A 288,358-nucleotide genomic window follows, 5' to 3' on the forward strand; every position below is an offset into this window, starting at 1 on the left:
CCTTGATGTGCATGCTGTATGCTAAATTGCTTCAGTCATGTCTGATTCTTTGCAGCCCCATGGACTGTAGCCCACCAGGCTCCTCTGTCCATGGGATTCTCCAGGCAAGAATACTGGAGTGGGTTGCCATGCCCTCCTCCAGAGGATCTTCCCGACCCAGCGATCGAACCTGAGTCTCTTATGTCTCCTACATTGGCAGGCAGGTTCTTTACCACTAGCGCCACCTGGGAAGCCCACCACCTTTGACAGGAGGCAGCAAAAAGGATAAAGCGGAATGGGAGAAGAGGACCCTTTCTCTAAACTAGTGTGCTAGGCAACAATTTAGGAAAATGAAGCACGTTTATAAATATTGACAGAAATGTTTCCATTGTTGATCAGTAAACAGAAAAAGTACAATACAGCTTTCACATGTATAAACACTGATAATGCTTGAGTAGAGACAGCCCTGATAGACTGAGTGGATGGCGCTCAAGACCAACAGTTTTCAAACAGTGGAATCTAATTCCTGGGTCTCAGGAAAGCTTTCCATGGGGTACATGGCCCAGATAGTTTTTTATAAAAACTTTTTACTATGGAAAAAAATGTAAACCTGTACATAAAATGACAGAATATTTTAATATTAATATTTTAATGATTATATCACCCAGCTTCATGCCCTGGCCCTTTTTGGTTTCATGAACCACTTCCCTCCCCCCATTGATTTCTGCTGTACAGGGTAGTGACTCAGTTATACATATATATAACTTCTTCTTTCATTTTCTTTTCCATTATGGTTTATCACAGGATGTTGAATATAGTTCCCTGTGCTATGTAGTAGGACCTTGCTGTTTATCCATTCTGTATATTATAGTTGGCCCCTGCTAATACCAAACTTCTAATCCATCCCTCTCCTACCCTCTCCTCCTAGGCAGTCACAAGTTTGTTCTCTGTGTCTGTGAGTTTCTGTTTTGTAGATAAGTTCATTTGTATCATATTTTAGATTTCAAATATAAGTGATATCATATGGTATTTGTCTTTTTGACTTGCTTCACTTAGTATGATAATCTCTAGGTCCACCCAGGGCATTATTTCATTCTTTTTAATGGCTACATCATTGCTTTTTTATTGAGCTAAAATTCAAAGATGACTTATTGATGAAGCTATTTTAAAAAGTAGAGAAAGAAAGCTTCTCTACTTTAATACTGTAAATGGAAACAGTGACAGACTTTATTTTCTTGGGCTCCAAAAATCACTGTGGACAGTGACTGCAGCCATGAAATTCAAAGATGCTTGCTCCTTGAAGAAAAGATATGACAAACCTAGATAGCATACTAAAAAGCAGAGACATCACATTGCCAACAAAGGTTCATATAGTCAAAGCTATGGTTTTTCCAGTAGTCACGTACAGATGCGAGAGTTGGACCATCAAGAAGGCTGAGCACCAAAGAATTGATGCTTTCAAATTGTGGTGTTGGAGAAGACTCTTGAGAGTCCCTTGGACAGCAAGGAGATCAAACCAGTTAATCCTAAAGGAAATCAACCTTGAATATTCATTGGAAGGACTGATGCTGAAGCTGAAGCTCCAATACTTTGGCTATCTGATGTGAAGAGCCGACTCACTGGAAAAGACCCTGGTGCTGGGAAAGACCGAGGGCAAGAGGAGAAGGGGTCAACAGAGGATGAGATGGTTGGATGGCATCTCCAACTGGATGGACATGAGTTCCAGCAAACTCTGGGAGATAGTGAAGGAAAGGGAAGCCTGGTGTGCTGCAATTCATGGGGTTGCAAAGAGTTGGACATGACAGAGCAACTGAACAACAACAATAACAACTTTAATACTATTAGAAAAAAAAAAAAATAGAGGTGGAATCTTGTTCCTATCCCTGAAACTGACCTTGCTTTCTGACATGCTTCACCCAATAACAGAGAACAGAAGTGACTTTGTGTGATTCTGGGCGTTGTGCTTAGTAGGTCTTGGAGCTTCGGTTTTCACTCTGAGGGGCTTGAGTCATTTCAAATACCCTGCTGGAGATCCCAAGACAACCCAGTTGCTCCTAAGAGGCACCCCAGCTGAGATGCCACACAGATGAGTGAAGCCCTTTGGGCAACTCCAGTTCCTGTTGAATTGCCCCAGCCCACAGCGCAGAGGGCAGAAGCCAGCTGTGCTTACCAAGCCCAGCTGTTCAGACTTGGGGTGGTGCAGGGTCAAACTAGCAGTGCCAAATCCTAGGAAGAGCCCTTCTTCCAGCCAGCAGGTCCTCCCCTGAACTCCTCGGAGCTCTGCCCAAGGTCTGGGGGCCCCTTCAGTTCAGTTCTGTCCTGTCTGACTTGCCTCTGTCCCAGGGCTCTTCCCTCTGCCCCTACCCCTAGCCACCCTGCTTACCGAGCAGGCCATGCAAGGGCGCGCCTTCACCTCCTTCAGGCCCTCTCTCCAAGACTTTCCTGTTTCCCTACCAGTCTGTGTAAGATCACCAGCCCTCCCTCTGTCCCGGCTTCTAGTTTTCTCTGTGTCATTTAGCAATGCCTAACTCTAGTACCTGGGGCTTCCGCGGTGGCGCAGTGCTAAAGAATTTGCCTGCCCATGCAGGAGACACAGGAGACGCAGATTCAATCCCTGGGTTTGGAAGACCACAGGGAGTAGGAAATGGCAATCCCTGGTGGCTCAGAGGTTAAAGCGTCTGCCTGCAATACTGGAGACCGGGGTTTGATCCAAGGGTCGGGAAGATCCCCTGGGGAAGGAAATGGTAACCCACTCCAGTATTCTTGCCTGGAGAATCCCATGGACGGAGAAGCCTGGTGGACTGTATTCTTGTCTGGACAATCCCATGCATGGAGGAGCCTGGTGGGTTACAGTTACAGTCCACGGGGTCGCAAGGAGTCGGACACGACTGAGCGACTTCGCTTTTCACTTTCCAGTATTCTTGCCTGGAAAATTCCATGGACTGAGGAGCCTGGCGGGATACAGTCCATGGGGTCGCAAAGAGTCCGACGCGACCGAAGCGATTTAGCACGCACGCACGCATCCCTAGTGCCTAAGGAGAACCACGAATAGTGCTGAATTTTACTATCGGTGACATTCACTTTCTCTTTTTCCTGCCAGCTCTGAAGGCCTACGAGGGCTCTTTATGCCCCGTTTATCCGTGGTATCGCCACTCTCCAGAATACATCCTGGCCCATCTCAGGCACTTCCCTGAATTCTCCGTACACAGAAAGGATGCAACGTTCCCTGTTAAGCAGAAATATCCTGTTTCCTGCCGCTACCTTACTGTTCTTCTCGTCTCCAGAATACAGCCCGGCAAGTAAATATTTGCTGACTGAAATTTAATTTGTTGAAGGGCTGACAGCATGTCCTAGCGGTACCTGACGCCGGATTCCGTCTGCAGGGTAAGCCGCCTCTGTGACAGGACTAACGTGGGGGTGCAGCGAGCCGGACCCTCAGGAGACCCGACTTTGGCAGCGCCCCTTTAAACCTGCGGTCAGCTCTCGAACCAGGTCGGCATCGCCGCTTTAACCCGAGCATCGCCCCGCCCTGCCATTTCCGGGGCGGTGTCATTGCCCATTTAAGAATGGCGTGCCCCGCCTCTGGGGCGGAGCTTAGGGGCTTTAAGGGAGGGGCGGTTGCGGCTGGGGTCCGCCGGGATTAGTGCGGTGGGCTCGCCTCTGGCCGCCATTTCTCAGCGTTTCCCCGGAGCCGCCCCCTCGCCTCCTCGCGAGGCCCTCTCCCCTCGAGTGGCTTCGAGTGGTCGCCGCCAGGTAAGCGCGCCACCCGCCTGGCTCCTCACGCCCTCCTCGCCTGCACCGGGTCTGCGGCCTCGCCGGGGACCCTCAGGCCGCCCGGCGCTTCGAGGTCGGCAGCCGAACATGTCCCGCGAGGGGCGGGCGGGCGGCGGCCGAGGGGCCGGCGCGGAGGGAAGGAGGGAGGCCGGACGGGCGTCCACCTGCGGGCGGACGTGGCCGCTCCGGGACGTACCGAGGACTGGTAGCGAGCGCGCTGGGCTGACGCGCACTGGAGGCAGACCAGCAGGTGTCCGGGATCGGGGGTAGGGGTGTGAGGGCTCCGGGACCCGCTTTCCCCTGCGCCCCGCGGCCGGGCCAAATGCGTGGCTCCTGGGGTCGGCTTCATTAGTACCAGCCTTTGTGGTTCTGCTGTCTGACCAGCAATAGCCGAGTCTTTTACACCTTTTGGCTACGTTTTCATATCAAGTGTGTTTTTCAGAGTTAGGGAAAAGTTTCCTTTCATTCCATTTCTGTCCTGTAACAGGTTGCTGAATCTGACACAGTGGATTGTTTGTACATAAGCTAGTTTGCAGGTTTTCTTCTTTAGGTAAAGTTCACTAGGAAACCATATGTGTGATTAATTGTTGAATTAGTCCCTTGCAGATACTTTCTGTTTTGGGATGACTAGGATGAAGGGTGTTAATATCCTGATGGTGTTCGCTGTAGGTTGGCTTATAGCTTTGTCAGAAAGCAAGCACTGGAGACAGGGTTTTAGAACGACCCAGGGTGTTCTTATGGAGAAGGAAATGGCAACCCACTCCAGTATTCTTGCCTGGAGAATCCCAGGGCCAGAGGAGCCTGGTGGGCTGCCGTCTCTGGGGTCGCAGAGAGTCGGACACGACTGAAGCGACTTAGCAGCAGTAGGGTATTCTTAACTTGATGCAAGTAGTATTTCCTTGGGGTGGGGGTAGCAATTGTTTATCAAACGTTGCGTCCACCAGTCGCAGGAGAGTGTATACATGTCACGACAAACTTTTGAATTTTAGGTATGTATGAAAAAGTTAATTTAGGTGGTAAATGGATGACTTCGGTTTGCAGTTTCCCACTTAAACTCTTCCTAGTTCATAGCTGAAAAGTCAGGCGTAAGAGATTCAATACTATTTTAAAAAATATGTGTGTGTGTGTGTATATATACACCTACCATCCAAAAATTCCATTGTGTCATTTCAGGCAAGCTCCTTATTGAGCGCCTGATACGCATATTGCAGTGCCTACTGGGTCACCGTGGGGAACGAGTCAGACGAGGTCTCTCCTTGCGTCTTGGTGGGGCAAATACCCAGTAAAATACAAGTTGGTATCTTAAGGGTTACAAAGAGCACGCTAGGGGTACTAAAAGGAGACCCTGATTTAGAAAGCAGGGAATGATTTTCTGAGGAAAAGATATTTCAGCCAGAAATCTGAAGATGGCCATGTGAAGTGGGAGGCGGGGGTTAGGGTGGGGGTGGGGGGGTTGGGCAGCGGGGGGGAGTTGAAGGGGAAGGGGCATTCCAGAAAGCTGGAGCAGCTTAGGCGGAAAAAAGGGCCCCAGTTGAAAGACGCTTGGGCTGAGTGGAAGAGTTACTAGAGCGGAGCGAGCTGAGAGGAGTGGGCGCCGGAAGGGTCGGGGCGGAGGAGGAGCTGGAGCCGGGAGCAAGGCAGTTAAAGATTGTTAAGAGGAATCTGATTGGTGATTGCTTAAATCCACTGCTGTGGCTTGGTGAAGGGTGCTGGGAGTGGGGGCGGGGTGGGGAAAAGTGAATGTGGCAAAGCTTTTAAAAACAATAAATTAAAAAAATAAACTTCTAACATATTAATATATTCTTATTACAGAAAAGTTAAATACTCCACACGACCCTTTCTAGAGATAGCCTCATTTAAGTGTGTCCTAATGCTTTGTTTTGTGTGTGTGTATATATATAAAGTGTCTGTGTCAGCTGTATTTTATAAAAACAGCTGTGTTGTATGCCATTGGATGAACCGTTATTTAACTATTTGCGTGTTGGTAGAGGCATTTAACATTTTCTTAATTATGCCCTGAAAATTCTTGTTTCTGTGGCTTGAAGCGCATATGGGACATTTCTTTTTAGGATATCCTACCAGAAATAGAATTGCTGTGTGAAAGGGTGTGTGTGAACGTCATTGTTTTTCACATATCCTTTTCAATACTGGATATCTAGAGTCTTTTAAATGACAGACAGTGTCTTACATTTTTAATTTGGATTTCCTCGGTTACTGCTGAGGTTGCACATCTTTGTAAGAGTATTTCTTTATTGCATGTCTTCTTTTAGAGCTTGTTTCTTCATATCGTGTCCATTTTCTCTCTTCTGGGTTGTTTATCTTAACTATGTGTGATAGTTCTTTATTAAACTGCATGTTAATCCTTCAAAAATTTTTTTTGCAGAAAACAATTTAACAGCCCATCACCCTAATATGTTTGTTTTTTCCTAGTACTTCTTTTACTTCTCTAGCGCATCTGAAATTTGTTTTCATATTTTTTTAATTAAAAAACTTGTTTGTGGCATTGAGTTTCAAAATACATAGATATTAAATAAGAAAGAAGTTGTATTTTTCCTTAGCAAGTTAACTCTACTTGTATAATGAATCTTATTTTTAAGATGTAGGATGAGGTGAAATAAAACTGGTCTTATAATTCATTTACTTCCTAGGAATCACAAAGTTGTAGTGCATTTTGAGCATTTGTTCCCTTAAAAAAGCTTTTTTTATTATGGAAAAATTCAACATATACAGAAGTAGTCAGAAGAATATTATTAGTTTCTGTGTACCCATCAGCTTCAACAGTTGATGGCCAGTAATCTGGTCAGTTTGTCTCATCTCTTCCCACTTAACTCCCTTCCTTGTATTATTTTGATGTGAGTCCTAGAAATCATATCATTTCTTCTATAAATGTTTCAGTATGTATTTTTAAAAGAGTAAGATTATTCTTAAAAAATGTATTTTTAATGCCACTATTTTATCCAAAAGAAAATTGGCAGTACTTCCTTGAGTATCATAAACAATCCACTTGGTGTTCAGATGTGTATGTGTATAATTTGTGTCCTTAGAAAGTTCAGATGACAACTGTCATGGTTTTGCAAGATTATCTAATTACATAGGAGTATTCATACTTGTAAACTGAGGTTGTAATTCTCAATTTATAGCTACTGAATTGTTTTTAAAATGTTTTTAATTTAATATTTCAGCTTTTATTTTTATCATGTTTACAAATGCATTTAGTTTAAAATATCAGCTGGTTATGCAAGACTTCTTACAAGTTTTATATATATAATAGTAAATGTATGATTGAAAAAATATTTTAGTTTGAGATAATTTTAGACTTATGTCAAAGTTACAGTAGTACAGAATTCCCATGTATCTTTCACCTAGCTTCTCTCATTGACAACATCTTATAACTTAAGAAGAATCTAATATAAGTCCACACTTTGTGATTATCTCTGAATCTGTAGTTTCCTTTGTATCTCTCTTTTTTTTAATCCGCTTGCTGTTTATTTCTTGAATATGCTGAATTAAGTTTTAAAAAACAAATTCATCATGTATGTTTTATGATTGTATTTTTACTCAGCATCTTTTTAGCTGTGGTGTTTGATAATTTCTTTCTTATTTCTGCAATGTGAGTTTTGCATAAAAGACCAAAATTTGGAGTCAGAAAATCAGAGTTTGAGCCCCTGTCTTCACTACTAAATAATGGACCTGGTCAATGGTTTAATTTCTGTGACTTTTAGTGTGCTTATCAAAATAAGACAATATTTTTAGGGAGTTTTTCTGAGTACCAATGGAGATTGTTTACTCCAATCTCCAAAGTAAACATTTGTTGATTTGATGATGAAATGTACTAAGTGGCTAACTATTCAAAGTAGGAATTGTATCCTTCAGGAGCTTATAGTAAAGGGGACAGGCATGTAAATGAATAATTAAAATGTGATTAGTTAGACAAAAATATTTTCGGGGTTCAGTGAAAGTGTTTTGGGACTGACTAACTCTTTAGATGTCAGAGAATGTTGCTCAGGGGAGATACAGGTAGAGTTAAGTTAAAAGGAACAGGTAGGGATCCTCTGACATAAGGGGGTTAGAAGCCTTAGGGTGACAAGTATAGCCTTTTGTAGGCAGCTGAAATAAGACTGGCTAGCAAGGTCCAAAGGGAGCATTGTCCACGGGAAAAGAAGCCTGCGGAGGATGTAAACTGAAACACTATCCGAAATTTTAGCTATTTCTTTAAGGTATAAACAGATGAATGTACAAATGACAAGTATGGTGGCTTTGCCAGTTCACCTAATTACGCTGGAAGGTGGCTGGGCTGGTAAAGAATCCACCTGCAATGCAGGAGACCTGGGTTCGATCCCTGGGTTGGAAAGATCCTCTGAAGAAGGGGACGGCTACCCACTCCAGCATTCTGGCCTGTAGAATGTCATGAGGTTCATGGGGAGGCAGAGTCGGACATGACTGAATGACTTTCACTTACATCCTTACTTGTAATGTGTGTATAGTAATCTTTATAGATACTTATGTTTTCATGTAATAGCATTTATTTTTAAATTAGCTTTTATTTTTATCAAGTTTATCTAGTGGTAAGAGTCATCTGATACGAAGTCTTCTTCCAAAAAAGAGCATTTTCCTGAATTTTTCTTCCTCCTTAAGGCAACCACTTTCATATTTTAAATAATAAGCTCATTGCTGCTTCTTGATTTTTAGTTTCACGTAGTTTCATGACCTACCTATTGAATTCCTACCAGGCAAGATGAGGATTAACTCTGTGTTTACCCTTACCTGTATTAGCCACCTCCTCTGAGTTATCGTTACTTTATACTTACGGTTAGATCAGTATTAATGTTAATATATTATGACATAATTATTAGCTGAGTCATAAAGTGCACTGTGATTATTTCCCTCTCTGCACAACTTGTTTTCTCTGTTATTTATTTCTTGGCTTAGTTACATGTACTTATTTTTCTCAAACTCTTCTTAGTTTTGGAAGTTAAACTGTAGATTAGCAAGGTAGTTTTTATGATGTTTTCATTTTATATGTGCTGTATTTAACCTCTTAATTTTGATTAACTTTAATGTTCTTAATGGAGATAAAGTAGCATTAATTTGACATTGTAAACAATTGTTTATATTATGTAGCAGCTTAAAGTCTGTAAGTAATAGTAGAATATGTGATAAAAACTTTCATTTGAATTATATTTGTATTTTAGCTAAAATAGGTGATCATTTTTGTGTTAGTACTATAAATGGGGAGAGAAGGAATGAAACTTCTTAGGATTGTTGTTACTATCAAAGGGCACCTTAGTGTATGGCATCGTATCCTAGTGTTTGTAAAGGTATATGACTGTTGTACACATAATTTATTGACCCGAAAGACCCGATGAACTTAATAAATGTTTACCCCTCTCTTGGCAGATTAGCTCCTTACAACATAGTCCAGAAAGCTTAAAATTGCTGTGAGCTCAGTGCCGTGAGCTCTATTTTTTGTTCAGGTCTTTAAAGTCGCCAGTTTTAATTTTTTTCAAATTTACTTGACCAGGTGTTTTTTTTAATAACATATCTCTAATGGCCACAGAACTTTACTAAACTACGCCATCTGTCTGAGAGCAGACTGCAGGAGAACACTGACCCCTTTTTTCTCTTGGTTCCGCAGTGACAAGATGTTGAGCTTCTTCCGCAGGACGCTCGGGCGCCGCTCGATGCGCAAACAGGCCGAGAAGGACCGGCTCCGTGAGGCCCAGCGCGCGGCCACGCACATCCCTGCGGCTGGGGACGCGCGGGCCGTGATCACCTGCCGGGTGTCCCTTCTGGATGGGACCGACGTCAGCGTGGACTTGCCGGTACAGAGGGCGGGCTGCCTTGTGTGTTCGTCCTGAGGTCACTTGCTTCTTCTGAGCTGGTACCTTCCCGGGGGCCAAGTTCATACCAGCTGGTGCGATCAGGCGCCGAGGTGCACAGGTGCCTGGATCAGGTGGCCTGAGATACCGGGAGGGATAGTAAATGCTTCGCTGGAATTAGTGGCAGCTAACCGGAACTTTCAGATGTCAGGGCAGTGGCTGACTGAGTCCTCTGTGTGTGTTTGTGTGTTTTTTGGGATGGCGTTATGCAGTGTGCTTTCTGGGGAGTTCTCACAGTCCTGGTTGAGCAGTTTTATTAAAGCAGTGAGACTGTTTGGGAAGAATAATGATACTTACAGGGGTCCCTTAAGACTCATCGTTCTCTGAACTTTTTTGTAATTTTCAAAACACTTTCCATTCCTTTCCTTTCCTTAGTACTTTCTCCACCCTTGGGTGTGCTTGTAGAAATTTTAATGGAATGAAGTAAGGAAAAGGACTTTGTTGATATCCCTCAGCTCTGACGGCCCATCTCTTTCTTCCTAAAGTAGTTTGCAGGATGTTTTTTCCATACACAGTAATCTTTATTTCAAGATTGGATGTTGTAATTATATTCAGATTTGGGGTTTTTTTTTTTTTTTTTTGCAGTTATGAGTAATCATAACTCAGTGTGAAACAATCCAGTGTATTTGAAAGGACTTCACTTATTCCTAGCAGGTCTTTTTCTGAGGGAGGAGAGGTAGCTGTATGGTTTGGGGAGAAGTAGAGTTTCTTTCTGAGCTGTTTGCTAATACCAAATCTTTTTCTCATGCCTTTGTCCTGTATAAAAAGGTTTACATAACTAAGCTGTAAAATGTGTGATTTGAGGTGTCATTGAATGTTCTAGTATCTTCCCTCCCCATAGATTCTTTTTAGTACACACTCCTTCACCCAGAATGCAATTTTTAAAAAATCCTTTGTATGAGGTGATGGCTTGGGTGCTGCTATAATATATAGTCCAATAAGTTCTGGAAGACCTTCAACTCACAGAGTGAGAGGTTAAGGAATTGGATGACTTGTTTTAATGAATATTCTGATTAATTGAATAATTTAGAATGTACTAGTATATATCTTTTACGTTTTAAAAATATGACATATGATAAAATTACTCTTAAGACACAGGATATCTTGAAATGTTTTGAAGTCATGTTTATGAGTATTTATTATATTTATACATGGCTCAGTCACTCAGTCATCTCCTGACTTTGCAGCCCCATGAACTGTAGCCCACCAGGCTTCACTTGTCTGGAGTTTTCCAGGCAAGAATACTGGAGTGGGTTGCCATTTCCTACTCCAGGGGATCTTCCCGACCCAGAGATTGAACCCACGTCTTTTATGTCCCCTGCATTGGCAGTATTGTCCAGTATTTCAATATGTGATACTTTGTGAGGATAGTTTGCATATTCATTTATTTGACAAGTATCCTAAGAATTTTATGTCCTAGTCTGTTAAAATATTCTTAGGTATGTGGCATAAAACTTGAGATTACTATATAAGAGAGTGGAAAGAAGTCTATTACCCAGTGTTTGAAGTAAGTCTCAAGTTTGCTGATGGAGAAAAAGATACTAGGAAAGTAGAATTTGGAAAGGAGTTTTTTAAAAAGGCAGAGTATTGTGGAGGAGAAAACAGCACTAGGTTTTAAAGTGGTGGAATAAGCGGCTAGTGACTGGTATGGAATGGTTTCCTTTGCTTGGCGTGCTCAGTAAGGGCCTGTGATGCTTGATTAAGGCCCGAAATGTTAGCCAGCCTCTCTCATGCAGACAATTGTAGTGAAAGAGCCAAGAGTTTTAGATTTGACTCTTTGTGGAAGTAGAATAGTTGCCTTTTCAGCTCTGCAGTGCAGGTGAAACCCTAGAGTTAGTAAACTCTAGATGCTTGTGTGGATATAAAGTGGACATATTCTCCCTCCCCCTTGCCGCAGCTAAACTGCTTTCCTGAAGAAAAAGGCTAGAGGAATAGTGATTTCTGGGAAGAAGAGTCTTTATCTTTTTCTTAATTTAGCTTTTCAACCATTAATTTTGGAAATTGAATGAAGCACATGCTTATTTCCCATTGGGGTTAGCATCAGTATTGATCGTGATCTGTCAGCATGGAACTCAGATAATTGCCCAGGCAATCGATAAGGGATTACCTGTAATTAAGTACAGAAATCTAGGTCTATTCAATTTTCAATTCAATTCAGTCGCTCAGTCATGTCCGACTCTTTGCGATCCCATGAACCGCAGCATGCCAGGCCTCCGTTTCCATCACCAACTCCCAGAGTCCACCCAAACCCATGTCCATTGAGTCAGTGATCTATACTCTTCAAATTAATATATACTGGTAGTAATGGTCATTTTCTTTCTTCAGTTCTCCTTTCCTCTCAGAATTGGAGGAGGGATTTAAATAGCTTCTACTTTTCTTTTTGAAGGAATTAATGCCTTTTAGTAAATGATGAAGGCATCAGGTAGAAATTCCTAATTATCCCTGACTTTTAAACTTTCTCTTTGAAAATGCCACAGTATGTCCTTTGATTTATGAGCTTAGAATTGGTTAGTAAACAGCTTGTCTTGTAAAACTCTGCTTTTCCTGAGTTTTAAATTAATAGGAAATATTTGATTAACCATTACATAATAATTTTTATATATCTACTGGTACAGATGCTGAAGTCTTTAAATTATATAGACCATTATATCTTAAAATAAATGAAAAACACCCCGTGTTCACTAATTGTTCACTAATGTTAACTAAGACTTAACATTATTAAGATGGCAGTACCCCCAAAACTTTACAGATTCAATATAATCTCCAAAGGAATATCAGCTGATTTATTTGTGGAGATAGACAAGCTGATTTTAAAATTCATGTGCAATTGCAGGGGACTGGAATAGCCAAAACAATATTGAAAAAGAACAAAGTAGTAAGACTTATATGTCCCAATTTCAAGATTTACTATAAAGCAGTAGTAATCTAGATGGTGTGGTTTGCTGTTGCAAGGAGCAATGGAACACAATAGACAATCCAGATATAAACCCACACATCTATGGTCAGTTGAATTTTGATAGGCTACCAGAGCCATTCAGTGCAGGGAAAAAGGAAAGTCTTTTCAACAGCCTTTTGTATGTGAGTAACACACACAAAAGAATGAAGATGGACCCTTAACTCCTACATATACAAAAATTAACTCAGAATGGGTCAAAGTCCTAAACACAAGACTATAAAAGTCTTAGGGGGAAATATAGGAATAAATCTTCATGACCTTGGATTTCATACTAGTTTCTTGGATAATGACACCAAAAACATGAACAATAAGAGTAAATAAATTGAACTTTATCAGAATTATAACCTTTGTGCCTTAAAGGACACCATCAAGAGAGTGAAAAGACTGTTAGATAATGAGAGGAAGTATTTGAAAATTATATATCTAATAAGTAGCTGGAATATGTGGAGAGTTGTTAGAACTCAATAATAAAAAAGACAACCCAATTTAAAAATGGCCAAAGGATCTGAGTAGACCTTCCTCCAAATAGAATATATGCAAATGAACAACAAGCACATGAAATGCTCGACATTAGTTGTCAGAGAAATGCAAATAAAAACCATACTATTTCATACCAACTAGGAACGCTAGAATAAAAATGTCAGATAATACCAAGTGTTGGGGAAGTAGAGAAATCTGAACCCTCTTGTATGTTTCAATAGGAATGTTAACGTGGTCCAGCTGCTCTGAAAAACACTCTGGCAGTTTCTCAAATGACTAAACGTAGTTACCATGTGATTCAGCAATTTCATTTCTAGGCATATGCCCAAGAGACTTGAAAACATGTTTACATAAAAACTTGTACACAGATATCCATAGCAGCATTATTCTGGATAACCAAAAGGTAGAGACAACCAGCTACCTGTCAGCAGACCAGTGGACTAACAAAATATGTTACATCTGTAAATAGAATACTGCTGGACCACCAAGGAAATAGGACTGATAGCTTCTACATGGTACGTGCTACATAGGTGAACTTTGAAATCACTATGCTGGGTGAAAGAAGCCAGTGACAAAAGATCACACACTGTGTGATTCCATTCATGTAAAAGTCCAGAATAGAGAAATCCAAAAGGGGGAAAAATTACATTAGAGGTTTCCTGGGGTAGAAGGGTGAGAGAATGGTGAAAAGGGTAGTTAGGCCCATAGCTGAAGGTTATGAGGTTTCTTTTTGAGGTGATGAAGATTTTCTTTTTTTTTTTTTTTTTGAGCTATTTTTTTTTAATTTTTTTTTATTTTTAAACTTTACATAATTGTATTAGTTTTGCCAAATATCAAAATGAATCCACCACAGGTATACATGTGTTCCCCATCCTGAACCCTCCTCCCTCCACCCTCCCCATACCATCCCTCTGGGTCGTCCCAGTGCACTAGCCCCAAGCATCCAGTATCGTGCATCGAACCTGGACTGGCAACTCGTTTCTTACATGATATTTTACATGTTACAATGTCATTCTCCCAAATCTTCCCACCCTCTCCCTCTCCCACAGAGTCCATAAGACTGTTCTATACATCAGTGTCTCTTTTGCTGTCTCGTACACAGGGTTATTGTTACCATATTACTCAGCCATTAAAAAGAATACATTTGAATCAATTCTAATGAGGTGGATGAAACTGGAGCCTATTATACAGAGTGAAGTAAGCCAGAAGGAAAAACATAAATACAGTATTCTAACGCATATATATGGAATTTAGGAAGATTTTCTAAAATTAGTTTGACTGTGTCTTTGAATTGTATACTTAAAAAAATATTTGTTAGGCTATGCCAGGTCTTAATACAGCGTATGGGATCTAGTTCCCTGACCAGGTATTGAACCTGGGCCTCCTGCATTGGGAGCACAGCGTCTTAGCCACTGGACCACCAGGGAAGTCCTGAATTGTATAGTTTTAATGGGTAAATGATGTTGTTCAGTTGCTAAGTCGTGTCTGACTTTTTGTGACCCCATGGATTGCAGCATTCCAGGCTTCCCTGTCCTTCACTATCTCCCAGAGTTTGCTCAAACTCATTCCATTGAGTCAGTGATGCCATCCACACATCTCATCTTCTGTTGCCCCCTTCTCCGCCTTCCCTCAGTCTTTATCAGCATCAGGATCTTTTCCAGTGAGTTGGCTCTTCACATTAGGTGGCCAAAGTATTGGAACTTCAGTTTCAGCATCAGTCCTTCCAATGAATATATTCAGGGTTGATTTCCTTTAGGATTGACTGGTTTGATCACCTTGCTGTCCAAGGGACTCTGAAGAATCTTCTCCAGCACCATAGTTTGAAAGCATCAATTCTGCAGCACGCAGCCTTTTTTATGGTCCAGCTCTTACATCCGTACATGCCTACTTAGAAAAATCCATAGCTTTGACTATACGGACCTTTGTCAGCAAAGTAATATCTCTGCTTTTTAATACACTGTCTAGGTTTATCATAGCTTGTCTTCTAAGGAGCAAGAGTCTTTGAATTTCATGGCTGTGGTCACCATCCTCAGTGATTTTGGAGCCCAAGAAAATAAGTCTCACTGCTTCCACTTTTTCCTCTCCTGTTTGCCATGAAGTGATGGAACCAGATGCCATGATCTTAGTTTTTTGGATGTTGAGTTTTAAGCCAGCTTTTTCACTCTTCTCTTTCACATTCATCAAGAGGCTCTTTAGTTCGTATTCACTTTATGCCATTAGGATGGTATCATCTGCATATCTGAGGTTGTTGATATTTCTCCTGGCAATCTTGCTTCCAGCTTGTGATTCATCCACCACAGCATTTTGCATGATGCACTCTGCATGTAAGTCAAATAAGCGAGTTGACAATATACAGTTTTGTCATAAATGATCTGATATGTGATTTATATCTCAAAGCTGTTTAAGAAAAAGAACGCATAGATTTTTTTTTTTGTATACTTATGTTTTATTCCACTTAAGGTTTTTCAATAGTTAAGGAACATGATAAAGATGATACATAGCTTTGATTTAGAAGTGATATGGTTGATTTATTACAGGGAAGAGAAGCAAGAGACTAAAGTGTTAGTCACTCAGTCGTGTCTGACTCTTTGCAACCCCATAGCCTATAGCCTGCCTGACTCCTCTGTCCATGGAATTCTCCAGGCAAGAATACTGGAGTGGATAGCTATTCCCTTCTCCAGGGGATCTTCCAGACCCAGGGATTGAACCCGGGTCTCCTGCATTGCAGGCAGATTCTTTACTGTCTGAGCCACCAGAGAAGCCCCTGTACAGTAATAAAGACATAAGATAATGGGGCTGCAGACTAATTGTGGCTGTGAGTTTGCAGTGGAAGAAATGTGTTGTATGTGTATATGGGAGGAGGAGAATGAAGATTAGAAATGAGCAAAATATAATTCAAACTCTGGTGTAGAGGGTAATGTTGATTTGTGTGGAAGATCATGAAAGGGTAGTCGGGCTGTCCTGGAAATAAGGGGTGAAGTGGGGAAAAGAGCTTCAGTGGGATGTGTTTAGAAGCCATGTTTAGAAGGCTTAAAGGAATTATTGGGGACTGTTTTATTTTTTGGATGTTTTATAGTCCTTTGTACCTATTGGGTGCTTAATAAATAAATATTGTTTGTGTGTGAGGAAATGCATGAAGGGAAAATGAGGGGTTGGAGAATGGGGAAAAACGAGATTTGGGAGTAAAAGGAAGACAGGAAAACAACACAGTAAAAGGAAGACAGAACACAGCAGGTAGAGTATGGCTGCACGGGGAGATCTGGGTTTGTTTATGTGGATTTATATACACAGGTGGAAATAATAGGAGGAGTGTTCTAGGAGACTGATGGGAAGATGCTATCTTGATGCTCTTAGTCTTCATCAAAAAGAGGATGTGAAGTGAGCGCTGGGTCTGAGTGAGGTGATGACCTAGATTAATTTGTTAGGGGAGAAAAGGATATAAGCAATGAGCACTGGTCTAGATTTAACTGAAAAATTGTAGTTTGCCAGAGCTGTGTGGATCTTTGTTTTCACTCTTTGTTTTCTGCTTGGTTCATATTCGGTAGCTGCAAGGTAAGAGAGTATATGAAAATGAACAGGATGTTGACCCTGGGATCAAGTATTTCACATCCATATTCTACACTCTATGGACACTACTGGACCTTCTTACTATTTGCCCAGGCATAGTAGACCACTTTGCAACCCTGTGTCTTTGCACAGGTTTATACTAACTAGCACAGGAAGGAGGATTTAGGGTCTGGCTTTTGAACAGTAACACAGATGTACTGATTCTTGAAATCAGAGTTCATTGGAGACCTAAAGTACATTCTAAGCAGAAAGAACTGCATTTTGCTAAGGCTCAGGTAAGACTTACTGGGGAAATTATAAACAGGTAAAATGCTAAAGTGATAGGAGCGAAGGCTGTAAGAGTAAGCAAGAAACAGTTGTTGTTGTTGTTGTCTAGTTGCTAAATCTTGTCCAACTCTTTTGGACCCCATGGACTGTAGCCTGCTAGGCTCCTCTGTCCATGGGATTTCTGTCTCCAGAGGGATCTTCATGATCCAGGGATCAAACGTGTGTCTCCTGCATTAACAGGCAGATTGTTTACCACTGAGCCACCTGGGTAGCTCAGGGAACAGTTAGGAAAAACTATTGTATGCCCTAGAATTTGCACCTTAATCTGTAGAGAAAGAGGAATAATGAAAGGGTTTTAAAGATGAGAGTGATGTTCTGTTTTGCAGTTTTAGGAAGAATTACGTTGGCAGTTTCTGCCTCTTGATCTTCTGACTCTTGCCTGTCTTGAGTGTCTCTGTTCTCAGCCTCACCATAGACTGTCAAGATTCCGTATCTTTCTTCATTTTGTTTCTGCCTAAGATGACAGAGTTGTGTTAACCCTTTACTACTTTTAGGCAGATTTAATTCACCTGCATTTCCTTGGCATTTTGTTTATACTGCAAGGATAACACTCATATTTATTGTGTTTAAACTAGTTGTGAATGATTTTATTCTTACTAAGAACCTTGTGATTGCTTGAGGATGAGAAATACAAACATATTCAGCTATATATCTCTAGCGGTTAGTATGTAATAGATGTCTGTTCAGTAATTGTTAAATAGAATTGAATGATATACTATGTCAAAAATGTTATTTTCTGTAAACTAGTAAGTGCATCATGAAGTGAAAAATCTTTAAGAAAGTAAGGAATGAGAAAGAAACAAAAACACTAATTCAAAAAGATACATGCACCGTAGTGTTGATGGCAGCAATACTTACAGTAATAGGCAGGACATGGATGCAACCTAAATGTCCATTGACAGAGGAATGTATAAAGAAGATGTGGTACATATATACAATGGAGTATTACTCAGCCATAAGAAGGATGAAATTTTGCCGTTTGCAACGACGCAAATAGACTTGGAGTATATTATGCTAAGTAAGTCAGACAGAGAAAATCAAATACTGTATGATATCACTTATATGTGGAATCTAAAAAATAAAACAAACTGGTGAATACAACAAAAAAGAAGCAGACTCAGAGATGTATAGAACAAACTGGTGGTTACCAGTGGGGAGAGGAAAGATGGGTGGTGCAGGCTTGGGAAGGGAACTATGAGGTACACATTACTCTGTATAAAATGAATCAGGATGTATTGTATAGCACAGGGCATACAGTCAATAGTTTACGATAAGTGTTAAATATAACCTTTAAAGATTGTGAATCACTGTTTTGTACTTTTGTAACTTATATAATATTGTACATCAACTATACTTCAATAAAAAAATTTTTTTAAAGACACTATGTTAAAAAGAGACACAATGGGATAGATCCAATTGTTTTAGGAACTGTTTCCAGGGTTGATAGTAACAGATTGATAGTTTTAAAAATTATGATTGAGTCAGGTGTTCACCTACCCAGGATATTATCAAGATCACATTTTCTGTCCAACTGCTGCTAAGCCTGGGCAGGAGAAGGTGCAGGGCTTCCCCTGCCTAGAAAAATCCTGTTGGAGGCTATGCTTCTGTGAACCAAAGGAGAAGGGACAGCGGTGAGCTTGTTGGCCCTGAACTGGAAGCCCTTCGTGTACAGAGGCCTGACCACTCTAGCTGAGTTCAGTAAGTTTCCAGTTGATTTAACCAAGACACGACTCCAGATTCAAGACCAGAAGAATGATGCAAACTTTAAAGAAATCAAGTATTGAGCAGTGTTGAATGTGTTAGTGAGGATAGGCAGAGAGGAAGGCCTGAAAGCACTGTATTTGAGGAGTACCCTTCAGTGGTACACCAGGCTTCCTGTGGCGCCATCAAGATAGGCACCTATCTTGATGTGCTTGAAGTGGCTATTTGTCAAGTGCCCAGAAGATGAAACCCTTCTTATAATGTGGCCTGTGGAATTCTCTCTTGAGTCATATCCTCAACCGTTTCCATTCCAGCTAAGGTATTGAAAATTCAGATGGCAGCACAAAACAACACCCTTCAAGGGGGAATAATAGGCAACTTCATTAACATTTACCAGCAAGAGGGAACAAGAGGACTGTGGAAGGGCATGTCCCTTATTGCTCAGAGGGCCACTGATGTTGGCTGCATGGAGCTGTGGGTTTGCAGCCTCACTGAGAAGCATCTGATTTTCTCGCGCCTGATGGGAGACATTGTGTAACCCATTTCCTCTCAAGCTTCAGCTCTGGATTGGCAGGGGCCCTGGCCTCAAACCCTGTCGATGTGGTGAGAACATGTACGATGAATTGGAGTCCTTCACGATGGCAGACGCCCTGGTTTCACAGGTACCCTGCATTGCTTATTATAGACATGGAAGAATGAAGGGGTTTTTGGCTCTGTGTAAAGGGTTTTGGTCAAGTTGGTTGAGACTTGGTCCTTGGAATATTATTTTCTTTGTGACGTACAAGCAGTTGAAGGTATTGAATTTGTGACAAGACTGCATGAGACATCCTTCTGAAAATGCTCACTTCTGAAATAGCAAAGCTTCCAGTCTTTCCTACTGCTTTACCCGCCACAGATGCTTAGGTGTGAGCAACAAGTGAGGGCTGTGTTAGTGTGAATTGCTGTGTCTTGCTTGGCCTTGGGTGCTCTGTACCAGACATTTAATGGTATAAACTGTAACATCCAGACACTAGTTCTTACCATCCAAGTACCCTTCCACATCAAATATAACATGAAATGCACGTTTCTTGCTAAAGAAAACTTGGATGAAGGTCAAGAACTATGGATCATTTCCTTTGGAGGGAGTAACTCCTGATGCGTCTCAGATTGTAGCCGAGACTCCCAGATGTTCTAAAAAAGCTCATCTGAACCATGGAGTAGAGCCTCTGAGAAAGTGTCATTGTTCTGAACTTCCGGGGGGCTTTGGCTTTGTGTCTGCTGAAGAAGTTCACACATAGAGACCTGGTATACCTCAGGTATAAACAATGCAGGATATAGATCCCTGAAACATTGCAATGCTTTGCAATTTCTTATTTTGGCAGGGTCTTTCACTTATGGTAAGTGATTTTTAAACCTTTATTACCCCTTGAGGTTTGTGAGGAATTGTTGCGAAGTATTGATTTCTAAACTCAGGATGGTATAATATGTTAGCTTGGAAGGTGGCAAAGTCTGTGTTGGTGGGAGATGTTTTTAAGCAAGTTGGGTCCTTAGATAATGTTCCTAATTTTATTTTTATTTTTTTTCCTAATTTTAGATTTTAGCAAGTTTCTGTTTCCCAGTCTGTAAGATGAGGATGATAATCTCTACTGATGTTGAGAATCAAGTGAAGAAAATAGTAGTTGCTACTACTTGACTTGTAGGATAAGTGTGTTTATATCATGCTTTCATAAAGCCATAATCCAAAAATAAATGGTCTGGTGTATTGAAGAGAATTATTTTATCATGAGTTTCTTCTGAATGAGTTCTTTGGTAAAAGCCATGTGAAAGAAAGTGGTTAAGGTTTTATTATGTTTTCCTTAGCAAAAGGTTGCAAGTGAATCTAAGAGTTGGTTTTTCCAGATTTCCCAGGTTTCACTTTAGTTCTCGTCCTGCTTATTAAAGTATTCCTTGTCTTGGACTTCCTAATCGGTTTGGATGGAAAATGATTGCTTGAAATTTGAAAAGCAATTTTTCGTGTACCTAGAGTTTGAGAAGAGGCATGTAGTATCTTCCTTCTTTTTCTGAAAATAGGATATCATTCTTTGCCGTGTTCATCTTACTCTTTTCAAAATAGTGACTTTGAGCACCCCACGATCTTTACACTTCAAGAATACATCCCCAGGAAAGGAAATATTTAATATTTACTTGGGTACCTTCGGTTCTACTCTTTGAGAGTAACTTAAATACATACTCACTGGGGCTCTAGGACAGACACTTCTGCAGTAAATGCAGGTTCCCAGTTGGTCCAGTCCCTGGGCTGCTTCCTCCCTTGAAGTGACGTGGAAGCCACACGGGTTTTTCTTGGAGATTGGACAGTTTTCCTCCCAATCACCTTGACCTTGTCTTCTTTGTTAATGCTGACTCTGAAAACAAGATTTTTGTGAAGCAGAATTTTAGCTCCAGTGGTAAGATTTAAGGCACGAAAGGAGGTTGGAGGAGCAAGTGGGTGCTGATTGCTTCAAGACTCAGATGGAAGTCTAGTTCTGCCTGCTGCTGCTGCTGCTCAGTTGCTTCAGTTGTGTCCGACTCTGTGCAACCCCATAGACGGCAGCCCACCAGGCTCCCCTGTCCCTGGGATTCTCCAGGCAAGAACACTGGAGTGGGTTGCCATGTCCTTCTCCAATACATGAAAGTGAAAAGTGAAAGTGAAGCCCCCAGTCGTGTCCGACTCTTCGTGACCCCATGGACTGCAGCCTACCAGGCTCCTCCGTCCATGGGATTTTTCAGGCAAGAGTACTGGAGTGGGGTGCCATTGCCTTCTCAGCCAGTTTTCCCTGACCAGCTCCAAATGTGATGAGGCCCTTTCAGGCCTCATCCCTTGTAATGAATCATATCTTTACAGAGGAATTTTTTTTTCTTCTTACCAGAACAGTTCCACTGAGGTGTAAGGGTTTCTATAGAAAGGCTTTCACTTTTGCGTTCTTTGAGTTTAAAGGATGACTATTTTATGAGATTTTTTAATGAGCCACTTTTTTTTCTTTTAATGTAGAAGACATTTTAAGTGTACGTATAATCCCTAGGACAGTAGAAGCAAGTTAATTTTGAAGACCATGTAAAGATTGGATACCATGCAATATTCATTATATCAGTGTGTTCAAATATGTACATGTTCGTGTATGTGTGTGTGTGTGTGTGTATGGTCAGTTGGTTCTGACTCTTTGTGACCCCAGGGGTTGTAGCCCGCCAGGTTCCTCTGTCCATGTTTACACCAGAATGAAAAGAAAGCCAAGCCTCACTGTAAAAGCAGATTTTTAAGATAAAAATATAGTATTTCTTTAGCTCAGATTTATTAAATATCTTATGGAACAGTCTTGTTTTGATTTTTTTTCTTTTGCTGCTTCCTGAAAAAGTAATGTAGTTGTGGAAGTTTCTAAGCCAAGAAAGAACTTGAAGAACTGGGAGGCTCAGTCCCCTTGTTTCCAGGGCTGTGACTACAGGTCCCCACCTCCCCCCATTCCCTTGGGTAAATGTGGCCAAGGGATTTTTACCTTTTGTAATCAAAATGAAGAAAGTGGATTTTTTTGTTTGCTTGTGGATTTGTTTAATCATTGATGCTAAGTATTGCCTGATTGAGATATAAAAAAGTTTCTGTTCTCTGTATTTGTTCATGTGTTGGAAATAGTATATGTTATATAAAGACTATAAAACTTTTCATAAGCTTTTATATTTCGAGATCTTCATTTAAACATAATTGCAATATGTGGGATAAACCTCATATCATTATTTAATAAACTGGAATAATATTTAAAAGATCACATTTCTAACTCATCAGTGATACATTTTTTTCCTGGATTAGAATCAGAACTAGAACTTCTAGAACTGACACCCAAAAAAGATGTCCTTTTCATTATAGGGGACTGGAATGCAAAAGTAGGAAGTCAAGAGATACCTAGAGTAACAGGCAAATTTGACCTTGGAATACAAAACGATGCAGAGCAAAGGCTAACAGAGTTTTGCCAAGAGAACACTTCTTGATGAAAAAGTTGTCTTAAAACTCAACATTCAGAAAACTAAGATCATAGCATCCGGTCCCATCATTTCATGGCAAATAGTTGCACAAACAATGGAAACAGTGACAGAGTTTATTTTTTGGGGGCTCCAAAATCACTACAGATGGTGACTGCAGCCATGAAATTAAAAGACACATGCTCCTTGGAAGAAAAACTATGACCAACCTAGACAGCATATTAAAAAGCAGAGCCTTTACTTTGCCAGCAAAGGTCCGTTTAGTCAGGCTATGGTTTTTCCAGTAGTTGTGTATGGATGTGAGAGTTGGACTGTAAAGAAAGCTGAGCACCGAAGAATTGATGTTTTTGAACTATGGTGTTGGAGAAGACTCTTCAGAGTCCCTTGGACTGGAAGGAGATCCAACCAGTCAATCCTAAAGGAAATCAGTCCTGAATTTTCATTGGAAGGACTGATGCTGAAGCTGAAACTCCAGTCCATTGGCCACCTGAAGCAAAGAGCTGACTCATTTGAAAAGACCCTGATCCTGGGAAAGATTGAAAGCTGGAGGAGAAGGGGATGACATAGGATGAGATGATTGGATGGCATCACTGACTCGATGGACATGAGTTTGAGTATGCTCTGGGCGTTGGTGAGGGACAGGGAAGTCTGGCGTGCTGCAGTCATGGGGTCGCAAAGAGTTGGGACACGACTGAGTGACTGAACTGAACTGAGAATCAGAAATCTGAGATCAACGTACTGCAGTTAGCTTATTTACTTCTTGTCTGAGACTTAACTTTCATGAAACATTATGGTTCTTTTTTTAAAAAGTTATTTATTTGGCTGCCTTGGGTCTTAGTTGTGGCGTGTGGAATCTTTTGTTGTGGCGCACAGACTGTCTCGTTGTGGTAAGCGGGCTCGGTAGTTGTGGCGCATGGACTTACGATCTGTGGTATGTGGTATCTTAGTTCCAGTAGTAGCAATTGAGTCCTTGTCCCCTGATTTGCAGAGTATATTCTTAACCAGTGGACCACCAGGGAAGTCCCAACAGTATAGTTCTTTTTCATGCTGACTAGACTGCAGATGAAAGTTTTAAAAATATTCATGCTATCCCTGAATTTCAGATTAAGATGTTTGGGAGGTTTTCATTTTGAGATGATGGATTTCTGTTAGATTAAGTGTTATTAATGTCAGGAAGCTACAAATGCTTTGTGTTGACTATTGGTTGGCCCATAATTAGCCTTTGTTAAGGAGTTAATACATACCCTTGATTTTTATTCTGAGAAGGCAGCCACCCAGCTGGCAGAAGCTCATTCTCTCTTTTCTCAAAACACAACCCCTGTGTTTCATGAGGCTGGCAGGTGATGCTTTGGCAGAATACGAAGAGAGCCAAATAAGGGAGCCTGGCTTCCCTTTGGTCTTTGAAGCAAATAAAGAACGTTGATGGAATATGAAATTGGTTTTAGAAATGCATCTTAAAATGAAGATAAAGAAAGTATGTAAGTTTGGTACCAGATAAGTAAATGCAGTGGGATGTTTCTGTGACTTCCTGATTTAACTTAGAAATACTTTGTATTCCTTTTAGGATCATTGCCATTTGCAAATTTTTTTTTTCATAATTGGTATATTCTATTTAAGTTTGTTAGCACTGCTCCAGGACATAGTGATTGTAAGTATGATTTAAAATCAAAAGCTTTCTTTGTCATTTCCAGTAACAGTTATCGCTTCCCTTCCTTTGTCCATATTTCTCCTTTCCACCATGTTAGTAGAACAAATATGTTCAAATATTTGAATTCATGTCTTAATCTTCACCTCCATTGTTATCTTAATGTTACATCTGCCTCCTGACTGTGTCCTCAAGAATAAATCATGATTAGATCAGATCAGATCAGTCGCTCAGTCGTGTCCGACTCTTTGCGACCCCATGAATCACAGCACGCCAGGCCTCCCTGTCCATTACCAACTCCCGGAGTTCACTCAGACTCAGTCGAGTCAGTGATGCCATCCAGCCATCTCATCCTCTGTCGTCCCCTTCTCCTCCTGCCCCCAATCCCGCCCAGCATCAAGAGTCTTTTCCAATGAGTCAACTCTTTGCATGAGGTGGCCAAAGTACTGGAGTTTCAGCTTTAGCATCATTCCTTCCAAAGAAATCCCAGGGCTGATCTCCTTCAGAATGGACTGGTTGGATCTCCTTGCAGTCCAAGGGACTCTCAAGAGTCTTCTCCAACACCACAGTTCACAAGCATCAATTCTTCAGTGCTCAGCCTTCTTCCCAGTCCAACTCTCACATCCATACATGACCACAGGAAAAACCATAGCCTTGACTAGACGGACCTTTGTTGGCAAAGTAATGTCTCTGCTTTTGAATATGCTATCTAGGTTGGTCATAACTTTCCTTCCAAGATAGCACTCCCCAAAGTTCTCTAACTCTGTTAAGTCTTCACCTCTAAAATTTCTTAACCTAAATTCCCTATCCCTCTTCCATCAAACTCTTAGGGAGTGATATATTGTAATGAAAATATATCCTTTTCAGTGTTATATTACCTTTTCCTTTGGAATGGGTGTGAATCACTGATCTGAAAAGTTTTATGTTGAATGGAAAGTGATTGACTCTGGTTTTCTGATTCTTGGAACTTTCCTCTAGAACTCATCTACACCTCTACTAATTTCTCATAGCTAAATGGAGCTGACAGACTAGGGTTGAGCCCGTTCTCTTATTATACATAATCCAGAGAAGTTTATTAATCCTGATGACTATGGCCAAAATAAGGAGACAAATCTAAGATAAAGGACAAATTAGTGAATTGGAAGATCATATTTAGAAACTCTTCTCATAAGAGGAAGGAATATAAGCAAAATAAGAAGCTTAAGAGAGAAGTTAAGAAATGGAAGATAAAAGAAGTTTCTTTTTCCCTAAGACTAGAACAAGGTTACCTGCTTTTAGCACTTTAATTCAGCATAATATTGGAAGTTCTAGCCAAAGCAGCTAGGCTAGGCAGAAAAAAGAAATGATAGGCATCTGAATTCTAAGGGAAGAAGTAAAATTACCTCTGTTCAAGATGACATGATCTTACAAGTGGAAAACCTTAAAGATTCCACAGTAAAACCATTAGAGTTAATAAAAGAATTCAACAATGTTGCAGGATACAAAATCAAGCAACAAAAGTCAAGTGCCCTTCTATACACTAGTAATGAGCAATTCAAAAATAAAATTAAGACAATAATACCTTTACTGTAGCACCAAGGAGAAGAAAGTACTTAGGAATAAATTTGACCAAGGAGGCAAAAAACATGTACACTGACAAGTTCAAAACATTACTAAGAGAAATGAAAAGAATATCTAAATACATGGAAAGATAGCCCATGTCTGTGGATTGAAAGATTTAATGTTATTAAGAGGACAGTGCTGTCCAAAGTGATCTGTAGATTCAGTGCAATCCCTATTAAAATTCCAAGAACATTTTTTTAAGACATAGGACAGACTATTCGAAATTTATATGGAATCTCATGGGATTCCAAATATCCAGAAGAGTCTTGAAAAAGAAGGGAAAGATTGCCCTCGCATATCTTGATTTGAAAACTTAGTATCAAGCTGTAGTAATCAAAACAGTGTGGTTCTGGGATATGAACAGACATACAGATCAGTGGAGCAAATTACAGGGTCTAGAAATAAACCTTCAAATATATGGCCAAATGATTTTCCACAAAGATGCTAACACCATTCAGTGGGCAAGAGTCTTTTTAGCAAGTGGTGCTGGGAAAATTGAATAACCACATGCAAAAGAGTTAAATTGGATTCTTCTGTTGTTGTTGTTGTTTAGTCCCTAAGTTGTGTCCAACTCTTTTGCAACCCTGTGGACTGTTGCCCACCAGGCTCCTCTGTCCGTGGGATTTCCCAGGCAAGAATACTACAGTGGGTTGCCATTTCCTTCTCCGGGGGCTCTTCCTGACTCAGGGACCGAACCTACGTCCCCTGCATTGGCAGTTGGGTTCTTTACCACTGAGCCACTAGGGAAACCCAAAATATTAACTCATAATGGATCAAAGACTACTGTAGTATTGTGATTTACAATAAACATATATTTAATCTTCGTCCTGTTTCTGGCACAGAACTCCTAAAACTCTTGGAATTTTCTAAGTGATAAGAGTCCCCAAAGTGTTTCTGATACGTTAATGCTGTGACTTGAAAAGCCCTTCAGTAACCAGCTGATGGTGGCTGGCTGCTAGGGGAACTAACCAGGTGATTAGAAGGTTGGAACTTTGGCACCCACTGCTACCCTCAGACCAGCTGGAAGGGAAGAGGGGCCAGAAATTGTATTCAGTCACCAGTGACCAGTGATTTAATCCATCATGCCTAATTAATGAGGCCTTCATAAAAACCCCAAAGGACAAGTTTGGAGAACTTCTGGATTGGTGAACCAGAACACTTCCATGTGCTTGATCTCAAACTCCACTGGGACAGGAGCTCTTGTGTTTGGTACCTTGACCTGTATATCCTCTCATCTGGCTGTTAATTTGTCTCTGCTGATATCCTTTCTTAAATCTAGTGAGTAAACTGATTCCTGAACTCTGTGAACTATTCTAGCAAATTAATTGAAGCCAAGGAGGGGGTCTTGAGAACCCATTTAATAGCCAGTTGGTCAGAAGCACCACTAATAGACTGGACTGTGACTGGCATCTGAAGTAGGGGCAGTCTTGTGGGACTGAGCTTAACCCATGGAGTCTGATGCTGTCTCCAGTAAGTGTCAGAGTTGAGTGTGTCTGACATCCATTCTTCTTAATCTTCTGCTTCTGTTAGGTCCATACCATTTCTGTCCTTTATCGAGCCCATCTTGGCATGAAATGTTCCCTTGATATCTCTTAATTTTCTTGAAGAGATTTCTAGTCTTTTCCATTCTGTTGTTTCCCTCTATTTCTTTGCATTGATCGTTGAGGAAGGCTTTATCTCTTCTTGCTGTTCTTTGGAACTCTGCATTCAGATGCTTGTGTCTTTCCTTTTCTCCTTTGCTTTTCGCTTCTCTTCTTTTCACAGCTATTTGTAAGGCCTCTCCAGACAGCCATTTTGCTTTTTTGCATTTCTTTTCCATAGGGGTGGCCTTGATCCCTGTCTCCTGTACAATGTCATGAACCTCATTCCATAGTTCATCGGGCACTCTATCTATCAGGTCTAGGCCCTTAAATCTATTTCTCACTTCCACTGTATAATCATAAGGGATTTGATTTAGGTCATACCTGAATGGTCTAGTGGTTTTCCCTACTTTCTTCAATTTAAGTCTGAATATGGCAATAAGGAGCTCATGATCTGAGCCACAGTCAGCTCCCAGTCTTGTTTTTGCTGACTTTATAGAGCTTCTCCATCTTTGGCTGCAAAGAATATAATCAGTCTGATTTTGGTGTTGACCATCTGGTGATGTCCATGTGTAGAGTCTTCTCTTGTGTTGTTGGAAGAGGGTGTTTGCTATGACCTGTGCGTTCTGTTGGCAAAATTCTATTAGCCTTTGCCCTGCTTCATTCTGTATTCCAAAGCCAAAGTTGCCTGTTACTGCAGGTGTTTCTTGACTTCCTACTTTTACATTCCAGTCCCCTATAATGAAAAGGACATCTTTTTTGGGTGTTAGTTCTAAAAGGTCTTGTAGATCTTCATAGAACCGTTCAACTTCAGCTTCTTCACCGTTACTGGTTGGGGCATAGACTTGGATTACTGTGATATTGAATGGTTTGCCTTGGAAACGAACAGAGATCATTCTGTCGTTTTTGAGATTGCATCCAAGTACTGCATTTTGGACTCTTTTGTTGACCATGATGGCTACTCCATTTCTTCTAAGGGGTTCCTGCCCACAGTAGTAGATATAATGGTCATCTGATTTAAATTCACCCATTCCAGTCCATTTTAGTTTGCTGATTCCTAGAATGTTGACGTTCACTCTTGCCATCTCCTGTTTGACCACTTACAATTTGCCTTGATTCATGGACCTAACATTCCAGGTTCCTATGCAATATTGCTCTTTACAGCATTGAACCTTGCTTCTATCACCAGTCATATCCACAGCTGGGTATTGTTTTTGCTTTGGCTCCATCCCTTCATTCTTTCTGGAGTGATTTCTCCATTGATCTCCAGTAGCATATTAGGCACTTACTGACCTGGGGAGTTCATTTTTCAGTATCCTATCATTTTGCCTTTTCATACTGTTCATGGGTTTCTCAAGGCAAGAATACTGAAGTGGTTTGCCACTCCCTTCTCCAGTGGACCAGATTTCTGTCAGACCTCTCCGCCATGACCCGCCCGTTTTGGGTGGCCCCACAGGGCATGGCTTAGTTACATTGAGTCGGACAAGGCTGTGGTCCTAGTGTGACTAGATTGACTAGTTTTATGTGATTATGGTTTCAGTGTGTGTGCCCTCTGATGCCCTCTTGCAACACCTACAGTCTACTTACTTGCGTTTCTCTTACCTTGGACGTGGGATGTCTCTTCACGGCTGCTCCAGCAAAGTGCAGCCGCTGCTCCTTACCTTGGACGAGGGGTATCTCCTCACCGCCACCCCTCCTGACCTTGAACGTGGAGTAGCTTCTCTACTCATACTACTCTGAGGTGGGTCCCTCAACGCTGCTGCCACCATCGAACTTCTGGGCGCAGGGAGGTCGGAGTGCTGGAGAGGCGGAGGGGATGCCTGTATCGCGGTCTGCTCCTGGGCCTGACGCTGGCACCCTGGGAGGCGCCGAACCTCAGGCCCACCTCTGTGCAGTGGAGACAGCACCTCCTCTCGGACCTCCTCAATCGTGTCACCTCCATCCCAACTTAGCGTTCTGGACCTGGCACAAGCTTGGGGAAGAATACACAGAAGAACTGTACAAAAAAGATCTTCATGACCAAGATAATCACGATGGTGTGATCACTCACCTAGAGCCAGACATCCTGGAATGTAAAGTCAAGTGGGCCTTAGAAAGCATCACTACGAACAAAGTTAGTAGAGGTGATGGCATTCCAGTTGAGCTATTTCAAATCCTGAAAGATGATACTGTGAAAGTGCTGCACTCAATATGCCAGCAAATTTGGAAAACTCAGCAGTGGCCACAAGACTGGAAAAGGTCAGTTTTCATTCCAATCCCAAAGAAAGGCAATGCCAAAGAATGTTCAAACTACCGCACAGTTGCACTCATCTCACACGCTAGTAAAGTAATGCTCAAAATTCTCCAAGCCAGGCTTCAGCAGTATGTGAACTGTGAACTTCCACATGTTCAAGCTGGTTTTAGAAAAGGCAGAGGAACCAGAGATCAAATTGCCAACATCCACTGGATCATGGAAAAAGCAAGAGAGTTCCAGAAAAACATCTATTTCTGCTTTATTGACTCTACCAAAGCCTTTGACTCTGTGGATCACAATAAACTGTGGAAAATTCTGAAAGAGATGGGAATACCAGACCACCTGACCTGCCTCTTGAGAAACCTGTATGCAGGTCAGGAAGCAACAGTTAAAACTGGACATGGAACAATAGACTGGTTCCAAATAGGAAAAGGAGTATGTCAAGGCTGTATATTGTCACCATGCTTATTTAACTTATATGCAGAGTCCATCATGAGAAACGCTGGGCTGGAAGAAGCACGGGCTGGAAGAAGCACAAGCTGGAATCAAGATTGCCGGGAGAAATATCAATAACTTCAGATATGCAGATAACACCACCCTTATGGTAGAAAGTGAAGAGGAACTAAAAAGCCTCTTGATGAAAGTGAAAGAAGAGAGTGAAAAAGTTGGCTTAAAGCTCAACATTCAGAAAATGGAGATCATGGCATCTGGTCCCATTACTTCATGGGAAATAGATGAGGAAAGAGTGGAAACAGTGTCAGATTTTTATCTTTCTGGGCTCCAAAATCACTGCAGATGGTGACTGCAGCCATGAAATTAAAAGACGCTTACTCCTTGGAAGAAAAGTTATGACCAACCTAGAGAGCATATTGAAAAGCAGAGACATTACTATGCCAACAAAGGTCCGTCTAGTCAAGGCTATGATTTTTCCTGTGGTCATGTATGGATGTGAGAGTTGGACTGTGAAGAAGGCTGAGCACTGAAGAATTGATGCTTTTGAACTGTGGTGTTGGAGAAGACTCTTGAGAGTCCCTTGGACTGCAAGGAGATCCAACCAGTCTATTCTGAAGGAGATCAGCCCTGGGTGTTCTTTGGAAGGAATGATGCTAAAGCTGAAACTCCAGTACTTTGGCCACTTCATGCCCAGTTGACTCATTGGAAAAGACTCTGATGCTAGGAGGCATTGGAGGCAGGAGGAAAAGGGGACGACAGAGGATGAGATGGCTGGATGGCATCACCAACTCGATGGACATGAGTTTGAGTGAACTCCGGGAGATTGTGATGGACAGGGAGGCCTGGCGTGCTGCGATTCATGGGGTCGCAAAGAGTTGGACATGACTGAGCGACTGAACTGAACTGAATTGAACTGACATCCATTCAGTCTTCTTAGAGAATGGAGTTAATTGCTTGGGTGTGATGAAGAAATCCACAGAAATCAGAATAGGTGTAGACCCAGAATGACTTTCAGGTGTGAGGGTTAAAACTGTAAAACTCTCAGAAGGAAACATAGGGGAAAATCTCCATGACATTAGATCTGACAATGATTTTTTGAAATGACGATAAAATACAGGCCGCAGAAGAGAATATAAATAAGTTAGACTTCATCCTGAGAAACCTGTATCCAGGACAAGAAGCAGCAGTTAGAATTGGGTATAGAATATCAGACTGGTTCAGAATTGGGAAAGGAGTACATCAAGGCTGTATATTGTCACCTTGCTTATTTAACGTGTATACAAAGTACATCATGAGAAATGCCAGGCTGGTCGACTCACTAGCTGGAATCAAGATTGCTGGGAGAAATATCAACAACCTAAGATATGCAGATGACACCACACTTACGGAAGAAAGCAAAGAGGAACTAAAGAGCTCCTTGATGAAAGTGAAAGAACAGAGTGAAGAAATTGGCTTAAAATTCAACATTCAGAAAACTAAGATCATGGCATCCAGTCCCATCACTTCATGGCACATAGATGGGGAAACAATGGAAACAGTGACAGACTTTATTTTGGGGGGCTCGAAGATCACTGCAGATGGTGACTGCAGCCGTGAAATTAAAAGACACATGCTCCTTGGAAGAAAAGCTCTGATCAACCTAGACAACATATTAAAAAGCAGAGCCTTTACTTTGCCAGCAAAGGTCCATCTAGTCAAAGCTATGGTTTTTCCAGTAGTCATGTATGGATGTGAGAGTTGGACTATAAAGAAAGCTGAGCACTGAAGCCTTGATGCTCTTGAACTGTGGTGTTGGAGAAGACTCTTGAGAGTCCCTTGGACTGCAAGGAGATCCAATAAGTCCATCCTAAAGGAAATCAGTCCTGAATATTTATTGGAAGGACTGATGTTGAAGCTGAAACTCCAATACTTTGGCCACCTGATGCAAAAAGCTGACTCACTAGAAAAAACACCCTGATGCTGGGAAAGATTGAAGGCGGGAGAAGGGGATGACAGAGGATGAAATGGTTGGATGGCATCACCAACTCAGTGGACATGAGTTTGAGTAAACTCTGGGAGTTGGTGATGGACAGGGAGGGCCTGGCGTGCTGCAGTCCATGGGGTCACAAAGTGTCGGACACGACTGAGCAACTGAACTGAACTGAAGATATGCAGAAAATACCACTTTAATGGCAGAAAGTGAAAAGGAACTAAAGAGCCTTTTGATGAAGGTGAAAGAAGAGAGTGAAAAGGTAGGCTTAAAACTCAGCATTTAAAAAATGAAGGTCATGGCATCTGGTCTTATCACTTCATGGCAAATAGAAGGGGAAAAAGTGAAAACAGCGTGAGACTTTATTTTATTGGGCTCAAGAATTACTACCGACAGTGACTGCAGCCACAAAATTAAAAGATGCTTACTTCTTGGAAGGAAAGCTGTCACAAACCTAGACAGTGTATTAAAAAGCAGAAACATCATTTTGCCCATGAAGTTATAGTCAGAGCTGTAGTTTTTCCAGTAGTTATGCACAGATGTGACAGTTGGACCATTAAGAAGGTGGAGTACTGAAAAATTGATGGTTTTGAACTGTGCTGCTGGATAAAACTCTTGAGAGTCCCTTGGTCACCAAGGAGATCAAACCAGTCAATCCTAAAGGAAATCAGTCCTGAATATTCATTGGGAGGACTAATGCTGAAACTCCAGTAGTTTGGCCACCTGATTCAAAGAGCTGACTCATTGGAAAAGACCCTGGTGCTGGGAAAGGTTGAGGGCAGAAGGAGAAGGTGGCAACAGAGGGTGTGATGGTTAGATGGCATCACTGACTCAGTGGACATGATTTTGAGCAAACTCTGGAAGATGGTGAAGGACAGGGAAGCCTTACGTGCTGCAGTCCATGAGGTTGCAAAGTGTGGGATGTGACTTAGCTAAAGAACAGCAACATAAAAAATAAAAGTAGCTTACTTTAAAGGACATTCACTATCAAGTGAGTAAGAAGACAACTCAGAATTGCAGAAAAGATTTGCAAATTGTGTATCTAATACACAAAGATGAATATATAGAATAGATAAATACAACTCAGCAGCAAAAAGCAAGTCAAATAAAAAATGGGCAGAAGACTGGAAGAAATATTTCTCCAAAGAAGATATGCAGATGTCCAGTAAGCACATGAAGCATGCTTAACATGACTAGGCATTAGGGAAATGTAAATCAAAATCACAACAGAGAGACTTTCCTGGTGGTCTAATGGTTAAGAATCTGGCTGGCAATGCAGGGGACAGGTTCGATCCCTGATCCAGAAAGATCCCACATGCCATGGGACAGCTAAGCCTCTGCACCACAGATACTGAGCCAATGCCCTGAGGCCATGTTTGCACCCTAGAGCTCGTGCTCCACAACAAGAGAAGCCACTGTAGTGACAAGCCCACATAGTGCAACTAGAGAAAGTCTGAGCACAGGAACAAGACCCAGCACAGTCCCCTTCCCCCCCAAAAAAAATTAATCATGTGAGATACCGTTTTACATCCATTGTGTTGGCTATTACCCACACAGAAAAAGAAAGTGCATAAAATAACAAGTATTATTTAACAAATTGAAAGATAAAAACTATATGATTATCTCAATAGATGCAGAGAAAGCCTTTGACAAAATTCAACATCCATTTATGATTAAAAACTCTACAGAAAGCAGGCATAGAAGGAACATACCTCAACATAATAAAAGCCATATATGATAAACCCACAGCAAACATTATCCTCAATGGTGAAAAATTGAAAGCATTTCCCCTAAAGTCAGGAACAAGACAAGGGTGCCCACTCTCACCACTACTATTCAACATAGTTTTGGAAGTTTTAGCCACAGCAGTCAGAGAAGAAAAAGAAAGAAAAGAAATCCAGATTGGAAAAGAAATAGTAAAACTCTTACTGTTTGCAGATGACATGATCCTCTACATAGAAAACCCTAAAGACTCCACCAGAAAATTACTAGAGCTAGTCAATGAATATAGTAAAGTTGCAGGATATAAAATTAACACACAGAAATCCCTTGCATTCCTATACACTAACAGTGAGAAAACAAAGAGAAATTAAGGAAGTAATTCCATTCACCATTGCAACGAAAAGAATAAAATACTTAGGAATATATCTACCTAAAGAAACAAAAGACCTATATATAGAAAACTATAAAACACTGATGAAAGAAATCAAAGAGGACACAAATAGATGGAGAAATATACCATGTCCATGGATTGGAAGAATCAATATAATGAAAATGAGTATAGTACCCAAAGTAATCTGTAGATTCAGTCCAATCCCTATCAAGCTACCAATGGTGTTTTTCACAGAACTAGAATAAATTTCACAATTTGTATGGAAATACAAAAAACCTCGAATAGCCAAAGCAATCTTGAGAAAGAAGAATGGAACTGGAGGAATCAACCAGCCTGACTTCAACCTCTACTACAAAGCTACAGTCATCAAGACACTATGGTACTGGCACAAAGACAGAAACATAGATCAATGGATCAAAATAGAAAGCCCAGAGATGAATCCACGCACTTATGGACACCTTATCTTTGACAAAGGAGGCAAGAATATACAGTGGAGAAAAGATAATCTCTTTAACAAGTGGTGCTGGGAAAACTGGTCAACCACTTGTAGAAGAATGAAACTAGAACACTTTCTAACACCATGCACAAAAATAAACTCAAAGTGGATTAAAGATCTAAATGTAAGACCAGAAAGTATAAAACTCCTGGAGGAAAACATAGGCGAAACACTCTCTGACATAAATCATAGCAGGATCCTCTATGACCTACCTCCCAGAGGAATGGAAATAAAAGCAAAAATAAACAAATGGGACCCAACTAAAAAGCTTTCAATAAAGGGAACTATAAGCAAGGTGAAAAGACAGCCTTCAGAATGGGAGAAAATAATAGAAAATGAAGCAACTGGCAAAGAATCTCAAAAAAATACAAGCAAGTCCTGCAGCTCAATTCCAGAAAATTGAGCATGGTGTTCTGTCTTGATGAAGGGATGGCAGTTTATCAAATAGAAAGGAGATGTTGCAATAGGAAGTGCAGGAAAAGCAGTGGACAAATTGTAAGTCATCAAGTCATCAATTAAAAAGCAGAAACTGATGATTCAATAAAAAAGCCAGCTACATTTTTTTTTAATAGGAAATAGTCTTAAATAATTTAAAGCTATATAAGAGAGGGACATGGATAGGACATATATAAAGATTGAGGATATGTAGGTTATATTTGTGGATAGTTACCAATTAGAAATTACAGCTGAAAAATTGTGGACTGATCTGCTGGTCCAGTGGTTAAGTCTCCATGCTTCCAACGTAGGGGGCACAGGTTCCATCCCTGCTCGGGGAACTATGATCCCACATGCCACATGGTACAGCCAAAAATAAAAACTTTACTGATTAATTTAAAAATAGCAATATATACCTTTTGTAGGTTAACAGAAGTAGCATTTTTATGAAGAGTCTTACTGAACAGCATAGAAATTTAGTGAGAAGAGTGTTTGCAAATTTCTTTAATGCCTGATTTAATAGACTGTACTTAGGTCACTTACCTGCTGTTATAATACACTTTTTGCAATATGTTCTGATTGAGGGTACATGAGGAGAATCCTGGGACCATGTGGATCTTTTGTGTGGGGATCCCTCAGAGGTCCTGAGATCATACTTTACAACCTGCTTTTTCCATGCAAGTTTCTTTATCACCTTGACTCCCTCCAGTTTGGTGACGTCTTGTTGATCTCAGTAGTTTACTGCTGTCTGCGTTCCCTCCCACTTTCCATTTCTGCTTTTGTTATTTCCCACTACATTCAAGTCCAGTTTAAGGCTGATCTTCATGTCTTCACTGACGATTCTAATTTCAGTGACTCTTCTCTTTGGCAAATACAGTTAGTTTCACATGGTTGGTGCTTAAGTGTTCTAAGTTTTCTTGTTTTCTCTTTCCAGCTACATTATAAAGCTCCTTTAAAATAGGGACCCTAAAAATTGAAAAGATAAAGCAAGAGTTTCTCCTTACGTTAAGTGTTAGGTGTAGAAAGTAATACTTATTGGTTGATAGGCAGTAGCACTGTCCAGGAAAGCAAATAATAGATCACAAACTCTTTTCTGGTCTTAAAGGGCTTACTGGAAAACCATAGTGTCTTCCCCATTACCTGCTACATGGTTATGCTTTTGGTGTTGCAGTTAATATTTCTTTTAAGAGCTCTTGTGTAATTAAAACTATCTTCAGTGCAGGCTTGTTGATCTTTTAAGCCACTCACTGATTTATTTTCTTGCCATTTCAGAAAAAAGCCAAAGGACAAGAGCTATTTGATCAGATTATGTACCACTTGGACCTTATTGAAAGCGACTATTTTGGACTGAGATTTATGGATTCGGCACAAGTAGCGGTGAGTATCTGGTTTTTGGAGGTTCTAAAATGGGGACAGAAATGGAAAATGTCAGATGATGTTCTCGGTGCTAGAAGGTTGCATATACTTAAATGTCTTCTTTTTTCCTGTAATTTTCTTGGAATAACCCGAAGTGCTTATTTATTATTTTTTTAAAAAAAGGTCTAACCCTAAGCCATATTCCCAGAGCATGATCTCTGCAAATGAGGCTTGGAAATCTCAACCACTGGATTGGTCTTGAGCAGACTAGAGTGAACGCTGTGTGAGGGCACGGGAGTTTCTTGGGCTCTTGGGTGAATGATAGAAGTTCCTTGTTTGCAATTAAGGTGAATATTGAACTAAAATATTCCTAATATCCCTTCCAGCTCTGTGATTCTCTGTCTATAAATAGATGCTCTTTGATGTGCATTTCAGGTGAGAGAACAGTGTATATAATAGGATAGGAAGTTGGGGGCTTTTCAAAGAATTTGTCCAGTATTTGAAAAAAAGTAGTGATTAAGATTGGAAGATGAATCAGTGGCCGCATCATCCACACTGAGCTGCAGAAGTGTTAATAATAAATTGGCAGTATTCTCTAATAACTGGGATTAGGGGTTTTTCAGTCAGGGAGGTTATATTTTGCTTTACAAAGTTTTACATAGGAATATTTTGTAGCATTGTTTGGAGTGGACAGAGATGAAAGTCAGAGTCAGTGCAAACATTTTGGGGATAAAAGTGATACTAGGGTCTAGAGTAGGGCATTTGCAGGGGTGGGGGGGCAGAAGAGGGATATCAGGACATTGAGCCTTGTTTTCTGGACATCTGTGATGGTGTTTCTGTGTTTAGTGACACAATAACTGCAGTGTTTAGAACCACAGGAGCAATATATATTCTATAAGAATCTCAAGTTCCTTTCAAGTGGGTCTGTGTGTGTGTGTATGTGTGTGAGGGTGATATGGTGTGATTGATAAATTAACTGGAATACCTCTATTAGATACTTCACAAAACCCACATTTCTTGGAGGTGAACTCCTAGACTGGCTTTATAGAGCATCTTCAGTAAATGTACAGCTATTAATAATGTCAGCTTCACTTGTTTTCTCTGATTTCCCCTGCAATTTAAAAAAAGCATGAGCATTTATTTACAGAGAATTGGTTAGGTAAATTTTGATACATCTTTACAATGGAATATCTGCAGCTCATTAAAAATGGTGATTTTTAAGTGTGCTAATTGACATGAATGATGTAAAAATTAAAAGGATTTATAAAATAACTTATAATAAAGCCCACTAGGCTTCTCTCTCTATAGAATTCTCCAGGTAAGAATACCAGAGTGGGTAGCCATTCCCTTCTCCAAGAGATCTTCCCAACCTAGGGACTGAACCTGGGTCTCCTAAATTGCAGGTGGATTCTACCACTTGAGCCACCAGGGAAACATATAAAATAACTGAATTTTTCTATTTTTAAGGAATCCTGGGTTTATGTTCACACATAAACATGAAAAAATTTGAAAAGCTATTTTCTCTAGTTTGAGTTCTGATCTCTGGATGGATGTTGTATAAGAGGCATTTCTCTTATTTCTTATTAATCTTATTTCTTTTCTATTAGACGAAATCCACTAAGGGTAGGAAATGAATCTTAGTTACCTCTGCTATCCAGTATGTATTAAGTAATAAACTAGACTGTTTATTGAATTTAATTCTAATCTGCTACTTAGTTTGATACAGGCTTGGTTGACTATTGAGTTTAATATCATTAAACTCTCATCTCCAGAGAGTTTAAGTCTTACATTCAGATGAAACAACAAATGATTTTGGAGATAGATAGTTTGTGCAGCTTCCTGTTTTTTTGAGGAGTCAATATTAGGTTTTAGGTACTTTCTTTCCGTTTCTTAACATATTTAAGTAATTATGAGAAGAAACAGACATGCAGCTGTTCCTGAATTGCATTATTTGTTCTTTTCTAATATCAGTACTTACTGAATTACTAGATCCTGTAGTTTTTCCTCTCATTTGATTCACATGGTTATAACAAATGTCTGGTAAAGCCAGCATTAGAACTTGTAATCCCTACTCTTTTTAGTTTTAGTTTATGCCTCCTAATGTGCAGAAATCTAGGCATTAAGATTAAATTTAAATAGCGTTACATTTTCCAGTCTCTACTCTTGTCAAAAACTCTGTAAATTAAACTGTAAGAACAATAATTGGGAAATGAAAGCTATTAAAAATCAACTCTAGACAACACTTCAAATACTCTTAAAGTGTTGACTCACTTGATTCCGTAACGGTCTTAGGACATAAGTAAACAGAGATAGATGATTGTCAGTTGTTTTTAGTGTGGCCAGATTTAACCCCAGAAGTAAACAAAATTTATACTTGACAAACAATTCAGTTTATCAGTGAAGATAGTGAACTTGGTAGATCATGTGGCTTTTTTGGTGAGGATCATCTGTGTAAACTAAGTTAACCTGTGGTTTCCATAACTATTTATCATACTTACTTTGTTGACATAACTATAAAATCTAAAGGGAATGAGGGTGAAAAAGAGCCAAGGAATTACATGCTACAGTTTAACCTTGGATATGTGGCATGTCCATATTTGTAAAATTTATGTGTTAAAATTTAGTTTATGGATCATTTTAGATCAGCCCAAGATATGTATGATTGTAATTATGCATTCATTAAGGAGATAGTCAAAGTAAATTGATGAGGTCATAGTTCACTTTTCTTCCTATGTAATCAGATGAGTTTGCTGTTTTTTAAGTTACTTACTTTTGGTTGCACTAACTCATTTTAGTTGAAACAGTAGTGCATTTACAGAAAAGTTGCAAGAATAATATGAGTAATTATTTTTCAGGAATCATTTGAGAGTTGCAAGTATGATGTCCCATTTCCCTTGAATTTCCTACAGAGAAGCATGTTCTCCTGCACAACTCAATATAGTCATCAAAATCAGGAAGTTATTGTGACATTACCACTATCTAATCTTCAGACCCCATTCAAATTATGCCTGAGAGTGTCATTTATAGCCAGAGGTTCACTGTTACCAGTTGCTCCCCATTCCTCCTCCCCACAGCTCCTGGCAAATGCTAATCTTTCTGTTTGTGTGAATTTGCCCATTTTGAGACTTTCATAGAAATGGAATCATGTAATTTGTGGCCTTTTGAGTCTGAAAATGCACTTGGCATAATGTTTTCAAGGTTTATTCATATTGTAGCATATATCAGTACTTGATTCTTAACAGCTGAATAATATTCCACTGAATGGATATACCACCTTTTTATTCGTTCACTGATACACATTTAGGTTTATTCATTTTTGGCTGTTATAAATAACGCTGCTGTGAACATTTGCACACAAGTTTTTGCACTCAACATAACTCTTAAATTCTTTTGGATATGCATCTAGGAGTGGAACTACTGGATTATAAGGTAACTTTATGTAGAAATTTTTGAAGAACTGCGAAATTGTTTTCAGTAGTGACTGTACCATTCTGCCTTCCTATCAGCAGTGTATAAGAGTTCCAATTTCTACATGTCCTCACCAACATGACATTCTCCCTTCTTTTTTTTAAAGATCCCCGCTCTCTCCCCCCCCCCCCCCAAACATGTATTTATTTGGCTGTTTTGGGTCTTATTTGTGTCCTGTGATGTTTGGACTCTGTACTTATGGCATGTGGGCTCCAGAGCTGCTCCATGACTTGTGAGATCCTAGTTCCTTGACCAGAGACTGGACCTGCATCCCCTGCATTGCAAGGCAGAATCTTAACCAGTGAACCACCAGTCAAGTCCCTCCCCTTCTTTGTGATTCTAATCATACCAGCTGGTATAGAGTGGTCTCATTGTAGTACTGATTTGCACTTCTCTGATAGAAAAGTTCTTCTCTGATAGCATCTGTTCATGTGCTTGTTGATCGTGTGTGTATCTTCTTTGGATAAATGTCTGTTCAGATTTTTTATCCACTTGAAATTCAGTTATTTCCTTCTTTTTGAGTTGTAAGAGTTAAACTATTACCTAGTCCATAGTCACCAACATTTATACATATTTTCTTCTTTATCCATTTGGAGTTAATTTTGGTATAAGCTCTAAAGTAGGGGGGGCGTCAAACTTCATTCCTTTACATGTGAATGCATGTGGATATCCAGTGATCCTAGAACCACTTGTTGATAAGATGGTTTTTTCCCCATTGAATGGTCTTGGCACACTTATTGAAAGTCAGTTGAGCATAGATATTTGGGTTTTTTCCTGGGTTCTGAGTTCTGTTACATTCATCTATATGTTGCTTCTTATACCAGCACCACATTGCCTTCATGTGGTGAAGTAAGTTTCAAACTTAATTACTTTGTAGTAAGTTTGAAAATTGGGAAATGTGAGTCCTTCAATTTCATTCTTCTGTTTTAAGATTGTTTTGGCTGTTCTGGGTCACTCATACCTCCCATATATATTTTGGATCAGCTTGTCTATTTCTGCAAAGAGGGCAGTTGGGAGTTTTGATGAGAATTGCACTGAATCTGTATATCTGTTTGGGAAGTATTGTCATCTTAACAACGTTAAGTCTCACACATGAATTATGTTTTTATATTTCTAAAGCAGTATTTTATAGTTTGTTTACACTTCTTTCATCTCCTTGGCTAAACTTACTCATAAACATTTTATTCCTTTGATGTTATTGTAATATGTAATTTTTTTAGTATCATTTTGGATTTAGTTTGGATTCTAGTATATAGAATTCATTTTTGTATATGTTTCTTATATCTTACAACCTTACTGAACTTGTTTATTAGTTTTTTTGTGTTTTATGTATAAGATCATGTTATCTACAAATAAAGGATAGTTTTAACTTCTTCCTTTTTAGTCTGAATGCCTTTTATTCCTTTTTCTTTTCACTTAATCTCTTTTTCTTACCTGAGTGCCCTGGCTTGAACATTTAGTAAAACATTGAATAGAAGTGTTAAGGGTGGTCATTGTTGTCTTATTCTTGATCTTATGGGAAGTGTTCAGTATTTCACCATCAAGTATGATGTTACCTGTGGGATTTTTCTAGATGCCCTTTATCATTTTATCATGAAATTGTGTTGGGTTTTGTTAAATGCTTTTTCTGCTGAGAGGATCATATGATAGATTTCCTGTATTCTGTTAATATGATATATTACTTTGACCATATTTGATGGTATGTTGAATCATTGTTGCATTTCTGGGATAAATCTCACTCGTGGTGTAAAATTCTTTATATATGTTGCTTGCTTTGATTTTGTTGAGGACTTTGATGTCCGTATTCATAAGGATATTGGTCTATAGTTTTTTTGTGTGTTTTTTTTCCCTTGTGATACCTTTGGTTTCAATAAGAGAAGTACTGGCATCAGAATGAGTTGGAAAGTCTTCTTTCTTCTATTTTTTTGAGGCTCTCCTGAAGGATTGGTATTAATTCTTACTTCAACACTCGGTAGAATTCACCAGTGAAGCCCTGGGCTTTTCTAGAGCTTTTTGATTAGCGACTCAGTCTCTTTACTTTTTACAGGTATATTCAGATTTTCTGTTTCTTCAGTTTTTAAACCAGGCAACTTTAGAGAGCCAAAGGTGGACTTAATGGATGAGAGGTTGGGATAATAGGAGTAAACCAGGATTATTCTGGCATACTAGGATTTCTTGTTAAATCACTAAGTCTTGTCCCACTCTTTGTGATCCCATGGACTGTAGCGTGCTGGGTTTCCCTGTCCTTCACTATCTCCCAGAGTTTGCTCAAACTCATGTCCATTGAGTCAGTGATGCCATTCAACCATCTCATCTACTGTTGTCCCCTTCTCCTCCTGCCCTCAGTCTTTCCCAGCATCAGGGTCTTTCCCAGTGAGTCGGCTCTTCACATCAGGTGGCCAAAGTATTGGAGCTTCAGCTTCAGCATCAATTCTTGCAGTGATTATTCTGGGTTGATTTCCTTTAGGATTGGCTGGTTTGATCTCCTTGCTGTCCAAGGGACTCTCAAGAATCTTCTCCAGCACCACAATTTGAAAGCATCAGTTCTTCAGCACTAAGCCTTCTTTAGGGTCCAACCTTCACATCCATACATGACTACTGGAAAAACCATAGCTTTGACTATATGGACCCTTGTCAGCAAAGTAATGTCTCTGCTTTTTAATACACCATCTAGGTTTGTCATAGCTTTCCTTTCAGGGAACAAGCATCTTTGAATTTTGTGGCTGCAGTCACTGTCTGCAGTGATTTTTGAGCCCAAGAAAAAATATGTCACTGTTTACACTTTTCCCCCATCTATTTGCCATGAAGTGATGGGACCAGATGTCATGATCTTCGTTTTTTGAATGTTGAGTTTTAAGCCAGCCTTTTCACTGTCCTCCTTACCTTCAAGAGGCTTGTTAGTTCCTCTTCACTTTTTGCCATTAGGGTGGTGTCATCTGTGTATCTGAAATTGTTGATATTTCTTCTGGCAATCTTGATTCCAGCTTGTGATTCATCCAGCCCAGCATTTCATGTGATGTATTCTGCATATAAACAAGGAAACAATATATATAGCCTCGACCTACTCCTTTCCCAATTTTGAGCCAGTCAGTTGTTCCATATAAGGATCTGTTGCATTTTGACCCCATACCAGTTTCTCAGGAGACAGGTAAGGCAGTCTGGTTGGTATTCCCATCTTTAAGAACTTTCCACAGTTTGTTGTGATGGAAGCACAAGCCAGAATCAAGATTGCCAGGAGAAATATCAATAACCTCAGATATGCAGATGACACCACCCTTATGGCAGAAAGTGAGGAGGAACTAAAGAGCCTCTTGATGAAAGTGAAAGAAGAGAGTGAAAAAGTTGGCTTAAAGCTCAACATTCAGAAAACTAAGATCATGGCATCCGGTCCCATCACTTCATGGCAAATAGATGGGGAAAGAGTGGAAACAGTGTCAGACTTTATCTTTTTGGGCTCCAAAATCACTGCAGATAGTGACTGCAGCCATGAAATTAAAAGACGCTTACTCCTTGGAAGGAAAGTTATGACCAACCTAGATAGCATATTGAAGAGCAGAGACGTTATTTTGCCAACAAAGGTCTGTCTAGTCAAGGCTATGGTTTTTCCAGTAGTCATTTATGGGTGTGAGAGTTGGACTATAAAGAAAGCTGAGCGCTGAAGAATTGATGCTTTTGAACTGTGGTGTTGGAGAAGACTCTTGAGAGTCCCTTGGACTGCAAGGAGATCCAGCCAGTCCATCCTAAAGATCAGTCCTGGGTGTTCATTGGAAGGACTGATGTTGAAGCTGAAACTCCAATACTTAGGGCACCTGATGGGAAGAGCTGACTCATTTGAAAAGACCCTGATGCTGGGAAAGATTGAGGGCAGGAGGAGAAGGAGACGACAGAGGATGAGATGGTTGGATGGCATCACTGACTCAATGGACATGGGTTTGGGTGGACTCCGGCAGTTGGTGATGGATAGGGAGGCCTGGCGTGCTTCGGTTCGAGGTGTCAACAAAGAGTCGGACACAACTGAGTGACTGAACTGAACATAATCAAAGGCATTAGCATAATCAATGAAGCAGAAGTAGATGTTTTTCTGAAATTCTTTTGCTTTCTCTGTGATCCAACAAATGTTCACAATTTGATCTCTGGTTCCTCTACCTTTTCTAAACCTGTCTTGTACACCTGCAAGTTCTTCGTTTATGTACTACTGAACTTAACTTGGAAGAGTTTTAAGCATAACCTTACCAGCATGCGAAATGAATGCCACTGTATTGTAGTTTGAACATTCATGGATCACATCCTTGTTGTGGCGAAAGAGCTTGTGTAACTCAATGAAGCTATGAGCCATTACATGCAGGGCCACCCAAAATGGACATGTCATAGAGGAGACTTCAGACAAAATGTAGTCCACTGGAAGAGGGAATAGCAAACCACTCCAGTTTTCTTGTCGTGAGAACCCCATGAACAGTATGAAAGGGTAAAAAGACATGACACTGGAAGATGAACTCCCCGAGGTCGGAACATTCCAGTATGCTCCTGGGGAAAAGCAGAGGGCAATTACTAATAGCTCCAGAAAGAATGAAGTGTCTGGGCCAACGAAGAAATGACACTCAGTTGTGGATGTATCTGGTGGTGAAAGTAAAGTCCAATGCTGTAAAGAACAATATTGCATACTAGGATATACGGTTACCCTTGTTTTAGTTGACTGCACAATACTGCCCCATCTTCTGTTTTCAAATGTAAACTTAATTTAGTATCCTTTTATACAGTGTAATGATGATCTTAAACCTTAAGTTATGGTGATGAAGTCTGTGGATGCTTTCCCTAGAAAAAGGCATGTACACATAACCTGATGTGCACATATATAGGTAATTCAGGTATTCCTGAAGCCCGCCTATGGACTCTTGTTTAGTAACTCTTTTTTAGTAAATAAATAACCTGTATTTTAAAGAAAAGCAGATGGTGGTATTCATTTCCATGATTTTTCTTCAAGTCTTTATGATAATAGTGTGTTTGAAAATTTATTATCTTTTTATACTGTTGGTGAAACCTTGTTACAAAATCTCATTGTGTGACTCTACAAGTTTATGGTAATTTAATATTTTTTGATGAACAATTTAGGGAAACTTTCTTCCATGAAAATGACAGGATGTGTAAAGAGTTGCCTTATGACAGCAGAACTGCCAATATTGATGGTTTTTAAAAATAATAATTTGGTAATTTTATTGTACAATAGAACTTTCCAATGTGTAAGTAATATATCTTAAGCCAGGCAAGAAAGTATTATTCTTTTGATACTAAGTGGTTTTAGGTCAGTACAGTCAGAATTTGCCAAATTTGAGAAAAATAACTGTAACAATTAATTGTTAATTAATTCAGTTAGTGGTAACAGTTTGCCAGAGAACATGTATGATTTATTTTGAAGGAATGATATTCAGTCTTGAAATGTCTACAGGAGTCAGAAGAACAAAAGAGAAAGAAGATGTCATGCATGTTAAAGAATGGGAGTTTTATTTACTTCTAACAAGTATAGATTTTCTCTTTTTTAGAATTGTGCTATATGCTTGATATGTTTTCTTTTTTTTTTTTTCATTTAAAAAATTTTAAAAACTTAACGTATTTTTTAATTGAGGGATAATTGCTTTACAGAATTTTTGTTGTTTTCTGTCAAACATTAACATAAATCAGCCACAGGTGTACCTCTTGAACCTCCCTCCCATCTCCCTCCCCATCCCACTCCTCTAGGTTGATACAGAGACCCTATTTGAGTTTCCCAAGACATCAAGCAAATTCCCATTGGCTATTTTACATATGATAATGTAAGTTTCCATGATACTCTCTCCATACATCTTACCCTCTCCTCCCTTCTCCGTGTGTCCATAAGTCAGTTCTCTATGTCTGTTTCTCCTTTGCTGCCTTGGAAATTAATTGATCAGTATCATCTTTCTAGATCCCATATATATGCATTAGTATATGATATTTATCTTTCTCTTCTGATTTACTTCACTCTGTATAATAGACTCTAGGTTCATTCACCTCATTCAGTTCAGTTTAGTTCAGTTGCTCAAGTCGTGTCCGACTCTTTGTGACCCCATGGACTGCAGCATGCCAGGCCTCCCTGTCCATCGCCAACTCCCGGAGCTTGCTCAAACTCATGTCCATCGAGTCAGTGATCCCATCCAACCATCTCATCTTCTGTTGTTCCCTTCTCCTCCCACCTTCAATCTTTCCCAGCATCAGGGTCTTTTCCAATGAGTCACTTCTTCCCATCAGGTGGCCAGAGGATTGGAGTTTCAGCTTCAACGTCAGTCCTTCCAGTGAATATTCAGGACTGATTTCCTTTTGAATGGACTGGTTGGATCTCCCTGCAGTCCAAGGGACTCTCAAGAGTCTTCTCCAACACCACAATTCAAAAGCATCGATACTTCAGTGCTCAACTGTCTTTATGGTCCAAGCTTCAGATCCATAAACAACTACTGGAAAAAACCATAGCTTTGACTAGACAGACCTTTGCTGGCAAAGTAATGTCTCTGCTTTTTAATATGCTGTCTAGGTTGGTCATAGCTTTTCTTTCAAGGAGCAAGTGTCTTTTAATTTCATGGCTGCAATTACCATCTGCAGTGATTTTGGAGCCCCCCAAAATAAAGTCTGTCACTGTTTCCATTGTTTCCCCATCTATTTGCCATGAAGTGATGGGACTGGGTGCCAGGATCTTAGTTTTTTGAATGTTGAGTTTTAAGCCAATTTTTTCACTCTCCTTTTTCTTTCATCGAGAGGCTCTTTGGTTCTTCTTCGCTTTCTTCCATAAGGGCAGTGTCATCTGTATATCTGCGGTTATTGGTATTTCTCCCAGCAATCTTGATTCCAGCTTGTGCTTCATCCAGCCCAACATTTTGCATGATATATTCTACATACAAGTTAAATAAGCAGGGTGACACTGTATAGCCTTGACATACTCCTTTTCCTACTTGGAACCAGTTTGCTGTTCCGTGTCCAGTTCTAACTGATCATGATGGTCTCATCAGCAACCTAGAGCCAGACATCCTGGAATGTGAAGTCAAGTGGGCCTTAGGAAGCCTCACTATGAACAAAGCTAGTGGAGGCGATGGAATTCCAGTTGAGCTATTTCAGATGCTAAAAGATAATGCTGTGAAAGTGCTGCACTCAGTATGCCAGCAATTTGGAAAACTCAGCAGTGGCCACAGGACTGGAAAAGGTCCGTTTTCATTCCAATCCCAAAGCAAGGCAATGCCAAAGAATGCTCAAACTACCGCGCAATTGCACTCATCTCACACGCTAGTAAAGTAATGCTCAAAATTCTCCAAGCCAGGGTTCAATAGTATGTGAATTGTGAACTTCCAGATGCTCAAGCTGGATTAAGAAAAGGCAGAGGAACCAGAGATCAAATTGCCAACATCTGCTGGATCGTCGAAAAAGCAAGAGAGTTCTAGAAAAACATCTACTTCTGTTTTACTGACTATGCTAAAGCCTTTGACTGTGTAGACCACAACAGATTCTGAAAAATTCTTGAAAGAGCTGGGAATACCAGACCACCTGACCTGCATTGTGAGAAATCTGTATGGAGGTCAAGAAGCAATAGTTAGAACTCGACATGGAACAACTGACTGATTCCATATAGGAAAAGGAATACATCAAGGTTGTATATTGCCCCCCTGCTTATTTAACTTATATGCAGAGTATATCATGTGAAATGCTGGGCTGGGTGAAGCACAAGCTGGAATCAAGATTGTAGGGAGAAATATCAATAGCCTCAGATATGCAGATGACACCACCTTTATGGCCAAGAGTGAAGAAGAACTAAAGAGCCTCTTGATGAAAGTAAAGAGGGGAGTAAAAAAGTTGACTTAAAACTCCACATTCAGAAAACGAAGATCATGGCGTCCAGTCCCATCACTTAATGGCAAATAGACGTGGAAACAATGATAGACTTAATCTTGGGGGGCTCCAAAATCACTGCAGATGGTGACTGAAGCCATGAAATTAAAAGATGCTTGCTCCTTGGACGAAAAGTTATGGCCAACCTAGACAGCATATTAAAAAGCAGAGACATTACTTTGCCAGCAAAGGTCTACCTAGTCAAAGCTATGATTTTTCCAGTAGTCATGTATGGATGTGATAGTTGGACTATAAAGAAAGCTGAGCACTGAAAAATTGATGCTTTTGAATTGTGGTGTTGGAGAAGACTCTTGAGAGTCCCTTGAAGTGCAGGGAGATCAAAGCAGTCTATCCTAAAGAAAATCAGTCTTGAATATTCATTGGAAAGACTCGTGCTGAAGCTGAAACTCCAATCCTTTGGCCACCTAATGGTTAGAACTGACTCCTTAGAAAAGACCCTGATGCTGGGAAAGATTGAAGGCGAGAAGAGAAGGGGACGACAGAGGATGAGATGGTTGGATGGCATCACCAACTCAACGGATGTGAGTTTGAGTAAATTCTGGGAGCTGGACAGGGAGGCCTGGCATGCTGCAGTCCATGGGACCACAAAGAGTCGAACATGACTGAGGGACTGAACTGAACTGTTGTTCCATGTCCAGTTGTTTCTTGACTTACATACAGATTTCTCAGGAGGCAGTTAAGGTGGGTCTGGTATTCCCATCTCTTGAAGAATTTTCCACAGTTTGTTGTGATCCACATAGTCAAAGGCTTTGGCATCGTCAGTAAAGCAGACGTAGATGTTTTTCTGAAACTTGCTTGCTTTTTCGATGATCCAACGGATGTTGGCAATTCTAATTCACCTCATAAGAACTGACTCAAATATGTTTTCCTTTTTATTGATATGTTTTCTTTTCCCATTTTTTGATAGATTCAGAGACAGAAAAACACCAACATGTTAATAAGTTGTAACTGACAAGTAGCCATCTGTTGATTTGTAGAGCAATTGTGGTGAAGTAGGGAACATATCACTTTTCCCTCAAAAAAGGAATTGAAGGGGCAGTTACCACCTATCTCTAGCCATTTGTTGCCAAATAACTTTGCTGGATCTTCAAGTATTAATATTTTAAGAGAAGTTAGAGATCCATATTTTTAGAGTAAATCTTTCATTTTTAAAAAGCACTGGTTAAATTTTATTTATTTTTTATCTTTTTATATATATATATATTTTTAAATTTTATTTTATTTTTAAACTTCACAATATTGTATTAGTTTTTCCAAATATCGAAATGAATCCACCACAGGTATACCTGTGTTCCCCATCCTGAACCCTCCTCCCTCCTCCCTCCCCATACCCTCCCTCTGGGTCGTCCCAGTGCACCAGCCCCAAGCATCCAGTATCGTGCATCGAACCTGGACTGGCGACTCGTTTCATACATGATATTATACATGTTTCAATGCCATTCTCCCAAATCTCCCCACCCTCTCCCTCTCCCACAGAGTCCATAAGACTGATCTATACATCAGTGTCTCTTTTGCTGTCTCGTACACAGGGTTATTGTTACCATCTTTCTAAATTCCATATATATGCGTTAGTATACTGTATTAGTGTTTTTCTTTCTGGCTTACTTCACTCTGTATAATAGGTTCCAGTTTCATCCATCTCATTAGAACTGATTCAAATGTGTTCTTTTTAATGGCTGAGTAATACTCCATTGTGTATATGTACCACAGCTTTCTGTGACTGATGAAAGAAATCAAAAGAGGGCTAAATAAATGGAGAGGTATACTGTGTGCATGGCTTAGAAGACTCGGCAAAGTAATCACTTCTTTCCTAGTTGATGTTCAAGTTTAATGCCATTTGTGTCAAAATTTCAGAAAATCCTTTGTAGATACTGACAAAATTATTTGAAAACTTCCTTGAAAAGGCACAGGATCTATAATACCTAAAAAACAATTTTGAAAAAGAAAAATAGTGGGAAGAATTCCTCTATTTAGTTTCAAGACGAATAACTGCTGTAAATAGGATTGTGTGGTATTGGTAGAACCACAGGCACATAGATCAATGAAACAAAATAGGGAGCTCTGCATGAGTATGGCCAGGCAACTGATTTTTAAGATACCCAGTGTAATTCAGTCAAAGGAGGGTAGTCTTAACAATTGTGCTGGAGCAATTGGATATCAAGCAAAAATATGAACCCTGACCTAAACCATATACCTGTATAGAAATTAACTCAAAAATAGTGTACATTAGTATAAGAAGTAAAACTATAAACTTAGAAATATATGAGAACATCTTTGAGACCTGGGGCTTGGAGAAGAGTTACTAGGCATGATACCAAAAACATGACCATTTTTAATCAATGAAATGGATTTTATCAAAATTAAAAGATTTTGCTTTTCCCCAAAGAGGATATATACAGATAGCAAATAAACACACAAAAGGATGTTCCTCATCCCTTGGCATCAGGGAAATGTAAAGAAGACTTTGGTGAGATGTCATTACTATACATCTGTGAGTACAGCTAAAATAAAAAATTATGATAACTCTAAATGCTTATGAAGATATGGAGAAACTGGATCTCTCAAACATTGGTTTTGGGAGTGGTATAGCCAGTATGAAAAATAGTCTGGCAACTTCTTAAAAAGATAAACTTACACTTACATATGACTCAGCAGTTTTATGTGTGGTCACTTATTTCAGAGAATTGAAGACTTATTTCTTCACAAAAACCTGTGCATGATTGTTCATGACAGCTTTATTAGTAATAGCAAAAAACTTGGAAAAGCCAGTGTCCTACAGTAAATTAATGATTAAAGAAACTGTGACACATTCATACCTTGGAATACTACTCAGCAATAGAAAACAAGAAATCTGTTGACACACACAATTTGGATGGATTTCAAGGGCATTATGTGGAGTAAAAACAGTCAATCTCCAGAGGTCACATATCGTATACTTCGTGTATGTAACAGTCTCAACAAAATTAGAGATCAGGTTAATGGTTGCTGAGGTTTAGGGATGTTGGAGGTACGAGTGGATGTGTCTGTAGAGTAGAAGTATGAGGGAGCTATTGGTGATAATGGAATATATCTTTATCTTGATTGTGGTATCAGGTCAGGAATTGTGATAAAGTGACATAGAACTGTATAGGCACATTGTGCAGTGCCTGATTTTAGTAACTGATTTACTGTAGTTATGTAAGGTGGAAGCATTGGGGGAGAAAGGGGAGATAGGAGGACCTCTTGTTATTATAATTGCAGCTGTGAACATTTCAGTAAAAGAATGTAAAAAATATAGTGTGAACCAAACAAAACATGTCTCAGCAAAGATTTAAGCCTCTGATCTGTATATATGTTTGTGACCTCTGGTTGATGAAGTTTTTCAAACTTCATATTTGGAGCTTAGAATTTTAACTGGCCCAATCAAGTTTTTAAAGAAGAATGAATTAGGTAGATTTTAGACATTTATGTTCAGGAAAGGGAAACATAGGTAGTATTTCTCCTAAAAACTTGGAAAAAAAGGAAGAACACGTCAGTAGTTATTTTTTGCCTTTTTCTTAAATCAGTTTAAGTATTGGTTTATTTATATATATATAACTTCACTTGGTCTCTGTGTAAAAATCCTAAGTAAAATAGCAGCATACTGTGTTTATTATTATGTATTATGTATATGTATTGTTATATTTAATATAACATTTTCCAATGTATTTATATTTAATATACATTATATATATTACTAATATGTATCATGTATTATTTATATTATTAAAAGTTTATACTATTGAATAAAATAAAATATACTATTAAAAGTATGAACAATACATAATGATCAGGTGGAGTGTATTTTCAGAAATGCAAAGATGATTCAGTATTAGTTGATATAATTCATCATGTGTATCATGTATCATGTACATCATATACATCATGTATATCATTGTATATCGTGGGATTGGTTCCTGTGTTTGCTATAAGACGTTGCTACTTTGTTGCTCGGTTGATGCTAGGTTCTGGCCATTGTACTTGCTCTCGGTGATAGACTGTAGTTTGTGTGATGTGTACCACTTCTGAACAGGCACCTGACACTTCATGTATACTCATCTGCCTCTACCATATAGTTAAGTGAAACTGCATTTAAAAAAGATGGACACTCAAATATCAACCGCAAAAGAAAGATAAGTAACTCAGTGAGTTGAAGTTTAAGGCATTTTAGTTTACACAACACTCAGTGCAAATGGAAATGGAGGTGTTTGATCCAAAGTTGAGAGCTGCAGAACACTTGACTGGGGAGACATTAGGGAGGGGAGGTGTTCCACAAGTGCACCCTTGTTGGAGGCTGCGGCAGTGGATCCCTCCATGGTGGATCTCAGATCACTGAGCTAAGGGAAGAGGCAGTTCTTGTTCAGGGTTAGAATGCAACTCTTTCGAGCACTGCAGATGTCATGTGGTAAGCTCTGTCTGGCCTGCAGACGCTTGCTCATCTGAGATCAGGCAGATAATACTCTTCCCTCAAATTCTTATCAGATGGTTTTGGTGGCCTGTGAAGCCCCTTCTTCTTGTCACCTCATGGACTTTGACTTATGTGGAATTGACCTTCCTTCTCTTTGTGTTGTGGGGCTAGCCTAGCTTTGGAAGGTGTGCCCATCTCTAGGGATGGTGGTAGATGTTGGGCAGATACGTGTCCCACCTGTGAGAACAGACCCGGTGGTTGCTCGAGGGCTCTACTCTCTTTACAGTTTTGATGATTTAAATACAACAACTTTAGATTAATAGAGAAACAATAGACGCATTCCCACTAAAGACAATGTACCTACATGCTTAGTCCTGTCCAGCTCTTGCAACTCCATGGACTGTAGCCCAGCAGGCTCCTCTGTCCATGAGATTTCCAGGCAAGAATACTGGAGCGAATTGCCATTTCCTTCTCCAGGGGATCTTCCCAACCCAGGAATCAAACCTGTGTCTCCTTTGTTGCAAGTGGATTCTTTCCCCACTGAGCCATCGGGAAAGCCCCTATTAAAGACACACAGGTGACAAAGTGAAAGTGAAGTTGCTCAGTAGTGTCCAGCTCTTTGCGACCTCATGGTCTGTAGCCTACCAGGCTCTTCTGTCCATGGGGTTTTCCAGGCAAGAGTTCTGGAGTGGTTTGCCATTTCCTTCTCCAGGGATCTTCCCATCCCAGGGATTGAACCCAGGTCTCCTGCATTGTAGGCAGATGCTTTACTGTCTTAGCCACCAAGGAAGATCTTATTACCACTGCTATTAAATTATTTTAATAGAAGTAACAGCAAATGTAGTTGTAAACATTATAAACTTTGGAAAGGAGGAGGTGAAATGTCACTGTTGGCAGCTGATTGGATTGGATTGTTAGAACTTAATAAAATTCAATAAAGTAGTGGGGAGTAAAAAATACATAGAAATAACCTATATGTTAAGTATACATATATATTCTGTATTGTAAGAAACACACACACAGGCACATATATTTGCTAAACAAGGAGGAACTGTTTTTGTTAAAATAAGTATATTTCCAAAATAGATTATGTGCTCTTCTTTCCATAGAGTGAATGTATAATCTGCTTAAGTCATCTACATTTCCATTATAAATTTGACTTTTAAGAATCCTAAGAAGGCATACTAATAATACACAGAAAAGTATTGTGGAAAATATATTTTAATGGCTCCTCTGAGTCTTCATTTGGAATTTCTTATAATCCAGAATTAAAAAAAAATAATTTTATTTATTTTTGGCTGTGCTGGGTTTTCCTTGCTGTGTTGGCTTTTCTTAGTTGCTGTGAGCCAGGCTACTCTTATTTTGCAGGCTTCTCATTGCAGTGGCGCCTCTTGTTGAGCACAGGTTGTAGGGCATGCGGTCTTCAGTAGTTGCAGCACGAGGCCTCAACAGTTGGCGGTAACCAGGCTCTAGACTACATGTTCAGCAGTTGTGGCATACAGGCTTAGTTGCTGTGTGGCATGTGAGATCTTCCCAGATCAGGGATCAAACCTGTGTCTCTTGTAAAGGCAAGCGGATTCTTTATGACTGAGCTACCAGGAAGCCCAGCACAGACTTTTAACACCGAAAGAGTAATCACGCAGGTAGAATTTATGATGGAATCTAAAGCAAATTGATCTTCTGTTTTCGTGGCATTGATTTTTAACATTTGTTGATTGGTTAAAGTGTTAAAATTTGCTTTTAAACAATAATTTAATGTAGAGCATGAGCCAGGAGAAATATTTTTTGCAGAGGCAGTTGTTTGGAAAGATGGTTTACATTTCTCTACCGCCAGCTCTTTGCCCTTTGAGCAGCAGCAGTGGTGCATCTACTGCTAGCTGTGTAGGTGTCAGAAGTCAGGAGTCGTTCATTTGAAGAGCTGTAGGGCCTGGGGTGAGGGTGTATACATGGTAGTGTTTTGGAAGCTTCTTAGGCAACTCTCTGTTTGGTTTAGCTATGGCTGTTATGTTTGTAATTACATATTATTTATTTTCTAAGATACACAAGTAAATAATTGTTCTTTTGTTCCTAGCTCAATAGGATGGAAATAAATGTAGCTTCCCATAGTCTTTGAATTCTAAGTTTACCTACCACACTTTAGGAAATTAGGAGATTTATTTTGTTTTTAATGTACATGAGGAAGAAGAGCCATATTAGCTTCACTCTGTGCATCCAAAAGTCTATATCTGCATGTTCTCACCTTTATCTTCTGCTGTAGTTTAAACTCAACCCCTAAAGACCCTGATTCAAGGAAAATACTATCAGTGCCTGTCTCTGAGCTCTCAATTTTCCAGTCCCAGGGCTTGGAATGTGGAGGAGATGAAAGAAAACAGACTTGAAAATATGCAAACATGAACTCAGACCTTCCCCAGAGCATCATCAGGAACTCCCCCAGTTCCTGAATTTCACTTTAGAATGTGCTTGATGCTTTATCTGAGTTTTGGGTTGTGTTAAGGGAGTGCAGAGTGTAGAAGCTGTTAGATGCACATAGAAAGACTAAAATGCTTCCTTGGAAGAAAACTCTGATCCTTCGTCTCACCAGGAGAATTGTGTGTTTAATGTGCTTCTTAGACTTAGGGCACAAAGTAGAGACTACAGGTTTGCTTTTGAAACTAGCCATAAATGTTCTTAAACTGAAAAAATTTTGTTACAACCATTCAAGAAAGACTAGGTTGTTCTTAAAATAGTATTGGTCTAGCTTATGTTAATGTTTCCTTCTCGGTGTCCCTTAAAATTTATTCTGTCAAAATTTGTATTTAGCCTGTTGATTTTCAGTCCATTGTTAATGTCTTGACTCTTTACTAACACACAGGGTTTTTTTTTCCCTTTGAAGAAACTCTAGGGAATCAGAAACCAGTAATCTTGGGAGGTGGGGGGTGCATATGGTGATAGAAATTGGTATTGCAGGGGTTGGAGGGACTGTTGACTGTACACCTTTCAATATTACCAAAAAATTAACCATATAAATATATCATTTATATACAATATTAAAATAAGGGGGGCCTAATTGTTGAGTAAAAATATGCTTGTTGTAGAATAAGTTGAAAATATAAGAAAATACAAAGAAAAATTATAATCAACAATCTCAACGATCTAGATGTAACATCTCATAGATTACTTCAGTCTGAAAGAAAAGTTGTGTTTATATATACAGTGTTGGCTCTGGTGCTCAGTCACTCAATCATGTCCAACTCTTTGTGACCCCATGGACTGTAGCCCGCCAGGCTCCTCTGTCCATGAGATTTTACAGGCAAGAATACTGTTGTGGGTTGCCGTTTCCCCCTCCAGGGGATCTTCCCAAGCCAAGGGATCAAACGGGTTCTTTACCACTAAGCCACCTGGGAAGCCCATATACAGTGGACCCATGACCACTGTTAGGGTTTGGGAAGCAGTTGAAAATCAGCGTATAACTTTGATAGTCTTCTCTGTGTCCAGGGTTCTAGATCTGTGAATTCAACCCACCAAGGATTGTATGTATTGTGATTGATTATACTGTGGTGCGTATCTAATGAAAAAAGTCCACATATGAGTGGACCCATGCAAGTCAGCTCCTTGTTTAAGGATTACCTGTACAAATTTGTGCATTTTGACAAAACAATTTATAATGTGTTGTTATTTGAATGAGAACAAAGTAATTAATAAAAACTAAAATTATTCAGTTTTCCAGATTATTAACTATTTTGCTTTCATTCTTTTTCATTGCTGCATAGTTCTACATGTTGAAGTACTTGATTTCACCAGTTCATTATTGTTGGATATACAGATTGTCCTACTTTTCTTTGATTATAATTCCTTGTGAGTTAAACCATCAATAATGATTATTAGATGCAGAATTGCTGAGTCAAAGTCACAGTTTTTTTTTTTTTAACTTTTTAATTTGCACTGGGGTATAGTCAATAACAATGTTGTAATGTTTTCAGGTGAACCATTCATATACATGTATCCATTCTCACCCTAACTCCTCACCCATCCAGGCTGCCACATAACATTGAGCAGAGTTCCATGTGCTATACAGTAGGTCCCTGTTGGTTATCCATTTTGAATATAGTTGTATTTACATGTCTATCCCAGACTCCCTAACTATCCCTTCTCCCCATCCTTGCTCTCTTCCTCACATCACCAGTTAGGTCTCTAAGTCTGTGTTTTGTAAGTTCATTTGTATCTTTTCTGTTTAGGTTCCACATATGAGGGATGTCATATGACATTTCTCTTTCTCTGTCTCTGACTTAACGTCATTCCGTATAACAGTCTCTAGGTCCATCCAGCCACATAGTTATTTTTAAGGCGTAATCAGATTGCCTCCCAGAAGGTGTGTGCTCGTTTGTGCTCATTATGTGTACGAGCATCTCCGTCACTGTGGCTGCATGGCATGCCCAGTTGACCAGCCACTCACTTACAAATTCATTGCAGTATAATAGACGGAACCTGAAGATAGGCAACTCCCAGATTCCTGGTTGTGGGGAGAAAACAATATAGGGCATGTAAGTAAAATTGATCTCATACCCAGTATGTGATTGCTCTTAGGCTGTAGTAGGTATTTTGCACAATTTAAATCTAGAGTATTTGAATATTAGGTTCCTGCACTTAGCCATGATGGGTGAGCTTTTCACTGTCTTAGTTGAACTCTTCTCAGCTGATAGATCAAATTGTATTCTGCCTACTGCTGGCCAAGCATTATAATGGAAGGATGTACAAAATTGAACATTTGCTAGATTAAAATATTCCTAAAAGTGGATGTCCACCTGAATTTATCAAAAGATGAGAGATGGTTGACTAAGTAGCTTGCACACTTGAATCCAGAGAAGATATTGCACCATATTTAACTGTCTCTCGAAATGTTTACTGACCATCTTGTGTTGACATGCAGAGGTACTTTGCTGGCACACTAGCGGTTCTGTGAATTTCACTTTTGGATCTTGGCAGAGAAGGGGGAGAAGAGGCCAGGCAAATAATTGGCAAGAGAAGCAAATAGTTACAAGTCTGTTAACAATGAAGTCTTGTTTGCCCATGCTTGGCCTGTCTGGAGTTCTGAGACTGGATTCCTTAGCTCTGTGAACTGTAGCACAAGAGCACTCCTTTGGTTTAGGGTGCTTGCAACTGTAAGCATGCTGAAGAGAACACAGTCATGTGTATCTTATTGGGATGAGTATATCCTGTCCCTGTTGCTGCTGCTAAGTCACTTCAGTCGTGTCTGACTCTGTGTGACCCCATAGACGGCAGCCCACCAGGCTCTCCTGCCCCTGCATTCTCCAGGCAAGAATACTGGAGTGGGTTGCCATTTCCTTCTCCAATGCATGAAAGTGAAAAAGTGAAAGTGAAGTCTCTCAGTCGTGTCCGATTCTTAGCGACCCCATAGACTGCAGCCCACCAGGCTCCTCCATCCTTGGGATTTTCCAGGCAAGAGTACTGGAGTGGGGTGCCATTGTCTTCTCCCCTGTCCCTGTTAGGACTTAGTATAAAGGCATTAATTGTAGGAAGTGGGCTAGGAATGGTTTATCAGTGCAAGTCTCTGGAATTGCTTCTTAGATCTGTTTGTGTTTTGTGTGTTTCAGAGTGAAAAGGTTACGGAAATCAAGACTGTTACTTTTTTTTTTTGGTAAAGCAAAGGAGCAAAGGCTGCTTATTTAATAGAGTCTTGGTTGTGAAAAAGATCTAATTTTATAGTGTAAGCTCTTTCAAAGGCTACTACTTAGTGAAATTGTTATTTCACCTAACTTGGGGTTATGATCTGTTAATAAATCTCATAGTTTTATTACAAAATTGAACTAAGAATTAGAATATGATGATACATACTTCTAATTTTACCAGTTTTGAAAGGGTCCTCTTTTTTGGCAACAGTGAGAAAAACTAAGGGCAAAATTTAAAATAGCATGTTTTAGTAGCAGATGAAATGTTTTTAAGAAGTCATGTATCTGGTTGTAGGTCTTTCTTTTGTTCATATGTGTCCTATGTTTCTGTGTTCTGGGTAGATTAGCATTCACCCGCACTCCAGTTTTTAGTCTCACTTCTCTTTTTCTCTTGTGAAATATTTCCTTCAGCAAAAGCATGATGAAAATTAACTTTTAGTAATTAAAATGTTAAATTTTCTCTCTGCTTAACAGCTAACTTTTTGTTTTTGTTTTCAGCATTGGTTGGATGGTACAAAAAGCATCAAAAAGCAAGTAAAAAGTAAGTGATGAAAAAAATTTTGAAAAAAGTTGGAAACTGAATTATATATAATTGCATATTAGAAACTGGTTTCTCATAGTCGGGACATAAATAATGTTTCTGATGAGTTTCTTAGCATCTCCATTTTTCTAAAAATAATTTCAATCCGATATATCGACCCACCCCTTAAATTATAGAGGGTTGATGGTAATTAGATGCATGTAGTTTGTTTGTTTGTAGTTTGTTTCTAGAACAAAGGCTTGTAGTTTGGAAATGAGATTGAGTTCCCATGAGATGCTTAACTTCTGTTTAGTAGTTACTTACACTGGAAGTTTTCTGTTTGCTATCTGCCCTGCTGTAGAAAGTATTTTGAGACTTTAAGGCTGTAACTTTATTTTTTTTTGTTAAGACTAATAAAAAGAAGTTATTCCCATAAAATGTCAGTATTATTCCTAGTGATAGGGGAGAATACCAGTGTCCAGTCCATAGTCCGTCATGTTTTTTGTAGTACCAGATTTTAGGGCACCTCAACTTTTTTACAAAATATTGGGATCTCTGATAATATAGAGGTTAGTGAAATGGTGAAGTGAATTGGAAAGGATGTGAGTGAATTTGCCAGGTGCAGTTAACAACAGGTGTTCTTTTTGCTCTCAAGAAATACAGCTCAGCAGCTTTGTAGGGCTGTTAGCATACACAGTCAAGACTTTTTTATTTGACATATTTGGCCAACTTTTGTAAGTCTTCTGGAGCTGTCTGTTCTTGGGAGCACAGATGATGTGATAGTGCTACATGGTGGTTGGGACATTTAAAAAGTCTACTGATTGTGTTAGGCTTAAGCCTACAGTGTAACCTGAATTATTGCTGCAATAATCTGTTCTCTTTTGTCCACTTCAGTAGATGTTTGACAAGTTTACTGACTGAAAATCCTTACTATTTAAATACCTGTATTGAAAAAATTAACGCCCTCCCTTTTCTTTTAATGGCAGTTGGTTCACCCTATTGTCTGCATCTTCGAGTTAAGTTTTATTCCTCAGAACCAAATAACCTTCGTGAAGAGCTGACCCGGTAAGACCACTATCTAGAATTACATACAAGAGTCAAGTTTCAGTTAGACTAGCCAAAGATGTTGGAAGATTACCTCAATAATTCCTTCAGTTTTACAGTTTATGAAATGGATACTTTGTCCTGGTAACAGGATACCTGACAAGGGAATTTGATTTTGAGACAGTGCTTTTTAAGTGTAGGATGTTTTCCTTTATTTACCAATTTTCAAAATAAACAGTTGGTTCTCTAACATCCTGCAAAACTAACTAACTATCGAGTTCTAAAGTATCACTATCAATTCATGAATTTTAAACAGGGCAGTTGTGTTTTAATATATTACGTTTTTATGTTTATTGATATTCAAAATTATCTATTTTTGGCCACCCCTGAGAGTTATTTCAGGTTGGCTCCTGACTTTCTTTTTTGACATACCATTGAGTAATGAAAATATTTAATCCTGATTTCTCTTGAATGGTCTTAAATAACTTTAAATAAGTTACAGAAACTGATTTTTATTTTGTCTTGCCTCCTTAGTATTTATCCATTGAGTCTGTATTGCATTTCTATAACTCATGCACATGTACTACTTTTATTAAGTAAAAAATTGAATTGCTGAATCCCTTTAGAAGGGTTTCCTCTTGAATATTCTCCTGATGGATAAGAGTGTAGCTGTCATTTGTGTGTATGTAGCTGTATCCCTTTACATACGAGGTGGCTGTGTTGTCAGATCACAGAGCTCATTCTCAGAATTTGCTTTAAACCTTGGTCTTTTGAGAGTGTCCTGAACTCCAGTGCATCCTTCTGATGCTGAATGCCCCTTGTTTCATATTCTTTTTCCTTTATAGACTTTATTGTGGGTAAAGTTTTGTAATTAAGAATGTTTTTTCTCAAATTAGAAGGGCAGGATTATTTTTCACGGTAGATTATTCTGTTTAGTTAAATTTGTGCCTTTTGTTTTTCTTAGGTATTTATTTGTTCTTCAGTTAAAACAAGATATTCTCAGTGGAAAGTGAGTATTAGTTTAAGGTAAACCATGTTTTCTTGAGTAGTTGAAAAAATAAGTTTATAGTTAAATATGAAAAAAAAGCAGTTAACATAAAGTATGTCTTATTTCCATTTATCATAAAACAGAGGTTGTGACATTGGCTTATTTAACACATTTATGTTTTGGTCTCAGATTAGAGTGTCCCTTTGATACAGCGGTTCAATTGGCAGCTTATAACTTGCAAGGTAAGCAGTTCTTATGTTCGCTGTTAAGAGTGAAGGGTAATTCTTCTTTGTGTGTGTTTGAAGCCTCTCAGAAGATTCATAGTGACATGCCAGAAGAGAAACACCTGTGTTTCTGTAATCTTGCATTAGTATCCAGCTCTGATTCCCTTGTTTCAGAGCATTGCCTTCTTTTCCTTCCCTTTAACTTTATTTGCTACCTTTCTGTCTAATAGTATTTTCAAGCAGAATTTACAGGCTACTTGATAATTCAATACATGTTATGATTCGACCCTCAGCAAATTTTTTCTTTTTATAAAGAATGCAGGGATGTATGAGTAAATTGTTGCTGTAGCCACCTGGCTTGCTTTCTTTTGTCTTATTCTTAAGAACAAGTCCATGAAAAGAAATACTTAGCATGTATTTAAAAGTTCCTGATGGTTATTTTAAGAATTTTTTAAAAAGTGTTTTCCAGTCAATGAGATTAATGAAAAACTTACCCTTTTGTACCTTGTTACACTGATCAAATATTTGTTAAACTTAGGCATTTTCTTCTGAAAAAATTGACATTTTAGGAAAATAATAATTTGTCTTTGTTCATAAAATGGAAAGAAACATTTTGGCTGGACTATCTATATATATTAAAATAAAAATAATATTTAATAATTAAGACAATAATTTTATGCTTTTTGGGGGTGATTCTGTATTATCCCCAATCTCTCTAAATCAGTAGTATTTATTTTCCGTTGTATGGGTGATAGACTATACTTTCATGTTTTATGATAAACCTAATCTGCTGATATTGTACTTCTATTTTGGAAATCGTGTTTTTCTGTTGATAGAGTAATTGGTGACTGAAGGAAATTTCTGGACTTCAGAAATTTGCTGCTAATGTAAAATGTAGTCTGTCTACAGACTGAAACTTGTTTTTTCATCTTCTGGAATGTTGAATGGATACTAGTTTGGAAGTGCTATACCTTTAGAACGTGTAATGATCACACTGTGCATTGATCTGTGTAATGATCACAGTGCATAATTGCACGCATCTCTTCTTGAAAGCACATTTTTAATGTTCTACTAATTGCTATGTGAGAATTCTGAAACTCTTGGATCTATAGAAAAGCTGTCATTTTCAATATCTGTGTTCCACCACTTATTGCTCTTTCATTCTGTGTCTCATTTTGTAAGTTTCATGACAGCCAAAATTTATACTTCTTGAAAATGGTCCTTGTGCATTTTTGTGTGTTTAACAAAGCCCTTATTTAAAGTAATGATCACTAAATATTTACTGTCTGATTCATGCATATAGCTCTGTTATATTATCTCTTAACCCTACTTATATTTTTTCCTTAAATAAAATCTTTCTTACTTTCTCTTTTATCCATGGTTACCATTTTTTTTTTTGGTGGGGGGACAGGAAAGTAGGATTTACTGGTGGGCACAGGTAAGGAGGGGACAGCGCCAGGGCTCTCATGAGTTCAGGGCCCATCATTCGTCCAGGGAGCCACAATTAGGGATGTATTTGACCCACAGCCATCTGGGATGAGCTGTGTTTTTGAATTCGTCCATATTAAACTTAGTAAATCCCCCCTTCTTGGAGAGGTGGATCTTTTAGAAGCCAGGAAACTTGAGCTTGCCTCTCAATAGGGCCTCAATCACAAGCCCCTTGTTCTGCAGCTTGACATTATGACTTAGCCAATGTGGACCCTAGCCTCTGTGCCCTGGGCACGAAGGTGCCCTGCATCCCTGTCTGGAGCTTATCAGCTCCAGTGTAGGACAGCATGGTGCAAGGGATGGAGCCCCACTCAGATGTGAAAACCATCTTTGCCACAGCTTTTCATCATGTACTTATTGGCACAAATATGGGTAGCCCTCAGGGCCTCAGAGTAGAGCTGCTCATACTCATCTGACACTATGGCTGCAGAGTGGGCGTGGTGCAGTTGTTTTTGTGATTCCTCGAAACTTCATCCTGTGTCTTATGCGTCTCATTGTCCTGTGTCTAAAAGTTTACTAAATCCTACTGATTTATTAAGGTCCTTAAGAGTAAATTAACTGAAGTATTACTCCCTCTTCATAAAATGAGCTCCTTGCTTCTTGTTTATGACTTTTTTTTAGCCCACACCTTGTGGCATGTGGAACTTTCCCAACCAAGGATTGAACCTGTGCCCCCTGCAGTGCAAGTGTGGAGTCTTTAAGGCCCACCATAGAAGCCCTCATTTATGATTTTCTGTTTTTTCAGAATAATCTTTATCAGTTTTATCACACACTCAAGTTCAGTTTTTCTTCACAATTTTAGTATATATATCCTGAACAACATTATGTAGCAGATTTAGTTTGGGGCTTTTAAAGAACTTGGGTTCTACTTATGGTTGTTAGTGGGGAAAGAATGGGAGGAAGGGATAGTTAGGGAGTTTGGGATCCATATGTACACACTGCTATATTTAAAATGAAAAACCAACAAGGGTCTACTGAACAGCACAGGGACCTCTGCTCAGTGTTATGTGACAGCCTGGAGAGGAGGGGCGTTTAGGGGAGAATGGATACATGTATGTGTATGGCTGAGTCACTCTGCTGTCTACCAGAAAGTAGCACAACATTGTTAATTGGCTATACTCCCAATATAAAACAAAAAGTTAAAAAAAGAAAAAACAAACTTATGTTCCAGACAGAAGAGCAGTTTCTTCAAGTGAAGTGGAAGTGAGAATATTTTCCAAGGTTGTTGTGAAGTTACATGACAGTATGTCTGCAATATGACTATTGTGTAAAGTAGATTAGATGCTTAGTAAAATGTAAGTTATTACCATTTTTAGGATTATCTCAAAGTAGGACTCGTACTTTTTCTCTCCATGGCCGAATTCTTTATCAAAATGAAAGTGTTTTAATTTAAGTAAAATATTTTTAAAGGAAAACGTTCTAAAGAACAGAAAATGAGAATCATCATTTTCCCTCCATTCCCAAACCCAGTACAGAGGTAACCGCAGATGGACACATAAATGTGTGTGCACTATCCAGTAACTTTTCTTTTTTATTTCTTTGGGATTAATAATTTAAAATTCCAGGGGGACAGCAATTATATCTTACAGTGATGTTTAATGTCATGTTCTGTGCATAATAGCTTCTTAGTAGATGCTAGCTAATTGTTTTTTTAAAAGGATTGCTGAATATTTTTGTTTGTACAAAATATACAGTCAAAATACAGTCAATATACAGTCAAAAGCTATTTCTCTGTGTAAGGCTAAAAGATTGTCAGAAGCTAAGCATTGTACAGTATGACTCAATTAGGAGTAAGACATTTAATTGAAAATACACTACTAGCCACAATTATATGATTTGTGCATATAGACAGATAAGTCACAAGTCTAAGCTGGATTTATTTTTGGTAATGGTCTGGGTGTTATGAATGCCTTGTAGTTTAAGAAAGTCTAATCTTCTATTAATAAGTGGGTATTGAAGAAGGATTCAGCAGGAAGTAAACTTATTAAGAAAACATAACCTTGTGAAACTTAACATTTGTAGCTGAACTTGGTGACTACGACCTTGCTGAGCACAGTCCTGAACTTGTGTCTGAGTTCCGGTTTGTGCCTATTCAGACCGAAGAGATGGAGCTCGCTATATTTGAGAAATGGAAAGAATACAGGTACTTTAACATCACCACAACAGTGATTTCACATTTGTTTTCTTCTGTTTCTCTTACTTAGCATAGAATTCATTGTATATTTATAATCATCTTAAAATTTATTATTTTTTACATTTCAGAGGTCAGACCCCAGCACAAGCTGAAACCAATTATCTGAATAAAGCCAAGTGGTTAGAAATGTATGGGGTTGATATGCATGTGGTTAAGGTAAGCACTGTGGTGTGATGCTTTTTAAGAAAGTTATTCCTTCAAGACTCAAGGTAACTATGGAATCTCTTAGTATGAAGGAGAGTGTGTAATTTGCAGGGGCTCTACTGGGTAGTTTGGATGTGTGGTTATGAAGATTGAGAGTAAATACTGAATGATGAGAGTCTCACACAAAAACTTGTTATAAGAAAGAAGACAGCCAAAATTTCAAAAAAGGTGTCTGTGGTTTTAAGTTGTCACTGTTGTTTTCTTTTTTTAAGTTTTTGAATCACTTTTTATTCTTTCACTTCATATTCATATCATCTTTTATCATGTAAGCTTGAGTAGGCTCTGTAAAAATGAAAATAATTTAGAATGTAAAGTTGAAGATTTGTAGCTTGAGGGGACTTTGATGCAAGCTGATGATTTTGATGAGGCAAGCTGTGCCTGCGTACATACTAAGTCGATTCAGTCACGTCTGACTCTTTGTGACCCTATTGACTTTTAGCTTGAGGGATCCTCTGTCCATAGGATTCTCCAAGCAAGAATACTGGAGTGGGTTGCCATGCTCTTCTGCATTGATAAGCTCTAGTCTAGTATAACTTACAGAGTGATGAGTTATTTCTAGTTTTAAAAGCTCAATTTTCCCAGAAATGCAGTTTTTTTTTCAAAATCTGTGACTAGATTTGGGAAGACTCTGGAAAACTTTCTTCCATGTGGCAGTATCACTACCTGTATGTCTTCCAGTGAACACATACATTAAAACTATAGTATCTCAATGAACTAAATCTGCATGAGTTTTCCTAAGAATGTTATTTTGGATGTTTTAATTGTTGAAAGCACCTTCCACATTAATATTAGCCTGTATGTAATTAATATAATTCAGTATGAAAAGAAAAACAGTCCTTTGAAAATGTGAACCCTGCTTTATACAGATAAAGCTAACACATATTGCTCCCCTGAAATTAGGCCAGAGATGGGAATGACTACAGCTTGGGACTGACCCCAACAGGAGTCCTTGTTTTTGAAGGAGAGACCAAAATTGGCTTATTTTTTTGGTAAGCAGAGTTAATGTCAAAGATAATTACTGTTGTTTTGTTTTTTTAAATGAATAAAAACACTTATATGAAGTTAGAACATAAAATAGAATTTGGACATAGTTCTGACAAGCTTGTAAGTGAATTGCAACTCTCTCCTGTTATCCTCCTATTTATCTATAATCCTGCTTCTCCAAGCCAGTGTTTAAAACTCTTAATTGCATTTTCTGTTAGTTTCAACATATGCCAAAATACGTACTTAACATAAATATTGTCTAGTTCTGTGTGTTAACTGTTCACATGGACACTCTCCCTGTCATGTGGTTATGTGGCTGTTTGTGTTTCTTGTTCCACAGTCCTTTTACTCCCTGCTCCTCACTGTATGCTGTGCTGTGCTTAGTCACTTAGTCATGTCTGACTCTTTGCGACCCCATGGACTGTAGCTTGCCACGCTTCTCTGTCCACGGGGATGTAGCCCCATGGACTGTAGCCCACTGGGCTCCTCTGTCCAGGCAAGAACACTGGAGTGGGTTGCCATGCCCTCCTCCAGGGGATCTTCCCAAGCCAGGGATTGAACCCGGCTCTGCCACCGATTCTTTACCGCCTGAGCCACCAGGGAAGCCCAAGAATACTGGAGTGGGTAGCCTATCCTTTCTCCAGGAGAGCTTCCTGACCCAGGAATCAAACCTGGGTCTCCTGCATTGCAGGCAGATTCTTCGCCAGCTGAACTACCAGGAAATCCCACCCCTCACTGTATAGGAAGGAAATGCTAATGCTTTTATCCTTCTTTGGAGCTATGCTTCTCTTTCTGAGTCCCAACTTCTGTCATCCATATGTTTCAATTATATTTGCATATTACTTTTACATCAAGGGTAGATATTACTTGGATTTCATACCATGATTAAGTTCTTCAGGTTTTGTTTGATTGTTTCTAAAAGCTGAAAATCAGAAAATAGTGTTTATATTATAATGTCTTTGTGGAACTGGTGTGAAGCTTAGTAGTAAACTGGGGTTATATGCAGGGGCTGAAGAGGGCTCTTGTATAATGTACTGGTTCATCTGTTCCTCTGTTGTTTCCTCCTTCATAGCACGTCAGGACCCTTCACTTGAAGTCTGCCAGTGCCAAACTCAAATTCTTAAATACCCAGTTGCTTTAAATATAGGCTAGCAAGTAATAGTTTTAGCCTTTCAGAGCCTGCGTGGTTTGCATGTCTCATTGCAAACTGCACTTCACATCTGTTAGCTGGCTATAGATAAGCAAATCCTGTATCTGTAAGAGCCCCCACACTTCTACTGCCCTTTGGAGCTCTGTGGCTCAGAGGCCTCTCCTGGTAGACACAGAAGCCCCCTCCGTGGTCCGCCTCCTTCCTCAGGGTTTCCTTACCCTCTTTTATCCTGCATGGAGGCCTGGGCTGCCTTCTTGGGAAGGTCTGCAGTGTGAAAGGATACTTCTCAGTAGAGCTCATCATGTGATACTGTTGTCTTTGCTCCTGTCTTTTTCTTGATCAGCTCTGAAATCCTTGAACTCAACTGGGAGTATGTTTCCTTTGTTATCCTAGAGCCTTAGCCTTTAGTCATCCCACACATCCCTTTAAGTGACCTGCCTTTGTCTTCTCCAGTTCAGTCCAGTCGCTCAGTCGTGTCCGACTATTTGCGACCCCATGGACTGCAGCACTCCAGGCCTCCCTGTCCATCACCAACTCCCAGAGTTCACTCAGACTCATGTCCATTGAGTCCGTGATGCCATCCAACCATCTTATCTTCTGTTGTCCCCTTCTCCTCCCGTCTTCAGTCTTTCCCAGCATCTTAAATTATTTCAAATTCTCCAGGGTTTCCTGAGATGGCTGTTTTCCAGTTGAAATTGTTGACTCTTCCAAGCTGCTCTCTGTCTTGGGACTTCTTTTTCCTGTTTTCTCAGTTATGAATCTATGTTGTCTTCCACATTTTCCTTTCTTTGCTTTTGTTTTTCTGATATATATCCTTAGGTGATGCTTAAGAAAAGACTATTAGAGGTAAATTATTTGAATCCTTGGATGCCTTAAAATTATTTAGTCTTCTCTTATGCTTTCTTGATAATTGGGCTGAGAATGGACTTTTAGATGTAAAATTATTTTACCTTAAAAAGTTGAAGATAGTATTTCATTTGTTTTTGCATCGCCTAGAGATTCCTTGGGAGATTTGAATGTAACACCTATTTATAATTGTCCCTTGATGGGCTGTGTATCTCCCTAGTTCTTTATGTGTTAACTCTCTGACCTTTCTAGCCTGCCCTGGGGCAGATGGAACATTCTTATGGCCTGAGAAACTCCAGGTCGAGAAATAAGGAGAGCATCTTGTGTACTACCTCATAAAAATCTGTTGAATTAATACACCACATAAAACACGAGAGCACCTGCCACTTACTCGGCATTGTGTAAGAATTTGTTACACCTAAGTGCCAGATTCTCCTATTACATTTCTTTACTCCTTGTTTTAGTACAGGTCTTGTAAATAAGATCTATTGTGCAATTCTATTTTATGTAAGATATATTTAAAAATTGATGAGAGTCATGTTGTTTTCACACTCACAGTTCATAGAAGCACAGAGATAAGTTCAGTGGATTGCTTAGGATTTGTGGGAGATGAAGTTGGAAAGTAGGCCATAAAGTGAGGTTTAAATTTTTTTTTTTTTTTTTTTTAAATTACAGATGTCTTTGACCATAAAGTGGCTATAGAAAAGAGTTGAAAATCAGTAATCTGGGTTTTTTTAATGCCTTTTAGAAATCTTTTATCTTTTTTCTTGTGTCCAGTTCCTGTGCTGCTATAACATTATTAGCCTTGGAAAATTTCTTCTACCATAGGAACTTGTGACTATATATGATATATATATATATATATATATATATTTCTTCATTTCATTTTTTCCTTAACATTTTTAATGTCTTAAATATATGCAGCATAAGTTTTGCCAAAGGTATTGCTTTTTAAATTTTTTTCTGTTATCTTAACTATTTTTTAGATTGGAGATGTTTTCGCTGAGCATTTCAGGTTATGTTTACCCTTTTACCAGCTTTCAATTCAGAAGTCAGATGATCAATGCACTTGAAGTAACAGCAAATTTTTTAAACTTTGAGAACATTTATTTGAAATCTGGCTGTTATTCTCATATTGTTATAGGCCCAAGATAACCAGATTGGATTTTAAGAAGAATAAACTAACGTTGGTGGTTGTAGAAGATGATGATCAGGTAGGAATTATATTGTATTACATATTTAACAGTGACTGTGTTATATGGTAACTTAATTCTCTAAAAGGAGAAACACACTGTTCTATAGTCATAGAACAGAAACTTAGTAAAATTAATAATGTAATTCCTTGCTTTATGTCACACTGTTCTATAGTCATAGAACAGAAACTTAGTAAAATTAATAATGTAATTCCTCGCTTTATGTCACACCATCTTCAAACTGTAGTTTTCTGTCTTTAAGATTAAAGATTAAATAAAAGACTGTTCTTGTTCCTTTGTTGATGAGTGTGTATCTCAAGTGTATAAAAAATTATATCTAAATGGCCTTGTGCCTTTAGTTCATGATCAAAAAAGATTAATCAAAAAGATGTACCTAATATTTTTTAATAAAGCCTTCTATACTAAGGATTATCTGTTTTTCAGTTAAATCTAGTTCCTAATTGATAAACTCATAACAACATGAATGAATCTCAAATGAATTATGCTAAGGGTAAGTAGTCTGATTAAAAGATTATGACTATATGATTCCATTCTGTGACAGTCTAGGAAAGGCAGCCCTTACAGGAATAGGGAATCACTCACTGATCCTTTGGGACTGGGTGTGTGAGGAGGCTTGACTGCAAAGAAACAGCACAAGAAATTTGGGGGTTGAGAGAACTATTCTGTATCCTGATTTTGGTGATGGTTGCATGACTCTGTACATTTTCAAAAACCACGGAATTGTGAGTAATTTTATTGCATGCCAAGTAATAACATTGGAAATATATAGACAGATATAAATAAAAGCAAACAGGTCAAATGTTAAAAAGATGTGTATGCACAGTGAAGTGTGAGTAGGGCTACTTAGCAGAACCTGAAAAAAGGAGATCCTGAAAATTAGATAAAACAATTTCAAGTTTTTGGAAAGTTTTCAGTTGTATTACTGAGATACATGCAAAGCATTACCCTGTCACACAGCTTGGAGGAATATCAGAGACAATAATCGAGCATTTAAAAAAGAAATGTCTTGATGGCACAGATGATCATTATATTATTGACAAATGAGTTGAAAATGCTTCAGAAGAGTCAGGTTTCACATCTAAAGACAATCTGATTTACAAAATGTTTTCCTTTTTATTTAAGCACAGATGTGATTAAATGATATTTGTATCTAAATCTAAAGGAATCACTCAGGAAGAATAAGATACAGTTCTATATGATAAAAAATATGGTCATAGTTTAATTGGTGATACTTATTGGGCCATAACATAATTGTACATCTTAGAATTGATGAAATTTCAGATTTAATCTAACACAGTATTAACTTCTTAGATATATTTTTGAAGGTGTTTTATACATATATACAAGCAAATGTGTATATCATTTCTATGCAGAGGTTGCCACGCTTATGCACTGTTCTCCTGCTTATCCTTTTTAAACTTTATGTTCTAACTTGGAATGTTTTCTATATCAGTATGTAAAGTTGTTCTCCATTCTTATAAAAGCAAACTAAACTGCATAGTGTTCTAGTGTACGCTGCACTCTAATCAGTTACCATTAATTGACATTTATTCACTATTAACTACATATAATTTATACATTGGCAAGTATCTATAGAATAATGTCCTTGAGGGGGATTTGTGGGATTAAATGCTTATGTACATTTGTCCTGGATGTAGAGTGATCCTACCAACTTGCATAGTTTTCAGTGTTCAGGCTTACCTCTAGGAGGGAATTAATCGCATTTGTATCTGAAAGGTTAAAAAAAAATGGAATTTCATTGTAGGTTTAAATTTTATTTCTGGTTTTGTGAGTGATACTGAACATCTTGTCATACATTTGAATTGCTTGATTTCCTTTTCTTCAAACTGTCTATTCCTTTGCCGATTTTTCTTTGGGTTATTGGCCTTTTTCTTACAGGTTTTGCCCTTTGTCACTGACATTATAAATAGTTTATCTAATAGTTGTTTGTCCTTTAACGGTTCTTATTGTGGGGTTTGTCATGTACTTTAAGACTTTTTAAGTAGGCAAATATATTCATCTTTTATGGATCCTGGGTTTTATGTCACAGAAGGCTTTTCCCTGTCTTGAGAAAGACATTTTTTCATGTTTTGTTTTTTGTTTTATTTTTTCTTTGTGTAGTTTTTGTTGATACATTTCATTGAAATATAACATACATTCAGAAAAGTGTAAGAATAAATGTACAGCTTGAGTTTTTATGTACACTTTTATGACCAGTACCAGGGTGAGAAAATAGAATTCCAGCAGAATAAGGGAATTTCCCTTGTGTGCCCCTCCAGGTCCAGTTGACCAAGGATAACCACTCACCTGACTTTTGACCTTGGTATAAATGTCCCTCACTGAGACTGTTCTCCTTGAGTCTTCCTTCTGTATTTCAGGGCTGTGATTGTGAGCTTTCAGCCCTGCTGTAGGAGGTGGCTGTAGTTGGCTCATTCCTACTGTTGTATAGTGTACAGTTACATGAATAGACCAGTATTTATCTATCCTGCTACTAATGGACATTTGAGTTTTTTTTTTAGTTTTTGGCTGGTGTTAAGAGTGCTACCCTGAACCCTGGATGTGCGTGTGTTTGGCTTTTATGGAAACAGCTGGACTGTTGGCCAGTGTCTACACAAGTGAACTGCTCTCCCACCTGGAGTGTGTGAGAGTTTAATCTGCTCTTGTTTTGCTCGTGTTCAGTGTTCTTTTTCTCATTTCATCCATTCTGGTTGAGGAATCATTTTAGGGTTTTACTTGATGACAGTTTCAGTATAGCACTTACTTACATTTGTTGGATGTTTGGATATTCTTTTTTAAGAAATGCCTGTTTAAGTTTTTCATTCATTTTTCTGTTGGGTTGTGTATTTTTCATCTCACCAAGGAAGTTCTTTTTATATCTGGGTGTCACTTCTTTGTGAGATACATATGTTGTAACTAGCTTCACCTTGGTTTGCCTTTTGACTCCTTTATTAGTATCTTTTGGATAAAAAAGATTGGAATGGAATGGAATGTAGTTTATACATTTTTTCCTTTGTGACTAGTGTATGTTTTGTGTCTTAAGTATAAGGATCTCTGCCTGTATCAAGGTTATTAAGAAACTATGGATGAAGTTTATGAAGTATTTTAAATGACAAAATATTATTAAAAAATATACTGAGAAGTATAATTGAAACTGTAAACCATTTTACTCACTTTGATTTAACATTTTTGGCATTGCTGCTTCAGATCCCTTTTAGAACTAGATAAATTAATAAAAGTATATTTTATACAGCTAACGTCTAAGCCAAAGCTTGTGCCTTTCTTCTTCATTCTTTCAGGGTATCAGTCTCATATTTTCTAACCTTTTGTAAATATAACCACATCATGACACATGGTAGAATGTTTTAGAAATCTGCATATATATGTATATTACATATATTATATACATTAAGGTGGGGTTTTTTTTTTTTGGTAACTTGCTCATTTTACCTAAGCATCTGTAGCCATGTAGTTCTAGTTCATTCACTTTAACCTATGTATCACATTCTGCAACTTGAATCACCAGTAGTGCATTAGTTCATTTATCTTTTATTCATTTATCTATTTGTGTACTGTTTAAATAATGTTATTGTTTACTTGATTACATTTCTCATGTTTTGAACATTTAGGGTTTTATGCCAGTTTTTACTTTTATAAATGAGATTGAAGAAAATCTTGGGGTATAAATTTTGGTTGTGAAAGTCTTCCCCTTGAGACACATTATAGCTTAGTTGTTACAAATGTAGGTGCTGGTGTCTCAATGGTGAGGTTCAAACTCTAGTTTCTTTTCTTACTAACTTTGTGATGTTGGGCTTAATTTCTTGATCCTCAGTTTTCTTATCTGTAAAATGGAGCTACTGATAGTATCTACTCATTGAGACAATTCATGTGAAATTCGTAGAAAAGTGGCTATGGATATTAACTAGTATAATTTGATTCCTGTGAGGATGGTTACTAGGACCAGGAATGTGGCCATTTTTAAGGCTGTTATGTATATTGCCATATCTTCTGTGAACCTTTTAATTATAATTATACATTCATTTATCCTGAAGTATGGCAGAGAAAGGTTCATTTAATATCTCTGAGAAATGAGATCGTGTAACTAGAGGAAACTTTAAGGAATAATTTTATATTGGCTGAGAAAATGGACAGCTTGATTTTAACTCTGCCTTTCTTTGTAGGTAGCTCTAGAGAGTATCAGAGTTTCAGGGAGAAAACCAGATGCTTTATTAGTATTTGTTCCTTGATATTGCTGTGGTTGTATTTGTAGCTGAATAACAGATGACAGGAGTATCTGAGTTAAAAATTACCTCTGTTAACATCCGTTTCTTTTTCAGGGCAAGGAGCAGGAGCATACGTTTGTCTTTAGACTGGATCATCCCAAAGCATGCAAACATTTATGGAAATGTGCTGTGGAGCATCATGCCTTCTTCCGCCTGCGAGGCCCTGTCCAAAAGAATTCTCATCGATCAGGATTTATTCGATTAGGATCACGGTTTAGATACAGGTGAATGTTTGTGGCTGTTTGCTGTATCTTTCATAATTTCATAGAGGCCAGAAAATGTAGCCCGGTTCCTCATTTGCAGATGTGAAAACTAGAGCATAGAAAGATGAATCAGTTTGCCAGAGTATTTCTTTGGCCAAAGTAGAAGAAAAAATGGTATATGTTGTTATTGGTTGTAATGTCTTGAAAAGATAAGAGAATATTGTAATGGTGTAATGGATTCCATATCCCTCTTGATGTTTTCTTTTTTTTTAAGGAGTAATTTAACAGAATTTTTCCTGTTAAAAACAGTTTAGTTATATAAAATACTGACCATAGTCCCTGTGTTGTATGCTATATCCTTGTGGCTTGTTTATTTTATGCAAAGTAGTTTGTACCTCTTAATCCTCTACCTGTCTTTTGCCCACCTCCCTTCCCTCTCCCCACTGGTAACCACTAGTTTGTTCTCTGTGTCTGCGAGTCTGTTCTGTTCACTCGTTTACTTTTTAGATTCCATGTATAAGTGCTGTCATAGAGTATCATTCTCTTTCTGACTTATTTCACTTAGCATAATACCCTTCAGGTCCACCCATGTTGCTACAAATGGCATTATTTCATTCTTCTTTATGGCTGAGTAATAGTCTATTGTGTATTTGTACCAATACCACATCTTCCTTATCCTTTCATCTGTTGACGAACATTAATGTTTGCTTTATGTATTAATTAACCCCTAGTTTAAATCCACTTAGTAGGAGTTTTAAGTAGTCTTCATCCAGCAGCTGGATACCATGTAGAAAATGAGTATGGTGTACTAGTGGGATATTAATCTGGATAATATTTCTGGTCCCTATAAACCTGACATTCCATTGTTCTTGCATACTCCATGTTTCTTAGTCATAAGCTAGAAATGTTTTGGTTTACTCAGAGTAGCTTATTGTTGGTGAGTTTTCAGCATGTTTCAGTATGATTTAAAGAAGGAATGGATAATATCAGTAATGTGGCAAGTTGACTGTGCATGGAATTCACGTAAGAGAGCTTCTGTTTTACTTACATTAAAAGGGGGGCATTTTGGAAAAATTTAAATGTCAATAAAGATAAGTATTAAATATTAAAATAGTTTTAATATTTCTGAAAAAGTCTTCTGAAAAGCATATCACAGTTAGAGAAAGTAATGGAAAATCTTGAGTTAATTGTACATCGTGCATTGAGGAGTGTGGGTGGGAAAGAGAGGCGTTCTATAAAAGCACAGATATTTCAAACTTACTTAATATATTATTAGGTGATGTGCATAATTAGGAAAAAACAATATAACTTGTGTTGCATCTTTCACACAAGCCTGAAGAGTGAAAAGAATGGTGTGATAAAGAGAGTCATCAAGACTATTTTGATAAAGTTCAGGAGGGTTCTTTTAAGGAAAACCTCATTTTGTGTATCTGGTTACTGTAAGCCTGAAATTCTCTTGTTCCTGTTAAATGTCTCTTTTATTTTAGTGGGAAAACTGAGTATCAGACCACTAAGACCAATAAAGCAAGAAGATCAACATCCTTTGAAAGAAGGCCAAGCAAGCGGTATTCTCGACGAACTCTGCAAGTGAAAGGTGAAATGCAGCCCTGTCCTGACAGTTTATCTTGTGCTGTATTATTGACTGGAGGGAAAGATGTCTCAGTCTTCTTATCTCTGTTATATCAGGAGTACTAAAGTACTCTTATTTAAATAATTGCATTTGCTTCTGGCATAATCAGTTTTTAAAAATACAAGGGGAAAAACTGCCTATACTGTTGCTGAGGTTAAGCTTGAAGCTAGTCACAGTTCCGGAGAAGGCAGTAGCACCCCACTCCAGTACTTCTGCCTGGAAAATCCCATGGATGGAGGAGCTGGGAAGGCCGGAGTCCATGGGGTCGCTGAGGGTTGGACACGAGTGAGCAACTTCACTTTCACTTTTCACTTTCATGCATTGGAGAAGGAAATGGCAACCCACTCCAGTGTTCTTGCCTGGAGAATCCCAGAGACGGGGGAGCCTGGTGGGCTGCCGTCTATGGGGTCGCACAGAGTCGGACACGACTGAAGGGACTTAGCAGCAGCAGTCACAGTTCAGACACTGTGCTAAGTTTGTGTTCAGTTTTTGTTCTTACTCTTTTAGTTCTTCTGTAGAACAACATCTTCCCTCCCTTTTTGACTTTCAGATCTCCCTTAAGTATTTTTTAAAACATTGGTATATGATGAATAAATTTTAAGTAAAGATTATTTTGTATTGTGTTATAATACTAAAGATTCTGTTAAGTTTAATTTTTATATTTAATCATCAGTGTACATTGTACATAGACATTTCCAAATTCATAAATGTTCCTGGTTGTTTGTTACTTTAATTATATAATACAAAGAGTGGTTTACTTTGACCAGTAAGCTAAAACTTGTGATTGTTTCAAATCAGAGTTGAATTTTTAAAAATTATTTATTTGGCAGTGCTGGGTCTTAGTTGTGGCACTTGGGTCCTCAGTCCCTGTTGCGGCATGTGTGATTTTCAGTTGTGGCATGTGAGTTCTTAGTTGCAGCCTGTGGGATCTAGTTCCCTAACTAGGGCTCAAACCCAGGCCCCTGCATTGTGAACGGAGTCCCAGCCACTGGACCACCAGGGAAGTCCCCAGATTGCATTTTAAGTATGTCCAGTGTCAGAGTTATAAATAATTGCCATGATCTGATATTGGCAACATCAGTTTTTTCAGAAAACTGACTTATAGTCATATGTTTTGATGTACCTATAAATTAATATGTAGCTATAAATGAAACCGTTTCAGTTTGTTTAATATCCTTAATTACCTCATAGACTCCACTGATGATTTTTCGCTATCAGCTTATTCTGGAGGCTTGCAGATGATTCTTTTCTTTTCTTAATGTATACTTATTTCATTGCCTTATTTAAAAATTGGAAATAATTGTCATTACTCACTTTAATGGCATGAACCCTAGAACACTTTTGTGAAATGAAGATTTTTAAATATAGTGGAAAATAGCTTACAAAGCAGTTAGGGTTTACTTTTGTAGTCACTTCCCTTGGTGGTCCAGCAGTTAAGACTCCGTGCTTCCAGTGCAGGGGGCACGGGTTCAGTCACTGGTTGAAGAACTAAGATCCTGCATGCTGTGCTGTGGGACAAAAAGTTAAAAAAAAAAAATGGTAAAGCAGTTTATCATGTTGGAGGGAAACTAATGGGATGTTTTCTTTTTTCTGTCAGCAAGTACAGGAAAACCTGAAGAACTCAGGTGGGTAATGTCTTGCTCTTTAGGGGTTGATACTAGAATGTTTTAACATTTCTGTAGTTGCTGTCATTAATGTAACAAATATTTGTTGAAGGCCCGTCAGAGTGTTTCCTTGTCCCTGAGCATGGCAGACATGGCAGGGAACAAATGAATACATAGTGCCAGGTAAAGTTGGCACAACAAAAATAAAGCTATTTAAAGAAAAAGAGTGGGTTGATTAGCTGTGCTGTTCATATTGAGAATGACATACATTTGTTATTGGTGTGTGACTGAGGATATGCAGATGAATACACTGTCACCCTTGCTCTCAGGGAGCTCGAAGAACAAAGGTTGATTTGTAGATAAGCAGTTCATTTTACTCCTGGGGTAAATCCCACTTGGTCATGGTGTATAGTCTTTCTTTATGTTATATGTTGCTGGATTTGGTTCACTAGTTTTGTTGTGGATTTGTGTGTCTGTATCATCAAAGACACTGGTCTGTAGTTTTCTTGTACTGTCTTTATCTGGGTGGTTCTGGCTTCATAGAATGAGTTGGGGAATATTTCCTTCTAATTTTAGGGCAGAATTTGTAAAGAATTCTTTAAATATATGGTAGAATTCACCATTAAAACCATCTGGCCTGGGCTTTATTTATGTCACATTTTAAAATTTCCAGTTCAGTTTCTTGTTGTAGATATATTCATATTTAATTTTTATCTTGAATCAGTTTAGGAGTTTGTGTTTTTCCGGAATTTTTCCATTTTACCTAAATAATCTGATTTATGGCATACAGTTGTTCATATTTTTCTCTTTTCCATTTTATTTTTGTAAGCTTTGTGGTGATGTCCTCTCATTCAGGACTCCCAGGTGGCACAGTGGTAAAGAACCTGCCTGCTAATGCAGGAGACGCAAGAGACACGGGTTTAATTCCTGGGTGGGGAAGATCTCCTGGAGGAGGAAATGGCAACCTACTCCAGGATTCTTGCCTGAAAAATCCTATGGACAGAAGAGCCTGGCGAGCTACAGTCCATGGGGTCAAAAAGAGCTGAACACGACTGAATGACTGAGCACACACACCCCTCATTAATTTCTGATTTCAGTTCTTTGAGTTTCTTTTTCCCTTGATCACTCTAGATAAAGGTTTCTCAGTTTTGTTGGCCTGTTTGAAGAACCAGCTTTTGGTTTCATTTGGTTTCAGCCAGCTTTTGGTTTTGCTCTATATCCTATTTTGTTAACTTTCTCTCTGGTATATTATTTCATTCCTTCTGCTTGCTTTTTATTTAGTTTTCTTTTTCTGGTGTCTTTAGGTGGAATATCAGTTTATTGGGATTTGAGATCTTTATTGTTTTAATATAACATTTATAGCTGTGAATTTCTCTCCAAGCACTGCTTTAATCATATTTCATAAGTTTTGTTTTGTTGTATTTTCATTTTTATTCCTTCAAATTATTTTCTGATTTCTCTTGTGATAGCTTCTTTGGCCTATTGACTGCTCGGGAGTATCTTGCTTAACATACACATTTGTAGGTTAAATTTTCCTCTCTCTCTATTTTGTTCCATTGTGGTTATAGAATGTACTTCACATGATTTTGATCCCTTTACAGTTGTAAAGCCTATTTTATGGCCCAGCATGTAGTTTATCTTGGAAAATGGTTCATGTATGTGTACTTGAGAATACTGTTTATTCTGCTGTTGAGTGTCATGTCCTGTAGATATGTTAGGTCTACTTGATTGTTACTGTTGTTCACTTCCATTTCATCATTGATCTTGGGCTAGTCCTATCCTTTATGAAATGTGGACTGTTAAAGTCTCCAGTTAGTTGTCTGGTTCTTTCTTTGTGCTTCATGTATTTGGAACTTCCTGTGAGGTGCATATGTTGTTTATGATTATTTTATTCTTCCTCTCTTTTTCTAGTAACTGTTTTGTATTAAAGTCTACTTAGTCAGATAAAAGTGTGGTCAGTCCAGTTCCCTTCTGGTTGCTTTTCCATGGCTTAGCTGTTTTTATCAAATTTGGAAAATTTTTACTTATTATTTCTCACATTTTTTCCCCTGCTCTTTCTCCTCTCCTTCCAGGACTCCCATTACATGCATGTTGCTCTCCTGATGGGACCTGCAGACCTCTGAGTCTGTTCATGTTCCCTCATTCTTTTTCTTTCTGTGCCTCAGACTAGATCATCTCATTTGACCTACCTTCAAGCTACTGGTTCTCTTGTCTGCTAAAATCTGCTGTGTGTTCCTCTAGTGAACTTTTTGTTCCAGTTACGGTACATTTCAACTCCAGAATTTTTTTTTTTTTAAAGATAATTTCTCTGTTTAAAATACTCTTTATTTGTGAACACAGTGTTGTCATACTTTTATTTTTTCACATGTGGTTTCTTTACTTCTCAGGTATATTTAAAATAGCTGATTTACATTCTGGATGCAGGGAGCAAATTGTCTTCTTGGCCTCACCCACCTGGAGTAAGGCCCCCACAACACTGAACACAGGAGAACCAGGAGGAGAGAAAACTGAGTTTCAGATTCCAGACTCAGCTTTCAGACTGAGTAGATTGTCTTGAATAAATGTCTCCATTTGATGTATTCTTTTAATGATTTTTTTAAAAACAATTTCACCAGCCAAATGTTTGTTTTGCTGGGAAGAGGATTTGCCCCGTCTTCAGACCATGATTCTTGAAGTCCTGCTTCTGATGACTCAGTTAGTAGTAGTAGTGTAGTTTCATGTAATGCTTCTCAACCATTGGTGTGAAGCAGAGCCTCCTGGAATGCCTGGTAAACTATCAGATTCAAGACATACAAATCTAGTTTCGTTCTCATTTAAAAAAAAAAAAAATTGTATAATCTCCTGTGCAGCAGATGTATAACTAGAGCTCCTTCAGAAGGAGTTGTTTTGGGTGCTGAGTAGGATTGGTCTCACCTTGCGATGTCGTATTCAGTTTTGTTTTCATTTAGAAAGCCAGTAAAGCCAGGCTATGATTAGTGACTCATCACAGAAGCACTCTGCTTTTTGAGTAAGGATTCCTCTAAAGTTCCTTTAGCTGTCAGTAAGCTGTTAACAATAAATAAATCAGTAAGGAGTAAGGAGAAAGGTGAGAGATTTTGTCTACTGTAAGTTTTTGAGAGTGAAAGTGTTAAGTTGCTGAGTCGTGTCTGGCTCTTTGCAGTCCCATGGACTGTATCTCACCAGGCTCCTCTGTCCATGGGATTTTCCAGTCAAGAGTACTGGAGTGGGTTGCCATTTCCTTCTCCAGGGATCTTCCCAACCCAAGGATTGAACTCAAGTCTCCTTCATTGCAGGCAGATGCATTACCATCTGAGCCACCAGAGAAGCCCTGTGAATTTTTAGTTAGGTAAAAACATTTTCTGTGTTTTCTGAGCTATGCACTTTAGTTTTTCTTGGGTTTATTTTTAGGCTATGCTTTTAAGAATGGTGGAGAAATGTTAAGAGGTGTTCCGTGTAAAGTATTTTGTCTTTTGTTTGTTTAATTAATCATGTTTTGCTTCCCTGAAAAACAGGCTGGGACAGAATATTAGAACTTAAAGTGAAGAGGTTCTTGCAGAAATGTAAAAGAAAGCGTTCAAGCAGTGATATGTAGTTGAAAAATTAACTTATTTTATTTGCAGGAGTTTGTCCTTTTAATTTTTCTGAAATACATATTTCTGACCAAAAAGTGAATATGACTATATAGTCTCTTTTCTAGAATTGAGATTGGTTTAACCTTAGTTAAATTTTACTGTGTCTTCCTGAGCAATGCTTTTGGCTCTGGAAAACAGAGCAAAAATGGGGTATTTAAGCAGATACTTTATTACTTTTTAATTAGAATAAATTTTTAGGAATGAAATGTAGAGGAGGGCCACTCTCCTGAAAGTTACTGAGCTCTGCTCCTGACAGTGCTTGAGAGACCCTGAGCTGGGACTGGCAGGAATGCCCTTTCATTCCTGCCCTTGGGTTTCTGTTTGCATGAGCAGCTTCTCCAGTGAACCATGGAAAACAGTACTGTTTGAAAAAGCACAACTATTTGACCTGAAAAACTGTGCTTGTTTGAATAACAGGTTTTTAAATTGGCTGAGGTTAGTTTCTAACTACTCCCTCATAGGTCTTGACAATGTAAACTATCTTAGGAAGAGGTGACATTTTAAAGGACAGTTCACATTTCATTTATTAGTACTTCTTGCACAGACTTAGTGAACAGACTTGAAGACAGAAAAGAGGAAAAGAAGAAATGGTGTAAGAAGTGATACATAGAGAAGGCATTAGAGCAAAACATTTCTTTAAAAAGGAGCTGCATTGGGTCAGTAACGAAAAGTAATCTGTTACTTTCATACTAGCGGAGTGATGAGAAAACAGTGCTTCCTGTCTTCCATGTTGTTCTAAAATAGGGAGTGAGAGTCCTGTATCACTTATTATAAGTGCTTTTTTTTCTCTCATGGTATTTCTTCATCTTTTACCTATCACCTACTGGAGTTATTCCCAGTTCAAAGAAAAGCTTCAGAGTGTAACCAAAGGGCCACAGAGTAATGTGTCATTTCTGAACCATACAGATTGAGTGGGTTTTCATTAACGTGGAGATTTAAGAGTTCCTTAATATATAATACAGTGTGTTTTGGGAATTACAGCAAGATTAGTAAAAGAAATTCTGCCTGACAGGTGTTTTGTTTCCCAGTGGCTCTGGCAACAGATTCTACACTAAACATATATATTTTAAAAGATTTAATTTGTTTGTTTGTTTAGTTGTATTTGTCACTGTTCTTTGTGCTTTGCTAAGAGCTCCATGCAAATAAGGAAACTGCAGTTCAGAGAGCAAAGCTAGTGGTGCTGTTTTGATTTGAATCCAGGCAGTAGAGGTGCTTGTTCTGCTGACTTGACTTGTAATAGAGCTGTGGTTAGTAAAATATGAGATATAAAATGGTTACTCTTCCTCCCCCAGCCTTTTAGCAAGGCCTTTTCATCTTGAGTTCTTTCTTAATTGGTTGTCTTTCATCATCATTTACTTATGTTTTGTTCTCCCTCTCTGAGAAGGCTCCTGGATCCTGTATTCAGAGTTTATTTTGTGTTTGTGAAGCTTTGCCCATTTCCTGTTGCTGGCATGACATCCTGGCTGGGTATGGTATTCTTTGAGGATTGCCATGGAGAACTCTGTGCTAGCCTGATACTGGCAGTGATGTGCTTTTACATCTCCTTAAACTCTTCTCTGAAGTGTTTCCTTGTTCTTGAAGGTCAGCAGTATAACAATAAGGAACTGAATGTATTTAATTCTACATTTCATCTCCTTGGAATACAATGTTCTTGTTAAATCTATAGATTATTTTTCTCACTTTCAGAGAAGTTTTTTTTTTTTTTTTTAATGACACTGAATATATTTTCAGTTACCTTAGCTGAATTCCTTTTCTCGGGATACTAGTTATGCTCATTTTAGAAGGTCTGAAGTCAGTAAACTCTTTTATTTACTTTACTCTGTTGTGTTAGTATCTCATCTTCGGGTTCTTGTTGAATATTTGTTCTTTTTTTTGCCAGCTTTGAGGTTTGTTTCTGTTTATTATGTTGTATTATATGCTGAGTTTTTTTAAGTGCTTTTTTGGGGGTAGTGGGAAGGGAATGAGCACAGTCTAAACTAAAGATTTAAATGCATACTTACAAATCATTTGGAGGAGAAGGGTGTATAGAGAAGCTTCTAAGTTTATAGTAAGGTCTATTGAGTTATAAAATGCTGAATGACCTTGGAAAATCTTTAGAGGGTAGGAATATACAGAAGAAGTGACAGGTAAGTTTGTGTGGGTGTTTGTACTTAATGCCTTAAGGAATCATTTGTGCAGCTGTCTTTATTTTGTTGTCTTTGACAGATGTTGTCCAGTGAATAAACAAGATTAATAGTGACGTATATATCTAAAGCACAAGTAGAATACAGGTATATGGGAATATCATATGAGCAGAAAAGTGTTTGCCAGTAAAAGCAGATGTATTCTGGACATCGTCCATTCTTAATTTTGGGTGCTCATGGTAATTTTTTTCTTTATTTTTTTTTTCCCCCATTACAGTGTTCACAACAATGTTTCAGCTCAGAGTAATGGTTCCCAACAGGTAAGAGAGTATTAAGCTTCTAAAACACTAGAACACTATCAATATGATAAACAATAGTATTATTAATTCAGTTTTCATACTGGTGTAACCTCAGAAAAATTTTGTGCATTTTCTTTTTATCTGTAAAATGGCTCAACAGTATGAGACCTGTTACTTTATTCTCTTAAGATGTTAGAAAAGGTTTTAATGTTATAATAAAACATTTTCTGACCTTGTAAATCCTGTAAAATGAAAAAATACCAATATTCAGTTAGATGATTATCTGTCCCAAAGGTGGTATATAACTTTCAAGCATTTGTTTATTGCTATGTTTATTACTGTTGTATCTGCTCACTGTGTAGCTAGTATTTCATGTTAATATTCTACTTACTGGTGAAGAGATCTTTTATAATTTTTGTCCAAAGGCTTGGGGTGTGAGGTCCACTGTGCCTGTGATTCCTTCTGGTCCTGTGGTAGTGGAGGTCGAGAATCTTCCAAAGAGTCCTGGAGCAGACCAGCATGACAAGAAATGGTTCGTTTATTCATTAAACCAAAATAAAGTGTTGCTTGCCTAAGGGTGTTCTGAATCCCCAGCCATAATCTTAGACTACTTGAAATATGATTGAAAGCAAATTATTCATATTTGTAAGGTGACAAAAAAAGCATGTTGTTTTTGGGATGAGTTAGGGATGCAGATGAAGCAGGGTGACAGTGTCACTGAAGCCTGTGAGATGGCTCTCCTGACTGGTTAGTGTGAGCTGGGAGTGGCAGTGGTTTTCTGTTGAAAAAGACTTTAGTGCTACTTGATAGGACCTTTTCCCAGATCCATAAGGATCATGTCTTCATTCCATGTTATTCTACACAACATGATGCTATTGCTTTGGATGTGGTTTCTTTATTAAAGACTGGAGGAGATAAAGCCAAAACAGAACCATAATTATAGTCCAATAGAACAAAGCATGAAATATTCCATGGGGAAGGGGTGGAGAAATAATCTAATGATGGGAAGATACTTCCTTTGTTTAGAGTCCCAGGGTCTGTTTTTTTTGGTTTTTTTTTTAGACTAATAGTGAGTGTACAAATATGGATACTTTGTGGCTTATGGGATTAATCCAGGGGTTTCATCCCTTCCCAAATAAATACATGTGGCCTGGGGGGCTCCTTGGGGATTATTTGATTGAGTGGTCATGTTGGGCATCATCTGTTCAAGTTTTGTCTGTTTATGATATGAACTTTGATAATTGATAGGATTTTTCTCTTTTTCTCTTGCTCTCAGTTTGTTTACCTGAAATCTAATGAGTTTCTGTTGGTGATCTCAAGGTTTGGGTCAGCTTTCTGTGCAACCAGCTCTTCCTTCATGGTGGTGGGTCAACAGTGGTTGGTGATTATTTTCAGTCTTTGCTATGTAATTGTTTTTCACTGTTATTTTGGCTTAACTAACAGCAAGGTGCTTTGCTCTTGATGATTGGGCATATTTTTGCTTCAGTTCCAAATAACTTGATAAGTTTCTAAGATCAAGGGGTTTTTGCCCTCGTGTTTTCCGATGACCCTCCCCCGCCCTTTCTACTTGAGAATATGATAAGGGTACTTTGTGTGTGTGTGTGCATGTGGGCACACACTTAAAGGATAAACAGCAAGGCTTCTACATGTCAAATTTTAGTCTTTATTTTTTTAAGCCATTAAAAACAGTTTCTGTGGTTTCTTACTGAAAACACAGCTCCAGTAAGAGGCTGTGTTTTGTCTCTCTGTTACCGCCAAGTCTTTGGCAAAGAAACATAGTACTGAGATTTCAACTAAAAAAGAGCTCATTTAATACATGCTTACATTTTATGTTAATATGGAATGAGAGTCTGGTTTGTTTGTATCTGTATAATGTTTAAATCTTTAGCTTCTCAATTTTAATTGGTACATATTTAAATCTATTTGATTTGTTAGGCATTACTCAGTTCCTTTGATGCAGCATTAAAAAAGAGAATGCTGATTCTCTGAGTATTGAATTTCAAGAAAAATAAATTTGGAGCTGTATGTCCTTCTTTATATAACTGTATTGTGACTGCTTTTGTGGAAATGGAGCACAGTGGTGGCCCTCAGGCCCAGCATGCCTCAGTGTGTGTCAGCAAGACCTGGGACTAAGCATAGAGCTGGCCTGTCTTGGAGCTGATGGGTTCCCCAGCCTTAAGATGAATCTACATTTTAATTTCTATTTCTGCATGTTCTGATTCTAATACTTTCACATGAATCTAAAACAGTCCTCCTTTAGAAAGTGATATTAATAAAATTTGGAAATGCTCCCTGGGTTTGGACGGTTGGGTGGAATAATGGACTATTCTATTTCTGGTAGATAACTTTTAACCAGTTTAATCTAAATGTACTCTTTGTTCAGTTCTGTAGCTTTTTATGGCTGATATCTTCTAAATGACACCATTATTTGAGTGAATGATTTGGTATGTCAGTATAGAATTACCCAATATTTAAACTATCTTTTGAGAATTTATGTATTTAAAGCCCATTATCTACTTATAAACAAAACTGAATACTATGTGGAAAATCTTGCATATGTAGGGGAGAATATAAACCAAATTTTCTAAATTTTTAGAGACCCTAGATTGCGGGCTGTGAGTTTTCTGGGTTAGATCTGATGAACAGCTTGTATTGCAGTTGAAGGAAAGATGATAATTTTATTGTTTAAAAAAAAAAAACGAAAAAGGCTTCCAAATTTGTTCTGAAAATCCTTTTAGCTAATTTATTTTCAGTTTCCTTAAGGAAGAAAGGTGAAGATGCATGCCTTAGTTGAATAGAATGTCTGTCCTTAGACATTTTTATAATTGAGGTGATTTTTTCCCTTTGTAGTTACCTTAAATGTGTGCTGCCCTTTTGGTCATGCACAAAACTCTGGCAAATGTGTTCTTTCTACTGGAGGACTTTGATCATTTCTAATCAGAAACTGCTTCTTTGCATGTTTCACTCTCTTACTTTCATATGTTGTTTATAGCAATTGTGATAAAAGGCATTAACACTTTCTTGGAGGGGCTTTTTCTCATCACATTATCTGTACCTGTTGAATTTCATTCACTGTAGAAGAAACAGTGTTTCTCCATTGTTAATTGGAAACATTGATGTCCAATTACACAGCCTCTGTGAGGGCAGATTTTTTTTTTAATGTTCTTTCTGAATTTTGTTTCCTGGACTTCAGTTTTATGCCACTTGATTTGTGAAATAAGTTTTCACAATTGCCCTTTGCTGTATGTGGCTTTGTCCTTATGTAAAATTGTCCTTTCTGATACTTGAATGAAATAGATTATAAGCATTTTTTCTTCTCATTAGGACCTCAGGCAACTTTTCTGCCTTTGATTTTGATAACGATATCAGGGACAGATACAAAGTGTCTTGGTCTCTGTGAATTTCCTTCTTTATTTAATTCACCTGATTCTGATTACTTGTGCATATTTCCATATTGCCATTTTCTACTACATGTAACTTTGTGGATTTCCCCATTTGTTGTTCTTGGATGTTCTCATTGCATGGAGTAGATGCTGGTAACTGCTCGTAGCAGTGGTGCATGCTGGTCACATGGCCTTCTTTATTACCTCTTACACCTTCATCTTCTCCTGTTGACTAACTGTGCTCCCCTCCCACCCCAACCATCCAGGCTCTCGGCTGCCGGTGATCGCTCTCAACGTGGTGGAAACCAGTGGGACACAAGGGCCTTGTCCCCACCCCATCCTGCACCTAGAAACTATCCTGCCTTTGTCCATGAGCACAATGTGAAGAATGCAGGAGCCCAGCAGAATGCTCATTTTCCTGGCCCTGCAGCCATGACTGACATATGAGTGTTGAGCCTCTTGGGCACTAGGACTTTGTTGTGCAAGTTGATGGTATACATTTCTAGAGTTTATAGAGGATCAATCATATTAAGAAAATTTGGGAGAAGATATTTTACACTGAATCACTCGTTGGGTAGTGTTGTTTGTAATTGAAATCTTCTGTGAAAGGGAAAAGGATCTGAAGAAGCTATATGCCATCAGTGATAGTGACAAATATTTTTGTGTTGCAAAGGATATTTTGGAAAGATTTTTTCGTGATTTTAACATGTTAACACATCACTTAGAAGATTTTTCAGGAGAAGATTTGTGTTTATGAATAAGCTGCCCATTATCACCCCAGCCTCCATGCAGTACCAGTAGATGGAAGTGAGAAGAATCAGTCCCACTGAAAGTACACACAGAAGGGAGTATGTCCAGGCCAGGTGGATCAGCCTGTGGTGATACTTTTATAGACCAGTCTTACACACTATTTTTAATACTTCTGAAGTGACCTAAGTCTTAATTTCAGTTGAGTGCCTGAGGTTCTATAATTTAATTACTGTAATATTAAATTTAAAACTTACTTTTTAATAAACACAAGTATTTTAAATTAACAGAAGGTCTAGAAATCACTATAATGTGCTTCATGTAAAGAGAGGAGTCTGAATGGTTACTTTTGCATGATTAACTGATTAATCAATGGTGAGCTGAATGGTTATATTACTACTGAATGGTTGTACAAATGGAACATGTATTTACTTTTGCCTTTTCACTTTTCTCTTTTATCTCATGCATCTGATAGATTTCCCAGGTTTGCAAACAGGTTCATAATCTGGCCTTGCACAACCTCTAAAATAAAATTCTGAAGCCAAAACTGTATCACCTTTAATACTTAATGCATATCACTTTTAATCAATTTTTGCATATGTTATTATTTTTGGTCCTTTATGAACTTCAGAATGTAATTGTGCTCTTTGATTTAACTCATAGAGGCAAATTAACTGGAAGAAATATATTTCTGATGTAATGGGAGATGATATAAAGGGAAGAATTTCTTTTGTCTTTTTAGAGTTTAAAAAATTTTAACAAAATTTTTAAACGTTTAACCTGTATATATAGAGAGTCATTTTATTGTCTGAGAATTCATAATACATCAAGATAATGAAGATTTAATTAAAAACAACATAACTTGTGTACTATTCTGCTCACCTCAGTGGTCAGTCTTACTGTCTCTGCTAGATGAAGGTAAAGTTTCAGAGGGCCTTATATTAGTGGGTTCTTAGTTGCAAATACAATACAACTTGTCCGTATAAGACATAAATAATCAGAAGTAAGTAATATTTAGGGAATTTAATTTATAGGCAGGTTTCAATCTGAATTTATTAAGTCATATATAAGTATTCTTTAATGTATCTACATATGAGCAGATACATATCTTAAATAGCCCAGCTGAAAACTCTGGAAGGCTGTCATCATAGCGTGCTTAAACATGGCCACTAATGTGTACCCCTCATGATTCTGCTAGATTTTACATAGCTCAGATTCTTATTGTCAATGGTGATGCTTTTTTTTTTAAGGGAATTTGAATCATAACATTTTAAACACAGAAACTCTGATTTGTTCCATTTAAGAAAAGATTTCATGGGTATGAATATGATTAAAACCTTACTATATAATAGAAACCAGAAAGAGGCATAATATCAACACAGCTTTCTGGTCTCTTAGAAAGTCCTAAGGCTTGACTTCTCTCACTTTAAAATTAATCTTAAAGTCTGAACTCCTGATATAATGCCTCATATTCATCTTACCCAGAATCTTAACTTGGGGAAGTACAGAAGGATTGTGATTGAAGAATAAACTCTTCTGTTTATAGTAAAAGTGGTCATTTCTGTACTTAGAATTTAAGTTAATACTGTTACATTTAAATAATGGAAGAATCACATGGTTTTCCTTTGTTTGAAAACATTGTTATAAAATAGCTCTTTGCAGCAGTGGGAGGATCATAATTGAAAATTCCTGCTGATAGAGACTGGGTTGGAGGGGTGACAGGGCAAGAAGGTAGCAAAGGGTAGGGGAGTGAAGGGCTAAGGCTGAACGGTCATAGAATCAAACCTTTCTACTTCATACAAGTTCCTGTGCTCCAGGATCTCAGAGTGTAAATGTTGGGAATATTTCCTGCTGGTATTTTCAAGATGGATATATAAATTGTTTCCGAGGTATGAAGAGTTCATTAGCAGCTTAACCTAAATTAAATAAATTGTCACCAACCTTTTTATACTCTGCATTTTATTCTGTCTAAAAGGTCAGTGATCCTACGTCGTTGATTGGGGACCTAATAACACTCCAGAAGCACCTTACTTGGCTGTTTACTCTCCTTTTGATCAGAGGGATCCATCAGCCCAGAACACCAAGATCATGTGATTCAACTTCAGGGCTTTGGCTAATTTTGTTTAACTAATTTTAACATCTTGAATTAAGTTGGTTTTGTGTCAGCTGCATTTTTATAGAAACAGCAAAGATAGCAAAGTGACCTTTACACTTTGATGCATGAAAATACATGAGCTTCTTAAGATCATTATTTCTTTCAATGGTAAAAGCACTTCTGAGGCATTTACCTATCTCTGAGTATAATCTGACATTTCTGATCTTAATAGGGTATTCACACATTTTGATGAATTTACAGAGAAAAACAAACTTTATCCTATTATATATGTGTCTGTAATTTTACAGAGAAAAAAGCAGCCTGTGTACAAATATTGTAATATCAGTATAATTTAGATCATTTTTAAGTGGGGGCTCTTTTATTTAAAGTGTTGACTTGGAAGCTATTGGTATTCATGACATTTGTATCATTCTTTATTGTTAAAATTGCTCAGGATGTAGAAGGTGCCATGTAAACATGTCAGGGTTATACAGCTTATGTTTCTCCTGAATGGAGGACAGGGAGGCAGCTTATTTCATGGGATAAAACCATTAGCTGAGCCTTAATTATGGGAGTTTCTCTTACGTACTAGATTTTTGCATATTTGTTGATTTGCTAAAAAATAATTATGTTTAGTAACCTGGGTTTATAACTTTCATGTGTCTTGATATCCCGTGTTTCATCTTTCTGTCTTGTGAAACAGGAAAATAGACGAAAGGGTAAGGAGCGGAGGGCTCTAGTGTTTGGGGTTTGATGAGGAAGAAGGGTATTATGCAATGACTGGCTTTATAGGCATAAGAAGACACTTTGATCCCCTCTGCTTTGATCCCCTTTCTGTACACATTCACAGACGTAAACTGAGAAGTGGGAAGACGGTTGTCCTGTGTTAAGGCCGTGTGCTCTGATGGTGGAGTGGTCAGCACTTGAACCACAGTGCTCTGTCTTGGTTGGAGCAGACTCTTCACTTGTAAATCATCATTAACTGCTTTGAAAGACCATTATGTTTCGTGTGCTGAGCTTTGAATATTGAGTTTGAAAATATCACATTGCATTAATTTATTTTATATCCATGGTATACAGGACTTATATGGATTTGGAGAAATAAAATCATCTTGTGCCAATGATATTTAATCTCTTTACCCCCACATACTTCTTAATTTTAATATACATCATACCACATTATCAGTTATACCTTGCTTCCAGAATTGCTGTGAATGCTTGCATGTGAGATGGTCTTATGTAAGGGACCGAATGTGAAGATACGTCTGTGGTGGGGAAGTCCCTCTCTCCATGCGCCTCTGTCTCATGCATAAAATGTGATTTGTCAGATCTTTTCTAGATGTTATGAATCATGTGAATTTAGGTATGGCGTTCTTCCTCAGCTTCTCCTTTTCAAGAACATAAATCTTTTTCCTCCTCTCGTCATATAAATTAACTTTTACTTTAGTCACATGAAATCATTGTGAGAATTCTGTCTTGCTCAGCTGACATTTACCTCGATGGTAAAGATACTAGGGCACAGGCATGTGGAAAATGTGTTATATGACTTCAATTCTTCAATTCTTTTTTTTTTTTCAATTCTACAATTTAGTTTTATTTATTTATTTATTTTTAATTTTATTTTATTTTTAAACTTTACAATATTGTATTAGTTTTGCCAAATATCGAAATGTCTTTCTTCAATTCTTGACCCCTGCTAATTTGTAACACACTAGCTCCTTTGAGCTCTTTGCGCTGGTGGGAGGATCATATGAGCCTCAGATAATGAGTGAAATTAGAGAAGAGAAAATTTCAAAAGAGATTGCAGAAAGGAAAAAAAGTTTAATGATGTATTTTATTACTTACACTAAAGTGGAAAATTAAGTGTTCCTCTTTTTCAAGAAGAAATTGTTGTCACAGACTTTTTGTTTTTAGAAGATTACATAAGCCTCTGTTCTCCTAACAGCAAGCCATGGCCTTAATTCTGGGTGATGGTGCTTGAGTGAACTTTTTCTGTTTTGTTCCTGACAGCTGGCCAGCATTTTGTTTACATTGGCATGGGAAGAGATACTTGACTCAGTGAACAACATTCTCTAAGGAGTGTGACTGGAGCCTCCCTTGGTGGTGTAACAAACCTATACTCCTCCTCTTGAAAACAGGTTCAGCAGCTATAGACCTAATTTCTTGTTGTCAAAGGAATTCCTGTTTGTTTGTCTTTAACTAGTTTTAATATGTTAAAAACAAATAAGGTATATACCAGAGTATGATTAGGATTTGTAAGAAGTTGCAGATTTCTTAATAAAGGCTTGATCTACAGACACAACTGATTATTATTAATATATAATGGAAACTATTCAAATTATTAGGGATGGAACAAAAGAAAAGAATGAAAGGTGAGATGATATAGGAAGACAGCTGCTACCTTGGTTTTTCTTGTGGAGCTAGTTAGAGGGGCATCCAGAGAACTGTGGACACATCCAGCATGTGAATACCATCAGAATCTATATTATTACACAGAAGAATTTCCTACAGCAAAGTTACAGTTGAAGCCCAGCCACTAGCTTCAGTGATTATTTAATTGCAGGCTTGCTAGTTTGGACTTCCCTTGTGGCTCAGCTAGTAAAGAAGCTGCCTGCAATATTGGAAACCTGGGTTTGATCCCTGGGTTGGGAAGATTCCCCTGGAGAAGGGAAAGGCTACCCACTACAGTATTCTGGCCTGGAGAATTCCATGGACTATACAGTTAGAACTGGACATGGAACAACAGACTGGTTCCAAATAGAAAAAGGAGTACATCAAGGCTGTATATTGTCACCCTGATTATTTAACTTATATGCACAGTACATCATGAGAAACGCTGGGCTGGAGGAAGCACAAGCTGGAATCAAGATTGTCGGGAGAAATATCAAGAATCTCAGATATGCAGATGACACCACCCTTACGGCAGAAAGTGAAGACGAACTAAAGAGCCTCTTGATGAAAGTCAAAGAGGAGAGTGAAAAAGTTGGCTTAAAGCTCAACGTTCAGAAAATGAAGATCATGGCATCCGGTCCCATCACTTCATGGGAAATAGATGGGGAAACAGTGGAAACAGTGCCTGACTTAATTTTTTGGGGCTCCAAAATCACTGCAGATGGTGACTGCAGCCATGAAATTAAAAGACGCTTACTCCTTGGAAGGAAAGTTATGACCAACCTAGACAGAATATTCAAAAGCAGAGACGTTACTTTGCCAACAAAGGTCCATCTAGTCAAGGCTATGGTTTTTCCTGTGGTCATGTATGGGTGTGAGAGTTGGACTATGAAGAAAGCTGAGTACCAAAGAATTAATGCTTTTGAACTGTGGTATTGGAGAAGACTCTTGAGAGTCCCTTGGACTGCAGGGAGATCCAACCAGTCCATCCTAGAGATCAGTCCTGGGTGTACATTGGTAGGACTGATTTTGAAGCTGAAACTCCAATACTCTGGGCACCTGATGCGAAGAGCTGACTCATTTGAAAAGACCCTGATGCTGGGAAAGACTGAGGGCAGGAGGAGAAGGGGACGACAGAGGATGAGATGGTTGGATGGCATCACGGACTCAATGGACATGGGTTTGGATGGACTCTGGGAGTTGGTGATGGACAGGGAGGCCTGGCATGCTGTGGTTCATCGGGTCACAAAGAGTTGGACATGACTGACTGAACTGATACAGTCCATGGGGTCGCAAAGTCGGACACCACTGAGCGACTCACTTCACTTCTGCTAGTTTAGAGATAAGACCCATTTTTAACAACTTGTGTTAATTCTTTCTGGTTGGGGACCAACTTCTTCCAGCAGAGTCCTGGGAAGCCTTGGTACCAGAGGGTTTGCAGATTGATTCTGTGGCTGAAACGCCTGTTATGCTGGAGCAGTAGCACCAACCAGTGCTTGAATGGGTTGGAAAGACATGGACTGGCAGTTGGAGGAGTTTGGATTTGGTGAAGAGACCTGGGGCTAGTACTGCAAGGTTTTAAGTGAAAGATTTTGGGAATCTCGTATCGCTGTCTTCTTTTCTGATTCACCTCAGCATTTGCTGAATATCTACCAGAACACCACCTCCTTTCTCTTCCTCACACACACAGTCACTTTCCATGATCCTTCCCCTTATGTACTTGTGCTCTTTAGTTGCTTAGTGGTGCCCAACTCTTGTTTGACCCCATGGACTGTGTAGCCTGCCAGACTCCTCTGTCTGGGATTTCTCAGGCAAGAATACTGGAGTGGGTTGTCATTTCCTTCTCCAGGGGATCTTCCCAACCCAGGGATCAAACCCACTATTCCTGCATTGGCAGGTGGATTCTTTACCACTGAGCCACCAGGGAAGCCCCCCTTCCCCCCGCCCCAATTGTACATATCTAGCTAAATTCTGGGGCTGCTGCTGCTGCTGCTGCTGCTGCATCACTTCAGTCGTGTCTGATTCTGTGTGCGACCCCATAGATGGCAGCCCACCAGGCTCCCCCGTCCCTGGGATTCTCCAGGCAAGAACACAAGTGGGTTGCCATTTCCTTCTCCAAATAATCCTGGGTAAATCCATTTCTGTCCTCTGTGCATTTGGATGGGAAATGTGAAATGCCATATCATTAAATAGTCTGACTTTAAATGTTGGCTATTGAGCTCAAGTTTCAGACCTTGAATGCTGCTGAAATCCTGAATCTGTCGATTTTCCCACTTGGTGGCAGTAATGTCTCCTCTTGTAAACCTCCACCATCTCCTTGCTTCTCATTCACTCAGTCTCAGGTCATGACCTTGCTTCCTGTTCACTGAGAAGACAAGCCATCAGAAGTGATCTCCTGTACATCTTACAATCTGATGGTGGATTAATGTCTCTCTGTCAGATCATCTGTGCTCGGTCTGCCCTCCTGTGTCCAGATGGACTGGCCCCAGTGAGGCCCAGTGCTGTTTCACGTGCTCTCCTGGAGATGCTCCTCACACTGAGGCACAGGAAGCGCTGGCTTAGATCTCAGCACCTTGTCATCGTCTTGGCTCCTCCTCTTTCTCATCAGTCAATAAATTCTGCCAGTTCTGACTTTATATCCAGAGTTTGCTTGTCACTGTTTACTGCTCCTGCCCTGTTTCCATATAATTTGTCTTAACCTCGTCTCCCGTCGCCCTTGGCGCCTGTCTCATGCTCCCCATTAATTATAGTTTAGACTATATCACGTTCTGCTTCTGCTCAGACCGTCCAAGGTCCTCATCTCAGACTAAAACCTAAAATCTACATGTTGACAAAAAAGTAATTTTTCCTACTCCTTGACTTTGCTCACCTTCCTCAAAAGACTTGGTCAGAGACGTACTCTGCGTGTTCCATCTCTGGATTTCTGCACTTTATCTCTGCCTAGATATTCCTTCCTTGAATCTCCTGTGGTTCATTCTGACACCTTCAGGCTTCTTACCAGAGAACATTGCTGAACTCTAAAATAATAATGGGCCCCCAACCTTCTTTGCATTTTGTGTCCCTGTTACCTTGTTCATTTTTTTCTCTTTGTTTCATGTTACATATATGTTTTCTTTCTTTATTTTTTGGGTATGTTTTCTTTTTTGTCATCTTTACATCCTTTAATAGAATGTCAGCTCTGTCAAGGGAATGCATTTTGTATACTCCCCCATGCCTAGAGCAGTCCTGGGCTCAGCACTCCGTAAACGGTAGTTGATGGTTTGTCACACTTGATGATGAAGGGATAGTCAAAATGATGTCCCTGGCTTCAAGATGTTTACACTCTAGTTATGGAGAAGAGCAGATTTACAAATAACGTACAAGTACAAAGTCATTAAGTGAGGTCATAGAAGGTAGATAAGTTGGAAGCTAAAGAAGGCTTCCTAACATTTACATCAGATTTTGAGGGACACACAGAAGCAGGAACACTTGTGGACCAGAGGACTGTAGCAAAAGAAAATTTCAAGGTAGCATAGGCAAGTTATGGGCTTCCCTGGTGGCTCAGATAGTAAAGAATCTGCCTGCAATGTGGGAGACCTGGTTTCCATCCCTGAGTTGGAGAAGATCCCCTGGAGAGGAGAATGGCTACCCACTCCAGTATTCTTGCCTGGGGAAGTCCATGGACAGAGAATCCTGGCAGGCTATAATCCATTGGGTTGCAAAACGTTGGACATGACTGAGCAACTTTCACTTTCTTTCAGGGCAAGTTACAGTCGAGGAGTGATGAATGGGGTTTGAGTAGTTAGTACAGAATTCGTGAGGATGTTTAGTAATAATGACAAACTGACATTTGAGTGCTTCTGTGCCTGGCCTCATTCTGGAGTTAACGGCAGTTATTATTTAACCCAGCCAGTCACTGAATTCTAATACAAATCTGTAAGACATTTAGGCCAGTGAAGAAATCAGGCACAATGAGGGTGTGTAACTTCTCCAAAGCCATGTTGCTAGTAGAGGGTATGGCTGAGCTTCAGACTCAGCTTAGTCTTAGGGCCCAGACTGCTGTCTGCTATGCTGACATGCTCCATCACAGTGAAAAACTGTGAGGCCTGTATTTCTTTAGAAAGTGTACTCTGGAGGCATTGTGAAGAGTCATTGTCAGTTGATGGGAGATTGGGATAATTAAGTCATGCTGTATCCATACTGTAATTGTTAAGAAATGAGGAAAATCTACAGGAGCTGCTTATTGGAGTGTGTCAGTGCTACATTGTTGAGTTAACAAACTCTAGTGAAGTGACTCCTTGAGGTATGTCCCCACTTCTGTAAAAGCCGCCAACCCATGTGTCTATTTGTAAGGTGCACAGAAAATGCACCTGGATAAAGAGTGAATTTTCAGAGAGTGGTGTGAAGGAGACATTGGTTTTCTTAGCTAGCGTGTACTACTTTGAATAAGTAAGTATGGATTAAAATGACATGGGGAACAAGACAGATAGCTTCAATGTATTCAGGTAAGTGTCCATGAAAAGGAAGGCGGTGGACAGACGTGATAATGCCCTTGTATATTCCTTTGTGTATGTTGAAGAATGGCTGTGTACAGCAACGTTGCCAGAAGCTGCAGAGTGAAAGTGTAACATCTCACTTGTCTTTACAGACTTAAGTGTATTCACAGAAGTTTTACAGCCATCACCACTTCGCAAATTCCAGAACATTTTTCATCATCTTCCAAGGAAACCCTCACCTGTTAGCAGTTACTGCCCACTCTCCTCTCCCCCAGGCCTGCAAGCACTAATCTACTGTTTCTGGATTTGTTCATTCTGGGCATTTCCTATAAATAGACTCGTACAATATGTGACCTCTTGTGTCTGGCTTCTTTCACTTAGCACGATGTTTCTAAGACTCATCCATGTGGTAGCCTGTATCGGTATTTGATTCCTTTCAACGGCTCAGTAAATTCCCTTGTATAATATACAGCATTTTGTCCATCATTTGGTGGACATTGGGTTTCTACTTTATGGCAGCCAGGAACTTTAATGTATTTGCTTCTTTTTTTAATAAACATGTATGTGCATTCCTTTCAGGCATGCACATACATAGGAGTGAAATTGCCCAGTCATATGGTAACTGTGTTTAATGTTTTGAACTGCCATATTGTTTTCCAAAGCAAGTGTACCAGTTTACATGACATTTTCATTACAGCCATCCCAGTTGTTGTGAGGGTGTTGTATCTCCTTGTGACTTTGATTTGCATTTTCAGGAGGCTAATGATGTTGGAATTTTTGTAAACATACTGGCCATTTGCATATTTCTTTGAAGATGTGTCTATTCACATCCTTGCCCATTTAAAAAATTGGCTATAACAATCTTACTTACCTATAGCTTCTGAAATTTTGTCTCCTTTTTTGTTTGTGGGTTTTTTTTTTTTAATTTCCCTGGAGGGAAATCTGAGTATTAAGTTTTTTCAAAGAACTAACATTTGCTTGAATGTTCTGGTGCATTGTCTATGTTTGTCCCTATCTACGTGAGACAGAATGTATAGAGTGAAAATAATGCACAGTGACATTTACATTAAATAAGTCTTCAATGTATGAACAACTCTTTACCAGGACAATTAGTTGTTTCTCTCTTTTAGAGAGAATAAAAAGTAAGTTTTGTAGTTTACATCTACAGAAAATGGGATGCTCAGGGATGAATTACTCACTTTTATATAATTACATTTAAAAAAATTCTCTGTTGAAACTTGCGTATTTGTAAATGGTAATCCTGTCTATTTGTAAGTTGCAGTGGGACAGTTAAGTTCATCTTTCTGGATGAAGGGCAGTAAGAATATTCTGTTTGAATGACATGTGTATTTCCCTTGAGAAGAGAGACTGCAGTGAGCCTGTTTGGGTGGTTAGGGGTAAGCCCTGTAACAAGTTATCCAAAAATGAGATAAATCCTCACATGGTTTTTGCAGACAGGCTTCAGTCAGGAGAGGTGTTTTATCTGAAGTTACCCATTAAAATCTCAGTAACCCACACAAGCAGCCTTGAGATAAATCACAGCCTGTACTCAGGGGTGTGGTGGTGAGTGAGGAAAGATTGTTTGCTCAGAATCTTTGTGACTCAGGTGTATCAACCACAGTTTTAGTGGAAGATAGGGGGCGGGGAATGAATTCTATTACCTTTTTGGCTTTGTTTTGAGACAAAGTTTGGAAAAGATTGAAAATGTTGCTGATGTCACTCACAATGGGTGTGCTGCTTTTAATCCATCTCCCCTTCTTTACACATTCTGTCCCCCTTAACCCCTCTTTTACCTTGAAATGAAATAGATTGGAAGTCAGAGGGGATGTGTGGAGTGTTGTTTTTGTATGTCTCCTGACCTAGTGATGGTGTGTTTATAGAAAGTTGACAGACCTTGTTTTTTCTTTCCTTTTTCCTCCTTAGTACTAACCATTTAAAGTTACACTATTTTATTTTGGACTCTTCTGTTTTGAATGCCTCCTAAATGAACATTTGAGATTTCATGAGGATTTTCATTATCATTAAACTATAGTTTGTGTCTTGGTACACATAGAAGTTAATAACTCAGTTATTCAGTGACTGGTTGTTGAGTACCTGCTGTATACAGTCACTGGCCTGTATTTTAGAAAACAGTAGTGAGCAAGAAAGACATCAATTCCTACTCACGACACTTACATTCTAGTGAAGGAGACTGATAATAGTTATACAAACAGATGAAGGTGCTGGGGTTTCAGTAGTAGTAAATGTTGTGAGGAAAATAAAATGATGTCAGTGTGAGTGACTGTAGGGGGAGGGGCAGGCAGGTGTTCGAGGAGATCCTTCAGTTGACATGTGTAAGGGTCAGCCATCCAGAAGAGAAGGAATAACTCGGGCAGGGTTATTCCTGGCACAGGGGCCTTTGAGTTGCCTTTTGAGGGTAGAAAGGAAAGTGGATGGAGCATAAGTGAGGAAGATGCTGGTTTGATAAAGGTTCTGAGGGTGCTAGGCAGGGGACCAGGCAGGTGGGGCGTTATATATCAGGGATAATAATCCATCAATGGACATGAGTTTGACTAAACTCAGGGAGTTGGTGATGGAGTCTTTTCCAATGAGTCAACTCTTCGCATGAGGTGGCCAAAGTACTGGAGTTTCAGCTTTAGCATCATTCCTTCCAAAGAAATCCCAGGGCTGATCTTCTTCGGAATGGACTGGTTGGATCTCCTTGTAGTCCAAGGGACTCTCAAGAGTCTTCTCCAACACCACAGTTCAAAAGCATCAATTATTTGGCGCTCAGCCTTCTTCACAGTCCAACTCTCACATCCATACTTTGGCCACCTCATGGGAAGAGTTGACTCATTGGAAAAGACTCTGATGCTGGGAGGGATTGGGGGCAGGAGGAGAAGGGGACGGCAGAGGATGAGATGGCTGGATGGCATCACTGACTTGATGGACGTGAGTCTGAGTGAACTCCAGGAGTTGGTGATGGACAGGGAGGCCAGGTATGCTGCAATTCATGGGGTCGCAGAGAGTTGGACACGACTGAGTGACTGAACTGAACTGAGGGAAGCCTGGCGTGCTGCAGTCCATGGGGTCACAAAGAGTTGGACACGAATGAGCAACTGGACTGAATTTGGATTTTATTCCATGTGCACTGGGGAGCCTGTGGTGGATTTTGAGTACGGGAGGGATGTGTTCTTATATGCTCTTTTTATTTTTCTTTTTTCTTATTTTTATGATACACTCTTAGAAGATGACTTTGTTGTAGGGAAATCTAAGGCAAGGCTAGATTTTTTTCCTGACCAGCCAAGAGTTAATTTCTGTAGATTTTTAGCCTTCCCACCCAAATTCTTCAGCAGTATATTTTTTTAGAGTGATAACATTATTTTCTGTGGTCTGTGTACAAAGCGCTTACCACGTGCATCCAGGGAATCGAATGTAACACCCTGTTGTTAGCTAATACACACGGTCCTCATTCAGGCTTCCTCGGTGTCCTCACACTGTCTTTCAGAGCAACTTCTGTGGTCCGACTCAGGATTCTACATCAGTGTTGTTTTGATTCTTGAGCGTTTTAATCTGCAGCAGTTCCTTGGCCTCTGTTCATCTTTTGTAACATTAGCATTCCTAGTAGTACAAAGTTATTGTTTCATATAATGTCCCTAATTTGGATTTAACTGATTGTTTACTCACTATTCAAGTTAGGCATTTTTGGCAAGGAAATTTTGATGTGTCTGTATATGTCTTTCTCTCAGACACCGTGCCTGTAGTGCATCATGTCACAGGGTACTTGACGTCACTCTGTCCGTCACTAATAGTGTTACTTTACTGAGTTAAAGTATGTCTTTGCACTAAGGAAGTTCTTTTTTTTTTTTTTGATAATTGAAAAGTTATTAAATACCTTGTGTAAGGTTATTTTCCTTTGTAATTGAAAAAATGTCAGATACTTTGTGTAAATATTCTCTTTCCCAACAAACTTGCACCTAATGGTGAAAATGAGTTATTACAGTTGTTAGAAATGGCGACCTGCTAACCATCATTCTAAACCAATTAGTTGGTACTCTACAGGAAGAACTTTTATCTCTCTACTTACACATGGATTCAAGGATACTATTATTTGGTTTTAATTCAGTTATCCATGAACATTGTTATTTCTTTTTTTAATTAATTTTTTTGGAGTAGAAGGCAATGGCACCCCACTCCAGTACTCTTGCCTGGAAAATCCCACGGACAGAGGAGCCTAGTAAGCTGCAGTCCATGGGGTCGCTAAGAGTCGGACACGACTGAGCAAATTCACTTTCACTTTTCACTTTCATGCATTGGAGAAGGAAATGGCAACCCACTCCAGTGTTCTTGTCTGGAGAATCCCAGGGACGGGGGAGCCTGGTGGGCTGCCGTCTATGGGGTCGCACAGAGTCAGACATGATTGAAGTGACTTAGCAGCAGCAGAGTTGCTTTACAGTGCTGTGTTTCTGCTGTACAGCTGAGTAAATCGGCTATGTGTATATATATATTCCCTCTTTTTTGGATTTCCATATAGGTCACCACAGACCATTCAGTAGAGTTCCTTGAGCTATATAGTAGATTCTCATTAGTTATCCATTTTATAAATGCATGCTAAGTGGCTTCAGTCATGTCTGACTTTGTGACCCTGTGACTGTAGCCCGCCAGGCTCCTCTGTGCATGGATTTTCCAGGCAAAAATACTGGAGTGGCTTGCCATGCCCTCTTCCAGGGGCTCTTCCCCACCCAGGGACTGACACGTCTCTTTTGTCTCCTGCCTTGGCAGGTGAGTTCTTTACCACTAGCGCCACCTAGTGTCTATATGCCACTTACTGTTACTCCTTTTGAGAGTCAGAACTGTCCCAGGGATCTTCCTAACCCAGGGATTGAACCCAGGTCTCCTGCATTGCAGGCAGATTCTTTACCAGCCGAGTCACCAGGGAAGCCTGTGAATACTGGGGTGAGTAGCTTATCATTTCTTCAGGGGATCTTTCCAACTCAGAAATTGAACCAGGGTCTCCTGCATTGCAGGCAGATTCTTTACCAACTGAGCTACCAGGGAAGTCCAAAGAACCGTCCCACATTTGGCCATTGAGACCCTATACACTGCATCCTGTACCTCTTAGCATGTCCTCTCACTTTTTAACCACTTTCTTATTTTTCAGCATAAGAATTTCCATATTCATCTTACACTCTCCTTGCCTTAGCCCTGAAATCAGCCATTTATTTAAGAGCCCTGATTCCTTTAAGTTAAAATGGTGTTTAGGAGCCAAGATCTGGGTACTGCTTATGTTTGTTGCTGCTATAAATGTCACTAACCAGTGGACAGTTAAAAAACTAATATGTAGGGCTTCCTAGGTGGCTCAGTGGTAAAGAATCTGCTTGCCAATGCAAGAGATGTGTGTTCAACGCCTGGGTCGGGAAGATCCTCTGGAGAAGGAAAGGGCAACCAACTCCAGTATTTTTGCCTGGGAAGCTACAGTCTGTGGAGTTGCAAAGAGTCAGACACAACTTAGCAACTAAACAACAAACAACAAAATGTTGAAATCACAAATACATTCAGATACTCTTAACCCCAGTCTAGTACCTTGGATTCTTCTCTCCCACCCAAGTTCCTCATTTCCATCTCCCTTCTCTTCTGGTGAAAAACCTGACTTAGCATGGATACCTCTATGTTCGTCCAGTCATGCTGTAGATGCTACATAGTTTCAGAGTTGCTATATTCGTATCACCATCAAAAGCAAGCCTACTAAGTACAGTTCAGTATTTCTTCACAGTTCTTCCTCCCCAGGCTAAGAGTAAATAGTTCCAAGTATGATGCTTAAAATTCACTTGCATTAATTCCTTTTTTTCCTTTCTCCAATTATGGCATTCTTTCTTGGTAAACACATTTTCATTTTTCTAGATGATGCCATATTCCCCTTCATTGCAGATGAAGTATATATATTTTTTCTTACAGCTTTACTGATGTACTCTGACATACAGTAAAATACATTTATGTAAAGGATGAGATCACTGACTCAATGGACATGAGTTTGGGTAAACTGCAGGAGTTGGTGATGGCCAGGGAGTTCTGGCATGCTGCAGTCTATGGGGTCGCAAAGAGTCAGACACGACTGAGCAACTGAAGTGAACTGAAAGTGTTTGATAAGTTTTGGCACTTACACACCTGTGACACCAACACTATAATCAGGATTAATGATGGATATGGTCAGTGTAGTTTTAATTTAGATTTCTCTTTTTGTGAGCATATTTTTATATGTTTACTAGTCTTGCATATTTTTTTGTTAATTGACTTTTTACCTGTAGTGTCCCTTTTTCTTTTCTATTTTTAACAAGTTTTTGATGAATATTAAGGATATTAACTTTATGTGGACAATGGCAACCTGGAAAATTTCGTGGCCAGAGGAGCGTGGCAGGCTGCAGTCCATGGGGTTGCAAAGAGTCGGATATGCACACTTGCACACACACACACATGATATCTGTAACTAACTCATGTAATACTAATTGCAAGTACATTTTCAATTTGTCATTTGTCTTTTTATTTTGCTTTTAATAAGTTTTAAATTTTTATATAAGCAAATCTGTCTCTCTTTCTTCAGTAGTTTCTGGATTTTAATAGGAAAGTTTTTTCCCCTGCCACATTTTGGAAGAATTCAGCCATTTTTGTTTCTAGCACCTCTATGCTTTCATTTTCTTAAAATATATATTTGAATCTCAGATCCACTTAGAACTGCCTTGTTACTAGGTGTGAATAATGAGTCTGTTTTATTCATTTCCAGATGACTTTGCAGTTATATCAACACTAGTTTTTTAAAAATTCATTATGGTGCTAGGATAACTGGATATCCACATACAAAGAAATGAAATTGGACCCCTGCCTCACATCATACAGACAGTGAACTCCAAATGGATCATAAGCCTAAAGTTAATAGCTAGAACTATGAAAATCCTAGAGGAAAACACGGACCAAATCTTTGTGACCATGGACTCAGCAATGGTGTTTTAGGTGTGATACCAAAAGCACATGTGACAAAACAAAAGATAGATAAGTTGAAATTCATCAAACATGAAAACTTTTGTGTCTCAAAGGATGTCATCAGGAAAGTGAAAAACATCCTGAGGTATGAGAGAAAATATTGGTAACTTTTATTGAGTTCTGTGGAGTGATTTGGCTTTTTTCTAGGTTTTCCCTATTCCTAGAGAGGGTTTGCCTTTCTTCAGTCTTTCTAATCAATGAACACTTGTTCATCTGCTCCACTACCTTCAAACTGTTTTCTCTCCCCTCCTGCGCCTTTTTTTTGTTTGTTATGAGTGAATGTGATTTTAAGACCTTATACTGTCATTTTCGAGTGGTTTTATGAGAAAGCAGGAGTAAATCTTGCATGTTTAGTGTGCAGCGCGTAATGTGCGTAATCCCCATGAATGTCTTTTGCAAAGTTCATAGTCATATCTCCTCTACTACTGCCCCTCTTTTGTTATCTCTTTTCCCTTCTGAAAGGTGCATTAAATGTATATTGCAACTTTCAGTCTATGTTCGTTTATTTCCTGCCTCGTGTTTACCATGTCTTTTTATCTAGTGCCTTCTTGGTGGTTTTCTTAATTTTTATCTTTTAATTTAATAATTTAACTCTGTTTAGTCTACTGTGTCCTGTCTATTGAATGTCGAATGACTCATTTAATTTCTCATTTCTCAGAATCTACTGTTAAAGTTTTATAAGCTCCTTCCTTGTTTTATTGATTCTTTCCTTGCTTTCTGTCTTTCAGCACATTTAATATGCTTACTTTAAACGCTCTTTTAGATCGTGTTATCCTTTCAGCTTCCTCAGCTCTAACTGCTCGCTCTTCTTGGGTCCTTCTGTCTGTCTCAGTATCGCATTTCTTAACTTGCTTTGGAGGCTTTTGTCTGTGAGCTCATAGACTTGCCTTGTATTCTTTCAGTGTTGTGTTTTTTTCCCCCCTTCTTCCCATGCTTATCCTCTCCTCTAAGGCACTTCTGAAATTGCCCAGCCTGACATTTTATATCCTCAGCTCCGAAGAAGTCTTACAATAGGATCTTTCAGGGAAATTGCCTTCAGTCCCAAGTGAGCATACAGAGGTTTGATTGTCATTTGCACAGATACTTCTAATTCTTCCCTTGGTCGCAGGTAGGTACTTTCTGTTCATTTGAAACTGGACTAGAGCTTGTTCACCTCTGTTCCTGTCCAGAAGATGCAGTCCCCTGACTCTTTGGGTGAGTCTGATTCTTGTTCTCTGCCTCACAGGAGCTGTCACAGGTTTTGTTCCTCCAAGGAGTTGGGTTTTTGACCCCAGTGCTTGTTTCCGCTCTCAGCTCCCTGAGTTCCTCCTGGCTCCAGCACCAGTTCATTACTGGGAGTTTATCACTGTTGTATCTGGAAAGGACTGAATCCTCTGCTTTATTTGTGTGATTTTAATTACTGTGTTTACCTATTTTTCCAAAGTCAACTCCTCTCTTCTCTTTCTAGCCCATCATTTGTACATACAAAGACTATCTTATTTTCAATAACTGATGTATACTTTAAGCTACAGAAAGTTCAGTTCTAATCTTAAACCTAATTTAAATATTTCTCCTTTCCCCATACATAGGGTAGTGGTGGTTTGTTCTTTTAGTCTTCACATTCTCCCACTTATTCTTGGTGGCACATGCTTTCAGCGTTGAGGAAGAAGAAAGAGGAAAGGAGCAGGGTCTAATGTGGGTGATGCTGTTGTAATCCAGCCAGGTGTTGTGGTATGAACATAACCATGCTTTTGTGTGCTGCACTTCAGTGTTCTCTCAGAGGCCCTTATAGAACCCACCATCACTTCCCCAAGGAGGCAGTTTTCTTCATACTTCACTTTTTGCCACACTCTCTCCCCCGTGTTGCTGGCTTTGGCTCTTAACTGGGAATACACTTCTTCTGCTTGGATCATCTTACTCTGAGACACCTGTCCCATAGGTAGAGTTCCAGTGAATGTGCTTCAAACTAGACTCACACGTGGCACAAGGGAAGCATACGTTTTTTCTTTTCTCCTAAGTTTTTATTTTGGAAGACTTCAAGCCCACAGAAAAGTTGAAAGAATAGTAAATGGAATAGTTATATGCCCTTCCCCCTAAATTTTCTACCTGTTAATATTTTGCCTATTTGCTGACACTGAGTTTTTCTAAACTGAAATAATTGAGGAGCACAACACAGACATTACTGTATCCATTACTACTTTTTTTGCATGGTGGTGGTGTAGTCACTAAGTCGTGTCCAACTCTTGCGACCCCATGGACTATAGCCTGCAGACTCCTCCATCCATGGGATTTTCCAGGCAAGAATCCTGGAGTGGGTTGCGATTTCCTTCTTCAAGGGATCCTCCCTGACCCAGGGATCAAACCCACATCTTCTGCATTGGCAGGCAGATCCTTTACTTCTGAGCCACAAGGGAAGCCCTTCATTTCCAAAAATCAAGGATAGTCTTATATGTAATGTATTTATCACACAGAATTATTTTTTCCCCGCTGTGCTGGGTCTTCGTTGCAGCACGTGGCCTTTTTCTGGTTACAGTGTGCAGGCTCAAAAGTTGTGGTGATCTTAAGTTCCCTGACCAGAAATCAAACCCATGTTCCCTACATTGGAAGGTGGATTCTTAACCATTGGACCACCAAGGAAGTACCTACACCCACAGGTTTTAACATTATTGTGACTATTAAAGTCCATACTAAGGTTTTCCCAGAAATTTTGATAAATGCCCTTCATAGTTGTTTTTCTGCCTGACTCAGGATCCAGTGAGAATTTCAGTTAGTTTCTCATGTTTCATTGCTCATGAAATCTTCCTCAGCCTGCTTTGCATTTCATGACATTAACATTTTTTTCAAACTTTTTGTTTTGTATTGGATTATTGCCAACAAAGGTCCGTCTAGTCAAGGCTATGGTTTTTCCAGTGGTCATATATGGATGTGAGAGTTAGACTGTGAAGAAAGCTGAGTGCTGAAGAATTGATGCTTTTGAACTGTGGTGTTGGAGAAGACTCTTGAGAGTCCCTTGGACTGCAAGGAGATCCAACCAGTCCATTCTAAAGGAGATCAGTCCTGGGTGTTCATTGGAAGGACTGATGCTAAAGCTGAAACTCCAGTGCTTTGGCTACCTCATGCGAAGAGTTGACTCGTTGGAAAAGACCCTAATGCTGGGAGGGATTGAGGGCAGGAGGAGAAGGGGACGACAGAGGATGAGATGGCTAGATGGCATCACCGACTCAATGGACATGAGTCTGAGTGAACTCCGGGAGTTGGTGATGGACAGGGAGGCCTGGCGTGCTGCGATTCATGGGGTCGCAAAGAGTCGGACACGACTGAGCGACTGAACTGATAACCAATTAACAAATAACATTGATAACTTTTTTAAAGAACCTATGCAGGTTTCTTTGTGGAATACCTTGCAACTTAGATTTGTGAGATTATCTTAGATTCAGGTTAAACATTTTTACTGATATTTCGATTAAGGCGATGTCCACCAGATTTCTCTATAAAAGTACCTTTTCCCCCTTTAATCTGTGGAGTGTCATTTTAAAACTGAGAGTAGATATCCTATTCCCTGAAGTCTTTTATCTGGTGGCTTTGCATCCATTGATAATTTTTACCTGAATCAATTATTGTTTTGGTATTTATGATATGTTGATTTTCAAGTTCTGTCCTTCTTTCTACAAGTACAAGATGGCATTCCTCTGTAAAAGAGGGCTTCCTCTTTCCTCTCACCTTTAAAGGAAATAATGTTACTCATAGATTCGTGGATTTTTAAGAATGTATTATCATCTACTCCTGTTACTCATTTTGATGTGTGGCTTACTGTAAATTTGGCCTCTGGGAATCTATACATTCTTGCCCTCGCCAGCACTGTAAATGTAGCTTGTCCAGCCGCTGGCCTTTCCCCCAGGTTATTAAGGTAAACTTCAGTCAGCTCGTGGAGCTAGATCTCTCCATGCTAAGAGATGCACTTCCCTACATAGGAGATACGTTTTTGTATACTCTCAAACTTAGAGATTCATGCATCATATTTCCTAAGAGCTCTCTCAGCACCACACATGATGTGGGGCTGCTGCTGCTGCTGCTAAGTCGTTTCAGTCGTGTCCAACTCTGTGCAACCCCATAGATGGCAGCCGGAGAAGGCAATGGCACCCCACTCCAGTACTCTTGCTTGGAAAGTCCCATGGATGGAGGAGCCTGGTAGGCTGAAGTCCACGGGGTCGCTAAGAGTCAGACACGACTGAGCGAATTCACTTTCACTTTTCACTTTCATGCATTGGAGAAGGAAAAGGCAACCCACTCCAGTGTTCTTGTCTGGAGAATCCCAGGGACGGGGGAACCTGGTGGGCTGCCATCTATGGGGTCGCACAGAGTCGGACACGACTGAAGCGACTTAGCAGCAGCATAGATGGCAGCTCACCAGGCTCCCCTGTCCCTGGGATTCTCCAGGCAAGAACACTGGAGTGGGTTGCCATTTCCTTCCCCAATGCATGAAAGTGAAAGTGAAGTCGCTCAGTCGTGTCCGACTCTTAGCGACCCCGTGGACTGCAGCCTACCAGGCTCCTCTGCCCATGGGATTTTCCAGGCAAGAGTACTGGAGTGGGTTGCCATTGCCTTCTCTGTGATGTGGGACTAGTAGTTGCTAATGCTTAGCGATCCCCTTTCCCCCTTGAAGTAAAATGGAATCGTCTGCTTTCACAGGTTCTTTCAGAGCCTCCATTTACTTCATGTGACTTTTCTCTGCCCTGATGTCCTGCCCTTGCAGAATGTCCCTTTGGATGTCTTGTCTTTTCTTTTATGATGTGGATAGTGCAGTGTGCTCAGACTCTTTTTATAAGGTCTGCTCAAATCTTTGGAATGTGACATGTATTAAGTTTCCTAGGACTGCTGTTATAGCTGGATGACCACAGAATTTTGTCTCGTGATTCTAGAGGCCAGAAGTTCAAGAGATGAAGATGCAGGCCAGATGCTTCCTTCTGAGAATGGTGAGAAGATCTGTTCCAGCCTCTTTCCTGGCTGTTGGTGGTTTGCTGGCAGGGTGGATTGCAGAAATACCACCTAGTCTCTGCCTTCATCATCACATGGCCTTCTTGGGTGTATATCTGTGTCCATACTTGCCCCTTCATAAGGATGTCTTTTCAAATGGGCTGAACTGAAGGATATCAGTCATGGTGCATGAAGTGCCTGCCCTCCCCTCCAGTATGATCTCAGTTCAGTTCAGTCACTCAGTCACGTTCAACTCTTTGTGACCCCATGGACTGCAGCATACCAGGCTTTTCCCTGTCCATCACCAACTCCTAGAGCTTGCTCAAACTCATGTCCATTGAGTCAGTGATGCCATTCAACCATCTCGTCCTCTATTGTCCCCTTCTCCTCCTGCCTTCAATCTTTCCTAGCATCAGGGTCTTTTCAGGTGAGTCAGTTCTTTGCATCAGTCAGCCAAAGGATTGGAATTTCAGCTTCAGCATCAGTCCTTTCAGTGAATATTCAGGACTGATTTCCTTTAGGATTGACTGGTTGGATCTCCTTGCAGTCCATGGGACTCTGAAGAGTCTTCTCCAACACCACAGTTCAAAAGCATCAATTCTTTGGCACTCAGCTTTCTTTATAGTCCAACTCTCACATACATACATGAATACTGGCTTTGACTAGACGGACCTTTGTTGGCAAAATAATGTCTCTGCTTTTTAATATGCTGTCTAGGTTGACCATAGCTTTTCTTCCAAGGAGCAAGCATCTTTTAATTTCATGGCTGCAGTCACCATCTGCAGTGATTTTGGAGCCCCCCCAAAAGAGTCTGGCACTGTTTCCATTGTTTTTCCATCTTTTTGCCATGAAGTGACATGACTTGATGCCATGATCTTAGTTTTGTGAATGTTGAGTTTTAAGCCAACTTTTTCACTCTCTTCTTTGACTTTCATCAAGAGATTCTTTAGTTCTTGTTCACTTTTTGCCATAAGGATGGTGTCATCTGTGTATCTGAGGTTATTGATTTTTTTCCCAGAAGTCTTAATTCCAGCTTGTGCTTCATCCAGCCTGGCATTTCACATGATGTACTCTGTATATATAAAGCTGAAACTCCAATACTTTGGCCACCTGATGCAAAGAGCTGACTCATTTGAAAAGACGCTGATGCTGAGAAAGATTGAAGGCAGGAGGAGAAGGGGACAACAGAGGATGAGATGGTTAGATGGCTTCACCGACTCAATAGACATGAGTTTGAGTAAACTCTGGAAGTTGGTGATGGACAGGGAGGCCTGGCATGCTGCAGTCTGTAGGGTCGCAAAGAGTTGGACACAGCTGAACGATTGAACTGAACTGAACTCTGTATATAAGTTAAATAAGCAGGGTTACAACACAGAGCCTTGAGGTACTCCTTTCCCGATTTGGAACCAGTCTGTTGTTCGATGTCTATTTCTAACTGTTGCTTCTTGACCTATATATGGATTTCTCAGGAGGCAGATAAGGTGGTCTGGTATTCCCATCTCTCAAAGAATTTTCCACAGTTTGTTGTGATCCACACAGTCAAAGGCTTTGGCATAGTCAATAAAGCAGAAGTAGATGTTTTTCTGGAAGTCCCTTGCTTTTTCAATGATGCAGCACATGTTGGCAATTTGATCTCTGCTTCCTTTGCCTTTTCTAAATCCAGCTTGAATATCTGGAATTTCACGGTTCACGTACTGTTGAAGCCTGTCTTGGAGAATTTTGAGCATTACTTTGCTAGCATGTGAGATGAGTGCAATTGTGTGGTAGTTTGAACATTCTTTGGCATTGCTTTTCTTTGGAATTAGAATGAAATCTGACCTTTTCCAGTCCTGTGGCCACTGCTGAGTTTTCCAAATTTGCTGACATATTGAGTGCAGCACTTTTACAGCATCACCTTTTAGGATTTGAAATAGCTCAGCTGGAATTCCATCACTTCCATTAGCTTTTTTCATAATGATGCTTCCTAAGGCCCACTTGACTTGAGTATGATCTCATCTTGACCTAAGCAATGTATACCTGGAAATGTATTTCCAAGTAAAATCCCAATCCAAGATCATGAGCATGAGGACTTATGCATATGAATTTGGGGTGGGGCACAGTTTAACCCATAACATGCGTGCTTTTAAACCATTTTTCTTCAGAAATTCCAAAATAATTCAACATTCTTTTAGATATGAACTTCTATTTCATTTCTGATTCATGAAGCTTTTAATCTTACTTTTGAGTACTGTGGACTATTTGTGTCCCTCCAAAATTCATACGTTGAGATCTAGTCCCCAGTCTGATGGTATTTGGAGGTAAGACCTTTGGGAAGTGATTTGATGAAGGTGGACTTAAGCCCTGGTGAATGGGATTAGTGCCCTTGTAAAAGAGACCCCAGAGTGCTCCCTCATTTCTTTCTGCCACATGAGGACGCAGCAAACAGATAGTCTCTAAACTAAAAAGAGGGCCCTCACCAAATACTGTATGTGCTGGTAAGACTTGGCAACAAGTCTAGAACTAGACTAGAACTGGGAGAAATAAAGTTCTGTTGTTAATAAGCTACCCAGTCTATGGTATTTCTGTTAATGTAGCCTGAACAGGCTAAGACATATGGGTGTAGTTAAAATAAAAAATTTCTATCATATGTCCATCTTAGGACCACAGGAAATGAACTACCAATTCTTATATTATTTTGTCCAAAAATATTTGTATCCATATTTTTTAAAATTTATGGTGAAAATTTCAAGATTATATATAGGTCCAACATATGGTGAACCACGGCATTCTCATCAGTCAGCTTCAACAAACTCCTGTATTCTATCATTTTTGTTTCATCTCTTCCTCGTCACCACCATCATCTCTTCTCTTGATGTTGTTAACCTTATTTAAAAAGAAAAAAGCCTCTCAAGTTGCACTGATTCACATTTAGAAAGGATAACCATTGGAGAAGTACAAAAAGACTTGAAAATGAGCTGAATAGATGGTTTTACACTAATAGATTTTTACAACTGTTGAAAAGTGCCTGAAGTACCTTTACTCCCATGGTTTCCAAGTGAGTTCCAAGTGAGAAACCCTTCTAATTAAATTTATCTGGGAATTCCAAATAAAATCTCATTAAAAAGTTACCAGGGGAAACCAAAACTCTACCATCTGCTCCACTTTCTGTGTAGCTCATTTGAGTCTGAAATCCTTTGGGCTCTGTAGAACACATGTTGATGACCACAGTGAAGGAAGCTGTTTGAAAGTGTACAGCCACGTGGTTGCAGAGATAGGACTGGGACACAGCGGTCTTGACTTGCAAAGAAGCTCTCTTTGTTCTTACTGTCTCTCTCATCAATTTTTGAAAGTTTTTTTTTTTTTCTTATTTGTGTCCCAGACCCAGAGTGATTAAAGCACGGCCTTCATTCCTCTAGGAAGGCAGGCAGCAGTGGCAGTTTGTTTCCTTCCGCCTCACTCAGTATTAGGTCAAGAAAATAAAAATGTCTACATTGACCTTTGAACTTTGCCACAGCAGATAAATTGAAAATCTTGTTCTTTAAAAAACTGTTGGAGGGCTTCCCTGATGGCTCAGTGGTAAAGAATCCATCTTCCAATGCAGGAGACATGGATTCGATCCCTGGTCTGGGAGGATCCCACATGCCATGGAGCAACTAAGCCCGTGTTCCCCATCTGTGGAGGCTGTGCTCTAGAGCCTAGGAACCACAGCTACTGAAGCCCGCTCGCCCTAGAGCCCACGCTCCACAATAAGAGAAGCCACCACAAGGAGAAGCCTCTGCACTGCAACTAGAGGGTAGCCCCCACTCGCCATTATTAGAGAAAAGCCTGCACAGCAGCGAAGACCCAGCACAGCCAAATAAATAAATAAAATTATAAAAAACATAACTGTTAGAATACTTGCTCTAGATGATTTTTTTTTTTTTTTTACCGTTTGGCTGTACTTCGCAGCATGCAGGATTTTAGTTCCCTGACCAGGGATCGAACCTACACCCCTTTAAGTGGAGTCTTAACTGCTGGACTGCCAGGGAAGTCCATGAATTGTTTTCGTATTTCATTTTCCTGTTGTTCATTTCATGAATAAAGATACATAGTTGATTTTTGTATATTGATGTTGTATCCTGCAACTTTGTTGTTTCAAATTGAACTAGATTATTTTTAGTTTTGAAATCCTAAATTTGACTAAGGTTTTTACATATTTAAAAATGTTTGTACACATTATAAAATTCATTTATTGGGACTTCCCTGGTGGTCCAGTGATTAAGGATCTGCCTGCCAAGGCAAGGAATACAAGTTTCAATTTCTGGTCCTCGAAGGTTCCACATGCCGTGAAGCTACTAAGCTCATGCACCACAACTATTGAATCCGTGCCCTAGGGCTTGTGAACCGCAGCTATTCAAGCCTGAGCACAGCAGAGCCTGTACTCCACAACGTAAGCCGCCGCAATGAGGAGCCCATGTACCTTAGCTAGAGAGTGACGCTCGCTTTCTGTGATTAGAGAAAGGTCGAGAGCAGCCACAAAGACCCAGCTTGGCCAAAAAGTAAATAAAATTTAAAAGTTCATTTATGGTAAATGTACAAGTCCATGATTTTTAGAAATGTATAAAATTGTACAATCACTACAGTCTAGTTTTAGAACATTTTCATGATCTCCAAAAGTTCAGTCTTTATAAATTTTACTTTCCTAGACATTTTGTATGAATGAAATTATACAGTATACAAGGTTTTATGTCTGGTTTTCTAGAATAATTTTCAGATTTATCCATGTATTCTAATGTGCTCCTTTCAGTTGCTGATTAATAATGCATTTTATGGATATACAGTGTTTTGTTTATACATTCACCAGTTGTTGGAAATTTGTATTTTTTCCATGTTCTGGCTGTCAATAATGTTATAAGCATTCCTGTACATATCTTAGTGTGGACATAAAATGTCATTTCTCTTGAATAGACTCCTAGGAGGGAAATTGCTGGGTTGTATGGTGAATTTATATTTTAACTTTTAAAGGAATTGACAACGTTTTTCCGGAGAGGAAATGCTTGAATGTTCCAGGTCTTCACATCCTAGCCAACATTTGTGATTTTCTGTCTTTTTGATTACAGCTGTTTAAGAGAGTGAATAGTGGCATTTCCTTGTTTTGAGTTGCATTTTCCAGAGGGCTACTGATGTTGAGCATCTTTTCATGTGCTTGTCAGCCATTAATCGATTGATTGTCTTTGCAGGAATGTCTATTTGAAACTTTTGCTCATTTTTATATGAGTTATTTATCTTTTTGATATTAAGAGTTCTTTGTATATGTTGGATACCAGTTCCTTATGAGAGACTGATTTGCAAAATTTTTCATTTCATCTGTGACTTCTCTCTTCATTTCAATCAACAGTGTTTTTTTGAAGCTCAAGCATTACATTGTGATGAAGTCCAATTTCCCATTTTTTTTTTTATGGGTGGTACCTTTGGTATCATATCTGAGAACATTTTGCCAAACCCAAATCACAAAGATCTTTTCCTCCTGTGTTTTTTTCAGATATTTATTGTTTCAGCTCTTAACATTTCAGTGTGTTATCCATGTTGATTTAACTTTTGTGTCGTGTGAGGTAAGGGTCTAAATTCACATTTTTGCATGTATTTTTAGTTGTTTTGACACCAGTTGTTGAATGCCTATTCTTTTATGCATTGATTTGTCTTGGCAAAAATCAACCATAAGCATTATGAATTCCGAACTCTCAATTTCATTCTGTTGATTTACATATCTATTAAAAAATTTATTTATTTATTTTTGGCTGTGCTGGGTCTTCATTGCTGCACAGGCTTTCACTAGTTGTGGTGAGCTAGTTGTATTCTTTATTATGGTGCTTGGGTTTCTCATTATGGTGGCTTCTTTTGTTGTGGAGCATGGGTTCTAGGCACGTGGGCTTCAGTAGTTGAGTACATGGGCCCAGTAGTTGTGGTTCCCAGGCTCTAGAACACAGGCTCAGTAGTTGTGGTGCAGGGGCTGAGTTGCTCTGTGGCATATGGGATCTTCTCAGACCAAGGATCAAACCCATGTCTCCTGTCTTGGCAGGCGGATTCTTCACCACTGAGCCACTAGGGAACCCCCTACATACCTATTTTTGTGCCAATACCACACTGTCTTAATAACTGTGGTTTTATAGCAAGTTGCAGTATATATCCTCCAATTTTCTTCTTTTCCAGAATGCACTTGGTTGTTCTAGCTTCTGAATTTTCACATTTTTTTCATCTAATTCATGAACATAAAGTATAAAGTGTCTTTCTGTTTATTTAGATATCCTTTATTTATTATAGTTTTAAGTGTATAAGCTCTGCATGTGTGCTCAATCACTTCAGTCATGTCCAGCTTTTTCGACCTTATGGACTCGAACCTGCCAGGTTCCTCTGTCTATGGAGTTCTCCAGGCAAGAATACTGGAGTGGGTTGCCATACTTTTCTCCAGGGGATCTTTCCTACCCAGGGATTGAATCCAAGTCTCTTGTGTTTGCTGCATTGGCACGAGGGTTCTTTACCACAAGTGCCATGTGGGAAGCCCAACAAGCTCTGCATATCCTTTATTAAATTTATTCCTGTTTTTATTCTTTTGATGGTAACAATTATTTTAATAATAGTAACAGAATTATTGTAATCTCAGTTTTCTATTGTTCATTGCTAGTGTATAGGCATAATTGAATTTTGTGTGTTGATCTTGTGTCCTGCCTCCTTGCTGAACTTGTTTATTACTTTCCAGGAGCGTTTTGTGGATTCCATTGACTTTTCTACATACAGGATTCTGTCATCTGCACATAAAAACCTCTTCCTTTGTATCTCTTTCTTTCTAGTTTGGGCCCTTAATTTACTCTGCCTTTTTTTCTTACTGCACCTTTTAAAACCTTCTGTGTATTGTTGAATAGAAGTGATAAGAGTGGAATCTTTGTCTTGTTTCTGACTTACAAGAGAAATAATTTGGTCATTCATCATTCAGTGTAATGTTGTACTATGCTGTGCTTAGTTGTGACCCCATAAACCCACCAGGCTTCTCTGTCCATGGAACTCTGCAGGCAAGAACACTGGGGTGGGTTGTCATGCCCTCATCCAGGGGATCTTCCCAACCCAGGGATTGAACCCAGGCCTCCCACATTGCAGGTGGATTCTTTACCGTCTGAGCCACCAGGGAAGCCCCAATGTAATGTTAGCTGTTGATTTTTTTGTGTGTGTATTTCCTTTATCAGTTTGAAGATATTCTTATCTATTCTTAGTTTGTTGAGAGTTTTACCATTAGTGTTGTTGGATTTTGTCACATGCTTTTTCTGTATCTATTGAGATGATCATGTGGTTTGTTTCTATTAATATGTAGTATTACATTAATTGATTTTGGAATGTTAAACTAACTTTGCATTCCTGTGAAAAGTCCCAGTTGATCATGGTGGACAGTCCTTTTTCTTCCTTGCTTGATTTCTTGTTGTATGTTTGGTATTGCTCCACTGTCAGGATAATCATGGGCTCATAGAATGACTTGGAGAATGTTGCCTTTCCTCTATTTGTAAAATAGTTTGTTGATGGTTAGAATTATTTCTTCTTTTAAATATTTGATAGAATTTTTCACGAGGTTCTCTGGGTCTGAGCTTCTCTTTGTGAGAAGATTTTTAATTACCAGTTAATGTCTATACTTTTCTGCATCTATTCAGACTTTCTGTTTTCCTGGAGTGAGCTGTGGTGGTTTGTGGCTTTCAAGGAATTTTTGCGTATCGTCTAAGTTGTTGAGTTTATTGGTGTACAATTCATAATATTCCCTTCTATCTTGTTAATGTTTGTAGTGTCTGTAGTGATGTCACTATTCCCATTCCTGATATTGTATATACATATTCTTATTTTTCTTTTTATCAGTCTAGCTACAAATTATTAATACATAAATCAATTATTACATTGAGCTCAAAGAACTAGTTCTCAGTTTAATTCATTTTCTCTATTATTTTTCCTTTTATCTTTATTATTTCTTGCCTTCCTCTTCCTTTGCATTTAATATGCTCTTTTTGTAATTTATCAAGGTATAAACTGAGGTCATTGATTTGAAAACTTTGTTCTAATGTAGATGTTTAATATTATAAGTATTCCTCTAATTATTATTTTAGTAGAATCCTACAAATACAGATGTGTTATGCGCTTTTTTTTTTTGATGTGTTATGCTTTTGCTTTCATTAGTTTAAAATTCTTTTCTAATTTTCCTTTTCATATCTTTTTTGATCCAGTGGTTATTTAGAAGTACATTATATAGTTTCCAAATATTTGGCGATTTTCCAAGGAACTTTTTGTTTTGATTTATAATTTATGTTCCAGTCAAAGAACATACATACTTTGTATGATTTGAGTCCTTTTGAATTTAACTCTTGTTTTATGGCCCAGAGTATGACCTGTCTTAGTGATTATTCTGTATGCCCTTAAGATCATGTGTTTTGATGTTTTGGGTAGAGTATTTTCTAAATGTCAGTCAAGTAAAGTTGGTGGTTAGTGATGTTCACATCCACTATATCCTTGCTGATTTTCTGTTCTATCACTTATTGAAAGAAGGGTGTTGAAATCTCCAACCATAATTGATTTGTTTGTTACTCTTTGCAGTTCTTTCAGTTTTCGCTCCATGCATTTTATTTTATTTTATTTTTTTTCATGCATTTTAAAATGCCGCCATTAAGTTAATAAATATTTAGGATTTTTATGTTCTCTTGATTAAATGACCCCTTTATCCTTATGAAGTGATCATCTTCATTTTAAGTACTATTCTTTGCTCTTAACTCTACTTTGATATCAATATGTTCACTGTAGCTTTCTTTTGACTAGTGTTAGCATAGTGTATCTTTTTCTGTCCTTTTATTTTTTATCTTTGTTAATTTGTTTCTTCATAATTAAATTGTTTCATGTAGGCACCACATAACTGGGTTTTGCTTTTTAAATTTTAACTGATAGTCTCTGCATTTGAAAATTGTTATGTTTCATCTTTGCACAGTGGCAGTATAGTCAATGAGGTTTATCCATGGCACAGTTATTGTTAATTGAAAACTTTTCCCAATCCTCTGCAGTGATGACTTGAAATAGAGTTGACATTGGCAATTTTTTTAAAGTATCAAATTATTGACTATACTGGGTCTTCGCTGAGGCATGTTGGCTCTTTAATGGGCACGTGGGATCTTAGTTGTGGCATGTGGCATCTTAGGTCCCTGATCAGGGGTTGAGCCCAGCTACCCTGCCTTGGAAACTCAGAGTCTTAGCCACTGGACCACTTAGGAAAGTCCTGACATTGGCAATTTTTGACAGTCTCTGCAGAGATTGATTTTTTTTAATGGTATGTTTATACTGTTTCCTTTTAATATGATTATTGGTATGATTGAGTCTGTCATCCTGCTGTTTGTTGTCTGTCCCATATGTTTCTTGTTTCCATCTTCTTCTTTTTTCATTAATTTTTAAAAAATTTCCTTTATGTCCTTTTCTTATTCCTTAGCTATAACTCTTTGGTGTGTTTTTTTTTTTAACTTTAATGGTTACTTTAGCATTTATCAGTCAACGTTCAAGGAATATTATACTGTTTCATGTGTAGTATAACAACTTTACAGTAGCGTGCTTCTATTTCTCCTCTCCTAGCCTTTTTACCGTCATTTGCCAAACATTTTTCTTCTATGTGTGTTTTAGACCCTATAATACATTGTTCATTTTACTTCTACCTGTATGTTTCCCTTTAATATTTTTTTAGTGCTGGTCTTTTGGTCATGAATTCCTATTGTCTGTCTTCTTTTTTAAGATTTAATTCATACTGTTTACCCATTCACAGCCAACAATTCAGTGTTTTTAGCACTTTCATAGAATTGCGCAACCTTTATTACAGTTTTACTTTAGAATATTTTGCCCCTCACTAAAAAAACCCAAAAAAAACCCACTTAGTATTCTTGCCTGGGAAATCCTATGGATAGAGGAACCTGGCAGCCTACAGTCCACAGGGTTGCAAAAGAGTCGAACACAACTTGTTGACTAACCAACAAAAAAGAAACCCCATATCCACTATCAGTTGTTCTTCTCCACACTCACTCACCCTTTTGGTAAGGGAGGGATCCTCTACCCTAAATACTGTTAAATGGCCCAACATACAATGCCCAGCCCTGACAGCAGTTTACTAAACATATATACTCATGGCTCTAAGGAGGACAAAACCTCACAACAATGGGGATGCATCATGTCTCTCTTGGGAGCAAAGTGAACAAACATGGGCTTTTTTGGGAGGCAGGCTTTATAGGAATGTGAGAATGAGTTAACCCCTTGTTTCCCACCAGGGGATATGATTGGCTTGTCTGAATAATTTCACAGGCTGGCAGAGAAATGAAACTTATTGATTAAGAATCTGGTAGGATGCAGCTGGTACAGTTTTGGAACCTTTTTCACTGGGAGGGCATATCTATCTGATGAGAGTTGGGAAGCTCATGGTTGGGCCTTGGGGGCCCATGAGGCTCAGGGACATCAAGACAGCCTTTTTATGGAATCCTAATTTCAGACCTTAAACCACAGCAGTTAATCTCCATTCCTCTCTAGCTTCTGACAACCACTAATCTACTTTCTGTGTTTGTGAACTTGTTTTTTCTAGACATTTCATATAAATGGCCTCATATGATATGTGGTATTTTGTGTCTGACTTTTTTCCCTTAACGTTGTATTTTCAAGGGTCATAGCGTGTTTCAGTACATGACTCCTTTTCTTGCTGATTATTATGCCATTCAGTGTTCTTGCCTGGAAAATCCCAGGGACGGGAAAGCCTGGTGGGCTGCTGTCTATGGGGTCACACAGAGTTGGACACCACTGAAGCGACTTAGCAGCAGCAGCAGCAGAGGAGGCTAGGAGAAGGCAATGGCAACCCACTCCAGTGCTCTTGCCTGGAGAATCCCATGGATGGAGGAGCCTGGTGGGCTGCAGTCCATGGGGTCGCTAGGAGTCAGATACGACTGAGCGTCTTCACTTTCACTTTTCACTTTCGTGCATTGGAGAAGGAAATGGCAACCCACTCCAGTGTTCTTGCCTGGAGAATCCCAGGGATGGCAGAGCGTGGTGGACTGCCATCTATGGGATCGCACAGAGTCGGACACAACTGAAGCGACTTAGCAGCAGCAACAGCATGGACAGATCATGTTTTATTTATCTGTTCCTCAGTTAATAGGCATTTCCACTTTTTTGCCTATTATGAATAGTGACTCCATGAACATTTGGGTACACATCTCTGAGTGTATGTTTGTTTTCACTTTTCTTTGGTGTATATATAGGTTTTCCTTTGTTTTTGAAAGCTTTTTGGCTGGATATAAAATTTGGATTGGTAGGCTTTTATTCTTTACATATCTTTGAGATACTCCTCCACTGTCCTCTAGTTTGCATTATTTCTGATAAGAAATCTGCTGTCCTCCTTATCTTATTCTTTTTGAATGTACAATGTTTTGGCTGCTTTTAAATTTTTCTTTTCATCATTGGTTTTAAGCAGTGTGGTTACAATGTGCTTTGGTGTAGTTTTCTTCATGTTTTTTGTGTCTAGAGTTTCCTGAAATTCTTGAATCTGTGGGTTTATAGTTTTCATCAGATTTGTAAGTATCAGTCATCTTTTTCTTCAAATACTTTTTCTCCCCTCCCTTTTTCGCCCCTCCCCCCACCACCCCAGGACTGTATCTAGTCAGTTATTCATGTAGTTGGTTGCTTGAAGTTGGCCCACAAAGAAGAACTGACATTTTCATTTGGGAGGTAATCCTTTTTCCCTGTGTGTTTTATTTTGGATAGTTTTTATTGCTGTGCCTTTAAATTCAGTATCTTTTAAAAAATCTAATCTGCTGTCCACCTCACCCAATATATTTTCCATCTTAGATATTGTGGTTTTCATCTCTAGAATCTTGGTTTGAGTCTTTTTTGTATGTTGTAATTTCTGCTTAGCTTTTTGAGCATATGAAATACAGCTCTAATAACAGTTTTTAGTGTCTTTCTCTGCTAATCCTAACATGCTGATTTCTGTTGATTGATTTTTCTTTTTAGTATGGATGTCTTTTTCTGCCTCTTAGCATTTCTAATAATCTCTGACTAGATACCTGACATTTTGAAGTTTACATTGTTGGATACCAGATCATTTTGTATTCCTTTCAGTCTTGAGATTTGTTTTAGAATGCAGTTAAATTACTTGGAAACACTTTGATCCTTTCAGCTCTTTCTTTTATGATGTGTTAAGTGGATTTGTCACAAGGCTGTCTGGATAAATTATTCTCTACTCCTGAGGCAGGATCTTTTTCATACTCAGTACCCTTGTTATGTGTTTTTATAGTGTGTAAAGAAGGACACTGTGGCCCAGCATGAGTGCCACTAATTCTTTCCGAAGCCACACAGAAGGAGGAAATCCTTTTGGATGGTTCTTTTCCCAGTCTCAGGAGTTTCCTTCCACATGTTCCCTGATCAGTACCCTACTGCATCTTGAGGGGAGCCTTCTGCAGACCTCCAGGATTCTCTCCTGCCTGGTACCCTGTCCAGTGAACTTCAGCTGTCCTGGTCTCCCTGGACTGTCAGCCACAGGACGTCTCTGTGCCCCACCTCACTGTAATCTCTGTATTATAACATGGAGATTCTCTTAAAACAAGGACTCCTCATTGTTTTCTGAATCTCAGAATTTCTGCCTTTTTGTTGTCTGATGTCTAATATCTTGAGAATTGTTTATTTTCCCCTTAGGTTATTTCAGTTGGGAAGCTAAATTCAGCCCCTTCTTCTCCAATTTGGAAGGAAGAGAATCTGCCCAAAGGTTTTGACAGATGAATAAACCACTTGGCATATGAACTCTTACATGATTTTTTTTTTCCTTAAATGACTTTTTTTCCAACAGATTTTTATTAGTGTTTTAAATTCTTTTCATGATAAATGTCTTGATCTAAGTATATTTTCTGTTACCTTTACAGCTTGCCTCTGAAGCTTGATTTGCTAGATAGTCCAGACTTACTGGAAACAACCATTAATGAGGTAGCTGGGGCACCTGACACCATGGACACCTCCCAAGCCCCAGGTGAAGTGAGCACAGCCACCAGGCAGGCTGGGTTAGAGGGACCTGAAGGTGAGTGCAGGAGTGAGTAAATGTTCTGTGTGATATCAGTGACAGTAGTCTATGTCTTTTGAAATGAGCTGTTTGTCAGTCACTTCAAGAGTATTTTATGCAGCAGCAGTTGAATTTGAAATTTTAATGTAGAATAGACATTAAACATAATTTAAACATAAAACATAATTTAATTTAAACATTAAACATAATTTAAATATTAAACATAATTTAGTGTTATGCCTTCTTGTCTTTTTGGCTTAAGCGTCCATTGAAATGTTTAAGATCACATAACTGATACCATTAAACATTTGTGTCATTTATAAGTCATTAAACATTTTTTAATTTTCAAATTTTCTTTTTGTTTCTTGAGTGAAAATCAAGAGAAAAATGTTTCCTTAGAGATTATCTAGGGCACAGGATTGAACAAATGTTTGGACATTCCTTTAGTGCATAGGAAATATTTTGTTATTAATGAGAGCTGTTGTTGCCCAGACCCACAAAAATAAATAATCAAGAAAGAATGCTGCTCTCCTTAACTTTTTAAAAGGTTAAAAGGAAATAAGAAATTGCACATATTTCTATCTATTTGTGAGTTTGGTTTGATATTAAAACATAACTGTCTTTAAACAAAAGCTTTCTGTTGAATTTCAGTGTAAGTGTGATCATTTAAAAGCAGCTTATGTTTACATGGCTCTTGGCAATTTTGATTTCTTTTTCTAAAATTAAGCACCGTCTTTTAAACAACTTATAGAAAATTGCCAGTGAGTATGCTGTTCTCTCTGAAGAGTGTAAAATACAGCAGTAGGATTTAGTAATTTAGAAAGATGTGATGAAAAATTTCACAGTGCTTCTGGTTCATAGAACATGCTGAATTACTGCTGGTAGTGGGCTTTCCTGGTGGCTCAGAGGTTAAAGCATCTGCCAGCAATGCGGGAGACCTGGGTTCTATCCCTGGGTCAGGAAGATCCCCTGGAGAAGGAAATGGCAACCCACTCCAGTATTCTTGCCTGGAGAATCCCATGGATGGAGGAGCCTGGTGGGCTACAGTCCACGGGGTCACAAAAGAGTTGGACACGACTCAGCAGCTTGACTTTCACTTTCAGTTGGTTTAAAAAATCTGTTCTTTTGTTCCTGAAGTAACTACTACAAATGCACTGTTAAATGTTTTGGCATGTTATATATTATGTTTTTATTGACAGCTACCATATTTAAATTGTTTTTCTGAGTCTGAGGTCTGGGAAACATAAATTCAGTTCAGTTCAGTTCAGTTGCTCAATCATGTCCAACTCTTTGCGACCCCATGAATTGCAGCACGCCAGGCCTCCCTGTTCATTGCCAACTCCCAGAGTTCACTCAAACTCAAGTCCATCGAGTCGGTGATGCCATCCAGCCATCTCATCCTGTGTCGTCCCCTTCTCCTCCTGCCCCCAATCCCTCCCAGCATCAGAATCTTTTCCAGTGAGTCAACTCTTCGCATGAGGTGGCCAAAGTACTGGAGTTTCAGCTTTAGCATCATTCCTTCCAAAGAACACCCAGGACTGACCTCCTTTAGAATGGACTGGTTGGATCTCCTTGCAGTCCAAGGGACTCTCAAGAGTCTTCTCCAATACCATAGTTCAAAAACATCAGTTCTTTGGCGCTCAGCTTTCTTTACAGTCCAACTCTCACATCCATACATGACCACTGGAAAAAAACCATAGCCTTGACTAGACGGACCTTTGTTGGCAAAGTAATGTCTCTGCTTTTGAATATGCTGCCTAGGTTGGTCATAACTTTCCTTCCAAGGAGTAAGCGTCTTTTAATTTCATGGCTGCAGTCACCATCTGCATAGATTTTGGAGCCCCCAAAAATAAAGTCTGACACTGTTTCCACTGTTTCCCCATCTATTTCCCATGAAGTGATGGGACCAGATGCCATGATCTTAGTTTTCTGAATGTTCAGCTTTAAGCCAACTTTTTCACTCTCCACTTTTACTTTCATCAAGAGACTTTTTAGTTCCTCCTCACTTTCTGCCATAAGGGTGGTGTCAAACATAAATTAGCTTTGATTTATTCATAATTTCAGAATGATGTTCTAATTTGATTTTTTAAAAGTAAGAGTTATCGGGTTAAGAAAACATCTCTGTTACTCAGAGCACCTTGTTTTATTTTACTTTGCAAATATTGTGCTTTTTTGCAAAATGACAGTTTGTGGCAACCGTATATTGTCAGGTAATGGGTAGCATTTTTTAGCAATAAAGTATTTTTTAACTAAAGTATGCACATTATTTTTTTAAACATAATGCTATTGCATGTTTAATAAGTAGACTACAATATAGTACAAACATAACTTACATGCACTGGGAAACCAGGCAATTCACATGACTCACTTCACTGTGGTGATCCAGAGCTGAACCCACAGTATCTCCAACGAATGCCAATATTTCTCATGTACTTTTTTTGCAGCAATTGTTTTTGGTTATTTTCCAGTTTTCACAGCCTTGCTCTGGACTCTGTCTCTTGTTAGAAATAGTCACTCTTTGTCACTAGAAAGATGTGATATGTAACAGATAGAGGCCATCAGTGTTTAGATCCAGCCAGAAGTAAGACTAGCTTAATGTGAAGTATTTTCGGGATTAAAATAAAAAGTCTCCTTTATAGAATGGCAACATTGATTCTATTTTCATTTTATGTCTGTCCATTGTATGTATTAAAAGATGCTTAAATTAAAATTTTAATTTAATTAATTAATTTGGAAGAAAATCTGTGACAAACTGAGATAGCATATTAAAAAACTGAGACATTACTTTGCCGACAAAGGTCTGTCTAGTCAAAGCTATGAATTTTCCAGTAGTCATGTATAGATGCAAGAGTTGGACCGTAAAGAAGACTGAACACCAGAAAATTGATGCTTTTGAGCTGTGGTGTTGGAGAAGACTCTTGAGAGTCCCTAGGACTGTAGGTAGATCAAATCAGTCAATCCTAAAGGAAATCAATCCTGACCATTCATTGGAAGGACTGATGCTGAAGTTGAAGCTCCAACACTTTGGCCACCTGATGCAAAGAGTCAACTCATTAGAAAAGACTCTCATGCTGGGAAAGATTGAAGGCGGGAGGAGAAGGGGACAATAGAGGATGAGATGGTTCGATGGCAACACTGAGTCAGTGAACATGAGTTTGAGCAAGCTCCAGAAGATGGTGAAGGACAGGGAAGCCTAGTGTGCTGCAGTCCATGGGGTTGCAAAGAGTTGGACACCACGAAGCAACTGAATAACAACAACAGTTATCTGGATTTGAAAAGTGTTTAAAATTCTTTCAGCACTGCAGTAGTGTTGTATGAACAATCAACGTTTATTTAATACATACTTTCTAGGAGATTATATTGATTTTGAGGAATTTGGTAGAACAAACTAAGGATGCTTAGAAAGGACAAGACCAAATGAGACTTAATAGTTTCAAATACTCAGAAGCCTTTTATATCAGGGAATTTATGTCACTTTCTTACTGAATCTTCAATCAGCAGTTTGAAAATATAGCAAAGCCAAATTGAAATGAGTTTAGGGAAGAATCTTTTAAACTGTTCTTGCCATATATCAGACATAGATATCTTACAGTGAGTGGGCTCCATTACAGAAACTATTCAGGCAGCGCTTAAATACTGTTGGAAGTTATGACAGAAGAAATTCTTGAATCATGTAGGGGTTTCATTAGTAAGACTTATCCAGTTGAGACTCAGAACATTTGCTCAGTGTCAATCAATGAAGCTAGAGCATTTTGATATTAAGAATTAAGGTCTTATACCAAGATATGAATCTTGGTGTCCAATTTATTCTATATTTTCTTTTGGTGATGATGTCAAAACCCTGATTGACTTAGGTAAATAGTTAATAAATAGTAACATAAGAAAGAAAAGCATTTAGCCTACAGTCTCAGGATATTTCTCAGCCAAACAGAAATAGTAGAATAAGCTTTATTTTAACCAGTTCTCCCTCACCAGCACAAGCCAGCAGTATTAATTTAACAGCATAAGCTGAAGTGTTGTGGTCCCAGCATCATCATGTTAAAATTTAGTGTCAAATCATTTGAAGCATAAGAAAAGCAAGAGGTGGCAATTAAGTAAGAAAATGAATATGGAAGACTTTGTGATTAATGTTGAATTAGTGATTCTGTTTTGATTGTACATTAAAATCACCTAGAGGGTTTTAAAAACTACAAGTGCCACTCAAAGCTGGTGCACTGGGAGAACCCTGAGGGATGGGATGGGGAGGGAAATGGAAGGAGGGGTTCAGGGTGGGGGACACATGTACACACCCATGGCTGATTCATGTCAATGTATGGCAAAAAACACTACAGTATTGTGAAATAATTAGCCTTCAATTAAAAAAAAAAAAAAAAAAACTCCTAGTGCCATAAAACTGCCTTCAGAAATCTGATATTGTTATTCTAGGGTCAGCTCTGGGATCAGTGTATCTTAAAAGTTCCCAACCTGATTCTAATGTGTAGCCAAGGGCCAGATTTACAGAGTTAATTGATGAACACTTTAGAAGATCTCTCTGACTGAGAGGAAATGACTTCATAGTTTTCCCTCCTTTCTTCTCCTTGATTGCTTAGAAATTATTTAGCATTCAGTAGCTTTTTTGGTTATTTGGACAATGTATAAATTCAAATTCCTACCAAATTGATTCCTGCACAATAAGAACACCTAACAGTTGTTAGTGGAAATAGAATTCATTGTATTTAATGTATCATCTTTTCAGTGGTTGGAGGATTTTACTTGTATTGTACAGCCTGGTTGCAGGTAGTGAAGATAAGATGCTTGTCCTGCATCACACCTGACTGGTGTCACCAGTATGTGATAGGTTGAGTCAGTGAGTTAATAAATGTGTGTTCTTCATCAGTTTAGTTTTAGGCCCCATACAGTCAGGAAACAAGGAGAAGAAACAGCTAGGTGCTAAGGTTTTGCAGGAGGAGCTTGGGTTGTACTTAGGAAGGAAGGGTGGTGTCACAGGTGCTCTGTGCCTTTTCTTTGAATCTTTTAGCTGGTGAGCTAGCTTAACCCCTCGTGCCATGGAGAGTCTACATCGAGTGGCATTTTAGGAGCAGAGCAGATACAGGAAATGTTCCTGTTTAGGTTAACTCTTACTCAAATCAATGGTGAGTTTCCTGGTTATAGAAGGAATGTCTGGTCCAAGGTGATACGGATTATTACCTTTTATTGATGGTAACTGGTATTGAGGGGAGGCAGTGAAGAAAGCCTGAGTCTGTACACTTACAAGCTGTGACAGCATGGCAGACTAAGTGGCTATTTTCCTTTTTTGTTTTCCTCCAGCATTCATAGATGCCTCAGAGAAGCTCAAACACCTTGAAATGGAAAACAGTCCTGTGCCAGCTCCTCACCCTAACGTGGATGTTAATATTAACAACCAGGTATTCAGAGATCTCCTTTGCATGCCTGTCGTACAGCCCCAGACTTCCCAGAAATGTTTTCCATCCAAAGCTAATACTTTTTCTTTTCTTTCACTGGGAAATCTATCTGTGCCGAAGTCTTAAAACTTGTTATATAATTTTAAAAGGTGAAATTTGTAGATATTTAGGAGGAAACTTTGGAGAAGGAAATGGCAACCCACTCCAGTATTCTTGCCTGGAAAAGTCCATGGATGGAGGAGCTTGGTGGGCTGCAATCCATGGAATCGCAAAGAATCGGACACGGCTGAGCGACTTCACTTTCACTTTCACTATGAAGGCAATGGCACCCCACTCCCGTACTCTTGCCTGGAAAATCCCATGGGCAGAGGAGCCTGGTGGGCTGCAGTCCATGGGGTCGCTAGGAGTCGGGCACGACTGAGCGACTTCCCTTTCACTTTTCACTTTCACACATTGGAGAAGGAAATGGCAACCCACTCCAGTGTTCTTGCCTGGAGAATCCCAGGAATGGGGGAGCCTGGTGGGCTGCCGTCTATGGGGTCGCACAGAGTCGGACACGACTGAAGTGACTTAGCAGTAGCAGGAGAAAACTTGGACAGCAATGTTAAGAATTATAAGGTCATCTCATGTTTTTTCTTTAGATTCAGCCCATCCCTTCTCTAATTATGTTCAGTGAGTCTTGATTTAGTTGAAAAAATTAATTGAAAGCCTTTTAAATTGTAAACAGATTTGTTTGGAAGGGAACTGCTCTGTAATAACTGAGGATGAGATGCTAAAGCATCATCCCTCATACCATTCACCATCCTGTCCTCTTGGAATCTTTAGGCATGTTGTGGGGTGACATACCAGTTAAACCAATTAAACCTCAGTTAACTATTTGTAATTAAATTTTTTTATTATTTCTACATTAAATAACTTATAGCAGTAACTATAGTGGGAATAGGATAAAAATAATTGTCCCCAATAATGGAAGAGTGAATTTTAGGTAATAATCTGGAGACAGCGTTTTATTTTTTTCCTATATCTAGGCAATAGATAACAAAGACCTGCTGAATGAATTTTGTTTTGGCTTGATTTTAAAGAGGAAAAAGGAACATCTGACTTGCAGTTCTCTTTCATCCTTGGATAACTAGCTGGACTTCTTCAGAGACCAGTATGGAGCACAGAGTGACTTTCTTCTTTCCTTCATAGTCATTGTATAACTATGTCCTTTATAATGTGTCTCTTTTTTTTTCCATCCTATTACATTTTTCATTGAAATGTCTTTTAGAAGCTGATTCAATTTCAGAAAGCCTTTCCGTTTTTGACCCCTCAGTAATTCTCAATTATATGGTCTCTTTCCTTCACATTGTCAGTTTTTCTACTGTCTTTGCAAGGTAGGGGAATGCAGGGTCAAAGTCAGAGGGTTAACTGAAAGCTTTCAATGAAAGCTTAGGTGGTTGACAGTTTGATAAAAATTTAGTGGAGGCCTGGAGTGATCCTGAAGAAGATTAAGGCCCAGTAAATCCTGACAGGGAGTTGAAGGGTAATTGTTGCCCAGGAAATTCATTGAGCGGCTGCTTGTTTTTTGGCAATATTCACTGCATATTTACCAGAGGATCTATTAGATTAGTTATGAAACCTTGGAAGAGTAAGTATAAGTGTGGGTTCAAGACAGGAAAGGGAATATGAGAGAGGGTTAGGTGAAGGATGGTGTGCCATGAAGTTTTTGGGGCTCACATAGCTAGGAAGATAATAGCTAATATTTGGTGAGGGCTTACTCTATGTCAGGCAGAAATAATAAGAAAGAATTCATTGCTATACTGACAAATAAGAGATGTCAGACTACCCTACCTCAGCTCTTCAACTAGTGCTGTGTACAGGTTTGTCGACTGGAAAAAAAAAAAAAAAAGCACAACCTAAAAGTTGAGAGTTATGTGTTATCTGACAGACATTCTTAGGACTTCAAGCTTGGGAGACAATATCTCAAATAACCCTGAGAGACTGCTTCAAAGAGGGGAGGAGGAGCCCGGATTCATAAGAGTTTTTGCAACAAAGACCTGGTCATAATCATCAAAAGATTAGTGTTAATAAAAGAAAACCAGCTATCTCACATTAAGGAATTTAGTACTTTTCTATGTATTGATGTTCAGTCTCTTAAGTCATGTCTAACTCTTTGTCACCCCATGAATTGCAGCACACCAGTCTTCCTTGTTCTTCAGTGCCTCCTGGAGTTTACTCAAACTAATGTCCATTGAGTTGGTGATGCCATCCAACCATCTCATCCTCTGTCGCCCGCTTCTCCTCTTGCCCTCAGGATCTTCTTTAGTGACTCAGCTCTTCACATCACATGGCCAAAGTATTGGAGCTTCATCTTCATCAGTCCTTCCAATAGTATTCAGGGTTGATTTCCTTTAGGATTAACTGGTTTAATCTCCTTGCAGTCCAAGGGACTGTCAAGAGTCTTCTCCATCACTCAATTTGAAAGCATCAGTTCTTCAGCACTCAGCCTTCTTTAGGGTCCAACTCTTAGATCCATACATGACTATTGTAAAAACCCCAGCTTTGTCTGTACACACCTTTGTTGGCAAAGTGATGTCTCTGCTTTTTAATATGCTGTCTAGGCTTGTCAGAGCTTTTCTTCTAGGGAGCAAGTGTCTTTTAATTTTGTGGCTGCAGTTAACATCCATAGTGATTTTGGAGCTCAAGAAAATAAAATTTGTCACTCCTTACACTTTTCCCCATCTATTTGGCATGAAGTGATAGTACTGGATGCCATGATCTTCGTTTTTTCAATGTTGAATTTTAAGCCAGGTTTTTCACTCTTCTCTTTCACTTTCATCAAGAGGCTCTTTAGTTTCTCTTTGCTTTCTGCCATTAGAGTGGTATCATCTGCATATCTGAGGTTGTTGATATGATCCAGGCAATCTTAATTCCAGCTTGTGAGTCATACATCCCAGCATTTCGCATGATGTACTCTGCATATAAGTTAAATAAACAGGGTTACTATACACAGCCTTGATGTACTCCTTTCCCAATTTTGAACCAATCCATTGACCCTATAGACTGTAGCCTGCCAGGCTTCTCTGTCCATGGAATTCTCAAGGCAAGAATATTGGAGTGGGTTACATTCCCTTCTCCAGGGGAATCTTCCCAACCCAGGGATCAAACCTGGATCTCCTGCATTGCAGGCCAGGGAAGCCCTTGGTTTACTGTGTATAGGAATAGGTGAGAGTCTGGGCTCACTGCAGTCATTCCTGTGATACGCACGTCAGCTGTCTGGGGCTAGCATCGTGAGTGTTCTCAGAAGCACCATCAGGGTGGCTGCAGAGGCTGACTACTACGTGGGCTTCACAGTGGGCTGGTTGGTTGTCTCCATCCTGAGTTCCTTTAGGGCTCACTGTCCAGTGGCTGAAATGTACTGGCTTGATGGCTGCAGCATCCTTTGTTTACCGATACAGCAGCAGTCTCAAGTTGATTCATGTGTTTTCTTATATCTCATGGTGCTGGATCTTAGTTGCAGCACATGGGATCTTTTAGTTACAGCTTGTGGGATCTTTTTCCCTGACCAGGGATTGAACCAGGGCCCTCTGTATTGGGAGTAAGGAGTCTTAGCCCCTGGACCAGCATGGAAGTTCCCTTGATTCATGTTTTATTTATATGACACACTTTTAATCCACTCTGATTTCTCTACCTCTGCCACTAACTGTTAATGTTTGCTTAAGGAATGCAAATTAATCTTAATATCAGCTTTACTAAGTATAGTAATTTTAGGATGAAAAGCCTATTGTAAATAAAATATACTCTAAAGCAAAGTGTCAGATGTTGGATGTTTAGCTCTAAAAATTGGGTAACTGAGAAGCTCTTAGGTTAATGGAATTTTCAGATGGCAGTAAGTGGAAAGTACAGTGTGAAAGGCAAAATCAGGATCTATGAATACTTTGAAAGGCTGGAATCATGGGTTGGATTTAAGACTGTATATCATGACAAGTCTGACACAAATGTAGGGGTTAGGATCAAGAGGTAGAATGTAATAGGTATGTGTAAAAAAAGTTTGTAAACAGTATGAAGTGTAACTGCTGAAACATATCCGTTGTATTAACTGAAAGGGCTTAAAAGGGGAGCTCCAACCATAGTATTAAAAAGGAAGAGAGATAAACATGATTTCGGAAAACCTAAAGTGGTTTGAGAAGAGGAGTACAGTGAAGAATCTTGAAGCACAGTTGTAATGAGGCTCAGCAGTCTCAGGAAAGAACACTTCAGTTATCTGAGGAGCTATGATATAACAGGAAGTAAAGTATTGATAACTGGTTTTTTAACAGTCTTGGAGAAGAGCTAAGGTCAGTGAGTGATGAAATTAGGCAGATTTCACCTCAGTGTAAGAAAACACATCCTAACACACCTGGGAATTGAACAGATAGCTAAGAAAGCAGCAGATTCCCTAATGTGGGAAGTTCCTCAGGCTAAGACTGAGGTCAGCCTTTGGATATTTTGGAGGTTGGATGTACTTGGAGGTTGGAGCATTCTTGCCACCTTGGGACACCCTGAATCTTGGGTTCATTGTTGGGATTCTTTCCCTTTCTGGGTGCCTCCTGGTATGGGGAATGTGTTCACAGTGTCTGCCTGATCTGTGTCTTTGGAGTCCTTTAGGGCTTATGCTGTGTCAAGACTTGAAGACTTTTCAGTTACCTTCCTCCTCTTAATTACTTGAGACAATTCCAGAATTTTCTTTATCTTCAAATTTGAAGAATAATTTTTTTTCTTGGTCCTTGATCAGAAAATTTTTAAAATGCTTAAAGTAACAAAATATAAGCTGCATTTGTTAGTGAGGATGGGGACGTGATTAAGGCATGACCTTTAGCAGCTTGTCTTTTTAGTGTAAAGGTTTAAAAGAAAGGCGTGATGACTATGTTCTCTTGACCACAAGTTGGCAGCCTCTTTCATTAAAGGTCAGTAAATATTTCAGTCATAGTAGCCATACAGTCTCTGTCATTGTACTCAACTGTGCCACCATGGCATGACCATGGCCATAGCCATGTGGGCCTGGGCGTAGCCGTGTTCCAGTAGAGTTTACTTACTAAAACAGATGGAGGGCCAGGTGTGACCTGTAGGTTGTCTTTCTCTTTTTGTTGGGAATGTAATACTACAGCAGATTGCTGCCACATGTGACTTGGAATAATCTTTGTCACTTTTAATCTTTTTTTTTTGTACCCAAACCTTAAGAAGGTATAACCAAAAAGTATATCAAAAATAAAAATCTGCACTCTGAAGAAAACAAAGGAGAAAGATGCATTTATTACCTGGATTTTGACCCACGAACCTTAGAACTCAAGACTGTGAACGTAGTAAGTTCTGAGTTGCTGACAAATTTAAGTGTTTTTCATGGGATAAATACAGGAGTTATTTGTTGTTGTTGGCTGATTAGTTGCCGGGTGGTCTTCTTTCTTATTTAGATCAGAGCAGCTGAGTCAGGGGAACAAGGAAGCATAGAGCTGCCATGAACAGACTTGCATGGGGGCTTGGCTGGTGTCCTGTGCCAACCTTTGGGAAGAGTTGTACATCCCCATGAGGTTAGGTTAAGTGTCCTCTGTGTGCCTACATTGGCTGTCTTCATTCTGTCCCTGAAATAAGTGACTCCAAATGTTTCAGTTTGGTTCTATAAGTAGTTAACTTTCTTTCCCTCTACCCTCAATTTGGACACAAAAGTGTGGCAGTTGGTCTGACCCCTCTTTGGGAAACTGAGTCAGTCTTCAGATGTTAGCCACACAAAGGCCACACTTCTCCAGGGATCAGTGAGCTATTGCATATTATGTAAGTAGAAATGATAACTTTTACAAACACAAAGGCTAATACTCTCTAACAGTAATTGCTGTAGGGGGAAAAATAATTTTTCCCTCTACTCCTCTGAGTTGTTGGCTGAGACCTCTGTAACAAAAGAAAGATTAACAAGAGAAAAATAGAAGTTTACTGTTATGTGTACCTCCTGTACAGATGGGAGATACCAGGGGAGAATGAGTAACTCTCAGGCTTAGAATTCCAGCTAAATACCATCTTCAGCTAAAGTCAAACGAAAGAAAAGTGTAGGGGAGGGTTCAAGGAAAAGCAGGGTAAACAGAAGTAAGGCTGCTTATGCAGCTTTGAGTCCTTGCTATTCAACGATAAGAGTTTGAGTTGTTTGCAGGGATGAATGTTGGTCTTTCCTAGTATAAAGGAAGGAGGGACTCCTTTGTAAATTTCTGTGCTGCTTTTAGATAGATAGGAGGACAAAGCTTTTCTTATATCTTGTGCTTCTCAGTTGCCTTCAGCTCAAAATAACATGCCACAAGGTGACATATTTGGGGATGATACATTCTGCTACCCTCACTGCCATGACTTTTTCAGCTGGAACAATAGTTGCTTGCTAAGTGGAACCAGAGATCAAATTGCCAACATCTGCTGGATCATGGAAAAGGCAAGAGAGTTCCAGAAAAACATCTATTTCTGCTTTATTGACTATGCCAAAGCCTTTGACTGTGTGGATCACAATAAACTGTGGGAAATTCTGAAAGAGATGGGAATACCAGACCACCTGACCTGCCTCTTGAGAAATCTATATGCAGGTCAGGAAGCAACAGTTAGAGCTGGACATGGAACAACAGACTGGTTCCAAATAGGAAAAGGAGTACGTCAAGGCTGTATATTGTCACCCTGCTTATTTAACTTATATGCACAGTACATCATGAGAAACGCTGGGCTGGAGGAAGCACAAGCTGGAATCAAGATTGCCGGGAGAAATATCAATAAGCTCAGATATGCAGATGACACGACCCTTATGGCAGAAAGTGAAGAGGAACTAAAAAGTCTCTTGATGAAAGTGAAAGAGGAGAGTGAAAAAGTTGGCTTAAAGCTCAACATTCAGAAAACTAAGATCATGGCATCCGGTCCCATCAATCACTTCATGGGAAATAGATGGGGAAACAGTGGAAACAGTGTCAGACTTTATTTTGGGGGGCTCCAAAATCTATGCAGATGGTGACTGCAGCCATGAAATTAAAAGACGCTTACTCCTTGGAAGGAAAGTTATGACCAACCTAGATAGCATATTCAAAAGCAGAGACATTACTTTGCCAACAAAGGTCCGTCTTGTCAAGGCTATGGTTTTTCCTGTGGTCATGTATGGATGTGAGAGTTGGACTGTGATGAAGGCTGAGCGCCAAAGAATTGATGCTTTTGAACTGTGGTGTTGGAGAAGACTTGAGAGTCCCCTGGACTGCAAGGAGATCCAACCAGTCCATTCTGAAGGAGATCAGCCCTGGGATTTCTTTGGAAGGAATGATGCTAAAGCTGAAACTCCAGTACTTTGGCCACCTCATGCGAAGAGTTGACTCATTGGAAAAGACTCATGCTGGGAGGAATTGGGAGCGGGAGGAGAAGGGGACAACAGAGGATGAGATGGCTGGATGGCATCACTGACTCTATGGATGTGAGTCTGAGTGAACTCCGGGGTTGATGATGGACAGGGAGGCCTGGCGTGCTTCGATTTATGGGGTTGCAAAGAGTTGGACACGAATGAGCGACTGAACTGAACTGAACTGAAGTCTCTTTGGTTGTGTCTGACTCTTTGGGACCCTAAAGACTGTAGCCCACCAGGCTTCTCTGTCCATGGCATTCTCCAGATGAGAATACTGGAGTGGGTTGCCATGCCCTCCTCCAGGGGATCTTACTGACCCAGGGATTGAACCCACATCTCTTGTGTCCCCTGCATTGGCAGGCAGGTTCTTTACCACTAGTGCCAACTGGAAAGCCTGAAACAATAGTTTCTAATATTATACTAATATTGGTGCAGGTGTTTTAAAAAATAATTTTTAAGTCTGGATATCAGGCTATTTAACTGCTGGTATCTTAGAGTTTATTAGTTTATGTAGTAGGCCAGCCCTAAAAATTCACATCCCCTTTGTCATGATCTCAGGGACTCTTCTGGATTCATGTAAATACATTCAGCAGTTTAAGGGGAAGAAACAGTTTATAAAGTGGTTAAAACCTTTGTGTATACTTAGTAAAAATTCAAGGTAAATTGTATTTATTCTTCTAAAGCAGGATTCTTGCAGATCTCAGATCTACCCAAGAATAATTATAAGTTGTGTCTTAAACTCTATGCCACTGAACACATATTCTTTTTTCTTTTATTTATTTTGGCTGCACTGGGTCTTAGTTGCAGTGAGTGAGGGGCTTCTTTCTGGTTTCAGAGCACAAGCTCTAAAGTGCTCATGTTCAGTAGTTGTGGTGCATGGGCTTAGTTGCTCTGTGGCATGTGGAATCTAGTTCCCTGACCAGGGATCGAACCCACATCTTCTGTATTGGACAAGGTGGATTCTTAATCCCTGGACCACCAAGGAAGCTCCTATTCTTGCTTTAATTCAGTTACATATTTTTTAAGAAAGTGGGTCCAAATTTTATTAAATTCTCAAAAAGAGTAAACCATACCAACCTTAAAATAACTGTTTGCATCTTCCCAAAGTTAGAGCTAAAAAGAACTTCACTTTACTTAAAAGGCTTATATAATTTTTTAAAATTTAATAATTTCAATTTTTCTGAGGCATTTAAAGAAGGAGCTCTCAGAAATAAGATCTCTCTGTGTTTTAAAAAAAGTACCGTTGTTCTTTTGAGTTTTACTGCTTACACCAATTCTTTACCTTATGTGTTTGACTGTATAAATGGCCTACCTATGTTTTCTAGCCAAGATTGTTTCAAGAGTGGTTTTGAGTCTGGATCTAATGGCATTCTGGTTCAGAACTTGAAACCAAGTCCTCCTAAAACTGACTTCCCCTGCTGAGTTTGTGATTAATCTATCTAAAAATTGATTCCCTTCCTAATCTTACCCCTTTTCCCCTCAGAATTGAGAAGCATCAAATAAAAAGGAGAATTGGACCCCAAACAGGACTTGTGGAACCATCCCATGTACAAAAAGCGTCTCCACATCCCTGTTTCCTGTTTGTAGGAAAAAGGCGGTAATCTCCTGGGCCTTCCCCATGTTCCAAAGAGCAGAGTCTAGCAGTTAATGTTTAGGACAAGAGTGTCACAGGACTCTGGTTTATTCTGAAGGGATGTGGATAACTCTCTGTGCCTGTCTTTGAGTTGTTCTGCAAAAACTAAGACCGCCCCACCCAGGGGGGGGATGATGACTACATGATGACCACAGGCAGGTAGTCCCCAGACTGGCTGGAGCCAGGAGATTGAGGTTCTCAAGACATCACCCTGTTACCTCATCACCAACCAATCAGAGGGCTTCCCCATTGGCTCAGACGGTAAAGAATCCGCCTGCAATGTGGGACACCTGGGTTTGATCCCTGGGTTGGGAAAATCCCCTGGAGGAGAGCATGGCAACCCATGCCAGTATTCTTGCCTGGAGAATCCCACAGACAGAGGAGACTGGTGGGCTATCATCCGTAGGGTTGCAAACAGTTGGACATGACTAAGCAACTAAGCACAACCAATCAGAAGAACGTCCACAGGCTGATCACACTTCCTGGACCCTATCCCCTCACACCATCTTTAAAGACCTTTGCCAGAAAGCCATTAGGGAGTTCTGGTCTCTTGTACGTGAATTGCGTGTTCTCCTTTCTTGGTGCCCTGCAAATAAACCCCTAGTTTTCTACAAACTCCTGCTGTCAGTTTGGCTTTCTGCGCTGCAGGCACATGAGCCCTGGCTCGTTAACAAACTGAAGTAGACTTTGGATCCACTTTAACCTGACATTAACTCCTAACTAAGCTGATTCTGACAGTGAGGACTGCTCTGCAGGAGAGTTTGAGCATCTGTTCTTGTTAGAACAGGTCTAACTTGGGATGTTTAGGAATCAGGGTGTCTTTTAAATTATTTTGGTCTTCTGTTTGCACATTTTGGCCATCCAAGGCAGATATATCAACAGCATAGTAACTGGATATTGTTGAATTTGCATCCTATAATAAAACTATATGAAAATATTTTATAGCTATTACACTGAACTTGTATTTCAGTAATCTTTCTTTTATATATATGGAAGGTAATTGTACAAAATACAGATTTTATTTATGTTTATTTCTGGGTTTTTTTGGTCATGCCATGCAACTTGCAGGATCTTAGTTCCCCAGTCAAAGATTGAATCTGAGCCCTGGCTGAAAGTGCTGAGTGCTAACCACTGGACTGCCTGGGAATTCCCCACAAAATGTAGATTTTAAAAAGCAAGAAATTATAAAACTTCCATTATCCCAGTCCTAAGAGATAACTACAGTTAACATTTTAAAGATACGTACTTCCGGCCATTGATATGTGATAAATATTTTTAATTAAAAATGCAATAATATTGTTCTGTAGCTAATCAGTTGTAATCTCTTTATTTCAATAACACATTATCATTAATAGTTAAATGGCATGCATAGGTCAACGTTGTGTTTACTCAGTCTCCTATTAGACATTTCACTAATTTTCACTGTCATAATCAGTGTTGTGATAAACAGTCTTATAAATAAATATCCTGCATTATCTTTGATTATTTTCCTAGGAAGTAGAAGTGTTAGGTTCAGGAATTCCCTGGTGGTCCAGTGGTTAGTATTCACTTCTTTCACTGCTGAGGGCCCATGTTCAATCCCTGATCCGGGAGCTAAGATCCTTCAAAAACCACTCGGCATGACAGAAGTGTTAAGTTAAATTTCAGAAATAATTTTAAAGCCTTTGGTACTTTTGCAAAATTGCCTTCAGAAAGATGGTAACAGTCACAGGTACTTTTGTGATGTGTGCATTGAATCCTTGATTTTTAATATAGGCAGGAAGAGAAATATCTGCCTAGGTCTGTGGCAGGTTGCTTTGAGATGCTGTGACATGCAAATATAAATGTTGAGCAAATAATACAAAATCTGCAATGAAATTCTCTCTGAAAAGAAAATTTCAATACATTTGAACTAGCCATTCTTGTTGTTCAGTCACTCAGTCATATCCAACTCTGAAGCCCCATGGACTACAGCATGCCAGGCTTTCCTGTCCTTCACCATCTCCCAGAGCTTGCTCAGACTCATGTCCATTGAGTCGGTGATGCCATCCAGCCATCTCATCTTTTGTCCTCTGTGGGCTTCCCTGGTGGCTCAGACAGTAAAGAATCCTCCTAGAATGTGGGAGACCTAGGTTTGATATTTGGGATGGGAAGATCCCTGGAGGAGGAAGGGAGGAATCCTCTTGGACAGAGGATCCTGGCAGTATACAGTCCATAGGGTCACAAAGAGTCAGACACAACTGAGTGATTGAACTAGCTACGCTATGCTATTTTTCCTGCTTTCATCAGTCATGTCCAGTTGTTTGCGACCCCATGGACTGTAGCACACCAGTCTTCCCTGTCCACCACCAACTCCCAGAGCTTGCTCAAACTCCTGTCCATTGCGTAGGTGATGCCATCCAACCGTCTCATCCTGTCATCCCTTCTTCTCCTGCCATCAGTCTTTCTCAGCATCAGGGTCTTTTCTAATGAGTCAGTTCTTCTCATCAGGTGACCAAAGTATTGGAGCTTCAGCTTCAGCATCAGTCCTTCCAATGAATATTCAGGACTGATTTCCTTTAGGATTGACTGGTTATATCTCCTTGCAATCCAAGGGACTCTCAAGAGTCTTCTCCAATACCAAAGTTCAAAGCATCAATTCTTCAGCGCTCAGCTTTCTTTATGGTCCAACTCTCACATCCATACATGACTACTAGAAAAACCATAGTTTGAGTATATGGAACTTTGTTGGTACAGTAATGTCTCTGTTTTAATATGCTATCTATGTTGGTCATAGCTTTTCTTCCAAGGAACATGCGTCTTTTAGTTTCATGACTGCAGTCACCGTCTGCAAGGATTTTGGAGCATAAGAAAATAGTCTTTCACTGTTTCCATTGTTTCACCATCTATTTGCCAAGAAGTGATGGGACCTGATGCCATGATCTTAGTTTTCTGAATGTTGAATTTTAAGCCAGCTTTTTCACTCTCCTCTTCGACTTGCATCAAGAGGCCCTTTAGTTCCTCTTCGCTGTCTGCCATAAGGGTGGTGTCATCTGCATATCTAAGGTTATTAATATTTCTCCCAGCAGTCTTGATTCCAGCTTGTGAGTCATACAGCCCAGCATTTCACAGGATATACTCTGCGTGTTAAGTTAAATAAGCAGGGTGACAATATACAGCCTTCTTGTACTTGTTGCCCAATTTGGAAACAGTCTGTTGTTTCATGTCTGGTTCTAACTGTTGCTTCTTGACCTGCATACTAATTTCTCAGGAGGCAGGTTAAGTGGTCTTGTATTCCCATCTCCTTAACAGTTTTCCACTGTTTGTTGTGATCTACACAGTCAAAGGCTTTAGCATAGTCAGTGAAGCAGAATGTTTCATGTTCCAGATTTTTTTCTGGAATTCTCTTTGCTATTTCTGTGATCCAACGGATGTTGGCAATTTGATCTCTGGTTCCTCTTCCTTTCCTAAATCCAGCTTGAAATCTGAAAGTTCTTGGTTCACATACTATTGAAACTTAACTTGGAAAATTTTCAGCGTTACTTTGCTAGCATGTGAAATGAGTGCAGTTGTGCAATAGGGTGAACATTCTTTGGCATTGCCTTTCTTTGGGATTGGAATGAAACCTGACCTTTTCCAGTCCTGTGACCACTGCTGAGTTTTTCAAATTTGCTGGCATGTTGAGTGCAACACTTTCATAGCATCATCTTTTAGGATTTGAAATAGATCAGCTGGAATTCCATCACCTCCACTAGCTTTGTTTTTAGTGATGCTTCCTAAGGTCCACTTGACTTTGCACTCTAGGATGTCTGGCTCTAGGTGAGTGATCACACCATCATGGTTATCTGGATCATTAAGATCTTTTTTGTATAGTTCTGTGTATTCTTGTCACCTTTTCTTAATATCTTCTGCTTCTGTTATGTCCATGGTGTTTCTGTCTTTCTGTGCCCATCTTTGCATGAAATGTTCCCTTGCTATCTCTAATTTTCTTGAAGATATCTCTAGTCTTTCCCATTGTATTGTTTTCCTGTATTTCTTTCCATTGATCATTGAGGAAGGCTTTCTTAGCTCTCCTTGCTATTCTTTGGAATTCTACATTCAGATAGATATATATTTCCTTTTCTCCTTTGCCTTTTGCTTCTCTTCTTTTCTCAGCTATTTTTAGGTCTCCTCAGACAATTATTTTGCCTTTTTGCATTTCTTTTTCTTGGGGATGGTTTTGATCACCACCTCCTGTACCATGTAACAAACCTCCATCCATAGTTCTTCAAGCACTCTGTCAGATACAGTCCCTTGCATCTATTTGTCACTTCCACTGTATCATCATAAGAGATTTGATTTAGGTTTAGTGGTTTTCCCTACTTTCTTCAATTAGTCTGAATTTTGCAATAAGGAGTTCATGATCTGAGCCACAGTCGGCTCCTGGTCTTATTTTTTGCTGACTGTATAGAGCTTCTCCATCTATGGCTGCAAAGAATATAATCAATCTGATTTTGGTATTGACTATCTGATGATATCCATTTGTAAAGTCATCTTTTGTGTTGTTAGAAGAGGGCATTTGCTATGACCAGTGCATTCTCTTGGCAAAACTCTGTTAGCCTTTGCCCTGCTTCATTTTGTACTCCACAGCCAAACTTGCCTGTTAGTCCAGGTATCTCTTGACTTCCTACTTTTGCATTTCATTCCCCTGTGATGAAAAGGACATCTTTTTTTGGTGTTAGTTCTAGAAGGTCTTCTAGGTCTACATAGAACCTATCAACTTCAGCTTTTTTGGCATTTGTGGTTGGGGCATAGACTTGGATTACTGTGATACTGAATGGTTTGCCTTGGAAATGAATACAGATCATTCTGTCATTTTTGAAATTGCACCCAAGTACTGCATTTCGGACTCTTGTTGACTATAAAGGCTACTCCATTTCTTCTAAGGGATTCTTGCCCACAGTAGTAGGCAAGTAGTGGTCATCTGAATTAAATTCACCCATTCAGGTCCATTTTAGTTCACTGATTCCTAAAATGTCAGTGTTCACTCTTGCCATCTCCTGTTTGACCACTTCCAATAAACTTTAATGTGTGGACCTAACATTCCTGGCCCCTTATTGAGGTATAATTGACAAAATTTAAATACATTTAAAATGTGCCATTTAATAAATTGATAGAAGTATACATTGTGAAATGATTCCTACAGTCAGATTGATAGTTAACACATCCTCACCTCACTTTTGGACACAACTGAGCGACTTCACTTTCACTTTTCACTTTCATGCATTGGAGAAGGAAATGGCAACCCACTCCAGTGTTCTTGCCTGGAGAATCCCAGGGACGGGGGAGCCTGGTGGGCTGCCATCTGTGGGGTCGCACAGAGTCGGACACGACTGAAGCGACTTAGCAGCAGCAGCAGCACCTCACTTTAGTTAGTTTTCTTTTTGTTTGTTTTTTTGTGAGAACGCTTGAGATCTACTCTCAGCACATTTCAAGTACAAAAAACAGTGTAATTAACTTTAGTCACCATCCTATACATTGGGTCCTCAGGATCAGATAACTTTTACCAGCCTCCCCCTATTTCTCCACCCCTAGTCTCTGGCAACCATTCTACTCTCTGAGTTGGATTTTTTTTAAGAGTCCACATTTAAGTAATACCATGAAGTATTTGTTTTCTCTATCTGACTTAGTTCACTTAGCATAATTCCTTCTAGCTTTGTCTGTGTTGTTGAAAATGGCAGGATTTCCTTCTTTTTAAAGGTGGAACAATATTTCATTGTGTATGTATATTTATGTGTGTGTGTCTGTGCATTTTACATCTTCTGTATCCTTTCATCTGTTGATGGACATTTAGGTTGTTTCCATGTCTTGGCTGCTGTGCATAATGCTGCAGTGAACATGGGGGTGCAGATACCTATTTGGGATCATGAATTTATTTCCTTTGGATGTGTACCCAGAAGTGGCGTTGCTGGGTCATATGGTGTGAACTAGTCATGACTGAAAAAGGGTTTTCTTTCAATTACTGGGAACCATTCTGTAGACTTGGAAGATACAGTCTAGTACAAACTAGTGATTCTCAAACTTTTATATATATCAGAGTCACATGGGAAAGCTTGTTAAACATTCAGATTTGGGGATCCCACCCAGAGGCAGGTATGTGGAGACCACACTAAGAAAAACCAGATTAGAATAAGCACATAGTTAAATTTTTTCAAATCTGAACAAGTGGTGCAATATATAATCCTGTATGTTGGCAGATGGCCAGTTTTACAGAACAAAAGCTATATCTGAGGCTAAGAAATGTTTAGAATGAGTTTGTTATTTAGACCAGTGTTAAATGGTAACCATAGTAAGGACAGGGCTTCTCAGGTGTGACTAGTGGTAAAGAACCTGCCTGCCAGTGCAGGAGATGCAGGAGACACAGGTTCAGTCCCTGGGTTGGGAAGATCCCCTGCAAGAGGAAATGACAACCCACTTCGGTATTCTTACCTGGGAAATCCCACGGAGAAAGGAGCCTGGCAGGCTCTGGAGGATCCTCCTCACAGGATCTCAAGGAATTGGATGTGACTGAAGCGACTTAGCACAGCACATAGTAAGGATGATGGTGATGGTGATTGTTATTATTGATTGTCATTTATTTTTAATTAGTTAAAATATCGGCTGTAGTGTAGATAATTAAAATTATTATTTTCTCCCATTTCTTTTCATAGTAATTTATGTTGTTTTAATTATGATCTTCATTCAGTGGACTTGTGCTTTATTTTATCATTTTAGTAAGTTTTTACCTGAGAGTGGCCTCTTTGTGGCCAAATAACTTAAGTCTCAAGCACAGTCATCTACTCAGTAACAGCACTAGGGATCAGCCTGTGTAGGGCCTGACCTAAAATCCAGTTGAAATTAATTACAGCAGATGGCACACATTCTTCATGTGTGGTTTAATTCAGGCATTTTTCCAGGGTGGTATTGTTAGTTATTCAGTTGGCTTAAAGACAACTTAAAGACAAAAGTTGGCTGGATGATTTTCAGGGATCCCTACCTTATTTGTGATTACTGATCTTAGTTCAAAACCTCAAGTAAGAGGTGACTCCTCCTGGAAAAAGATGGCTGCCTGAAACACATGACTCCCTGGTTGTCTGAATAGGAACTTTCATCAGTCCTTTTCTGTTTCCATTTAGTTGAATCCTCTCAGAGTTGCTTACAGTGTGTTTTTAATATCCAGGAGGAAGTGGTGAAGTTAACCGAGAAATGTCTGAATAATGCCATCGACAGCCCAGCGCTGAATACCAGGAGAGTTCCTCCTGACTTGAAGAGTAATATTTTGAAGGCTCAAGTAGAAGCAGTGCAGAAGGTAAGCTGCCTTCACTAGGGTCCCACTGAAGTGGAAGGAGACCCTATGGAACAAAGAACACACACAGATGGTGGACATGAGTGAGCAGGCCAGAGAGGGTAAAACCAGGAAACATACTCAAGGTAGCAAATGCCTTTCCATCTCTAAATTCTAGTCAGAGTAGATTAAGATGGGGCAGTCATGAAGTAAGAAGAATAAAGTTTTTTAAAAGTCAAATTCCTATAGAAGTGAGTCCCTAATCTTTCGTCACTTTTATAGCTGGAAACCCTAGAGTGATTTTAGGTCTTTATCAGTTCACTTTTCCTCCCACCCATCTATCCCAATTCAGCAAAATTATTAGCTAAATAGCTCATTCAGCAAAGTTATTAGTCGTGTTATTAGCAACTGAGCGATGGTTGCAAGACGAAGAGTGGGTTGTGACATCTTGTGAAGGACGCAGTGTGTAGAGACCAGCCCCTAAGAAGTTAATGGCATCCATGCTCTCAAAATTGGCTTTTCCTTGGCCCTCCCACCTGTCAGATGTACCCTCTGTGCTGAAATAGCGCAGAAGCCTGTCTTACTGCATCCTGTTGTCAATAAGGATTTCCCAGTACCTTGTTGAGAAGAGGCTCTTCACCCATCCTGTCCCAGGCACAGGCCTTGAAGAGAACTGGAAGAACTTGAGGAATGTTGCTTGTGTGCTTTCTGTACCTTTCACCCAGATGTAAACATAAAACATAATGTTTACATATAAAAATAATTTGAAATAGGTCAGTACAGGCTCTGGAATTAGACAGCTGGAGTTTGAATCCTGTTTCTTATCTACCACCTACTAGCTTTGTGACTTGGCACATTAGTTTATTTCTCTGAGCCTCAGTTAAATTATGTTTAAAAGGGGGTAATGGTAATACATACCCTAAGGTGGATTGTAAGGATGAAATAAAATAATAAATACGAAGGCCATGGAGTGACTCCTGGCAGGCACATAGTGAGTGTTTAGCAAATGTTGATCCCGATGCTGACACTGCCTCTTGTGGCAGCAGAGGTGGTGGCAGCTGTCGTCACCTGATGTTTCAGTTGTATTTCTGAGTCTATCTTGACTCAAACGAGAGAGAAATAATTTCAATAGCTCTGAATGAAAGCGATTTTATTTTATAGTTTAAAATCATCCTACCAGGGCCTTCACTGTCAAGATTACTGAACACTTAAGGAAGAAATAATAACAATTCTTCATAAGCTCTTGCAGGAAATAGAAGAGCAGGGAGCATGTCCCAGCTCACTTACAAGTCTGGTTTTACCCCGATAACAAAGCCAGAGAGAGATTGTACAGAAAAAAGCTGCTACAGATCGAAAGTCCTAAACAAAATAGAAGCAGATCTTACTCAACAATTAATAAGCAGGGTAGTAACCATGGCCAAGAGTTTATCTTGGGGGAAAAGGTGGTTTATCATTCAAAAACCAGTATAGTTCAACATATTAAAAATTAAGGAAAATTGTCTCCATTTATATGGAAAAGACATTCCACAGAATTTAAGACCTGATCATGATAAATGTTCACAACAAAATAGGAATAGAGTGGAACTTCAGCTTAATAAAGGGTGCCTATGCAAATAATGTACAGCTAGCCTCATACTTCATAGCTAAAGTTAACAACTGACCGTCCCTGTGTGGGCAATAATGGACTGCCTGCAATGCACATGGCTGCTAAGAACATAAAATATTACAGGTACTTTAGAAGAGAATTTGGTAATATATTAAGCATATGCTTTTCGTATGACCCAGCAGTCCCACTCCTAGGTATTTATCCAAGAGAACTGAAAACATAGGTTCATACAGATATTGGTACATGAATGCTTCTGGCATCTTTGTTTGTAACAGGTAAAAACTAGAAGCGATCCAGATGTCCATCAGCAAGGAAACAGATAAACGGGCTATATCTGTAAAGTGCAAAGCTACTCAGTACATAAAAAGGAATGTGTTGATGCATGCAACACCAGGGGTGAACCTCAGAAACATCATGCCTCTCTAAAGAGGGCAGCACAGAAGACAGGTGTTACAAACCCATCTATATGAAGCTATAGTACTGCAGCTAATGAAGCCCACATACCTAGAGCCTGTGCTCCACAAGAGAAGCCACCACAATGAGAAGTCCATGCAGTGCAGCGAAGAGTAGCCCATGGTCAGCAGCTAGAGAAACCCTGCACGCAGCAACAAAAGCCTGCAGGCCAAAAGAAACCAGTACAGATCACGGCTGGCTACGTGTATGGGTTTTTGATGGGATTGCATTGGAAACCTCAAGGGAACATTTAGGGGCAGGGGACATGTTATGTATGTTGATTGTAGTGTTGATTAGGTACCCCTGTATATTTTTCAGAATTCATCATCATACATTTAAAATGTGTGGCATTTTGCTATATGTAAATGATACCTCAATAAAATTAAGGGAAAAACTGACTTCTTCAGGAAGATTTTTTTAGAATTCTCTTCTGAAATATTCAGGGAAAAATAAAAAGCCAAATACATAGCTTAACATCTATTTCTTCTTTTGATAAATTTGAAAAATTCTGGCATTGAATCTTTTTGGATTCTGTGTATATTGACCAACATACAGGTGGTGTCTTAAATCACGGAGACCTGTCTAGTAAAGTGTATGGATTTGCATAGCTATGTATTGAAATGGGCACTTGGTGTATGAGTTCAGGTGTGAATAGGACTGCATTGGGTGCAGTTAACTGATATTTCCATGGATGAGGTGTGATTACCCCTTTCTAGAACAGAAGCAAACTGGTATTTCTATTTTTACTACAAAGGAATATAAATTTCTTCTTACTTTAGTATCATCGATAGAGATTTAATTTTTGTGATTTCCTTTTCTTAGGTTACAAGAGAAGATCGCGTATTAAGTCATAAAAATGCCAGTGTTCAGGATGCTTCCACAGACAGGTAGAGTGTTGGGGAGATGGATACTGATACTCTTTTCCTCTTACCTTTCTTTGGGGGGTACTTTTTTTTTCCCCTCTTTTCAAGTCTGTGACTACATGGTTTCAGAATATCTATTTGAAAGATAGTTTGACTCACTCTTCTATCCATTAATACATAGCTTCTTAAGCCCTACTTGTAGATCATTTGAAGATACTCCTAATTAGTCTTTTTTCATTCTCATTCTTCTTCAGCTGATTGAAACCTTTGAAGATACTTTTAATGTTGTAAGGTACCTGGTGAGGAGTATGTGCAATATCTCTCAGGTGTGGCGGTTGTCTTGGTACCATCCTGTCAACACAGTGGGTTGTTTCTATAAACTTTGTTTCTGTAGGCTCTCATGTGATGCATGCAGGTGTCTTTACAGCCCCCTCTGAGTTCTTTCTGCCTGTCTTTTCTTGTTAACTATTACACCATTTATTTATCTTACTAAATTTCTGCCCCCTGCTCTATGCCAGTTTGTTTCGTTCATCTCCGTGTATCCAGTGTTGTGTGCTTAGTTAGTGCTAAACATTGTTGAGTGAATATTCTGATTAATGCTGTTCAGTTCCAGGTGCTGTTATGAACATAACACTTAAGTGCATGCTTTGTATAGAGGACTTTACAGTTAGTACTCAGCAAACTTACTCACTGGTGATCAGGGTACAACTGGGATTCCAGCTTAACCTTTTAATTAATTCTAATGAATCAATTTTCCCACATCATTTAAAAGTTATTTATTTATTTAGTTTGCTGCATCGGGTCTTAGTTGCAGCATGAGGGATCTTTGTCTTGTTAGGCGGGGTCTTTCAGTGCAGCACATGGACTCACTAGTTGCGGTCCGTGGGCTTCAGTAGTGGCAGCACATGGGTTCAGTTGCCCTGTGGCATGTGGGGTCTTAGTTCCCTAATCAGTGATCAAACCTGAGTCCCCTTCCTTGCAAGGTGGACTCTTTACCACTGGACCACCAGGGAAGTCCCTTGCCCACAACATTTTTAATACTACTGTTATTACTGAAGCCTTTAAGAGGAACCTCATCATAAACTCATCATGAACTTTTTGCAAAGAGGGGAATAATGAAGATGTAACTACCCAGTTGTTTATCAGAAATTTCACCAAAGCTAGAAAGATGTTAGAATATCCAACTTCCAGACTTATTTTTCTTCATGGATGTTGGTGTTTTGATCATCTATTTTCCTTCCAGCATTTGAGATGGATCCTTTAAAGCAGAAATCCCCAACCTTTTTGGTTCCAGGGACTGGTTCCATGGAAGACAATTTTTCCATGAATCAGGGGTAGGGGGGATGGTTTCGGGATGATTCAAGCACATTACATTTATTGTTCACTTTATTTCTATTATTATTACATCAGTTCTGCCTCAGATCATCAGGCATTAGATCCCAGAGGTTGGGGACCCCTGCTTTAAAGAATACTCATGTTCTTATATACTTTTATATATACTTGGATCTGTTTCTGGGTCTTTTCCTTTCCAGTTACTCTTTTTCTTCTCCTTGCCATACTAGACTTTTTAAAAATTGCTATACCCCTTTTCTAAAAGGTAATATTTCAGGCATACAGAAAGCTTTAGAGATTGCATAATACATATCTGTGCACCAGCTGTCAGGCTTTGTCACATTTTCCTATTTTGCTATAGTAGATTTAGATCATTTTTCTTTTATCTTTTTTATAAAGTTATTGTTCCCGTGCATTTATACTTTATAGGTGTGCAATTTAGTGTTTTTAGTACTTTGACAGAGTTGTGCAACCCTTACCACTATTAATTCCATAATACTGTCATCATACCTAAAAGAAGCATTCTCCCCGTATGAGTCACTCTACTTCCTCGTCCAGCACCTGGCTACCACCCATCTGCTTTCTGCCTGTACTCGATTTTCCTGCTTTGGATGGTTCATGTAACTGGAATTGTACAAATATGTACCAATATGTCTGACTTTTTTCATTTAGCATAATGTTTTCAAGGTGTACCCTTGTAGCATGTTTTGGTACTTCATAGCTGAATAATAGTCGATTGTGTAGATATGCCATATTTTGTTTATCCATGTGTCGATGGATATTTCCGTTGTTTGTTGTTTAATCACTAAGTCATGTCCAAGTCTTTTTGCAACCCCATGGACTGTACCTTGCTGGGCTCCTCTGTGCATGGGATTTCCCAGGGTAGAATACTGGAGTGGGTTGCCGTTTCCTTTTCCAGGGGATCTTCCCGACCCAGGGATGGAAGCTGCCTCTCCTGCACTGGCAGGTGAATTCTTTACCACTAAGCCACCTGGGAAGCCCTTGTTATTTCTACTTCGTGGCTATTTTGAATAAGGTGGTTCTTGAACATTTACATACAAAAAATTTGTAGACTTGCTTTTAGTTTTCTTTAATATGTGCCCAGGAGGGTTGTTGCTCAGTCATGTGGTAACTATTTTTAGCTTACTGAAGACCTGCCAAACTATCTTCCAAGGCAGCTGTGGCATTTTCCAGTCCCATCCACAGTGTATGATCATTTCTGTTTCTCAGTATCCTCGCCAGTGTTTATTATTCTCCATTTTAAAAATTATACCCATCCCAGTGAGTATGAACCACAAAACCCTTTGTGGTTTTAATTTTCATTTACCTTAAGAGTAATGATGTTATTGTACGGCAGAAACCAATACAACATCGTAAAGCAATTATCCTCCAATTAAAAAAAAATAATGATATTGAGCATTTTTTCTGCTTTGGAGAAATTTCTGTTCAGATCATTTGTTTTTATAGTAACAGCTTTATTAAGATACAATTCAAATACTATGCAATGCAGGTAACCCATTTACAGTGTACAATTCAGTGGTTTTTGTTTTGATATATCTGAATTTTAAAAAAATTATCATGTTTTTTTATATTCTTTTTTAAAAATTGTATTTATTTTTTATTGAAGGATAATTGCTTTATAATATTGCTTTGGTTTCTGCCATACATCAACATAAATTAGCCATAGATGTACATATGTCTCCTCCCTCTTGACCCTCGCTCCCACCTCCCCTACCCCTCTAGGTTGTTACAGAGCCCTGGTTTGAGTTCCCTGAGTCATACAGCAAATTTCCATTGGCTGTCTATTTTATATGATAGTGTATATGGTTCCATGCTGTTGTCTCCATTTGTCTCATACTCTTCTTCCTCCCTGCCACTCATGTCCATAAGTCTGTTATCCATGTCTACATCTCTATTGCTGCCCTGCCAATAGGTTCATTGGTACCATCTTTCTAGATTCCATATATATGCATTAATATACAATATTTGTTTTTCTCTTTCTGACTTACTTCACTCTGTGTAATAGGCTCTAGGTCCATCCACCTGATTAGAATGGACTCAGATGTGTTCCTTTTTATGGCTGAGTACTATTCCATTGTATTTACGTACCACAGCTTCTTTATCCATTCATCTATTGATGGACATCTGGGTTGCTTCCATGTCCTGCTATTGTAAATAGTGCTGCAGTGAACATTGGGGGTACACATGTCTTTTTGAATTTTGGTTTCCTCAGGTATATGCCTAGAAGTGGTATTGCTGGGTCATATGGTAGTTTTATTCCTAGTTTTTTAAACACTCTCCATCACTTCATGGGAAATAGATGGGAAACAGTGGAAACAGTGTCAGACTTCATTTTTGGGGGCTCCAAAATCACTGCAGATGGTGACTGCAGCCATGAAATTAAAAGACACTTACTCCTTGGAAGGAAAGTTATGACCAACCTTGATAGCATATTCAAAAGCAGAGACATTACTTTGCCAACAAAGGTCCGTCTAGTCAAGGCTATGATTTTTCCTGTGGTCATGTATGGATGTGAGAGTTGGACTGTGAAGAAAGCTGAGTGCTGAAAAATTCATGCTTTTGAACTGTGGTGTTGGAGAAGACTCTTGAGAGTCCCTTGGACTGCAAGGAGATCCAACCAGTCCATTCTGAAGATCAGCCCTGGGATTTCTTTGGAAGGAATGATGCTAAAGCTGAAACTCCAGTACTTTGGCCACCTCATGCAAAGAGTTGACTCATTGGAAAAGACTCTGATGCTGGGAGGGATTGGGGGCAGGAGGAAAAGGGGACAACAGAGGATCAGATGGCTGGATGGCATCACTGACTCAATGGACGTGAGTCTGGGTGAACTCCGGGAGTTGGTGATGGACAGGGAGGCCTGGTGTGCTGCGATTCATGGGGTCGCAAAGAGTCAGACACGACTGAGCGACTGAATTGAACTGAACTGATAACTGTCTTCTGTAGTGGCTGTATCAGTTTACGTTCCCACCGACATTGGAAGATTTATTTATTTATTTTTGGTCTTGTTGGGGGTCTTCATTGCTGCACCTGGGCTCTCTCTAATTGCAGTGAGTGGGGGCTACTCTCTAGTTGTGGTGCACAGACTCCTCACTACATTGGCTTTTTTTTGTTGTAGAGCATGGGCTCAGTAGTTGTGACTCTCAGACTCTAGAACATAGGCTCAATGGTTGTGGCACATGGGCTTTGTTGCTCTGTGGCATGTGGGATCTTCCTGGATCAGGGATCAAACTGGTGTTCCCTACATTTCAAGGCAGATTCCTAACCACTGGACCACCAGAGAAGCCCACGGTTTCTTCATTTTAACTGCCACAGTATATTCATTCTTTTACTAAAGGACAAATGCTTGTTACAAATTAACATTGTACATGTTCTTCCATATACACATATGTCGTAAGAATTTTTTCACCTGCTTTCTGTGTTTTGTAGCAGTCTAAACTACATAGGACTAATCTCTCTTTTTTTATTTTTTTGGTTTGGCCTCAGGATTCTTATTCATTGATTTACAATATTATATTTGTTTTAGGTGTACAATGTAATGATTAAATATTTTTATGGATTATATTCTATTTTTACATTTATTATAAATTATTGGTTATATTTATATTCTTGTAACTTATGTATTTTATACATAGTTCAGTTGCTCAGTCATGTCCAAATCTGCAACCCCATGGACCACAGCACACCAGGCCTCCTGTCCATCACCAACTCCCAGATTTTACCCAAACTCATGTCCATTGAGTCGGTGGTGCCATCCAACGATCTCATCCTCTGTTGTCTCTTTCTCCTCCTGCCTTCAACCTTTCCCAGCATCAGGGTCTTTTCAAATGAGTCAGCTCTTCCCATCAGGTGCCCAAAGTATTGGAGTTTCAGCTTCAACATCAGTCCTTCCAGTGAATACCCAGGACTGATCTCCTTTAGGATGGACTGGTTGGATCTCCTTGCAGTCCAAGGGACTCTCAAGAGTCTTCTCCAGCACTGCAGTTCAAAAGCATCAATTCTTTGGCACTCAGCTTTCTTTATAGCCCAACTCTCACATCCATACATGACTACTGGAAAAACCATAGCCTTGACTAGATGGACCTTTGTTGGCAAAGTAGTGTCTCTGCTTTTTAATATGCTATCTAGGTTGGTCATAACTTTCCTTCCAAAGAGTAAGCGTCTTTTATACATAGTAGTTTCTGCTTATTGATTTCCTAGCACTATCCACCCCCTCCTCACTTAGCTCATTTCACTGGTAACCTCTAGTTCTCTATATCTGCAAATTTGTTTCTGACTTACTTCACTTATATATTCGTTTATTTTTTTAGATTTCACATGTAAGTGATAAAATACAGTATTAGTCTTTCTCTGTCTGACTTATTTCACTAAATGTAATACCCTCTAGGTGCATCCATGTTGTTGCAAATTTTCATTCTTTTTATAGCTGAGTAATATTCCATTACATATATACACACCACATTTTCTTTATCCATTCATCTTGATGAACACTTAGGTCCCTTCTATATCTTAGTTATTGTAAATAACCCTGCTATAAACACTGGGGGGGGGCACATATCTTGTTAAATTAGTGTGTTTTTCCTTCAGATATACACTCAGAATTGCTGGATCATGTAGTAGTTCCATTTTGGTTTTTTTTTGAGGAGCTGCCATACTGTTTTCCATAGTGGCTGCAACAACTTCCATTCCCACCAACAGGGAATTTCCACCAACAGGGAATTCCACATCCCTGTCAGCGTTTGTTCTTTATGTTCTTTTTGGTGATAGCCATGCTGACAGGTGTGTGGTGATGTCTCATTGTGGTTTTGATTTGCATTTCCCTAATGAGCAGCGATGTTGAGCATCTTTTCATGTACCTGTTGTCTATTTGTATATATCTTATTTGGAAAAATGTCTGTCACATCCTATGCCCACTCCCCCCCCCCCCACTCACTTTTAATTGGTTTATTTATTTTTATTAAATATTGAGATGTTTGAACCATTTATGTGTTTTGAGTATTAACCCCATATTGGTCATATCATTTGTAGATATTTTTTTCATTCTGTTATCTTCATTTTGTCAGTGGTTTCCTTTGCACTACAAAAGCTTTTAAGTTTAATTATATCTCATTGTTTATATTGTTGCTTTTGTTTCCTTTGCTTTGAGACAGATCCAAAAAAAGTATTGGTATATTTTATGTCAAAGAGCATTCTGCTTGTATTTTCTACTAGTTTTATGGTTTCTGGTCTTACCTTTATTTTTTAAATCTGTTTTGGGTTTATTTTTGTATATGGCATGAGATGTTCTAATTTCATTTTTACATGCAGCTGTCCAGGTTTCCAGCTGTTGTTATTGAAAAGACTGTCTCTTCCCTACTGTATGTTCTTGCTTCCTTTATTTTGGCTTAATTGACCAAAAGTGCATGGCTTTATTTCTGGGCTCTCTATTCTGTTCCATTGATCTATGTGTCTGTTTTTATGCCAATACTATACTATTTTGATTACTGTAGCTTTATGGTATAGCTTGAAGTCAGGGAGTGTGATTCCTCTAGCTGTATTCTTTTTTTCTTGATTACTTTGGCGATTTGGAGTCCTTCATATAAATTTCCATATAAATTTTATGCCCCAACCACTAATGCCAAAGAAGCTGAAGTTGAACAGTTCTGTGAAGACGTACAAGAGCTTCTAGAACTAAAACCAAAAAAAGATGTTCTTTTGATCATAGGGGAATGGAATGCAAAAGTAGGAAGTCAAGAGATTCCTGGAGTAACAGGCAAGTTTGGCCATGGAGTACAAAATGAAGCAGGGTAAAGACAAACAGTTTTGCAAAGTGAACACACTGGTCATAGCAAACACTCTCTTCCAACATCACAAGAGATGCCTGTACACGTGGACATCACCAGATGGTCAATACTGAAATCAGATTGATCATATTCTTTGCAGCTGAAGATGGAGAAGCACTATACAGTCAGCAAAAACAAGACTGGGAGCTGACTGTGGCTCAGATCATGAAATCCTTATTGGAAAATTCAGACTTAAATTGAAGAAAGTAGGGAAAACCACTAGACCATGCAGGTATGACCTAAATCAAATCCCTTATGATTATACTGTGGAAGAGACAGATAGATTAAAGGGATTAGATCTGACAGAGTGCCTGATGAACTATGGATGGAGGTTCGTAAGATTGTACAGAAGGCAGTCATCAAAACTATCCCCAAGAAGAAGAAATGCAAAAAGGTAGTCTGAGGAGGCCTTACAAATAGCTAAGAAAAGAAGAGAAGCAAAAGGCAAAGGAGAAAATGAAAGATAAACCCATCTGAATGCAGAGTTCCAAAGAACAGCAAGGAGAGATAAGAAAGCCTTCATCAGTGATCAATGCAAAAAAAATAGAGGAAAACAATAAAATGGAAAAGAGTAGAGATCTCTTCAAGAAAATTATAGATACCAAGGGAACATTTTATGCAAAGATGGGCACAATAAAGGACAGAAACGGTATGGGCATAACAGAAGCAGAAGATATTAAGAAGAGGTGATAAGAATATACAGAAGAACTATACAAAAAAGATCTTAATGACCCAGATAAACACAGTGGTATGATCACTCACCTAGAGCCAGACATCCTGGAGTGCAAAGTCAAGTGGACGTTAGGAAACATGACTGTGAACAAAGCTAGTGGAGGTGATGGAATTCCAGCTGATCTATTTCAAATCCTAGAAGATAATGCTGTATAAGTGCTGCACTCAATATGCCAGCAGATTTGGAAAACTCAGCAGTGGCCACAGGACTGGAAAAGGTCAGGTTTCATTCCAATCCCAAAGTCAATGCCAAAGAATGTTCAAACTACCACACAGTTGCACTAATTTCACATTCTTGCAAAGTAATGCTCAAAATTCTCCAAGCTAGGCTTCAACAGTCCTGAACCAAGAATTTCCAGATATTCAAGCTGAATTTAGAAAAGGCAGAGGAACCAGATCCAATGCCAGTACCCATTGGATCATATAAAAAGCAAAAGAATTTCAGAAAAACATCTACTTCTGCTTCATTGACTATGCTAAAGCCTTTGACTGTGTGGATCACAACAAACTGTGGAAAATTCTTAAAGAGATGGGAATACCAGACCATCTTACCTACCTCCTAAGAAACCTGTATACAGATCAAGAAGCAGCAGAACCAGACATGAAACAATGGACTGATTTCAAATTGGGAAAGGAGTACGTCAAGGCTGTTTATTGTCACCCTGCTTATTTAACTTATATGCAGAGTGCATCATGCCTAATGCCAGACTGAATGAAGCAGAAACTGGAATCAAGATTACTGGGAGAAATACCAATAACCTCAGATATGCAGATGATACCACCTTTTTTAATGGCAGAAAACGAAAAGGAACTAAAAGAGCGTCTTGATGAAAGTGAAAGAGGAGAGTGAAAAAGCTGGCTTAAAACTCAACATTCAAAAAGCTAAGATCACATGAAGTCCCATCACTTCATGGCAGGTATATGGGGAAACAGTGGAAACAGTGAGAAGCTTTATTTTCTTGGGCTCCAAAATCACTGCAGATGGTGACTGCAGCCATGAAATTAAAAGATGCTTGCTTCTTGGAAGAAAAGCTATGACCAATGTAGACAGCATATTAAAAAGCAGAGATATTACTTTACTGACAAGTTCTGTATACTCAAAGCTATGGTTTTTCCAGTAGTCATGTGTGGATGTGAGAGTTGGACCATAAAGAAAGCTGAGTGCCGAAGAATTGATGCTTTTGAACTGTGGTGTTCGAGAAGACTCTTGAGAGTCCCTAGGACTGCAAGGAGATCTAATCAGTCCATCCTAAAAGAGATCAGTCCTGAATATTCATTGGAAAGACTGATGCTAAAGCTGAAGTCACCTGATGAAAACTGACTCATTAGAAAAGACCCTGATTCTGAGAAAGATTGAAGGCAGGAGGAGAAGGGGATGAAAGAGGACGAGATGGTTGGATGGCATCACTGACTTGATGGACCTTAGTTTGAGCAAACTCAGAGAGATGGTGAAGAACAGGGAAGACTGGCATAGTGCTACAGGCCATGGGGTTGCAAAGAGTCACACTGAGCAACTGAACAACAACAACAGTATTTCCATCTATATTTTAGGATTACTTGTCCTAGTTCTGTGAAAAGGCCTGATAGGCATTTTGATAGGAATTGCATTAAATCTGTAGATAGCTTTGGATAGTGTGGACATTTGCCAATATTAATTCTTCTAAGACATGAACATGGGATATCTTTCCATTTCTTTGCATCATCTTCAGATTCTTTCATCAGTTTTCAGAATATAGTTTTCAAAATAAGGGTCTTTTACCTCCTTGATTAGGTATTTATTCCTAGATATTTTATTATTATTAGTGCAATTTTAAATGGGATTGTTTTCTTGATATCTCTTTTTGATAGTTTGTGTGTTGAAAAGCAGGACTAATTTCTAATTGAAGAGTTCGTTTTTCTTCTTCCTGAGGAGGCTGCTTGTGACCCCTGTGTCACCTCTGTCAGTCCTCCATGATGTGAACATACCTTTCTCTTCCTAGTGCTGAATTAAATGAGAATACTGTGCCCGTCCGTGGAGACTCTCTGGCTCTGATGCAAACCACACCTGCAGAAAGTGGGTCTGCTCTAAAGGTAACAATCACTGCCACCTTTTAAGGTTTCTCCTCACATTCCGCTGAGTTGAACCTTGGTTATACAGGACATCTGGTGAGTTCTGATGGACACCAGAACTTAAGCTGTGAAAAAAGCACTGAACCTCACTTCTCTAGGGAGAATCCTATTATCAGATCCAAGAGTAGCTCAGGGTTTCTTCATTTTTGAGTTATTTGTTGTTATTTTGTTTTTTTAGATGATCTCTTATTTTTGGTTTTTGTATGCTGACTCTACTTCCCTAGTGTCTGAAACAGAACACTGCACATAGTAGGCAGCAAATAAGTATTGATTGATCAAAAGTAACATTCTGAAATTGTGTTGTGTTATAACCAGCTTATCTCAAATCCTACCTTTGTTGTATCCACTTGTCACACACCCATTGTTGTTTAGTTGCTAACTTGTGTCCCAGTCTTTTTGCAACTCCATGAACTCTCGCCCACCAGGCTCCTCTGTCAGTGGGATTTTTTAGGCAAGAAAACTGGAGTGGTTTCCCATTTCCTTCTCCAGGGGATCTTTCTGACCCAAGGATCAAAGCTGCATCTCCTGCATTGCAGGCGGATTCTTTACCACTGAGTCACCTGGGAAGCCCCACACACCCTTACCAGTTCAGAAATCATAGAAACCCAGTTCATTGCCCTGGGAATGTTTTAATTTGCAATTTAAACAACAAGTTATTTTTGTAAATGAACAGTTCCCATTTGTTCTTGTATTGCATAAGCACATTTATCATAGAAATCTACCTAATATTTTATAAAAAGAAAAAAATTAGCAATTACCTGTATTCCCACTAGTCAAAAAAACTTTGGTGTTTTAAAAAAGGAACCTAAAATATTTTCAATCTGGAGATTCCTTTCTGCTAATTAAAATCCTAAAATGATATATTGACATATTTGATCATTGAAATCATTAGGTGGAACCTCAGATGTGTTTTAGAACAGAGAAGGACATTTGTCCCCCAAATTTATTGCATATTGTGTACCAGGATAGCATGCTAGGCTTTGAAAATTAAAAAATGACTGAAACATGGCCTCTTCTTTCAAACTGCTTTATAGTACACTTGGAGAGAGGATTTTAATATGTTGTGGTAGAGATATGCACAGGCTCTTTCAGGGCTCACCAGGTCACACAGGGTAAGGAGTGGGATAGGAGGAGGGAGCTATGAGAAGGGAGGGACAGTTACTTCATATGTGGGATTAAAATTCAGTTAACACTGAACTGGCGATGTACCATGGCCTGAGGACAGACAGACAGAAATGTATAAATAAAGGGTACACCTTGGGTACTTACTGCTCTTATTTCCAGACTGGAGTTTCATCTTTTATCCTTTTAACATTCTTCCTATGCATCCCCCCAACACATACACACACATTGCTGTACAGAACTCTGTATAAGGTGCTTCAAATATTGATTAGACAAAAGTATCAGTGTTTATGGGGGAAATTTGCATTATACTCCTTTGTGAACATTAGAGCACCCACACGTGTGAATAAAGAAGCACTGGGAGTTCAGGCCTCTCCTAACTTGCTGGCTCCTTGCTGGCTGAACCTTTTACCTCTATTCTCTAGTTCAACAGCTGAGAGCCAGGACAGTCCTAAACCCTACCAAGTCTTGTCTTACCAGAAGGAATAACTGTATGAAAATTCACAAAACCCTTGAGTGTTTTAAAGTTCTGACTATAGGCTAGGTTCTCTCCAACACAAGTGAAATCACTGATAACTATGGCTCCTGAATGTCCCCATTTGTTTCAAGATTAACACCAACCAGGCCTGGGTCCAAATTATACACTGCAAGGATATGGAAAAAACTGTTTGGTGATTAATGGGTCATTTGACATCTGTGTATCTTGTCTTCCACAGGATGCTACAGATGAACTGGATGCCTTGCTGTTGTCTCTAACTGAGAATCTCCTTGACCACACAACCATACCTCAGGTAAAGATGCTTTAAAACAGGAAGATGGAAAGGTATTTCTGTTTGAAATTGTCCCTGCTAGATTCCAATTTTTACCTTGTCTATAATTTAGTAAGACTTTTCATTTCATGAATTTATATTTCAGTAACCACGTAGCATTGCTTTTCTATACTAAGTTCTGCCAACTTGAATCTGTGTGTCATTACATAACCATATGTTAACTATGAACCTATTTATAACTAAACTGAAAGTCCCTCAGTTGTGTCTGACTCTTAGCAACCCCATGGACTGTAACCTGCCAGGCTCCTCTATCCATGGAATTCTCCAGGCAAGAATACTGGAATAGGTAGCCATTCCCTTCTCCAGGGGATCTTCCCAACCCAGGGATTGAACCCAGGTCTCCCACATTGCAGGTGGATTCTTTACCATCTGAGCCACTAGTGAAGCCCAAGAATACTGAAGTGGGTAGCCTATCCCTCTTCCAGGGGATCCTGCCAACCCAGGGGTTAAACTGGGGTTTCCTACATTACAGAAGGGTTCTTTACCAGCCGAGCTACCAGGGAAACTCTTTTTGTAACATCATCCTATTAAACAGCATGAGAGGAACATGTGAGGGTAAACCAGCTTCTAAAGAGTTCAGACAATAAAGAATTTTAATTTAAAAATAAAACACTTACAGAAAGATGGAATCATAAGAATGGTTGACATTAAACACATTGCTCTTTATTTGAGTTTGGGAGATACTGTGTTAAGTACTGTGTGTGCATGCTAAGTCATGTCCAACTGTGAGCATGGTACAAATAAAACACAGTCCCTTCCCTCCAGAGACATGGAGACTAGTTGGGATGGAAGGTACACAGAAGCCTCATTTAGTACTTAATGACTCATGTACTGGGACTGCTGTGACATCACCTGAAGGCTTGGGAGTTCAGGTGGTACTCAAGTGTGTGTGTGCATCACTGGAGAGCGTAAGAAAGCACAGACCACTGGTCTCTACCCTTGGAGTTTCTGACATGGTATGTGTGGGGTGGAGCCTGAGAAGCTGCATTTCTGACCATTCCCGGGGGTTCAGATGTGGGCCAGGAACCACCAGCTGATATCAGTAAACACAGAGACTTTACCAGATGCACAAACAGAAAATACAAGGGATGTTGGCGCTATCGGGCCACAATAATCCTTTAACCAGATAAAAGAGGTAACTTCTAAGACTAATGAAAAAATAGCCTGAAGCTGAAGAAGGAATCCTTGGGGCCCAGCTCAGAACACTTACTGTGTGTCTACGCTTTCTCGCAGGTGGGTGGGTGATAGAGTGATGAAAATGAATTTCATTAAAAGCATTTTCTATCACTAGTATATTTTTACTTACCTGCAAATTTAAATGTTCTATTTTAAATAAAAATGTTGAATATGATACATTTTAGATTCTGCATATAAGCTTTCCTACTAATTTATAGTTATTAGAACTGTAATACTCGTCTAATAAATTGAGCTTTCTAAGTGATTTTGATATGTGATGAGGCCAGTCCAGCACCATTATGCTGATATTTTGCTGTTTTTGATTGTTAGTTCTTTCAGATGGTTTTTGGAATAACTTTGTCAAGTTTCACTCCCTTGAAAGCCTTTGAAGTTTTAATTGTGATTGTATTAAATCCATAAATTAACTTGAGGAAAGAACTGATATATTTGTGATTATCTTCTTGGCCAAGAGTATAATGTTTTTCTCATCCAAGATTTCCTGTTTCTCCTAAAAGTTATGTAGTTATAGTCTCCCCAATATAAATTTTTTGTTTTCCTATTTTTGTTATTTCCAGACCCTTAATGGTTTTTTTGCTAGTAAGATTTTTTACCCATTAAAGAATTTAGGACTTAACAGAGAATAGTCTGAAATGTCCTCTGCAAGTCTTCTCTGTTCTATGTTAGGTTAAATCCTAAATGCTTAATAGTTTTGTTGATGTTGTGAATGGTATTTAATTTTTTACTATTGAATTCGTAAGTTGATTTTGTGTTCAGGAAACTTGCTGACGCTGATTCTCTCAAATATTCTATCAGTTTCTGGGATGTGTTTAGTATCTCTGTCTGCAATTATTGGTTAATCCATTTCTTAACCTATTGTTGGATCTTTCAGTTTTGTGTATATTTTGAAGATAGATGCATGTTTGTTGATTGTAATTATACTTTCTTGAGCTCCTTTGGACACTTTAAAGTGTCCTTCTTTGCCCCTTTTTTCCTCTCTTCATTTCTCTTTTGATTGATAAAAATTTGATAATGTAACTTTAAGTTTGAATTGCCTTAAATAGAATTTTCTATTAATTTATTTTCAGTTATTTTGGATCTGTTTGTTTTAAGTGGACCTGTTGTGAACAGCATTTTGTTGGATCTTGTTTTTTATTTAGATCTTATTCAAAAGTCTGTATATTTTGATTGAGTTTAAATCCACTTATATTTACTGTAATTATTGTTAATATAGGACGTCTTTCTGCCAAACCATTTTTTGTTTACTTTTACTGTACTGCTTTTCTCTCTGTCTTATTTTCTATGGTTAAAAGTTCATTTCTTAATATTGGTGGGAAAGTTATATTTTATATATTTTAAAAGTATTTATTTTTTATTAATTTGGCTGTGCCTTGTCTTAGTTGTGGCGTGTGGGATCTAGTTTCCTGACCAGGGATAGAACCTGGGTCCCTTGCATTGGAAGCATGGAGTCTTAGCCACTGGACCACCAAGGGAAGTCCCTTTATTTTGTATTTTTATTCTTTTGGTAGTTACCTAGATTACTAAGACCTGGACTTATATTAATTTTTTCTTATCAGAAAAAATCACCAGTGCAAGGTCTAGTCTGAGTTTCCATGAACAGGGAGAGTTGGGAGTTCATTAGATGACTGTTATACACATAAAAGTGAGATCTAGAAAATCAAACATTAAAAAGACTGTAACAAAGGCCCTATGAGTCAGTAGTAGTGTGGGTGTTTTTATTCTGTTTGCTGCATGCATAATTAGAAAATGAACTGTATAGAGACAGATTTTTTTTCTGTGTACTTTCTTTTTTTGCTGTTCCATTTGAATTAGTCACAGTCCCCTGTTCAAGAAGGCTGTGATTATTTGTAATGAACTGAAATGAAATTTCAGAAAATAAATGTTAAATTGAACGCTGGGGATTGGGGAAATCCCTAGTGAATGACCTGAAAGTAGTAGTAGCATTCAGATTCCACCCCCCACCCATGCATTTGATCGCAGAAGAAAGCATTATAATTATAAAAATTCAATCTTCCCTAAAAATAAATACATGTCTATATAAATTTTTTTCAGGTATCTTCAACATCAGTGATCACGCCCCGTTGGATTGTGCCAGTAAGTTAATGATATTTAGAATTTTTCTTTCTGTTCCCCTTACAGAATGAGGCCTGAAGGAGTACCAGGTTCTTACTTTTCCTTGAAAACCTGGGGTCATCATCAAACTTCTTTTAATTAAAGTTACCGGCTTCAAACTAGTGATTTAACTTTTCTGTTCGTAAATGTGTAAGGGTGGTAATAAAAATAAAAATCTGATGTGAAGGATGGTAAAAGGAAACCAAAAAAAAAAAGCAACTGTGACCATAAACATCCTCCCCATTACCATAATTATTGGAGAAGATGGCTTGGAGCTGAAGTGCTGGTTGTCAGGGAGGTGTGATCACCTCCTCTCAGACGTGTTGTATGTCTTTCTCAGCAGAGCACTGTCCTTCCTAATGGGCTTGCAGGAAATGGGTTTTCCCTGACTGGGAAGGAAGGGCTGGGCAGCAGAGAGCTCATCTCTCCCCCAGCGCCATTCTTGGTGGACGCCGTGACCAGGTGAGGAATTATTTCTCAGTAGCACTTCTTAGGCATCTGTTAGGAGGAAAGAAATAATAAAATTATTGTATTTAAAGCAATAATGTCCATTCTTTACCTGAACTTAATTGAAACTGAATAAATCTCTTCCTCTGTTAATTAGAGTAGTGTTTTTTCTTTTTTCTTGTCAGTAGCAATTTTCTACAAAATTATGAAGTAGACCTTATTTTTTTTTAATTGGAAGTCTTTGTTAGATAAAGATGTTAAAAGGGCTATCTTTAAAATTTTATATTTCTTTGAAAATTGATTTATGTCTTTTCCTATCATGCTTTACTGTTAGGTTGTCCATCAATACAGAGGAAGAGGTGCAGATAAGGGTAGGGCAGGGGATTCCCAAGGTGAGGGCTCTGGTGTAGCTTTCACTGAAGCCTGCTTGTTGCAAGCTCATTCTAGCATATTGCTTGCCACAAACAGAAACTGAACTCAGAGAGCTTTTATTCAGCACGTAATTCTTCAGCTTTTGTTAGGACCAAGAGTGTGCCTGTTTTGCAAAAGATTTTGCCTTTATTTCTTACCTCTGACTTTTTCATGGGTGTGTTTGCTGTTTCTCACATCTTCCTGGTGTTGAGAATACAGATCAGTTGTAGTAGATGCTTTAGAGAAAAAAAAAAATTTCTCAGAATAAAAGAAAAGTTACTAGAGATGGTTAACTTGAGAGAAATTCATAGTTCATTTTAAAATTGTTGTCTTACCTCTGTAGTCTTTAATATAATTGTTTACTCAACAAATACTGATTGAATATTAGGTACCAGGCATTACTTCTAACTGGCATTGAAGAGAGCTGTGAACAGGATGGATGTGGGACCTGTTTCCCTAAACATTTGTATGACTAGTAGTACCCACTGTTAAAGTAGAGATTACCTGCAGAGAGCCAGGTAATAATTCTCTGTAATTGAGTTTACACAGTAAAATGTGAGTGCTTATAGATTTCCAGATGTTAAGTCACAGATAACATCAGGGCTTGTCTCCATTCCTTCCCAAAGCAAATAATCATAAAGGAATTAGATTAAAAGTAACAGATAGTACACCTGAAGCTAGTATAATATGTTAGGATCTTAATGAGGAAAACATGACAGTAAATCAGTGAAACACTAGAGTCCAGAAGCAAACCCACACAAATACAGTTCCCTGATTTATGAAAAATGATGGTGCAGTGCTGAAGGGAAAGAGTGGTCTCTCAGTCAGTCAGCCTGACAAGTTAAATATCCTTGTGGGAAAAAATTAATCTTGACCGAGCCTCATACTGCACACCAAAATCTATTGTAAGTGCACTGAAAATCTGAAATGTCCATAAATAAAGGTTTTAGCAAAAAAATATAAGTACACATCCTTGTGGCCTTGAAATAAGCAAAGATTTTTTAAACAAGTCATAAAATGCTGTACTCATTCAGGAAAAAATTGACAACTTGGATTGTATCAAAAAAGCTTCTATTTATCAACAGATACAATTTCAAGCACTCAAAAAAGAAGCCACACAGTAGAGAAGACAGCTGCCCCTTCCCCCTCTCTCTGACTCTGTCTCTCTCACAAAGGACTGATCCAGAATATATAAAGAGCTCTTGTGAATCAACGAGAAAAATGCAGCTCAATAGAAAAATTGGCAAAAGAGTTGAAAAGCAGTTCACAAGAAGGATATCCAGATGGCCAATAAACCATTAGATGATGTACATCTTGACAAGTCATTGAGAAATACAAATTCAAGCCACTGTGATACCACTCCATACATGTAAAATGGCTCAAGTGAAAGAGACACGTAGTACCAAGTAGAGATGAAGTCATAGGGCAACAGAAACTCTAAATTTAAATAACTATGTTGCACATAGATTTGACAGTATCTACGAAAGCTGAAAATACTCTTACGTGCATACTCAATAGAAATACAAATATACACCCATTAAAGGTATGTACAAAAATGTTTATAGCAACTGTATTCACCATAGTCAAAATTGAAAACTTAAAAAAAAAAACAACCCATTAGCAGTCAACTAGATAAATACTAGACTAGAGCAATGAAAACTAACGAACCAACTGTGGCAGAGAATCACTGGTGAGTTGCTTATACTGAGTTATATTAAGTGTTTATTGCTGTGTAACAGATTACCACGCATTTAGCAGCTTAAAACAGCACAGGTTTCTGTAACCTCATCCCTGTGGGTCAGGAGTCTGGATACAACTTAGCTGTGTCCTCTGCTGTAGAGACTCTTCCAGGTTCCAGTCGGGGAGTTGACCAGAGCTGGGCTCTCGGCTGAAGGATCAGGTGGAGGAGGCTCTGCTGACAGGATTCAGTTCCTGAGGGGCTGCAGGCCAAGGGCCTCCATTTTTAGCTGACTTGAAGCCAAAGGCTGCCCTCAGGACTTGCTGTGGAGCCTTTATTTCCGCAGAGCCAGCAAACCAGGCAGGCACTGGGACACTTGCCCGCCACCTGCGAGTCCCCATCTGTACTGTAATCCCAGGGCTGAGAACCGGTTACTTTTGCTCCAGTCTGTTGATTAAAGCAAAACACAGGGCCTGCAACGCTCAGGGGAGGAAGTCACATAAGAGTGCTGGGAAGTTTGGTCTTATAGTGTCTGTACCACAATAATGGTGAGCAAAGTCAAGTTCAGAAAGAGGCCCAGCTCTCGAGGAACCAAGCAATGATTCCTCTCAAGGTAGCTAGTTTCAGAGCCCTAGTGACATTCTGTTTCCTGATCTGTGTGCTGATGATACAGGTGTGGCTAGTGTGTGATGGTTCCTCATTCTACGAACTCCTGCTGCTTTGTGCACTTCAGCATGTGAATGTAATAATCAGTAACGTGTTTAAAAGAATGGTGCTGGTGTTGCATCTTGCACTATGTAAATCTTATTTTAAAGGCTTAAAACAGGAGAGGAGACAATGGCAGTGGAGAGAACGAATAAGTTTGGGGAGTAGTGAAATGACAGAGTAGTGGTAAATAGATGGACAGGAGAAAACTGAGATCTAAGCCTGAAATGGGGAGGGAACGGAAACTGGAAAAGTAAGAAGCACATTCTCACTGTAGCTCTGAGGAAAGTCTCAGGAGGTAGAGGGACCAAATATCATGAAGATGGTTCAGGCGGAGCTGAGAACCTGAGACTTGGTTGAAAACATCTAGACCCATTTAGAACTTCCCCTCCCCACACTGCTGACACTGCCCTGATTCTGGAGGCTCACCTCTGGAGGAGCTGAGCAGGCAAGGCCCTGGATTTGGGGACCCTGTTGGGAGGAAGGCCCTAAAGAGCTGAATACAGAGGTTAACTAAGTGCCTGCATGCCAAGGTATGAAACCCCCAACTGTCGTTCAGTTTTCAGCTTCCAGAATGCTGTGGGTCACATGTAAAAGTCTCAGATGAGAACTTACTTCAGAGGCTTATACTCTAGAAAACCTGACTGACTCAGAGAGACTGATACTTGTGGATCCCAGGAAATCTGCCTAATAACTCATCTTGGAAGCCTGTAGTTAATGGATTTTGCCCACACATACAGTTTCCAGACAGCATTCCAGTGCTTCATGCTCAAGTGTGAACAGACTGCTTCCCTCTTAAATATGAAGAGAGCCAAAGATTATCAGGTATGTGAGGAAAGACCAAATCAGTTCAGCTTGAAAAGGCAACAAGGAGGAAATAAAGGAATGTGAGTATCAAAAATTTTGTAAAATGATAGTGTGAGAAAGAAGATACTGTATTCACTCAACAATAGCAGGAGATTAAAAAACAAGAGGAACAGAAAAGAAGAAAGTATTCCCAGAAATTATTAACCAAGTTAAAAATAAGATCCAAAGAATGCATGGTAGATAAGATTCAGGAAATCTCCAAAAAAGTAGAATAAAAAGTTGGAAATTGGGACAGAAGAGAAAATTCGAGGACTGGTCTAGGAAGTCCAATATGTGAATCACTGGAGAGCCAGAAGAAAGAAAAGAGTAAATAAAAGTGACAAAAATATAAAAAAAAGGAATCAAGATTTTTCCAGAACATAAGTACTTGAGTTTTAGATTAAAGGAGCTCAGTGGGTATCCAGTAACACAATTAAAATAGATGACACCATGGAACATTATGAGATTTCAGAATATCAAATTTAAGAGAGGATGTAGGTCTTCAGAAAGGGCAGGAGAAGAGTACTTAAAAAGGACTGATAATCAGATGATAGCAGACTTTACTGAAGCTAGGAGATAATAAATAGAGCAGTGCTTGCAGAATCTGGAGAAGAATCATTTCCACCTCGTATTTTATACCCAAACTATCAATGCAGCGTGAGATTGAAATGACATTTTCAGGAGTTCCCTGGTGGTTCAGTGGTTAGGCCTCAGTGCTTTCACTGCCGGGGCCTGAGTTCAGTCCCTGGTCAGGGAACTAAGCTTTCCCACATGCCACATGACATAGCCAAAAAAAAAAAAAAAGAAGAAGAAATTTTAAAACATAGAATTCTTCTAAAATATATGCTTCTAAGGTGGCTTTTGTCAGGAAGCTACTTAACTGAAGGATGTGTTCCATCAAAGTAGAGTGATTATAATTCCTATACCCCAATACAAAATAAAAAGTTTAAAATTTGAAAATAAATAGAAGGTTTAAAAAAAAACCAGGATGACTATCCCAGAAAGAAACCATGGGACCCAGGAAGCAGGTGCAGGAATTTACCAGGAGGAAAGTGAAGCAAGCCTAGAAGGGATCCTGTGCAGATTTGAAGAGGACGTAGCATTCCAGGAAGGATATTGCCAAGAGAAAATGACAAAACACAGAATTACCCACCCCTAAATTAAAGAAAAATTATATGAGAGCAGAACCATGGTGTGTTTGCAAGGTTAAGGATAAATTGTTAGAAACTAAGTATTGGACACTGAGCAAGCAGTTACGGTGAAAAAACACAGCAGTTACTCAGTCCAGGGAAAACAGATTACGTAAGGGAGGAAATACAATACACTTAGACTGAGTTGTGAAAATATTTATGTAATTATAGCAAGCATTGAATGTCAACATGATCATAATTGTTCCAAAACTGTGTTGAAAAGATAGGAAGGGAGGACCATGGGGCAGGGTGTCATTGTGGAACCGCATGCCTTAGGTGCTGTAGGTAGCAGCACCAGAGGGCAGCTTAGAGCACAGGCCCTGGGCTGCCCTGAGTCTCTGGTTCAGGGAGCCTGAAGCAGGGCCTGAGAACTTGCATTTATGACAAGTTCCAGGGACCACACTTTATGAAGCCGAGATCCAAAACATGAAGGGAAACACGAGGAGAAACCAGTTGGCATTGTTGTCTCTGTCAGGTAGAAATGGAGAAGGGAAATCCGCACAGGATCACTTCTAGGCCTGCTTCACTCTGCTGACTGCTTTTTCATTTATATGTCTTGCTAGTGCTTCTGACATTAATCTCTGTCCTTGGTACTTTGATATTGTTTTCAGTTTTTGTGAAACCGAAGTAGGTGCTGTTATGTCTCTGCACCTCCATCCATGATCTTCACCTCAGGCAGAGCCCACGCACTTTTAAAAAAATATTTGTTGGCTGTACCGCATAGCAGGAAGGATCTTAGTTCCCCAGCCAGGAGTCAAACCCTCACCCCTTGCATTGGAAGTGCAGAGTTTTAATCACTGGACCCCCAGGGAAGTCCCAAAGACCAAGTACTTTTACTCTTCTTTAGCTCCAATAAGCAGAGGAGGTGGTCCCTGAGCTCAGACCGGGCTGCGGGCACCGGGCCATGAGCACAGGACCCCCTACCCTGCTGCTTCCTGAGCATGTGGCCATTCTGCTCACCACATTGTCCATGTCGTCCGTGTTCTAGTAACAGCCCTGACTCAGCAAGAAACTAGGTGTCTGTTCAGTGTATTTTATTCAAGGAAGTAGGGGAAATCAGTGTCTTTTAGAGTCCATTTCAGGATGAAAAAAGCATTGGTTATCTAGAAAATGACCTTGTGTGAAATTGCTGAATTAGGTTTACAAGGCAGTCCCCCTTGCTCTATGGGGCACTGGTGGGGAGATGCATGTTGCTTTCTTGTGGGAGGGTTGTCTTTTCATTTTCCAGAAACTGAGTAACACATTCTTTCTTCCTGTCAGCTCTGCTCCAGCTTCAGCTGGAGAAGCCACCTTGAAGCAGAAGTGTTTGCTGACGACTGAGCTCTGAGGGATGGTCGCTCTGTGCCTGTGACCCAAGGCCGGGCCCCCAGCCGTCCATCCCAGAGTCCACTTCTGCTGGAGCCAGTTCTGCACTAGTGGGTAAAAAGCTCACCTGGTTTAGAGTTCAGTTCCGTGAAAAAGCAAGCAGCTACATTTCCGTCCACCTGGAAGGGCTAATTATACTACACTTTTGCCCAAGTAACGCAATACAGTCTTTTACTTGCCCTGATTCTGTTGAAGTTGTGAATTCCTAACAGTGGGAATGCCTTTCCCTGTGGGTTCCTCCAAGCTTGTGGCTCCACCTAGTGGTTGTGACTATTCACAACGCCCCCTTGGGTGGGCTGTCCCTGGTGGTCATCATCAGCCTGGCAAAGGTTACTTCTCTCACTGGTATCAGGGTGAGTGTCCTTGAATGACTGCTAGAGAAATTGTACCTTTCTGTGCATTGCCTGGAAATCGGGGATTTAGATAGATTAATGACTATTAAAGAGAAGTTTTTAGAATACCGAGGATTTTCAGATGCTTCCCATACTTTTGACTTTTTGCTGGACTGGCTGTCTTAACACTTCAAGTTTACATAGACCTTGAGAAGAACTACAGAAAAGTTAGTTGCCTGGCATGTGTTTTCAGCCCAGCCTCCCTTCAGGAAGTATGTCTACGTGGCCCTCACACACCTGTCACTTTCGGGTCTGGAAGGGGTGGGGAGGGTTGCAGAGACCCCAAGGCATTTCCTCTAGGCACCCAGACTTCTTCCTGGGCCGTGTGGGGCTGAAGGCCATGTTGACTCGGGGACTGAAGGAGAGCACAGTAGTTTCTGGGCACCTCTTTGGATGAAGGCTCCATTTCGTTTTAATGTAAGCTGAATAAACTTAGGTTTTGTAAACTGAAGGAAAAAATACCAGGATAGAAATAGGGAATCAGGTTAGGGGGATTCACATCTGAACCTAAATGCAGGTATTGAGAGAATGTTAGGGTTTTGTGTTAGTCTAATTTCCTCATTACTTTCCATCTGTACAGAAAGTTCTGGATGTTAAGGTGGTATATGCTCATTATAGAAAATAGAGAAAAGAATTTCAACACCCAGAAAAATACTATTTTAGCTTTTAAACTTTGGAATGTGTAAAGAAAACCTCAGTTGCTGTGGGGAATGAGGGTGATCTGGAAACCGTGTTGGGAAGTTATTAATCCCTGTTATCAAGGGCTGATGTTAAAGTATACCTCTTGGAATTTGGTTTTGGTTTCCTGCCCCGCAGAAACCAGAACTTAATTGAGTGTTAATGTCTGTTCTCCATAAAAAAAAGAAATGAAGTTTTAAGATCTTTAAAACTCCTTGGTCTAGACTGTCGTGGGTTCCCTGTAACACAGTCAGCTCAGGCAGTCACACACTTGTGTCTGCCTGGAGAGGGTTTTCTTCCTGTGCTGTTCCCGGGACCTGTAGAGGCTGGAAACTACTTCGCACCAAACAGTTTTGCTGAAGGAAAGGGAGTTGCCCTTCTGGTTGGCTACCTCCTGTAGCCCTTAGGCTGAGATTGTGGACTTGACCCAGGACGTGCCAGACTGGATATTGTGTTTTCAGCACACTGACGACCCTGCAGGTAGAACGTTAAGGTTGTATTTCTGGTCACTGAGACGTTTTCTAGATTTTGGAACTAGTTTGTTGAAAATATTCCATTACCTCTGTGTCTTCTGGTACTGAGGAGACTTTCTTAAAATGCATTTGAATCTCAAGCTAAAAGGAAATTTTGTTTCAGGTTCTGACAAAGAGTGGTAAATATGGAAATTGATATGAATTAGCCCTGACAGAAAAGATGCCTGTCGAGTATACATCTCCTTTCCTGTCTGCCATCCCCAGGCAACTGTAAGGCTCACCCTGCTCTGCTCACCTGAGCCTGGGGCATGGGGCAGGGGGGTAAGGGGAGGAGCAGCAGGTGTGAGTCATTGAGGATGCTGGCAGAGAGCCGAGTGTGTGGGGAGTCTGGATAGACCAGTGGGCAGGTGGTTGCATTGAAGTGGGCAGTGGGCAGTGGGGGTCCTGCTGAGGTGGCCCTGCTGACTGCTGGCCCTCAGGAACAGTTCCTGATGATGGAAGATCTTAGCATCCTTCTGTGCATTGGAACCAGCCCATCAACTGAGTGCAGCTCTGAAGTGATATGCTACTGACTGGTCAGGTGGGAAGCTTTGCTATATCTAGAGTCTCCTCTGCATTAGTACTGTGTAGCTGCAAAGAGTACTGGCTGTGTCTACTCCCGTCAGGAGTTAAGGAGCATGTGTCTGGAAAGAGCAGGAATGACAGTGTGTGGGACCACTGTTGGCATCCCTGCGTTGGAGGGTGCTTGGAGAGGGTTCATAGCTGAGCTGATAGACCTGTTTGGTGGAAGTAACAGAAGCCTGCTTGAACCAGAGGCTCAGTTCTATGTCACTTTTTTCCCGTTTTCACTCTGGTGACTCCCTAGGAGCTAGGATGATGGTGCTTATGGCTGTGAGCAGGTTTAGGGGGCTCAGGGTGGGTGGGTAGGAGCTACTTTTGTCCTCTTGCCATTGCCTGGTTGGTCTGTGAGGATCTTCAATTTCTGGTGATTTGCAGAGTTCAGTTAGTGCTGAGCCCCTCATCTCCTACCACCTGAGGGTGGCGGTTGTCAGTGTTAAGAGCTAAGATGCAGATCGGCTCACGTCCTGGCCCTCAGAGAAGGTAGGGGAATGGAGAGCTGGCCTGGGTGTGCGGGTGGGATTTAAAGTCAGGTAGGTGGGTTTCAGTTTTCTCCCCTAGACTCTTCTTGAGAACTTGTGAAGTAGCACACGAAATCCTGTTTCTCAGGACCTTAAAAGGTCATAGCATCTGTGTGCACAGGAAGGGCTCATTGTTCTTGCATTCCTGCCCTTGTGGAAACCCTGCTGAACAAAGGAATGATTAGATTCCTTTGATCTTGATAAATTTAGAAATACCCTTAGGTGCTTTCCTAAAATGTTGATGTTGTTTTGAGAAATTTTTTATTAAACATGTCTTATAGTCTCCTAAGGACTTCCTTGGTGGCTCAGATGGTAAAGCGTCTGTCTACAATGTGGGAGACCTGTGTTCGATCCCTGGGTTGGGAAGATCCCCTGGAGAAGGTCTTTACCTATATCTATTTGTGCGGTCACAGATGTTCTGTGGACACTGGAGGGTGAAGCCCCAGGGTGCCCCCCTGCTTCCTGACTGCTTGTTCCTCACACGTCTCATTTCTGGCCAACCCTGCCTCTGTCTCCTCTTGGACAAGCCCCTGCAGACTTAGACAAGTCACACCAGAAACCCACTCAGAGCAGATTATTTGGCAGTCATTTGCACAGAGGGAAGTTCTCTTATTTTTCTGTAAGTCGGGCTCTTGAGAAGCCAAATTCTCAGCTTCTCATTGAGGGCAGGGACAGCAGGCAGAAAGTGAGGAGTGGACGTGGTGAAGACTCGGCTGCCCCCTGCCGCCCAAGTGTGCGCGGTGTAGATGGAGGTGAGTGCCCCGGCTTGGCTGCAGGCAGGGACCTCTTCCTGGCAGTTTCCGGCAGATGGCTCCCGGGAGCCAGCGGGTGTTCAGACGGGCTCCGCAGGTGCTCTGTCCCTGGAGGCCCTGGCGTTTCTCCATTGGCATCCTCACTCCCACGTGGACAAGACAGTCCTGGGCTCCCATCCCTGAGAGGCTGGGAGAGCTCCCAGTTCTGATCCATCATGCCCTCAGCGTTTTGGTTGCTTAGAAACCTTTAATCTTCTAATGCATAATACACATTCCATATTATTTGTTCTTATTCCTCTCACAAATGTAAACCTATGGTTCCTGAATGTTCAGAAGAACGTTGGGAGCTTTTCCTGTCTGTTAGCCTGCAGGATAAGGAAGTTTGTTTGGTTCACTGAAATTTGCCCTGAACTCTGCTGAATTCACATGCTGGCAGAGCTGTGATTGTCTCCAGCTCTGAGAGGTGGGATCTGCATGTCACTTTATCACATTGATGGAGACAATGATTCAGTCCCTTTCCAGGGTTTTTATTCATCAGAGAAGTGTTTGGGCGCGGACCTCTGCTCTTTAATCTTCCTGTGTGGATATGATAGACGGTTACGAGGACCTCACTAACTATTTTGTGTTTACTTTTTATATGTATAAAGCTTTGAAGTAGCTTTTAAAGTGTAATTTATTTTTTTTTTATCAAGTGCACTATTCCTGCAATGTGTCCCACAGTTTTATATGACTTGTACTAGAAGCACTGCACTCACCTGTGAGTTGTTTGTACAATGAGATGACTGCTGTAGACCTGACCACCAATAAAGCTTTCGTGAAACACTTAGTTTTGTGAGCTATTCCGGTTTCTTGGACATGTGATGCACACCTACTGAGCTCTGCTCTTGTCAGCAGAGCTGTTGGCAAGAGTCGAGCAGGAGCAGCACCACAGTGTGCAGTGTTCATGGTGTAAGTGGCGTAAATCTGGATGTCAAGGCATTTTGAAAGTTAAGAAACCCCATTGTCCATCCCCAGCACATCCTGGGAAGAGCAGCATGGTGCAGGAAGAACCCGCTCACTACCCGTCAGACCTGGTGGCAGCCATCCCGGTGCCACTGCCCCTGCACCCTCTCCCCTGCCCTACAGGCCACACCAGGCCCAGGAAGGACACCTTTGAACTGAGAATTGGCTCAAACCCAGCCAGCTGGGTTGTCCCACGTGCCCCAAGCTGCAGGCCTTCCCACAAACCAAAGGCAGAAAGAAGTGGGCAGCTGGGGGAGACTGGACCTCCCAGGACTCTATCCAGGAGGGCACATCCACCCCCAGGTTCCAGGGTAGGAGGGGCGGGGAGTGAAGCCACGTCCCCAGAGACCTGGATGGTCTGCTGTTTCAGCAGCCCTGGTTTATCTGCCAGAGTCCCAGATTTCCCTCTTCCCCCTAGCCCGAGAGTAAAGCCCATTCTGCCTAACCCAAGAGGCAGACAGGCAGGGCTTTGTTTTTCAAGCCCAACATGCTTGGGTGGATGGACAGCACCCAGTGACTGACCATCTCCGAGGTGTCAGGCTATCTGTGCAAGGGTGTCACGTCCCCACCAGTAACAGCAAACCTCCCGCCACCCACTGACACAGGGAAGCCCTTTCAAACCTGCCAGTGGTGACCAGCACACACCATTGCTGCAGAACACACAGCAAGTAGCGGGGTCCAGGCATCAGACCCCGAGCCCTAAGTCTGGGACATCCGGTATCCTGGGAGCAGGAAGCCTTTAAGAGCTGAGTGGGAAAGCTGGGTTTGGGGACCACTGTGCAGAAACCACAGGGCTGCTGGGTTGTTCTGGCATGTGTCCTGCTCATCACCAAGTTACGGCAGCAGGGGTCTCGGAGGGCTTTTGCCCTCTCCACCTTGGACCCAGGGGTGCCAAGTGGCATGCCAAGCTGTCCCTCTATCCTGCCCCGCTGAGGGTGGGGACCAGGAAAGGTTCATGAGATACATTTTCTCTCCTCCCATTTGGCCACAGACCCAGAGGAGACTTGCAGGCCGGCTGCTGCCCCAGGCTTGGGCTGCAGTTGAGGGCGCAGAGCAGGGCCTAGGAGGCCTTGGAGGCAGGCAGTGTCTAAGCCGAGATGACCGAGGGCCCCAGGCAGGGAGAGGCCTGTCTGGTGGTGACGCAGAGAGAAACTGTTCTGTGGTCACCCTTCTGAGAGGCAACCCAGCCTGTGGGTCAGCAGCATCCACGGGCAGTCAGGCCAGAGGCCCAGGTGGACCAGCATTGGAAAGAAGCTACAGGAGGCCCCCACCCCATCTCCCACCAGGGATGATGGAGCCGTTGACACCATATGCCCCAGGAGATACAGATGGGGTGTGGGTTTGGACAGATTGAGCTCTCTGCAAGGACTGGATGTGCCCACAGATGTTCTTGCAACAGGAAGAGTTTCACAGCAGCTCACGCTCGGTGTGGCCAGCAAAGGCTCACTGGCTGTGAACAGGAGGGCTGCATGGACTCGTACTTTCAGAACCACAGGGGACCCAGAACTCGTCCCATCCATCCTGAAGGAGCCATCCTTACACCGCTTCCAAAGGTACACTCCAAAGGTGAGAGCATTCGTGCCCTCACCTGCCACTGAGGATGCCTGGCCTGCGCAGCATCCCCACCAGCCGCCCTCCTGCATCTGTTTTCAGTTGAAGTCCTGCCTCCCTGATGGTAGAAGTTTCTAGAGATTTAGTCATCCCCCTGTTCCTGGTACAGGGAGGAAGATGCCTTACAAATGGAGATTTCCCTTAGAAATGTCCATATTCCTTACCAGAAGGTGACTCCTACTTGGTTTTCAGAGTTTCCCAAATGTCTGCTGTGTCTTATAAAATAACCAAATAATTAATATGCCCAAAAGATGTATGTTGGGGTGGAAAATCCTGCTCTCCTACACCTTTTGCTATGGTGAATAACACTGCTGTGAACACTCATGTATGAGTGTCTGTTCAAGTCCATGCTTTCAAATCTCTGGACAATAAACCGAGAAGTAGAATTGCAGAACCATAATGTCATTCTTTTTGAGGAACCACTAAACTCATTTCCACAGCAGCTGCGTCATTTTACGTTCCCATCAGCAATGCACAAGTGTTCCAGTTTCTCCACATCCTTACTGATACTGTTCTCTGTTTTAGTTTGTTAGTTTTTTATAATAGCTGCCGTAATGGGTATAATGGAGAAGGAGATGGCAACCCACTCCAGTGTTCTTATCTGGAGAATCCCATGGACACAGGAGCCTGGTGGGCTACAGTCCATGGGGTTGCAAAGAGTCAGACACAAAAGTGATATCTGATTATAATTCTAATTTTTATTTCCCTGTTTATTAGTGAGGCTGAGTATCTTTTCATATATTTGTTGAGCATTTGTGTGTATTCTTTGGAGAAATCTCTATTCAGATTCTTTGTCCATTATTAAATTGAATTGTTTTTGTTGAATTTTAGGAGTTCCTTATATATCCTGGATTTTAATCTCTTACCAGATACATGACTACAAATATTTTCTGTCATTCTGTGAAATGCATTTTTGCTGTGTTGAGAATGTCCTACTATGTATAGATTTTTTAATTTTGGTGGTCTGATTTATCTTATTTTTTTCTTGTGTTGCCTGTGCTTTTTGAATGTCATATCCAAGAAATCATTGTCAAATCCAGTGTCATGAAGATTTGCCCCTGTATTTTCTCGTAAGAGTTTCATAGTTTTTAGCTCTTTTATGTCTTGATTCATTTATGTTACACATTGTATACAGTAACGATCCAACTTCATTCTTTTGCTGCGAATATCCAGAGATAATTTTACTTCTGCCCTTTGATTTTGGATGTCATTTTTTTTTCTTGGCTAATTTCTTTGGCTAGAACTTCCAGTATTCAGTGGAAGTGGCCCCCCAGAAAGGGCATCTTTGTTTTTTTATGATCTGATTAGGTTTAGATGAAGTCATGCAAGTGGAGCCCCCATGATGCGACAGATGCGGTTATAGAGAGAGGTAGAAACACAGACACCTATCTCTGCACATGTGCGCTGAGGAAGGAGGCCCTGGAGGCCCTTGCCTAGCATTCGGCTAGGCTGGAACACTGCTCCCAGCCTCCAGAACTGCAAGAAAGAAATGCTTGCTGTTTATGCTGCCCAAGTTATGATCATTTGTTACAGCAGTCTTAGGTGACAAGACAAAAAGCCTTCAGTTTTTCATTGAGCATCATGTCAGCTGTGGGCTTTATGTATATGGCCTTTATCACGTTGAAGCAGTTTCTTTCCATTCCTACTTTGCTGAATGTTTTTATCATGAAAGGGTATATTTTTTGTCAGATGCTTTTTCTGCATCGATTGAGATGACCACGTTTTTATTTTCTTTCATTTTGTTAATGTGGTGTCTTACATTCACTGGTTTTCATATGTTGAATGTACGCCTAAATCCCACTTGGTCATGATGTGTAATCCTTCCAGTATGCTGCTGAATTCAGTTTGCTGGTGTTTTTAGTGGGATTTTTATATCAATATCCATAAAAGATATTTATCTGTGATTTTCTTTACTTGTAGTGTCTTTGTCTGGCCTTAGGGTCCTGAGTTCTTAACTTCAACTTCCAAATCCGAGCTCCTTCATTCATGTGCTAATCCCTGAAACTCACATCATGGAGATGCCAGCCTCTGAGCCAGCCCTCACTCACTGCAATTTGGGGGCCCCAGCCCATGGGGGCTCACAAGATAGGAAGATACTGAGAAAATAATTCAGTCTAGAGGTTTTCAAAGTTGAATTCAGGAAACCTGGGGTTTGGGAAGTCAAAGCTACTTGTATGATAATGTTGAAATACATTTTCCCTCTACTGTGTTGATATTTGCACTGATGGTGGTAAAACCAGGCACCTTGGGAAGATCAAGGTTAATGACACCAAAGAGTATGAGAATTCCACTGCTACTTGGTGGGGATTTGGGGGAGCCTGAAGTGAGGATTTGGGAACTGACATGGCTCTGAAAGACCATGGAATTTAAGTCCAAAGGAGTCAAGATAGCTGCTAGAAGAACTGTGTATAGTTTTCATCCTGTTCTCATGTTGCTTAAATGGCAAACAAAAGAGATTTCCGTGGCTTAACAAGCATCCTCATTCATCAGTTATTTCTTAGGGGATGTGGGCTTGGTGTGACAAGCACCACCCACTCCCCTGGGGGGAATGAGTCTTTCCCTGGCTTGTGAGGTGTGTGCATGCCTGCCTGTGCGTGAGTACGGGTGTGGGGAGGGCAGGTGGGGTCTGACCCCTTGGAAGCCTGGTGCCTTGTGAAGAGAGCAGACGTGATCATGGTGGCGGAGGACAGTCTGTAAAGCAGCTGAAGATCCTGGGGGGCCAGAGGAAAAAACAATCTGGGCTAGGGAGGCACCACTTGGTTTTATTGTTGCGGCAAGGTAACTGCCAAATGGTGGAAGCCGCTCAGTTGTCCATCGGTGAATGAATGGATATACAAAATGTCTGTCTCTACAGCAGAAAAGCATTTACTCATAGAAAGAAATTGTTTGCTGCAACATGGATAAACCTTGAAAACATCATGCTGTGTGAAAGAAACCAGGCACAAGTAGTCACATGCTATACGATTCCACCAATATGAAAGGTACAGTTCAGGCAAATCCATACAGATAGAAAAGCAGATCAGTGGTTTCCAGGAGTGGGATGTTGAGGGGAATGTGCTTAATAGGTGTAGTGTCTCCTTTTGATACCAAAAGCTTGGCCTCTGCCAAACTGAATCTCGAAGACAGAGTTTGGAGTGAAGTACAAAAAAATATACCTTTATTGTTTTACTAGGCAAAGGGAGTCACGGCAGCCTCATGCCCTCAAAACTGTGTGTTCCAACCTGAGGGGATTTGGTGAGGAGTTTTATAGCAGTAGTTCAAGGGCAGGATTGCTGATAAGGATCAGGGTGTGCCGGGGCCTGCAGTCCTTTAATCTGGCCTCATGTGGTCTCCTGATGAGCTTCTGTGATTCTTGAGGTTATCGAACTGTGACTTCTCTTTGGAATGAAGAATGCTTCATTAGGTAGCTTCATTAGGTAGCATCTTCCATCTGTTGGGGGTTTTAGTTCTGCAGAAGAGCTGAGATATTACATGTAGCTCTTGAGATGAAAGCAGGATCCTGTCCCAGGTCTGCCCTGTTGTCTCTTGGCCACTCCTCCCTTATCTCTGTATTTCCTCCCTTCCCTGATTAGCAACTGTTTGGACCTGCCCTTTGGAACTCAGGGAGTTCTTCAATGGAGGCTGGAACCTGTTCCCTAAAAGCAACAAACAGGGACACAGAAAGGCTTCCATACCCGGGAACCCCACAGGGTCCGACTCGGTTTCATTTTGGACTCTGAAAATGCTGGCACTGGATAGAGGAGACAGCGGCACTGCCTTGCACATGTACTAGATTCTGATGAACTGTGCACTTTAAAATGGCTTATTTTGTACTATGTGAGTTTCATAAAACAAGAAGCACTAAAACAAGGAACACCACCAGGAATAAAGGCAGATAATACATAATGATAAAAGAGTAAAACTTCACCAAGGAAACTTAAGAATCTTAAATGACTATGCACTAAACAACAGAGCCTCAGAATACGTGAAGCAAAACTAATAGACGTGCAAAGAGAAATATATAAATCCTCAATTATATCCAGAGATTTTAATACTTCTCTAATGTAAGTGCCTTACAATTCACTTTTTAAAATTTTAAGTGTCTGACATGAACTTTTTCACTGCCATGGCATCCATTTCAAAGACACATTGCCAGCTACACAGATAAAGAACTAGGCCACCCCACCCATGGAGTTACCCTTCAGAAAGCCCTGGGTGATTCAGATAACTGGCCTTTGGGTGACACTCCTTTTCCCTTTTCATACTTTTATTCTTGCTCTTAAGTTTTAAATTCATCAGTAAGAATAAACGCATAAAACCCTAGCCCCTGCTCCCAACCTCAAATCTAAATGAATTTCAAAAGATTCAAATCATACAAAGAATATTGTCTGACTATAATGGGATTAAGAGGGTTCCAGGGTGGCTCAATGGTAAAGAATCCACCTGCCAGTGTAGGAGATGTCGGTTTGATCCCTGGGTCAGGAAGATCCCCTGGAGAAGGAATGGCAACCCACTTCAGTATCCTTGCCTGGAAAAACCATGGACAGAGGAGCCTGGCAGGCTACAGTCCATAGGGTTGCAAAGCACACACACACAATGTAAGCAGCTGAGCACACACATGTAATGGGATCAAACTAGAAACCAATGGCAGAAAGGTATCTAGAACATCCTCAGATATTTAGGAACTAAATAGTCCACTTCCTAGTGACTTAGTGGTGAAAAGAAATCAAAAGGGAAATTAAGTGTTTTTAACTGAATGAAAATAAAAACCTCAAAGCCTGCTGGCTACAGCTAAATTAGTAAAAGAAAATTTATACCACTTAATGCTTATACCAGAAAAGTTCTCAAATCAGTGACCCCAGATTACACCTTAAAAAAGAGTAAGAGAAAGTAATTGAGTCCAAACTAAGCAGAAGAAAGAGCATAATAAAAAGAAGTAATCAATGAAAATGAGAACCAAAAAATATAACAAGAGGAAATAAAAGTAACCAAAAAGTGGTTCCTTGAGAAGACCAATAAAATTAATCCCTAATGAGTAAAACTAAGGGGAAAAGGGAGAAATAAAAAATTACAAGTAGAGAGGTTGAAACAGAGCAGGACCCTGTGGAGCTCCCAGTACAAACCCTTTCTGTGTCCCCTGTTTCTTATTTATGCTTAGTCGCTCATTTGTGTCTGACTCTTTGCAACCCCATGGACTATAGCCCACCAGGCTTCTCTGTCCATGGGGATTCTCCAGGCAAAAATACTGGAGTGGGTTTCCATGCCATCCTCCAGGGGAATCTTCCCAACCCAGGGATCGAACCCAACTCTCCCGTACTGCAGGTGGATTCTTTTTTGTGTGTGTGTGTGTTTTAGCTTTTATTTATTTATTTTTTTTTACCAACAACTTTCAGAGAAGGCAATGGCACCCCACTCCAATACTCTTGCCTGGAAAATCCCATGGACGGAGGAGCCTGGTAGGCTGCAGTCCATGGGGTCGCTAGGAGTCAGATACAACTGAGCGACTTCACTTTCCCTTTTCACTTTCATGCATTGGAGAAGGAAATGGCAATCCACTCCAGTATTCTTGCCTGGAGAATCCCAGAGACAGGGGAGCCTGGTGGGCTGCCGTCTCTGGGGTGGCACAGAGTCGGACACGACTGAAGTGACTTTGCAGCATGAACGACTTTATCCCAGTAAAGTTGACAATTTAGAAGAAATGGACAAATTCTCTCAAAGACAAACTACCAAATTCATTCAAGACGTGAGTAGTCATATAAAAGAAATTTCAGGGGGGAAAAAAAAAACCTGAGAAAATAAATCTACAGTAATGTATGGTAATAATCTTAGGCTTGAGGTGAAATAAGCCTTATATAAGTTGACTGCTGGTATTTCTCATTAACAGATAAGAAAACTAAGACCCATTAGTGCTGTGTCACATTCTCTGAGATTTCAGTTAGGGAGTAAAATATCTAAAATTCACATGTAGCTTTGTCAGTCAGCTCTTAAGCTCAGGCTTCATTGTCTTAAGCACAGGAATCAGCAGCCTTTTTTCTGAAAAGAGCCAGATATATATATTTTAAGCTTTGCCACCCATATTGCCTCTTGAAACTACGGTCAGTATAGGACAAAAGAGCTGTAGACAACATGTAAATGAACAAACAAAAGCAACTGCAGCTGTAGTTAAATATCTTCCCACAAAGAAAATCAGACCCAGATGGTCTCACTGGACAGTGTTAACTAACATTTAAGGAAGGTGTAACTCTCATTCTATACAGCTTTGCAACAAATGGGAAAGGGAATACCCCTGAATTATTCTTTAAGACCAGCATTTCCCTGTTATTAAAACTAGACAAAGACTTAACAAAAAGGAAACTACAAATCAACATCTTTTATAAGCATCGGTACAAAAATTCCTAACAAAACTTGCGCAAATTGAATCCAATAATACATTTAAAAGAATATGACATAATGACTAAGTAGGATTTATCCAGGAATGAAAATCCATTAGTGTAGTTCACCATTCACCCAGTTCAGGCCAATGAGATGGGCGAAGTCTGCTGGAGGGCTCCTCAGAAGGGTTCCCTTGTTCCCAGCTGAGAGCTGGCGAGGAGATGCTGTTTCTCCGACCCAGTGTCTGAAACAGTGGCGGCCTCTGGGGATGAAGCTGAGGATGAAGCTACCACAGAGGCAGCAGCAGACACACAGCCTTGATGAAGTCATCAAGCTGCTGAATCAATGGGCCGAGAAGTCAGTCCTACCCCAGGACTTAGTCACTTTAGATAAGACACTTCGTATTGTTCTTGTTTGAAGGCAAGACAAACACTGGAGACGTATAACAAAAAGCTTGAAAATCCCAGTCTTTTCTTGAGCTCAACAGAGACTTCTCAAAAAGACCTGGAAGATGAGGAATCTATGTACTCAGATACGTCAGGCTGAGGCTCACCAGAAAGATTGAGAAAATGGATGGAATCACATCCTATTTCAAGTAACTGTGACCAAAGCATCCTTCAGAAATCCATCAAAGAAAGAACAGTTGTAGACAACACTGGAAGATGCTTTGAAGGACAGTCCCATCTTGAGGGAAGAACGGAGAGGAGGGGGCAGCTTGGGGTGGGATGTTAGGACAGAGACCTCCTAGAAGAGGAGCCCTTGTTCAAGTTCAATGTTTGTTTGAAAACTGTTGTGAAAAAGAAACAGGAAGACTTCCCTGGTGGTCCTGGTGGTCCACGGGTAAAGAATCTGCCTGCCAATGCACAGTACACTGGTTTGATCCCTGGTCTGGGAAGATGCCACACAGCATGGGACAACTGAGCCCATGCGCCATGACTAGAGAGTAGCCCCCACTCGCCACAACTAGAGAAGGCCCACGCATAGCGATGAAGACCCCGTGTGGCCAAAAATAATAATTAAAAAAAAAAAACCGAATAACTCATTTTTTTAAAATGAGAAAAGAAACAGGAAATGGAAGGCACACTAAATTACCTGAAAAAGATAGAATAACTTATCACATCAAGATCATAGTAGAGATGTCCAAACTGAGAAACCCCTGCTGCAGTCGGAAAAGTCACAGAAAGAGGAGGCAGAAACCACGCCAGCAGAAACTTCGAGTCCTTCCTAGGCAAAGAGAAAAAGAGGCATTTTCACCAAGTAGCCAATCTTTCCAAAAGCAGCTCTGTTTCTGCCCTCCCAGGGCACCTTCAGGGGAGCCAGGAATTGCACAAGTCATGATGATAAATGTGGGGGGTCTTTCAGAAGGGAGCTGTCCCAAGGAGGCTGGGGGGGACCTGCAGGCTCAGAACTGAGGGGTGAGATGGGGCTTCGTGCCGTTTTGCACTTCCCGCCAGCTCATCAGTTCATTACGGAGACCCAGACACAGTTCGAGAGGCCCTGTGGTTGGTCTTGTTTCTCAGGTCTGTAGGAAAACCTCCCAGGAGGGGCTAACCTGTTCCCCAGCTGGAGAGGAGGGCAGGGCAGCCGGTGCCTGAGTGACAGGAGACCCATCCAGCCCTGAGTCCCAGCAGCAGCCAGAGTGGCTCGCTGCTTCTGCAGGACTTCCCGCCTGGGCTTGTCTGCCCAGTGGTGTGGTCCCTTCATCTGCCTTGAGGTCCCCAACTTTCCCACACTGTGCGGGCTTTTGACCTGAGGCTGTCTGGCACATCAAAACAGCAGGATGGTGCCTGAGCCAAAGAGGTGCAGTGGTCGGGAGGACACCGGGGCTGGTCTGGATCCATGCCCCACCCCTGCACTGAAGCTCTGTGGTCCTGGCTTCACTGCTGGTGCTGTGGGTGCTCTCTGAACCTGTGACAGTGCCACTGGGGTTGCTCCTAGGGGGTGGGGGGCACCAGGGCTTGGCCATGGCCAACAAGTGAATGGTCCCCCTGGGGGAGTGGCTGCTGTGTCTGGTCCAGTTCACTGGCCTCCGGCAGGCTGACACTGCAGTCAGACCACAGCCCCCCACACACTCCCCCTACCCTGCCCCTCCAACATCTCCCTTTGGCTGAGGGGCCCTGTGTCCCTCCAGCAGAGGCTGCTCTGTCTAGGGAGATGGAAGGTCCAGGTCATGCCAAGAGGGCCCTGGGCTTAGCTCCACCACTGGAGCCTCGAAAAGACTTTCAGACCCTGATTGGTCTCTTGGGAGTTGAGATGATGAGGCCCAAAGATCTAGAAGCACGTCTGCATGAGGTCAGTGCTGCCCTGTGACTCCATGGTTAAACACACGGTGAGGCTCCCAGGCTGTGCCTCGCATGGATGTGTCATGGCTCCAGCTGGCCTTGATCCATCTCTTCCTGAGGTTTTGGGACCTTTGCTCTGCCCGCTCCAGCTGCTGAGCAACTTCTCTGCAAGGGGTGCTGGGTGTTTCTCACTACCCTTGATCACCTCCTCCCCACCTCTCTTATCTGATTCTGCTTCTCACTTCTCATCCCCTCTGGACAGTCCAGGAGGTGACGGCTCAGGAGCTGGCGCCAGTGCCCTGGTTCACTCATCCGCTTATCCTTCAACTGGCAGTGTGCCAGGTCCATCAGCGATCTGGGACAACTGGCCAGCCCTCAAGGAGGCCCCGCCCCCACCCTTGAAGGGATCAGGTGTAGAAACAGATCCTGTTAATACAGCAAGATGAGCGCTATGAAATGGGGAAGCCAGAGATATTCATCCATCCCAAGTGGGCAGGGGGCATCAAGGAGAGCTTCCTGGAGGAGGTGGTGCTGACTGGTGCTGACTTTTACCATTAGCTGCAGACCAGTTTGTTGTTCAGTTGCTAAGTTGTGTGTGACTCTTTGTGACCCTGTGGACTGTGGCACATCAGGCTCCTCTGTCCTCCACTATCTCCTGGAGTTCGCTCAAATTCAAGTCCATTGAGTCAGTGATGTTATCTAACCATAGTATCCTCCGCCTCCCCCTTCTCCTTTTGCCCTCAATCTTTCCCAGCATCAGGATCTTCCAAGCAAGTATACCGGAGTGGGCTGCCACTTCTCCAGGGGCTCTTACCACCCCAGGGATTGAACCTATGTCTCCTGCTTGGCAGGCAGGTTCTTTACCAGGGGAATTTTTGCGGACCAACAGCTAGACCCAAAACAAGAGAGTGTCCTGCTGTGAGGCCTCTAGGTTTCTGGGCCTCAAGGGCATGGCCAGATTCTAGAAGCTGCCAGCTTTAGCAAAAGATGAGGTGCTTTGGTCTACCCTCCTGGCCGTCTGAGAGGAGCAGTGGTATGGGGGCTGTACTGCTCCCTCTGGGACCTCCCTGAGCTTCTGCAGACAAGCCAACCTGTCACCTGCCCACTTTCCCTGGTCCCACCGTGAGCCCTGCCTTTCCACTGCTCCAGCCTGGTAACCAGGCTGAACTTACCTGGGTGGGATTTGAAGCAGGATCTGCTGACCCAAAATAGATCCTCTGGAGGGCAGGGCTGGGGCCTGAAGTTCCCGTCATAGCCATGTTCCGCAAGTCTCACCTGCAGGGCCCTCAGGTAAAGCATGGCCTCTCTGTGAAGGGGACCCTTGTTGTTTGGAGCCACCTGGGAATTCCTCCCCCTCCTCCGGGGATGTGAGCAGATACTGCTTGGATTTACAGGGAGAGCAGCTCTGCCCCTAACCTGGCTCCCACCCCCAGGCCAGAGAGAGAGGGAAGCTCCCCGACAAGTGAGGGAGAAGGTGGATCTTGTAGTTGAGGAAAGTCTCCCCAAACTGACAGAAATCTTGCCTCTTACAACTTAGACTCATGAGTTCCTGGAGGCGGGACTGCTCACTATGACCTTCCTGTTGGTGGAGTCGTGCCCTCCTGAAAGATCTGGTCAAGTCCTAACCCCTGGTACCTGCAATTGTGACCTTACTTGGGAGCAGGGTCCAGGTCTGTGAGGGTCTCTGGTGAAGGCACTTCTGTTCCTGAGGAATTTGGGAGCATCACCCACCTGGTTCCTCTATCTGGGAGCTCTCCAACCACATACCATTGGGGTTTGATGGAGGCTCCCTCATGTGGGTATGATCCTCATTGACTCCATCCCCAGCCCCTCTTCTCTCTCCAGTGGATGGGGATGGGCCTGAAAATTCCAAGCATGTAATCGTTTTGTCTTTCTGGTGACCAGCTCCACCCAGGAGCTAACCAGAGTAGCAAAAGATGCTAGAGCAAACAACGATGCTCTTAGTACTGCTTTACTTGGTAATGATCTTTACTGCTTAGGAACTTACAAGAGTCAGGAGCCCTGTATCAGGGACTGGGGACAGAGACCAGAGTGTATGTTTTCTGTGATCTCCTATCACTGCACTTGGTAGACAGAAGGTACTCAGTAAGGTGCTCAGACCACTGCCTTTGGGCCTGTCGTGTTTAGTGGGTGTCTGGGACTGAACTGTCCCCCCCAGCCTCATGCCCCGCCGGCCCAAATTCATAAATTGAAGCCCTACCTCCCAGTGTGATTACATTCAGAAATGGGGCCTCTGGGAGATGATTCAGTTTAGTTGAGGTCATGAGGGTGGGGCCACATGATGGTATTAGTGCCCTTGTAAGAAGAAACACCAGAGATCTTGTTTCCTCTGCCTTGTCCACATGAGGTCACAGTGAGGTCACTGTGGGAAGAGGGCCATCTGCCAGCCAAGGGGAGCCTTTATCAGAATCTGACAGAGCAGGACCTGATCTTAGATGTCCAGCCTCCAGAATTGTGAGAAAATAGATTCAGTTCAGTCGCTCAGTCGTGTCCGACTCTTTGCGACCCCATGAATTGCAGCACGCCAGGCCTCCCTGTCCATCACCAACTCCCGGAGTTCACCCAAACTCATGTCCATCAAGTCGGTGATGCCATCCAGCCATCTCATCCTCTGTCGTCCCCTTCTCCTCCTGCCCCCAATCCCTCCTGCCTCACCATCAGTCTTTTCCAATGAGTCAACTCTTCGCATGAGGTGGCCAAAGTACTGGAGTTTCAGCTTTAGCATCATTCCTTCCAAAGAACACCCAGGACTGATCTCCTTTAGAATGGACTGGTTGGATCTCCTTGCAGTCCAAGGGACTCTCAAGAGTCTTCCTCCAACACCACAGTTCAAAATCGTCAATTCTTCGGCACTCAGCTTTCTTCACAGTCCAACCCTCACATCCATACATGACTACTGGAAAAACCATAGCCTTGACTAGATGGACCTTTGTTGGCAAAGTAATGTCTCTGCTTTTGAATATGCTGCCTAGGTTGGTCATAACTTTCCTTCCAAGGAGTAAGCGTCTTTTAATTTCATGGCTGCAGTCACCATCTGCAATGATTTTGGAGCCCCCAAAAATAAAGTCTGACACTGTTTTAGTGTTGTGTAAGTCACCCAGTTTATAGTCTTCTTTCATGGTAGCCTGAGCTTAGACTGTATATTGGGCACATGGCTGTTGCTTGACCTTGTGTGCAGGGGCTGCTGTCCTTGTGATGGAGGGGCCTGTGCCTTTTTCCCTTCTGGGTCTTCCCCTCCCACAGACCCCCAGGGCTGGTCCAGGTACTAGTGGAGTGCTGGGAGGCCTGCTGGGCCTGTTTTCATCTGCCAGGGGTCCTTAAGCAGGTCTATGGGTGGCAGGGTCTTGGGGACGTCCCAGGTAGGGCCCCCCCGCAACCTGTGACTTCCACCCAAAGCCTCTGGGAAGGAAGGTGGCCATTCAGAGACTGCCCTGACTGGGTGTTCTGGCCCTCTTAACCTCCCTTGGCTAGGGCTTGGGTCTAGGTGGCTGTGGCCCTGGTCTCCCAGCTTTTAGGGGTGTTTTTGATGCTTCACAGTCCTGTGATTATAGCATACAACCCTGGCCTGGGGCTGAGACTGGCCTGGTCCTCAGGGTCAGCGGGAAGACCAGGCCCAGGTTTCCTGTCCAGGGGGACAAGAGCCAGGCAGGGACCAAGGAGAGGGACAAGTCAGGCCTTGAGTAGACAAGGGGCCATAAGTGATGCTCAGAATATTTAACCACCAGGACAGCAGCCACCCCATGCCCCCCAACATAAACCCAGACAGAGTCCTGTCATTAAACAAGCTGGGTAGTGGGAAGTGGGGTGGGTGGGCCACAAGGGGTGGGACTTCAGCCACATCTGACTGGTCATATTTCCACTCCAGAGAGTTGCTCAGGTCAAGATGTGAGAGGGTTGTGCTGTGGAGCAGAGGAAGGAGGGCAGGAGGCACTTGTGGGGGTGGGAGGCCCTTGCCCAGGAGGGACAGCACCTGTGGCCAGGCTACTGGGAGCAGCAGGGGTTGGCAGGGGACGATGGGATGGACCAAGTGGACCTACACTGCATACAGGGTGGTGGCAGGTGACGCACACAAGGGCAGGGCACCAGTGGGTGGAGTAGGGGAACTGGGGAGCCCGCAGCCCCCGCGGTAGAGGGAGGTGTTGAAACCCACTTCCCCTCTCAGGCCCTTCAGTGAACAACAGGACATCCTGAGAACATAGAGGTGGCCCATGAGCTCCAGGGGATGACTGTCCATCACTGCTTCCTCCTGGTGGTCAAGGTCACCCTCCTCCAGCCAACACAGCCACCCTTGCAGTGGGGTGGAGGTGGGGAACTCTGGGGATAAGTGTGGCTGCCACAAAAAGGGAAGAGAATTATGGCCCGTTTCCAGGTATTCCCTCAGGACCCTCATAGTTTTAGGTGAAAGTATTAATAAATGAAAACCCAGCAAGACCAGCAAAGGGCTCAGGCCCCCCAGAACGAAGGTATGAGTCACCCCGCTGGGTTACATAACCCAGCCACCTGAGGTGCTGGCAGAGGCCAATGAGGCCGTGGAGGGTAGCAGAGGAGGGAGCATCCTGTAAGCTGGGGGGCAGACCAGTGCCTTTTACTGTCCCTTCCCCGCCATGGAATGGATTTTAATGTATCTCACCCAGTTTTCATTTTCCTTCCTCTCTCTTCTGCCCATAGGAATACAGGGCAGCAGTTCTCAAAAGTTTTTGGTCATGGGACCCCTTTAACACCCTTACACATTGTTGAGGACCCCAAGGTGCTTTTATGTGAATAGTAGTAACATTTACCATGATAGGAAAAACGATGACTTTAGAAAATATTATTTTTTAAAAAGAAAAAGCCCGTTACATGTTAACTTTTTTAAAATGAAAAATAACAAGAAATCTGGTGAGTAGTGGAGTGGCATTGTTTTTGCAGTTTTGCGAACCTTTAGTATCTGGCTTCGTGGAAGGCGCTGCGTCTCAGGTCTGTGTCCGCCTCTCACCTGCTGTGGTGTGTCGTCTCGGTTGAAGCATGAAGAGAATCTGCATCCCCAAGAAGTGTTGTGAGGAGGGGAGATGCTTGCAGGCCCCTGGGATCCTCGGACTGCATTTGGAGGCCTGCTCTGGTAGTCACTTTAATCCACACATTCTAGAATATACAGAGAACATGACAGGAAAGGAAGAGACATCTCTAAACACCGTGGATTAAGAGGTGGATGAAAGAATTAACGCAGCAGCTCTGCATCGTCTCCCTTCTCCTTTGGGGAGGGGTGATCCCTGCTTGGTCTCGAGGCCACCTGTGTCCTGCTAGATGGGAGCCATTTTTTTGAAGCATAAGCTCATAAGAAGGACACATGACTGATTTGGTTATTAGCTTTGGTCACCCAGTGTCTGAACACCCTTCTCTTCTGGCCAGATCCTCTACTGAGCATGTTTTGGCTGAGTATGGCCAGCCTCCTCCTCCCAGCTCCACAGGAACCAGGTCACCTCCCCTCTCAGTTCTAGAGCCTGAAGGGCAAATGCACACGTGAGGATTGCCCATCACACCCGCCCTCTGGTACTGGAGTCTTGAGTCTTGAGCTTTTGGCAGACGGTTGAGGAGGTACTCATAGCAGCAGGGGTCACACGGGTGGCATTTGTCACTCTGGTGACAGCGTCTTGTGACAGATGGTGGGGTCACCAGCTGCAGCATCCTCACCAGATGGTCCCTGAGGTACAGACTTGCTGGGGTTTCTGGCAGCACAACTTCCCTTGATCCACACATGCCTGCTGAGTTTGGTCCCAGACTTCCTGCCAGCGTGTGAGCTTCCTGGATGCGCCTATGGCTTCCTCTACCAGTCAGAGGCCTGGACAGGAGGGTCCACTCTGACCCTCACCTGCTGCCGAGGCCCACCTAGACTCCACTTCTTCCTTGTTTCCCAGCACCTCCTACCTGGCTGGTCCCCCTGTGCTCAGGCTGGACCTTCCAGAACACCTTGCAGGGTCCCCAGGGAAACTCTCTTGAGTCCAGCACTGTTATAAACCCATTGTGTGTGGAGCCCCTAGAACCCTCCACACTAGAGGAGTCTTCATGCAGGGTCTTTCTCATCTCACCTCAAATCCCCTCCTCCCTCCCAAGATTCCCTTCTATTATTACAATAGTAAACAGTGAACTTTAAAACATGACAGAATGTTTGTAAAACATTAGGGGGGAAATAACTCTACCACAAATTATGTGATTCCAGCCTTCAAAACTATCTCACATTGGTGCAAACTGTCATCGTTCCTTCGGCTTGAACTGGCCACCCTGAGGTTGGGCTTTAGCCTTGTGTTTGGACCAACAGAACAGTATGTCATACACCATGTGTGAGTAGGGACTACGGGTCTGCTTGTTGGCTTGGCCTCTTGTGCTTCTGCCATGAGAAAGGACATCTCCCAGGGACTGCTAATCCTGCTTCGGGACCTGGAATAGAATCAGGGATGCGGGATGCTTCATGGGACAGACCTGGACCATACTCGCAGCCTGGAGTGTAAGGCCCCAGGGAGAAAACATGTAATTGGTAGGGTACTGAGATTTTTGAGGATGTTTCACAGTAAAAACTGACTAAGCATCTTACAGAACAAACTAGTTACAGAATTTAACACATGCTACATACTGCGGATAGTCAGAGTCGCACTGGCAATTAGGTAAATCCCCAGGCAGAGCTGAGACTGTATTCACTTTTACAGATGAAACAACTTTTCTACAACTGTCATTACCACTGTTTTTACTTAATATGGTCTTGAGGCGGGAAAGTGGTTTGACAGGGGAAGACCCAATGGGTGAGCAAGCGTGTCATCACATCTAGGCACTGGCTTTCCAACTCCAGGCCACCCTGGGATAGTGAGGAGATGGGTAGGGTGTGGGGGGTGACCCCCCCAGGTTAGGAGGGATTGTTTCAGGTGTCAACACGTCCCTGGCCTCAAACTGTAACCAGGAGGGATGGGTTATCCCAATGCTGCCACTGAACCTGCCCTTTGATTCCTCAGGTAACCTCCTTTCCTCCCAGGTCTTCCCAAAGTGTAAGCTAAGCTGTTTGAGGTATTATTTGGGAGTGGAAGGGCCTTCAGGGCAGGGCTCCAGAAAGAAATATGGGCTTGAGGTTCCAAGTGCAGTTCACCCTGAGCCAGCGGCATCCTCCCGTGTGTGCTGGCCTAGCTTTTCCCATAGGCAAGCTACGGTGGTGAGTAGGCTGGGGCCACCTTTGAACTGCTCTCCAATGGATCTGCACATACATGTCTGGCTCAGAGTAGGTCCTTAATACATATTTGTTGAGAAAGCGAATGAATCCTCGCTTAGGAAACATTACACCCACTGTTGCTCAGGCCACCTCCCACATCCTGATAGCTGGCAGGAGCCAACTGTGTATGGCTCTGACCTCAGTTCAGCCCTAGGTGACTAAACTGAGCTATGGCGCCCTTAGGCTACCAGGGACCCAGGTTCCAAAGGGCTGGCTTTTGCTGCAAGCTTGTCCTCTCACCAGGTAGACTGTTTACTTAAGTTCATATGGAGCCTGGTAATAGTATCAGTACTCCTTTTACTTTTAACCTCTTTTTTTTTTTTAAAGGGTAACCTCCTTTTGAAAGTATTTATTTGTTCTTAGTCAGACGAACATTACTCTCCTAGGATATGCTTTTTGCCCTTCTGATTCCCTGGTACCACCAGTACCTAGAAAAACTACTTATTTAAAAAATAACCTGAGCTATTATTTCCCTGTCACTGCCCGATCAAGAAGATTGGGCCTTAAAATAATATTTGCATCTGTTGGCCATTTCAGGTTACGGTCAATTTCTCTGGCTTTCCAATGACAAGTACAAACACCATTGTATCACAGCCAACTAAGAGTCTATGATTCTTAGAAACAGATAAACCATCTGCTTCTTTTGATTGTTCCTGAAGCGATGTTCTTGCCTGTGTGGAAGAATTCAAGGTGCTAAATAACGGTGTCACTTTAGGGTCTGATACCACATGGGGGCATGTCACCTGTTCCCAAAGGACAGTGGTCCCTTCCAAGAGAAACCTCCCAACTGTTAGAATCATCTAACACCTGACTAGTAAGATCCTCAGGATCTTCAATCCCTGTATTCATGCCTAGAACTGATAAGATCCCACACCAGGTACATATTCATGTTTTAAGCAATTTTTAACAGCATCTGCAGAAGACATATATATCTTCACAAACTTAAAAAAAAAAAAAAAACAACCTTTAACATAATACACTGCACAGAACTAGAATTCAACATAATATATATTACATTGCTAAAATAGTCATATAAATATGGGTGGACTCACTGCATTAGAAAAATTCACCAATTAGGCTATTAAAGACCAGTATCAGTAAAGCCGAAAGAAAAACCATTTTAACAGCGGAAACACTGAAAATAACAACTATGAGGTTTATATGCAAGTGGTGGGAAAGAGAATTCTTTACATTTGCTATTATGTCACAGCAGGCACAATCTGAAATACAATTTTACGTTAGCAGTGTATAAAAATACTTTTCTAAATACTTTCGATAGGTATAGTACCACTTTAAAAACCCCCAGGTAGTTATTCCATTTGAGGACCTACCAGAACAACTCAATTTACTGCTTTCAGCTAGCTCTGCAAGCATGAGCCTAGAAAACAAGTTCCTCACACATGGAGGCACACTGCACGTGTGCACACACACACACCTACACACTAAAAGAACCTCCTGCATCTCTGGTGAATACTGATGAGTCACTGATAGGCAGCAATTTCAAAGCATGAAATGGTGTTTTGAAGCCTGTTTTCAGTTCCAGATTTGGCATGGATGGGCAAAGAGGCCAAAGTAATGTGGATTTTGTGTATATATGACTTCTCTTCCACTTGTGAGCACTCCCCAGAAGAGAGGTTTAATCAGGCATGTCAATATTTAACTTGGGGGGTGGGGGGACATATTTCCCAGGGCTCTGTGTTATCACCACCCTGGCCTTCTTTCCAAACATTGGAGCGATTTTAGGAGCTTCTGGAGCCGATGTTTCTTCAGCATCTTCACTATCTTCATGATGTAGATCATAGGAAATGTTTCCATATTCTCTTAAAAATGGGAAAATTTCAAGCAGAAACTGACAGAAATCTCTGCGAATACCAAACCACCAATGGTTGCCCCCTTTTCGCCTAAACGTTGTGGCCATTAATGTGATTAATGAGAGCCAAAGGGGGACGAATATGGAGATGTAGGAAAACATGTTGTGTCCATCCAGCCTGTGCACCAGCAGAACCTCGAAAATGAGCAGCGGCACCACGATCGTTATCCAGCAGATGGCCATGGTCACGTGGGTTCTTCGCTGCTCAGCAACCACATCCAGGGAGCGCAGGAACAGGAGGGACCAAACGATGTAATAGAGGACTACCAGGCAAAGGAATGACATGAGGATCCACAGTGGCACAAACACCACCAGCCAAGGCCAGTGGATGATCCGGTCCAGCCTCAGGGCGATGAAGATGAATTGCAGGATGTTGACGGAGCACAGGATCTCCAGCTCCAGGGACCGGTCGTGTCGGAAGCCCCAAACGCAGGCGGCCACGGACACGGGCGACACAAAGAAGAGCGGCATGAAGACCAGCAGCCAGAAGTGGGTCCCGCGCTCCACCCGATCGCAGACCAGGACCTCGAACATGAGCAGCAGCAGGTGGATGCCCACGGCGATCAGCATGGCCTTGAACTCCACACAGGCCTCTCCCTCTGTGCGGTAGCGCGGGTTTCGCGCCCAAACGCCCGCGCCAACAGAGGCGCCCGCGAGGACCAGAAGCTTCCACAACCAGATGGGGGCGAACACGGCCCAGTAGCTCCATTGGATGACGCCGTCCAGTCGGAGGGGCAGCAGCACTGAGAAGAGCAGCAGGCAAGCGTAGATGAGGAACTTACTCGGGTTGAAGTCCTGGAATAGGCCCCTGGGGTTCATGGCCAGGCCGCTGCCTGCCTTCCGGCGGGTGCCGCCTCTGCGCCGTTCCCGGACCCGCCGCCTCGCCGGCTAGCCCAAGCCGACTCTTCGTGGACAGCGGCCGGGCGCCGGCCGGGACCGGCTTCCGGCCCGCTGCACCTAGAGGCCGAAACACGTGCGCGCGCGGTCACGTGGCCTGGCCGGAAGGGCGGTGGGCGGGGCGTCCGCGCTGGCGCTCTCCCCGCTACCCGAGAGGCCGGGCGGCGCGGGGCGTCTGCGAGCGGGAGTAGCGCCAGCCCTGCCGCCCTCCTTCACTCTGTACCCATTTGGAAAGCAGCTACTGCGTGTGGCGCGGGAAGGGTAGGGACAGAGGATTCTGGCCGGGTTCCTGGCGCGCTGGTGGCTCCCTGGCCGGTCCGTTGCTAGCGAGCTGGCGGCGACCTCAGGCGGCCGCTTCCTGGCGGCGTCGGGAGTAGGGAGGCGGGAGTGAGCTCACATCCTCCGGCCGGGCCGGGGGCGGGGCCGAGGAGCGGTAGGGGGTGGGGCTCAGCCCTGGGGGCGGGACCGAAGAGTGGTAGGCGCGGCCAGCCGCGGGTGCCCCACCTTCACCCGCAGACTACTGGGGGGCTCGGACGACCACAGGGCTCAGGCGCCGGCGGTGAGGCTTGGGCGCCCGCTGCGCTGATGGCGGACGGCGTGGGAGCGAGCTGGGTGGGGGCCGGGGGAGTGTGGGAGTTTGTGAGCGAGGGCTTGGGTGCTGCTGACTGAATGCATAGGGCGGGTGTGTGCGCGCGCGGGAGGCGGTGGGCTTGTGCTGTGCGGAGAGGCGCTCGTGTGTGCGATCAGCGCCCGGGTTGTGCCTGGAACGGGCGGCTTCCGGGGCTGGACCCCACCGGCCGTTCTCCGGCCGTCTGTGAAGTGGCCGAGGCAGAGTGCCGGGGTGTCTCAACCCCGAGGTGGAGGGTGGGCGCTGGAAGGGCATTAGATCCCCCAGGGTCCGTTGGCGAAGTTGCGACAACCAGGTGCTTCCTGCCGCTGGTCATCCGGCAACTTAGAGCAGAATGGAGATTCTGATTGAGTCCCTAGTTCTCGTTTGACTTGTCTGGTCCTGCCTTAGTCTGATTCGCACACATACTGTTGGGGCCAGGGGCTGGAGCCAGAGGTCAAGAAATCTGGCTTCCAGTTCAAGTCCTGCCACCCAGCCGCTCAGAAGCCTGGGCAGGACGTGTGCTCTCTTGGCCTCAGGGGTCCTGGGCTGTAAGTTGGGGGCCGCCCGTGGTGGTATCCAGGAGCCCCTCTTGCCAGCTGCGCTGACGCTGGAGGCCCCTCCCTGCCTTCTCCAGGCTTTCTCTTCAGAGCCCGGGCTGCTCTCCCTTCCTGCCCTCCATCTCCCATAGAATCTGCCACACTCAAGTGCTGGGCTCTGAGCCCGTCAACGAGGCTCTGCTGGTGTGGGGTCTCCCAAGGAAGGGGTTCTGGAGATAAAAGTGGGGGCCATGGTCCAAACTCAGGAGCCAGCCTTCCCCAGTCCACCTCGAAGTTGGTGAAGCCTGGTGAAGGGTGGACAGTCCCATGTCTCAAAGCTCTCCAACAGCTTCACTGCCCTCCCCTCAGCCAAGCCAGTTGGGTGGTCCTCAGGAAAGGGACTCCAGCTGAGTGAGCCTTGATCTCAGACTCCAGTCTTCAGGGCCGCTTGTTTGTTAGGACCCCTTGGGAGGCACTGTGGGGAGACTGTTGACTATATGGGACACCACGTTCACCCTCCACCCCTCCCTCCCAGGCTCCAATCCATCTGTTTTGCATCCTGGTTTTTCTTTTACTGTTTCCTTTCAAGGAGGGATTTGTCAGCTAAAACAAAATTTAAATTTCAAAACCCCTCTGCCAGTCCAACTACAAAATGGGCTAATAATAGCACTTAGGACCATTTTGAGGTTGAGATGAATCCATACATGGAAAAAACTTTGCGTTTAGAGAAATGCGAGCCACTAATATTTACCACACTGGGGCAAGTAAATCCTTTAGGGGTGGGACTGACTGGCAGCCCCCCAGGGAGGCGGTGGCCAGGCCAGGTCTTCTCGGCCCTGTTGGAATGGGCAGAAATCCTGTAGCCAGATGACCTCAGGGTCATCTGTCTTTACAATCTTTGTGGCAGAGGTTAGAGTTTGGAATATGTTGTCCCATACTTTACTGTCTTTGTGGCAGAGGTTGAAGTTTGGAGTATGTTGTCCCATCTCTGCAGCTCCTCAGGACAGGGACCTGGTTCTCTCCCTCTAGGAAAGGGGAATCATACGATGGCCGGTCACCATGAGTCCTTGCATCCTCCTGAGGGACTCAGAGCCTGCTTATGGGTTTGAGGTGGAGCCACAGGGAGAGACTACTGTCTGCTGCCCCTGCAGCTGGCTTTCCTGTGCCCCTGGGCCCGGACCCTCAGTTCTGTACAAGACTCCTCTCCTTTGCTACTTTCCCTGTTGTGGCTAGGGTCTCAAGGACCTACCCCTGTCTTTACATTGACCTTTCAAGCTAACAGAGGTTGTTTGTTCTGTGCCAGGTGCTGACCACCCAGCCACCTTGAGGCTGGCATACACCCCAGAGCTAAGTGCCCTGGTCCCCCAGTGCAGGCGTGTCATGCTGATTCTGGGCAGCAGCCTGCAGTGTGTGTATGTCACATGATCTCACCCCTGCTCAGCATCCTCAGCTGGCCTGGGAGGCCCCCCAAGCTTGCCCTGGCCCACCTGTGGTTCCTTGCCAGTCTCCCGCCCTCCCTCAGAACTTGCTGTGCTGATCTCTGCATTTTCTGTTCAGGGCCGGCCCCCCACCCCAGCCTCCCTCCCTCCTGAACTACCAAGACCCCAGACAAGGCTTCAGTCCCAGGAAAACATTCTCGACTCCTGGTGGATTGATGACCCTTCTCTGACCTCCCTTCACTTCAGGGCCTTTGTTCCTGGGGGACTTCTTTCACTGGGTTGAGTCTGTTTGGCCATCTTTTTCTCCATGGGATTGGAGCTTGGACCCCCGGGCAGCATTTATGTTGCAGCTAGTGCTTGAGGGAAGTCGGTTGAGTGAATGAGTCCATTTGCACCTGCTCAGGATGGTGCTTCCCTGCCCCCTCGCTCTGAGCATGTGGGGTCAGCATCATGGGCCCTGTACTGTCCCTTCCCACTCCCCCTGTCCCTTCTTTCCAACTTGGCATAACCGTAGCAACTCACAACAGTGGTCAGGAGCCTGGGCACGGGGTGCTCAGCGGGTTCTTTGTTCAAGTCTCACAGGCCAGAATCGAGGGCCTCATTCCCTTCTGAAAGGCCCTGATGAGAATCAGCTTCTGGGTTCATTTAGCTTCTTTGCATTCAGTTCCCTGGAGCTGTGGGACTGAGGCTCCCCTTTCCGTGCCAGCTGTCAGCCAGGGATGGCTCTTGGCCACCCGTTCCTGGTCAGTTGCCCCCTTCACGGCCACCAGCATTGGGTTGCATTATTCTTGCACTTTGAATTGCTGTGGCTCATTCTCCTACTGCATCTATGCTGCCTTTTCTGTTTTTAAGGACTCATGATCGCATTGGACCCTGCTGGACGGTCAGTTCCCCTGAGCAGCTGGACCAGGGCAGGAGTCTGGCCCCAGGAGACAGGGTCCCTGTCTGAATGTCCTCCTAGTAGTGACTTGGGCCAGAGAATGATCTGTACAGAAGGCCCAGGGACATTTTCCCTTTCAGACCCATTTGGGTTTGCTCACCTCAGCTTCTTCACAAGGAAGCCACAGCCCACGTGGCCCTTTGTGTCACCCTTGGCGCCCCGGTGCTCTGTGGTCCCCTCCATCTCCCAGGCGACTTGTGAACCCTGGTGCTGTTGTCCCCAAGCTCCGTGACCTTGGCAAGTATTCCCACCTCCAGTCCCCTCAGTGAGATGGGGATGAACTCATAGAATTGTAAGTGTAAAGTGAAACAATGTATAAAAACTCAGAACACACTCACTTATCCTGTCCTGTTGGTGACCTTGGTCTCTGTTTTGGCCTTAGAGGAGGCATGCCTCTTTCGAGAAGCCTGTCCTCCCTGCCAGGTGGTCAGTCTTGGAGCTCACACCACCAGGCATTGGGGCCCTATCCTTGCTTGCCTGGCTGTTCCTGGCGCCCTGAGGGCAGGGCCCCACTTTCATCTTTGTGTCCGCAGTTGCTAGCTCAGGCCTATGTGCAGTAGAAGTGTCCAGGAAAGCACAGGAAGGCAAGCAGGACGCCGCTGATGTGGCAGCTTTCCCGTGTGCTGAGCGATGGAGCAGAGCAGCTTGTCTAAAGCTCAGATTCTGCATCTACAGGGAGGAGTCTGGCCTCCCAGGAGTACACCCTGGAGCACCCCAGCCCTTCAGGTGCACTGGGCTCAACATTTCAAAGCTCTGTATCATCTGAAGTTCATGGGATGGCAGAGGCAGGACCCTCATTTCACAGATGGGGAAACTAGACACAACTATAGTTCTCAGCTGCAGACTTTCCTGGGTCATGCTGTTGTCCCAGCTGGTAGCCTGGCCCTGTGCAGTGGTTCAGTCCAGTGAGAATGGGCCCACTGAAGAGCCAGACTCTGATTGAGGCCCCTGGAGACTTAGGCTCATGTTTTAGCAGATTTTCCTCAACTTGTGTATTCATTTAACAAATACATATCCAGCATCTGCCCCATAACCTGGGCCCCAACCTGATGTGGGATGAAGCTGCACAGCTCTGACTACTTTGCTGCCCCCCTTCCCAGTTCAGGAATCACCTCCAAGAAGCCCTCCCCGATCACTCGCTCCCTATGTACATCACCCTGTTTTATTTCTCCTGTTTCCTCTATGGTCACTAAATACATGCTTGCTTTAGGAAAATCTAGAAAATGAGTTGTTTAGAGAGAGAGGGGAAAAGCTCTCCTCTTACTACCTACACAAAATCACTATTAACACTTTAGTTCATTCCACATGGTCACCTCTGCAAGACATTTCATTATCCAAGTACCATTTTAGTCTGCATTTTTGCTTAACGTTAATCCTGCAACTCACTTATTTTCACATCTCTGAGTCATGAATTGACTGCCCAATTGATGGTGTCTTACAAGCACTGTCAGCCTGTTTTGAAATCCAGCCCTTCCAAAAGGGGGTTCTGTTGGCTTCTGATGGTCGCCTGGGGGGCACTGTCAACTTGAGAGCACTTTGCATTAAATTTCACGTACACTCAGTTGCAACCCGCAGTGTTTTTAGGCCGTGGTGTTTTTAGGCCATGGCGTTAGTGCAAACTCAGACTCCAGCCTGCCTGAGTCCTGGCTTGTTCATGTTCTCAGGGCTAATTTTGTTCCCTCCCTACATCTGGCAGGGAATAGCCCTTGCGGGGTGGGGGGGGTGGGGGTGGGGAGGGGGAGGGTGTCCCAATTTTACTTAGATGCCTCTTACTAGCTGCCCCAGCCTGAGATTCTTTTTCTTTCATGATACATGAAACAGCTGTATGTCTTATAATCAATGATGTCTCCAAGGTGATGAAATAACATAAAGAGAACCATCTCGGGTTCCCATAAATTCATCGTGAGCGTCTTTTTAGTGGCCCCACGGGGTTGTCCCTAGCTTTCCTCACCTGTTCCCTTGCTGCATCTTGGGGTTCTTCCTGTTCTTTTCTAAGATAAGAGGCGCTGTTGTCTTTCTTACTCCACGTAGCTTCTTCTGCACTCAGTTTCTTACGGGTAATTCCCCAAAATCTAATTGCTGGATTGAAGGAATGAATATTCCTAAGGCTCTTGACATATAAAGTCTAATGTTTTTAGAGGTTGAGTCTTCTTTCTTCTGGTTGTCTTTGCAGAAACAGAATCAGTACGAACCTGCCACTACCGAGAGCAGCTGGTCGAGTGCTTTCCATCTGTAAAACTCCACAAAGGTGAAGGATAACGTTAATAAGGTAAAAAGGCCCCAGTCAAATGTAGATTCAGGTGTCGGGCTGCAGAAGATTGAAAGTCAACTAAAAACCAGGACTGGTTTTGACGTGTGTGTGGGATCATTGGTTTAATTTGGGGGTCAATCACAGTAACCTCCAAATATTAGGAACCCATAAACCGAGCCCTGGGATTATTTAATTTGTTGTTGTTATTGTTGAGTTACTAAGTCATGTCTGACTCTTTGTTACCCCATGGACTGCAGCATGCCAGGCTTCCCTGTCTTTCACCATCTCCCAGAGTTTGCTCAAACTCATGTTTATTGAGTTGATGATGCCATCCAACCATCTCCTCCTCTGTCACTGCCTTCTCCTCCTGCCCTAAATCTTTCCAGCATCAGGGTCTTTTCCAAATTCCAGTTTATTTTGAGGCATCCAAATATAGCTAAACTTCATTAATTCAAACCTTTTTTTGTAGTTGTGGGCAAGAAGCTTCCTGAACGATGGGATATTGTTCAAAAAATGGTAGGCCACTCAAAATCCATTGTTTGTACTTAAATCGGCACTACCAGAATATTTTCAACAGTTCACATGTGAAATCTAAATCTTCTTCTCCCCGTCTCATGTACAGTTAATTTACTCCCCCAAAAGTCTTCTATGGCATAGGGTTAATCCTCACTCCTCTTCTCTCCTGGCTTTGTCATAAATTGTGGAAGCATGTGTCATGAGTGATGTGTTTACTGGGGCAGAAGCAAGACATTTGTCAGCTTTAACTCATGATTTCACTCTGGAGTACCTCTCATTCTTCTTCTAACTGGTGCAAAGTAGCAAATGATAATAAACAAACCAACAAGTACAAGAAATGCCTCTGCCTATCACTCAGTGACCCCAGGAACTGTATGAGGTTCTTGCCTTTAGGGGCCCATCAGTCTGGCCTGCCCGGTACATGGAGACAGTGGGTCACAGGGTGGAGTCTCCCTGCCACAAAGCTTTGGCAGCTTCTCATTTCTCAGGACTGAAGCCAAGCGCCTTCCCATGCCCTTTGAGGCCTGGTTGACCAGCCTCCCTCCTCCCATCTCTCTGGCCTCATTTGACTGCTGGCCCCATGGCTGCCTCAGGGACATCATGGGTTTGTGTGTCTGCGCATACCCCTCTGGGGGCAGCTGGGACTGAGCCTGGCTCTGCACTTGGGCTTCAGGCCATCCACCGTCACTCTGCCATGGGCACCTCCCAGGACGGTTGTGTGCTGGGCCCTATGGCCTTGACCCCAAGGACTGCTCACTTAGCCGTACAGTCACATGGCACAGACATGACACGCAGAGCAACCCTGGAAGAGCCAGAGAGTGGACCAGAGGTCCCTGGGCTGAAGCTAATTAAATGGCAGCTGAAAATGAGAGAAAGAGAAGTGTTGGGAATAAGCTGTCGGGTGAAGATTGGGCTGGCTGAGAGATGAGGGAGGAGGAGGCTGGAACAGAACCCTGAACTAGATGGATGCCGGAGGCCCCCAGTGGATTTAAGCATGAACCGCAGAAGGGACCATCTGGATTCAAAGCTCAGTTCTGTCATTTATGCAGATATGTGTCCTTGACCAGACGACCCAGTGTCTGTGAAATGGGGATGATGACTTTGCCCCTCATAGGATAAAGGTGGGCTGATAGAGATGCAGGGCTGGCACATTCGGGCAACAACCACCATGTGTGCGTACCCACTGCTTGCCCCCTCTCACCTGTGCTGAGGCTCAGAGAAGGATGTCTTCGCAGGAAGCGAAGACAGAGTCACGCTTGGGGAGGGGGTCACGCTTGCGGGGGGCACAGGTAACAACTAAAGGGGAACTTCTGTAGTGTAAATAAGCCCAGGTGACTGTACCTAATTCATTTCTCCACCTGGACCCAGGTCTGTTTTATCAGTTAAAGGGACCAGGACAGGGCGGGGGTCTCCCAATGCAGCGCTGCTGGCTAAACAAGCAAATCCCTCAACTCAACCCCAACACCCCAAATCAGAGTCCTTGCAGGTTGGGTTCGGAATCCAAAGTTTTTAAAGCTCCCTTGATTCCAGTGTGCGGCAAGCTTTCAGAACCCCCGGCCAGCTGACCTCTGACAGGTTGTCTTAGTCCTTGGTGGTAGGTTTAGTGCTGAGTCGTGTCTGACTCTGCGACCCCGTGGACTGTAGCCCACCAGGTTCCTCCGTCCATGGGAGTTTCCAGGTAAGGATACTCGAGTGGGTTGCCATTTCCCTCTCCAGGGGATCTTCCCCTCCCAGGGGTTGAACCTGGGTCTCCTGCATTGCAGGCAGATTCTTTACCAACTGAGCCACCAGGGGTTGCTCCTTAGAGTCTGTGTTTCTGTCCCCATCAAGTGCCCTGTGCTGCCATGGGAGCACCTGGTCCAGAACTCACCTGCTGTCATCAGAGATGGGGCGGGTCCCCTGGTCTGACTCAGGTAATGGAACAACAAGGCGGGGGGCCACTCAGTCTAGAACTAAGTCTCTAGACGCCGCCCAGTGCCCTGCCCTGGCGGTCGTCTTTGAGGAGAGGAGAACAGCAAACGTCAGACCTGGGCTGCTTTCTCACCATGAATCAGCTGAATGTAAATGGAAAATGTGTTTTTGAGGCTGGGGATACATTACAGTAGCAGTCCCCCAAACTTTTTGGTGCAAGGGACTGGTTTCGCAGAAGACAATTTTTCCGCGGATAGCTGGGGGTAGGGCGAGATGGTTATAGAAGAATTCTCGCACAGCTGTGGGGAGCAGCTGAAAATACAGGAGAAGCTTGGCTCGCTCGCCCACCATTCACCTGCTGTGAGGCTCAGGTCCTAACAGGCCATGGATTGGTACTGGGGTTGGGGATCCCTGCATTACAGGATGAAAACCAAGACCAAGCAATCCCTCCTTCTTTTATAGCAAAGAAGATGAAATTCTGCAGAGTTCCTGTTGGTTTTGGCTTTTTGTCTTGTAAGAACATAAAAATTATTTACCATCATTGAGGTTCTTTCTGAATTGCCAGAAATATCTATAAACTTTCCGGGGTTATCCAGGGAGCCCTCAGGGCGGTGAGTTACTGCTCACGTGATGAATTCCTATTGCAAATCAGCACTTGCAGATTTCCCCCATGAAGATAGATAATTTCTTGAACCCCAAGTGCTTTTACAGAGCAGAGGTTGGAGAAAAGAGGTTTTACTTTACAGTTTCTAAGTGGGTGATTTTTAAAACTCAGTGAAATGGTTTTCCTGATTGTCAGGCCCGTCACAACGATGTATCAGCAAAAGGGAACATTACCAAGTACATGGTTGGGAGCTGGGGTGTGTGGGGGCAGAGGTATGAAGAAGACCTAGGATTTTTTTTTTTTTTAATGAAAAACACATACACATTTAGAAGTAAATAGCAGGCGTTTCAGGCTGAGAGGGTCTCTGGAAGCAAGAGGCCAGAAAACAGTTTTCACTTTCACGTATAATGACAGTGACCATGGCAGTGATAACAGTAAGAAGAACTTGCTTTATTCACGTGGGGGAGGGGGAGGTTTGCCCACATTCCAAGGAGGACACTGACGCTCAGAGAGACCAAGTGCCTGACCAAGGTCACGGCCGGCTTGTGCACCCTGGGGTCACTGCACAGCGCTGCCTTATCTGCACAAAGTTCTGGGAGGAGACAGAACGTCATTCTGGCTTGCGCTAAGTCGGATGTTGCTGTTGCTAAGTCACTTCAGTGGTGTCCGACTCTGTGTAACCCCATAGACGGCAGCCCACCAGGCTCCCCCGTCCCTGGGATTCTCCAGGCAAGAACACTGGAGTGGGTTGCCGTTTCCTTCAATGCATGAAAATGAAAAGTGAAAGGGAAGTCGCTCAGTCATGTCTGACTCCTAGCGACCCCATGGACTGCAGCCTACCAGGCTCCTCTGTCCATGGGATTTTCCAGGCAAGAGTACTGTGGTGGGGTGCCATCGCCTTCTCCAAAGTCAATGTACTCCTAGGAAAAATCCTGGAGGGATTCTGCCAAACAGCTGGTGAGAAGTTGTTTTTAAAGAATCATTTCCTGCATGACCATGTCTCACCATTGAGAAAAAAAAGTGTGTATTGACCTTGGGAGAACAGAGAGGAATGGATAGGAACCCTTTTTCTGAAATAATAACACAGATGGTGCTTCTGGGTGGGATTTTGAGAAGATGCTGGGAAGGGTCTTTGTCCCTCCCGCAAGGCCCAGGTTGCTGGGAGTCCTGCTCACCCATCTGGGTCACAGCTGCCAGGGAAGGGGGAGGGTGACACTCCTCCTTTTCTTGTGAGTTGACGTTCCTGTTTCTATCCCAGGGAGCGCAGGTCCAGCCAGCAGACTGCCTGCTTCCCGTGAGCAAAGCTCTGACCTCGGGTGACGTCCTCACCTTTCAGTGGAGAGGTCTGCATGGATCACTCCTGCATTTCCACCTGAACACAGGGACCAGGGGAGATGCAGTGGGGGCAGCAGGGCTCAGACCCAGGCTGGGTTTGGCTTCTCAGCACACACAGCAGGCACTGACGTCAGGCTGTTCCCTCAGCAGAGCCGGTGAGGGGCATGGTCTGGGGCCCTGCTGCTTCCAGCTCCGTGGCCCACTGTCTTGTGGCCCATCAGCTTATCCTACCCCCGTCTCCTGGCCAAGCTGCTTCCTGGCCTTGTGCCCCTGGGGCAGCTTCTCTGTCTGGTTGGTGGTAGCGCTGTGAGCTCAAGGCTGAGTTTTCTCTGGGGCAGCCCTGGTCCAGATCCCACCTTTGCTGCTTACTGGGCACACAGCTCAGTCATGGTACCTCTTTTCTCTTTACTGTAAGATGAGGTGATGCAGGGACTCAGGAGGGCAGCCATGGGACTGGCTGAAGGCAGGCTTGGGAAGCCCTGGGACAGTCCTGACGTGTGGGGAAGCCGTCCCTAGCTGTTAGCCACCCTCCTGTGTGGAAAGCAGTCTTGCTTCCTGTTATCTTCACGCAGTGAGTCCTTGCAACAGAGCCCGGGCAGGCCGCTGCCGGCTGCAGTGTTTCCTCGCCAACCTGGTCCTTGTCTCTCTTTTTTGCAGCTTTGGAGAAGGGAGTAGGGTTTCACTGCCGCTTTGGTAGGACAGTTACTATTTGTGTCTGTGTACTTAGCTGTGTTCAACTCATTGCTGCCCCAAGGGCTGTAGCCCGCCAGGCTCCTCTGTCTGTGGAATTTTCCAGGCAGGAATACTGGAGTGGGTTGCCATTTCCCCCTCCAGGGAATCTTATTTTTTGGGTCTGTGATAAGAACCTGATGACCATGAATGACAGGGGGGCTTGCTGTAGCAGTCGGTCCACGAGGGAGGTGGCAGGGCTCACACAGGAAACTGCTGCTCCTCAGAGCCGGGGCCTGTCTCTAGGTGGCGAAGGAGAGGGTGGAGACCCGTGGTACCAATGTCCACACACCTTGGGCTGGATTCCAGCTTTTTTTTTTTTTTTATTGAAGTATAGTCGATTTACAATGTCATGTTAATTTCTACGGTACGGCAAAGTGACTCAGTTATGCACGTATGTACTTTCTTTTCCATATTCTTTTCCATTATGGCTCATCACAGGATACTGAATATAGTTCCCTGTAGGAGCTATGCGGCACACGGCTCTATGGTGGAGCCTTGTTGTTTGTCCATTCTGTAGATAATAGTTTGCATCTGCTCACCCCGAAGTCCCAGTCCATCCCTCCCCACCCCCTCTCCCTGGGCACCCAGAAGTCTGTTCTCTATGTCTGTGATTCTGTGTATGTCCTATAGATAAGTTCATTTGTGTTATATTTTACATTTCACATACAAGCGATATCATATGATATCTGTCTTTCTCTGACTTACTTTACTCGATAGGACAATCTCTGTGTCCATATGTGCTGCTGCAAGTGGCATTATTTTATCCTTTTCAATGGCTGAGTAGGATTCTCAAGCTTTTAGTTTGCACTAATCTCTCATTTGGACACAGCTGGACTCCTCTCTTAAGATAAATCATAGCAGACACTTATATGGCCTGTGCCAGTCCAGGCACATCGCACAGGTGGGCACAGGTATCTGACAGTTTCAGCTTTGGGGTCACGGCCTCCCCATCTAAGCCCTTATAGGACACTCAGGAGTGCTGACTCAGCAGTTGGGTTGTGGAATCCAAAGCCCAATTGATGTGGGGCTTGAGGGGAAGTCGTCTTCCCAGCGGTATGGCCAGACCTTTGTGCTCTTGTGAGATGGAAGGTGCAGGGTGTATGCTGTGGCTATTGCTTGGGATCGGCTGCTGCCAAGCGGGCCGGGCCCCCCACCCCCGAGATGCCTTACCCCCCACCCAGAGCAGCAGGACTGAATCCGGGCGAGGAGCTCTCCAGGCAACTGTGCCTCCTCTGTACTTTCCCCCAGACCCAGATTTCCTGTGCCCCAAGCAACAGGCGCATCAGCCCGGGCAGTTCCAGAGCTGCTGTATCACGTGGTCAAGGTGAGGGCTGAGGTATCAGCTAAGGTTAGAGCCAGGTTCCCTGGGGAGCCTTGCCAGCAGAGGCAGCGGTGTGCTGGCTGCCCGGCCTCCGTGCAGACTCAGTGTCTGGGGCTGCCCTCTGATGGCTCTGGGACAAGTGCAGGGAGCATGACTTGGGATGCCCCCCAAATTGTCTATGGGGGGCCTAGACAGGCCTCCTCTGTCTATGGTCATTTCCTTTGGGTGGGTTTGGCAACCATTTCAAGACAGGTGTCCTTCCTTGGTCACTGGGCTGACGGTCACTCTCCACATGCAGTGGGGGCATGTACTCCCTGGCAGAGAGGTAGGGGTGCAGGGACTTCTGCTGCAACCAGTCAGGGGGCTGAGCTTGTTGAAGCCAGAGCTGGGTACAGATGGTGGGTGGGCCTCAGTGAAAGAGGGGGCCACCAGGCCCACCCTGGCTCATGCCTGTGTACAGATAGGTACACTCCCCCACCCCCACCCCCAACATACACCCCTCATAGGAGCTCTGACTGCAGTCACTGAGACCAGGGCCGAAGATGAGAGAAGCTGAGTCAGAGGTTACTGAGCATGGGAGGACTCCTGGGGGATGCAGAGATGGGCTGTGGAAGGGTGGTGATAGTGGCTTTGCCTTCCAGAGCCATCTCTGGAGGCTGGGATGTTCGGGTTCCTCCTGCTGGCCCCACAGCCCCCTGGGCAGGGCTTTCCATGTGGGGTTGTCAGCAAGAGCTCCCCAACTCTGAAACACCACCTCCCACTGCCCCCACATTGCCCTGTGTCCACAGCGTGCCGTCCTTGCCCTGCTGGACTTGCTAAAGCCATTCCAATTTCTCTGAGACAGCCGTGTTCAGCCTTGCCCGCCCCTTCCTGGGCTTCCCCACCCTCAGCCTTTGTTTCTCTTAGCATCCCGGCCTCCAGTGCCCTCCTCCTGCTCTCCCACCCTTGTGTTTGGCAGGATCCTCTTTGCTTTTTCTAGCCTGGTTCTGCAAAGCTCCACCTGCCATGGGACACACCTGGCCGCCTGCTTCATTCTGCTGCATATCCACTTCGCCCTGAAGTTCTCTCAAACCTGCTCCTCATTCAAGACCTTGGTTTCCTGCTCTGTAAGATGGGACAGTACCATGTCGGGAATCGAGTATGAAGATTGTTTGCCGTGACCTTCGTGGAAGCACCAGCACACAATAGGTGCTAAATAAAGCCATCAGTCTTTCCTGCTCTACACCAGGCGTGAGGCCACTCAGGTGGAAGACACTGGAGGAGGGGGCACCTCACCTCTCCCAGGACTGAGGAATAGATAATGGGGAGCTCCAGGGGAGGGAAGGGAGGCGGAGGGGGGTGAATGACAGGGGTGCCCCTCCGGGTGCTGGGTGCTATCAGGGAGCAGGAGGAGGCTGGGATCTGGGACTTGCCTGGGAGACAAGGAGGTCTTGGAAGTTGTTGAGGGGACAAGGCCAGGCTTTGATTGTGGAGGGGCAGGAGGGAGTGGAAGGAGGGGAAAGGGGAAGAAACTGGAGGCTTTGGAAGAGACTCTGGTCCAGGCCTTCCTGCCCCTGTCACCCATCCTGGGATGAAAAGGGGAGCATTTGGAGCCCTTTCCAGAGATGTTTTGTACTCGGACTAGGGAAGGAAGATGGAAGGACCCCAGCTTCCCTTCCCCTGTGCCTGCCCACTTGCTTGGGTTGAATTCCAGTCCTACCCCAACACCCTCTGTGTCTGTCTACTGGGTGCCGGCTGCTTTCTGGACTTCACTTTTCTGCCTGCTTTCCCTGCTGTCTCAGCTCCAGTGGGCAGAGCTTTGAGCACCAGTCACATGGGGAAAGGGGAAGGGGCAGAGCAGGTGGCGCCTTCTCTGGGTCCCTATCCCTAGGCTCCCCCCGGCCCCAGGGGCCTGAATTCCCGGCACAGTGCCCAGCCACTGGCATGTGGTCGGCATAGCATCATGAAATGACTGCTTATTGGATGCTGGAGTCGCCGGTCGTTCAGTGAGTGCCCGATCATGTCTACCCCTGCCCCTCATATGTTTGGGGTCCAGGATTTGGTGGGGGCAGGAGCAACAAGCCTGGTGGGGGTGACTGTCTCCACTCCCATCACGTTATCTTTGGGCATCTCAGCACATTCCGGGAGGCCACGTGCTAATGGGTGTGTGGCCCAGGTGACGTGTGTCTAAAGGTGGAGGGGCTGAGGGGGTGACCACAGGGGCAGCCGTGTCTGTTCCATGTCTGAAATGTGCTGGCCTCCTCCAGGAAATGGTTTACTTTTCTTCTCACCGAGTTTGGCAGCCTTTGGGGAATTTTGGGAGGGAGGGGGGACCCTGGAAGGAAACCACCGTGGGACCCTTTGTTTCCTTAGAAGCCCGAACACAAAGAAAGGATGAAGTGGAGGTGGGGCTGCAGAGGGCTTGTTTTTTCCCCTTTGGAACCGGCCAGCCCGAGTCAGAGGAGGAGGGTGTTATCCTTCCAGTCTAGTGCTTTGCTCCTTCTGATGGTCTGAACGTGGAGGAGGATTTCGGCAGCTGCTGGTAAGAGTGGGCAGAGGGCAGTTTCTGTGTGAAACAGAGGCAGGCGGGTGGGTGCAGCGAGTGCCAGGCTGCGTGGTGCCCCTGGGATTTAGGTGTTGGCCTTCTCACAGGGAGAAGCCCAGAGAGATGAAGGGGCTTTCGTGGCGTCACACAGCAGGTATTGGTAGGGCTGGGATTTGAACCCAGGTCTCCGTGGCTCCAAAGTCCTGCTGAAGCATCCCCCTTAATGTAAAGAACAGCAGGATACACACAGGCCCCCTTCCCAATCTTGTTCTGGATCATTCCAGGCCCTTCCCTCCAGTAGTGTTTACCTTGACCACATGCCAGCCATGGTCGTGCCTTCTGCCCTGTGTGCTGCTGGGTTAGTGAGGGGGTGGCTTCCAGGCATCGAGTGTGAGTGCTGGGGACTTGGGGAAATGGTGTCCTTATGGTGGGACTTCCAGCTGCTACTCTGACTGCTTTTGGGTGGGACAGTGAGGGCTTAGCTCCAAGGGGAGCGAGAAGATCCCTCTGGGGAACTAGGAGCAAAGTCAGTGGTCCTCGCAGGGAGAGAGAAAGTCTGTTTGCCTCCCAGGGACCCAGAGTACCAGGGGAGGAAGCTCAGGACAGATTGACAGGACTAACAGCCACAACTTCCTGCTGGGAGCAGGTCCAGAAATAGGGGGAACTGGTTCCCCTCAAGCCCCTAGGATAACGACTATGAAAAAGCAGAAAGTAAGGGTGGGCGAGGCTGTGGAGAGAGTGGAACCCTTCCACACTTATGCAGGAATGTAAATGGTGCACCCACTGTGGAAAAGAGCATGAGGTCCCTCAAGAAGTTAAAAAGTACCGTATGATTGCAATTCCACTTCTGGGTGTGAAACCTAAAGATTTGGAAGCAGGGTCTCAAAGAGATATTTGAAAGCTGTGTCCACAGCAGCAGCATCCATAATAACCAAAAGGCGGAAGCGCCCCCAAGTGTCCACTGTTGGATGAATGAAATAACTATATACATATATATGTATATGGTTATTATATGTATGTAATAGAATACTACTCAGTCTTAGAAAGGGAATTCTGACACATGCTACTACATGGATGAACCTTGAGGATGTTAAAGGAAGTGAAAGGAGCCAGTTACAAAAGACTGACACTGTGTGATTCCATTTACACAAGACCCCTTATAGGAGTCAGATCCATAGAGGCATAGCTCCCCCTGAAGCTAAGCGCTAAGAGGGGTGGGAGCCAGGGGCTGGTGGGGAGGAGGGTCCTGGGAGTTACTGTTTAATGGGAAGAGTTCTGGAGATGGATGGTGGTGATGACTGTACAAGAATGTAAATGTGCTTAGTGCCACTGAACTGTGCATTTAAAAATGGTTGAGATGGTGAATTTTATAGTGTGTATTTTGTTTTTTTTATGTTTTTTTTTTTTTTTTGGCTGTGTGGCATGTGAGATCTTAGTTCCCCAACCAGAGAGCAAACCCATACCTGCTTCATGGGAAGGCAGAGACTTAACCACTGGGCCACTAGGAAAGTCCCCTATAGTGTGTATTTTACCACAGTTAAAAAATAATAAATTAATTCAAAACAAAATATAGGAAATGGATGTGAACCAAGGCCTCCTACAGGCCAGATTGGCAGCGAGCTCTCTGCATTGTGTTATTTAACTCTCCCCTCTACCCCATATCTTGTGTTACTTGTGTTAGCTGACTCTCCTGCAGACAGGAAAACTGAGGCTCAGAGCCCTGACATGTCTTGCTTGAGGTCCCTCTGCTGCAGGCCAGGATATAAGTCAGCCTTACGTTCTGACTGAGAGCTGGCTTCAGCGCATCCCTCTGGGCTGTAGCATCAGGCACTCAGTCTTCTGGGGTCTAATGATTTCAGTTGGGGCTTCTCCAACCTAAAGGACAGCAGAAGAGTACAAGGAGCCATGCAATTGGTGGTGAAAATGTGTGCACAGATCAGAGAGGCCTGAATCCAGGAGAGTTAGTCTTAGAGGAGGGGCTGGGATTGGATAAGACCTGGAGGGTGCCTCCCTGCACCCACCTTCCTGAGGGGTAGGGCTGCCGCACACCATCTCACTGAACCCTGCTATCCTTGCTGGGGGGATTCTTGCATGCCCTGGGAGGGAGTCACTCTGTCCAGGCCTGCCTTCTCAGCAAGCCTTGCAGCCGGGGCTTTGACAACATTGGTGGGTGTGGACCATTGAGATCTGCCCACCCAGAGACCCCTGGGCTTGGGTAGCATTGTCGCATTTTGCAAGTGAAAATACAAGATGCGTAGCTGATTTTGAATTTCACCAACGAATAATTTGTAGTATAGATATGCCCCCAATATTGCATCTCTAGTTGATGTTGCGGCCTTAGTAGTCTTGGGACTTTGTCCACTGAGGGAGGGGCAAGTGAACAGATGCTCTGGGTGTTCCAGATCAGGGGCCTGCTGCCATTGGTCATCAAAGCCTGGGCCCAGCCTGTCACAGCTCTGCTGAGACATATGTGGTGGCCTTGGCAAGCCACCACCCCATGTGAGTTGACAAGGCCGACAGCAGGGGCCCTAATCACTAGGTATGAGTAAGATGGGCCGCAGGCCGTGCTGCTGTGTGTGCCACGCAGGGTCTGCAGTGGAGGACTGCCACTGTTGAAACGTTGGGGGTCTGTGTTCCCGATCTGGCATGCTGGTCACTGCATGTGTCTTCTCTGTCTCCTGCCTGTAATCTCAACACCTCCAGACAACCCTCTGGCTGCCCTTCTCTTGTGTCCACCACCTCACACCTGCCTCATCAGGGTGTCTCCAGTTCAGTGAATGGCACTCTCTCATCGTGGAGCCTCCTAATCGTATTCCTCCAATTCCTCCATTCCCTCATCCACACACCCAGCCATCTGCCCACCTGTCCATCCACCCAATCAACTGTTTGTTCATCCATCCATCTACCCATCCACCCATCCATCCATCCTCCTACCCATCTATCCACCTATCCATCCACCCAGCCACCCATTCATTCACCCATCCTCCCATCCATCCACTCACCCATCCATCTGTCCACCCACTCATCTACACATCCCTCCATCCACCCAACCATCCTCCCATCCATCCATCCATCCATCTGCTCATCTACCCACACATCTATCTATCCATCCATCTACCCATCCACCCGTTCATCCACCCATCCTCCCATCCATCCACCCATCCTCCCATCCATCCACCCACCCACACACCCAGCCATCTGCCCATCTGTCCATCCACCCAATCAATTATCTGTTCATCCATCCATCTACGCATCCATCCACTCATCCATCCATCCTCCCACCCATCTACCCACCTATCCATCCACTCAGCCACCCATTCATTCATCCATCCTCCCATCCGTCCACTCACCCATCCATCTGTCCACTCACTCATCTATCCGTCCTTCCACCCACCCATCCATTCTTGCATCCATCCATCCATCTACTCATCTACCCATCCATCTACTCAACTACCTGCCCATCTATCCCCACCCATCTACCCATCCACCCATTCATCCACCCATCCTCCCATCCATCCACCCACCCACACACCCAGCCATCTGCCCACCTGTCCATCCACTCAACTGTCTGTTCATCCATCCATCTACCCATCCACCCATTCATCCACTCATCCATCCATCTGCTTATCCATTCATCTACCCATCCACCCATCCATCCATCTATTCACCATCCAGCCATCTACTCATCTACCCATCCATCTATCCATCCACCCATCCTCCCATCCATCTACCCACCCACACATCCATCCATCTTCCTATCCATCCATTCATTAGTTAACGAGCATTTCATTGTAGCAGGCACTTTGATGTTTAACATCTCAGCTGTAGGAGGGACTAAAGGAATTAATATTTAAATGTGAGTGGCTGACAACAGCCATCAGACCTCCAGTGAACCAAAGGACCTGATCTCCCATGTTTCAGCACCAGGTCATATGGGGAGAGATTGTCTAGCCTTGCGTTTAGATGGCAGCCACTCCTCTAACAAAGCTCCTAGAGAAGACTTCAGGCTGTGATGAGATGGGAGCAGAACATCGCGGGGCCAGGAGTCTTGGGAGGCCTCAGCAGCAGGGAGCTGAGCTGGCTCTGCCAAAGGAGTGGTGTCCACCTTGTGTGGGCACCCCCACGGGAGGGGTGAGAGCAGAGGACGTGAGAGACACTGTTCCCTGACAGCTGGTGTCTGGCAGAGCTCTGGCCCATAGCAGGTGCTCGGCAGACTTGAGACTGTCACCAGACAGAGGAAACCAAGATCCAGAGAGGGGAGGTGACTTGGCCAAGGTCACAGAGCCTTGCTGCCATGGGACTGGGATAAAGAGTGTGTGGACTTGTGAGGCACAGCTGGTTTGAACTCTGAACCTCACTGACCTACCTGTGAATAGGAAATTTCACCTCCCCCTTGGAGTGTGCTCCATGAAAGATGCCAAAGGGTGTTGTGAACCAGTCAGCCCCGGACCAGGTGATGTGCTCGCCTGAAGAGCTGAGGGGCAGGGCAGGCCCCAGTCTCAGTTGAGAGGCTCCCCATGGCCTCAAATCCACCCCTGTGGCTTCCTGAGCTCTGGGCCTCATCTCCTGCCTGTCTAAGGTGAGGGCAGTGGCCCAAGGGGCAGAGGGCAGGAATCTGGCCTCAGGCTGCTTGGCCCTTCCTGTGTGCAGGGGGTCTGCACAGCCCCCTAGGTTACTTCCTACGGATTCTGGCCTGAGTGTCACCCATTGTGGCTGGATTTGCCTCCTGCGTGGGTTTTGGAAGGAGGTCCTGGGAGTGTGACTCTTGCCATCTTCTTCTCACCGTCCCACTGGGGGCCCAGCCTCCCTGGGAGCCTGCAGCTTTACAGCCCTGGGGCCATACTCACCTCATTGCCGCTTTAATTGTGATCCTGTCTACCCAGTTTCTTCTTGGCCATTGTAAAGAATTAAAACTCCCCAGAAAAATGGATGCTAGAAAAGGGACTTGTTCCCCAAGCCCCAGCCCAGAGATGTTGTTTTTTTGGCCATGCTGAGACCAGGGCCCACACCCAGGTTCCCTGCAGCAGACATTGTAATATTTTGATGGTCTTGCTTCTGGAGGAGAGACTCGGGGCTGGGGGTGATTCTGCTGATAATAGTCAGCTTTCTTTCAAAAGCAAGAGTCTCCCGGCTCAGGGGTCCCTTATCCCCTGCCAGTCACCCCACATCCCTCAGACCTCTGACCTGGTAGCCTTGTCCTGCTTTCTGGAACAGCTGCAGGGAAGAGATGGGGCTATCCATAAAAAAGAAAAACATGTTAAAAAAGTCTTGTTCCATGAAAAAGTCATGGCGGGGGAGGGGTGGGGGATTGGCATTTATGGGTGGGAGGGGCAGAGTGACAGTGGCTGCAAGAGCAGGTTGACTGTGGGGCCCCTCCCCAGCTGCTGGGGCAGGGGCTGAAGTGCAGTTCCGCCCCTCTCCCAGGAGCAGGCAGGTGGTAACGAAAAGGCCTGGGGTTCCCTGGATCACACTGCTGGGGCAGCGGTTGGGGGGTGGGAGTAGAGAGGAGGGGGGCCCCTCACCAGGATTGCTGTGATTGCACTAGGGCAAGAACAGAGCCAGTCAAGGCCAAGCACCAAGCCTGGCTCTTCCCTTTGGTCCTGTGGGCTCCTGAGGCCCAAGGTCCTCATCTATAAAGTGAGGAATAGCAGCCCCATAGGCCACAGCAAAGGGCATGAGAGAGCAAAGGACAGGCTCCGCAGCGCAGGCCCCTGGAAGGCATTGAGCTGCTAGGGAGGAAAGACTTTCCTTGGCCCTTCTAGGTTCTGGTTGGTCTAAGAGTTAACTAGACATGGGAGAGATTAGCAAGAGAAATGAAATTTAATTACATACATTCAGGGCCTCTCTAAGCACGTGGAGCCCCAGAACAAGTTAGTTGAGGGTTAGCCTTTCTAGAGGAGAAGGGGTAGGGTGGGGACTTCAGAGAGGAGGAAGGTATAGTTTCTAGGAAGATGAAACGAGCAAATGTTTGGTAAACAAATGTCTGCTGAGCTGTGCAGTGACATAGGGATGCAGAAGTCCTCTGTTCTGTGTTTTTCTATAGCGGTGGGTCATCCTGCAACAGGTCCTCCTCCATCTGAGTTGTTTTTTTTTTTTGGCCATGCTGAGTCTTCATTGTTGCAGGTGGGCTTTCTTTAGTTGTGGTGCCTTGAGGCTATTCTCAAGTTGCGGTGCACAGGCTGTGTGCACTGTGGTGGTTCACAGGCTCTAGGACACGTGGGGTTCAGTAGTTGCACCACGTAGTGGGCGCTCAGTAGTTGTGGCTCAGTAGTTGTGGTTCACGGGCTCTAGAGCACAGGCTTGGTAATTGTGGTGCACCGGGCTTAGTTGCCCAGTAGCATGTGGGATCTTCCTGGGCCAGGGATCGAACCACTGTCCCCTGCATTGCAAGGCAGATTCTTAACCCCTGAACCGCCAGGGAAGCCCTATCTAAGTTCTTTTAAGCAGTTAGGGGGAGGGTCAGAGTCTTTGGCCTTGACTGTTTTTAGCTCAAAATAATCTTCAAGCCAAAGAGACACATTTTGGTTTGGCAAAGTTTGCTCCCCTACACAGCTGACATCACTTATTTCCTCATCCCTCTTCCTAACTCAGGTTTTGGTGTCCTCGTGTCCTTGTCTGCATGCCTAGCTGCCCAGAGCTGGCTAGCTCCATGGGTCTCATGCAGATCAGGAGAATGTCTGGGCTGGGAGAGAGGCAGGGCATGTTCATCCTGTGAGAGGGGGCTGGCTTCCTGGGAGACCGTGGCGGATCGAGCTCAGCACAGGATGCAGGCACTTGGATCTCATTTTCTCCTCACCCTTGTGGGCCTAGCAGCACTCACTCTCCAGGGGTTTTTCTCTGGTTACCTGGAGGTCAGTACTGGATCTTGGCAGTGGTTTTCTGTGCAGTTTCAGAAGCACAGAGCACGTGTCCACAAAGTTGGAAGCGGAGAGCGTGAGCTGGCATGTGGTGGGGTTTAGTCATAATGATGAAGACATTACTTAATGACAAGACAAACTTGTCTTCATTTCTAGGGAGCTAGCTCATGGTAAGCTGTGATGGCAGAAAGATAAGTGCAACTGATTCAACTATTCAAAATAGCAAGGAATCAGTTTTTTCTAACATGTTTCCCATGTGGATTAATTTCTCCTGGAAGATGAAAACATCTCCCCTAGCTAATTCCCTGCAGAGCAATTCCTGGGACACCTGGTTAGTTCCTGCAACTGGGCTGGAGCTGTAGAGACCACATAGGAAAGTGGTAATGGGGAAAGAGAGGTTCTAGATAAAATACTTGGCAAAAGTGGTAGAGATCACACCTGAGAAGTCTTTTTCAATGACAGGAACTAAATTGAACGCGCAAGTCAAGATTTTGAATACATTTGGGAACAAGCAAGCGCCAGGGACTTTTGTTGGTAGCTGCCAGCAGAAGGCTACAAGGGCAAGAAGGCTTGGGACTACTCCCCAGGCTTTGGAAAAGGATCCCAAAAATGCATTACTGGCACCTTGAATGAGAACCCAGGAGCTTAAATCTTTTCCCAGGGAGGGTAAGTCACTCCATCCTTGTTGTGTAAACTAAAGATCTCTGGTCCTCCCTAAGACTAAGACTTCAGCTTTTGGTTTTAGACTATGCAAACCCCCAGGAAGGAGTGGGTACCCGCGGAGCAGTCTTTGGTCATTTATTCCTGCATGCAAATGAGCCCCTGAGACCTGTTCCTGAGAAGAGGATGAGGTAGCAGGAAGCGCAGGGCATTGAGAGCTGAGGAAACAGAGAGAGGAAAGATGATGTGAATGTTGGAGATGAACCCTTGTTTGGTTTTGCTTTTACAGTAGATTCTTCCTGTAACCTTCAGTAGGTGAGAATGGCTCCTCACCATCTACAGCTCAGCGGTTCCACTCTTTTTCTAGTGGAAGTGGTCACCAAGTATCCAGGGCCCACCAGGATGCTGTCAGACTCTTTCTAATACCATCTATTTATGTAACACGGCAGCTCATGGCAGAACATAAGCTCTGCTGGCTTATGTTCTAGGAAATAGGCCAGCTGCTCGATCCACAGCCTCCCTCCTTCTGCCTGGCTTTTGAGCACCCGTCTCCCTGGGGTCAACCTCTGGGGGTCCCAACTTCCAGCCTTGCCTCTGCTTTTTCTGGGAGTTGGCAGGAGGATCTTCTTTTTAGTCTTCAGTGCTTTTGCTCCCTTCCTCCTTCGGTCTCCCCAAGTTTCCTGAGGGCAGATTTCTCTTCCCACCTCTGGGCCCGTGGACCTCACTTTGTTTGGACCCCTGTAACAGCCTTCTAACCCCCATGCCCACATCTGCTCCTTATAGCCCATCCTCTACACAGCAGTGAGAGTGGTCTTTCCAGAATCTAAATCAAAGCATGTCACCCTCTGGCTTGAAACTCCTCAATGGCTTCGTGTCACAGTTGGAATAAATTCAGTCTCCGTATAACCTGGACGCCCCTGCCTCCCTCTGCCCTCTCGTGGTCTCACTTCCCTCCTGGCCCACGGCTTTCTCTCCACCCTCCCGTCTGTTATCAAAAGGACCACACTTTTTTCTGCCTTAGGAGTTTGTGTAGCTTATTATTCTCAAAACAGTTTCTCCTTCCCCTCACTCCCAACCTTTCCTGGGATTGATTCCTTTGCATCCTTCAGGTCCTAGCTAAAATGTCACCTCCTGAGAGGAACTTTTCTTGATCACTCACTCTAAATTAGAGTTATTTAATTATCTAACTTAGTTTATTATTTGGTTATCTAATTTAAATTAGAATTATCTGGGATTCTCCAGTCGCTTGTCTGTTCACTGGTTCTCTCATCTGAGTCATCCGCCAGTACACCCCTAGCTTGGTACACATCAAGGCCTGGCATCAGTCAGAGGAGGCTAAGCTTTGCAGCCAGCAAACACCCAGCAGCTCTCAGTGCCTTCAAGCCACAAAGGTTTATTTCTCAGCCATGCTAAATGTTCATTGCAGGCTGGGGTTGGGGGTCAGGGGGTGGGGCAGGGGCTGCTCTCATTGCAGGGGCCTGGGCTGATGGAGCAGCCACACTCCCAGACATTCCCAAGGCCATAGAGATGGGTCTCTCACTGAGAAATTCTCCAACCCAAAATGATCTGTGTGTCACTTTCACTTCCAAATCAGTGCGGGGAACTCGGGACATAGTGTCACTCAAGCACAGGGAGTTGGAAGGTCAAGGCTCCCCAGCACCTGGGAAGGAGAAGTGCAAATATACGTCAGACGGTGCTCAAGACTCACACAACACTCAACTGATGCTTTTGGGCGGGGGGTGTGGGGGTGGGAGAGCATCTAGAATGTTCTTTCTGTAGCTGAGAGTGACCTTTAGGGTCCTGCTGGGGATCTTGTATCCCTGCTGTTCAGGCCCCTGGCATGTGGGGAGTCAGGGTTCCCTCAGGAGAAGCTCAGCAGACAAGGGAATCCCCTGAGACCTGACAGGAACAGTCTCAGAGCTTCCAAGGCAGGTTACCTCTCAGAGCTCATCCCCGGTAGGATGTGTTCCCCGGCTGTGTCCTCTGTGAGACAGCTTTTCCTAAAGGGTCCTATAATAGCCTTGAGTGTACATCTTGGGGGAGAAGGCAATGGCAACCCACTCCAGTACTCTTGCCTGGCAAATCCCATGGACTGAGGAGCCTGGTAGGCTACAGTCCATGGGGTGGATAGGAGTTGGACACTACTGAGCGACTTCACTTTCATTTTTCACTTTCATGCATTGGAGAAGGAAATGGCAACCCACTCCAGTGTTCTTGCCTGGAGAATCCCAGGGACGGGGGAGACTGGTGGGCTGCAGTCTATGGGGTCGCACAGAGTCGGACACGACTGAAATGACTTAGTAGTAGTACGTCTTGGCCTTTGGTGGCCATCACGGTTGAAGCTAATGTTTGTTAAGCACTCATCAAGTCCCTGGCACTGTACTGAGAGCTGTACAAGTAATCACATTTATATCCTCACGTCTGCAGGGTCCAGAGGCTCACTTCCTAATTACGTCACTGCTAGTTCTGTGATAGAGCTTTTCTCTGAATCTATGCTTCCTGATTCTAAACCTGTGCACTTAGTCATTATTTTATAGGAAAAGTTTGCATCTGATTCCCCTTCTAGGTTATAAATACTAGACAGCTTCTGTTTTTAAAATTTTTTTATTTTAAAATTTATTTTATTGAAGGATAGTTGATTTACAACATTGTTTTAATTTCTACTGTACAGCAAACTGACTCATTTATGCAGGTGTATACATTTTTTTTCATATTCTTTTCCATTATGGTTTATCACACGATATTGACTATAGTTCCCTTGCTATACAGCAGGACCTTTGCTGTTTATCCATTCTGTATATAATTCTTTGCATCTGCTAACCCCAAACTCCCACTCCATCCCCTTGGCAACCACAAATCTGTTCTCTATGTCTGTTTCTGTTCAATTGTGTCACAAATTTAGATTCCACATGTAAAAGTGATATCATATGGCATTTGTCTTTGACTTACTTCACTTAGTATTATTATCTTTATCCTTTTTGTGAAGTCTCCTACCTTATCCCTCATAGCATCCAGCAGAATTTCTGTCATATAATGAGCAGGCAAAATAAGACTTTATGGAGAAGGAAATGGCAACCCACTCCAGTATTCTTGCCTGGAGAATTCCATGGACAGAGGAGCCTGGTGGGCTACAGTCCATGAGGGTCACAAAGAGTCGGACACGACTGAGCAACACACACACACACATATAAGACTAATGTGTATGAGAAGGACAAAACAGACTACTTAAGATAGTAGGGTAACACTAGGATAGTCTCATGACATTTTGTTGTTGTTAAGCCCCTTAAAGACTAAGTAAAAGCTTCTGTGCTTTTTGCTTCAGCTCTTGATAGACTGCCTGAATCTGTTTGTTGCTTATACATAGCAATTTAATCACAGCACAAAGCCTCTCATAATACACACAGCACCCTGATGTATAATTATCAGTAAGGAAAGAATTAATTATACCGATGCTAGCTACTGTGGATATAAAATTGAACAAGAGATAGTTTCCATCCCTAGAGATTATGGATCAGATCAGTTGCTCAGTCGTATCCGACTCTTTGCAACCCCATGAATCGCAGCACGCCAGGCCTCCCTGTCCATCACCAACTCCCGGACTTCACTCAGACTCACGTCCATCGAGTCAGTGATGCCATCCAGCCATCTCATCCTCTGTCTTCCCCTTCTCCTCCTGCCCCCAATCCCTCCCAGCATCAGAGTCTTTTCCAATGAGCCAACTCTTCACATGAGGTGGCCAAAGTACTGGAGTTTCAGCTTTAGCATCATTCCTTCCAAAGAAATCCCAGGGCTGATCTCCTTCAGAATGGACTAGTTGGATCTCCTTGCAGTTCAAGGGACTCTCAAGAGTCTTCTCCAACACCACAGTTCAAAAGCATCAATTCTTCGGCGCTCAGCCTTCTTCACAGTCCATACATGACCACAGGAAAAACCATAGCCTTGACTAGACGAACCTTTAAGCGGTCATTTAAACAAGTAATTGCTATAGGGTGTGTGATGGACAAGCCGTGAGGTTTTTGTGGGACCAGTGGGGCCAAAAATCCTACGGAGGCAAGTGGAGTGAGGGTAGGACTCAGCTCTAGGAATGGGCGGTTAGGAAAAGCAACCCAAACCCTATTTGGATGCAAAGAACAAGTTCCCCGGCTTTGGAGGACCTTAACGGGGACATACTGTGGGTGTAAAACCTATCGGCCCACTGAACTTGCTGCATCAAGGCTACGGCTGGGGTGAGAATTCCAGCCCCTGTACGTCACCTGGGCCAAGTTATTGCTGGCACCGACAGCCGTATTACTGCTAATGGGGTGTTATCAGCCTGGCGAGTCCCGGCGGCAGGCGGAGGTCCCGCCTCGGGATGCCCTGGTCCGCGCGTCCCGCGCCGCCGCATCGTGATTTACTTTGGTTTCTCTATATCAGGCCTGACCCTCCCTTATGCTTTCCAGGGCTCTGGCCTCGCCCTGACCTAAACCCACGGCGGGAACACCCTGGCCACCACACCCAGCGTCCCCAGACCGGCTGGGATTCCTTCACCTCAGCAGCGGTCACGTGCAGCGCGTCCGCCCTGTACAGGAAGAAGCGGAGGTGGGCGGGGCCAGGGTGTCGAGCCCGCCCTTCCCGCCCTAGGCTTGGAAGTTCCGCTTCAGATTGGCTACTACGCTCGCGAGGGGCGCGGCCTCCGGGGGGTCGGGCAGGAGCGGAAGGCAGGGCGCGCTCTGGAGGGGCGGGGTTGCCTAGGCGACGCCGGGCGCGCGCTCAGGGGTGGGGAAGCCGGCAGGCTGCTCAATGACAAATCGGCGGGGCCCGGCTGGGGTCCGGCCCCCAGAGGAGGCGAAGAAGCGGGCGGAGCCGGTTTAAGGGCAGGGGCGGGTGCGGACGGCCAGGCGGCGCGGGACGGGTCCCAGGTAAGGGTGTCCGCGCTCCAGGGGTCCCCCCTCAGGCTAAGTGGGGCGCGCGCGGGGAGCGGGTGCGCGTCCCGGGCCAGTGGCCTCTACTCCCAGTTCCGCGCAGGTCTGTGGCCCAAGGGCGACCTGGCGGTGGCGGCCCTACTCGGACGAGGATTGGGGTGAGTATCCTCCCAGACCCGCTTGGGGCCGAGGAAAAAGGGACGGCGCCCCGCCTTTCCCCCCTCCCCCCAACCCCCGAGCCTGCCACTTCTTCCCTTTTCCTGCAAGTGGCCTCTGCCTCCATTTCCTGCCCTTCGGGCCTCCTGCCAAGGATGGTCCACTTCCTCAGGCCCTTAGTCGCTGCTGTGGTCTGGGCGAGTCTGTGAATGTTGCAAAAACTTGTTAGTGCTTTAGGAACTTGGCCGTGGACTGACCCGGGGCCGCTCTTCGGAAGTCGTGTGGTCTCTTTGCGGACTTGGTTTGGTCCTGTGTTGCAGACGAGCTTGAGTTTGCCCCTACCCGTGGCTCGTTCCCGAGAGGGGCCGGCGTTGGGCGGCTTCTCGGGCGCACCTGAACCTGCCCGTGGTTCTCTTCTCGCCCCCGGTAGGTCTAGGAGGTCATCCGTGGTGGATTCAGACGGCTAGTGGCAGCAACAGCTGCACCCAGGCTCGTATCCGTGTTCTTTTTCAGGTAAATCTAGAAACGATGAACTTCGTTGCTTTCAGGTGATTCTTGTGGAGGGAAGCTCTCCTGTCTGGCGGACTCATTTAGAATTGCCAGTGAGGGAGACTTGGCTGATTGCTCTCATTGGAGTTATCTGTGACTTGGTCTCAACCTTCGTAGAACAGTGAACTTTCTACTTTGTCCTGGTCTCCTAACCTCATTTGGGGCGGGGGGGGGGGGGGGGGGGCGGGGAGGATTAGGTTTTGAGGATGGATAGTGGGTACTAATGATCGGAGGGGATAGGGTATCTTTTCACTGGGTGAATGACCCATGTTATAAGCACGACAGTAAGATTCTTGGATGTAAGAATTCAAACAATTTAAGGCAATGGTCCTTCAACCTGGAGCAGTATCATTGGAATATCAGATATGGGCTGAGCATGAAAGGTAGCATTGAAAATTGGGAAGAACAGGAGGGTCCAGATTCTGAAACTTGATTTGCTGTGTGATCTTGAGCAGGGCTTTGCCCTTCTCTGAGCTGCAGAGTCCACAGCTGTGAAAAGGTGATAATAGCTGACCTACTTGTTAGTATTAAACAAAGTAAGGAATGTTTGAGGTGCTGTTTGTGGTAGTGGGGATAGATGGTTGTTGGGGTGGGAAAAAGGCCACGGACACACATCTCTTCTGTGTGGTTTCAGCTGGGACAGCTAGTCTGTCTTCTGACCCCATCTGGGTCTTTCCTTCCTTTCTATTCATGTTATTTTCCCCTGGAAACAGTGGGTATTCTGATCTGAGATATGAGCAAGATTTCCCAACTATGCCAAAGGAGTAGAACCTTTCCCAAGATTTAGTGTGAAAAAGAGTGGAGGGATAAGTTAATTAGACACTTTATTGTGTGTGTGTGTGGTGGGAGATACAGGACTGGACATCTAAAGATAGGAAAAGAGAATTAGAGCTGTAAATTTGGTTTCAGTGAGTCTTGGTAGAAGGTGGAAGAAGTGTAAAAGTTCTGATTTCTTGCCTTAATTCAAGGTTCTTGCCTTGGCCCAAGATTAGCTTGAGATGCTGGAAATTTTTAAATCACCCAGTTGAGACAATTCTTTGTGCTACATCACCCCATCCCACAATACTTCTTTGCATTCAGTTACTTAATTCTTATCCACTTAGTGGATTTGTGGATGTTAGAAACATAATTGGAGCTGTTTTCTGAAAGCTAAATGTGGAGACAGTGTAACAACCTAGAAGGACAGTACTAAGTAGCCCCGGGAGCTGTAACTTGTCTCAGGGTGATAGCAAGAGGCCCACTTTTCACTGGCTCCAATTACAGATCGCCCTTGGTTTAGGGTGAGGTATGTCCTGGTAAACGCATCATAGGTTACAAATATCATAAGTCAAAGATACATTTAATACACTTCTGAACCTCATCGCTTATTCTGGTCCACCTTAGACCTGCTCAGAGCACTCCTCAGCCTCCATTTGGAAAAAAATAACCTAACACAAAGCCTGTCTTGTAGTGTTGAATATCTGATGTAACCTATTGAATTCTGTATTCAGAGTGGAAGGCAGACTGGCTTTGTGGGTTTGGAGGGTATGGACTGTTCTGTATCAGTTGTTCACCCTCATGATCCTATGTTGAATGGGGCTGTGGCCCATCATCACAGGAGAGGGTCTTTTTTTTTAATTGCAGTATAGATGGTTTACAATGTTGTGTTGGTTTCAGGTGTACAGCACAGTGATACATATATATATACACATACATAAAAAATATATACACATATATACATGCATATATGGAGAAGGGAATGGCTACCCACTCCAGTATTCTTGCCTAAGAATTCTATGGACAGAGGAGCCTAGTAGGCTACAGACTATGGGATTGCAAGAGTTGGACACAACTGAGCGACTAACACACACATATACTTACATATATATATTCATCTTCAGATTTTTCCCATTAAAAGTTACTGCAAGATATTGGATATATAAGTACCCTATGCTATACAGTAGGAGCTTGTTGTTTATCTGCTTTATATGTAGTCGCGTATATATGTTAATCCCAACCTCCTAATTTGTCTCCCCTTCCCCTCCTTCCCCTACCTCACCCTCCCTTATGAACCATAAGTTTGTTTTCTATGTCTGTGGGTCTGTTTTGAATATAAGTTCATTTGTATTATTCTTTAAGATCCCCCCATAACTGATATCATGTGGTATTTGTCTTTTTCTGTCTGTCTTACTTCACTTAGTATGATAATCTCTAGGTTTGTCCATGTTGCTGCAAATGAGGTTATTTCATTCTTTTTATGGCAGAGTAGTATTCCCCTGTATATATGTGCCACATCTGCTGTATCCATTCATTTTCCCATGGACATATAGCTTGTTTCCGTGCCTTGGCTATTGTTAATAGTGCTGCTGTGAACATAGGAGTGCCTGTATCTTTTTGAATTAGTTTTCTCTGGATATATGTCCAGGAGTGGGATTGCTGGATCATATGGTAGTTCTATTTTTAGCTTTTTAAGGAACCTCCATACAGTTTTCCATAGTGACTGCACCAATATATGTATAATCCCACCAACAGTGTAAGAGGGTTCCCTTTTCTCCACACCCTCTCTGGCATTTTATTATTTGTAGACTTTTAAATGATGGCCATTCTGACTGGTGTGAGATGATTGTAGCTTTGATTTGCATTTCTATAATAATTAGCAATGTTGAGCATCTTTTCATGTGCTGGTTGGCCATCTGTATATCTTTTGGGGAGATATGTCTATATAGGTTGTCTGCACACAAGAGAGTATCTTACTGTATATTGCTAGCCCAGAAAAAGATCAAAATTCAAAATTTGAAGTATGGTTTCTACTGAATATATATTGCTTTTATACTATCATAAAGTTGAGAAATTGTAGGTTACCTCCTAAGTTGGGGGCTGCCTGTACCTCTCAACAAACAGCCCATTGGATGTTTTTCTGAAGTGAATGCAAGTTGCTGAGGAGTCTGAATGAAGGAGAACTGAGCAAGTACCAGAGAAAATGAAGCTATTCTCACCATACCGGGAAGCCTGGGGGGAGGTGAGGAGGAGGAAGGAAACTGGTATTCATTGAGCATTAGATGTCTGCTCACACAGACCCCCTGATCTGACTAATGGCAGCTGAGTATCTGGTCTTGGACACTTGACCATGAGCTGTCTCCTTTTGCTCCTCATTTTTTGGTTCCTGTGAATACAAATATGGGTGAGTATGTACATATTCTTGGATGGTCCAAAAAGTAGAGGGGCAAAGAAGGCAAGAGGACGTGGGAGCTTTTGGGTGGGTGAGAGTAGGAAGAATGGAAGAGAATGTGAATGCTGCTTGTCAAAGAGGGTAGGTGCTTGTGGTTACCATAGCAACCACAGAATGCAAGCCCGGTCTCAATTTCATGTTTATATTACCCTTAAAAAAAAAAAAAAAGCAAGTGCTTGTCGTTTTCCTGGGTGTTCTCTGTTACTGCTATAGACAAATCTTTGAGTTTTTGCCATTAGAAAAATTGAAACCTAAATGCAGAAACAGGTGTTATTAATTGATAATTGTTAGGGACTTCCTTGGTGGTCCAGTGGTTAAGACTTATCCTTCCAATGCAGCTCCCCTGGTTGGGGAGCTAAGGTCTCATATGCTGCGTGGTCAAAAAGCCAAAACATAAAGTAGAAGCAATCTTGTAATAAATTCAATAAAGACTTTAAAATGGTCCACATTAAAAAAAAAAACAAACTTAAAAAAATAGGTAATTGCTAGTACGTTGTTGTTCTTTGTTGCTTTTGTCAGTGCCTTGTGGGCAATTTTAATATAGTATGTTTTAGGCCCACTGATTGGGAATTGATATACAGAATATTAAGTTCGATCTGATCCAAATTAAAATATTGATACTCCAAGCTATGTAATTTTGCTTGGTATATGAGTTGAAGGAAATAGAGTAGTTTGGCCTTGTGTGACTGCCTACCTCTAAAGTTTATCTTTTGAATGAATTTTCTAGTGCTGTGTAATAAATTGCCCCAAATTTAGCAGCTTGAAACAACAGACATTCATAATCATACAGTTTCTGGAATCTGGGAACAGCCTGGCTGGGTGCTTTTGTTCAGAGTCTCTGCCGAGGTTGTGGTCACTGCCCTAGGGTGGGGCACTCACATGGCTGTTGGGTGGAGGCCTCAGTCCTTACCAAGTGGCCGCCCTACAGGACTCTTCACAACTTGGGAGCTCGCTCTCTTTCTCCTGAGAGCAGGTGATCTGAGAGGGAAAGGGAGGATGATCAGGCTGGAAAATGTGGTAACCTGGTACCTAATCTGGAAGTATACCATCGCTTCTGCCAGCACACAGACCAGCCCGGTGCATTGTGGGAGTGGACTGCCCTTTGGAAGCTTAAGGACCATTAGCATTCTTGGACACTAGCTTCAATGGTTTCTTTTTGAAGGTTTTGTTTCATGTGCTTCCTGAAGTCTGTACCACAGGAGATTAAAATGCAGCTGGATTACTATTCTAGAACTTTTAATGTTATACTTGAAACTTTATGTTCTTTCTTCTTGTCCTTCATAATCAGATGCTAGGATTAATTAGCCAAATATTCAGTAGCTTTGGAAATTAGAAATTAAAATCTTGCTAGTTCCTAAACCAAATGGAACATCTGAAGTTCTTTTTTTTTTTAACCCTAAAACAAATTGGTTAAAAATGATTGCCAAAATGATGATCTTGATGAACAGCATAAAATTAGTCATTAATCATCTGTGTATTTTTTAAACATAAAACTCACTGGCAAAGTAGCTGAAAAAGTCTCAGAGAACCTGGGTGATTGGGTACAAGGCTGTTTATTAAACACTTCTTCCTACCCTTACATATGTGTGAAACTTTCCACAATAAAAAGTTTTGTTTTTTTTTTAAAGGGGGCAGGGAAGAGGCATAATCACAAGAAAAAGTGCTTATAGAGCCCTGACACTAAGACCAGTAAATAAACTATGGCATTCCAGGGTAAAAAAAAAAAAAGCCACTCTTCCAATTACCTTAAATCTTTGGACAGTATTTGCCTAGCAATTCTTCATTTCTCTCTGAAACACTGTGGTTGCTCTGCTCAATTGTGTTCAGCTCATTGTTACCCCAGGGACTGTAGCCAGCTAGGTTCTTCTGTCCATGGAATTTTCCAGGCAAGAATACTGGAGCAGGTTGCCATTTCCTCCTCTGGGGAATTTTTCCCTACCCAGGGATTGAACTCGTGTCTCCTTCGATTCCTGCATTCACAGGTGGATTCTTTACCTACTGAGCCATTTGGAAAGCCTAACACATTTTAATTATCAACCTGGAGAGAAGGGCCTCATTCTTTTAGTTTCTCAGTGAAATCTTTCTGGAGTGTCTGTCTGTGGAGACAAGGATTTAGGGACCCCGAGCCAGAAGCCTGAGTCAATGATCTGCATATTTTTCCTGTCTTTAAAAATTCTATGATTCTAATGCTTTGATGTGACAAATATCCTTTAACTCAAGCATATTTATAACAAGAAGCTTCATAAATCATGTTAAACTGTAATTTCAGAAAATGAAGTCCTCTGAGAATTGCTTTTGTTCATTCCAACCTAGTTCAAGGCTGTTAAGAGTCACCAGGAGGCAGACTGGAGAAGTCAGCACAATTTGCCTTTCCTTTCTTCCTGTTTTTGGCCCCTTTCCCATCCGCTGCCCTAATTTATGAGCTAGTATCTTCATCTCCTCTTATCCTGCCTCTCCCATCATCCCCCTCCTTCCTCCCACCCCCTTCCGCTAGTAAAAACAGGAAAAGGTCTGTGGCCAGTCATTCACTGTGCATGAGTTGATCCCATCGTAGGGATGGATGGATTTCAGCCAGAGGGGTACCTCTGCTCACCCTCGCATATTAAGCCTTTTAAAAATCTCAAGTTATATATATTCGTTCATTAACTGTGCCATTTTTTAACTCCTAAAAGGGTTCTACACCCAATTCCAATGTGGGTTGTGTGTGGGGTCACATCACTGAGGAATTCTCTGACCCCAGCAGGGTGTCCTGCAGATCAACTCACCCGTGACACTCGCTACCCAGAGGCAGCATCAGACACCACAAGTCAAGGACTCAGTCCCACAGGACTGGCCACATTTCATAGTCACAGGTCCAGGCTGTGTATCTGCCCAACCGCCTACAACTTGGAGGTACCCACAACACCCTGACTGGATTTCACATGCCAGTCACAAGCCCAGTCATCATCTGTATGCCTGACCCACTGGCTTTCGACTACAGGGTCTCAAAACCCTCTGCTTGGGTTTGGTTAATTTGCTGAAGTGGCCCACAGAACTCAGCAGACCCGTTTAATCACTAAATTACCACTTTATCACAGAGGATGTTAGCAAGTATGAATCAGTAGCCAAGTGAAGAGGTTCACAGGACAGGGTCCTCGTGGAGTTTGGAGGCTCCCATGGTCACTTGCTCCGCTACCTGGAAATTCTCCTGACCTCACCTTTTGGGTTTTTATCAAGGTCCCGTTCCGTAAGCATGGCTCATCACATCATCAGCTGCTGGTGGTAGATTCAGCCTCCAATCCCCACCTCCCCAGAAATCAGGGGGTGGGGCTGAAGGTTCCAACCATCTTTGCAAGGTCAGTTCCCCTGGTGTCCTGAGGTGGAGCCCCAAAATCAGCTTGTAGGTGTGCCCCAGTTGTGGTCCTAAGGGACTTGTTGTGAACAATGAGGTGATCATTTCACCTTTATACCTCTGAGTTGGTTTCAGGAACTGAGGACAGGACCAGACATAACGACAGACGCTCCCCCTGCTCTCGTCACTCAGAAAATTCCAAGAGTCAGAGCGGTGAGCCAGAAACTGTGGACAAAGACCAGCTGCACATGAGCATGGGTTTCCCTGGTGGCTCGTTGGCAAAGAATCTGCCTGAAGTGCAGGAGACCCAGCTTTGATCCTGGGTCAGGGAGATCCCCTGGAGGAGGGAATGGCAACCCACTCCAGTATTTGTCCCTAGAAAAACTCTGCGCCTAGCGAGCTACAATCCATGGGGTCGAAAAGATATCCATGGATATCCATGGATACCACTGAGTGACTAACACTTTCACACATGAGCACTTTAATTAGGTTATCTGAATGACCAAATATATATCCTTTATGCTATGCTAAGTCACTTCAGTCGTGTCCGACTCTGTGTGACCCCATAGACAGTAGCCTACCAGGCTCCCCGGTCCCTGGGATTCTCCAGGCAAGAACTCTGGAGTGGGTTGCCATTTCCTTCTCCAATGCATGAAAGTGAAAAGTGAAAGTGAAGTCGCTCAGTCATGTCCGACTCTTAGCGACCCCATGGACTGCAGCCCACCAGGCTCCTCCGTCCATGGGATTTTCCAGGCAAGAGTACTGGAGTGGGGTGCCATTGCCTTCTCCGATATCCTTTATAACTCACATATAACCTCCTAAGTAGTTCTAAAGTCTGGTCACCTTTCCTGTGTCCACTGTCGTTCCCTCAGGCCAGGCCTTCTGGCCCCCCCCTGCCCCTCCTCATCAACTCTGGGCCCCTCTGCTTTTCTACACTATAGCTACAAGGACCTCACAGGCAAGTCTAATCGTGTCACCCATTTGCTTGTGACACTTGGAAGGCTTTTCTGTGCGCTCGGCAGAAGGTCTAACATCTCTAAACTGCTGAGCCCCTGGTCCCGCTTTCCTCTCCAGCTTCATCTCATGCCGGGCTCCGCCTCTCCCTTTCTGCTCCAGGCAGCCCTGAGGGCCTTTCTTCAATTTCCTGACAGTACTGTGTGTCTTCTTGCTTCTGGTCCCCCTAAAAGCAGGATGAGAAGCAGAGAGTGTGTGAGAGGGATCCTGCAGGGCAGCACTTGGCAGACCCTGCAAACTGGAAGAAGGCACACAGGCCGGAAGGTGCCTCCCGGTCTTGGGGGCCTGGTGGGTGGAGAGTTTGGATTTCATTCACACTGAGCCATTAAAGGGCTGTGGACACACAGCAGGGACTGCATGAAGATGTTGCAGAGGGCTGAAGTGGCGATAAGAGGTCAACTGGGAGGTTGTGACTGGTCAGTAGTTGGTGGGCGGGCCGAGCTGTGGCAGAGGAGGTGGAGGAAGCAGGTGGCTTTGGGTGGAGTCAGTAGAACTGGTCATGAATTCAGTTGGGGAAGGAGCAAGGGGAATCAAAGGTGACTCATGTATTTGGCTTTAATGATGAGACCTGGATATGATTGGATATGGAGAATGGAGGAGGAGTAGGTTTTAACGTGGCAGGGAAGCAAGAGTTGTACTTTGAGAAAGTACTTTGAGAAAGTTTGAGATTCTTGTGAGACACCCTCCCTGAGAGAGGCAGCACAAGGCAGAGGGGAGTGAGTGAGTCTGGAGGTCAGGAGCGCACTCCGGCCCGTGTTCTGAGAGTTTGGGGCTGCCGATGAAGCTGCTGAGACAAATGGGATCCCCGAGGGGAGAGTCTAGAGAGGTGAGGGGGAGCCTGAGCTCTGGGGGCAACTAACACTAGGAAGCCAGGTAGGGAAGGAACGCCTGGTAGGAGCCTCTGCTGGTGCCACTGCTGCCAGAGGAACAGCAGGTGCCGTGAGAGGTGCAGGGTGCAGAGGCCCGAGGGAGACGGAGAGGGGTCTGTGGGTGGTCCACTAGGGGCCTTCCCCTTCTGGGCACGGTTTTGTTCCAGTTGCTACAGCTCATTTTAAAAGAACTGGAGAGGATTGGTGAGGAGGAAGGAATGCTTTGATTGGAGTTTGCAATGTGGAGTTTATTGGTGACCTTGATGGGACGGGTCTCCTTGAAGCTGTGCTGGGATGGATTAGAAGGGATGTCGTACATGAAGGTGTGAGGGAAGAAACACTGGACTCTGCTATTCAGAGTGGGGTCTGGGGCTGGAGCAGCATCTCGGGGGCCGAGCAGTACAGAAGCCTGGGCTCCACCCCAGACCTGCTGCATCCGATGTGCCTTTGAACAAGATTCCCTGGTAATTTGCCTGGGAGGCACCGGTCCAGATGACCAGGCCTGCAGAGAACTTGTGTCACTGCCTAGAGGGACAGATGGGGACCAAGGGGGTGTGTTTAGGATGCAGGTTAAACAGAATGTGTCTGTGTGCTGTTGGAGAGGACCCTGTAGGGATTAAAGGCTGATTAATGATGCAGAAGAAAGAGGATGACGGCAGAATGACGTTCTTGGGCATGGGGGTGGGGCAGCACGGTGTCCAAAATCTGTGCAAGGCTGGCCTCTGCTGAGAGCAGGAGATGAGGAGGGAGCGGGCACAGGTGCTGGTAGATTTGGAGGTGAACAGTGGCCTCTGTCTGGGGAGATACGGTAAGGTCACTGGTGGAGAGCTAGCATGGGGAGGGCCTGGGGAGCCTCGCAGGGAGATTTCTGGGAGTGTAGAGTGAACGCTGGCTCCTGGTGTGTGATCATAAACACACTGAAGGTGACGCTTCCTAAGTCTGGCTGAGTGACTTTCTTTCCCGCTCCAGCAACATTTGCACACCAGGGGCAGGTGCTGGGAAGGATCGTGAGCCAGGGGAGGGAGGAGACCGTAGTTGCAGGAGGGACTTGGGGCCTCAGGCCCGGCAAAGAGGAGAATGGGCCTATGGCGGGGTGGGGCACCTGGGGAAGCTGCAGGAGTCCAGTGCGCCCGAGTTCAGAGATGGAGGTGGCAGCCGGCAGGCACATGAGCCAGTGAGCTAGTAGGTAGAGGCTGGGGCGGAACGGTTAGAGGAGAGGACACTGACGATGGCGATGCCATCGGGGTAGCTTTGGCTCCTTGGCTAATTTCTCTCTCAAGATTTTTCTAGGATATCAGAGGGATATTCAGAAAGCAAAGTGCTTACTGAGAGCCAGGTATCATGATAGGTGTTTTCTTGTTTTTTTCATAACGACCCCGAGGATACCGATCTCCTGTGTATTTTATGCATCAGACTGAGGCTGAAAAAGGCAACTTAACCAAGGTCATTAACTCCCTTGGGGCAGGCTTCAGACTTTAAGCTGAGCAGTTTTTTCTCCTGATCCACACTGCAGTTGGTATATAGCTACAACAACAACAAACAACAAAAAGACAATTGTGGTAAAATATACATAAAATTTACCATTTTAATAATTTTTACGTGTATAGTTCAGTGGCATTAAGTACATCATATTGTTGTACAGTCATCAACAGTATTCTGTCTCCTAAAATTTCTGTCATCCCTTTCTGAAACTTCAGTCGCTCAGTCGTGTCCGACTCTTTGCAACCCCACAGACCGCAGCATGCCAGGCCTCCCTGTCCATCACCAACTCCCGGAGTCCACCCAAACTCATGTCCATTGAATCAGTGATGCCATCCAACCACCTCATCCTCTTTCGTCCCCTTCTCCTCCCACCTTCAATCTTTCCCAGCATCAGGGTCTTTTCCAATGAGTCGGTTCTTCGCATCAGGTAGCCAAAGTATTGGATTTTCAGCTTCACCACCAGTCCTTCTAAGAACACCCAGGACTGATCTCCTTTAGGATGGACTGGTTGGATCTCCTTGCAGTCCAAGGGACTCTCAAGAGTCTTCTCCAACACCACAGTTCCAAAGCATCAATTCTTCAGTGCTCAGCTTTCTTTATAGTCCAACTCTCACCTCCATACATGACTACTGGAAAAATCATAGCCTTGACTTGGTGCCCATTAAACACTCACCCCATCCTCCCTGGCCCCCAGTCTGGCCCCCACTAGTCTACTTTTCATTTCTATGAACCTGACTGTCCCAGGGACTGTACACTTCCTCCCAGGTGTTTGTTTCAGAGCTTGTACTCTTGTTGCCTGTGCATTTCTGCCACTCATTGAGTTTTCTGATCCATCAATTCCAGGATTTCACACCACGTTTGCAGGTCTCTTTTGCCCCACCCCAGTCCACTAAAGGAGCCACACAGTGTCGGGCTCAGAGTGGGGACCCTGAGGCAGGACAGTGGGCAGCTATTCCCAGCCCTGTACTGACCAGTTAAGAGACCTTCCAGGTCACACAGCTCTGCTTGTGTGTGTGTGATGTGCCAGTAGATGATGCAGAAGTGGAAACTCTGGTAGCACACCTCTCAACAGGGTCTTACTGGGATACATCATTCAGGACAGGGCCATGTATGCTAGTTCCGGACTTGACATTCAGCCATCAGGAAGTGAAGTAGCTTTCGTGACTCCCTTGCAGGTAGAAGGAATTTAAGTCTGTCTAAATAGGTGGCCTTCATCAAGGCCTGTGAGATCCCCAGATTCTACTGGGAGTGAGGGTCTTGTAGGAGAGGTCTTTATTTCAGAAGTGATTACACATTCTTTAAAAAAAATCAGAGCTTGAAAATTACCTCCCCTTGTTCCTTGCTTTGCTTGTAGTTCACAAATGTTACCCTTTAAGCAAATTAACTTTTCAGATCTTACTAGTTACCACTTGTCCTTTTGAGGACTCTCAACCCAGAGGGAGAACTTGCTTTTTTTTAATCAAGGACTGAGCGTCTGAGCATCTCCTAAGTGTCAGGCACACGGCAGCTCTCAATGTAGTGGGAGGGACAGACATCCAGGAGGAAAACACTGTTCATCTCAGTGCAGCTATGGGTGGTGGTGGTGCGTATGGGAGCCCACATGGACTGGGAGGGTCAGCTACACTGGGGTGTGGGGCCTGGGGAGGTGGTGGAGGAGATATTCAGGTGGACCTTTCATCAAGAGGAAGGAATAACCTGTGCCCAGAGGTATAGACCAGAGGCTTCCAAGGAGCAACTCAGAGCATTCCGTGGTTTTGTTTTAGTCAATTGAGCTTGTTTTTATTTAGTTTTGTTTGTTTGCCACTCCCCCTCCCCCCGCCTTAGGCAGGAAAACAGATTAGAGATATGCTTTAGGCAACAGAAACAACTAAAAGAAATTTCCTTAGGCACAGGGGAGCACTAGTTTGTTTTGCAGGCCTAATTTCAGGAAAAAAAAAAAAACCTGCAAAAAATTGGAAAGGAACTTTGATCATTTAATTCAGCTTCCGTATTTTCATAGAAATGGAAACTGAGTCTATCTGTATGAGAAGATAAAAATATTCTGTTCCCTGGTGCTGATGGCTGTAGCAGCCTCACACAGGGAGGGGACACTCGAGTTTCCTTCTCTGAGTCAGTCCATGTGGGAAAGGCTAAGACTACAGAAAGACTCAGACTTCAGTTGTTTCCTGCCAGGATCATCACTCCTGGAATCCCTGTATCATGAAAAGCAATAAGACGGTACACACTTACCAAATGGAGAGGTCCAGTCTGAGCATCTTCATTTTCTAGAAAGATTTACTGGAGGCTGAGCAGTGGCCCTCGTGAATCTGTGGTTGTAGAGACCCTTGGCTGGGTGACCAGCAGCCCCTGGAGCTCAGAGCAACTGTCCTGCTATTCCTGTCACCTGACCACCCAGGTTCAGTTGTCCCCTGCAGGGGCCCTGGCTCCCTTTTAAGAGGCAAAGTCACACAAGAGATGGCCAGTCAGAAAGGCCACTGCCAATCAGAGAGCAATCAAGTGACCATAAATCCTCATTGACAGCAGTGGGTGAAATGATGAGATTCCTATAAAAACTAGGTGCTCTAATTTTTAGAGTATCTCTGGTATAATTGTAGGGAGTTTGCATATTGGATTGAAACACCCAACCACTGAGGCTACAGTTTTTTTATTTATGTGTAGACTTGTCAAATAAATAAACTTACTTTACCTGGTGATGGTAATCTGTTTTTTGGGTATCTCATCACTAATAACAACAGCCTCAGAATAAGTTCAAAGAAGACTGAAATAACAACCTTAAGAGATTAAAAATTTTTAGTGGCAACTTGTCAAACCTGAGACAATATATTAATATTATTCATTTGTCAACCTTTGTTTTTAAAATAAGGAAGTAGTGGCTTACAGTTTTTAGGCTTTTGACTATAAGTACCAGAAATAATGGTGCTTATAATAAATATATGAGTTTGAGTGAACTCCGGGAGTTGGTGATGGACAGGGAGGCCTGGCGTGCTTTGATTCATGGGGTCACAAAGAGTCGGACACAACTGAGCAACTGAACTGAACTGATTGACCAGAAATAAGATGTGGATGAATCCCCAAATGTCATATATATGCCATGTGCTAGATTTCATGAGGAGAAGGCAATGGCACCCCACTCCAGTTCTCTTGCCTGGGAAGTCCCATGGATGGAGGAGCCTGGTAGGCTGCAGTCCATAGATCGAAGAGTCAGACACAGCTGAGCAACTTCACTTTCACTTTTCGCTTTTATGCACTGGAGAAGGAAATGGCAACCCACTCCAGTATTCTTGCCTGGAGAATCCCAGGGACGAAGGAGCCTGGTGGGCTGCCATCTATGGGGTCACACAGAGTTGGACACGACTGACGTGAATTAGCAGCAGCAGATTTCATGATGACCATAATTATGTAGTGTGAGTTGCTCAGTCATGTTCGACTCTTTGCAGTGCCATGGACTATAACCCACCAGGCTCCTGTGTCCATGGAGATTCTCCAGGCAAGAATACTGGAGTGGGTTGCCATTTCCTTCTCCCATGATGACCGTAGTTTGGGTAAAATTCGTGTTACTTAGGTTGCAGCATGCTTTATTTGATGATAAAGGGAAATATCCCTACAGTGGCAGGATATGAGAGGGAAAAGGCAGCCCTGGGGCCAGCCTCATGGAGTTTCACCTGTAGTGGGATAAACAGCAAAAAACAAGGAAGTAGAAAAAAAAAAAGGAACTGCAGGCTGTAGTCAGGGCAGGGGATGGGGGATGTGAGGTCCGGGAGGCCTCTCTGAGCACATGAGGTGTCTGTGGAAAACCACAGGAGGAGGCATCGGGTCTGAGCATTGATGGCGAGGGATCTGGGGGTGGGGGCAGGTGCGATGGTTGGGGGGACCAGCAACAGAGAAAGTGTGGATCCCAGAGTTGCTGTCTGGGTCCCTGGAGTGAGCTCTGTTCCTGAACATCAGCTGTGTGAGCCAATCCAGGACTTTTTTGCTTAAGTTGCTTTCATCTGGGGGCATTTTTCATCGTGGACAAGAGTCCTGACATACAGAGGCAGAGTGCTGGGATTCCCTGGAAGCTCCTTTAGCAGAATTGATGTTGGAGTTCGTTTTGGAGGAAGTGTTCTTATGTATTTTCCCCTGGCCCTGCCTGGATCTCAGTTTCTGGGCTTGAGTTGTTTGTACACTTCCAAGCTCTGTGTGCTGTCACCTGGAGCCTTGGGCAAGAAGGGACAGAAATGTCAGGTAAGCAGCATCATGCCACAGAGGGTTTTTTCCCTTCTAATTGAGGTATAATTGATTTACATTGTCATGTTAGTTTCAGGTATACAACAAAGTGATCCAGGGGTGTGTGTGTGTGTGTGTTCTTTTGAAGATTCTTTTCCATTATAGATTATTGCAGGATATTGAGTAGAGTTCCCTGTGCTGGAACTTGTTCAGTAGAGTTCCCTTGTGCTGGAACAGTAGGTCCTTGTTCGTTATCTGTTTTATATATAGTAGAGTATATATGTTAACCCCAAACTCCTAACTTACACCTCCCCCGCTTTCCCAAAAGAGGATATACTGGGAGGGTGCAAGTGTATGCCATTGACTCAGAGAGAAAATGAAGCCACAGGAAGGAGCAGAGGATGTGCAGGGCTCAGGCATGGCTGGAACAACCACCCCGGATGTTGCTGGGCCTGGCCAGTGTTTTTTGCCATGTGCGGCTCTGTCCCTCTTTCTTGCTGTAGATCAGCTTCTCCTACTTGGCAAAAAGGACAGCTGTCAGTTTGTGAAACTGAGTGGCCTGCAGACATGCTTTGTTTGCTCACAGTGCTTTTAAAAACAGATTTGATTTACTAACGTTGAAAAAAGGGAGATTGCATATAAAAACCCAGATTTCTGGTGCCTCATAAAAAATCAAATGACTGACATTCCCAAATCCCAGCTGGGAGACTGCCCTCCTTTTGGAAGGAGCAGTGCATGGTTTGAAGGGCCTCAGTGGTTCCTGCTTCTCTCTCAGCTCTGCCCCAGGGCTCCTCTCCCAGCTGCAACCACCATGGACCCAGCCCTCTCAGCCTCCCACCCAAACTTGGGTCAGGTGCCCTCCTGGGAATCAGCATCTCCCCCAGGATGGGGCCAGATACTAACATGGATCTCTCATCTGCCTCAGCCCTGTCCTCCTCCTGTAACAGCCTTGAGGCTGGCGGAGGGGAGCCGTCTCTGGAAAAGGATGCTAGGCAGACAGTACTTTAATTGTGTATGTTGTGTGTTATGTAGTGAAATCTTTTTAAAATTCACTTTACCACATGTACTTTGAAGTACACACATACATATGTACACATATGTGTACATAATAGATACGCACATATTCCTTTTATTCTTTTCCATTATTATCTATCTCAGGAGATGGGATATAGTTCCCTGTGCTATATAGTAGGACTTTATTGTTTTTCCATTTCCTATGTAATAGTCTGCATCTGCTAACCCCGAACTTCCAGTCCCTCTCCCCACCATGTGGCCACAGTCTGTTCTCTATGTCTGGGAGTCTGTTTCTGCTTTGTAGTTAGGTTCATTTATGCCATATTTTAGATTCCATGTATAAGTGGTATTATATGGTATTTGTCTTTTTCATTTAGTATGATAATCTCTACTTGCATCCATGTTGCTGCAAATGGTGTTATTTTGTCTTTTTATGGCTGTGTAGTATTCCATTGTATATATGTTCTATCTTCTTTGTCCATTCATCTGCTAATGCAGATGAATGGACAACTTCTATGTCTTGGCTATCATGAACAGTGCTGCTATGGACATAGGGGGTGCATGTATTATTTCAAATTAAAGTTTTGTTGGGATATATGTCCAGAACTGGAATTGCTAGATCATATGGTAGTTCTGTTTGTAGCTTTTTAAGGAACCTCCATATTAGCTGCATCTATTTGCATCCCCACCAACACTACAGGAGACCCGGGTTCGATCCCTGGGTTGGGACGATCCCCTGGGGAAGGAAATGGCTAACTGACTCCAGTATCCTTGCCTGAAAAATCTCATGGACACAGGAGCCCGGTGGGCTGCAGTCCATGGGGTTGCAAAGAGTCGGGCATGACTGAGCGACTAACACTAACAGTACAGGAGGCTTCCCTTTTCTGTACACCCTCTCTAGCATTTATTGTTGATAGGGTTTTTGATGATGGTTGTTTTGACTTGTGTAAGGTAGTATCTCACTGTAGTTTTGATTAGCATTTTTCTAATAATTAGTGACACTGAGCATCTTTTCATGTGCCTTCTGTATGTCTTCTTTGCAGAAATGTCTATTAAAATCTTTTGCGCATTTTTTGATCATGTTGTTATTGTTGAGTTGTATGAGCTGTTTGAATATTTTGGAGATTACGCAAAGGGCCTGTTATTCTTAATGTGTTATTATTGTAAGCAGTCCTCTGCTTTTTTATTTTGAAGGAGAGTTGGGAGAGCTTTGGAGAAGTTTAGTGATTTATGGCAAGAAATAAAATAGCATGTGGAAGTACACACCCACTGTTTTACTGGGTGATTAAATGTGTGGTTTGACAACATTGCATCTGGAGACAGGCAGTCTTGCCGTAGACACGTTCTCCCACCACACACGTCATATGGAAGATTTGAGTGTGTAAGCAAATCTGTGAAATACTGCCCTGAATTGAATGTCTAGGTTTCACTGAGAGAAGATGAAGCAACTTGTACTTTTTTTCCCCTCAATATAAAGATTGATAAGCAGACCATCATTAAGAAACTAAAGTAGTAATTTAGTCCTGGGAGTGTGTCCATCAAAAATTGAAACATAAATTGGAATTTATGATGTAACATGGCTTATCCATTTGTTTTTATGGATGATTTAAGGTAGGATTCCAAAGTGTTGCTATAAATACACTAACAATGTTCCAAACCTGATTTAGTAAAAATTAAAATTTAGGTATTGATAGAATTTGATACAGTATTAACAGACATGTTTCCTGGTTTGTAGAATTTCTGTCTGGTGCTTCTTTTCTCGGCTCTGCTGGGTCTTCAGGGACTTCTCTTTTATGGCCTGCGGGCTGTCTAGTTGTGGTGCGTGGGCTTGGTTGTCCCACAGCATGTGAGATCTTAAGTTCCCCAACCAGGGATTAAACCCATGTACCCTGCATTAGAAGGCGGATTCTCAACCACTGGACCACCAGGGAAGTCTCTTCTACTCTATTCTAATTGTGAAAATTCAAGAATGAATTTTCAAATCAGAATCACTTTGTTTCTTTAAATTTATTTCATTCTTTGGAGGTGAGCATTTGTTCTAAACCTTCATGATTTTGCCCTATCCTTGGTAAAATTCTACACTTTCCCAAGACAGTCTTTTAAAAACTTTCTTTCTTATTTACTCAGGGATCCTCTATTTCTATAGGCTTTACAACTGCAGAGTGAATATATGGAGATGATTATAGTACTTGAATTTGAAGAACAGAAGTTCAATAGAAAAGTCTGTGGTGAATAAGATTCTCTGGTTAGGTGGTGAATATGAAGAGGAAAAGAATTCATTTGATGGGATGAATGAAAAATAAAGAGATCATCTCTAGGGATGACATCGAAGAGCTGAGTGATGGTATTTCTCATCTCCACCAGGATACTAGAAAAATCAGGAAAATAATTTTGAATCAGTTTGTGAAAAGTGAATCAATTTTCTTAAGATAGCAATGAACTATGGCCCTTGAAAAAACAAAGGTGGTAGCATACTGTTAACTGTGAGGTTGTCGGCTAACAGTTATTAGAAAGCAGGAATTCCAGATTGCTTCCACCCAGATGAGTATTCTAGCTGTTTCAAAATTTAAGGTGACAAATTGGCTCCAATCTTAGTTCATTCAGTTAATATTTAAATATGCTTTCTGTGATAGGTAATGGGTGACCCATTGCAGTAAACAAAATAGACTCTGTTCTCAAAGAACTCAGTCTAATGGGATGGTTTTCAATCTACGCGTGAATTGGAATCACCTGGACACAACCTAGGTTTCCGTGTGCCTAATTTGGAATCTCTAGGGGAGTGGGACCCAGGCACCTATATTTTTGTCCTCATTATTTTAAAAAGCTGTTTAGTGTGGAAATTTTCAAATTTAAACAAAAGGGCAAAGACTAATAAAACAAACTGCCTTGTGTTTATCAATCAGCTTCAACAGTTTCTGACCAATTTATGGCTAATCTTATTTCCTCTATGTCCCTACTCACTCTCTTCCCCTTGATAACTTTGAAACAAATTCCATATTTCATTTAGCTTCATTCGTAATGAAGTTAAATGTAGTCACTTGAAAAAACATTTTTAAATAATAATTCCTTAGTATTATCCAATCCAGCCAAATGTTCAGAATTCTCTAGTCTTCTTATGTGTGTGTTTGTGTGTTCAGCTTGGGATCAGAATAAAGTCCATATGTTTTAATCAGTTGATATGACTCTTAGGTCTCATAATTTACAGGTTCCCTCTTCATCTTTTTTTCTTGAACTTTGTTGACGGAACTGGGTGGCTTATTGCGCAGAGCTTCTGCAGCTTCTGTGTTGCTGACGGTGTGTCTGGTATATTCAGCATATTCCTCTGTGGCCTGCACTTCCAGTAATTCAGTAGTTAGATTTAGAAGTTTTTGTTGTGTGTTTTTTTTTGAAAGACTACGTCTTTCATGGTTTTGTGTCTTTCTCAAGATGTCAAGTTGTATCTGTTTTGTAATGTTAGCAGCCACTGATGTTCAACTTCTTTTCCTTTTTTTGGCTGCATCACACAGCCTGTGAGATTTTCATTCCCCTTTCAGGGATCAAACCTGCACTCTTGTCAGTGAAAGCACAGAGTCCTAACCACTGGACCGTCAGGGAATTCCCCCGATACCTTGATTTCTTAACTCATGAGGAGTTGCAAAGTGGTGATATCCCAAATTGTATTGTTCTTGATTAGTTAGACTATTTTGTTAAGGGAATCTTCGCTTCACAGTTGGCATGAGGGAAGCAAGATAAATTTTAATTCTTTTCCTTTACCAGTTTTTAAAATAATGATTTGTTTATTAGTCCTCCAAAGGTGATGAATAAGGTGCTTTTTGGTATAATATCATTGTGAACAAGCTAGATATGTTTCAATCTATTGGAGTTATTATCTTTCTGATCTATAATTATTCATCTTTGACTCGTCTCTTCAGATTGGCTGCTGAGCATGTTTGTGTACATGTGCACATGTGTGCATTTAAAAATTATGATTTTTGTAGCTAACAGCATTTATTGCTAAACTATAATAAAAACCTCTGGGGAGGGCTGCTGCTTTAATTGCTTACCTTCTAGAATCACTGTTCACAATGTAACATTCGAGGCAATGTTTCCTTGAAGGTAGATGAGAAATGTACTTTTACTACAGAAAATTGTTTAAAATGTGTCCTTATTTTTATTTTTTAGAGCTCTTCTCTCATCGTTTGTTCATTCTTTATTCATTCTCTGGGCATCTCTAGGTCTCTGATTCTCTGTAGGCCCTGGAGACATGCACATGAAGAAGACACTACCTACCTCTCTGTCCAGGGAATGTGTGTGAGACTGTTTACAAATCAGAAGTTTGTGTCATATCATTAAAAAGACAGTGATGTAGGGACTCAGTGCTGTCAATTTCTATTCTCACGAATACCCACATACACAGTCATTTTGTCACAATGATGTAATATTTTGTGTTAGATGTAATAATAGGTGTTAGATGCTGAGAAATAGGATTTTCAGTGCTGATGGGAAATGATGTTGCCTGCATAGATGGTGGGAGAAGGCAATGGCACCCCACTCCAGTACTCTTGCCTGGAAAATCCCATGGATGGAGGAGCCTGGTAGGCTGCAGTCCATGGGGTCGCTAAGAGTCGGACATGACTGAGCGACTTCACTTTCACTTTTCACTTCATGCATTGGAGAAGGAGATGGCAACCCACTCCAGTGTTCTTGCCTGGAGAATCCCAGGAACAGTGGAGCCTGATGGGCTGCCGTCTATGGGGTCGCACAGAGTCGGATACGACTGAAGCGACTTAGCAGCAGCAGCATAGATGGCATCACTGCGCTCTTCTTTTTTCATATTCAGTGTTTATTGTCCCTGCAATCCATCTGTCTCCTGGGCTCCTTCATGTCTGAGAATGCTGTTTTGGGGGGAGGGTCCTTCATGACCTAATTTAGGTTGGGTTGTTCCTAGTTTGGATTGTAACAGGAAATGGTTTGAACAGTTGGGGGTTGTCCTGACACTTAGAATAGTGCTGCTTACTCAAGTGCAGAGTCTGATTCATAAGTAATCTGTGGAGACACTTTAAGACCGTGCAAATATCCTGTTCCTCATCTCAATCTCCCCTTTAGATTTAGCATCTACTAACCATTCTTGCCTGAATCAGTCTTTACTCTGATAGCTGCAAAATGTTGATTTTTTTGTTTTTTTCACTTTCCCACCCCTGTGTTTGTTTGCCTGCTGTTGGCATTCTTCCCTAAGGGGAAGCCCTCCTGTCTCCCTTGTTTAATATTTTTTATAGGTATGGATTCGTGAATTCCTCATTTTTTAGTGTCTGCTTTCCTTACTGCCAGTAATTATTTTGGTGCTTAAAGTGTCCCAGGTTTAGGATTCTCTCCCATTTTGATTATCTCAAGGATTAAAAACATGAATAATATTCTGAGAGACTGAAATATTATGATGATGGCCTGTTAGTAGTATCCAGGTTACTATCTGAAGAAGAAGTGCTAAATGCAGTTCTTGGCGTGTGTAAAGTGTTGGATCACTCCCTGTGTGCGTTTGTGCACCGTCTTACCCAGGACACTTGAATTTTATGAGGACTGAGGAGTAAATTTGTTCCTGAATTTTTAAATTCTCATTTGATTTTTATGACAACCCTATGATACAGACAAGGTACTATATTTTTCATTTTGACTCCACCTACCAATTTGTTTTCTTCCAGCCTAGGAAAGACTCATGACCATGTTAGCCCAGGGGACTGGGGCGCAGTAGAAACCACCCCCTCCTCACAACACACATTTGCATGGTTTATGTTTGCATATCATGATTTATTTTCGGAATTTTACTTCTCAGATAAATATGCATTCTTGTATTTGAATCAACACTAAGTGGTAGGGAGCCCAGTCTAATGCTAGTGAGCCCTATAGAACATTACACAGGACAAGCACCGCCCAGCTCTCTGCTTCCCTGCCAAGCCATCTAAATGAAGCTGGCTTGATTTTCTGTGTGGGAGGGTAGATGTTCATTCTTACTGACCCGAAGCCTTCCAGCAAGGTTGGGTTGGGGGACCCACCCTGCAGTGGCTCCCTGTTTCTGTAGGATATGTTTCTAAAGACAGTGTTTTAGGTTCATTTGTAGATGAACAGGGCTTCGCAGGTGGCACTAGTGGTAGAGAATCTGCCTGCCAATGTAGGAGGCGAAAGAGTTGCAGGTTCGGTCCCTGGGCTGGGAAGATGCCCTGGAGGGGAGCATGGCAACTCCACTCTAGCATTCTTGCCTGGAGAATCCCAAGGACAGAGGAGCCTGACGGGCTACAGTCCATAGGGTCACAAAGAGTCAGACACGACTGAAGCGACAGCAGACACGCATGTAAATGAACAGTCTGGCTTTTGAGACCCAACACCTGGCACTTTCCTGCCTCACACCTGTGCTTCACTGTCACGTGGCATCAGGACCCGCCAAGACGCTTCCTGCCACCATTGCTTGGCACGTGCCCTCTGTTCCAAGTGGAAAGCACCCTTCTCTCACGCCCACTGCTGAATGAACTCAGACTCAATGTTGAACATTTCCCTGCTTCTTTTCCCAGAGTTCATTACACTTTCCATCAGACCTTGGCCCATCTTTATCACTGCATGTGGGCAGTTCTGCTTCCATGCTCTGTTTATATGTCTTTCCTTAGATTGAGTTTTCTAAGGGCAGAGATGCACAACTTAGCACAGAGTCATGTTTACAAGTTTTTCGGACAAAAAATGAAGCCTACTTTAGAGCTTTCCTGTTGGTGGGTAGAGACATAGTAAAGGGTGTCTGCTGGTGTGTTTCTCAAGTCCCCAGTAAAAGACCTCCTACTCTAAGGTGTGAACTTGCTAGGACTTGGTGTTATGGGCCCTGAAGGAAAGTCTGTGTTGTGGCTTTTGGGTATTGGTGACGAACTCAAACAGTTCATGAAAAGAGATTAAGAGTTCTGGGAGAGGTATAATTGCTTTGTAAAAAACAGATGTCTGCTGGTTAGGGATGGCAGGTACTGATGTCTGCAGCTTCCATGGAAACATGTGAGAAAGCCCAGTGGATTGATGGATGGGGAGAGGGATGCCCGGTGACTGGGTCTGCGATGAAGCAAAAGTAGCAACATGTTGACTATAGAATCCAGGTGATAAGAATATGGGTTCCCTATGCAACTCTTTCTACTTTTCTGAAAATTTGGAACTTTTCATAATAAAATGCTGGGGGAAAGGACTGCTGTGTTATTTTTTAAGAACACATTTATTGGTGAAGCTTATCTGTTATAAACATGAAATCATCAATGTGACCTTCCTGAGCCTCACTGCCGTGTTTTATTCCTGGTATTTCTTCTCCTTTGTAGCCACTTTCTTCCCGGCTCAGTTCTCCTGCAGGACTGAGGAGATGTCCCCTGACCTTCTGCTCTGGTTTGGAAGTCCCTGCTCTATACTTCTGAAGCCTCTGTGGCCACTTCCTTCAGGGCTCAGTTCTCCTGCAGGACTGAGGGTCATGTCCCCTGACCTTCTTCTCTGGTTTGGAAGTCCCTCCTCTGTACTTTCTGCCGTAGAATCTGTCAGCCCACACTAGAATCATTTACTCAGCTTCCGTAACTAATCACTAGACTTTGAGTTTCTTGAGTGCAAAGAGTCCTTCTGAAATGCTTTCAGTACAAGTAACAATAAAGAGACTCAGAATGACTTAAGCAAATAGGGATTTATCATCTCCAGGGACAGGAGTCTGGAGGGTTGGCATCTGCCATTTCCAGGTCAGGTCCAGGGCCGGGACACGGCTGATCCTCCTGCCCTCTCCTTCTTCATGTCAGCTGCTCACGGGTCATACAGACTGTATAGCCACCATGATTATTTCAGTTCTTGAGCTCTGAACACAGACACTTTGGCAATATCTGTGGATTTGTCAAACCAGTCCTCAGTCCATTTATTATGGTTTCTTCTAGAGAAACTGACTTTGCATTTTGAAAATAACAGCTCAGAATTAGATGTCTACATGTGTTTGAAAGCACCCTTGCCTCTAATCTGGAAAAGGATTCCTCTGTTTTCATACAACTATAATAATTCATGGAAGCAAGGTTCCTTCAGAGAAATAATATGGCAGGCTGGTGTTCTGGAGTTTGCAGCCTCAGGCACTGGCCTCAGCCCTGTAGTGAGCAATGGTCGTGGCCCAGAAATTCGGTCAAAAGCAGTTTCACCACCTGAGCCTTTGGGGAGGCCTGCTCCTCAACCCACTTACCCTATTTTAGTAACAATTCAAATGTGCTTAATTATCTAGTTAATTGCTTAGAACACTTATTAAAAAGCACATAATTGGAAAGTGAAGAGGAACTAAAAAGCCTCTTGATGAAAGTGAAAGAGGAGAGTGAAAAAGTTGGCTTAAAGCTCAACATTCAGAAAACTAAGATCATGGCATCTGGTCCCATCACTTCATGGGAAATAGTTGGGGAAACAGTGGAAACAGTGTCAGACTTTATTTTGGGGGGCTCCAAAATCACTGCAGATGGTGATGGCAGCCATGAAATTAAAAGACACTTACTCCTTGGAAGGAAAGTTATGACCAACCTAGATAGCATATTCAAAAGCAGAGACATTACTTTGCCAACAAAGGTCTGTCTAGTCAAGGCCATGGTTTTTCCAGTAGTCATGTATGGATGTGAGAGTTGGACTGTGAAGAAAGCAGAGCGCCAAAGAATTGATGCTTTTGAACTGTGGTGTTAGAGAAGACTCTTGAGAGTCCCTTGACTGCAAGGAGATCCAACCAGTCCATTCTAAAGGAGATCACTCCTGGGTGTTCTTTGGAAGGACTGATGCTAAAGCTGAAACTCCAATACTTTGGCCACCTCATGCAAAGAGTTGACTCATTGGAAAAGACTCTGATGCTGGGAGGGATTGGGGGCAGGAGGAGAAGGGGATGACAGAGGATGAGATGGTTGGATGGCAACACCGACTCGATGGCCATGAGTTTGAGTAAACTCCGGGAGTTGGTGATGGACAGGGAGGCCTGGCATGCTGCGATTCATGGGGTCGCAAAGAGTCAGACATGACTGAGTGACTGAACTGAACTGAGCTGTCAGTCTGGTGGCTAAGACTCCATGCTCCCAACATTGGGGGCCCAGGTTCGATTCCTGGTCCAGGGAACTAGATTCCCATATGCCACAAGAAGACCTGGAGCAGCCAAATAAATTATATTTTTTTAAAAAAGAAAAGGAGGAGTGGACTGAGGATCCAGCCTGAGGGGAGCAAGTAGACATGTGATCCCACCTGGAGCAGCCCAAGGTTGGTCACACAGCTGGTTTCCATAGAGATGGTGATCTTTAAATCATCCAGAAAAGGTATGATTATGTTCATTCTTCTCTGTTTAAGAAGACAGGTAGATATTATATATGAAAAATAAAACGAAAACCTACATATATATGTTCTTAGAAAGATTGTAAATATAGGAATTAAAGTATAAGATTATATACGGGTATATGGATTAAAGTATAAGTATATATTGATTAAAATACAAGCAGGAAATAATAATAGCGAACATCTCTGGATGACAGGATGTTTTTCTATTTTAAAGATAGTTTTGTATATTTTCTAAACTTTGTACTGAGCATTGAAGGGGGTGAGGGTATGCCTCCCCCAGAGATGCCACTTTGACATGCTTATTTGAGCTGAAGGCAATTGAAAAGTGACAGACACAAAGAAAAATTCTCTGCCTTCCCCTCTGTACCAGGAAGGGCGGGGTGATTCCTGATCAGCCAGAGATGGCACCACTTAGAGCTGGCACCATGCATTCGGCCCCCATGTATCTACCTTCCCTCGGTTTCCCACTCCTAGAAGCGCAAGGCCCCTGAGGCTTGTCTTGTCACCTCCCTGCAATACTCACTGCTTTTAGGTTCGGATGCTCTGCGAGCCCAAGTTCTAAGTGTCCCCTTGGAGTCACCACCACTGAGCTCTGCTTTGTGTGTGCAAGATGCACCTGTCTGGTTTTTCCTCCTGAATCTGTCTTTCGTCATTCTGATTTTCAGGCCCTAGCCAGTGAACTAAGATGGGTTTGCTTTCCCCCCACTACATTTTTATTACTTTCTGTAGTAAATACTTTTAAAAAATACCATAGACATTCAGAATGATTCTTTTCAACTCTTGGCCTTTTGATAATGCAGTCCTCCTTACATTTTGGTTTTGTCTTTGTGAAAAATCATCAAATACCTCTCTTTATAATGGCTATCTGCAAAGTCCTGCCTGTCACAGATGCCAGCTCTCCTGGGTGGTTAGTTTCTTAATTGTCTCATAGGATGGAGCTGTGGGCTCCTATCTGGCCTTTGGTTGTAGGAATCCTGAGCTGTCTTCACTGCATGCTGTCCCTGCTCCTCAGGGGTTGTGTTTAGCCCCCTGACCAGCCTGGGGTTACTTATTCTTTTACTTTCTGGCATTGGAGGAGTGCTGTGGTTATTGAGTGTCACGGCACACTTTCCTCGGCCAGGGCTTAGGCAGACACACTTCCTTGTCATCCTCCCCTCTTGGTGCTGTAGAGGAACAGAATTTACTTCCCCCCAGATATGTCTCTTTGGCATACTAATGGTTGTTTTCCAGGAAACAACAGACATGGAAAAAATTCCAAAAACCATATAGGAGCTAAACTTCTGTAGGAAACATTGACGCTTATCAGGTACAGCTCCGTTTGTAAGGGCGTCTCTGTCGCTGTACCAGGAAGAGAATGATGATGGAATCTCTAGAATGTCTTATCAGTGAAGCAGGCAGGACTTCAGCCTGCATGACAACCTTACCTTGTTTACTGGGCTTCCCTGGTAACCGCCTGAGCTGACTCTCCCCACCCTCAACATCCTCCTTGGCCATTTGAACAAGTGATTCAGTCTGTGTGGGTCTCTCCTCGGTCTGTGTGTTACTAAACTTTGTTGGACTGTCTCTGTTAATCTGTCTCACATCAGGTTAATTCTCAGACCAGTCAGAAGAACCTAGAAGGGTAGAGGGAACTTCTTCCATTGCTTCAAGGGAAGCCCTTGTGGTGGTAGTTGTTGTTCAGTCACTACCTTATGTCTGACTCTGCGACCCCATGGACTGCAGCACTCCAGGCTCCCCCATCCTTCACTGTCTCCCAGAGTTTGCGCAAATTCATGGTACATTGAGTTGGTGATGATATCCAACCATCTCGTCCTCTCTTGCCCCCTTCTCCTGCCTTCAGTCTTTCCCAGCATCAGGGTCTTTTCCAGTGAATCAGCTCTTCCCATCAGGTGGCCAAAGTATTAGAACTTTAGCATCAGTCCTTCCAATGAGTATTCAGGGTTGATTTCCATTAGGGCTGACTAATTTGATCCCCTTGCTGTCCAGGCAGCTCTCAAGAATCTTCTCCAGCACCACAGTTCAAAAGCATCAATTCTTCAGGGCTCAGCTTCCTTTATGGTCCAAACTCTCATATCCATACATGACTACTGGAAAAACCATAGCTTTGACTATACAGACAAGAGCAGCGGCCATCCAGAACTGTGGAAATATCAGCTCTTACTGCTCTGATTTTTTTCTCCCCAACTTGGGGATTTCTTACTTTGTACTCAGCTCACCTGTGCATGTAATAGAAGTTCTCAACCTTGGCATCTACTGTCATTGCCTGGGAAGTATTTAGATGTTCCCGGGTAGCCCAGACCAAAATCAGAATGTCCCAGGATGTTTATAAAGCTCCCCAGGGATTCCCTTTTGCCACCGAGGATAGGAACCACCGATTTAACATGATGTTTTATGTTACCCAATGATATGTGTGTTTAAACATATTTTACTTTTCTACTGGGAGTATTTTCAAATTACTTTGTCAGAAGTAGGTTTCCATCATGTCTAATTAGAAAAAAGAACTCTCTTACAATGAGATAGGAAGGAAGCTAGCTGTTAGGTTCCTCTTACATGCTAGGCTCAGTGCTTTGCTCTTTCACATGTGTTATTTCATTTAATACTCAGAAGAATCCTGTAGGGTGGGTGATGGTTTACTTGTGTTTGCAGATAAGAAAACTGGCTTGGAGAAAGTGAGTAACAAGCATCTGGGTACACATCTCACAAATGACAGAACCAGACAGGGGCCCATGACATGCCCAAGCCCACCCTTTCTCCTTATGCCTTGGCAGATGTGAAAGAGATTTTCCATACAGATCTTTCAAAATAAAAATCGGCACTTGGTTTATGTAGATTATATGGCAACTCTATTTTAGTTTTTAAAGGAGCCTTCATTCGGTTTTCCATAGTGACTGCCCCTTTTCACCACATCCTCTCCAGCTTTTATTGTTTGTAGATTTTCTGATGATGGCCATTCTGACCAGTGTGAGATGGTATCTCATTGTAGTTTTGATTTGCAGTTCTTTAATAATTAGTGATACTGAGCATTTTTTCCTTTGCCTGTTGGCTGTCTGTATGTCTTCTTTGAAGAAATGTCTCTTTAGGTCTTCTGCCCATTTTTTGGTTGGGTTTTTTTTTAAGATGTATTTATTTTTGGCTGGGCTGGGTCTCTGTTGTTGGATGCAGGCTTCCTCTCGGGCCGGTTGTGGCGAGCAGGGTCTGTTCTCTAGTTGTCATGTGCAGGCTTCTCATTGCCGTGTCATCTCTGGTTGCGGAGCACAGGCTCTAGGCTCTTGGGTTTCAGTAGTTGTGGCACATGGGCTCAGTTGTCCCACGACATGTGGGATCTTCCCAGACCAGGGATTGAACCTGTGTCCCCTGCCTTAGCAGGCAGATTCTGAACCACTGGACCACCAGGGAAGTCCAGTTGGGTTGTTTTTTGATTTGAGTTCTGTGAGCTGTTTCTATATTTTGGAAATGAATTCCTTGTTGGTTGCATCATTTGCAAATATTTTCTCCTATTCTGCAGGTTGTTTTTTTGTTTATGATTTTCCTTTGCTGTGCAGAAGCTTTTAAGTTTAACTAGATCCCAAGTTTCAGGTATGTGTTGAATGTACTTATTCAGAATACTTTCTCTTCCCACACCACCAAGGTTGTTCTGTTCTACATACTTCATCTCACTTCTGATGAGGCTAAACTGATTTTGAGTAATAGACCGTTGTTTTAGAAAAGTTTAACTCACTTTGGTTCATCAGTGTAAATCAATGTGGAGTAAAAAATTGAGTTTTCCTCCTTTCAACTGTCCTGTATCGTGAAGGGATGCTGATTGTTAAAAGCAGGTTTACTCACCCTTTTCAGAGCCCCTCCTGGTCCCTGGGGCGGGCTGTGTGCCTGTGTGTGTTGGAGGTGGGGGCAGGGGCGTGAAGATACAGAGAACAAGGCTGAGGCCCCTGAGCAGTTCCCAGGGCACAGATGGTGTGGGGTCACTGTCTGGCCCCTCCACGGGTCTGATGGTGGCTCTCCTCCCTGCCTCTCTGGTGATGGGGCATCAGATGCGCACACTCGTTTCTCCTCTGTGTCTCGCCTTCACTCTGCTCCTGGTCCATGACTCCGGAGTGGTTGGGGCTTTATCTCTGCCTGGAACCTGAATAAGTGACTTCTCTGTTGGAACATCTGAGTTAGGCTTTTACGGAGCATAGCATTTTCATTTGATTTCCTTCGGGTGGAAACCAAACCACCTCTGAGTCTCTGTTTCTTTCCTTGGCAGCTCTTCCACTGGGTCCTCCAGCCACGTCTCGCAGAAAACCAGCAGGATGGCTGCAAACAAGAGTAAGAGCCAGAGCTCCCTGGCCCTGCACAAGGTGATCATGGTTGGCAGCGGAGGGGTTGGCAAGTCGGCCCTGACTCTGCAGTTCATGTACGACGAGGTAAGACACGCCAGCACACGCTGCCTCCCCGTCGGGTCTGCTGTTGCCCTGTCCCTCGTGTGCCTGTTCCCCCGTGCGCTTTAGAGTCATGGGGTAAATTATGTTACAGTGGCTTCTGAAGAGCTTTCCAGCAGGTTCTAACCTGGGTAAGCTCTGCACTGCTGATGTTAGGTGATCATTTCAGCTCTGGCACAGGGTGTTTGGGGTCCCTGCTCCCATTATTCCCGTGATTGAATTATGGCAGGAACATAGGGGGCGCCTTTGCACAGGTGAATCTGAAGAGTGAGCCAGGTGCCTAGCTTTGTGACTGTTGATCTGGGGCGAGAGAGGAGGAGTTGTAAGAAATTCATCTTTTCTCAAGTGACAGACATCACGTGTGCTCTAGTTGTCCCACTGGTCAGGGTAAAGTTCCAAGTTTCCATCACTTTCTGAGTGTAACGGCACTGGCGCAAGTCCAGTGTGACGACACAGGCTCGATTCCTGTGGCAAGTGTCCCTGCTTGACGGCCACTTGCCGGTCCTGCGGCAGAGCCCCCAAGCCAGAATTTGAGCCTCGAGGCCTCTTGCTGGCAGTGTGTTCACATGACACATGCTTTCCAGAATTTGTAAGAGAAGATACCGTCACCACAGTCAATTAAGATCATCCTCTCTTTTCACTAGACTTTGACCCCCTGTCCAGCCGCCTCCTAGGTAGTGTGGGGTTGGATGGCCATGACGTTTTGGGATATGGCTGAGGGAAGTGAGATTAAGGATACACCTAGCAGGGAACCAGTGATGCACATTTGTGTGGTTTGGAATCACTGGGCATGTGGTTGGGTTATCACCAGCTGTCCCAGTGTCTGCTGCCCACCAGGATTATTCTACCGCCCACCTGACTCAGTCTGGCATGGTGATGGGAGGTGCAGGGCCAGGGGTATGTCCTGGCACGAGTGTGTCCAAGGCAGCAGGCACGGAAAGTGTGTGGGAAGCAGAGGAGGGGTGGGCTCGAAACATGGAGTCAGAAACTGGTCTGGAAGATTCTTCCAGATCTTACAGCCTCTTACAGGGAAGATGGATAGAGGTTGCTGAAATTTGCCAAGAGTCCTCAAACCTTCATTACTAGCAATGTCACGTAATTGTGAAGTTGTAAACGATCATCAAAGAGAAACTTAGACCAACTAAGCTAGAAGAAAGACTACATGAGTTTTTAATGCTCTATAGGAAATATTTCAGGATCACTGGCATATGACAAGATAGTTCAAGCATATACAGCAAGTGTATACAACATAGGACAGTATTCTAGAGGTGTGCCAGGCAGTTAATTAACAAGACTGTTATTGTGCTGGATTTGGGGAGTCAATGGTATTTGTAGTGTTGCTGTGTAATAAATTACCATACGTTCAGCAGCTTCAAACTACACACAGCCGTCACTTTCATTTCCAGGGGTCAGGGGTATAGCCTGGCTGAGCTGAGGGCACTGCCTAGGGTCTCAGGCTGCAGGGAGGGTATCCAGCTTCCTGCCAGCTTGCTGGCTGTTGGCAGATGCAGGATGGCACCCTTGGCTCCTGGAGGTTGCCCCTAGTTCTCTGTTGTGTGGTCTGTTCCACAGACAACTCTTCCCCAGCCAGCAGGCAAATCTCTGGTGGTTTAGACAGATCCTCCTACATAGAAATGTAGTCATGAGGTCATTTCATCACAGCTGCCATATTCTATTGGTTTGAAGCCAGTCAGGGTCCCCTACAGTCAAGGGGAGAATGTCACACAAAGGACTCCCGAGGGTGGGTTCACCAGAGTATTTTTACATTTAATAAAATGTATAATGAATTGTGATTCCTTTTCTCCTTGGAGATAATCATTTTTGTATTTAATATTATATGTGTGATTTTGTATTTGTTTCTTTAAAGACTGCCCTTCAGTGAATAAGCTTCAAGCCAAAACCTCCATCACCTCCTGAGTCATACTCCCCTGTACCTTATCATGAGAAACTTTTTGTTTGTATGTTTTTGCATGACCAATTTCTTTTCTCTAAATTGAAGTATAGTTTATTTATAATGTTGTGTTGGTTTCTGCGGTACAGCAGAGTGATTCAGTTATACATATATTCTTTTTCATATTATTTTCCATTATGGTTTATCACAGGATATTGAATATAGTTCCCTGTGCTGCGATACAGTAGGACCTTGTTTTTTACCCATCTTATGTAATAGTTTGCACCTGCTAATCCCCAACTCCCAGCCTATCCCTCCCCAAGCTTGCCTGCCCCATGAAAACCACAGGTCTGTTCTGTGAGTCTTTCTGTCTCACAGAAGAGTTCATTTGTGTCATAGTTTAGATTCCATGTAAGAGTGATATCATATGGTCTTCATCTTTCTCCTTCTGACTTCACTTAGTGTGATAATTTCTAAGGCCATCCATATTGCTGCAAATGGCATTATTTCATCCTTTTCTATGGCTGAGTAATAGTCCACTCTATATGTGTATCACATCTTCTTTACCCATTCATCAGTTGATGACATTTAGGTTGTTTCCACGTCTGGGCTGTTGTGAATAGTGCTGCTGTGAACATAGGCGTGCATGTGTCTTTTTGAAGTATTGTCTTGTCTGGATACATGCCCAGGAGTGAGACTGCCTGACCATGTGGCAGTTCTATTTTTAGTTTCCAGAAAAACCTCTATAGTGTTCCCCATAGTGGTTGCACCAATTTACATTCCCCCCACCAACAGTGTAGGAGGGTTCTCTTTTCTCCACACCCTCTCCAGCATTTGTATACTTTTGTTTCTGACACTTGCTTTTATTTATTATATGCAGCAGCAGAGGCCAAAGTGGGGAAATCTAGCAGAATCTCTTTAATTTACCCACAACATTTTTGCATGAGAGAGGCAAATCTCAGGATCTGCTATGGAAGTCTTTCTTTGTTTTTGCTTAAAAATGTACTTTGCTTCCTAAAGTCTTATTTTTTCTCGTGTAACAGAGGCTAGGGAAGAAGAGATGGTGAGGAGAGGAATTAAGATTCTTTTAGGAGAAGGGGTTAGAGGAGCAGCTATTAATGGAGATGAAGGAGGGGATTCTGTGCCGCCTCCTACTCCGAATAATGGGCGGTGTCTGAAGTTGTTGGCACCCACTGGGTAGAGGGCGGGACTGCTGCCAAACACAAACAGGAGACCCCACTCGGGGAATCATCCAGCCTAAATGGTCAGTCATGCTGCTGTCAGGCGGCCTGGCCAGAGACAGCTCAGTGCGGGGAGGTTCCTTTACCACATGGGTGACTGAAGGGCCCTGGATGCCGGGTTCTTCAGAACTGAGCCACGTTTTAAATCCTCAGCCTAATGTACATGAAGACTTTTAGCTATTTGCTTTGTTGATAAGTGAGGTTGGCAATGGGGAGATTTTGGTGGCAACTGCTTTGAGACTTCTGGCAGTGGCTGGTAGTCAGCTGAGTGGTGGCTCAGGACAAAGGGTCTGTGTGAGGCTGGCCTTAGGCTTGGTGTCTTGGCATCTGAGACGGAACCCCAGCAGCCTGGCAAAACCAGCAGGGTGGCTCCTGTTAACAGAATTGTCAGCGTCAAGGCTCTGAGCTCATATTCTCATAATGAGCACGTTCCCTGGCACTGAGGCCCCTCCATGCAGCCACACGGGGACATTTGGACTCCAGTGTCAGAGGACTCAGTGGAACTCCTGCTGCATTTATCCTTGAAAGTTCAGAAATAAGCAACTGCGGTGCTTTACAGTGGTGTTGAGTTCACACTGGGTGTTGGGGTGGTTTTTTTGAGGGAGTCATATATTTGTCTCTTTGGAAAGACGTTAACAGGAGGATACTGCTATGAAGCATGGGCAAATTTTCATATTTTCTCTATTTTAAGATTGTTATATGAGTGTAAGAGAAATTAATACTAAAACTTTTAGTATCTTTACTTTTAGAATTAAAATCATTTGAATTAATAGCTGTTGATTGATAACACAAGGCTCTTTTTCAGTGTTCTACAAAGGGGTCCGTAAGTTCATGTTGATACTTTCAATTTCATTTTTTAATTACTTCAGCTGCTTCAGGTCTAAGTTGTGGCACGTGGGCTCTAGAGCTTGGGCTCAGTAGTTGTGGCACACAAGCCTAGTTGCTCTGCGGCATGTAGGGTCTTCCTGGACCAGCGATCGAACCCGTGTCCTCTGCGTTGGCAGGAGGGTTCTTAACCACTGGACCACCAGGGAAGTCCCTCAATTTGATTTTTAAATTTTTAAAAAATTATAGCTTTATGAAGAGTTCGTGTACCATGAAACTCACCCTTTTAAACTGAACCATTGAGTGATTTTTAGGGTATTCACACGGGTGTGCAGCCATGACCATGATGTAATTGTGGAACATATTTTTCACCTCAAAAAGCACCCCCTGCACAGTAGCAGCCATTCCTCATTATCGCCCCCCACCCGGAGCCTGGCAGCGACTTTCTGTTCCTATGGAGGTGCTGTTCAGGACGTTCTATATACATGGAATTAGTATGTGACCTTTATGTCTGGTTTCTTTCACTGAGCATCACCTTTCGAAAGTTCATCCAGTGTTACAGTTGTATCAGTGTTTCATTTCTTTTTTAAAAAATTGCAGTATAATTCACATACCATAAAATTGACCCTTTTAAGTGTACAATTCAGTGGTTTTTAGTATATTTACAAAACTGTGCAACCATTACCACTTATGTAATTCCAGAAAGTTCCCATTCCCCTCAAAGAAGCCTAATACCCACTGGCAGTCACCTCCACCCGCTCCCACAGCCCTGGCCACCATGAATCTGCTTTCTGTTTCCACAGACTTGTCTGTTCTACTCGTTTCATGTAAATAGACTCATATATGATCTTTTGTGTCTGGCTTCTTTTACCTACCAAAATTTGTCAGGGTTCATCCAGGTTGTAGCATGAATCTGTTTCCTTACTTTTTACAACTGAATAATATTCCATTGTCTGGATGTGCCATATTTTGATATTCATTTGTCAGTTGATATTTGGTCATTTCTACCTTTGGCTGTTATGGGTAATGCTGCTGTGAACGTTAACCTACAGGTGTTTGTGTGGACACCTCACATTCTCTTGGGTGTGTACCTTGGTGTGAAATTTGCTGGATTATATGGTAACTCTGTTTAACTTTTTGGGAACTGCAAAACTGTTCTATATACAGCCACACCATTTTACAATTTATGAGGGTTATAATCTCTCCATGTTCCCACCAATGCTTGTTATTGTCCATCTTTTTGATTACAGCATCTTCAGGTCAGTCGCTCAGTCATGTCTGACTCTTTGCAACCCCATGAATCGCAGCACGCCAGGCCTCCCTGTCCATCACCAACTCCCGGAGTTCACTCAGACTCATGTCCATAGAGTCAGTGATGCCATCCAGCCATCTCATCCTCTGTCATCCGCTTCTCCTCCTGCCCCCAATCCCTCCCAGCATCAGGGTCTTTTCCAATGAGTCAACTCTTCGCATGAGGTGGCCAAAGTATTAGTGGGTATGAAGTAGTAGCTCATGGTTTTGATTTGCATTTTCCTAATGACTAGTCAGGCTGAGCATCTTTTCATGTGCTTTTTGGCTATTTGTATATCTTCTTTGGATAACATCTGTTCAGATCCTTTGTCTATTTTTTTTTTCATTTCATTTGGTGTTTTCTTCCTTTGCCCATTTAAAAATCGATATTTAACTTTAAAATTGTTTTCTTATTGAGTTTTAAGAGTTATTTATATATTCTGAATACTAGCTCCTTATTAGATACAGTCTTTACAGATATCTTCTGCCATTCTCTGGGTTGTATTTTGACTTTGGTGGTGTCTTTCAAAGCACAAAATTTAAAAATTTTGATAAAGTCCAGTTTATCTATTTTCCCTTTTGCTGCTTGTGCTTTTGGTGTCGTATCTAAGAAGGCATTGCTAAATTCAAGGTTATGAAGATTTCTACTTTCTGTTTTCTTCTAAGAGTTTATAGTTTCAGCTCTTGTATTTAAGTCTTTGCTCCATTTTGAGTTAATTTTTGTATGTGATGTGAAATAAGGGTCCCAAGTTCATTTTTTCACATGTGGATATCCAGTTATACCAGCATGAAGTCAATTTTAATAGTACATTGCTGTCATTAAAATTATCCCCTGAATATCCTGACTTATAACATTAAAATACTTATTTTATGAATGATGCAATATAAAGAAAATAGCTCTGTATCATAATTACTAAATAATGTAACCACTGAGGGAAGTTTAACATTTCTTTGAAATTTTTTTGTCTTTCGTCTCTTTTAGTGGGTTGTATTCTATCCAGATATTCTGTTTTAAAGTCTCTTGAATTAATTCATTTCTCTGCTGGGCTACATTGGCGATTTAATATTCATTTACATTCGTTTGTTTCAGTTTTCCTGTTTAACAGCTTTTCTTTTGCTTTGTCCTCCCAGGGTGTTTCTTCTCTGTTTTTAGTAGCTGCATAGTATTCCATTATATAGATCCCTGGCCTGGGCAGTGGGGTGGTTTTTAACCTTCTGTTGTCACGTGTGGTACCACAGTGAATAACCTTGTGTGTTCCTGTGCACGTGTGTCTGTAAGTTAGATTCCTAGGAGGAGGACGAACCTTCTCCAACTTGATTAGGTGTTGCCATATTTGTCTCCATACAGACGATATTGTTGTCTCCTCCCACTAGCAATGTGCAAGAGGGCCTTTTCCCCAGAGTGTGTTGTCAGACTTTGGGATTTTTTGCCAGTCTGGTAGGTGAAAAATGGTATCTCTGTGTAGTTACCATTTTTATTTTATTAGTGGGTATGAACATCTTTTCCTGTGTTTAGCATCACACATATTTATTTTTGTGTATTATTTGTCTGTTGCCACTTTTCCCCATCAGCTTGGTCTTTTGTCTCTCCCTGTTTCTAGTTAATATATAGCTCTTTGTGATACGGCTTTAAATACTTTTTCCCTGTTTGTCGTTTGTCTTTGTTTATAGTGTGTTGTGCCATACAGAAGTTTAAAAATTTTTTATGTAGTCTAATTTATCAATTTTTTCTTACATGGCTTCTGGATTTTGAGTCATAGTTAAAAAGGCCTTCCCCACTTCAAGGTAATAAAGGGATTTCACCCATGTTTTCTTCTAGTTCTTGAGTGTTTTGTTGTTAACATTTAATCTTGACCCATTTGGAGTTTATCTTGTTGTACAGTTATTTAAGCCTCTTGGTGCCTCTTGACCAATTACTTTTCAGATGAGTTTTACAATTCTGTTGATTATGAATAAGAGCTTCCATTTCTTACCTTCACCAGTGTTTAATTATAATTGTATACTGACAAGAATATTGCCAAGCATTCTGCTCTCTGCTTGGTGTCCTCATCTGTAAAATGGGAAATATCTGCTCTTACTGTTTTTAAACAAAAAATTTAAATGGTAGAATTGAAAGGAGCAAAGAACATAAATACTACGTAAGGGATTATCTTTATTTTATAGTGCCTTACACATGGTGTGATAATTATCCACACTCAGTACTCAGTTGATAATAAGCAAAGTGCCCATATATTGAAATTTATTTCTTTGGCAGCTTTTCTTCTCTCTTAGAACTTTGTTAATTACTGATCGTGTTGTCTGTTTGCTCAGTTTGTGGAGGACTATGAACCTACCAAGGCTGACAGTTACAGGAAGAAAGTGGTCCTCGATGGGGAAGAGGTGCAGATAGACATCCTGGACACGGCGGGACAGGAGGACTATGCGGCCATCCGTGACAACTACTTCCGGAGCGGGGAGGGCTTCCTGCTCGTGTTCTCCATCACCGAGCATGAGTCATTCACAGCAACTGCCGAATTCAGGTGCGTTTGACGAGAAATAGTCTCCAGCAGGCCCTGTGCCCTCGGTCATGTCTCAGCCTTGGAAGGAGTTTGGGGTTAAGCATACACCTCCAGGGTTGAGCCTTCTTATCAGGAAGAAATCTGTCTAAAGAACTTTCTGGGGCTTTATGGATCTTGGCACATTATAGCTCATCGTTTGTTATATTTTCTTTGGGCTTCCTCGGTTTATAATTTCCAAATATAAATGATCTTAATGAAGGATCTGTTGTCCCTAAAGAGGACAAAGCCATTCCATATAGTCAGGAACCTGTTAGTTTTCATGTAAATCCTGAGAGGCAGGGGTTGGTAAGAGTTAACGATCTTTACCTCTTTTCATAATTTTGCTAAAAAGTGAATAGTTCTGCTCTACTTTGAGGTTTCTGAGACCTCCGATGTCAGGAGACGGACGCCAGGGTCAGAGTGACTGTGTGCTGCTCCCATGGGACACGTAACCCATGGAGTGGGAAGCGCCGGCTTTCGGTCACACAGAGCCAGGCCTGAGTCCCTGCCCTGTCACAGTCTTGTGACCCAGGGCAAGTGTACTTAGTGTTCTGTTTCCTGTCCTGAACATCTCTTACTGATGAGATGAAATGCTGTTAGGCTAAATTTCCCAAGTAGAACCATCATTGTGTGGTGGCCTGTATCTTCTCACCATATGGGCACGTGGGGAGTGTTCACTGCCATCACTTATTTGAAATCATGAAATTCATTGTTATAAAGAAATAGTGAGTGTGCAGTGTGCGGGCTCAGTGCTCCAGGGATTCTAGCAGGTAAGATCTCTCTCTCTGCCCCATCCCCTTGCCATCTTTTACACACCTTGGTTTTTCATCCCCCCTCCTTGGAAGCAGACCTGTCCAGATGACTGTTCATATTTTTGGTTGCCAGGCATGGTTTGCAGGATATCTTAGTTCCCTGGCCAGGGACTGAACCCACAGTCCCTTGGCAATGAGAGTGCCACGTCCTAATCACTGGATGGCCAGGGGAGTCTCAGATGACTTTTTATTCTAAGAACCAAATCTAGAGGGGAAGAAGAAAACAGTGATTTGTTTTTTTCACTCTTTAGCAAGTTCTGGTCAGAAATGAAGGCCATAAGCCAAAGATGAAACTGAGGAAGCCAAAAATGCCCTCAAGGTGTGGAAGGAACATCAGTGAGCTGGGAGGGAGGCCTTGGGGACCCTTGCAGAGCAAGGGGAAAGGAGGCAGGTAGAGCCTCACTTTGTCATCCTCATGGTCTCTAGTCTCCCGAGGGTGAATATCAACAGTTCTCGGCAACTAGGGTGTGTGTGTTGTGAGCAGTTAAATGGCTAGGATTCCCTGGGAGAAATCCTGTGAATTTGGAGCTCTCTCTGACGTAGCCAGAGGTTTCCGAAAGTAGCCCCCATGTTCACAGCTAGGCCTGCCTCCGCACAGTCCCGCTGGATGCCTCCTTGAGGCAGAGCAGGGCAGCGCACACACCAGCTTGTCTCTCGCCCCGTCCTGAGTCTTTGCTTTCCCGTCGGCCCCAAGACTCCCCAGGAGGGGATGTGCTGACAGTAGAGGTCACCTCCGAGAGTAACAGGGCCACCATGTCCTGTCCCCAGGTCACCACAGGCACCTCCTCCTGGGAGAAAGACTTTGTTTGGAAAGAAGGGAAAGGACAAGTTAGTGCTTGCGGCTTGAACTCTGGGCAGTTAAAAGAAGAGCCCTAGAGCTGCCCAGGTTCCCACGGTGCACAGGATGCGTGTGGGCTATCTGAGCCCTTTTGGTTAAACTCAGGCACTTTGCGCCTGTTAGCAGTTTAAAAACAGCACTTCTGCATTTATCTTCCAAATGGAAAAGCCCCAACATAAATAAAACATTAATATACTATCTTTTCCTTGAAAGTTTTCCTGGACATAATCCATAAACTAGAGAAGTAGTTTTGTTACATCAGAACTTGGTGCTTGTTTATCAATGAGATCATTAGTCACGCTTCTGTAAACCTAATGAGCCAGAAAGCAGTCAGTTTTTATTGCTCATCATATATACTGACCACATAACTTCTAAACACAGCATGCTCTTTGACACCTGTGAAATGCAGGATGTGGCAAAACTACTTAGAGGCAATTTTCAAGCATCTACTTACTGTTTTTTCTTTTTCATTTTTCTTAAAGGGAAGGATATACATATTAGGAGTTTGGAATCCACACTACTGTATATAAATTAAACAACAAGGACCTACTGTATAGCACAGGAAACTATATTTAACATTTTGTAATAACCTGTAAGGGAAAAGAATATGAAAAGGAATATATATACAGCTGAATCACTTGATCATACAACTAAAAGTAACACAACACTAAATCAACTGGTGCTTCAACAAAAAAATGTGATATCTGGTACTTAAATTGACCGTATGGAAAAAATTTAAGTATTTTTATTATTATGAAATGTCACCCTATATTATATAAAAATCAATACAGATCTCCACAAAATGTTTTTGAAGGGGTCTTTTATAGAAGTAGACATGTTCCCCCTGGATCAAAATAATGGAAGTGGAATATTTACTTTTTTTAAATATGTGTTTTTGTTTTAATTTTATTTTTTAACCTTACAATATTGGTTTTGCCATATATCAACATGAATCTGCCACAGGTATACACATGTTCCCCATCCTGAACTCTCCTCCCTCCTCCCTCCCCGTACCATCCCTCTGGGTCGTCGCAGTGCACCAGCCCCAAGCATCCAGTATCTTGCATCGAACCTGGACTGGCGACTCGTTTTCATATATGATATTATACGTGTTTCAATGCCATTCTCCCAAATCATCCCACCCTCTCCTCTCCCACAGAGTCCAAAAGACTGTTCTATACATCAGTGTCTCTTTTGCTGTCTCATATACAGGGTTATTGTTACCATCTTTCTAAATTCCGTATATATGCGTTAGTATACTGTATTGGTGTTTTTCTTTCTGGCTTACTTCACTCTGTATAATAGGCTCCAGTTTCATCCACCTCATTAGAACTGATTCAAATGTATTCTTTTTAATGGCGGAGTAATACTCCATTGTGTATATGTACCACAGCTTTCTTATCCATTCATCTGCTGATGGGCATCTAGGTTGCTTCCATGTCCTGGCTATTATAAACAGTGCTGCGATGAACATTGGGGTACACATGTCTCTTTCAATTCTGGTTTCCTCAGTGTATATGCCCAGCAGTGGGATTGCTGGGTCTTAAGGCAGTTCTATTTCCAGTTTTTTAAGGAATCTCCACACTGTTCTCCATAGTGGCTGTACTAGTTTGCATTCCCACCAACAGTGTAAGAGGGTTCCCTTTTCTCCACACCCTCTCCAGCATTTATTGCTTGTAGACTTTTGGATTGCAGCCATTCTGACTGGTGTGAAATGGTACCTCATAGTGGTTTTGATTTGCATTTCTCTGATAATGAGTGATGTTGAGCATCTTTTCATGTGTTTGTTAGCCATCTGTGTGTCTTCTTTGGAGAAATCTCTATTTAGTTCTTTGGCCCATATTTTGATTGGGTCATTTCTTTTTCTGGAATTGAGCTGTAGGAGTTGCTTGTATATTTTTGAGATTAGTTGTTTGTTGCTTCATTTGCTATTATTTTCTCCCATTCTGAAGGCTGTCTTTTCACCTTGCTTATAGTTTCCTTTGATGTGCAGAAGCTTTTAAGTTTAATTAGGTCCCATTTGTTTATTTTTGCTTTTATTTCCAATATTCTGGGAGGTGGGTCATAGAGGATCCTGCTGTGATATATGTTGGAGAGTGTTTTGCCTATGTTCTCCTCTAGGAGTTTTATAATTTGAGGTTTTTTGTATTTCCATACAAATTGTGAAATTATTTGTTCTATCTCTGTGAAGAATACCGTTGGTAGCTTGATAGGGATTGCATTGAATCTGTAAATTGCTTTGGGTAGTATACTCATTTTCACTATATTTATTCTTCCAATCCATGAACATAGTATATTTCTCCATCTATTAGTATCCTCTTTGATTTCTTTCACCAGTGTTTTATAGTTTTCTATATATAGGTCTTTAGTTTCTTTAGGTAGATATATTCCTAAGTATTTTATTCTTTTTGTTGCAATGGTGAATGGAATTGTTTCCTTAATTTCTCTATTTTCTCTAGCAATCAGAATCCAACAACACATTAAAAAGATCATACACCATGACCAAGTGGGCTTTATCCCAGGGATGCAAGGATTCTTCAATATCCGCAAGTCAATCAATGTAATACACCACATTAACAAATTGAAAAATAAAAACCATATGATTATCTCAATAGATGCAGAGAAAGCCTTTGACAAAATTCAACATCCATTTATGATAAAAACTCTCCAGAAAGCAGGAATAGAAGGAACATACCTCAACATACTAAAAACTATATATGACAAACCCACAGCAAACATTATACTCAATGGTGAAAAATTGAAAGCATTTCCCCTAAAGTCAGGAACAAGACAAGGGTGCCCACTTTCACCATTACTATTCAACATAGTTTTGGAAGTTTTGGCCACAGCAATCAGAGCAGAAAAAGAAATAAAAGGAATCCAAATTGGAAAAGAAGAAGTAAAACTCTCACTGTTTGCAGACGACATGATCCTCTACATAGAAAACCCTAAAGACTCCACCAGAAAATTACTAGAACTAATCAATGACTATAGTAAAGTTGCAGGATATAAAATCAACACACAGAAACATATGATTTTTAAAAAATAATTTTAGAAAGCTGATTATTTTTAGTAGAGGTCAAGTCTGATGTGCTACAGGTAACGGTTACTTTAGAGAAGATGTTTTTGAAGTACTTTTCCGTAGGCCTTGGAGTATTTAATTTTCTCCCACCACTTTGTAGTAGAAAAATTATGCACATTGAAGTAGGGTTCCTGCCTCACAGAACTAGGGGGAAGGGCAGGGGGGCCACACATGCAGATTAGAGTTGAAGCAAGAGTTTTACAAACCATACTTACTGTTATTACTTGAGCATCTCTCTGGTGTTTCTTTGCTTTTTTGTAATATTCTATTTCACTGAGGTAAAAAGAATTACCAGTTGTACTTGCTACACTGATTTCATGGTCTGCTAATAGACTGTTCCTTTCTATATTCCTGTGGCTCAGACAGTAAAGAATCTGCCTGCAATGCAGGAGACCTGGGTTTGATCCCTGGGTTGGAATTAAGGGAATTTCAACTGGGTTGGGAAGATCCCCTGGAGAAGGAAATGGCTACCAACTCCAGTATTCTTGCTTGGAGAATCCCATGGACAGAGGAGCCTGGAGAGCAACAGTCCATGGGATCACAACGAGTCAGACGTGACTTTACAACTTACCACTTGAACTTTCTATATTCTTACAAAGAAATGACTTTTTTTCTCCCAACGTAATTATTATGCATTTTGTATATAAAGATATTTCTTTTATCTGATTTCTATCCCAGAGGGTCCCAAGTTTTCCCTTTTTTGGTTTTGTTTTTGCAGAAGCATAAATTGGGGATGCTGTTGAAGTGCAAAATCCTGGGCTCCTACCCAGACATTTACTTATGGGCCCAGGAACCTGCATTTGTAATGCGCACCCCGAGTAACTCTAGTGTAGCAAACTGAAACCAGACTTGAGGAACTCCAGTTAACCACAGGGTGGAGGGGGTGCTTCCTCAGGAGGGGCTGTAAATGGCAGCTCCCTCAGCCATGCCCACTGTCTTGCCTGGGTTGGCAGAACTGGGCTCTTCATCCAGCCTTCTTAGCTGCTTTCTTCTTGATCCACCACCACAGGGAACAGATCCTCCGCGTTAAAGCTGAAGAAGATAAAATCCCACTGCTCGTCGTGGGGAACAAGTCTGACCTGGAGGAGCGGAGGCAGGTGCTAGTGGAGGAGGCCAGGGCCAAGGCCGAGGAGTGGGGTGTGCAGTACGTGGAGACCTCGGCCAAGACACGGGCCAACGTGGACAAGGTGGGTCGTCCCCCGCCCACCATCTGCTGCTTGTGGGGGAGCTGCTCTGGGGAGACCGGGGTGGCGGGGTGGGGAACGGATCCTAGCATCAGGACGAGAAGCACAGGGATGGTCCAACCCACACGCCAGCCTTTGTCAGGTGCGTGCCTTTGGCCAAATGGAAGCCCAGTGGGTGAGGCTGTGGCTGTGGAGGCCCTGTCCTTGCACACTCTGGGGGCAGGGCTGGCTGTGTCAGGTGCCCTCTTGGTTTTGCTCTTATTGACGGATTGGGTGGGCTTCCCTGATAGCTCAGTTGGTAAAGAATCCACCTGCAATATAGGAGACCCCGGTTCAATTTCTGGGCCGGGAAGATCTGCTGGAGAAGGGACAGGCTACCCATTCCAGTATTCTTGGGCTTCCCTTGTGGCTCAGCTGATAAATAATCCACCTGCAATGCGGGATACCTGGGTTCGATCCCTGGGTTGGGAAGATCCATTGGAGAAGGGAAAGGCTACCCACTCCAGTATTCTGGCCTGGAGAATTCTGTGGACTTTACAGTCCATGGGGTTGCAAAGAGTTGGACACCACTGACTGACTTTCACTTTTCACTTTCACGAATTGGATAGATTTGTCCTTTTCACCTTCCTATCCCCCTGTAGAGCCCAGGAGTCCTGTCTTTATAACTTAGTCCCTGCATCATAGTTTCTCCCAGGAATTGGCTCTTTAGGGAACTCTCTCTTCCTCAGCCCCAGAGTACTTTCTCATTCAAACGCCTGTAGCTAAAGAAAGGATAACCTTGACAGTGATAAATACCAACAGTTGAAAAACCACCTTCCAGCGATGCAAGGCCTTTTAAATGTATTATTGTATTTTTTTGGCCATGCTGGGTCTTCACTGCTGTGTGGGCTTTTCTCTAGATGCAAGGAGTGGGGGTACTCTTCATTGCAGTGCATGGGCTCTATGGTGTGTGGGCTCAGTAGTTGTGGTTCCCAGGCTATAGGGCACGGGCTCAATAGTTGTGGTGCACACAGGCTCAGTTGCTCTTTGGCATATGGGATCTTCCGGGATCAGGGATCGAACCCATGTCTCCTGCATTGGGGGGTAGATTCTTTACCACTGAGCCACAAGGGAAGCCCTTTAACACGTTATTGAGTAGACACATATTATAGCAACAGGCGTTAGTTTCTACAAAGATCTGTTTGTCAACAATGTGTTTTTTGGAAGAAAAAAAAAGTTCACAGTGGTTACCCCAGAGCATCTAAAGCTGAGACTTTCTCTCTGCCGTCACCCTGTTCCTCAGCTCTGACATCATAACATGGCTCCCGTAAAACCTACACATATGGCTTTGCAGCCAAGTAGTGGACACATCTGCTCCATCTGCACAGCATCTGAATCCCCCCCACTTCCTTCTCACTTCTCCTTTGCTTCTTTCCTAAAGAGCAAGAAATCTGATACCAAGCGCTATTGTAGCCAGCTGGAAGATTTAGGATGTTGGTGTCAGGAGGGCTTCACTCTGGAAGCCTCTCCAACAACATAAATCTGTTTAATTGTGTCTCGAGTGTGAAGCAGGTTCCTTCGGCAGCTCCTTTTTCTCTGTTAGCTCTTACGTTGATTGTTGTGTGTTTCCAAATCTTTCCATTTTTATCAAATAGTTTTCTAGCCATAGAATTACAACACACAGGAACTCCAGTCACATACTTCATTTTTTAAAAATCAAGATGACTTGCTGGGCATGGAACTGTGGACGTGGGGAGCAGGGGCTGTCACAGAGCGGCTTGTCATCTGCCCTTCCTGCCCCGACCTGCTGGACCTGCCAAACAGGAACCAGCAGAAACTGATGACCAACAGGCAGCATTGTATTCACTTGTCAACAGTTCACAGGGAAGGGGATTGTTGATAAGACTGGCCAGTGAACTGCTTGGTCAACATTTGATGCTGGACATACACCCTTCCCCCTTCTGCCTTTTGCTGTTAGAAAATCCAGCAATATTTGAAGCTGTTCTCAGTCACTATTGGGCTTCCCTGGTAAAGAATCCACCTGCAGTGCAGGAGACCTGGGTTTGACCCCTGGGTTGGGAAGATTGCCCTGGAGAAGGAGATGGCTACCTACTTTAGTATTCTTGTCTGGAGAATCCCATGGACAGAGGAGCCTGGCAGGCTACAGTCCATGGGGTTACGAAGAGTCAGACAAGACTGAGCAACTGACACTTCAGCCACTATTGGGCGGAGCAAGGGGTGTGCTTTCCTGAGAGACTGAAGGGAAGGAAGGGATACTTAGGTTAGCCTGATCCAGTTTGGGGGATCCTTCACTATACCCTGAACTGTGGTGAGTGCCTGTGGAGCCCTCATTCAGAAAGCTTGATCTCACTTTCCCTAGGAAAGTAACAGGAGTCTGTTGTTCTGTGCAAGTGTCCAAAGGTAAAAGCCTACTCTGAGTCTCACATTTGGCATCTTCTCCATGAGAAATCATGAACCTTTCTTTGTAGGAGGTGTATAATCAGTACCCAGGCATGGGTGCTGGGAGCAGATGATGACAATCCGTATCTAAGTAACACACTAGCATTCACAGTAGGTCTCATCAGCTCCTGAAGAAGCCCCTTTAGCTGACATCAGGGAGTGGAGGCGCAGGTGTGGGAGGAGGGGACAGGTTGCTCTTTCTGCTTCTCCCCGACCCCTGAGAACGCAAGTCTGCTGCTTGGGGCTCATGATGAGGTTCCTGCCTTTAGGGTTCATTGTTTCAGGAGTGGGTACTCGTGCCTTCCTTCCGTCTCCTGGTGCTTGGGAGGTACTGGGAGGTTTGAGGACTGTTATCACTCTCAGTGTCTGTAAGTTTCACAAATTGCTGTGGCTCAGTCCGGTGATGTTTTATCCCTCATCATACTTACCCCGAGAACAGCTTTTATCATTCTGCAGTAAGCCACTGGATGCAAGAACAGCGTGATGCTTCTGTCCGTGTGATGTGAGCAGAGATATCTCCTTTGTAGAACCAGAAAATGCTTTTAATGTTAATTGTTCTCCTTTGCTTTAAACCTTTTGTTTTTGATGACCCATGGTTTCTAAGAATACATTTGGCTTGATGCTTTAAAATGTGACCACATATCCTGCTTGGTCAAACTGCTTCATTACATCATGAAATGGCTTTTTCCTCCCCACCCCAGGTGTTCTTTGACCTCATGAGAGAGATCAGGACAAAGAAGATGTCAGAAAACAAAGATAAGAATGGCAAGAAAAGCAGCAAGAACAAGAAAAGTTTTAAAGAAAGATGTTGCTTACTGTGAAGGCCCAGGTGCTGGACCAAGTGGGTCGCCACTGAGGACCGAGGGCGGGTTCCTTGAGACAAGACTTCCGTTGACCTCTCAGCCTGTTCCTGTGCTCCCCAACCTCCTTCACACACACTTCTGTAAATGGGGAAAAATATCTGTGACTCGTTGGCTGGCAGAAGAAATAAGTCCTTGACCCTGCCGTGGGATGGCTCCTTTGTCAGGAGGTTGCAGAGATTGATCTCTCTTTTCCTCCCTAAAGTTAACCATGAATGTAGTGCAGGGGTTAGCCAAGTGTAGTTAAAAAGACTGTCCTTGTTTCTTCTTTTTTACCCCAGTTTGATGACATTAGTATCTCCTGCTTTGAAATAAAAATGTCTTATTAGCTCTTGAGAGGCAAGGAGTGGGGTGAGACTCCCCCTGCTCTTGTCAGCTCCACAGTAGTTCTCAGAAACACCCATTAGGTTCTAATGACGCTGGAAAATTCAGAGACTTTTTGGATAAGTCTTTTGGCCATACCCTGTGGACTGGAAGCAGAGCTAAAAAAAAAAAAAAAGAAATTTTTGAGTTGGGCCAAGCAGGTCAATACCAAGCTCAGAAATCCTTCTCAGTATGAAAGTTGCATTCTTCAGAGTTAAGTATCAGCCAGTCATAGGCTGTGCTGGTTCCTCTTCTGTAGCATCCTGATTTTTGTGAAGGAGCTTATTTTTAATAAAGGAAGATTCAAGATCAGTATACTTTATAATAAATGAAGATACAAGATCAATATACTTTATAAATGATACTTTTCTAATAAGAATTAAAAAAATCCTTTGGCCAAATCCTCTCCTCATTGCCAGTCGTGAGGTCCCGCCCCTGCTCCTCTACCCGTAACCAGCACACTCCATCCTGACCATCTCCTTGCTGCAGAGGCTGAGAGGACCTTTTCTCTTGTTTTCTTTCAGTGTATCCTCAGTTCTTCTGAAGTACGTGATGAGTTAAAACTGTGTTCTGAACTGAAGCCAGAGCTGTGCCACACACCTGGCTACCTCTCGTACAATTGCTCAGTAAATGCTGAATTTAAAATCAGAAGAAGTGGAACAGGATAAGAAAAGCCAGTGCCCCTTCACATCTGAGAGCTGGTTGCTGTATCTAATATAAATTTGTTTCTGAGACAACCATCTAGTTAAAAAAGAAAGATTTTTATGGATGACATATCATCCATCTTTTTTTGTGTCAATATTCTAAATTCAGCAATCAGAAAGTTTTTCATCAGGAAAAGATGACTGATAGAAACCTAGTACTCAGCATATTTTTCCCCATTTTTCAGAAGTGACATTTCACATAGGTGCCAAAAGTGAATTGGGGCGGGGAGAATGGGAACCTTTGGAATTTATGGTTATTACAGAAATTGTAGAAATTATGATCTGACTGGAAAACAACCTTGTTATCACCTCCCAAAGAATCATGGGCTTTTTTCAATTAAAAAAAAAGCAGAAATTCAGAGTTTTTCAGAATTGAAGCCTTTTTATTTTATCCTTTTGTCATACACGTGAAATATAAGTATTAAACAAATTGACCACAAATTATTCTTTATTGTTCTTATTAGATGTTCTACAAACTTTATTTCAATTTTTTTTTGAATTGTGCTGTGGGAAATAAATTTTTTGATATAAACAGTAATTTTAACTAAATCTTTCCTTTGGGAGAGATGACTCTTCCTAAAATTTAAAAAAGTTGAAGGTAATCACATTGTTGAATTTTTTTAAACCATCTTTTCTTTTCATCAGTTTGTCACCTTTTGACATCAGTTCCAGTTGAGAGTAGGAAGGTTTGGAACGTACAAATTAATTAAGTGTGGTATGAATTGTTGCATCCTATGGAAATTATTCTTGGTGTATGCCAATAGTATATTTATGAAATTATGTTTAATGGGACAGCAATCAGAAATGGATCTTCCCAACACAATAATTTTTATAGTTGAGATTCTCATAGAAAAATAAGTAATGTTATTTATAAATTTGAAACATAGTCCTTGCTAAAGGACTAGATACTGTATCTGTAGCCTAACATCATTTTCCTGAAATCTTCCTTCTAGACATATCTGAACACCTACTTGGTGTCAGGCTGTGTCCCAGGTGCTGAGATACTGTGTTGAACAAGATAGGCCAGAGCTTGATTCTCCTGGAGCTTAACCTTTAGTGAGGAAAGAGACAAGTGAAACTATCATAGCTCTGATGACCATAAAACTGGGTAAAAGGAAATGTTCCTGGGCCATAGAGCTGATTTCAGTTGGGATGGTCAACAAGTTTGTGCAATGTCACTACATTCATTAAGAGACCTGAATGAGCCACCTAAGCTCCGAGGCTCGGGTGCAGCTGGTCCAGAGGTCATAAGCTCAGGAAAAAGCCCCAAAGACTAGCAGATGGCCACAGTGTGATGAGTGGCAGAGTAGCAGAAAAAGGTGTAACAGGCTATAGTTCTATAAAGTGATGTAGAGGAAAAATACCCACACATATCAGTTTCCTACAAGTGTCCTAGTTCATCGAATATCATATACTACTGATTTTAAGACATCACCATAATCTATGTACCATTAAGAAAAAGCCTGCCAATTGTGTGAATCCATCCTGATTTCAGTGACATGAATACATGGGGGAAAAAGGATGCTTTAGATTAGGTGAAAAGGATATGTAAATTTACACTGAGATATAAAATTCACCTCTATTGGTCTAAACACGGTATTATAATACTATAGAAGCTTAACCATGGATAAGTATTAACAGTGCGGAAGCACCCGAAGTTGAGGTGGGACCCAGAACAGCACCAACAACAGTGCACCCTGTGAGCCTGCACAACTCGTGAAAGGGGACACAGGGCACACTCACAGGTGAGCAGCTCCCCTGGAGGAACACTCAGTGGCTCCTCTCCCAGTGGGAGCTCTCCAGTCCCACTTAGCTCCCATCACAGCGCAGAAACCAGTCTGGGGGCTTCTATTCCAACAACTAGAGAGTAGAAGCAGATCCTGCCACTGGCAGGGCTGTGACAACCACAGAGCAAAGAGAAGGCCCTGCTAACCACGAGCGTCATACCTTCCAAGAGGCGGCAGGCATTCACACTAAACCAGCCCTGGTGCCAAAAATGCTAAACCCACACAAGCTACACAGGTACTTGTGTAGGGCAGATAAATACCCTTCCAAGACCATGGTAACTGCTTCTCCTAAACTTATGGAGTAAGAGAAATGTAAGTGAAATGGGGAAGTAGAGGAAACATTCCTAGTTAAAAGGTCAAGAAAACTCGCCTGAAAAAACAATCTCTTCAGTCTATTGGACACTGAGTTCAAAAAAGAGGTAATGAAAATACTGAAGGGATTAAGAAAGGTAATCAATAGAAATGCATATTATTGTAAAAAAAGAACTAGAAACTACAAGGGGGAGTCAATAAAAACTAGAAATTTATTGAAATGAAAACTGAGCTAAAGGCTATGAATAGCAGATTGAATAATGCAGAAAAAGGAATAAGTGCTCTGAAAGAGTAATGGAAATTACCCAATCATAACAGTAGACAGAAAGCCAATCTTAAAAAATTAATATGAGACCTATGTGCCAATATATGTGTATTATGGATTCCAGAAGGAGAAAAAAAGGGATAGAAATGTTTTTTAAAGAAATTATGGCTGAAAATGTCCCAAACCTAAAGAGGAAACAGATATCCAGGTACAGAAAGCACTGTCTGTCTGTGCTCAGTCGCTCAGTTGTGTCCAACTCTTTCTGACACCATTGACTGCAGTCTGCCAGGCTCCTCTGTCAATGGAACTCTCCAGACAAGAATAGTGGAGTAAGTTGCCTTTCTCTTCTCCAGGGCATCTTCCCAAGCCAGGGATTGAGCATGCAAAGCACAGAGGGCCCCAAACAAGATGAACCCAAACATGCCTACACCAAGACGGATTATAATTAAAATGGATTCTAAAGGAAGCAAAAGAAAAACAAACGGTTAATTACCAGGAAGTGCCCATAAGGCTGTCAGCTGATTTCTCTACAGAAATGTTGCAGGCAAAGAGGGAATTGCAAAATATATTCAAAGTCTTGAAACAGAAAAATGTGCAGCCTAGGATACTCTACCCAGCAAGATTATCATTTGGAAGAAGAGAGAAAGAACTTCTCAGAAGGCAAAAACTAATAAGAATACAGTAATATTAAAATATTCCCAAAGGAAATATTGGAAGGTCTTTTTAAATAGAAAAGATGCAAGAAGCTATAGGAAAGAGGAACTCACAATTGAAAAATAAATTACTTAAATAAGCCAGTATACAGATTAAAAGGAAAAAAATCAGAATTCTAGTGAAAGCAATGATAAGCACAATGAATAGTAAAATGATAAATATGAAGATGTAAGGGAAGACATCAAATCATAAAATGTGGAGGAGAAGAGTAAGAAAATTTGTAGATTTTTTTTTTAAATGTGTTTTAGTCGATCTATACGATAGATATCTATACGACTATCAATCTAAATCAAGTGGATATAGGAAGGAGTTAACATGCTTGAAAGACAGCATAACCACAAATGAAAAAAATATAATCGATTCATAAACACCAAGAAGAACACAAACATAAAAAAAACCAACAAACATAACATCAAACCACAAAAGGAAAAAAGAAGGAACAAAGAAGAAATATAGAATCAATTGGAAAACAAGGTTGAAATGGCAATAAACAATGTATTTATCAATAATTACCTTAAATGTCAGTGGATTAAATGCACCAATCAAGAGACACACAGTGGCAGACTGGATAATAAAACAAGAGTCTACAATATGCTGCCTACAAGAGGTTCACTTTAGGGCAAAAGACACAGACTGAAAGTGGGGGGATGGAAAAAGGATACCTCATGCAAAGGGAAATGACAAGAAAGCAGTGTCACACACTCATATCAGACTAACACAATGCCATAAAGAAGGAAACTAATGATAACAAGATCAATACAAGAAGAGGATGTTATGTGTGTCAATGTATACGCGCCCAATATAGGAGCACCCAAAGACATAAATGCTAACAGATAGAAAGGAAGAAACTGACAGGAATACAACAACAGGAGACTTGTACCTCCCACTCATACCAGTGGAGGGATCCTCTAGACAGAATATCGATAAGCAACAGAGATCCAAAATGATACACTAGAACAGTTAGATTTTTTACATTTTTCAGGACATTACATCCGAAAGAAAAATATATACTTTTCAAGTGCACATGGGAAATTGTCTAGAATTGACTACATACTAGGGCACCATGTAGAAATTAATTCAAGTATACTTTCTGACCACAATGGGGAAACTATAAATCAACCTCAGAAAAAGAAATGAGAAGAAATGACTAGAGGAGACTAAACAACATGCTACTAGGAAAACCAGTGCGTTGATGAGAAAATCAAAGAGGAAATTAAAAATACCTTGAGACAATGAAAACAACCATGCAAAATCTACGGGATGCAACAAAAGCAGTTCTTAAAAGGGAAGTTTATAGCCAAATAAGCCTTCTCTAAGAAACAAGAAAAACCTCAACCTTACCTCCCACCTAAAAGAATTAGAAAAAGGAGAACAAACAGAACTTAAAGTCAGCAGAAGGAAGGAAATAACCAAGATCAGAGAGGAAATGAATAGAGATTTTGAAAACAAAAGAAAAAACTCAACAAAACAACCAAGAGCTGGTTCTTTGATAGGGTAAACAAAATAGACAAACCTCTGGCCAGGTTCACCAAGAAGAAAAGAGACAGAACCCAAGTAAACAAAATAAGAAATGAAAAATGAGTAATACCAACTGATAGTGTAAATATACAAAAAAAACAGAATAATATGAACAACTAAATACCAACAAATTTGACAACCTAGAAGAAATGGACAAGTTTATAGAAACAGCCCACCTAAACTGTATCAAGAAATAGATAATTTGAACAGACTGATCACTAGAAGTGAAATAGAATCTGTAATTACAAAAAAAAAAAAAAAAAAAGGCAACATAAAACCATCTCCTGACAAACAAAAGTCCAGGACAAGATGGCTTCATAGGTGAATTCTACTAAACATACAGAGACTAATTTATACTGATCGTTCTCAAACTCTTCCAAAAGACTGAAGAGGAAGGAATACTCCCAAAGACCTTCTGTGAAGCCACCATCACCCTCAATAACCAAACCAAAGATACCAGCAAAAAAGAAAATTACAGGCCATATATTATCTTTAGTTTATATAGATGCAAAAATTCTTAAGAAAATGTTAGCAAATTCAACAATGCATTGAAAAGACCAAATACCATGACCAAGTAGGATTCATCTCAGGATCATAAGGATGGTTCAACATACGCAAATCAATCAATGTGATACACCACATCAACAAAAGACAAAAACCACAGAATCATCTCAATACATGCAGAAGCAGCACTGGACAAAATTCAACATCCATTCATGATAAAAACTCTAACCAAAGTGGGAATAGAGGGAATATATATCTCAACATAATAAAAGCCAGCTATGACAAACCCGCAGTCAGTGTAATACTCAATGGTCAAAAGCCTTTCCAATAAAATCTGGAATATGACAAGGATGTCCACTCTCATCACATCTCTTCAATGTATTACTGGAAGTTCTAGCCACAAACAAGGAAAAGAGATAAAAGGTATCCAAATTGGAAAAGAAGATGTAAAACTGTCACTGTATGCAGATGACATGATACTGTATTTAGAAAACACTAAAGGAACCAGAGATCAAACTGCCAACACCTGTTTGATCATTGAAAAAGCATGGGAGTTCCAAAAAAACATCTACTTTTGCTTTACTGACTACGCCAAAACCTCTGTGTGGATCACAACAAACTATGGAAAATTCTTATAGAGATGGGAATACCAGACCACCTGACCTGCCTCCTGAGAAATCTGTATGCAGGTCAAGAAGCAACAGTTAAAACCGGACAAGGAACAATGGACTGGTTCCAAACGGAAAGGAGTATGTCAAGGCTGTGTATTGTCACTCTGCTTATTTAACTTATATGCAAAGTACATCATGCAGAATGCCAGGCTGGATGAAGCACAAGCTGGAATCAAGATTGCCAGGAGAAATATCAATAACTTCAGATATGCAAATGATACCACCATTATGGCAGAAAGTGAAGAACTGAAGAGCCTCTTGATGAAAGTGAAAGAGGAGAGTGAAAAAGTTGGCTTAAAGCTCAACATGCAGAAAACTAAGATCATGGCATCTGGTCCCATCACTTCATGGCAGATAGATGGGGAAACAATGGAAACAATGAGAGACTTTATTTTTGGGGCCTCCAAAACCACTGCAGATGGTGACTGTAGCCATGAAATTAAAAGAGGCTTGCTCCTTGGAAGAAAAGCTATGACCAACCTAGACAGCATATTAAAAAGCAGAGACATTACTTTGCCAACAAAGGTCCATCTAGTCAAGGCTATGGTTTTTCCAATAGTCATGTATGGATGTGAGAGTTGGACTATAAAGAAAGCTGAGCACCGAAGAATTGATGCTTTTGAACTGTGGTGTTGGAGAAGACTCTTGAGAGTCCCTTGGACTGCAAGGGGATCCAACCAGTCCATCCTAAAGGAAATCAGTCCTGAATATTCACTGGGAGGACTGATGCTGAAACTGAAACTCCCAATACTTTGGCTACCTGATGTGAAGAACTGACTTATTTGAAAAGACCCTGATGCTAGGAAAGATTGAAGGAAGGAGGAGAAGGGGACGACAGAGGATGAGATGGTTGGATGGCATCACCAACTAGATGGATATGAGTTTGAGCAAGCTCTGGGAGTTGGTGATGGACAGGGAGGCCTGGCATGCTGCAGTCCATGGGGTCGCAAAGAGTCAGACACGACTGAGCAACTGAACTGAACTGAACTGAATGTGCCCAGTGTGTAGCAGCCATAAAAGGGGAAATCAACAGTAACACAACAATAGTGGGGGACTTTAACATCCCACTTACACCAATGGACAGATCATCCAGACAGAGAATTAATAAGGAAATCTAAGCTTTACACAACACATTAGACCAGACAGATCTAATTGATATTTAGAAGATATTGCATCCAAAAGCAGCAGTATACACTTTCTTCTCAAGTACACATGGAAAATTCTCTAAGATAGATCACATCTTGGGTTACAAATCAAGCCTTGGTAAATTTAAGAAAACTGAAATTGTATCAAGCATCTTTTCCAACCACAACACTATGAGATTAGAAATCAATTACACGAAAAAGCCTGTGAAAGTCACAAACACATGGTGCCTGAACAATATGCTACTAATAACCAAGAGGGGAAGACTTCCCTGGTGGTCTAATGGTTAAAAATCCATCTTCCAATGCAGGGGACACAGATTTGATCTGTGTTCAGGGAACCAAGATCCCACATACTGTGAAGCAACTAAGCCTGCGCACTGCAATTAGGGCCTGCGCACCGCAGCTACTGCACCCACATGCTCCAGAGCTCATGCTCCACAACTGCAGAAAGCCAGCACATCACAGCAGTCTGCACACTGCAGTGAAGACCCGCCACAGACAAAAAGAATTGATGCTTTTGAACTGTGGTGTTGGAGAAGACTCTTGAGAGTCCCTTGAACTGCAAGGAGATCCAACCAGTCCATTCTGAAGGAGATCAGCCATTCTGAACTGAACTGAACTGAACCGAACCAAGATATCACTGAAGAAATCAAAGAGGAAGTAAAAGAATACAAAGAAACAAATGACAACAAAAACACAACAGAAAACCTATCAGATCAGATCAGTCGCTCAGTCGTGTCCGACTCTTTGCGACCCCATGAATCGCAGCACGCCAGGCCTCCCTGTCCATCACCAACTCCCGGAGTTCACCCAGACTCAGATCCATCGAGTCAGTGATGCCATCCAGCCATCTCATCCTCTGTCATCCCCTTTTCCTCCTGCCCCCAATCCCTCCCAGCATCAGAGTCTTTTCCAGTGAGTCAACTCTTTGCATGAGGTGGCCAAAGTACTGGAGTTTCAGCTTTAGCATCATTCCTTCCAAAGAAATCCCAGGGCTGATCTCCTTCAGAATGGACTGGTTGGACTTCTTTGCAGTCCAAGGGACTCTCAAGAGTCTTCTCCAACACCACAGGTCAAAAGCATCAATTCTTCGGCACTCAGCCTTCTTCACAGTCCAACTCTCACATGCATACATGACCACAGGAAAAACCATAGCCTTGACCAGAAGAACCTTTGTTGGCAAAGTAATGTCTGTGCTTTTGAATATGCTATCTAGGTTGATCGTAACTTTCCTTCCAAGGAGTAAGCGTCTTTTAATTTCAAGGCTGCAGTCACCATCTGTAGTGATTTTGGAGCCCAGAAAAATAAAGTCTGACACTGTTTCCACTGTTTCCCCATCTATTTCCCATGAAGTGGTGGGACCGGATGCCATGATCTTCATTTTCTGAATGTTGAGCTTTAAGCCAACTTTTTCACTCTCCACTTTCACTTTCATGAAGAGGCTTTTGAGTTCCTCTTCACTTTCTGCCATAAGGGTGGTGTCATCTGCATATCTGAGGTTATTGATATTTCTCCCGGCAATCTTGATTCCAGTTTGTGTTTCTTCCAGTCCAGCATTTCTCATGATGTACTCTGCATATAAGTTAAATAAACAGGGTGACAATATATAGCCTTGACGTACTCCTTTTCCTATTTGGAACCAGTCTGTTGTTCCATGTACAGTTCTAACTGTTGCTTCCTGACCTGCATACAGATTTCTCAAGAGGCAGGTCAGGTGGTCTGGTATTCCCATCTCTTGAAGAATTGTCCACAGTTTATTGTGATCCACACAGTCAAAGGCTTTGGCATAGTCAATAAAGCAGAAATAGATGTTTTTCTGGAACTCTCTTGCTTTTTCTATGATCCAGCAGATGTTGGCAATTTGATCTCTGGTTCCTCTGCCTTTTCTAAAACCAGCTTGAACATCAGGAAGTTCACGGTTCATATATTGCTGAAGCCTGGCTTGGAGAATTTTGAGCATTACTTTACTAGCGTGTGAGATGAGTGCAATTGTGCGGTAGTTTGAGCATTCTTCGGCATTGCCTTTCTTTGGGATTGGAATGAAAACTGACCTTTTCCAGTCCTGTGGCCACTGCTGAGTTTTCCAAATTTGCTGGCATATTGAGTGCAGCACTTTCACAGCATCATCTTTCAGGATTTGGAATAGCTCAACTGGAATTCCATCACCTCCACTAGCTTTGTTCGTAGTGATGCTTTCTAAGGCCCACTTGACTTCACATTCCAGGATGTCTGGCTCTAGGTGAGTGATCACACCATTGTGATTATCTGGGTCGTGAAGATCTTTTTTGTACAGTTCTTCTGTGTATTCTTGCCATCTCTTCTTAATATCTTCTGCTTCTGTTAGGTCCATGCCATTTCTGTCCTTTATCGAGCTCATCTTTGCATGAAATTTTCCTTTTGTATCTCTGATTTTCTTGAAGAGATCCTTAGTCTTTCCCATTCTGTTGTTTTCCTCTATTTCTTTGCATTGATCGCTGAAGAAAGCTTTCTTATCTCTTCTTGCTATTCTTTGGAACTCTGCATTCGATGTTTATATCTTTCCTTTTCTCCTTTGCTTTTTGCTTCTCTTTTCACAGCTATTTGTAAGGCCTCCCCAGACAGCCATTTTGCTTTTTTGCATTTCTTTTCTATGGGAATGGTCTTGATCCCTGTCTCCTGTACAGTGTCAGGGGCAGCGGCCGGGAGGAGCTACCCTACGCCCCTAAGCCCGAGGCCAGGGGCGGCAGCCGGGAGGAGCAACCCCACGTCCAAGGAGCTGTGGCTGTGCAGGTGCAGGAGGGCCTAGAGGAGCTATCCCACATTGAAGGTCAGGAAGGGCGGCGGTGAGGAGATACCCCTCGTCCAAGGTAAGGACCAATGGCTGCGCTTTGCTGGAGCAGCTGTGAAGAGATACCCCACGCCCAAGGTAAGAGAAACCCAAGTAAGACGGTAGGTGTTGCAAGAGGGCATCAGAGGGCAAACACACTGAAACTATACTCGCAGAAAACTAGTCAATCTAATCACACTAGGACCACAGCCTTGTCTAACTCAATAAAACTAAGCCATGCCCGTGGGGCAACCCAAGACGGGCGGGGTCATGGTGGAGAGATTTGACAGGATGTGGTCCACTGGAGAAGGGAATGGCAAACCACTTCAGTATTCTTGCCTTGAGAACCCCATGAACAGTATGAAAACGCAAAATGATAGGATACTGAAAGAGAAACTCCCCAGGTCAGTAGGTGCCCAATATACTACTGGAGATCAGTGGAGAAATAACTCCAGAAAGAATGAAGGGATGGAGCCAAAGCAGAAACAATACCCAGCTGTGGATGTGACTGGTGATAGAAGCAAGGTCCAATGCTGTAAAGAGTGATATTGCATAGGAACCTGGAATGTCAGGTCCATGAATCAAGGCAAATTGGAAGTGGTCAAACAAGATGGCAAGAGTGAATGTCAACATTCTAGGAATCAGCGAACTGAAATGGACTGGAATGGGTAAATTTAACTCAGATGACCATTATATCTACTACTGCGGGCAGGAATCCCTCAGAAGAAATGGAGTGGCCATCATGGTCAACAAAAGAGTCCGAAATGCAGTACTTGGATGCAATCTCAAAAACGACAGAGTGATCTCTGTTCGTTTCCAAGGCAAACCATTCAATATCACAGTAATCCAAGTCTATGCCCCAACCAGTAACGCTGAAGAAGCTGAAGTTGAACGGTTCTATGAAGACCTACAAGACCTTTTAGAACTAACACCCAAAAGAAAGATGTCCTTTTCATTATAGGGGACTGGAATACAAAAGTAGGAAGTCAAGAAACACCTGGAGTAACAGGCAAATTTGGCCTTGGAATATGGAATGAAGCAGGGCAAAGACTAATAGAGTTTTGCCAAGAAAATGCACTGGTCATAACAAACACCCTCTTCCAACAACACAAGAGAAGACTCTATACATGGACATCACCAGATGGTTAACACTGAAATCAGATTGATTATATTCTTTGCAGCCAAAGATGGAAAAGATCTATATAGTCAGCAAAAACAAGACCAGGAGCTGACTGTTGCTCAGACCATGAACTCCTTATTGCCAAATTCAGACTTAAATTGAAGAAAGTAGGGAAAACCACTAGACCATTCAGGTATGACCTAAATCAAATCCCTTATGATTATACAGTGGAAGTGAGAAATAGATTTAAGGGCCTAGATCTGATAGATAGAGTGCCTGATGCACTATGGAATGAGGTTTGTGACATTGTACAGGAGACAGAAAACCTATGGGATACAGTAAAAGCAGTTCTAAGAGGGAAGTTTATAGGAATACAACCCTACCTCCAGAAACAAGAAAAATCTCAAATAAACAACCTAACCTTACACCTCAAGCAACTAGAGAAAGAAGAACAAACAAAACCTAAAATTATAAAAGGAAAGAAATCATAAATATCAGAGTAGAAGTAAAGAAAAGAGAAAAGATTGCAAAGATCAATGAAACTAAAAGCTGGTTCTTGAGAAGATAAAATTGATAAACCTTTAGCCAGATTCATCAAGAAAAATGGGAGAGGATTTAGATCAATAAAATTAGAAAGGAGGAGAAATTATAACAGACACCACAGAAATACAGTGGATCATAAGAGATTACCACAAGCAGCTATATGTCAATAAAATGGACAACCTGGAAGAAATGGACAAATTCTTAGAAAAGTACAAATTTCCAAGACTGAACCAGGAAGAAACAGAAAATACAAGCAGACCAATCACAAGTAATGAAATTCAAACTGTGATTAAAAACTTCCAAGAAACGAAAGTCTAGGACCAGATGGCTTCATGGGCGAATTCTATCAAACATTTAGGAAAGACTTAACACCTATCCTTCTCAAACTGTTCCAAAAATTGCAGAGAAAGGAACATTCCAAACTTCATTCTATAAGGCCACTATTACCCTGATACCAAAACTAGACAAAGATATCACACAAAAAAGAAAATTACAGACCAATAATCACTGATGAATACAGAAGCAAAAATCCTCAACAAAATACTGGCAAGCAGAATCCAACAGTATGTTAAAAGGATCATATACCATGATCGAGTAGGAGTTATCCCAGGGATGCAAGGCTTTTTCAGTATATGCAAATCGATCATATTAACAAATCGAAGAATTAAAAACCATATGGTCATCTAAATAGATGCAGGAAAAGCTTTTGACAGAATTCAACATCATTTATGATAAAACTCTACAGAAAATGGGCATAGAGGGAACTTATGGCAACATAATAAACGCCATCTATGACAAACCCACAGCAAACATCATTCTCAATGGTGAAAAACAGAAAGCATTTCTCTAAGATGAGGAACAAGGTAAGGATATGCCCACTCTTGCCACTATTATTCAACATAGTTTTGGAAGTCCCAGCCATGGCAATCAGAGAAGAAAAAGAAATAAAAGGAATCAAAATTGGAAAAGACGTAAAACTGTCCTGTTTGCAGATGACATGATTCTATACATAGAAAATCCTAAAGATGCTACCAGAACACTACTAGAGCTGATCAATGGATTTGGTAAAATTGCAGGATACAAAATTAATACGCAGAAATCTCTTGCATTCCTATACAGTAACAATGAAAGATCAGAAAGAGAAAAACCCCAGTTACCATCATATCAAAAAGAATAAAATACCTGGGAATAAACCTACCTAAAAAGACAAAAGACCTATATCCTGAAAACCGTAAGACAATGATGAAAAAAATCAAAGATGACACAAATAGATGGAGAGATATACTATGTTCTTGGATTAAAAAAAATCAATATTGTCAAAATGACTATACTACCCAAGGCAATCTATACATTCAGTGCAATCCCTGTGAAATTACCACTGGAATTTTTCACAGAAATAGAACAAAAGGTTTTAAAATTTGTATGGAGACATAAAAGACCCCAAATAGCCAAAGCAATCTTGAGAAAGAAAAACAGAGCTGGAGGAATCAGGCTCCCTGGCTTCAGACTATACTACACAGCTACAGTGCCAGTATGGTACTGGCACAAAAATAAGAAATATAGACCAATGTAACAAATGAAAGCCCAGAAATAAACCAATGCACCTATAATCAATTAATCTACAACAAAGGAGGCAGGAATATACAATGAAGAAAACACAGTCTTTTCAATAAGTGGGGCAAGGAAAACTGGGCAGCTACCTGTAAAAGACTGAAATTAGAACATTTGGTTACACCACACACAAAAATAAACTCAAAATGGACTAAAGTCCTAAATGTAAGACTGGATACTATAAAACGTCTAGAGAATAACAGAAGCAGGACACTTTGTGACATAAATCACACCAAAGTATTTTTGTATCTGTCTCCTAGAGTAATGTAAACAAAAACAAAAAAACAAATGAGACCCAATTAAACTTAAAAGCGTTTGAACAGCAAAGGAAACCATAATCAAAAGAAAAGACAACCCACAAATGGGAGAAAATATTTGCAAAGAATGTGACTGACAAGGGATTAATCACCAAAATACACAAACAGCATGTACAATGCAATATAAAAAAACCCAATCAAAAAATGGGCAGATCTAAACAGTTCTCCAAAGAAGACATTCAGATGGCCAACAGGCACATGAAAAGATGCTCACCATCGCTAATTATTAGAGAAATGCAAGTCAAAATCGCAATGAACTATCACCTCATACCAGTCAGAGTACCCATCATCAAAAATGTATAAGTAACAAATGCTGGGAAAGCTGTGGAGAAAAGAGAACCTTCTACACTGTTTGTGGGAATGTTAATTGATACAGCCCCTATGAGGAACAATACAGAGGTTCCTTATAAAACTAAAAACAGAGCTGTGATCCAGCAATCCCACTCCTGGACACATTATCTGCAGTAAATCATGATTCAAAAAGAGACATACACGCCAAGGTTCACTGTAGCACCATTTACATCAGTCAAGACGTGGAAGCCACCTAAATGTCCATTAACAGAAAAATGGGTAAAGAAGATGCAGTAATACTTACACAACAGAACACAATCAGCCATGAAAAGAATGAAATAATGTCATTTGCAGCAACATGGATTGACCTAGACCTTATCACCCAAGTAAGCCGGACTGAGAGAAACAAATACCATATTATATCACTTATATGTGAAACAAATAAAGATACAAATGAATTTATTTCCAAAACAGAAAGAGGCTCAAAGACACAGAAAATGAACCTATGGTTACCAAATGGGAAAGCAGGGGAAAGTTAAATTAGGAGGTTGGGATGAACATATACACACTACAATCAATGCATAGAAAATAAACAAAAAACTACTGTATAGCACAGGGAACTATACCCATTTTGTAACAACCTGTTATAGGAAAATCTGAAAAAGAATATACATGTATATATTTTATATTTCAGTGTGCTGAACCTGAAACTAGCATGATGTTGTAAATCAACTGTTCTTCAATTAAAAAGCAATTAGAGACAGTTTAGACAATTTAAAAAGTTGATTTTTCTTTGGCAGCCTAGCCCTAACATGCCTCCGGTGACCAGGAGAAGTGGACACAGAATGGATTCTATTAATTTTCACACCATTTTACAACTGGACCTATTTTGTAAGCAGTGTCCAAAATGGAGAGAGGTCCCATATGTGCAGGCTTGTATGAGGCTTTATCAAGAATCTGGCCTGAGGGATTCTTGTCATGTGTGTATGTAGCCTCTATTCCTGTGATGCCCCCAAAAGATTCGGAGCCACACCTTTTATGGACCCCCTCTTTCAACTGCTACTGAGCCTCCTTCTCAGGCCCTCATTTCTTCTGTTTCACCATCTTCTTTAGCCCATGGGCCCCCACCTTACCCTGTCCAATGGAGCTCCAATTAGGTTCAAAGTTAGACTGACTTTTGCCCCACAGGCCTTCACTCACTCTGGAATTAGCTTATGTGACTGGAGGGATTATTAGAATGCATTTCCCCTTCTCAATGGGGGACTTAGGAGTCTGTAAGGAGAGGTTTGGCAGGTTCTTGGAGAACACTGCCAAGTTTAGGGACTAATGGATCAGGCCGGGGTTGGCAGTCTCTCTCACCCAGCAGGACACAATGGTTTTTCTGGCCCACTGTTCCATCCTGGATGAAAAGCAGCATGTACCGAGAAAAGCCAGGGACCACATAGATGGCTTACTGGCTACCAACCCACACCACCAAATTTATCAGGCAGGTGGGGATACAATCTCAGAACACAACCCACAACTTCACGACTGGGACTGTGAAGATCATGTAGGCCGGGCTAGGATGTGACATTATATTACTTGTCTATAAGAAGGAATGAAAAGGTGTATGGTGAAGCCTATAAATGATAAGGTCCAAGAAAGATGAGTCTGGCAGTCATCATGAACCGGGTGACAGGCATTCAGGAAGTCCACCAATATAGACCCTGAGTCTGCAGAAGTGAGGCCTCTGTTGGCCCTGCGTTTTCTCATCTAGGCCACCCCTGATACCAGGGGAAAGTTACCAAAGCTCGAGGCTGAGCCCCCAAACCACTGTCAACGTTGGTAGAGGAGGCCTTCAAGGCCTAGAATGCCAACTGAAAATTGTCACTTGCCATCTGCCTCTAGAAGGATGGAGCCACTGCAGCTGCTGATCTTCAACACACCCTGAAAGGAATTTAGGGTGGAGACCAGGAAAGAGGCACTGTGCTCTGGGAAAAACTGGCAGAAGAGGTCTTCAGATAGTTAAGATATTTTCAGGAGAAGATCTTATAAGCCCAGTTCTTTTATAAAAAGTTGTATTTACTTAATTTGGCTGCGCTGGGTCTCTGTGGCTGCATGCAGGCTTTCTCCAGTTGTGACGAGTTGGGGCTACTCTCCAGTTGCAGCGCAGGGGCTTCTCTTACTGTGGAGCATGAGCTTTAGGGTGCACGGGCTTCAGTAGTTGTGGCGCACGGGCTTAGTTGCCCCGTGACATGTAGGATCTTCCCAGACCATGGATCGAACCAATGCCCCCTGCATTGCAAGGTTTGCATTCTTAACCACTGGAATACCAGGAAAGCCCAAGCCCAATTCTTGTATCTCCTCATATCTAGAAAAACACCAAAATCATAAATGGTGACACCTGTTCCTTGTGACTAGCAGCAACCTTCTGCAAAAATTGTATGTGCTTGATTGCATGAACTCCCCCTTCACTGAAATCACATATGTACTGACCTTCCCCTACCTCTTTGGAGCAGCTTCTCAGAGCTCTCCGAAATGCTATCTCCTGGGCTGTAGTCCTCATTTTTCCCAGAAATAAAACTTAACTCACAACTCTCATATTGTGCTTTTCCCCCTCTGAGTTGATAGTTTTGGTGACCACAAAGGGACCCAGAGCAGACTTCTCTCCTCTGTCTGAACTCTACAAGGATCTGGAGCCTTGGCACCAGCAGAGGCCCCCTGCACTGTCCACCTCCTCAGGGAGTCCAAATGAATTTCAGTAAGACTCTCCTGGTTCTTGGATCTCCCATACTGGTTGATGATCCTGATTTTTATTTGGCAGTGTACAACAGTTACGCAACCTCCCAGTTAAAAGGTAGTGGAGGGCCTGGTTGAAAGATACCAGGGAATACCCAAGCAGTCAAAGGTACTGGGGGAGCCTGCTTGAGAAATACTGGAGTTTGCTCAGTTATAGGAGATTGAGTGGTCTGTGCTGAGTGGTTAGGTTAAGAGGCTGATCTGATGCTTTGCCTCAATTGCCTCAGTAGAATTTGTCAGGATAAAAGTGAAGATATTACCTAAGAACTTCTGCTCCAAAGGAAAGGGACAGAACTCCTTACAGCTATCTTAGGCAACTAAGAAATTTACAGGAATTGTGGAAGCAGAGTCCTTGCTTATCTGGGGGTCATTATAAGAATTGGTCATTCATGATTCAAGCACCTGCAGTGCTCTTAGACTGCTAAAGGGAGAAACTGAAATAGCTAGAGCACTGGAGAGATTCTAGGGTGATGCCTAGAGGAATTAAGCTCACAAGCTATGGTCTTCCCAGTGGCCATGTCCGGTTGTGAGAGCTGGACCATAAAGAAGGCAGAGTGCCAAAGAATTGATGCCTTCAAACTGTGGTGCTGGAGAAGACTCCTAAAAATCCTTTGGACAACAAGGAGATCAAACCAGTCAGTCTTAAGGGAGATCAACCCTGAACATTCATTGGAAGGACTGATGCTGGTGCTCCAGTATTTGGGTCATCCAATGCAAACAGATTAACTCACTGGAAAAGTCCCTGATGCTGGGAAAGATAAAGGGCAGGAGGAGAAGAGGGCGTCAGAGGGTGAGATGGCTGGATGGCATCACCGATACACTGAACATGAACTTGGGCAAATTCCAGGAGATGGTGTATAATTTGTTCAAACAAAACCAACCTGAACTTCTTTGCTGGGATGTAGAACATTCTGAAGCCATGCTGCTGCTGCTGCTAAGTCGCTTCAGTCATGTCTGACTCTGTGCGACCCCAGAGACAGCAGCCCACCAGGCTCCCCCGTCCCTGGGATTCTCCAGGCAAGAACACTGGAGTGGGTTGCCATTTCCTTCTCCAATGCATGAAAGTGAAAAGTGAAAGTGAAGTCGCTCAGTCGTTCCCGACTCTTAGCGACCCCATGGACTGCAGCCTACCAGGCTCCTCTGTCCATGGATTTTCCAGGCAAGAGTACTGGAGTGGGGTGCCATTGCCAGCCATGGAGACCTTTAAAAAACTTCTGGCCAAGGCCCCAGTCCTGGGGCATCCAAATTATGATCTACCCTTCGCCCTCTTTGTTCCTGAAAAAAGAGGGACTTACTAAGAGGACTAACCCAGCAACATGGTGGTTACTATCGACCAATAGAATATTATAGCCAATGGCTAGAGTTGGTAGCTAGGGGCCTTCCCCCTGCCTCTGGGCTGTCACAGAAGATAGTCAGGAGTCACCCTCTTACTATTGCTGTTCCTCACTCTGTGGAAGCCTTACTAAACTCTCATCACACACACCCATTATTCAGCAAGTTGATTAACTTCCCATGAGATTGTATTGTTCTCACTGAATGTAACTGTTCATGGATACAAGCTTAATCCAGCCACCTTGCTACCAAAGGAATCAGATGTCAATGATGAAAAACATGATTGTATTGTTTTTTTTAAAATATTTATTTGGCTGCTCTGGGTCTTAGTTGCAGCATGGGGATCTTTAGTTATGGCATGTGAACTCTTAGTTACAGCATGTGGGATCTAGTTCCCTGACCAGGGATTGAACCCAGGCCTCCTGCAATGGGAACACAGAGTCTTAGCCACCAGACCACCAGGGAAGTCCCCAATTGTATTGTTTTAACTGACACACTCTTATCTCCCAGGATCCATCTTCAATAAAGCCCTGTGGATAATCCTGCTTTTATAATATTTACTGATGGTTTGTATCTGCAGACATCTCATAGAAAGTAGCAGGATGGTTATGCTGTCATTTCTCCATTATCAGTCCTTGAGAAAGTTCCCTTACCTAATGGCTCTTTTGCCCAACAGGCTGAATTAATAGCACTAACAAGAGCCTGCCAGTGCCAAAAGGGAAATCCACTAAGAGTTATGCCCATAGCTGCTGCGCTTTTGGGGAAGCACTTGATTTTGGTGTGCTTTGGAAACAGAGGATTTTTAACATTCTCAGGGCAGCCTGTTAAAAACGGAAGACAAGATGCAGAATTAGTGGATGCGATTCTGCTACCAAGTGCCTTGGCTGTTATTAAGGTATCAGGTCACTGAGACCACAGAAACAAAAGGGAACTCTTTAGCCGATCGCACCACCAAGACAGCAGCTCTGCAGAATGGTAACAGTCAACTAACAGCTGTTTTTTTTCAGTCTCTCAGTAACCTTACTGACAGACACCCTGTTAAATTTTTAGGAAATGGCACCAAATGGAGAAAAAGGTGTGGAAACAAAAAGGAGGAAGATTTGACTCCAACAAAGGGCTCTGGGTAGGCCCAAATGGAAAGCCTATGCTTCCGTTTGGAGCTCAGTACCCCCATTTTACAATATATTCATGAGTTAACTCACTGGAACCCAGATAAGATGGTACCATGGGGTAAACAATATTTCTGGAAGCTTTCCTTCATCAAAGCTCAGATAATTTATTCTAAATGCACCACATGTCTAAAATACAACCCAGGAAAGCCATTACATAGTTTTCAGGCCACCCTTTTGAACTTTGGCAGACTGATTTTATCCAAATGCCCCCCACTCAAGGTTACCAGAATGTACTTGTCATGGTCTGCATGTTTTCACATCAGGTTGAGGTGCTCCCATGCAGAAGAGCCACTGTGCTAGTCGTTAGGCAAATTAATATTAGAGAGGGTAATTCCCATTTGGAGGGTTCTTACAAAAATGCATAGTGATAGGGGAACCAATTTTACTGGACGAATTGTCAGGAAATTTGCTAAATCTGGCCAATTACGCAGCATTCCTATTCTGCTTACCATCCCCTGTCCTCTGGGCTATTAGAAAGAACAAATGGAACAATTAAAAGTCATTTGGCTATAAAACTATAGATGCTTATTCCTTACCCTGGCCAAAGGCCCCTCCGCTGGTCCTCCTCAACCTAAGAAATATCATTTGTCTCCCAAGCGAGACCAATGAGACTGGATGAAGGACTGTATGAACCTGTATTATTAAAAGGGGACATGTTACAAATGTAAAAGCTCAAACTCTTAAAAGAACATTCTAAGCTTGTTTCTGAAGCTCATAAAAGTAATCTATCTTTGGATGAAGATCATATACTCCATGATCTACAACCTGAAGATTATGTATATCAGAAAAGACGTTAATTAAAGGAGCCAAACAACCCAGGTGGAAAGGCCCTCATCAGGAGCTCTTAACTAGTTCCTGTGCAGCAAAACTAAAGGGACCTGACGCTTAGATTCATATTTCCCACTTAAAAAGGGGCCCTGCACTGGACTGGTTTACAGAAAGACTGCTGACCTCAAACTTACTTTAAAACAACAGTCAAACAGAGGAGAAACTACACACCTACTGGACGAGAAGATGATGAAATCGGGAGTTGACAACCTGAGATCCTGGATCTGACCGTATGATCGTTAAGTGTTTCCCTGACTTCTTGGACCTTTGCATACAAATAAATTTTTTTTTTTAATCACGAGCAGGATCCTGTTAACTTTAAAAATCAATCCAGCTATTGGATTTGTGGCCAATTACCTATGTCTAGTAACTCTGGGTTACCTTGGTGGATTTCTCCTCTCCCAGGCTCTGATTGGATGGCCCTTAGGAAATTTATTTTAGAAGAAAGAAAATCCAGTCCTGTTCTAGCTACTAATATTACTAGGTGAGATTTCTTCACCTGGCCAATTAATAATATCTGCTCTGACTCTGACCATAAGTATGAATTTTCTTTTTTGACCACTCAAGTTCAATCAGAAAAATGACCTAAATCTCAATAAAAAACCATAACCTCCCATTTGTTAGAAGGAAACCTCCCACAATTATGGGATAGATTTATGTGGTTTACACCAGGGTATGGTCTATAAGGCTCCTCTATCTTGGAACAGTTAAATCATACTAAGGATGGTCAGCCTAGTAACATTAGAAAATCAGGGTGGGTGCCTTATGAACAATACCTACATATTATTATCCTTAGAGATAAGGACTGGTACAGTACAGACTGAGTCAGATGACCAGAGATTCAGTGGGCTGCACCTAAAGAAAGTCAGTAGATTTGTGGTACTAATATGTGGTCTTGGTTTGGACAGGTATCCCAGGATGGATAAGAAGATGTATCCTAGGATCCTCTTTGACTCAAAGTCATAGTGTAACAATTCAGAGGTGGTCCCAGCCAATTTACCATTGGTACGAGCCTGATGGGTGAAGAGATCTGTATTCTGCTAATATGATAATTTAACAGCTATTTTTGTGCCTTCAATAGGATTGAAAGATGTGTGTTCAGTCATATCTGACTCTTTGCAACTCCATGGACTAAATAGCCCACGAGGATCCTCTGTCCATGGAATTTTCCAGGCAAGAATACTAGAGCGAATTGCCATTTCCTTCTTCAGGGGATCTTCCCTGACACAGAGATCGAATCCACATCTCTTGCATCTCCTGCATTGGCAGGCAAATTCTTTACTACTAGTGCCACCTGGGAAGCCAAGCAGTCATATGAAAACCTTAACAAAATTTACTCAAGAGGCTTTACATGATAGTAATCAGAGTATTAACCTACTGAATTCTGAGGTCTCCACTGTTTTTCTCCAAACAGTGCTGCAAAATCACATGGCCCTTGACATCCTTACAACATTTCAGGGAGACACCTATGCCATAATTCATACTGAATGCTGTTTTCATACCTGATGAATCCTCTAATGTAACATGCTTAATGAACAATATGAAAAATCAGATTTCTGCCTTAAGTGACACGCTCCCTAGTCCTGATGACTTCTTCAAAAACTGGTTTGTAAAGGAAGCTCTTGGCTTAAATATTACAACTCTAGTAATGATATTAGATGTATCATTTGTATTTTGACTGTTTTACAAGATTATTGTTTCTTGCATTACCAAATGTGTGATTGAGGCTCCAATAAAAATAATGATGACCAGGTTACTTGAAGCTGTTGACCAGATATACAGTTCTATATGAGATCAATGATTGTAATCTAGTCAAGGCTATGGTTTTTCCAGTGGTCATGTATGGATGTGAGAGTTGGACTGTGAAGAAAGCTGAGCACTGAAGAATTGATGCTTTTGAACTGTGGTGTTGGAGAAGACTCTTGAGAGTCCCTTGGACTGAACCAGTCCATTCTA

At 42.1% G+C, this 288,358-nt stretch overlaps 3 protein-coding genes, 2 non-coding genes and 1 pseudogene across 13 annotated transcripts; 4 read left to right on the forward strand and 2 right to left on the reverse strand.

Moving 5' to 3' along the window:
• Positions 1 to 3,563: 3,563 nt before the first annotated feature.
• On the forward strand, positions 3,564 to 171,487 carry EPB41L5 (erythrocyte membrane protein band 4.1 like 5). 4 transcript variants are annotated; one of them, XM_027562558.1, is made up of 25 exons: positions 3,581 to 3,732; positions 9,389 to 9,575; positions 36,446 to 36,550; positions 58,493 to 58,535; positions 59,501 to 59,579; positions 60,523 to 60,567; positions 60,736 to 60,788; positions 64,281 to 64,401; positions 64,521 to 64,608; positions 65,557 to 65,645; positions 68,781 to 68,850; positions 73,185 to 73,354; positions 74,821 to 74,927; positions 76,561 to 76,588; positions 82,600 to 82,642; positions 83,047 to 83,153; positions 120,594 to 120,745; positions 126,035 to 126,132; positions 142,288 to 142,416; positions 145,274 to 145,338; positions 155,198 to 155,288; positions 157,166 to 157,240; positions 160,526 to 160,567; positions 160,929 to 161,047; positions 167,123 to 171,487. In XM_027562558.1, the coding sequence occupies exons 2-25, from the start codon at positions 9,396 to 9,398 to the stop codon at positions 167,187 to 167,189; spliced, it is 2,166 nt and encodes a 721-aa protein (XP_027418359.1). In that variant the 5' UTR covers positions 3,581 to 3,732; positions 9,389 to 9,395; the 3' UTR covers positions 167,190 to 171,487. The 4 variants fall into 4 exon arrangements, with proteins under 4 accessions (XP_027418377.1, XP_027418359.1, XP_027418348.1 ...); XM_027562547.1 differs by having other exon boundaries at positions 3,582 to 3,732; positions 160,926 to 161,047; XM_027562566.1 differs by lacking the exon at positions 9,389 to 9,575 and having other exon boundaries at positions 3,582 to 3,732; positions 160,926 to 161,047.
• On the reverse strand, positions 14,423 to 14,495 carry TRNAG-CCC. Its single transcript has one exon. It is a non-coding gene; the product is annotated as a tRNA-Gly (tRNA).
• On the forward strand, positions 18,731 to 21,199 carry LOC113880574 (annotated as a pseudogene).
• LOC113881868 lies at positions 116,633 to 116,770 on the forward strand. The gene has a single exon (XR_003508189.1). It is a non-coding gene; the product is annotated as a U4 spliceosomal RNA (small nuclear RNA).
• Positions 171,488 to 190,149: 18,662 nt separating the features above from the next.
• Positions 190,150 to 192,313, reverse strand: TMEM185B (transmembrane protein 185B). Its single transcript, XM_027562585.1, has one exon. The coding sequence runs from the start codon at positions 191,846 to 191,848 to the stop codon at positions 190,796 to 190,798; it is 1,053 nt and encodes a 350-aa protein (XP_027418386.1). The 5' UTR covers positions 191,849 to 192,313; the 3' UTR covers positions 190,150 to 190,795.
• On the forward strand, positions 192,062 to 267,129 carry RALB (RAS like proto-oncogene B). Of its 6 annotated transcripts, none has more exons than XM_027562608.1 (6): positions 192,062 to 192,187; positions 197,625 to 197,720; positions 248,448 to 248,607; positions 256,180 to 256,388; positions 262,148 to 262,325; positions 265,463 to 267,129. In XM_027562608.1, exons 3-6 carry the CDS (start codon positions 248,494 to 248,496, stop codon positions 265,580 to 265,582), a joined length of 621 nt encoding a protein of 206 aa, XP_027418409.1. In that variant the 5' UTR covers positions 192,062 to 192,187; positions 197,625 to 197,720; positions 248,448 to 248,493; the 3' UTR covers positions 265,583 to 267,129. The 6 variants fall into 6 exon arrangements, with proteins under 6 accessions (XP_027418409.1, XP_027418400.1, XP_027418417.1 ...); XM_027562599.1 differs by lacking the exon at positions 192,062 to 192,187 and adding an exon at positions 192,393 to 192,485; XM_027562616.1 differs by lacking the exon at positions 192,062 to 192,187 and adding an exon at positions 192,520 to 192,538.
• The last annotated feature ends 21,229 nt before the right edge of the window (positions 267,130 to 288,358 follow it).

The sequence above is a fragment of the Bos indicus x Bos taurus genome, chromosome 2, assembly GCF_003369695.1.
Source record: "Bos indicus x Bos taurus breed Angus x Brahman F1 hybrid chromosome 2, Bos_hybrid_MaternalHap_v2.0, whole genome shotgun sequence".
Taxonomy (NCBI): domain Eukaryota; kingdom Metazoa; phylum Chordata; class Mammalia; order Artiodactyla; family Bovidae; genus Bos; species Bos indicus x Bos taurus.

Bases quoted from the DNA above. Each gene is read 5' to 3' on its own strand.
- EPB41L5 (XM_027562547.1), top strand. From the start codon at position 9,396: ATGTTGAGCTTCTTCCGCAGGACGCTCGGGCGCCGCTCGATGCGCAAA. The intron at 9,576-36,445 runs GTACAGAGGGCG...TTGCCATTTCAG, and splicing joins ACGTCAGCGTGGACTTGCCG to AAAAAAGCCAAAGGACAAGA. The intron at 142,417-145,273 runs GTAAGCTGCCTT...TCCTTTTCTTAG, and splicing joins AAGTAGAAGCAGTGCAGAAG to GTTACAAGAGAAGATCGCGT.
- TMEM185B (XM_027562585.1), bottom strand. From the start codon at position 191,848: ATGAACCCCAGGGGCCTATTCCAGGACTTCAACCCGAGTAAGTTCCTC.
- RALB (XM_027562608.1), top strand. From the start codon at position 248,494: ATGGCTGCAAACAAGAGTAAGAGCCAGAGCTCCCTGGCCCTGCACAAG. The intron at 256,389-262,147 runs GTGCGTTTGACG...CCACCACCACAG, and splicing joins ACAGCAACTGCCGAATTCAG to GGAACAGATCCTCCGCGTTA. The intron at 262,326-265,462 runs GTGGGTCGTCCC...TCCCCACCCCAG, and splicing joins CACGGGCCAACGTGGACAAG to GTGTTCTTTGACCTCATGAG.